This window comes from Delphinapterus leucas, chromosome 6, assembly GCF_059928025.1.
Source record: "Delphinapterus leucas isolate spDelLeu-1000000601 "Yukka" chromosome 6, BTC_Dleu_Yukka2, whole genome shotgun sequence".
NCBI lineage: Eukaryota > Metazoa > Chordata > Mammalia > Artiodactyla > Monodontidae > Delphinapterus > Delphinapterus leucas.
In genome coordinates this window covers 29,797,017-30,085,374 of record NC_143134.1, presented here as the reverse complement: position 1 = coordinate 30,085,374, position 288,358 = coordinate 29,797,017, and the positions used below count along the sequence as shown (strand labels likewise).

Below are 288,358 nucleotides of genomic sequence, written 5' to 3'. Positions count from 1 at the left end.
ACACAACAATCTGGATGAATTTCCAGATAATTATGCTAAGTGAAAAACCTGTCTCAAAAGGTTTCCATTTATATAACATTCTTGAAATGAAAAAAATTACAGAAATGGAGGTCAGATTAGCACTTGCCAGGAGATAAGGAGTGGTTGGGGTGAGGAAGTGGGTGTGGCTGTGAAAGGGCAACATGAGGGATCCTTGTGATGACAGCAATGCTCTGTATCAATGTCAGTATGGGTGGTAGTATTGCCCTACAGCTTTGCAGATGTGACCATGGAGGGAAAGTGGGTGAAGTGTACATGGCATTTCTCATTATTATTTCTTTACAATTGTATGTGAATCTACAATGATCATGAAACTAAAAGTTTAAACAGATATTTAAAACTTAAATTTAAAAACAAAAATACAAATTGATTTTTCTAAAAAATGTAAGGTATAGAAGAGTGTATTTAGCATGCAACATTTTCATTAATAAGAGAGAAAATAAGAATTTAGAAATATCAAAGCAGAAATAAATGAAATAGAGACTAAGAAAACAATAGAAAAGATCAATAAAACTGAAAGTTGATTCATTGAAAGATAAACGAAATTGATGAAACTGTAGCCAGACTCATCAAGGAAAAAAAGGAGAGGGACCAAATCAATAAAATTAGAAATGAGAAAGGAGAAGTTACAATTGGCACCATAGAAATACAAAGGACCATAAAAGACTACTGCAAGCAACTATACACCAATAAAATGGACAACCTAGAAGAAATGGACAAATTGTTAGAAAGGTACAACCGTCCAAGACTGAACCAGGGAGAAATAGAAAATATGAACAGACCAATTACAAGTACTGAAATTGAATCTGTGATTTGGAAACTCCCAAGAAACAAAAGTGCAGGACCAGATGGCTTCCCAGGTGAATTCTATCAAACATTTATAGACTAGTTAACATCTATCCTTCTGAAACTCTTCCAAAAAACTGCAGAGGGAGGAACACTCCCAAACTCATTCTATGAGGCCACCATCACCCTGATACCAAAGCAGGCAAAGATACTACAAAAAAAGAAAATGACAGACCAATATCACTGTGAATATAGATGCAAAAATCCTCAACAAAATAGTAGCAAACCAAATCCAACAACACATTAAAAGGATCATACACCATGATCAAGTGGGATTTATCCCAGGGATGCAAGGATTCTTCAATATATGCAAATCAATCAATGTGATACACCATATTAACAAATTGAAGAATAAAAACCATATGATCGTCTCAATAGATGCACAAAAAGCTACTGACATAATTCAACACACATTTATGATAAAACCTTTCCAGAAAGTGGGCATAGAGGGAACCAAGCTCAACATAATAAAGGCCATATATGACAACACCACAGCAAACATTAGTCTCAGTGGTGAAAAACTGAAAGCATTTCCTCTAAAATCAGGAACAAGACAAGGGTGCCCACTCTCGCCACTATTATTCAACATAGATTTTGAAGTCTTAGTCATAGCAATCAGAGTAGAAAAAGAAATAAAAGGAATACAAATTGGAAAAGAAGAAGTAAAACTGTCACTGTTTGCCTATGACATAATACTATACATAGAAAATCCTAAAGATGCCACCAGAAAACTATTAGAGCTAATCAATGAATCTAATTACACAATGAAATAAACACACAGAAATCTCTTGCATTCCTATACACTAACAACAAAAGATCAGAAAGAGAAATTAAGGAAACACTCCCATTTACCATTGCAACAAAAAGAATAAAATACCTAGGAAGAAATCTACCTAAGGAGGCAAAAGACCTGTATACAGAAGACTACAAGATACTGATGAAAGAAATCAAAGACAACACAAACAGATGGAGAGATATACCAAGTTCTTGGACTGGAAGAATCAATACTGTGAAAATGACTATACTACCCAAAGCAATCTACAGATTCAATGCAATCCTTATCAAATTACCAATGGCATTTTTCACAGAATCAGAACGAAAAAATTTTACAATTTGTATGGAAACACAAAAGACCTCAAACAGCAAAAGCAATCTTGAGAAACAAAATTAGAGATGGAGGAATTAGGCTCCCCAGCTTCAGACTATGCTACAAACTACAGTCATCAAGACAGTTATGGTACTGGCACAAAATCAGAAATATAGATCAATGGAAAAGGATAGAAAGCCCAGGGATAAACCCATGCACCTATGGTCACCTAATCTATGACAAAGAGGGTCAGAATATACAGTGGAGCAAAGACAGCCTCTTCAATAAGTGGTGCTGGGAAAACTGGACAGCAACACGTAAAGGAATGAAATTAGAATACTCCCTAACACCATACACAAAAATAAAATGGATTAAAGACGTAAATGTAAGACCAGACACTATAAAACTCTTAGAGGAAAACATAGGAAGAACACTCTTTGACGTAAATTGCAGCACGATCTTTTTTGACCCACCTCCTAGAGTAATGAGAATAAAAACAAAAATAAACAAATGGGACCTAATGAAACTTCAAAGCTTTTGCACAGCAAAGGAAACCATAAACAAGACAAAAAGACAGTCCTCAGAATGGGAGAAAATATTTGCAGACGAAGCAACAGACAAAGGATTAATCTCCAAAATACATAAACAGTTCATGCAACTTAATATATTAAAAAAAAAGAAAAAAACCAATCAAAAAATGGGTGGAAGACCTAAATAGACATTTCTCCAAAACAGACATACAGATGGCCAACAAACACATGGAAAAATGCTCAACATCACTAATTATTAGAGAAATGCAAAGCCAAACTACAGTGAGATATCACCTCACACTGGTCAGAATGGTCATCATCACAAAATTTACAAATAATAAATGCTGAAGAGGGTGTGGAGGAAAGAGAACCCTCTTGCACTATTGGTGGGAAGGTAAATTGGTACAGCCACTATGGAGAATAGTATGGAGGCTTAAAAAATTAAAAATAGAACTACCATGTAGCCCAGCAATCCTACTACTGGGCATATACCCAGAGAAAACCATAATTTAAAAAGACACGTGCACCCCACTGTTCATTGCAGTGCTATTTACAATAGCCAGAACATGGAAACAACCTAAATGTCCATCAACAGAGAAATGGATAAAGGAGATGTGGTACAGCCTTGGTAAATTTAAGAAAATTGAAATCATATCTAGTATCTTTTCTGACCACAATGCTATGAGACTAGATATCAATTACAGGAAAGAAATCTGTAAAAAATACAAAAAAACGGAGGCTAAACAATACACCACTTAATAACCAAGAGATCACTGAAGAAATCAAAGAGGAAATCAAAAAATGCCTAGAAACAAATGACAATGAAAACATGATGACCCAAAACCTATGGGATGCAGCAAAAGCAATTCTAAGAGGGAAGTTTATAGCAATACAATCATACCTTAAGAAACAAGAAACATCTCAAATAAATAACCTAACCTTACACCTAAAGCAATTAGAGAAAGAAGAACAAAAAAACCCCAAAGTTAGCAGAAGGAAAGAAATCATAAAGATCAGATCAGAAATAAATGAAAAAGATATGAAGGAAACGATAGCAAAGATCAATAAAACTAAAAGCTGGTTCTTTGAGAAGATAAACAAAATTGATAAACCATTAGCCAGACTCATGAAGAAAAAAAGGGAGAAGACTCAAATCAATAGAATTAGAAATGAAAAAAGAGAAGTAACAACTGACACTGCAGAAATACAAAGGATCATGAGAGATTACTACAAGCAACTCTATGCCAATAACATGGACAAACTGGAAGAAATGGACAAATTCTTAGACATGCACAACCTTCTGAGACTGAACCATGAAGAGATAGAACATATGAACAAACCAATCACAAGCACTGAAATTGAAACTGTGATTAAAAATCTTCCAACAAACAAAAGCCCAGGACCAGATGGCTTCACAGGCAAATTCTATCAAACATTTAGAGAAGAGCTAACACCCATCTTTCTCAAACTCTTCCAAAATATAGCAGAGGGAGGAACACTCCCAAATTCATTCAACGAGGCCACCACCACCCAGATACCAAAACCAAACAAAGATGTCACAAAGAAAGAAAACTACAGGCCAATATCACTGATGAACATAGATGCAAAAATCCTCAACAAAATACTAGCAAACAGAATCCAACAGCACATTAAAAGGATCATGCACCATGATCAAGTGGGGTTTATCCCAGGAATGCAAGGATTCTTGTGATACACCATATTAACCAATCAACCAATGTGATACACCATATTAACAAATTGAAGGAGAAAAACCATATGATCATCTCAATAGATGCAGAAAAATCTTTTGACAAAATTCAACACCCATTTATGAAAAAAACTCTCCAGAAAGTGGGCTACAGGGAAACTACCTCAACATAATAAAGGCCATATACAACAAACCCACAGCCAACATCATCCTCAATGGTGAAAAACTGAAACCATTTCCACTAAGATCAGGAATAAGACAAGGTTGCCCACTCTCACCATTATTATTCAACATAGTTTTGGAAGTCTTAGCCACAGCAATCGGAGAAGAAAAAGATATAAAACGAATCCAAATAGGAAAAGAAGAAATAAAGCTGTCACTGTTTGCAGATGACATGATACTATACATAGAGAATCCTAAAGATGCTACCAGAAAACTACTAGAGCCAATCAATGAATTTCGTAAAGTAGCAGGATACAAAAATTAATGCACAGAAATCTCTGGCATTCCTGTACACTAATGATGAAAAATCTGAAAGTGAAATTAAGAAAACACTCCCATTTACCACTGCAAGAAAAAAAAATAAAATATCTAGGAATAAACCTACCTAAGGAGACAAAAGACCTGTATGCAGAAAATTATAAGACACTGATGAAAGAAATTAAAGATGATACAAATAGATGGAGAGATATACCATGTTCTTGGATTGGAAGAATCAACATTGTGAAAATGACTCTACTACCCAAAGCAATCTACGGATTCAATGCAATCCCTATCAAGCTACCACTGGCGTTTTTCACAGAACTAGAACAAAAAATGTCACAATTTGTATGGAAACACAAAAGACCCTGAATAGCCAAAGCAATCTTGAGAACGAAAAACAGAGCTAGAGGAATCAGGCTCCCTGACTTCAGACTATACTACAAAGCTACAGTAATCAAGACAGTATGGTACTGGCACAAAAACAGAAATATAGATCAATGGAACAGAATAGAAAGCCCAGAGATAAACCCATGCACATATGGTCACCTTATCTTTGATAAAGGAGGCAAGAATATACAGTGGAGAAAAGACAGCCTCTTCAATAAGTGGTGCTGGGAAAACTGGACAGGTAGATGTAAAAGTATGAAATTAGAACACTCCCTAACGCCATACACAAAAATAAGCTCAAAATGGATTAAAGACCTAAATGTAAGGCCAGACACTATAATACTCTTAGAGGAAAACATAGGCAGAACACTCTATGACATAAATCACAGCAAGATCCTTTTTGACCTACCTCCTACAGAAATGGAAATAAAAACAAAAATAAACAAATGGGACCTAATGAAACTTCAAACCTTTTGCACAGCAAAGGAAACCATAAACAAGACCAAAAGACACCCCTCAGAATGGGAGAAAATATTTGCAAATGAAGCAACTGACAAAGGATTAATCTCCAAAATTTACAAGCAGCACTTGCAGCTCAATATCAAAAAAACAAACAACCCAATCCAAAGATGGACAGAAGACCTAAATAGACATTTCTCCAAAGAAGATACACAGATTGCCAACAAACACACGAAAGAATGCTCAACATCATTGATCTTCAGAGAAATGCAAATCAAAACTACAATGAGATATCATCTCACACCAGTCAGAATGGCCATCATCAAAAACTCTACAAACAATAAATGTTGGAGAGGGTGTGGAGAAAAGGGAACCCTCTTGCACTGTTGATGCGAATGTGAATTGATACAGCCACTATGGAGAACAGTATGGAGGTTCCTTAAAAAACTAAAAATAGGGCTTCCCTGGTGGTGCAGTGGTTGAGAGTTCGCCTGCCGATGCAGGGGACACAGGTTCGTGCCCTGGTCTGGGAAGATCCCACATGCCACAGAGCGGCTGGGCCCGTGAGCCATGGCCGCTGAGCCTGCGCATCCAGAGCATGTGCTCCGCAGCAGGAGAGGCCACAACAGTGAGAGGCCCGTGTACCGCAAAAAAAAAAAAACAAAAAAAAAACCTAAAAATAGAACTACCATACTACCCAGCAATCCCACTACTGGCCATATACCATGAGAAAACCATAATTCAAAAAGAGTCATGTAGCACAATTTTCATTGCAGCACTATTTACAATAGCCAGGACATGGAAGCAACCTAAGTGTCCATCAACAGATGAATGGATAAAGAAGATGTGGCACATATATACAATGGTATATTAATCAACCATGAAAAAAGAAACGAAACTGATTTATTTGTAGTGAGGTGGATGGACCTAGAATCTGTCATACAGAGTGAAGTAAGTCAGAAAGAGAAAAACAAATACTGTATGCTAACACATATATATGGAATCTAAGAAAAAAAAAAAAGGTCATGAAGAACCTAGGGGCAGGATGGGAATAAAGATGCAGACCTACTAGAGAATGGACTTGAGGACATGGGGAGGGGGAAGGGGAAGCTGGGACAAAGTGAGTGAGTGGCATGGACATATATACACAAATGTAAAACAGATAGCTAGTGGGAAGTAGCCGCATAGCACAGGGAGATCAGCTAGGTGCTCTGTGACCACCTAGAGGGGTGGGATAGGGAGGGTGGGAGGGAGGGAGACACAAGAGGGAAGAGATATGGGGATATATGTATATGTATAACTGATTCACTTTGTTATAAAGCAGAAACTAACACAACATTGTAAAGTAATTATACTCCAAAAAAGATGTAAAAATAAATAAATAAAATAAAGTATAATACTGAAATGTAGACGTATGTAGCCTTGGCATTAAAAGGTATGTGAAAATGAAAAAAAAGAAGATGTGGTACATATATACAATGGAATATTACTCAGCCATAACATGGAACGAAATTGTGCCATTTGAAGAGACGTGGATGGACCTAGAGACTGTCATACAGAGTGAATAAATCAGAAAGAGAAAAACAAATATCGTACATTAATGCATGTATGTGGCCTCTGAAAAAATTGCTATAGACGATCTTACTTACAAAGCAGAAATAGAGACACAGATGTAGAGAACAAACATATGAATACCAAGGGGGAAGGGGGAGGGTGGGATGAATTGGGAGATTGGGATTGACATATATACACTATTGATACTATGTATAAAATAGATAACTAATGAAAACCTACAGTGTAGCACAGGGAACTCTACTCAATGCTCTGTGGTGACCTAAATGGGAAGGAAATACAAAAAAGAGGGGATATATGTATACGTATAGGTGATTCACTTTGCTGTACAGTAGAAACTAACACAACATTGTAAAGCAACTACACTCCAATAAACATTAAAAAAAGGAAATAGGTATGTGATTACAAATCGTGAAAAGAGCTCTGAAGAACAGTGAAAGGGTGAGTGGTGGTCTGAGATAGCAGCACAGATGATGCTGAGCTTATTCAAGAGTGTCTGAAAGCCTTTCCAATGAAATGACTCTCAATCTGTGACCAGAGTCCAGGAGCACTGCTGGGGTGGCAGGAAGAAAGGCATTCTAGGCCATGGAAGAGGGCAGAAGTGTGAGATGCTCTACTGCAGGTGTCCCCAGCCCCCTGGGCACAGACCACTACCAGTGCTCGCCTGTTAGGAACAGGGCTGCTCAGCAGCAGGTAAGTGGTGGGAGAGCGAGCGAAGCTTCATCTGCTGCTCCCCGTTGCTCCCCATTGCTCACATTACCACCTGAACCATCCCCCACACAGTCTGTGGAAAAAATGTCTTCCATGAAACCGGTCTCTGGTGCCAAAAAGGTTGGGGATCGCTGCTCTACTAGACCCGAGAGACTGGGCTGTGAGCAAGAGCGAAATGTCAGGAGGCGAAGAGGCCAGGCGGGCAGGGACCGGCTCCAGGGAGACCTCGCAACCCATGGCACTGATTTTGGCCTTTATCCTAAGAGTCAGAAATTACTGGTGTTGGAAGCAGGGAACTCTCAGGTCTCCTTCTGAATATTGGAGCATCCCTTTGAATGCTGAGTAGAGAATGGATTGGAGGGGGCGCAGTGGAGAGCCAGCAGGTCCAGGTGAGGGGTCAGGAGACCATTTCAGTCTGTACTGTGGACTCAGAGCAGACATGCAGTTCAGGGCACAATGAGAGAGTGGGCAGATCATCTGTTTACCAAGAAGGATACAAGAAGAAGGTCTGACTGGGGAGAGAAGATCAGGGGTTGGGTTTGAGTTCTCCTGAGACCTCCAAGTGCAGGTGCCCAGGGGAGATGGGGACTCAGAAGAGACATCAGGCTGAAGTGAAGCGAAGGTGGTGTTTGGAGGATCCTGCAAAAAAGTTGTGTCTGCCCCAGATCTGTAACAGAGGGAGGGACCACTAAGCCTGCACCTGAGGTGAAGCGGCGGGATACGTATCCCTAGTAGAATGTGTGACCTTTCTTCTAGCTTTTCAACAGAGTGCAAATCAAATAATATTCCTACTGACCCCATGACAACATTTTTGGTCAGAGCTTTTCCCTCTCAGCCCAGACCAGCACAGTCCTGGATACTCAGTAACGACTCCCCACAAGCGATCAGTTTCCATTCTCCAAAACAAAACAGTGATTTGCAGCCCAGAACTTGCAGGAAGTCCTGGCAGTTGTGACAGATCCCTTCTAGAAATGTCCAGGGACAATTCCTGTGGGCGCCATCTGAACTGGACAACAAATAGCTTTATTGAAAGATTCCAAAGGACTCTTTTCTTAAACATTTATGATAGTAGAAATGAAATGGCCAACACTGACAGAGGTCCTGGCAAAAGACTCTCAGGAACTGAGTCTGCTAAGCGTTAGTCCCAGCTCTTTGGGCTTAACAGGGGCAGATGGCAGCAGTGATGAAATCAGGGCAGGAGCTTGGATGGTGGAAGTTTCCACCTAGGTACATGGCAGAGGGTACCCCACTTGATTTCGGTTTTTCACTTTCTTTTTCCCTGAAAGTTACACTTTTCTATACAAACACGTTCTTTTCCCCTTAATTCACTGGGTAGATTAACCCAGTCACAAAGTGTGATTTGCTGCCCTGGTCTCTCTGGTTCAGGACAGTGAAGTGTGAAGGTCAATGGGAAGTTCACCAAGAGAAGGTGGCAAGTCTTCCCCAAGGGGCTGAAGGTGGGATGCAAGTTAACCTGCATCCTCAGAGCAGCAACTGTCAGCACCCTCGCAGTGAGCACAGTTCCCAGCAGGGGTGAGAGCTGGTCCGGGGAGCAAAGCCACACTGGTGATTTGTTCTCTGCCTTAACTCCCACCACTATCTCTTAAAATATGTCCATTCCCCACTTCACACCCATTAGGATGTCTACTACCAAAAAAAAAAAAGAAAGAAAGAAAGAGAGAGAGAGATAAAGAAAAGAATTGTTGACAGGGATGTGGAGAAATTGGAAACCTCACCATTCACACATTGCTGGTGAAAATGTAAAATGGTACGGCTGCTTTGTAGATAAGTAGGGTGGTTCCTCAAAATATTAAACAGAAGTACTATACGTAATCCAGCAATTCCACCTCTGGGTATATACCCAAAAAAATTAAAGACAGGGATTTGAACTGATATTTGTACGCCTGTGTTCATAGCAGCATCATTCTCTATAGCCAAAGGATAGAAGTAATCATGTGTGCATTGATGGATAAATGGATAAACAAAATATGGTATATCTATAAAATGAAATATTATGCAGCCTTAAGAAGGCCAGAAATTCTGACACATACTACAATATGGTTGAAACTTGAGGATACTCTGGTAAGTGAAATAAACCACTCACAAAAAGGGCAAGTATTCTATGAAGTACTGAGAGTAGTCAGATTCCTCGAGACAGAAAGTAGAAGGCTGCCAGGGCCTGGGAGGAGGGGAATGAAGAGTTAGTGTTTAATGGGTTGGAGGTAAGTGTTGGGGTGATAAAAGCATTTTGGAAATGGGTGGTGGTGATCGGTACAGAACATTGGGAGTATACTTACTGCCACTTCACTGTACACTTAAAAATAGTTAAAATGACAAACTTTGTGCTAGGTATATTTTACCACAATAAAACGTTTTCTGAAAAAGTCCTCCCTTACCTTGTTGCTGGTAAACATGGTGGAAAATAAATTGCCTCAAGCACTTTCTTTGCTGCACATAGTGGTATTCAAGTGACTTTCGACTCCTATAAAATGTCTGTAGTAATGCAACCAGCTTCCAAATTCTCTTCAAAGGAAAAGAAATCCAGCCACTGATTAATCTAGTGAAAAATCCATCACTAACTGATTTGCAGGCTCTAGCCCAGCCCTTAGTTTCTAGATTGAGGTCTCAATATTCTGTATTCTGATGACAGCTCATAGAAGCTCCCACAAGCCATGGACATGGCACCCTGGGCCTCCAGTGTGCCCACCACTCATGGTCCTCTGCTCTGCTAAAGGGGTGCTGTGGTTAGTGCAGGGAACGAAAGAACCCACACCCAGGATCCCTAGATGTGGAAGGATTTGGATTTCATTGTATTTTCTGCACAGTGTATAAGCAATGTTATTATTTCAGAGAGTTATGTTGTTAGATGTTTTACTCATTACTGTCTTAATATAATGTATTCGTTCTAAGGTCCTGGGCCTAAGAAAACTCTGGATGTTCTTACATCAAAATAGATGAAAATTACAACTCGATAAACAATAATAGAGATTTATTAGGGCACCTAGTTCAGTGCCCACCCAGGTTAGCAGAGTGGAAAACCTGCCCCTGCCAACCTGAGCAGTTCCAACATTCAACCACCTCCCCAGGAGCAGGATCCTTGGAAAATCGCCTTCAGAAGTTAATATAACAGCCAGAATCAATTTTAAAATAGTGTTTCCATAGTGAGCACTTTAATTAATTTCTCCACGGAGTACCATCTTTCTTGAGGGAAGAACCTCTCTGTACGTCAAACAACCTGTATGGTTTGTGCTTTAGTTTTTCTTCTTAGCTGAAGCACTTCTCATGAATGCTTTGCATGTTAAATACCTGTCTCCTAAGTACTGTCCTGACCACAATCACTAAAATAAAACAACAACACATACACCTAAAAATAAAGACTTCAAGGAAGAGTGCAAAACCTTGATGATGAGTATCTCTCAGCAGGAGATTTCTGGAGAATCTTCCTATTTGTCTTTGTGCTTTCGTATAATTTCTACAAGTTTTACCAGGAACACATAGATGTTTTTCACCAGCATAAAAGGCTACTTTTTAAAATAAAAATCAGGTCCCCACTACAAAGAATCTTTAGAAGTAATTTATTAAATGACATTTTATTATTCTTTTAGTTCTGATTCAGAGAAGCACCTAATGTTTTCTAAATAGAAACAAAATCTCTCATAGCAGCCCTAAAATATCCCAAATGATCAGATATGCAGAAGGCTCAGTACTAGCTACGGTGCTGATACAATCCAACCCAAAAAAGTGGTAATTCACTATAAAGAACATTGAATAAAAGCACAAATGGCACATAGTCATTCAATTAATGCAAAATCCTATCAAATCCTTAATTCTATAAAGAATAGATTTCACGTACATCGTTTCTGCCTCTGACATATATAACCAGTCCCCTCCATGGGATGCTCATGTCTGGACAAACATCTAAATGCATATGACACTCTGTATCCCCCCAAACATATTTTTCTTAAATACAATATGATTTAGATTTAAAATAGTAAACATTTGTGCTAAACTCTTTGGAAGCAAGACTTGTCACAAACATGCTATGTAAAGGAAATTTTTTTGAAAAGTCATGGTGCACTCATTTCCTAAACACACTGAGACCTACTGTAATTATTTCAATAAGAAATTCCTGCAAACCGCTCCTGCTCTTGCTTGCTTCCTCTCAGTGAGTTACAATGTGTTTCCATGGTAATCCTGTTGCTAAGGGGGACCCGAGAGCATCAGCATGTTATCTGCACTTTGAGACGCTGTTAGCCTGAGCGGCCAGGCTGGCTGGAATATTGAGATTTAATTTAGAGCCATTTCCCTCCGTGTCTTCACAGTGAATTCAGCAGAAACTGTTAGAAGTCGTCCCCGTGGGAGGGAGAAGTATGGACGCTTCCTAGGATCACCTCTGAGCTTTTATGCCCTTTGGATTACATTAGCCTTGCTTTTCATCATCCTCCTATGACTTACACAGCTAGAATTCTAAGAAAAAACAATAATAGCAATTACCAACATTACTAAATGCCACATGAGACTGATTTTGTTGAATGTTTATAAATGGCAAAGATAAACTAAACGTCAGTAGTTGGAAATAAACATCATTTTGATTCAATAATCTGAAAGATTTTAAACATTAAATATTTAGAAAGCCCCAAATGAAGCAAATCAAAATATTTTTTGAAGTTTCCTTTTCAATGTCTCTGAAATCATATTCTGGCAAACAGATTGTAACATTTCATCAGAATCCTAATTGGAATCCAGAATCTTCCATCAGGCCAATTTATATTGAATGTTTTATTTCTTGGGGATAAGTTTTATTGTTGTAAGTTGTAATTCCTTAAAGTGGCCCAAGTTTCCTGATCCCATTTACTTGTGCTCCTGAGCTTTGCATGAAGGAGGACCTTTCTGATGGCACCAAAGTGGTTGCCCTTGGCCAAAACAAAGGCTGAGAACCTAATGCAGCTCCTGGCCTAGCCCAAACAGGGGAAATGGGGTGGGGGTTGGGAGCATCCTGGCTGCCTGGTCCTCACTACCCGGGAATATCCATATCAAATCCCAGCTTCTAAGATGAGTTCTGGGGGCCAGCATGGTGGGGAGCTTAGGAGGTTCTCCTGGGCTTACAGATAGCCATCTTCTCACTGTCCCCAAATGGTGGAGACAAGGGGAACAAGATCTGTGGTATCTCTTCTCATAAGGGCACTAATTCCACATAGGGGTCCCACCCTCATGACCTCATCTAAACCCATAATTATCTCCCAAAGTCCCCACCTCCAAACACCATCCCATTAAGGGGTAGGCCTTCAACATACGAATTTGAGGGACACAGACCTTCAGTCCAGAGCAGGATCCACACCTACACCCTTACTTGGTACGTAAGGAGGGTTTGGAAAAGAGGGGTAGCTTTGCCAGGGCATCTGCCCTCCGGGTGATCAACCATCCCAGTCTGCTCAGGACCTCCATTCCTCCTGGACACACCTTCGATTTTCATGCTTGTGAACACATGCCTGGTGGAGCTGACAACTGTGCCATCAGCTGAGCTCCCTTCCCAGCTTTGCTGTCACTTCAGTTCTTCTCAAGCCATCAAATCAGGATGCAGCATGGATTATACAAATGAGTGACGCTGGACTGCCCATGTGTTTCCCTTGTAATTCACTGGCCCTTTCACATGTGAAAGGAAAATGTTTTCAGGTTGTTACCCCCATTTCATAGTCCAAATGTGGAGCGCCTGGTGAGTGAGGCCAACATGTGAACTCAGGACCCTTTGACTCTAACTTATGCTTCAAGAGAGGTCCCTGACCCCAGTGGCCACCCTCTGGGTAACTACCTCAAAATAAAAACATCAGCTCTTGAAGGGCTGAAAGCTCTGGAGCGCTGACCCAGACTAGAGAGGGGTTATGATGCAAGATTCCATTTCCATCAATATGCAGAGAACATAAAGACAACGAACACTCACTGGGTGTTACCCAACTAGTCCACGTTCACACAATTCACTCATCCCTCCTTAGAGAGACAACCCAGGAGACCAACCTAAATCCAGAGACGACTTCATCAGGCGCTTTACAAAGCTGTGTGCATCACACACACACGCGCGCACACACACACACACACACACACACACCACAGACAACACACACACCACAGACAACACACACAGAGCACACCACACATACACACCCCATACATACCCTGAAATGGGATTTCTGGGGTTCCTGTCTCTGAATAGATACAGTCCTATTTGGGGAGAGGGTGGCATTGCAGGAGAAGAAAGTTTGCTCTAACACACCCCCAAGGATGATACAGATAGTCCACCTAGTCTCAGGTAGGCCTGACTCTAGGAAGAAGATTAGTGAGAAGATATAGCATCTCTTCCCAAATTTTGCTGTGAGATAAAGTCAGTATAGGTCTTCCTCAGACTCTCTCAATCTGGGTAAGGCAGAATAAAGCTGGCTACAAATACCCCTGCACTCCTTCCACAGAGGGGAGGGGTCCATCCTCTCCTCCCAACTCTGGGCTGGCTTTGACCCATCAAGAATGGTGAAAATGGCACCATGCCAGTTCTGTAGCTAGACTTGCAGCTTCTGCCTTGATCTCGTGGAGCCCTGAGTCACCATCTATTGGTCTGACCACCTGGAAGTCCCCATGTAGGGGCGCTCAAGCTAGCCATGTGGAAAGATTGCGTGGATAGAGAGAAAAAAGAGAGAGAGAGGCCCAGCCAAGCCCCAGCCAAGACCCAGCCATTTGAGCCCTCCCAACTGAGGCCCCAAACATGGTGGAACAGGGATGAAGCATCCCTTCTGTGCCCTGTCCAAATTCCTGACCCTCAGAATCAAGATAATAATAATAAAGAGTTGTTTTAAGCCACTAACTTTTATAGGGATATGTCATGCAGCAATGCAGAATCAGAACACTGCCTGATTGGCAGTAGCTGCTCAGGGCTCCACCCCAAGCCCCATCTCCATCAACATGCTCCCTTTGGGTGAGCCCATCCAGCTCCACTTCTTTAAATTCCATTCCTATACTGATGACCTTTCCCCTTAGGTCCAGATATACATTTCCATTTGCTCACTAAGTCACTTCCACTCACACATGCCATATGCATCTCACACTTAACAGGGCCAAAATTCAACTCTTGTGGGTTGAATTGTGGTCCCCCAAAAGATGTGTCCATGTCACATTCCTGGAACCTGAGAATGTGACCTTATTTGAAAAAAGAATCTTGGCAGATGTAATAAAGCTAAGGATCCTGAAGTGAGGAGATCATCCTGGATTATCCAGTGGGCTCTAAATCCAATGTCGAGTGTCTTTATAAGAGACACACAGACAGAAGAAGAGAAGCCCATGGGAAGAGAAAAGCTGAGACCAGAGTGATGTGTCCACAAATCAAGGAGTGTCAACAGCCTGCAGAGGCTGGAAGGGACAAAGAACAGGTCTCCCCGTAGAGCCTTCCAAGGGAACATGGCCCTGCTGAGAACTTGATTTCAGACTTCTGGTCTCCAGAATTATGACAGGATAAATTCTCATTGTTTTAAGCCACCCAGTTTGAGGTACTTTGTTATAGCACCCACAGAAAATAATACAATTAGCCTCTCTGGTTACCAAACACAAACATTAATTCTGGGTCATCTGAGCAGAGAAGAAATGGGTGGTACATGGGCTGTAGGACCAGGCTTGGCTGTGAACCCAAATATGCAAAGCAGAGCCAAGATCCTGCTCAGGAATAATGGTTTTAAGGTGCTGTCACCATTGGACACTCTGCTACACAAGGACATCTGGCCCAGGCCTCTGGACAGCTGTTTCTACAGCAGATCCCTGACTGTGCCCCATGTCACCCTGGTAGGATGCTACACCTGAATGTCCAGTCAGCAGCCAGAGTGTGCCTCCCTCTGTACCAAGATTCCCACAGAACAAGATGTCACCAATCACGGATGTTTACTACTCACTCCCAAATGGCATCCTCTCAGGCTTACCCACTCCATTCATCTCACTACCACACACCCATTAGCAAGCAGAAACCCTAGTGCATCCTTGCTTCCTGCCTTTCCCTCACCTTCCACGTCCAACCCAGCACAGGTCCTGATGGTCACACCTCCAAAACAGATATCTACATTCCTTTGTCTCCACTGCTCCTCTCTGCTTTCACTTCTATGCCTTCCAAAAATGGCAGCCACAATGAGTCTTTTGAAACTGCAAAGCAGATCATATTAAACATACCACTCACTCCACCTGAAAGGTCCTTGTTCTTGTCTTGGCTCCTATGCCTTCTACTTGTTGCCTCTACTGAAAATCCTTCCCTTTTTGCCTTCTGTAAAGCAGCCCCATCAGTTTCAACAATGGCCCCCAGTGTAAATTGCATGAGGAAAGGGCCCACAGTCTTGCCCACTGCTGGATCTGCAGCAGTTCAGCCAGTGCCTCCTTAAACACTGAATGAAGGAAGGAAGGGGTGTATGGATGGATGGGTGGGGGGGTGGATGGATGGGCAGGCTGTGCATAAATATTCATTTTTGTCAGTGATATGAATTTTTTTTCCTCTTTGTGGATGATTTAGAGGAAGTTGGAAGAGGTTTTGGGGTGGGGAGGGGTGGATGGCCCAGACAGCCTTTTAAACTGGAAACACCTGTGTGTGCCATCTGACGCCATTTTTGCACATGCATATGTGACTCACCCATGTGTCCCGTGAAACTTCACCTCCACAATGAGAGAATATGTTTTCTGTTATCACATGAACCTCAGACCTGGAGGTGTAGGCAGCCAGTTGGCTTAGTCTGGAGGCTTGATGCCTCCTATGGTGACACTTGAGGGAAGGCCTGCACGGGGTGGAGAGGGGGCTGGGAGGCACCAAGTGTACAGAAGGAAGAAAGCCATTTACCCTCTCTGGACCTGGAGTTCTTGTTTGTGAGATGAGAAACATGATTGTGACAGTGTATTCCAACTCTAAATTTATAAAGATATTAACTTGGTCATCAACAGATTTTATGCTTGTAGCCTGAGCACCCACAGTGGGAAAGCACTGTTGGAGTGAGCCTCCGGCTGTGCACTGTTAAATGAGGTCTACAACATGGAAACGTGTGCAAGCACAATGGTCGCTGCACAATCACCGCCAAGCCATCCAGTATGACTGGAGAAAGGGTCTCATGGGCTGAGCTATGTCCCCCAAAATTCATATGTTAGAGTCTTAACCTGAGTACCTCAGAATTTGATTATATTTGGAGGTAGGATTTTTACAGAGATTACTAAGGTCAAATGAGGCCATGAGGGTGGACTCTAATCCTATCTGAGTGGTGTCCTTATGAGAAGATATCATACAAAGATGTGCACCCAGAGGGAAGACCATGTGAGGACACGGGGAGAAAATAGCCATACACAAGCCAAGGAGAGAGTCCTCAGGAGAAACCCATCATGCCAACACCTTGATCTCAAGACTTCCAGCTTCCAGGACTATGAAAGAATAAATTTCTCATGTTTTAGGTCCCAGTGTATGTACTTTGTTATGGCAGCCTGAGCAGATTGACATTAATCTTAGTAACTATACCTTTCTCGATTCTTTGCAGAGCCATGCATTAAACCTGTAAAACCTTTTACAGTTCTTTCCAAATTCTAAAATGTGTTTCAAACTCCTTTGCCATAATAAATAAAAACTTTTAATTACAAAATGTAATTAAATGTTTTGTGATGAATGGTAAATTCAGTCATCATTAATTCTTCTGATGTGTATATCTTATGATATTGTAAATTATTTGAAGTATGAATACTGTCCAAGACACAATCTAGAATTTCCTTTTTCTTTAAACCATATACATGATCTTTACTTTGATGAAATGTCCTTTTTTTCTTCCTGAAATGAAGGTGAAGATGTGCCATTGGACTGACTTGCTTCCCAGTGTAAAATCACTGCCCCTTCAGTAAAATTAAGTTTTAACTTGCAGGACAGAGAAGTCCCCTCAGGAGACACTGTTTATCCCACTGTCACTGGAGTGGCATTTAAGCATCCAGTTACTTCAGATTCAGGAACAACCTTCACCCGCCTGCTGTGGGGTCGACGCCTTCAGAAGATTAACTCCTCAAGAGGACAGGGAGGGCTACTGCAACTTTTGATCATCACACTTTTTTTTGTCAAACATTGTCCTCTGTGGTGTTTCTGGGCTACTGAAGACCCTGAAAGTCAGCATAATTCTGGGCTCCTTATAGCTGCCAGAGATACCTCCATGCTTGGTATTAGAGAGCATCTGACTCCAGGGGAACATTATGGTAACAATCCAGTAAGGTTCTAGAGCAGACTCCCACACTGCCTTCCACATACCAAAAATCTCACTGAGGGGTGCATCTGGGGCTAAGAGAAAACCTACCAAAACCACAGCTTAAACTAATTAGGAGGGGTCATTTTTCTCCCTATACAAAAACAGTCCCAGGGCAAGTAGTACTGCATTATTTCAGCAGGTCAAAAAGCTAAGGACTCTGTATCATCTTGGCCTTTCCCTCAGGGTGAAAGATGGCTACTGTAGCTCCAGCTGTCACTTCCACATTCCATTCAGAAAGGAGAAGGAAGCAACAAGGAAGAAAGCAAAGCAAAACTTTCCCAGAAACTCACAGTGGGCATCCACTTATGTTTCTCTGGCCAGAACTGTGTTATGAACTGCCTCTGGCCACAAGGCAGACTGGACAATCCACCATGTTGGCTTCCTCCAGTGGAATCACAGTACTGGCAATGAAAAAGAGGGGAGAATAGATGGTAAATAGGTCATTCACACTGGCTGGCCCATGATAGTCATTTAAAAATAAAATCTCCTTAAGTAATATATGCTTATAGAGTAAAAACAGATTTCATAAGATCCACCAGTCTCAATATTTCATTGTCATATTTTTATCACAAAGACTTTCCACATGTGAACATATCATTTTGATAAAACTCACTGGAATCTGGGGGGAGATATGGCAGCTTAAACACATCCCTTCACTTTCATCCCCTCCCCAAATCCTGCTAAAACAATAGTGAATAGAGTTTTTGAAGACATTAACCCACAAGACAAAAGAGAATGGGAGAGGAGACAGTAAGAACTAAAACTGGAAAGTTGGCAAGCATCTGATTCTGCAGACCTGAAAGAACCAAATTCTGAGCTGGCTATGCAGATAGATGCTAAGCTGCAACCTGATTTTCACAGTGGAGCCCCTGAAAGACTCAGAAATCAGAGGCCCCAGTCCTCTAGAAGTGGCAGTACAGGTGGCCTTGGAGAAGAAGGTGGCTCAGAGGCCGGGACTGAGGTAGGGGCCAGCTATCCACTCCCACCCCCACTCCCACTCTCACCCCACCCCCACACTCACACCACCCTAGGGGAAGATGGAGGGTGATTTTCTGCAGAGGGCAACACTGAGGCTTCTGCTTAGGAACACCACACAGTCAAGTGCAGGAACATTCTAAGTGTGACAATGTGTTTATAATAATAAATATTTGTTTGGTCTTCATCCCGTTTCTTGCACAGATCTCCTAAAATCCCTGGAATTTCCCAAGTAATGAGAACATTAAAGGTGTCTTTTGTTACATTAGCAAGGTGACTTCTGGAAAGCCCCTAGGTCACCTTAAGGATGGGAACTGCTTGCCAGGGGAAGCAACTAAGTGATTAGAGCATTGGAGCATTCAGTCCCAACCCCCCACCTCCAGGGAGGAGAGAGGAGAGGAGCTGGGGGTTGAATCAATTGCCAATGACCAGGGATTTAATCAATCAAGCCTATGTAATGAAGCCTACATAAAAACCCAAAAGGTCAGGGTTCAGAGAGCTTCCAGGTTGGTGAACACATGGAGATTCCAAGAGAATGGCACACCTGTAGGAGGCATAGAAGCTCCTAACTTTTCCTCATACCTTGAAACATGCATCTCTTCCATCTGGCCATTCCCGTGTTATATCCTTTTATAATAAACCAGTAATAATCTAGTAAGTGTTAAAAAAAGAAAAGACAACCAGCCCCAAATGGAGTCACTTATGCTAAGCCCCAAGTCACCAAACCAAGACTTAGTTACATTTTCAGCTCTCTCAGAAATGGAATCAGGAATCAGTTAATCAGGAATTTCCTGATAAGCCCCAGTTTGATAATCTGTCTGATAGACCCCTGCCATCCCCGAAAGAAAGTAACCTTGCAATAACTAACTCACTTTTTTGCCTGGTATAACTTTCTTGTTCCCACTTTTGCCTATAAAAGTCTTTCCTTTTGTACAGCTCCTCAGAGCCCCTTTTGCTAAAATATGTTAAATTGTGAAACCAAGCAGTATCCTCCAGAGCCCTCCTGGGTAGAAGGAGGATACTCCAGGGCCCTCCTGGGTACAAAGGCCCTTCATGTCCCCTGTTTCTTGTTTGTAGAAAAAGGTTTTATTCCCTTAGGCTTTTCCTGAGTTCCAAAGAGCAGACTCAAGCAGTTACTAATTGAGGAAATGAGGGAATGCAGAAACAAAGGAAAAGCAGTCAAGTAAGGAAAGTAATAATAGCTTAAACAATAGTTCAGCAATAAAACAGAGTCCTAGTTCCTCCTCAAGGGCTATGCATAACAATCTGATGCATATCGTTGAGTTGTTCTGCAGACACAAAGACCCCCAACCCAGGTGGCAGATGGTGACTACATGCTGATCACAAGCACATAGACCCCAGACTGGTTAGAATCAGAAATGTGATGGTTAAGATTCTGAAAACATCACCCTGTTACCTCACTAAAAACCAATCAGAAGAAGGTCCACATATTGCAACCCTCACCCCAGATGTTGCTTTAAAACCTTCCCTGGAAAGCCATCATGGAGTTTGGGTCTTTTGAGCACAAGTTGCCCATTCTCCTTGCTTGGTGCTCTGCATATAAACACTGTACTTTCCTTCGTCACAATCCAGCTTCAGTAGATTAGCTTTGCTGTGAGGCAGATGAGTGGACCCAAGTTTAGTAACACCAGAGCCAGGAATTAGGCAACTAGAGACCATCTCTATAGCCCAAAGCCCACCAAATTATTCCAACTAGGCAATCCTAAACCCTTTACCCAGCTCTGCCTTGCCTTTTCACATAAACCCAATAAAGATTCTAGCCTAATGCTTTCCCCTTGCTCTTTCTGCCACATGACCAAGCTTGGTGTTTCCCCTGTGGCCCAGCATGGGGTGGCATGTCTCTCTCCTCTCAGGAAGTAACATATAAAAGTCTTCTTTCGGGGCTTCCCTGGTGGCGCAGTGGTTGAGGGTCCGCCTGCCGATGCAGGGGACGCGGGTTAGTGCCCCGGTCTGGGAAGACCCCACATGCCACGGAGCGGCTGGGCCCATGAGCCATGGCCGCTGAGCCTGCGCGTCCGGAGCCTGTGCTCTGCAATGGGAGAGGCCACAACAGTGAGAGGCCCACATACCACAGAAAAAAAAAAAAAAGACTTCTTTCAATGGTATTGGCCTCTCTGTGCTGCCAGTCAGTCACCTCTGTAAATTTAAATCCTGTGGGTACAAATGAAACAATTGTGAACAAAAGGAATATCCTACAAGGTGACAAAGGGGAAAAAGCAAGTTGAAGAAAGGATAAGGAGTTTGTAAAGGTAATGGAAAAATGCTTCCAAGATTCTGGGGAAACTATTTCCGAACCAGTGCTCTATGACCAGCATATAATAATGTGTGAGTGTAGAATTAAAATTTTTTCAGACATTTGAGTTCTCAAACATTTATCTCTCATGCATCCTTTCTTAGGAAGCTACTGGAACTGTGCTTCTCAAAATTTAGTGAGAGAATTCTAACTCAGTATGTATGAGGTATTGCCTGAGAGTCTGCATTTGTTGTAGCAAGTTCCCAGGTGATGTCAAAGCTATCAGTCCTCCAGGCTACACTAGAGTAGCAAGATGTTATAGGATGTGTCCCATCCAAGGAAGGGAATACTCAGACAGGAAGAAGACAAGACATAAGAAATGGGGGGTTCAATCAAGACGGAGGAGGGGGCTCCCCAGGATGGTGATGCATGGTGATACCAGGAGGACAGGAGAGGACAGGAGTGAGAGTAAATTGATAGACCTTCTAAGGCAGCTAAACACATTAACAGAGGTTACAACACGTGGTGGAAAGTTTGAGTTTGAGTTAGTGATAAGGGCACAGAAAAATTAAGCAAATGGGGAAAGAATCCAGGACAAATTTTAAAACTGTGCCAGAAAGAAAATGTATTCTTAGTATACCCTGTGGCTCAGTGGTAAAAGACATAGTTATAATAATAGAACACTAGGTAGTGATCTTTAAAAGTTATGAAATAATTATCCTGGGGAGATGGACATAGGAAATGGCGATGTGAGGGAGGGACAAGAGCTGAAGGCTCCCAGGACTGTGAAATGAGTGACAGAAGGGACCAAGGGGAACCACAGGTTTTCACAGAGAGCACTGTAGAAATGTTGGGCTGCACCCAGCAGGCCTACAAGGCCTGCACTTGCCCAGCTATAAGACCAAAGAAAGAGCCTGGAGTCAGAAATAGAGACATCAATGGTTTAATGAATGGGGGAGCTTACATGTCTGAAGCAAGGTCCTGGAGTGACACCCCACCATGTGTGGTGGACAGCAGGCAGAACATGGTGGTAGTCTTCACTCCCCAGGGGAAGGGGAGATTACCATTTATAGGGGAATTGACGTCAGGTGGGTTCATTAGTTACCAGGAAACCCAGTAGAGGGGCACACCTCTCACCACCCCTTTGAAAACAACAATCACTAGCTGGAGCCTGGGGCAAGTACGTAGGAAAGTCAGTCATACGTGTAAGATACAGGTGAAGCATGCACTGGTTGGGCAGGGGATGTACAGAGAGCCAGAGAACAGCCAGCTTGAGTAGACTGTCCATACAAGAACTGTTTGTTTCTTAGAGCTATGTGTATGCATACCTGATTATAATAAAACTAAATTTTAAAAAGTCAATGATGTAGATTTCAGCATAAACAAACCAGAACTTAAATAAGGGTGGACACCCCTGAAGTTTAGAGTATCTTTATAGAAAGGATTCCTAAGCAAAGAAGTATGGGCAATATTCCATTTATTAAACCAGTGGTGTGCTGGTAAATGTTTAACAACTGATTCTTGGGGTAAGGGTGAAGGGAGAGTCCTGAGTCCTACTATTTGCCATGTTCTATGTGTATACACTCAGTGTCACACCTTGGCCGATGTCAGGCTACCAAAGTGACATTGCTGAGTTGGGAAGATACGTGTACAATTGCTCCTGCCAGCCAATATGCGTGGCTCCAGGATAATCCACTTTGAGAGAATGAGTTCTTCCAAGAATTTTAGCATATAAATTGTTTATATTCAAATACATGCTACTAATTACTATGAAATAAAAATTCATATTTCATGGCAAGACCAGAACAATTTAAATATGAAAAAATTTTCTCTTCCCTCTACTGTGCATTGTGTATCAGCATCATGAATCAACCAAACCTCCCCTAACGGCAGAACCATGCTCAACCATGAAGAGCAACCTTAGCATCAACAAGACAACCCCTTAAAGATAACATTCTTTCCTGATCTTGTAAGGGGTCACCATGACCCACCACTTTGTACTTGCACGTCTGGATTATGTAAACTGTCAATAATAGGTTATTTAATGTACAGCCCTCTATCTCAAAAAATTTATATAACAATGCTTTGACTTCTAATGGCTGGAACAGTTATCAGCACTTTCTGAAGGGCTGTTCCCAGGTTATAATCCTCAATTTGGTTCAAATAAAATTTTCAATTTCTTTCTTAGATTGACTGATTTTTATTTTTATTGACATTACAAATGAGTTTCATCTATTTATTTAAACATTTTATTTGGAATTACGTGATCAGAAGTGAATTCAGCATATTCAATCTTTCATGTAAATACAAGTAAATTTCTTTTCAAATAGTACATCATTAAATTCTATCAGGACAAGTCTTCCCTCATGATTGGCTTTAAGCACTTTAACACAACAGGCTCCCTTATATCTCAGAGAACTGGTAGCATTGGAACGTCCCTAACATGACTTTCAGAGGGCTCATAAATCCTGTGATCTGGGATGCTCAGGAAAGAATGCGTCAGAGGTCCCATGTACAAAACACGGTAACAGCTAACACTTTCAGAATCCTCACCCTTGCCACCACAGCACTAAGTGTTAATGCATGTGTTCCCCACAACAACCCTGTGATGGAGGGACTGGGGCACAGAGAAGTGAAGAAAACTTTCCAAGTTTCCACAGTCAATAAGTGCAAGTAGGTTTTTGAGCATGCAAAGGAAAGCTTTGAACCACACTGACAGCAATGGTTCTCAAAGTGGGGTCCCCACCGGCAGCATCAGCATCATTGAGAACTTGTTAGAGAATCAAATTCTCAACCACATCCTGCTGAATCAGAAACTCTGGGGGGGTCCCAGCAATTTGTATTTTAACAAGTCCTCCAGGCGTCTCTGATGCTTGCTCAAGTTTAAGAATGACCGCTTACAGTCTAAGGCCTCTAATTATTGATAGAATATCATTCACATTATTTATCTCTTTGTTATCTCACACATCGTGAATAATTCCATGATCTCTATCTACCAAATCACTAATTCTTCCTTCAGTTATTCCCAATCAGTTACTATACTCATTCAGTGAGTACTTAATTTCAATAATTATATGTTTTTTTTCATTTCTGTAAGTTCTATTAGTTCTCTTTCATAATCATTTCATCATTCTTTATAGTTTCTTGTTTGTTATTCTATTTTCAAACTTCGTTTTACTTAATTCAAATGCGTTAATTGTAGTTACTCTATATCCTATGTCTAAAAATTCCAATATTTGAAGACTTTAGGAACCTATTTCTGTGGACTGTTATTGCTGTTAGTTCTCACTCAAGCTACCTTATTTCCTTCTGTAAGTAAACTGTAACTGTGAATGGCTCCCATTTTGCTAACCTCGTGTGAGAATGTTTGATATGTAAGATTATGTTTAGGTTACTGAAAGATGTGAGTGTATTCCCATGTATTCCCTGGGATCACAGTCAATTTGAAACCATGTGAAAAATAAATTCCAGGCATTTAGGGTCACTCCAAGTGTAACTTCAAGGTGAATGTCTATATGAACACTGGCTTATAGTTAAAATGCTCAGGGAGGTTTCTGCTCATCTAAGGGAATGCCAGCAATTATCTTTGTATTCTCCGTGTGGTAGGGAAGGCTTGTTTGTACTCCACTCCTGCACTGATGGAGTGGACTTTTGGGGTCCCAGCTCAAAGCAGGAGGTTCTCCTCTTAGAACTTACACCTGGTTCAGCAAATGCCCTCAAGATGGAAGCTGGTTTCAGTAACCAGCTTACCTGTTTAGAGTGTTGCCTTCATTCAGTTTTGTCCTTACTATTCCTTACTTTGTATATCAGTCAAAATCCTCCAGAGAAACAGAAACAAAATATATGCAATACACATATAGATATATAATATATCCAGGGAGAGAAAGAGGTTTTTTTACGAATTGGCTTATGCAGTTGTGGGGGCTGGTAAATCTGAAATCCATAGGGCAGGCCAGAAACACAGACAGGAGCTGACACTGCAGTCCTGAGGCAGAATTCTTCTGCAGGAAACCTTGAATTTTACTTTTAAGGCCCTCAACTGGTTGGATGAGGTCCATCCACATTATCAATGGTAATTTCCTTTACTTACAGTCAAACAACTGTAAATGTTAACCCTATCTACAGAATCCCTTCGCAGCAGCATCCAGCACCTTCACAGATAGTTGACAAAACATCTGTGCACCATAGCCTAGCCAAGTTGACATAAAATTAACCATCACACTTTGTTTCCAGATCATTGATAGATTTAAGAATTTTGTTGTTGTTGTTATTAATCATTACTTTCAGCTGTTTTTACTAAGAGAGTCAGGAAGAGTTCCTGGTCTACCATAGTGCCAGATATAGAAGTCCTTTTTATTCTTTATACCAAGAATTGGCAAACTATAGCTCTTAGGCCAAATCTGGATCACCATCTGCTTTTGTACACTCATAAGCTAAAAATGCTGTTGTTGTTTAATGAACTTTACTTTTTATGAACACTTTTTAATTTACAAAAAATAGCAACGGCAGTACTGAGTTTCCATGTAACCCACACCCACTTTCCTCTGTTATTAATGTCTCACATTAGCATGGTACTTGTGTCACAATTAATGAGCCTATACTGATATTTTATTATTAACTAAAACCCACACTTATTCAAGTTTCCTCAGTTTTTCCCTAATGTCCTTTTTCTGTTCCAGGATCCCATCCAAGCTACATTTAGTCATTTCTCCTTGGGCTCCTCTTGGCTGTAACAGGATGATTTTCATATTTTTAAATGGTTGGGGGGAAAAAATCAAAAGAAAAATACCATTTAATGACACATAAAAGTTAAATGAAATCCATATTTTATTGTCCATAAATAAAGTTTTATTGGAACACAGCCATGCCCATTTGTTGACATGCTATCTTCTGCTGCTTTCCCATGTCAGGGCAGAGTCAGTCTGTATGGCCCAAAAGGCCTAGAATATTTACTATCTGGCCCTTCAAAGAAAAAGTTTGCCAGCCTCTGCTGTATTCCAAGCAAATCCAGTAGACAGTTTGTATAGCACTAATGGGGAGATGTCTTCATGAAAACATATGAGGACAGTCAAAGAAAACGCTAGGCATTGACCATTCCCATATACTTTGTGACCAAAATGACCATCAACACAAGTGCTGTTGGTGAGCTCCTCCAGGTGGAAGGGTAGAGCTTCCAGAAGGCAGGGTTGAAGGGAGAAGTCTCCGGCATGGGCTGTTCCACATCTCTCTTATCAGGGTCATCAGTTGGAGGAAGTCACAGATGCCTCCCTTCCCCATCCATGCCTCCCTCCACAGTGTTCCAGTTACCACTCCACGGTGCTGACTCCTGCTTTCTTTGCCCTCTCTCCTCAAGAACCAAAACACAAGGGTAACGGAGTGAAAGGGGTGGTCAGTAGGAAAAGCTTATGAAGTAACAGCTCACACCACTGCACTGCAGTAGAATTCCATCTGAGGAAAGCCTCCTCTCTAAGATGTGGTAGCTGAACTTCCCAGAGGAGGATTTGGTACATTGGGAGTTCAAGAAGCCAGTTCCCATTTGTGGGGCTCCACTAAGCCCCTGTCTCAATAGCTCGGACTGCTATAACACAACACCACAGACGGGGTGCTTACACAACAGACACTTATTCCCCACACTTCTGGGGGCTGGAAGTCCTAGATCAGGGCACCAGCATAGTCAGTTCTGGTGAGAACTCTCTTCCTGGCTTGCAGACAGCCACTGTCTTACTGTGTCCTCACACAGCAGAGAGGAGAAAGAGAGGAAACTTTCTGGTCTCTTCTCATAAGGGCACTAATCCCTTCATGGGGGCCCTACGCTCATGACCTAATTTCCTCTCAAAGGCATTCTCCAAATACCATCACATGGGGGTTTAGGGCTTCAATATTTGAATTTGGGAGACATAATTCAGTCAATAGAACCCCCTACTTAGGCAGTGACCTTTTTGCAGCTGGCTAGTGATCAGAGATATCATGACCCCAGTTTAGCTAGCCAAACTGCTATTAAGGGTAGTATATAGCTTTCCAGATAGGTTTATTGTGTGTTTACTGTGCTAACTGAATCAGTTTAAGAGCAACCTAGCTGAGAAGCCCAGCACACTCTGGCACAATGGCTGTATTTTACACTAAAGGATTCATCAGGGATCACTCAGTTACAAGTGAGAAACCCAATTCAAATAAACTTTTTTTAAAAACGAGGAATGTGTTGGCTTGTATGACTGGGAAATCAAGCATGTCAGGTGTTTCTAGGATCAGACAAGTCTGGATCCAGGTGTTCAAATGATATCATCACTGTCTTCTCTCTCTTTCTCTCTCTCTCTGCCTGCCTTTCTTGGCCTTATTCACAGGCAGGGCCTCTCCTTGTGGAAGCAAGATGCTCCCCTCTTTTTCTCCTGACTCATGGGGTCCTTTCAGTCATCTCCCTCCAGAGAGAGTGAGGGGTTTTCCCAGCTAAATGCCCAGAGAAGATGATGATTAGTCTGGTATGAGTGATGGCCGGACCCCAAGCCAATGTGGCTTGGAAGGTGGGCACTCTAATTGCTCATGGTTGGGCCAGTGCCACACAAACTACATGGTTGAAGCAGGTTGATTATAGAATGGCAAAGAGGAATTTTCCCCTCAAAAAGTGACAGTGGGTGTTTCACTCTTCCAGCCCTCTCTAGGATAGTCTCCTTGGTGAGTAGAGCCCATTTTCTCACACTAACTGGGCATTCTTGGTAGGTTCCTGGGAACATACTGGAATAAGTTCATCATTGATTCATCATATTTTCAGCAGAAAAAATGGAATTTTTCTTCATTTACCAAAAAAAAGGCCACATAATGGGAGAATGAATAATGGGTTCATATACTCCATCCTTTATCCTATTTTTCTTAATAAATTTATTTGTTTATTAATTAATTTTGGCTGCATTCAGTCTTTGCTGCTGCCTGTGGGCTTTAGTTGCAGTGAGCGGAGGCTACTCTTCGTTGCAGTGCACAGGCTTCTTACTGCGGCGGCTTCTCTTGTGGTGGACCACGGGCTATAGGAGCGTGGGCTCCAGTAGTTGTGGCACACAGGCTTAGTTACTCCGTGGCATGTGGGATCTTCCCAGACCAGGGCTTGAACCCATGTCCCCTGAATTGGCAGGCAGATTCTTAACCACTGCTCCACTAGGGAAGTCCCTCCATTCTTTATCTTTGAAGACAAATCTTTCTAAAATGTATTAAAGAGTAAACTATCTTCTGTAACAGTAGAGAGAGCATACTTTAAACATTCTCTGATGTCACAGTCATTTATAATGCATATGCACACATTATTACTGTTTCTAATCCTCCCCTCACGGGTAGCCTTTACCTTACACCATTGGGGAGTCTGCCTCTAGCTGTCTTCCCCCTCTTTCTCACTTTTAACCCACCAGCCTGAGACTCCCTAAACCACCCAGCCTGCAATTCTCTGCCTGTTGAATCCATGTGCTCAAAGCATAAGACCAAAGGGCCTCCCTTACAGAACAGAACACAGAAGCACCAAGGGTTTAGGTGTGTTATTTCTTTCTTCCCTGGGTCACTACTGTCCAGAGGGCGGGCAGGTGCACAGGTCCAGAGGAATTCTTCTCCTGTTGCTGGCCAGCTGGGTGGTCATGTGCAGGTGAGCTTCCCTGACTGATTCTGTGTCGGTAAATGAGAAAGGCGGCCCCCACTGTGCCAGGTGGCTCAAGGGGACACGCACACAAAGTGTGGCCTGACTCCCCAGCCCTGCACCCCACCCTCTGCTTCTGTTGACACAGCATGAGACAAGCAAGGCAAGGTCGCTTCCCAAACCCCTAGTTGGTCTACACCAAGAACCCAACACCAGAGGAGAGGACAGGTGTGTGCCCCATAGGCCCCCAGCCTCCCTGTCCTGTCCCATCTCCCCAAGTCTTCCCGCATCATTGCCTTCGTGAAATGCTGCCTCCCAGCCCTTCTCTCAAGGGCTCAAAACTAGACACGGTCTTCTCTGTTACCATTTACTTCATCTGATTGGTTGCTTTTCAAATTCTAAGACCCTTAGCATGAAGGAGGGGTCTGTAGCCAGGGAAACATAGCAGATGCCTGCTCAGCTCAGCCCACCCCTGGCTCTGGCTCTCATCGCTCCCTTGGTCATGAAAATTGACCCTGAGTCCTCTTTGCTTGCATTTTCCTCTGCTTCTTTCCAAACCCTGCTGACCTGTAGGCCTTTTTCTAAATCTGCTGATAACCCTGACTGAGCTAATTTATGGAATATTTTTCCCTCTGTCAATCCAGTGAATCCCCTTTGAGGTATCTTGCCTGGCTGAACTGGCCCAGACCTTCTCCCAGGGTCTGAGTCCAATTAATCTAGTTCCCTGCCTTTTTAACAAATAAAAGTTACTGAAATCTGACATCTCTATACAAAGGCTGTTACTATGAAAGTCAAAAACTGCTAATAATAGAAAGAAACAGTTAAAAAATAAAACAGCTACAAGTGGGAAGCATGTGTCTATGCACTAGCTGCCTCTCTTTCTTGAAAGGAGAGAAAGGCTTTCTGCTATTTTTCATCGGTGTCAGAAAATAGGGGAGAACCAGCTTCCAGAGCCAGAGCCATGTGTCCCATCCAAAGGGACTTCCTAGGGGATCTGGGCATCACACCTAGCTGGCTCTCTGACTTACCTTGAGCCTAGCAGTCAGGTCTGGAGGCCATTCAGAGAAATCTATTTTTAAAAGTTGTTTTGCTTGGAAAAATTCGCACTCATTAAATGGAAAAACATGGGACCTATATTATTATTGTTATTTTATTTTATTTATTTATTTATTTATTTATTTGCAGTACGCGGGCCTCTCACTGTTGTGGCCTCTCCCATTGTGGAGCACAGGCTCCAGATGCGCAGGCTCAGCGGCCATGGCTCACGGGCCCAGCCGCTCCACAGCATGTGGGATCTTCCCGGACCGGGGCACGAACCCGTGTCCCCTGCATTGGCAGGCAGACTCTCAACCACTGCGCCACCAGGGAAGCCCGGACACATATTATTGAAATTAATAATCCAGATTTTTTAAATGGCAATTGCAGCCTTCTGGTTTTGGAACAAGGTGACAAAGGCTCACTTTTCCCTGTTCCTCCTCTCTAAATACAACTGAGAATTCTGGAAATAATTTAACAGTTAATGATAAAAGGACTCTGAAAGCTGGAATAAAGGAGGCCACTGACTATGGACTGCAGAACTTGAGGGATGACAACACAGGGGTTCCATGGGCTTCCTTTTTCTCCCCTACATATCTCAGACTGGAGCTTGAGAGCCTGTAAGTTGGACCAACAGTCATAGACCAAGACAAAACAAAGTCCACTCCCTCTGACCAAAGGGCCAGGAAAGGAGAAGCCCAACAGAGACCTAGTGCTGACCGCCATCAGGGAACCTTGTGGCATCTGCTGTCTGATCTATATGAGTGGCAGCCCGAAAGCCCCAGCAGGTGACCCAGACCCTGTTCCACAAGTAGGCACAGGCAGTTGGGCCATTCCAACTGCAGGGCCAGCAGCAGTGGGACCCGTAATCCCTTGGCCCTCCACCCAGTGGCACAAGGCAAACCAGGCCCAGCAGAGTCTGCCCCTGACCCCGGAAAGTGGCCTGGCTACACCAGGAGCCCATGGGAGAGCCTCTTTTCCCTGCAGGCAATGGCAGAGGCATATGTGAGTCCAACAGCACCGCGAGAATGAGGCAGACCAGAATAACATTGAAAGGGCCCTGAAAACGAAACTGGAAACTGTCATTGCAATTGCAGCCACAAAACTACGCAAGAACCTATTCCCTAAACCTAAACAGGGAAACTCCCTGCTAGAATAAAGTCTTAGAAAAGATGAAGACTCTCCTAACATAATACCAAAATGTTCTCGTACAATCGAAAATAATTCACCACACCAAGAGCCAGTATTTACAATTACAATTTATCTTGAAACAATTTTTTTAAATGGAAAATCTCAGCAAAGAAATAAAAATTATTCTAAAAAGAATCAAATGAAAAATATAATAACTGAAATTTTTAAAACTCACTGGGTAGACTCAGTAGTAGAGTGGAGATGATAGGATAGAATCAGCGAACATGAGGACAAATCAATAGATTTTACTCAAGATAATCAAGATATTTTATCTTGAACAAGATAAAATAGAAAAACATGAACAGAGCCTCTAGGATCTGTGGGGCAGCAACAAAAGATCTAGTATTCATATTATTAGAGTGTCAGAAGCAGAAGGAAGGGGTGTGAGACTGAGAAAGTAGTCAAAGAAATAATGGCTGACAATTTCTCAAATTTGGCAAGACATATATAGGTGTCCCCCACTTTTCAAAAGTTTGATTTATGCCACTTCACTTTTACGAAAGACCTCCATTGGTAGTTGTTTTTGCCTATGGAAAGAAATTCAAAGAAGATTTTTGCTTTCACCAAAAAAAGGCAAAAGGTGAAAATAGTGTTCAGCATTTGTTTTGCAGCAGCCATTACAGAGGCACCAAGGACCCCGAGCAGTGAGAATGGCTCCGCCAAGCTCCTTCCCTAGAAACTGCACTCAGCATCTCAGCATCATGCTGCCATAGCTTTGAACTGTGCTTTACCTCAGTTTATTATGTGCATCTGCTAGCAATATGCATCCTAAAGTAATTGCTTCCTCGCTTTACACCATTTTGTCTTACAAAAGGTTTCATAGGAGCACTCTGCTTTCGGACAGTGCGGAAAACCTGTGCCTACAAATTCAAGAAGCTGAGGAAAACTTACATTGGATAAATCCAAATAAATCCACACCAAAACTTCCTAATTACACTTCTAAAAACTAAGGACAAAGGAAAATTTCTTAAAAATAGCCAGAGAGAAACAACACATTCTCTACAGAGAAAGACCAATGTAAATGATGGCAGATTTCTCACATAAGACAATGGAGGCCAGAAGGAGGTGACATTTTCAAATTTTGAAAGAAAACTGTCTATTTTGAATCCACTATCTGGAAAAACTGTCTTCAGGAAGGAATGGAAAATAAAGACATTTCTCAGATTAAGGAAAAGAGATAGTTTGTTGTTAGCAGAGTAATCCTTTAAAAATAGGTGAAAGGGACTTTCCTGGTAGCCCAGTGGTTAAGACTCTGCACTCCCAGTGCAGGAGGGCTGGGTTCGATCCCTGGTCAGGGAGCTGGATCCCGCATGCCGCAACTAGGAACCCGCGTGCCACAACTAAAAGGATCCCGCATGCCGCAACTGAAGATCCTGCATACCGCAGTGGAGATCCCGCACCTGGCAATGAAGATACCATATGCGGCAACGAAGATCCCGTATGCGGCAACGAAGATCCCATGTGCTGCAACTAAGACCCAGTGGAGCCAAATAAATAAATAAATAAATATTAAAAAATAAAAAATGAAAATAGGTGAGAAAGCTCTCCAAACAGAAAACGGCAATAGAAGTAGGCTGAGACCTTCAGAAATTTAAAAAAAATAAGGCAACAAAACAGCTAAAAATGGAGGTATGTATAATATAATAGATCATCATTTGTCTCATGAGTTTCTGTAATTATATTTTGTGGCTGAAGCAAAACTTATAACACCATCTGATGTGGTGCTCAACGTATGCAGAGGAAATACTGAAGACAATTATACTTAGAATTTGGGGAGGGTAAGCAACGCTCGTCTGTGGCCCTGGTAGCAGCCCACCAACTTCAGCCATGGCTATAGACTCTCCATCCTTCAATTCTCATTTTGAACATTTCTGCTGCATCTCTTTAGGTGGGATGGGGACATAATGGAATAAGGAGTGAGAGGTAGGCGGCCAGCTGTGGACAAAGCTGTGGACAGGAGGCTGGCTCCTGCAGGAGGCTGTAGCTTGACATCCAAGGCAGAGGCTCGGGTCATTGCCAACACCTCCACTACCAAGAGGCAGGGCCAGGACCCTTCCAGGAGTGCTGCTGTGTTCTCTTCTCTATCCCAGAGTTCCCCTGCTCTCTCAAGCCTTGAGTCTGCCCATTTTCACGTTTTGCACCCTAGGTTGATTCCTCACTCCACGTGACTGTGATTAGGGAGAGAGACATTAGTACCAGGACCAGGGCCACTTGTAAAAAATAGCTCTCTGGCTGTCCAGGGCCCAAGGCCTGGCAAAGAGGGTACTGGCTGAATTTCAGTCCTCATTTCCTCTTCAGCCAGATGCCCCTGTGCAGTGAACAACCTACCCAATATCACATTGTGGCTCTGTCCTACAGAAGATCTAGGCTCCTGTGTACCTTGTCACTTTATGTCCAGAGAAATCTAAAGATTACATCCTGAGGTGAGGACAACTCTGTTACCTGCCTTCTTGCCTTTCTTTTCCAGAAGACAGCCTTTGCAGGGCCTGTGCATTCTACCTGCCAGCCATGTTCAATTCCTGTGCTTAGTGGCTCCTTTAAGCCCCTTCAGTTACTACATCAGTACTTGCTACTCTCTATGAAATTTCAAGGGAAAAAAAGTCCTTTGCCTGTGTGAGTCCCCAATATGGAATCTGTTTTCTCTTCATTGTTTCCAGACAAATATTGAATTCTTCGTTGTGCTCTGAAGATTGTTAAGCACTTGAAATGTGTTGGCTTACATCTATCGTATGAATATTCTCCTAAATTATTTTTTAATATTAGTCTTCCATATTGCTAAATGATACAGGGTACATATATCCCTGAATGAAATGTTACTAGAAGAAGGACAGAAAAGGCAAAGAGGAAGCTGGAGTCTCTGGAAACTTGTACACCAGATTCTTATATATCATCACTTTTGTGGTCTTATTTTCTTAGTCATTCTGATAATCTTTAAATTATTTCTCTTGACCTGCCTAACCTCTCACTGAAACATCCTCTTGGTGAGCAGGAACAAACGATTTGCTCATAGATAGGTTCTGCTCTTTGCAGATGACAGGACACCCGAGCCATAGGTTCCTGCAGGACCTGAAACACCACTACATTTTCATAATGTAGCATAATTTTTTAAAAGCACTGTAATTAAAATTGAAAGCAATCCCAGAAAGGCATGTGTTGGATTTCAAGAATTCTTACTTATTTCCTAATAATTTTTTTTAAATCTGTGTTCTGCCTCTGTTTTTAAGGATGCCCTGAGTAAGAAAGGTCTCTGCACATACAAGGGGGATTGCAAAGAAGCAGGACCATTTGAGGGAGACTAGACCAGGGTAGTATGAGAAAATTAGTTATAGTTTAACATTTTTTCCATATTATACTTAAAGACATTAAAAATGTTTTTATCCACATAGAAAATGATCTATTATCTTATTTAAAATGTTTCTGTGATATGAAGAATTTTTAAATCCTCTCACATTGTGAATAAGCAAAAAAAAAAAAAAGTTACAAAAATTAAGAGGAAAAAATGGAAATTCCCATTCAATAGAGACTGATGCTAAACATAGGTTAAGGGACTAGGCAAGAGAAGTCACATGGTTTTCAGATTCTACCTACACAGATTGAATTTTTTATGAATTATGTGAATTTACATTACTTAGTAGATCATTTATCTCCTTCCAAACCAAGAAACTAAATGAATTTAAAGGATTAAGATGAAAATGCTTTTCAAAATTACAAATAACTCAAAGAGTTATTTGCTGCAATATATTCTAACACTGTCACATTGCACATACTTTTTTTAAAAATTCACAAAACAACAATTTGTCTTATATGTTTAAACCGTTGTTGAGTATGGTTTCACTAACCTTCTCATTTGAAAAATAAAAATAAAAATCTGAGCCTGTAAAATAACTAAATTACCTGCAAGTAATTTAAACCGTTTTGTCCTGCTCTTAGCAGCATTATACCCCATGTAAATGTACGTTGATTTTAGTATACTAATTACATTTTGGAAGAAGGAAGGAATGGAAAAAAAAAGCCAGTTTCTCTGTTATGCTGTTTTTTCCAACGGTTGCTCATACACACCACCCCATGGCAGCCAATTAAGGCCATATTTCACAGGGGAGATTTGACTGCTTTTTATTTATTATTATTACTGCACCACTATATTCTTGAAATGTCGCTGCTCATGTCATTGTGCAAGGCAGGCTATGAAATGCTTCAACATTTACCGTTTCCAAGTTCACGTTAGTACAGGATTAAATCAATTTTAATTTCTCTGAAAGAGTCTCATTCTATTTTTAAACGAATTCGATTCAGCCTCCGGTCGTTGTCATTTTAATAGCGAAAGTGTGCCACTTGTACACACATCCGCCTCTCCAGGCGATCTTTGATTTGGGTTGTTATGGAAATGAAGCCGCCCCAGTCAGGTTTAACCTGCGGAGAGGTGAGGACTACTTGTCAAAAACTCCCCCGGGCAGATCCTGCGCCTGGGGGCGCGCAGAGGCTGGGCGCAAGTGGCTGCCAGCTCCAGCCGCGCCCAGGACGCGCTGGGAGGGCATGGGGACCGAGCGCCGAGCGCACCCGAGCCCAAAACTCCAGCGCTAGTTACAGAAGCCCTTGAAATACTAGAGAATACTGTTAACTGAAAGGCACAGACGACCAGTTTCATCGTTCCCACCCGGGAAAGTAATGTGATGGACTCAACATAGCAAGAACTGTGACACAGAGAAATCTGTCCTGTTATCTCGTTAGCGCATCTCCAAAGAGAGTAAGGTCATTTAGCAAGCCCCACTGGGGCTTCAAGGAGCCAAGCCAGGGACCTCAAGGTAGGACTCAAAATCTGCCTCTTTTTTTTTTTGGAAATATGGTAATTGTCACCAATATAGCCGCCTTTGCTGTCAGGTATTCTAGTTCTGGTGGCCTAATAGGTGGCCAGATTTGATTGTGTGAACTCCAGTCATCTCAGGGTGCTTTATTTTGTGTGATTTTGTTTTCTTTTTTTTTTTTTAATTGAAGTATATTTGCTGTACAATATTATATAAGTTACAGGCACACAATATAATGATTCACAAATTTTAAAGGTTATACTCCATTTATAGTTTTAAAAGTTATATCCATTTATAGTTATTATAAAATGTTGGCTATATTCCCTGCATTGTACAATATATCCTTGTATTTTATACCTAACAGTTTGTACCTCTTACTCCCCAATCCCTATCTTGCCCCTTCTCCCTTCCCTCTCCCCAATGGTAACCACTGATGTGTTCTCTATATCTGTGAGTCTGCTTCTTTTTTGTTATATTCACTAGATTGTTTTCTTTTTTACATTCCACATATAAGTGTTATGGTACAGTTTTGTCTTTCTCTGTCTGACTTATTTCACTCCAAGTCCATCCATGTTGCTGCAAATGGAAAAATTTCATTCTTTTTATGGCTGAGTAGTATTACAATGTATATATATATACACCACATCTTTATCCATTCATCTGTTGATGGACACTTTGGTTGCTTGTTTTTCTTTTTTTAAATACAAAAGAGTTGGAAAAATCCTGGGGTGCTGGCTGGGAATACACTTCTCCAGTTATAAATGGGCTTCTCAATGTTCCTGCCAGGAAAGATGGCACCATTTTCCACACTGGTTTTTCTACTTCATGCCTCTTGTTTTTAACAGCTCTAATATAGTTGGTTCATTCATTCAAATGTTGTGTTGCAGATACTACAAATCTAAAATAAAATAAAATAAAAATCCCCCAAAGGACTTCCCTGGCTGTCTAGTGGTTAAGACTCTGCGCTTCCACTGCAGAGGGCATGGGTTCGATCCCTGGTCGGAGAACTAAGGTCCCGCAGCGCGGCCACAGAAAAAAATAAAGTCCCCCAAATCTCAGTAGTTCCTTCATACCTAGAGACAGCACCTAGATGGAGAGGGCACTCTCACCTGGTAATGAGGAGTCTTCAGTAGAGAGTGAATGCCAGGTGGGAAGCTGCTCCTTCCAAGTTTGGGGGAATCTAGCTCATGTCTTTATCATCAAGCTTAGCTTCCTCCGGGCATATTGCCCACAAGGCAAGAGACTAAAAATGCAGATTCCTCCATTAGAGTTTTCTGTCCACGGAAACACGAGTTTCGCATGCTCATTTTTCAATGATATTATTTGAAACGTTCCAATGTTATTACAACAACCATAGGAACCCCTGGTACCATAAGTTCCATTAATTTTAAACACTCTGTTTTACTTGATATACAAACATTCAATGCTTGAGGAAATGCAATACATAGCAATACTGAATCACAAAATATAAGTGGGTAAATACTAAGAAAAATCATTTTTCCCTTTGGGATTTTGAATCCCAAGGGTGGGCAGTGGAGGTGACAGGGGAGAGGGACAAGCCAGTATGCAGCCTTGAGGGAAGGAAGAGGAGGGCGGCACTGACAACACCAACACCACTGTCTCCTGAATTTCTTTCTTGGATTTCTGGTCCCCAACATTGCCTGTATTGGCCTCATTCAACTTAATTCTCACAAGACAGAATTAGGCTTTCTCAGAAGGCATGTCTTAGAACGAGCAGGTGAGTTTGTCGAGTGCAGCTCTGAAAGCTTTGCTTACCAGCCTTGAATGCTGCTTCTTGCTCTGGGCCCTTGAAACCTCCTTGCCTACCTATATTAATGCCCCATGGCTTGAGCTTTGCCACTGAGGATCACCTGGACCCACTGTCTTGGGGTCAGAGTCCCTAGGGCAGATGCCATCTTCCCTGGAGCTCACCTCTCCCTGTGCCATTTCACCCTGTCCTCTCTCCTACTTCCTCAGAGGCCTCCTCAAGTTACCTGTCTATCCCTGAGGGACTCTTCCCCAGTTTCCCTCTAAGGACCCGTTGACAGTCCCCCACCCTCCTCCTCCTCAGAATGGGAAATGGCATCCAACTTCCCATCACTACAGATATGCACTATCACATGAAACTAAAAATACTCTGAATATAAACAGTACTCGTGGAGAATTGTCAAAGTGAAATTATTTCCAACCAGTCACTGCTGTGCATTACTTAGCCAGCCCTAGATAGGAAATGCCTTTCAATAGTCCTTTGTGTGTGGAATACCAAAGACCCTTTTAAAATGTAAGTTGTTCCTGTTTATAAAACACACCCAACAAGTACAACTGGTAGGATGTAACACAAATGCAATTTTATTTTGCTTTCCTGTTGTCTCTTCAAAAATGTGCTCGGGGGCTTCCCTGGTGGCATAGTGGTTGGGAGTCCGCCTGCTGATGCAGGGGACACGGGTTCGTGCCCCGGTCCGGGAAGATCCCACATGCTGCGGAGCGGCTGGGCCCGTGAGCCATGGCCGCTGAGCCTGCGCGTCCGGAGCCTGGGCTCCACAACGGGAGAGGCCACAACAGTGAGAGGCCCGCATACCGCAAAAAAAAAAAAAATGTGCTCAGTGGGGGATGTTTATCAACCTCGGCCCTTGCTCAGGTAGGTCCCAAATATGCCCAAGTTAAAAATTTTTTTTAAATCTTAGGTGATTTTAAGTGACCAACAGTCTCATTTGGTAGCTGAGTCACCTCTCCCCGCACTGGGCTCTGAGCTGGGCTGCGGGGAGAACCAGTTCTGCCTCCCCTTTCTTGCTCGTCCCCTCCCCCTACACTGATGAGCTTACCAGTGTCTGGTCCCTGGGCTCAGCAGGAGAAAGGAAATGGGGGCACAGAGTCCTTACCTGACTGAAACGATTACAGAATGCTTTGCCTTCTCTGGGATGGCCGCTGACAAATGCCAGCTCTTTTCTCTCATAAGCACTTTCACAGCAGAGAAGCAGTGCACACACATCCCCTTCCCTCCCCCCTCCCCCCCCCCAGGTCCCTTCTACTGCAACACCACCACTCCCACCCCACCCCCCAGGCATAGGCAATGCATCCCATTCCCCAGACTGCCATCCCTGCTCTGTCCCTGGCTTCTGATGGTCCACCCCTCCAGACTCACCTAGGGGAAGTCCCACTGACCTCCCAGTGGTCAAGTGCTCCTGACTCCCGAACTTGTTACCAACTAAATCAGGTCCCACTGCTCGCCCTTACAAAATCAATTACATACTCCTAAATGGTAGAGGAGAAAGGGGCCTTCAATCAGAATGCCAGCAATCTGAGGAGATGGTGAACTCAGCATCCCCCAAAAACCACCTCCAAAGATTCTGCTTGGCCTTAAGAGGTAATCTCAGTTAACCATTGGGATGTGTGCAGGCTTGTGTACAGGCTTGTCGATGCCTTGTGATCTTCCTCTAAGTGTTATCTTGTTCACACAGTTTAGTCACATAGTTTGTTCCCGAGATTACTGAAGGGGAAGCTAGGGAAGAGATCTGGTCATCGGTTAATTACTTACTCTTCATTTCTACTTCTTTGATCTATGGAAAGAACCGACAAGTCAGGCAAGGTATTGTGTGATTAAAAGATTTGAAAGGTGTGCTTGCGCTGGAGATGAGCAGAGCATTGGGGTGCCTGGGTTAAAAGTTAGTTGCAATATAGCTTTGCTAAAGTGACAGGAAAAGGGACTTCCTGCTGAGTGCAGTTTCCTGTAAAGAGCTGCTTACAAACTCTTGCTCATAGGAACCTAATTTATTCCCATGTACCCTTTAACTGGGGAAGTCTTTCCAGTTATTATTGCTATATAACAAAATACCCCAAAACTTAGTGGTATAAAACAACAACCATTTTGTTGTGATCATTTGATTTGGTCAGTTAGAAACAAACATCCCAATACAAAATGGGTAAAAGGTTAGAACAGATAATTTACCAATGAAAATATAAAAGTGGCATAGCAGCACATAATAAGATGTTCAACATTATTAATCACGAGGGAAATGCAAATTACAACGTCAATGAGATGTCAACACACACCTATTCAAATATCTAAAATTAAGAAGACTGACCATACCAAGTGCTGGTGAAAAGGTGGAGACACGGGAACTCTCACAGGCTGCTGCTGGTGGGATGTAAAATGGGACAGCCACTTCTGAAAACAGCTTGGCATTTGATTAAGTTCAACATGCAACTACCATGTGACCCAGCAACTTCTCCCCTAGATATTCACAGGAGAGAAATGAAAACTGATGCCACACAGGTTTGTACAGGAATGTTCCCAGTGGCCACACGTAGCACAACATCAGGTCGTGGTCAGGGAATATGGTGGTCCTGACGTTGATCTTTTGATGCTTGTCCTTCCCTGTGGCCCCACATGCTCTCAGTTTTCATAACTCTCCTACATAAGCTAAAAACGGTGCAATCGCAACAGAGTTTAGTATAGGAGTTGGTGAACTACAGCCTATAGTCCAAGTATAGTCACCTGCCTGTATCTTGTAAATAAAGGTCTATTGGAATACCATCCTGCCCCTAATTTAGGTACTGTCTATTTAGCACTATGACTGCAGAGTTAAGTAGTCGTGATACAGACTATATGGCCCTTGACCTCTGGTCAAGCAGAGAAGAGCTCGGGATCTGGTTCAGGTAAGCTCAGATTCAGCTGTGCCTCTTACTGGCTGAGTAATCCCGGGTCATTTACTCAGCTCCTCTCTGCGTCAGTTTCCTAAGTTAGCAGGAGTTAGTCATGTAAAGCACATAGAATGCTGCTGGGCTCATGGTAAGCACTTCACAAATGTTAGCAGTTATTATTATTTGTTTGGCACAGGGTCCTAAGAATGTGCTTTATTTTATTGCCAGCTTTTGATTTTGTTCTTCAAATATTTCATATCTTTACTAAATATTTGGCTGATTGATCTGTTCATTTCTGGAAGAGATGTGTTAAAATCTGCCACTATCCTTGTAGAATTTTGCTTTATAATATGTTGAAAAAGAGTTGTTAGGTATAAAAATTAATAAAGAGAAACCTCAATTACAGTAGAGTCAGGAGGCCAGAAGGGGGAGCTCTCACACCCCACAGGTTATAGCAGAGCCTGAGAGGCAGAAGAAAGACTTTCTCTTCTTACCTGGTAAGAGCTCAGCCAATGAGAAACTGTTAATTCAGCCAATGGAAAAGCAGTATACTCTCAATTCCTCCAATGGACTCTTGGTTTACTATGGCCCTCCCAACTTCCTTTCCCCCTCTTTCAAAGAGTCTTCTTGTTGCTTGAAGCCTTGCACATGGCTTGCCATGGTTGCAGACCCCAAATTGCAATTCTTTGCTGATACCAAATAAACTGATTTTTTGCTGGAGAAGCAACTGAGAGTCTATTGTTTCAGGTCAACATAGGTCTTGTGCTTTTAAAATTGTTATATCTTCCTGGTAATTATTCCTTTATCATCAATAATGACCCTTTTTAATCCTTAAATATTTTTTTCTTCAGAGTCTAATTTATCTTAAATTTATACTGCTATATCATCTTTCTTTTGGTTACTGTTTTTAAAAGTTATATATCACTGTCATCGTTCCTTGATTATGTCTTAGGTGTCTGTCTTATAAGTCATAGGACTCAATTGTTTTTTCTTATCCAAATGAATTTTTTTTCTTGTATTGGATATGTTTAATACATTTTCATTTATTGGATTATAGATATATTTGTTTATTTCTTTCATTTGATTTAGTTTTATGTTTACTTTCTATTAAGTTGATAATATTTTCTCCATATTCCTTTTCCTCTGCATTGCTGAAAAGAAAACCATACCCCCCAAATGGTGTCACTCATGCTAAAAGCCCATGATACCAAAACTAGATTTAATACCTGATCTAATTGCAGTTTCAACCTCTTCCAGAAATGTAATCTTAATCAACCAGTTTGGAATTTTCTGGTCAGCACCAATGAGGAAGTCTGTCAAGAAAATGTCCTGATATAAAAATAATCCTTTCTTTTATTTTGCTAATATCTCCCTTGCTCCACGCTTCTTCCTATAAAAACCTTCCTTTTTTTTTTTTTTTTTTTGCGATACGCGGGCCTCTCACTGTTGAGGCATCTTCCGTTGTGGAGCACAGGCTCTGGACGCGCAGGCTCAGCGGCCATGGCTCACGGGCCCAGCCGCTTCGCAGCATGTGGGATCTTCCCAGACTGGGGCACGAACCCGCGTCCCCTGCATCGGCAGGCAGACTCTCAACCACTGCGCCACCAGGGAAGCCCAAAAACTTTCCATTTTTTTACAACCCCTCCGAGCACCCTTCTAGTTGCTAGACGGGATGCTGCCTGCTTCATGAATTGCCTAATAAAGCCAATTAGATTTTCAAATTTACTCTGTTGAATTTTGTTTTTTAACAGTATTAATTTAAAGGTTATAGTCGTCTTTTGCTGAGACAGAGACAGAAAAGAGAGATTTTTAATAATAGGTAACCCAACATAAGGATTTTAAAAATTAATCATGAATTACATGTCCCATCCCGCAGCTTCCCTCCCCAGAGGCACCAACTCTTACCAGGTTTCTTCCAGGAACATTCTATGCTTCAGATACTGCATTGAATTCTACCCCATGTTAATTTTCAAGTCTACAATCTGTTTTTCTCCCCCTTATTATATTCCTCATTTTTCCTTAATCCTTCCATCCTTCCACCAACCTTAGCAGGAGGAGACAAGCAGAGAGAGACAAGAAGTGGAGAACAGAATTTGGAAGTCAGGGAAGAAGAAAAGAATTATCAAAGAAATTTAAACTCAGAAAGAAACTTTAAAAGAACTAGTCCAACCAGAGTTCCATATGTCTTTGATCTTTGTCCCCAGTTCCTGGCAGAGCTCTTAAAACCCTCACAATCTCTTGAGTAGTAAGAGTGTCCATTATTATTCATAAGGAGCCCCAATGAGTTTATTTTAATGAGGTGACTCAAGTTGGGGTCTCAGGATGGGGCTGATCACCAGAAAGACCAAACAGGAGATTAGAAGGTGAAGACTTTCCCAGACTTCCAGATATGGAGGGGAGCTAGAGATTTAGTTATAAAAACTCTTGAACAGTGAGATTCAGACCGCTTCCAGGTTGATGAACACATTGATGTGCTGGGAGGTGGCTTGTCCAGAGTGGGCATGGGAGCTTGCACCTCCCACCACTTACCTTATCCTATGCACCTCTTCCATGTGGCTGTTCTGAGTTGTCTCCTTTACAGCAAATCAGGGAATGTAAGTAAAGTAAGCATAAGGTCTGTGAGTCTTTCTAGTGAATTATCGAACCTAAGGAAGAGGACATGGGAACCTTCTATTTACAGCTGGTGGGTCAGAAACACAGGTGACAACCTAGGGTGAGAGTTGGTGTCAGAATGAACCAGAATGAATGAATTGTAGGACACCCACGTGGTGTCAGAATTGGAGAACTGATTGGTGTCAGGAAGCACCCCACGTCTGGTGTCAGAAAAAAGACATCACATTTCCAGAAGAGGAAAACAGGGATGACAGGCATGAGGGACACTGCATTGCTTCACCACACTCTGATTATACACGTGTGAGAATTAGAAAAAACAAAACAAAAAAAAAAACCTTCGAGAAGATTGAGCCAGTCCTGGATGAGAGGAGCAGAGATAGCTTTTGGGAAGAACCCAAAGTCCCCAGATGTGCTGATCAAACGCTGTCCCACTTCATCCCATACATCCTTCTGATCTCAGATGGAGGAAACAAGTCAATACGGTACACAAATCCCTGCATAGGAAAGACATCGGTGATGTGCAAGTGTCTCTTTTGTTTCTTGGTAAGAATTTTCATTCTGGGGACTTCCCTGGTGGTCCAGTGGATAAGACACTGTGCTCCCAATGCAGGGGGCCTGGGTTCGATCCCTGGTCAGGGAGCTAGATCCCACATGCATGCCACAACTAAGAAGTCCGCATGCTGCAACTAAAGATCCCACCTGCTGGAACTAATGCCAGGTGCAGCCATAAATAAATATTAAAAAAAACAAAAAGAATTTTCATTCTGAAGATCTTTTACTAGGATTTGAAAATCTGGTAAACCAAAATTTTGTTGACTTGATTATAAGAAGATTGCCAAGGAAATAGCCTTAAAGTATGCAATTTTATTTGCTAAATAGGGTAAACATTCCATATTTTAAAAAGTTTTAAAACATTATATTTTCCTTTGCCTAATAAATTTAAGTAACAAAATAGAGCATGCATGCATTCATAGACATATGCATATTTTTAAGCTACTCGAATGGCTAAACTTCTTACAACCAAAGAGACTATATTAGTCAGGAGTTCTTCTGTTGCAAGGGACTGAAACAGAATTCAAAACTATCTTAAAAAAGCAAAGAAGACCTAAATAAATGGAGGGCATGCCGTATTCATAGGCTAGAAGACTCAAAATGGTAAAGGTGTCAATTGTCCCTAAATCGATCTATAGATTTAATGCAATTCCATCCAAATCCCTGCACATTTATTTTTTTTTTGGTATACATAGCCATGCTTATTCTAAAACGTATATGGAAATGGAAAGGCCCTAGAATAACCAAAACAGTTCTGAAAAACAAGAATAAAGCTGCAGTCACAGAACTAGAACAAAAAATTTAGCAATTTGTATGGAAACACAAAAGACCCCGAATAGCCAAAGCAATCTTGAGAACGAAAAAAGGAGCTGGAGGAATCAGGCTCCCTGACTTCAGACTATACTACAAAGCTACAGTAATCAAGACAGTATGGTACTGGCACAAAAACAGAAAGATAGATCAATGGAACAGGATAGAAAGCCCAGAGATAAACCCACGCACATATGGACACCTTATCTTTGATAAAGGTGGCAGGAAAGTACAGTGGAGAAAGGACAGCCTCTTCAATAAATGGTGCTGGGAAAACTGGACAGGTACATGTAAAAGTATGAGATTAGATCACTCCCTAACACCATACACAAAAATAAGCTCAAAATGGATTAAAGACCTAAATGTAAGGCCAGAAACTATCAAACTCTTAGAGGAAAACATAGGCAGAACACTCTATGACATAAACCACAGCAGGATCCTTTCTGACCCACCTCCTAGAGTAATGGAAATAAAAACAAAAATAAACAAATGGGACCTAATGAAACTTCAAAGCTCTTGCACAGCAAAGGAAACCATAAACAAGACCAAAAGACAACCCTCAGAATGGGAGAAAATATTTGCAAATTAAGCAACTGACAAAGGATTAATCTCCAAAATTTACAAGCAGCTCATGCAGCTCAATAACAAAAAAAAAAACAACCCAATCCAAAAATGGGCAGAAGACCTAAATAGACATTTCTCCAAAGGAGATATACAGAATGCCAACAAACACATGAAAGAATGCTCAACATCATTAAACATTAGAGAAATGCAAATCAAAACTACAATGAGATATCATCTCACACCAGTCAGAATGGCCATCATCAAAAAAGCTAGAATAATAAATGCTGGAGAGGGTGTGGAGAAAAGGGAACACTCTTGCACTGCTGGTGGGAATGTGAATTGGTTCAGCCACTATGGAGAACAGTATGGAGGTTCCTTAAAAAACTACAAATAGAATTACCATATGACCCAGCAATCCCACTACTGGGCATATACCCTGAGAAAACCAAAATTCAAAAAGAGTCATGTACCAAAATGTTCATTGCAGCTCTATTTACAATAGCCTGGAGATGGAAACAACCTAAGTGCCCATCATTGGATGAATGGATAAAGAAGATGTGGCACATATATACAATAGAATATTACTCAGCCTTAAAAAGAAACGAAATTGAGCTATTTGTAATGAGATGGATAGACCTAGAGTCTGTCATACAGAGTGAAGCAAGTCAGAAAGAAAAAGACAAATACCGTATGCTAACACATATATATGGAATTTAAGAAAAAAAAATGTCATGAAGAACCTAGGGGTAAGACAGGAATAAAGACGCAGACCTACTGGAGAACGGACTTGAGGATGTGGGGAGGGGGAAGGGTGAGCTTTGACAGGGCGAGAGAGAGTCATGGACATATACACACTAACAAACGTAGTAAGGTAGATAGCTAGTGGGAAGCAGCCGCATGGCACAGGGATATTAGCTTGGTGCTTTGTGACAGCCTGGAGGGGTGGGATAGGGAGAGTGGGAGGGAGGGAGACGCAAGAGGGAAGACATATGGGAACATATGTATATGTATAACTGATTCACTTTGTTATAAAGCAGAAACTAACACACCATTGTAAAGCAATTATACCCCAATAAAGATGTTAAAAAAAAAAAAAAAGAATAAAGCTGCAGGACAATTCTTCCTAATTCTGATGGGCTGAGTTGTGTCCTCCAAAATTTATATGTTGAAGCCCTAACCCCCAGTACGTTAGAATGTGACTGTATTTGGAGACAGGGACTTTAAAGAGGTGATTAAGTTAAATGGGGTCAAATGGATCATGAACTTAGATGTAAAACATAAAAATATAAAACTTATAGGAAAAAATCTTTGGGATCTAGGACTAGGCAAAGAGTTCATAGACTTGACAACAAATGTGAAATTCACAAAAGGAAACATTGACAAATTGGACCTCATCTAAATTAAAATTTTTTGATCTGTTAAAGGCCCTTTAAAAGGATGAAAAAATGAGCTACAGATTAGGAGAAAATACTTGCAAACCACATGTCCGACCAAGGACTAGTATCTAGAATATATAACTCAACTCACAACTCAACAATTAAAAACATTTTCAATTAGAAAGTGGGCAAAAGGGGGGCTTCCCTGGTGGCACAGTTGTTAAGAACCTGCCTGCCAATGCAGGGGACACAGATTCGAGCCCTGGTCCGGGAAGATCCCACATGCCTGGGAGTAACTAAGCCCATGCGCCACATCTACTGAGCCTGTGCTCTAGAGCCCACAAGTCACAACTACTGAGCCCACGTGCCACAACTACTGAAGCCCGCGTGCCTAGAGCCCGTGATTCACAACAAGAGAAGCCACCACAGTGAGAAGCCCGCATACCACAAGGAAGAGTAGCCCCCTCTCACCACACCTAGAGAAAGCCCACGCGCAGCAACGAAGACCCAATGCAGCCAAAAATAAATTAATTAATTTAATTAATTAAAAAAAAAAGAGAGAGAGCGGGCAAAAGGGACTTCCCTGGTGGTCCAGTGGTTAAGAATCTGCCTTCCAATGCAGGATACAAAGGTTCGATCTCTGGGTGGGGAACTAAGATTCCACATGCCTTGGGGCAACTAGCCCTCTCACTGCAACTACTGAGGCCATGTGTTCTAGAGCCTGCGCACCACAACTAGAGAGAAGCCCGAGCACTGCAATGAAGAGCCTACGCACAACAACTAAGACCTGATGCTGCCAAGTAAATTAATTAATTAATTAATTTTAAAAAAAGAAAAAATGGGCAAAAGACATGAACAGATATTTCACAGAAGAGGACGCACAGATGGCAGATAAGGACATGAAAAGATGTTCAATTTTATTATTCAATAGGAAAATATAAATTAAAACCATAATGAGATATTGCTACACATTTATCAAAATAAAAATTAGTGACCACACTAAATGCTGGCAAAGATGCAGAGAAACTGAGTCACTCATACATTGCTGGTGAGAATATAAAATGGTACAGCCACACTGGTAAATGGTTGAGTAATTTCTTTAAAAATTAAGCATGCAATTACCATACGACCCATAATTTTGTACTCTTGGGCATTTATCTCAGATAAAGGAAAACTTGTGGTCACATCAAAACCTGCATACTAATATTTATAGCAGTGTCATTAGTAATAGCCAAAATTGGAAAGATCCTGGGTGTTCTTAAACTGTTGCGTGTGTGATTTACCATAGAATCTACTCAGTAACTTTTAAAAAATGAACTACTAATGCAAGCAACAACTTGGATGAATCTCTAGAGAATTGTGCTAAATGAAAAAGCCAGTCCTAAAAGGTTACATACCACATGATACCATTTACATAACATTCTTGAAATGGCAAACTTACAGAAGTGAAGGACAGATTAGCAGTTGCCACGCATTAAGGATGGAGAGGTGAGAGAGGCAGACAGGGGAGGCGTGTGACATGACAACACTAGGGATCCTTGTGGCGATGGAACTGGTTGGTACCTTTGTTACCAGGCAAGGGCTGGCTGCCTTACGCACATAGAAGACGATACTATGGCACCAGCTTTTGAGAAAAGAAAAAGCAAAGCCCTGTCTCTCCAAATAGCCATTTCACTTCCTAAAAAGAACCCAACTAGTAGAGCCCAGGCCTCAGGTTGCACCTGAGGTGGGAAAAATGGGGCATGTGATTGACACCCCCTGCCCAGTGTTACCTGGAATGAACTCAGTTCCATTTCCAGGAGGAAGGTCTGCAGGCATGTCCACCACAGTGAGAACACAAAATTCGTGACATCAAAATTGCACTTCAGGACTTCCCTGGTGGTGCAGTGGTTAAGAATCCGCCTGCCAATGCAGGGCACACGGGTTCGATCCCTGGTCCGGGAAGATCCCACATGCCGCAGAGCAACTAAGCCCGTGCACAACAACTACTGAGCCTGCGCTCTAGAGCCTGCGAGCTACAACTACTGAAGCCCGCACACCTAGAGCTCATGCTCCACAACAAGAGAAGCCACTGAAATGAGAAGCCCACACATCACAGCAAAGAATGCACTCTTGCCACAACTAGAGAAAGCCCACGTGCAGCAACGGAGACCCAACACAGCCAAAAATAAATAAATTTATTTTAAAAAAATTGTACTTCAATATGATTGTATCAAGAGACTTTTCCCAGAATAAATAAATCCTGGAGCATCTAGACACAAAAACGGGCAAAATTGTACAAATTTATAGAAACAATTCTCTGATGATAACTAAATCACTAGGTCTATGGAGTATTACAATTTATGTTGTAAAGAAAATGAGAACTTATAATCAGTGGAGATGAAGAAGGTGGCTTGGAATTAGGAACAAAGTTTTCTGTGCTTTAATGGCACATACTTCTGCTGTATTTGGCAGGAAGCTTTGTTCCTATTAAGATTCTTCTGTTTAGTTTTTCTAGAATTCCTCCTTGAAACAGTCTGCAGGGAGTGCTGGTCAAGGACACTGGGTATGCACATATGACACAGTATTAATCTACTTTGCAAGTATAACTGTAAGGTGCCTCTTTTGCTAAGACAGGACTCTGTTGAGCAGGCGTTTGCAGCGCTTGTGTGTGGGGTGTAGAGATAAAACAGAACCAGGGACAAGGGTGGTGGCCTCGGCTGACTCCAAGACAGTTAGAAGGAGCCCATGTGGCTCCTAACAGCTCTTCCCACCCCTTTGCGTCATGCCCTCCCCAGTCCAGAGTGTGGGTGTGAACAAGGTGAAGTGTGCATGTCCAGGAAGGTCAGAGCAAGCAGTTCAGGTCTGCTCTCTGGAACCGTGGGCCCCGGGGCAGGGCCTATGGCCCCTTTGCGTGATTCTCCTGCTGCACTTTCCTTGCTGTGTGGCAGCAGGCCTTGGCCCTCTGTGCCTCCCTCAGAACTCTGCCTACAGTCTAATACCCTGAATGTATACCAGCTCAAGTGTTTTCCTTGTCTCCAAGAGGCAACAGAGCCTGTAGGGTCAGGATTCAGGGCCCAGTTGCAGAAGACAGCTTCAGGAGAGCATTTTCCCAGGGGCAAAACATTACTTAAATTACCATTAGATACATAAACTGAAGTATCCACATGTAAAATGACGTTTTCTAGGATCTGCTTTAAAATACTCCAGTTTAAAAAAAAATACAAGGGAAATGTTAAAACAGTAGAATGTTAATATCTGTTGAAGCTAGCAATGGATACGTGGGGCTTACAATACTGTTGTCTCTACTTTTGTGTATTATTTGAAGTCCTCATAACACAACAGATTTTAAAAGTTGTTATCACCTTTGACCTCCTACACCTTTGACCCCTTTGGCAGGCTGAGCAGTCGTGCACAAGGCACTCTGGAGGACAGAGCAGGGCTCTCGGCCAGCAGGCACGAGTACGACATGGTGGTTACTAAATATAGGGTATAGTCAGGCCACTCAGGTTGACTCTTCTCTTGCTCTCTGTACATTCCCTGCCCAACAAGTGCCTGCTTCACCTACACCCTACTCACGACTGACCTTCCTGCCTACTTGCCCCAGGCTCCAGCTAGTGATTGCTCTTATCAAAGGGTGGTGAGGGGCATGCCCCTCTGCTGGTTTCCCTGGTAACTAATGAGCCCACCTGACATCAATTCCCCTATAACTGGTAATCTCCTCTTCCCCCGGGAGCGAAGACTGCCACCATGTTCTGCCCGCTGTCTACTGCACACGGTGGGGTGTCACTCCAGGAACTTGTTTCAGACATGTAAGCTCCCCCATCCTTTAAACCATTGATGTCTATGTTGCTGACTCAGGGTTCTTTCTTTGGTCTTGAAGCTGTGCAAGCACAGGTCTTGTAGGCCTGCAGGGTGCAGCCCAACACATGGGAACACTTCTGGACCACTCTCCAGAGCTCCGAGTTCCTTCCCTGTCACCTGAGTCACCCCCACCCTCCACAGAGACCCCATAATCCAGCCAATGGAGGAGGGGCTTGGAGGGGCTCCTCTCCGGCTGTCTGGCTTTTCTGATTGGTGCCATTGCCAAGCCAGTTGTTAACGTTTGCATGTTGTCCCTGAGGATGATTAACAAATTGGAGAAGGGAGGTGGGACCAGTGATAGATGATTGTTCCCTCCCTTCACTGGGTGACTTGAGTTTTCTATTGGATGAGGGGTTGTTGCACCAGCAAGAGTGAAAGTGGGAGCACCTCACAGGTGTGGTAAGGCTGGGTGGCTGAAGGGTGGGCGGTGAGACACTCAAAGCCAGCCTCCTTCCAGCAGGCTTTCCTGCACTGCAGTGACTGGAAAGCTAAGACTGCATTTCCCAGTCTCCCTTGCCGCCAGGACCCTGAGTTCAGCCAAGCAGATGGGAGAAGGGAGTGGTGAGAAGTAGCGCAGGGAAACACATCTCCTGAGACAGGTCTGGTGGAGGTTCTAGAATCACAGAGGATTGATTCTGGCATGGGAATCCCATTATAAAAGTCCTAAGCATCTTCTGGTTCCCCTTGGTTCCTTCAGGAATTTCTTTAAGCCAATAGATACTCTTTTTGCTTAAGAATGAATTTCTTTTTGCTTAAACCCACTTGAATGGATTCCGTGCCCACTTTGTATAATAGTTAATGCTAGAAGAGCCACAGTTTTCTTAAGAATTTAGGGAAGAGAGCACTGTACTCAAAGGATAATAGATAAAAAGCTAAACTAGAACGAAAGACCCCAGCCTGGGCTCCAGAAAGGGTGCCTCACTTTGCAGGGCCTGTGACCACCCCTGACCTGTGGCCCCCATCCTCCATCACTCTGGTTCTCACTTCTAGGACCCGAGCCTTAGCATCAGTCCACTGTCAGCTCCATTCCCGAGTCCCCTGCAGAACCTTCTCCTTTCTCCACAGCTATTGACTTGCCAGAGCCATCCTACGCCTTTTCATCCTGTCCTTCACCTTGGGAATGATGTTCATTTCCAGGGCTCGTCCTTTGTTGACCAGCACATCTATGACCCCGCCCTCAGTCAGTCCTGACCAACTCAGACCCCCTCATGTCCAGGTTCACCTCCCGGTCCCCTGTGTCCCCTCAGTCCTCATTCACTCTGTCACCTACGGGTATGGATCATGATTGAGTGTTGTTATATGAGGACCCAGCGTCAACCATCACTTTTTCTAAAAGGCCTTCTCTCATCAAGTCAATGTTGTCACTGCCGTGCCCCCATCACATTGGTCTGCAATGGCCTTGTCACATGCCTGTCCTCCCTGGCTGAGAGGAGGCACAGAGACCAGGGATCATTCCCGATGAGCCTGATGTTGTCAACAGATGCTTTTTAATGGAATTAAATTTACTCATTGTATTAGGGTTTCCCAAAGAAACAGAACAAGTTGAATGTGTGTGTATAAAGAGAGGTTTATTTTAAGCAAATGGCACGCATGATTGTGGGGGCTGGCAAGTCTGAAGTCCGCAGGGCGGGTTCCAAGGATGACAGAATAGCTGATGCTGATGTTGCAACCGGAGTCAGAATCCCCTCTTCCCCCTGGAGGTCAGTCTTTGCTCTTAAAGTCTTCAGCTGAGTGGAAGAGCCCCACCCACATTATATTAATATAAAGCAATCTGCTTTACACAAATCTACTGATTTAAATGCGAATCTCATCTACAAAATACCTTTACAGGGATGCGTGGACTGGGCACCATAGCCTAATAAAGGTGACACATAAAATTCACCACATTGATATACCTTTTGTCCAACACCTGGTAGTTGTTCCACTGTAACTGAGCAGGACACTATGGGGAGTTCCCAGGGCACACCTTTCCCCCCATCCTTTGCTTTAGCTCCTCTCTGAAGTTCCTAGATAACAGTATCTGAGGCACATTTCCAGATGTGAAAATCCCCCACCGAATGAAAGATGTTAACTACTTGATGACCATGAGCATGTAGCCCCCAGGCCTACTGGTGCCTAAGGTCTGATAATGTTAACGCCTGTTACCTCACCAACAGCCAATCAGAGAATTGTGCACGAGCTGATCACATACCCTGCCACCCCCTTCCCTCACCTGGCCTTTAAAACTGCTTTGCTGAAACCCGGGAGTTCACGGTTTTGGGGGGGCATGAGCCGCACATCTCCCTGCATGACCCTGCAGTAAACCTTCTCCGCTCCAAACTCTGACGTTTCCCACTGTGCTTCAGGCACACGAATTTGTGCTAAACAGTAAGTGAGGGAGGGAGGAAGGACGGAGGAGGAAGGAAGGAGGGAGGAAGGAAGAGGGAGGACGGGGGAGGCTTCGCTCTCCCATCCCCCCAGGTTAGGTGCGCGGGGCTTATGAGAAGACAACCAGGCACCTGGATTCACCTAAATCTGTGGTGTTAAACAAAATCCAATCCCGTAAATGGTAAAGCTCTAACTGGCTTTATTGAACAATTCATGAATCAGGCAGCAAAGGACTACAGAAAAGGAAAGGTTTTGAAAGGCATGACAAGGAAGTCATAAACAAAAAAGATGATTTCAGGCTTAGGTGACCTACCTATGAGGGACGGAAGGGGTCTATGTGGTAGATTACCTCATCTTCCTTTGGGGCATGGAGAGTGCCCATGTGACAGATTACCTCATTGGGGTTGACCAGAAAACTCCGTTCCTGAGAGAGGCTGTAAATGGCTGTTGGGTTAGGTATAAAGCCCCAGGTTTGGTGGCCTGGCTTAGCATAAGTGACTCCATTTGGGGCCTGTGATTTTCCTTTTAACAGTAGCTAGGTGAAATTTTCCAGAAACAGGGCATTTCCTTTTTCCAGCTTTAGTTTCTGAACTTCCCAGTGCTGAGTTGAATGGACAACTGACTGCCTCCTTCCTCTGGGATTAGCCTGGCCTCCTTGGGTTTCCTAGGAAAATCAGGAACATGCTAATAGACTGGACCTTATGAAAAGCAGCATGACTGCAAAGGAGTGCCTTCGTCAGCCCTGCAGTGCCCACCTTGAATTTCAAATTGCGGCCCACTTTTTTAAAGCAGTGTTTTCTCTCAGTCTGCATGTCTAAACTCTCCCAACCTAGAGCCTCTCTAACCACTTGCTGGCAGCTCTGAGGAAGGGCTGCGTTATCTCCAGAAGGCACCCGCACCCCAGTGTATCTCCCCAAATATTCACACATAGCATAATGTGTTATTTTAACATACTCCAAACACTCTCTCAGAATATAGTTTAAAACACATCGAATCACTTCCTTATGATGCAGTGATAAAAACTCGAAAAACAATTTAGTTGTGACAGATTCCATCAGGGAAAAAAAAATCTTGCTTTAGTTTTCGCTTTCTGTGACTAGTTACCTCTCTTTTAAATGTTGTTTCAAATCTTCCTCATTTGGAAACTACTTTACACCATTTATGCCATTTCATTACATTCCTTATTCTTCTCCTAGACTACACGGACTCTAAATTTGCTTCCTGTTTTCAGAAAAAAGAAGAAAGGTGTCTTCAAAACAATACAGTAATGTTCCTAATGAGAGTCTGAAGCCCATGGCACACTTCATCAGCAGAAACCATTTTTCCCAAGGACAGAAAATTTCGGAGGCAAGGAGAGGAGCTCCAGCTCCTGAATCCCGTCCCTGGAATACCCTGGGAGGGGCAGGCGTGGTGGGGCAGGGCTGCTGGGCTCTGAGGTAGGAGCTCCCTGTGGCTCCCAGGCCAAGTCCAAGTTCAGGGACCAGACTGGAGGTCAGGTCCAGCCTCTAAGATACACACATTAGCTCATACATGTGCTTTCCCGGAAATTCATTCATCCATACCAGGCAAATATCAAAGCGATAGCACATTCTCAGTGAGCTGAGACGGATGGTAGAACAAGTAGGACATGGTAGAAAAACACACTTGCTCACCGTGTACTTCTGAGAGGTTCACTCCTGACTTTAGGCATTTCTTTTCTTCACACTTGAACACACAGTCAAGTGGCTTAAGCCTCCAGTGAGTAACAAGTCCCACTTGCCCAGGACTGTCCCAGTTTTAAAACTGAAAGTCCTGTGTCCCTGTTATCCCCTCAGTCCCAGGTAACAGTTTGTCACTCTACTTGAGTGGGCATCTGACTGAACCCAGGTATGAGACCCTCAGAAGGCACACACCAGATTCATAGCAGGCAAAAACAATCAATGCTGTTAGAAGTTAGGAGAATGCAGACTGGAGGAAAGGGCTAACAACGGAAAAGGGACCGGGGGTCTCTGGGGGGGCTGGTCAAATTCTAGTTCTTTATCTGGTGCTGGTGGCCTGGAGGTTCAGTTTGCAAAGATGCTGTGAACTGCTCCATGTGACGTGTGTACTTCTTTGTATGGATAACACACTTCAATACAGAGAGAGTCAGAGAGAGGAGGTAGATTTGCAGCATCCCTCAGGATTTCCTACAAGGTTTTCATTAGATTCCACTCCTGAGACTGGAATGAACTAAATTTTGTTCCCTCACAATTCATATGTTGAAGCGTTAACTCCCAATGTCACTGTATTAGGAGATAAGGTTTTAAAGGAGGTGATTAGAGTTAAATGAGGTCATATGGTTGAGGCCCTAATCTGATAGGACTAGTGTACACCTTAGCAGAAGAGTAACAGACAACAGGGCTCTCTCTCTCCATGCTGTGCGGAAAAGCCATGTGAGGACACAGCAAGAAACAGCTGTCTCACCAACACCAACCCTGCCAGCACCTCGCTCTTGGACTTCAGCCTCCAAAACTGTGAGAAATAAATGTCTGTTGTCTAACCCACCGAGCCTGAGGTATTTTGTCTTGGCAGCCAAGCAGACTACGATGAAACCTATCTGAGTACACTATAAGAAGTCTCCCTCCCTCCCGGTCACCCCACTGAGGCCACTGTCACGGCCAGTACGCTGGGTATCCTTTTAGAGATATTCTGTGCAAGTACAGAGGGTGATATAATATACCTGCTGTTCTGTCCTGCCCACTGCAATTTTCACTTTCCTTGTTGAAATAGCTCCACATTAATAAGGAAAAGTCCTCCTTAGTCTTATTACAGACGGAGGATACCATTTAATGAATGTAGCATCATTTATTAAACCATTCCCCTATTAATGGACATTTTGGTTATTTCCAATATTCCCATTCCATGTTTCAATGGAGAACTTTTATTTATGTCATTTCACTTGTGCATGAGTATACCTGAGAAAGCTCTAGGAGTGGACTTAACTAGGCCTCTTGGTCAGATGTATTAGTAAGGTCAGTAGATGTTGCACAAGTGCCCTCCATAGACCTTGAACCCATGGCACTGGCAGTGCCCGTCTCATGTCCTCACCCCACAGTGTGTTGTCACACTTACTAATCTTGCCAATATGAGAGCTGAAAGTGATATCTGAAGATTATGAACACTCTCATTTTTTAGTTTTCTATTCATTTCAATAAAATAATGCCAAGCCCAATAGACTGGTCAAGGAATTACACAACTGAACACTCTCGCTGAGAGAGGATGGAAAGCAGCCGAGTGGCATCTTGGCTGGCAGGCAGAGGTCCCAAGCCATTGCGCAGAACCTTCATTTGTCAGCAGAATTTTGCATCTCAAAGGCCATTTAGGTGTCACAATATGAACTGTGCAAAAATCTGTGTCCTCAGAGGTGAGGCACGAGCAGCCGAGGTCCAGCTCTTGCTGAGGCAGCCCAGTTCTTCCTTATGCACTGACCAACACAGAGACCCTCTGCCTCTCTGCTCTGGTCCAACGTGACTTCATCTGGGGGAGACTGGGCCCCAAAGGATTTGCTAGGCCACAAATGCATGAATGATATATTGCATTTTTACTTTTGTTCCTTGTCACTTTTACAGCATCCCTTATCACATTTGTATTAATTCACTCATTTGATTATTACTTATGGAATATTGCACCCAGTGCAGACCAGTGAAGACCACTATAGATCAGTGGAGGTCAGTATAGACCAGGACAGACCAGTACAGACCACTGTAGACCAGTACAGACCAATATAGACCTATGCAGACCATAGAGAAAATGCAGACCAGTAGAGTCCAGTATGGACTAGTGCAGACCAGGACAGACCAGCATAGACCAGTGCAGACAAGGACAGGCTTCTGCAGCTGCTCGGGTGGCAGTGACTCTTCAAAGGCTACACAGACCAGAGCAGCCTGCTTGACCACGCAAGCTTGACAAGCACCCATTTTGTGCCAGGTATCAGGATACAGCAGGAAACACAACAAAAGGACAGCCCTGACCTCTTGGAGCTTACACTGCAGTGGAGGAGAGAGAAGGTAAACAAGATACTTAGGTAAGTCTAGTACACCAGGCAGTGATGGGTGCTGATGAGAAACATAAATCAAGGAGTGGAACCGGGATGTGCTGCAATGGGTAAGAGGTATGAGTTCAGGCTGGATGCCCAGGGGCTGAGCAAGGGGCATGGAGGGAGTCCTGCTCCGGAGAAGCCGAGGGAAATTGTGATAGAAGTCTAGGAGAAAAGCATAGGGCAGAGGGGATGGCAGATGCAAAGTCCCTGAGTGGAGCATTTTGCATGCTCAAGGAAGGGCTCAGAAACCGGATGCCTGGACAGAGGGAGGGGAGGGAGTGCAGTAAGACCTGAAGCAGAGGGTCAGCAGGGGACGGCCATGCAGGGCCTTGGAGGCCACAGGGAGCACTGGGTTCACTCTGAGAGAGATGAGAAGGTGTGCATTCAGAACAGACTTACATTTTTTACATCCTTTTATGATGGCGCTGGCTGCTGCATGGAGAACAGAGACAGGTACAGGTGCAGAGGGCAAATTAAACTGTGATGCAGCAGTCCAGGTGTGAGGGCACGGTGCCTCGGACCCGGCCAGGAACAGAGCACCAGGAGTAGTGGCATTCTGGGTGTATTTTGAAGGTAGAGCTGATGGGATTTGCTCACGGATCGGATGTGGGTTGTGGAAAAGGAGTCAAGGACAAGCTGAAGATTGTTGGCATGTGAACGGGAAGCATGCTGTTTCCATTTGTGACATGGGGAAGACTGTGGACAGAGCAGGCCTGGCAGGGAGGGGGGCATTGGTTTTAGACATGCTAAGTTCAAGATATTAGAAGTCCAAGGGCAATGTTAAGAAAGCTGTCAGATATAGGAATCTAGAGTTGAAGGAAAAAGTAAGGGCTAGACGTGTAAATTTGGGCATGGTCAGCATATCTGTGGTATTTAAAGCCATAAGATCATGGCTCGAGTGTGGATAGAAAAGAGAACACAATCTAAATCCTGAGTTTGGGGAGCACTCCAGCAGCTAGGGTTTGAGGAGAGGGGAAAGAATGGCCCAAGAAGAAGGAAAAGAGGGAGAGAGTAACCAACTTTGTCCAGTGGTCCCCAGTTAGATTGAAACAGAGAGTGGATGGTTGGATTTAGAAATGTTGGGCATTTGTTGGGACTTCCCTGGTGGTCCAGTGGTTAAGACTCTGTGCTTCCACTGCAGGGGGCGCCGGTTTGATCCCTGATCAGGGGACTAAGGTCTCACATGCCCCGCGGCGTGGCCCAAAAAAAAAAAAAAAAGAAGAGGTGTGGGCATTTCCTGGTGGCCTAAGTAAGAGCAGCTGTGGCAGATTGCACTGGACCCAGAAGAGAACAGGAGGACAGAACACAGAGATGACCCTTACAAGGGTATTTGTTGTAACCTTAGAGTATAAAGCTAAGAAGAGATAAGGGGTAAGGTATTAGCCAGAAAGGGAGGTTAAGTCAGGAAAGAGATTCAGTTTTAGGAGGTGGTAAGAGGTATCTCTGATTCTATGGTCTTGCTAGTCTTTTACTTTGGGATCCATTTTGAAGACAGTAATGATGATGGTTGATAGATAGATGAATTTATAGCCTAATTCTTTCAGTCATTCTATTGATTCAAAAATACCTGGTGCATATCTAATATGGGGCCAGCACCATGGTAACACCAGAAATCAAAGGAAAAGCAAAGGGGCCTGGTCTTCAGAGGCAGTGTTGGGGAACATCCTTCACTAGACTGGCAAATATGTTTCATTTCTAATATTACCACCGAGTTTAGTAAGAAACATCTGTGCTACCAAAATGGGATGGGGAGAGTATTTTTTAAGTTGCATTCAACAGTAATCTGCATTTCCAATGACTCCTCTCAATATTCATGTGTAGTAGAATTCTGGTATAAAATAAATATCATCATTATAAGAATATAGGTATACCTGGAGATATATAATAATTGGACACACAAAGTGTAACAACTTGGAACAGTTTAGGCCTGGTATGGCATAGTTAAGGCACACTTCTCCTCATCTAGCTCCAAATATGAAGGACAATGATGATTTTAGTAATCGATGCTGTTCCACATTTCTCAAACAAACATCTCACTGAGCACTCACTAAGTCCCTGGTCCTGTGCTAAGTACCAGGAATAGAATGATGGGGCAAAGAGTGACACAGCCCCTCCCTGAAAGCAAACTTAACAGTGGGACCATATCTCACCTGGAGGAACAGTGAGGGCTCCCTGAGGAAGTCATGTAGGAGGTGAAACCTGAAAGACATGACGGTTGGGAGGAGACTTCCCGGGAGAGGGAGAAGCATAGGCAAAGGCTCTGCAGCATGAGGGACCTGGAGCATAGGGAGAACAGAAAAAGGCCAGTGTGGCTGGAGAGCAGAGAGGAGGGGGAGAGTAGGGCCCACAGGTCCCAGAGGTCAGCAGAACAAGCCACACAAGGCCTTCTTGGACCCCAAACATAACTACATGAAAGACAAGCTCATTGCTTCTTATGGACTCTTCATGCCATGTTCCATGCCTCCATAGTGAGCAATGTGGGTACCACAAGAAGATGGGAGAACAGAATAGAGTGACAACCAGGTGTCTTTAGTGTCACCATTGACACTTAGGACTGCAATAGGAAATGTATTTATTTGTGAGAACTTGTCAAGTACACTAGCTGCTCCTTTGAAGTCTCAAACCTTTGAGACTCAACAAAGAACTTTGGAATAGTTAGAACTAGGCTCCTCAAGTGACAAACTCCAGATAGTTTTTGCTTACCTTAGTAGAAGTTGATTTTTCTTACACATAAATAAACCTAGCCCAGAAGCTTTAGCAGCACCCACATTCCAGAAAGCAAGGAGAAATGAATAAAGACGGCAAAAGATGCAAGTTGCTGGATCTTAAGGAAAGCTCCAAGAAGGTGAAATAGTTTTAACTGCATAGAGACACAGCCATGTGACCGCAAGTACCTGCAAGTGATGCTGGGAAATGTAGTCTTTACTCTGAGCAGCTAGGAGCCTGTCTAAACTTGTACTATCACCAGGAGAACAAATTGTGAGTAATAACAAACCCCTGACTTTATATCACACCTTGTAATTTCCCAGTGTTTCAAGTACCCTACAAAGATAACATAATTTAAATTCTGATGATTTAGATGATCTCAATTGATTCATTTCCAAAATGTTTCAATAGTTTATAATCCTCCACAGTGAAATCTAAATAAGTTCCTATATTTCATCTACCTCTAGCCAACATTCTCCAAGTTTAAAAATATTATTCATAAAATAAAGAATATTGTTAACTAAATGTTCATACTAAATTTTCTAATTTTCATGATATATATATATAAATTAAGAATGTTTAACACAATAATTAATACACCACCGTACTCTTGGCAGTAATTCATGATAATTCTAAATGGTAGGACTTTTTGAAATGTGTTTATTTTAGCCTTAATTCTGCTCTAAATTTCTACACCAGTAAGACACTTTCCTCTCAGTAGCTCCATCTGCTAATTGAAATTTTGTTTTAAGAAACCATGGTAACATGTGTTTTGCCATAACACAGAGTGGAGGAATTAATTTCAGGTTCTTTGCGCAAAATCAAGCCTTCTGTAAAACACAAAGGCAATCAAATTATTGGGAGAGATGTTTCTTAAGAACCCCATTCAGATAATTCATGATTGGTGGAGTACCACAGAAGAGTAGTAACAAGGTAGCCTACCCTTATAAAATGCATTTTTTTAACCTTGGGTAAAAGTGAGTTGAGTTAGTCATACTCTTTCATTTGTAAAATATAATTAGCATCAGTCTGTGCAAGAAGCTTCTCTTGTTTATTCTGCCCTCCCCTTCAGAACCTGGCACCTCCCATTTCCTACTTCCTCCTCACCACTGGCATCCACTTGAGGTGCTGTGTATTAGATTTCCATGAGCTTGTCTCTTGGTAGTGTTGTTTTGTGTGTGTGCACATTTTAGGTCACAGAAATGGTTCTGTGCTTTTGTAACTGAGCAGGACCCTATGGGGCCTTCCCAGAACAGCTCCCCAACCCATGTCCTCCGCCTGCCTCTTGTCTGTAGAAAAACATTAGCCTCCTAGGCCTTACCCGAGTTCCAAGGAGTAAATTTAATCAGAGAAGTGAGAAAATGAAGAAAGAAAGGAAAACAGTCAAACTAGACAAAATATTAGTAGTTTAGCCATTACACAAAGTCAAGGACCTTTAGTTCCTCCTCGAGGGCTGTAGGTAATATTCTGAGCCATGTGCTTTGAGCTGTTGTGCAGATACTGAAACCCCCACCGGGTGGAAGAAGTTAACTGTATGCTGCCCACAGGCACATACGTAGATAGATCACAGATCCGTTGGAACCAGAGACTGATGATATTGACTCCTGATTACCTCACCACCAACCAATCAGAAGAACGTCCACGAGCTGATCATGCACCTCACAACCCCCTTCCCTCACCCTGTCTTTAAACACCTTCCCCCAGGGACTTCCCTGGTGGTCTAGTGGGTAAGACACCGCCCTCCCAATACAGGGGGCCTGGATTTGATCCCTGGTTGGGGAACTAGATCCCGCACGCATGCCTCAACTAAAGATCCCGCATGTCGCAACGAAGATCCTGTGAATGCTTCTTAAGCACTAGCTGCTCCTTGGACTCTTTGCTTGGCACCCTGCAATAAATGCTGCACTTTCCTTCACCACAGCTGGTGTCAATAAATAGGCTTTACTGTACACAGGCAAAGAGACTCAAGTTTGGTTCGGTAACACTTTCTCCCGCTGGTTTTCCCCCTTCACCACCATGGTTTGTTAGTTCTAACCATGTATTTCTGAGCTTGCTCCCACCCCATTTTAATTATCCATCCTCCCCAAGATTAGCATGTTGGCTGCCCCAACTCCCTGCCACACCCCACCATCATGAGCACTGTGGTGTATGTTCCCTTGTCAGCCTGCAGGGGGATACCTGGCAACACACACCCTGGAGTGTGTCTCAGAGACAAAGCCAACTGCATCCTTCATTTCAATGGTATCTGTCAAGTCCCAGCAGGAAGCAGATGAAAAGTTATCCACTAGGCAATTGGAGGAGGGCTTGAACACAAGGGTTAGTGAGAGTACAGCCATGACCACCCCTGGGTCCTGTGGTTCCAGGGAAGGAGTCCTGTGGAGAGGGTCACCTTGACGAAGTGTGGCCACCAGCAGAGGGACTAAGGCAGCCTGGCCCTCCTCATCAGTCTCCCACCCCTCAGAGCCCTCCACTGGGAAACACACCAGAGGGCAGAGGGCAGGATTCCCTGATGCAACTGTCTTGTCCCCCCACACAGAGGATGGGGCCCCCATCAAAGAGCCAATGTTAGGTAGTGGCACAGCCATGTTCTAAACTATAGTAAATCTTATCATTACAAATTCAATTCACCAGAAAGTTCTACATGCACCCAATCAAGCGGGCTCCTGGGAGACCACTGACACCGAAAACAATTTTTCTAAGTTGTAGGGTTGCCATTTAACATTTATGGTTCTGTGGCCAATAGATACCACCCTGTCGATCTGATTCTGAAAAATCACTTGTAAATGATATAAAATGTCACTTGTCGTCTGGGTTTCATGGAGTACCTGCCATAAATCTGTTTCATGGTTTTGAAGCGGTTTTTTTGTTTTTGTGCGTGTGTTTAGTCTAAAAAAATATTAATACTGATGCTCTACTCCAGACCAGTGAAATCAGAATCTCTGGGCCTGAGGTCTGGCCTTGGGGTGTGTAAGTGTGCGTCGTGTACGTGAGCGTGTGCGTGTGTATGCACGTGTGCTTTCATTTTTAAATCTCAAAGGGAAAAACATGTAATTTCTGGAAGTGTTCAGTGGCACCAAATTGCCATCAGGGACCACGGAGAAGAATGAGGACACAGGAAGGGACACCGAGACGGCCATTGCACCTGGTGCTTACTACCTCACTCTTTCCGACCCTCCTCCTGCACCGAATCAGCCACAGATGAGAGAGCCGGCTGCTGAGTGAAGAGATGAGAGAGATATGGCCTGGCTACATGCGAACCTGTGGTCTGATGTCCCAGGCATTGCTCTGCTGGCAAGCTGTCTGTGTCCCCTGAAGAGAAGTTTCTGGGGCTCCGCCAGCAGGGAGTGAAGACGGTTTCAATTACAGTTCATCAGCGTGTCCAGTTAGGAAGTTAGCACAGGACCAGATCTCGATGTGGATCCTACCTCCAAGAGCACCGTCCACCCGTGGCGGTAACAGGCTGGATGCAGAACTGAAATTCATTACTTTAAACACAGTTTTAATGAGTTTTCTAAAGTGAGATTATTCACTTGATCTTTTTTGAACTCACTGCCTTCCAGCTAACTCAAATTGCTTCTGAAACAAATATCCTTTTAAATATCCTCAGTCAAGATTTATTCTCTACAAGCTGGGCTGGTCCGAGTTCACCAGAATAACTTAGATCAGCATGGTGTTTACAGTTCTCAGAGGGTTCTCCTGTGTGTTATTCTGAGCAGCTTGGAGAAGCGTTTGTAGAGTGTGTGACCTGGGCCAGGCACTGGCCAGACTCAAGCTTTTTTATTCTCTTAATGTCACTAGCCAATGTTATCATATTACAACTAAAGTAAGGGAGAAAAGCAAATTCAATGCTTTGGCCTGAGGTCCCATCTCCTGCCAGGGCAAGACTGGAGTCCAGAAGGTCCCAGGACAAAACATGCACTTCCCCACCCCCTGAAGATGTTGACGCCCTGATCCCCAGAGCCTGTGACTGCTATCTTACCCGGCTAGTGTGATTAAGGGCATGGACCTTGAGATGGGGAGGGTAGCCTGCCTTATTCAGGTGGGCTCAATCTAGCCCCATGAGCCCTTAAAAGAGGAGAACATCTCCAGTTGAGAGAGAGGGATGTGAGGACCTTGAGATGGGAAGAGTAGCCTTCCTTATTCAGGTGGGCTCAATCTAGCCCCATGAGTCCTTAAAAGAGGAGAACATCTCCAGTTGAGAGAGAGGGATTTGAGGATGGAAGGTGGCTGGGGAGATGTGACATGAGAAGGACCACCTTTGCTTTGCTGACTTTGAAGGTGGAGGAAGGAGGTCAGAGCCAAAGAAGGAGCTAGAAGCTGGAAGAGGTAAGGAAACGGATTCTCCCTGAGAGCTCCCAGGAAGGAAAGCAGCCCGGCCAACACCTGATTTTAGCCTGTGGGACCTGTGTCAGGAATTCTGGCCTGTGTGACAGTGAGATAGAGTTTGTGTTTGTTAAGCCACTAAGCTTGTGGCGACTTGTTATTGCGGCCACAGGAAACAAACACACTGCCCAGGGACCAGAATCTGCTACGGGGCTTTAACCATCTTAACCTCAGAAGCCAGTTGACCTTTATCATTGTTTTTTTTTTCCACCAACAGACACTAAAAAGAGTTCTCATCCTCTGAACCAAGTAATGGAGGAAAATGACTGAAAGCCTCTTGAGAGGCAGACGGAAGAATGTGGGCCCTCAAGTCCCGGATGATGACGAAATTCAACACACAGCAACCTAAATGATAACGGCCGAGGGTGGCAGTACTGAGTTGGCTCTAGCCTGGTATTGCCTCAGCACTTGCAATGATTTGACTCACAACAACCTTTCAGGGTGAGTATTGTTATCATTCCTCCATCATACAGATTTGGAAACTGAAGCTCAGAGGTGGTTAAGTAACTAGCTGAGGGTCACTTGGCCAAGCAGTGCTGGAGCAGAGACTGGGTACAGGGGTTCAAGCCTCTCCCCTGCTCTCCTGAGGGTGGGCAGAAGGTTCCAGTAGGTGGCCCTGAGAGCAGCCGTTGTGAATAAGCTGAGAGGTCAGGTGGCTACTGACCTCAGTGCCCAAGGCACTGTTTTGTTGTTGTTTTTGCAAACTCCTACACCTATATATGTGATAAGAGACTGAAGCAAAGACCCAGGAGAAACAGTATTAACTGGAGGGGAAAGTATACTGAATCAAGCCAGAGATTATACTAGATCAGTTCCAAAGAATCATGGGCGAGGGGATCAAACTAATATCCAACATGTAAAAGCTGACACTGGGGCACCAGCCAAGATACACACCAAGAACCTGGACTGACTTAGTCAAGAATGATGTCAACCAGAGCAGGAAGCTAAGATCAAAATAAGCCAGATTAGGCCTCAGAACGGGGAGGATGTGTTCATAAAAGCCAAGAGAATAGCTACTCTGAGACAATTGTATTGATTGTGTGGCCAGGGTTGGGGGAGCAGAATGACAGAAGAAGGATGGCCTGGAGTGGGGGGAATCAGGAAGAGAGAAAAACTGTTCTCCTGGAATATGGTATAAGGAAGCCCAAGTAGTAATGTGGAGGCCCATTTGGAGAGGAACCCAAACCCCAGACAAGCTCCAGCTGAGCTACCAGCCAACAGCCAAGCCCCCAGTGTCAACCAAGTGAGTGCCCCAACTGACATTGCCTAGAGCAGAGATGGCCAAGTCCTGCCCAATTCCTTATTTGGGAGCAATATAAATGATCAGTATTTTTAAAGAAAAAAATGTAACACCTCCCTGGAATTTTAGGAGATTGATTCTAATGTACATTTCACAGATGAGGAAACTAAGATTCAGAAAAGTTACTCACCTAAAGGTCACATATAGTGATATAACCAAAGTTCTCACCCAGGTCTTAATGCAAAGCCCTCATGCTGAATGTATGATTCTACACGATCTGACATGTACCCATCCCTCCGAAACACACTAGGCTCATAAGAGCACCACTTCTCCAGGGAGAGCAGTGTTCCCTGGCATTGCCTACTGAGCCATCCTGGAGATCCTTCAAGGGTGTCTCAGACATATGTGTGCATAGTGCATAGGGCAGACACAAGCGTCCCAAACACACCACCCACTTCCAAGTCTCCAGCCCTCTCTGTTCAAGGGATTCTCTCCAGCAGGAACTGTCTCCTGTTCCTCCTTGCCTTTCAGAGTCCCGCAAATTACCCAGAGTCCTACTGAAATGCTCTCATTTTTGTGACTTTTATCCAACCAAAATTAATTTCTCTCAAAATGAATGGTTCTGCAGTCCCCAATCATTTCACTTGTACTTTCATTAAAACTTAATTATATTCTGCCTGGTAAAAGTTGTCTTTCTCACTTAGAAATGGTGTTTATGTAACTTTTGATAATTAAAATATAATCTGGATTAATTTATCTGAAAAGTGCTCTTTTTAAAAGAAATTCAAAATTAGAATATGACAGTTTCCACTAAAGATTCTTGGCATACATATAAGTGGCATATTGTTAGGTATAGGTAGTTATTGACATGTTGCAGTGAGTATCTATGGGGTTGCCTTTCCAACCCCCACTCTTTAAAGCTACCCTTTCCTCCATTCCCATGATTATTAGAATGAAAATTCCCTGAGCACAGGGACATTGCTTTGTTCACTACTGTATCTCTGTGCCTAGAACACCTGGCTAGTGCTTCAGAAATATTTCTTGAACTAATGAAGCAGTGAGTCCCCAGTAGTCAAGTGACCTCAACCCTCTGGCTATTAGTCAATAAGTGGTCCATTCAGTTATCATTATTTGGAACTGGAATAAGAAAAAAATGGCAGTCTCTGATTGACTAGATCCATAATATGTACCCTCAGGAGCTGTGTTTTCTGTCATGTGGACCTAAGATGCAGAGGAAGCTTGTCTTCAAAGAAGACAAGAATCACAGGAAAAGACAGTCTTTTCAACAAAGGGTATTAGGAAAACTGCATATCCATATGCAAAAAAAAAAAGAAGTTGGACCTTTACTTTACCCCATATTAGGGAGGGGGAAATTTCCCCCTCTATCCTTCTTGAGTTCTTGTGATTTGCCACAGGACAGATTAACAGGAGGAAAAGAAACAAATTTTAACTCATGCACACAGAGGTTTTATAGGAACAGGACCTAATAAGCAGCCAAAGCAGGCAATTTTATACTTTTTAGACAAAGAAACAATAAATCTGTGAGGAATTAATGGAACAAAGAAACTTGGGCTTTGGGTGCTTAATTAGTGAAGAATCTAAACAGAGTTTGGGCTTGGGCTAGTAACTTAAAGAAAGAACAAAGTTTGTTTATACAGGCTTCTTGGCCCAAATTCCCTATCTCTGGTGATGGGGGTGTCCTTTTACCTTCAAGTGCAAGTATGCACCTTTCCCAGACAGAGAAGAGGGTCAAAGTGTTCCTCTTACATCAGCCATTTCTTGAGTAACTCTAACTCAAAATGATCAATATGACATTGAGACATATTTTGGGGTGGTCGGCCCTGAGCCCCAACATCCATATACAAAAATTAACTCAAAATGTATCAAACACTTAAATGTAAGTGTTAAAACTATAAAACTCTTAGAAGAAAACGTAGACTAAACCTTCGTGACATTGGTTTTGGCAGTGTTTTTTGTATATGACACCAAAAGCACAGACAACAAAAAGAAAAAACAGATAAACTGGACTTTATCAAAATTAAAAACTTTGTGCATCAACGTGCACAATAACAGAGTGAAAAGGCAGGGATGGAATGAGAGAAAATATTTGCAAATGATATATCTGATATGGGATTAATATCCAGAATATATAGAGAACTCCCACAACTCAACAACAATAAAAGCTAACAATTCAATTGAAAAATGGACAAAGGACTTGAATAGACATCTCCAAAGAAGATATACAATAAGCACGTGAAAAGATTCTCAATGTCAGTAATCATCAGGGGAATGCAAATCAAAATCACAGTGAGACACCATTTTACTCCCATTAGGATGGCCACTTGATAGACAGAAAATAAACGTGTTGGCAAGAATGTGGGAAAATTTAGAATTCTTGTGCATTGAGAGTGGGAATGTAGAATGATGTAGCTGCTGTGGAAAACAGTATGGTGATTCCTCATAAAATTAAATATAGAATTACCCTATGATCCAGAGATTCCACTTTTGGGTGTGTACCCAAAAGAATTGAAAGTGGAGACTCTGTACACCCATGTTCATTGCAACATTATTCACAATAGCCAAAAGGTGGAAATAACCCATGTGTTCATCAATGGAAGAACTGGATAAACAAAATATGGTATATCCACCCAATAGAATATTATTCAGCCTGGAAAAGTGAGAAAATTCTAATACATGCTACAACATGAATGAACCTTGAGGATATTATGCTAAGTGAAATAAGCCAATCACAGAAGGATAAATATTATATGATTCCACTTATGTAAGGTACTTAGAGCAGTCAAATTCATAGAGATTGAATACAGAATAGTGGTTACCAGGGGCTGGGGGAGAGGGAAATAGGGAACTTAATGCACATAGAGTTTTACTTTAGAATGGTGAAAAAGTTCTGAAGATGGATAGTGGTGGGGTTGCACAACAATACGCATGTACTTAGTGCCACAAAACGGTACAATTAAAATGGTTAAAATGGTAAATTTTATGGCATGTACATTTTGCCACAACAACAAAGAATCAGAGGAAACAACAAGACAAAATTCTGAAGCATTCAAGTCGTTGGTTCCAACAGCATCCTGACCCCTGGGTTGCATGAAACACCCATTTCTCTAGTTGGTTTGTGTTGCTTGCAACCAAAAGAATTTGGTTGTTACTTGTAATAAAGATACCTGCCCCCCACCCCACCCCAAGATCATAAGGATCTAGAGAATGTGATCCTATCTCATTATTGATATGAGATGGTTACTGATAAAAAATAAATAAACATATAGACAGACAGGAGAGAAGGGGTGTCATTCTTTTAAGTTGTCTGTGTTGGTCACCTTGGTCGGCCCCATTGCAGCTATAACAATGCTTTTGTGCATGGTGAGTTGGTTGAATCAAGGGTATGAAATAAGAGCTAATAAGTTCCCCAAATTAATCTAGGATAGAAAAAAAAAAAGCCGTCTCTGAAAACTAGTTACTGTAGTGTTGTAGTAACTGAGAAACTGAGCCAGGGAAAGCATATTAACACATCTGCAAGTTGGCACTACCTGGACCCTTCTCAGTAACCATGGTAACTACTGATATGTGGGTAAAAATAAAAAGGTATTAACTTTTAATGCCTATATAGCTAGTTCAATCAGTCTTTGCCTAAGTACCAGACATTTTTATAAAAAAAAGGACTGAATCATTGAATTTTAATGAAGATATTATGAATTACAACAAAAATTGGAAGCCAATGGATAATAAAAACTAATATGTTTTGGCCTTGAAGCTAAACAACAGTGTAGACCCTGAAGTTTACCAAGATAATTTTTAAGGAGCTGTCTCATATAGAGCATCACTGAGGATGAGGACACTATAAATGAACACAAATTAGAAGTTATACATTAAATTAAAGTTATGTTTCTTCCTTGAAATGGTTTAAGTCTAACTCATACTGGAGTCTGAAGCAATAAAAAAAGAAGAGACATTAAGAAAAAAAAAATAGAGCCTTACTGCCCAATACCTCAAAAAGCAACTGCGTCAAGATGCATCAGGAAACTCTGACTACCAATAATATTCTAGTTCCTCAGTTGAGCATTAGGAGTGTGAGTGTTGATTTTATCATTCTTCTTTTAATTTTACACATACAGTAAATATTGTCTTCTGCATCTAAGGTTTATTTCACAATGAAATTTTATATATGTAAAAAAAAGAATAGGTAGAGGAAAAAGCCCCCCTTTCAAAACATAAGGTCGCAGGCCAGCCTAGAGGAGAGAATAAAAGCTGCAGCTGAGAGAGAGAAAAAAAAATTCCCTGAGACCCTGTGATTCTCAGACTCACCAGGAGAGTCTGTTAAAACACTTGTTGATGGGCCCACCCCAGAGTTTTTGATCCAACAAGTCTGGGGTGAGCCTGAGAATCTGCATTTCTAACAGGTTCCCAGGTGCTGCTGCTGCTGCTCTGGGCCACACCCTGGGAACCTGTGCTTTGAACCATTCATTCTGAAGTCAGTCTGCCCCACCCTCTATTTGTTTGACTATTTTATTATGCTGGGTCACAATGTGAGGTCCCACCAAGGGCTGACTTCCACTTTCAAAAGAGGTATGGTATTTTGTGACACATGAAAATAACTTTTTCCTTTTGTTCCAGTATTCTTCCCTTCATTTTCATTTTTTTTTATTTTAAATTTCACATGCACCCAGTTTACAGAGTCAAAGTCATTGGAAAATCAAAGAATTAAAATATTTTCCTTTTCACCCAGCATACTGACGACATTATATTTATTTGGCAATGACAAATATATGTAATATATCAAAATTAAACAGACATTCCATTCTTAAATTTCTTCTCTGGCTTCAGCTACCTATTGAACCACCAACACCAAGTCTGGAATAAGCCTAATTGTTGCAGGAAGGGGTACGCATTTCAGGGCCCGAGAGTGGGCTCTTGTTTGACACTCAGAAATGAATTGTCCGAGGAGACACACGCGCTGACAAAGCAAGAGACTTTATTGGTAAGGGGCACCCAGGCAGAGAGCAGCAGGGTAAGGGAACCCAGGAGAACTGCTCTGCCTCGTGGCTCACATTCTTAAATTTTACAGTAATGGGGTTAGTTTCCAGGTTGTCCCTGGCCTCTCATTCTGACTCAGGGTCCTTCCTGGTGGTGTGGGCATCACTCAGCCAAGATGGATTCCAGTGATAAGGATTCTGGGAGGTTGGTAGAACATACGGACTGGCATCTCCTCTCTCCTTTTAACCTTTCCCGAATTCTTTCGATTTGTGTTATTAGCTCATTAGTGCCACATTCCTTACCAGGACCTCCTGTTGTAAGATAACTCATGCAAGTGGTTACTATCGGGCCTGGCCAGGTTGGGGGGGTTTTGGTCAGTGGTTCCCCTAACATAATTGTGACAAATTAAAACAGTGTTGTACTTCATTAGAGGTCCATATTAAGTGCTCATGATAGAGGTTTACAGTAGTGCTTACTCCTAGGAAGTGAAACAGGAGGGAAGGGTGCAGGGCACAGCCTTTGAAAGAATGACATAGCCCTTGAGGATAGACATAAACCGGTTAGAACCAACTAGGTCCAAGATGGCGGAAGATTCGACTTTCAGTAGACCTTGAGCCTCATTATACACTCATTGTAATACATCAGCATGCTAAATGACACACAAACAAGCACCATGATGCTTCTGAAGCCAACCATAAAAGGTCAAAAAGTGGGCAGTGGCCCAATCCCTGAAAATCTCCACCCCCTTCCCCCAAATAGTTGGAATAATCCCCCCACTCATTAGCCTATGAAATTACCTAGCACATAAAAACTAACCACATGGGACCTCCCTGGTTGTCCAACCGCTCAGACTCTGTGCTCCCAATGCAGGGGGCCTGGGTTTGACCCCTGGTCAGGGAACTAGATCCCACATGCATGCCACAACTAGGGGTTCTCATGCTACAACTAAAGATCCCGCATGCAGCAGTGAAGATCCCGTGTGCTGCAACTAAGACCCAATGCAGCCAAATAAATATATAAATATTAAAAAAAAAAACAAACTAACCACACAATATTTTGGGGCCTCTCGCCTTTTAAGATGGCCCATACTCTGTCTGTGGAGTGTGTTTCTCTCTAAATAAATCCACTTCTTACCTATCTTACCTATCACTTTGTCTCTCACTTTTGTCTCTCACTGACAAAAAGAACCTGAGTTCATTAAGTCCTGAGACCAGGTGTGTGATCTCAATTAAAAGACAGTGGGTTCTGGCTGGGTTTGAGTTCTAGCCTGTGGTTTCAAGTCCCAATCTGGGTTTGGCTTGGTTCGAGTCCCAGCTCATGGATTCACTTCCCATCTGAGTTGTGCGGTTTCAGCAGGACAAGTCTCATTTCTTAGAATGTATCTTTTTTTGGCTGTAACTTGAGGCTTGCGGGATCTTAGTTCCCTGACCAGAGGGATTGAACCCATGCAGTGAAAGCGTGGAGTCCTAACCACTGGACCGCCAGGGAATTCCCAGTAAGTTTTTTTTTTCTTTTTAATATTTATTTATTTATTTATTTAGGCTGCACCGGGTCTTAGTTGCGGCATGCAGGATTTCTGTTGCCACATGCGAGATCTTTAGTTGCCGCACGCAGAATCTTTAGCTGCAGTATGTGAACTCCTAATTGTGGTATTCATGTGGGATTTTGTTCCCTGCCCAGGGATTGAACCCTGGCCCCCTGCATTGGGAGCACAGAGTCTTAGCCACTGTACCACCAGGGAAGTCCCGCCTGGGGAAAGAAAGTAGGTATCTTTCCCCCCAGTAAGTATCTTTTAACACTGGGGTCAATAAAAGGTATTCTCTTGTTTTCTACCTTTCCTGCTGTCTGTCAGCTTTTTTTTTTTTCTTATTTTATTTGTTACTTTAAAAGTTACTAATGAGAAAAGCCCACATTTAAAGATAACGCTTTTCCAGCTACCCGGTCCTGAGACTGGCCAGTCTTCTCCCTGAGCCCCAGCCCGCTCCCTGCACCCTACAATCAGCCACGTGCTGCAACTGACCCGATGTTAGTTATTAGGAATCCTGTGAGCCTGTTGCTAAACAGTTGTAGCTTGAAATCTGGTACTGGGGGAGGATTTACACGGAGGAAATGGGGGCAAATGCTGCTAGAGCTTCCTCCACCCCCAGAGCCAGTTGTTAACAGTTACTTAGTGCACACTGCCTACAAACCTACAGCAAAAAACAGGAAGGAAGGGAGGGAGGGAGGGAGGGAGGGAGGAAGGAACACAGGGAGGGAGTGGGGAGAGAGAGAGAGAAGGAAGGAAGGGAAAAAGGAGAAAAGGAAGAAATGGGTATCTCTGAAGCCACTGCTTATAAACCTGAGGAGCAGCAAACCCTCTTGTGACTGTTCCCAGAATTGCAGAGGATGCAGGGAGAAGGCGACACAATCAAGATTTCATCCCAAACACATTTTATATAAGGCTTTAGAGGGAGAGTGTTGTTGGTTTAGTTCAATGTCACCTATCTCTGAGCAGACTTTCCTTAAACCACCTGAGGATGTCACTTAAATATCTTTCTCAAGAACTGGAATTACCTTCTTATGAAGAGTAGGCTTTTCTTTGTGTTAGTATAGAAGGCCTACAACATTTTTTTTTTAAGAACATAAATTTTCTGTGGGTTACTGTGGGCTTGTCCCAGCAAGGTGGTGCGCCCTGAAGTTGTCTGTGTCCTTAGCTGTCCGGAGAACCCATGTGAGGAAAACAAACAGACATATAAAACACAAACCTCACCAGGCCACCCAACAATGGTTTCCCACTGTATCTAAAATAAAGCCCAAACTCCTCGCCAAGCCCCATGGCCCTGGGTCAGGTACGTCCTGCTAGTTCTGGTGCTTGGCTCCCACCCTCCCTGCCCATCCCCTCCACCCTGCACTGTCCCCTACCCATTAAGCAGGTGTTTGCTCAAAGACCACTCTTCAGTGGGGTCTTTTCTGGGGACCTGTTCTAAATCAGTGCACACCCACCATCTGTCCATTGGTCACATCACCAGGTTGGTTTTCCTCCATCTGTCTCTACCTGGAATCACACTGATTGTTTCTGTGTTTAACTAACTGACCGCTCAGTAGAATGGAAGCTGGAAGCTCAGTGTGAATAACGCCTTTGTCTCACTCGCAGTGTTTCCCCCACGGCAGGCCTCTAGCATCGGGAAGGCAACAGATGTCCACAAAGGAATTGGGAGCCCAGCACCAACCCAGCCTCCCACCTGGGTGTAGGGTAACCAACTCTCCCAGTTTGCCTGGAGTTGTCCCTGTTTTAGCATTGAAAGTCCCCATCCTGGGCAACCCCTCAGCTCTGGTCACCCTCTAACTGGGTTATGTACTTATCTAGAATTACCTTCTGGAATGATTGTGAAAAGTAACTTAAATGACAGTAAAATATTTTAACATAAAAGCTTCCTCTGAAAACAGAATTAAACTTGCAGATTATCCTTTAATACTCTGTGAAAAGTTATTTGAATTAGCAGAATTAACCTATCTTAGTATATTCATTTGTATTTGCCTTAGTACTTAAAATATATATGCACCATATTGTTGAAAAGAAGGATCATATTGCATTTGTCAGGTAGTGTTTTTAATTTTAAATGTCACTGCAGAGATAATGTGTTACAAACACTGCATGCATGACTCATTGCTGGTAGGGCTTGAAACTTCCCACTCGAAGTTACTTAGATTCCTAAAATAAGTTTATTCCTGTGTTTCTTTTACATTATATCTTCCTGATTAAAAACTCAAAATATTGCGTTTTTCCCATTTAATTTTCGAAAAAAATATTCTTCAGCATTTCTACTTCTCCTTGAAATTGAAGGGAAAAGCACTGTCAGGAGAAGTAATCACACCAAGGACATTGACTAAGCTATCAAAGTTATCTAAGCTGGGAAGGGATTAGTTGGCTTTCTGTTTATGTTTATCAGAATGCCTCGCTGAAATCACCAAACTTTTCAAAAGGTAAATTTAAAATCTCTATTTAGTGAATTAAAAAGCAACCATGTCGGGCTTCCCTGGTGGCGCAGTGGTTGGGAGTCCGCCTGCCGATGCAGGGAACACGGGTTTGTGCCCCGGTCCGGGAGGATCCCACATGCCGCGGAGCGGCTGGGCCCGTGAGCCATGGCCACTAAGCCTTCGCGTCCAGAGCCTGTGCTCCACAACATGGCAGTGAGAGGCCCGCGTACTGCAAAAAAAAAGCAACCATGTGCAATCTGAGACCACTCAAAGTGTGCAGAAGAGCTGTGATCTCTATCATACGTGTGCTGAAAATGTATTAGAGGCCAGCAAAATATTTCTGACTGTTGTTTGTATCATCCAGTAGGCAAGGAGATGGCAGGCAAAGAGAGACACGAGGCCAAGGGCCACAGAGGACATCGGGTAGTGAAGTGGATAAACAACACCCTCCCTGCTCTTTCCAGTCCTCGCTCTCACCCTCATCAGGCTGTCCACCTGCCCTCTGAAATCATGAAGAGCCAGCAGGTTGGGAGAGGGCACAGAAGCAGCTTGTAAGCTTTTCCAGTCTACGTTGACTGTTGACCTTGCAGAAGGAACTGCCTCTCCCGTGTCCCTCCCGTACTGACTGTTGATCACATTCCAAGGCCAACAAGTGACTTGCTAGACAAAGTCTTGAGTACAAATCTATAAAGTCACTGCCTTAGTTCACACCCATGGCATTTCTTACAGTGTGATCCAGTGAACACCCACATCCCAAAATCACAAAAGAGCTTTTCAAGAATACGGGTTCCTGGGCTCTGCTGCATCAGAATCCCTGGGAGGGGCCCCAGGAACCTGCATTTGTAACACATCCTCCGATGGTTCTGGTGCACACTAGGGTTGAGTCTCGGTGACCCTTGATCTTCAGAGCATAACTTTCATAAACGCCTCCCCCAAAAGACATCTACCATCCCAGCCATGCCCATGGAGAGCTCCCTTCCCGACATCCTTCTCGATGGGAAATACCCATGGGTCCTGAGGATCTGAAATTAAGTGCACACAAAAGTGCCTCCCTGACTTGGTCTCCTGAAAAGAATAGCCTGTTTCCCAAGTCAACGTCACATATAAAATAGCACACGTTGGTCTTCTCTGCAGAACTTGGGCTTCACTTGGACTTGAAGAGGCCAACTTTACGTTTGCCTGTCCTTGAGCCCGTTTCTCCGGCAGATGGACAGCGAGCCACTTGGCAGGTGTGGCTATCCCTGTTTCTTGCACAAACCCTGGACCCACAAGCTAGACTCGAAGCTGCCTGTGACAGTGCTGTTCCCACACCCTTGCTGACATTCTTCAATTCGGCAGTATCCTGGTAGGTGTTTTCAGAAGTAAAGCTTCATTGGACACTCAGAAAAAGTAAATATTAAAGCATACCTGGGGACTTCCTTGGTGGTCCAGTGGTTAAGAATCCACCTTCAATGCAGGGGATGCAGGTTTGATCCCTGTTCAGGGAACTAAGATCCCACATGCCGCAGGCAACTAAGCCTGCGGACTCTGGAGCCCGCACACCACAACTAGAGAGCCTGTACGCCGCAACGAAGAGCCCACATTCCACAACTAAGACTCTCAGCCAAATAAATAAATAAAAATAAAGCATAACTAAGCTAGCAATAACTAATTTATTAAATGTAACTACAGCACAAAATAATGCCAGATGTGTTGGAATATTATCAATATATAGCAGTGCACTCTAAAACACAAAAAAAATGGATTTAGTTTAAGCATTGCCTAAGTGCAAATAAATTTTAAAATATATGTAATTTAAAATACTATATAATGATTACAAATAGGAATAAGGTTGTTGTCTTTATAAATAGTTCCTACTTTCTCTTTTTCCTGGTTACTAGAATCAAGTTTTGGACCAGCTCATTCTGGACTATCTCTAAATGCTACAGCTGCTACCAGAAAAGAACCAAGAACTGTAACTATAAAAAAATGAACAATGGGCTTCCCTGGTGGCGCAGTGGTTGAGAATCTGCCTGCCAATGCAGGGGACACGGGTTCGAGTCCTGGTCTGGGAAGATCCCACGTGCCGCGGAGCAGCTGGGCCCATGAACCACAACTACTGAGCATGCGCGTCTGGAGCCTGTGCTCCGCAACTAGAGGCTGTGATAGTGAGAGGCCTGCGCACCACGATGAAGAGTGGGCCCCGCTTGCCACAACTAGAGAAAGCCCTCGCACAGAAACGAAGACCCAACACAGCCATAAATAAATAAATAAATAAATAAAAAACAATGAACATTACCTGGGATCGAAGAAGGCCCTCGGCTGCTATCAAAGGCTGCCCACCTGCCTCCACGACTCTTGGACAATTGATTTTCCATTGATACCACCTGGGCAAAGGGCACACTGACTTCTTCAAGGTTCGCCCCAAGGAGACGGCTGTCCTCCCGACATGGCACCTCTCCCACCCAGCTACTCAGTACTAAACATCCAGGCACCAAACAGCTCCCTCCACTTCTAGAGCAGCCCTAGCAATTCTCCACCCTCCCAGAAGGTTCTAGTCTTGCAAATCCCAACTAAGCAGCATGCTGGTAGAAACTCAGAGGAAAAGTTCTGGACAGTGAAAATAAATAGCATGAAATCCTTGTACTTAACCTCATCAGAATCCTTCAAAACCTTCCACAGGGCACACTGACTATTCTCGCTTAGATTCATGTGGCCATTTCTGATCTCAAGTAGCATTAGAAGGAAAAGTATAGATGGCGATGGAGGTAAGTGTTTAAATAATAGATACATGAATTCACCAGTGATGAGGCAAAATAAAAACAGGAGATACTCAGTACCTACTACAAACCAGGCATTGTGTTGACCCTGGAGACGTAACTGAGCAGAATCCTATGAGGCCTTTCTAGAATAGACCCCCAGCCATGTCCTCTGCCTGCCTTTTGTAGAAAAACTTTAGCCAAGGAAAAATTTTAATCAGAGAAGTGAGAAAGTTCAGAAAGAAAGGAAAACAGTCAAGCAAGACAAAATAATAATACTTTAGCCATTAAACAAAGTCAAGGACTTTTAGTTCCTCCTCGAGGGCTGTAGGTAATATTCTGAGCCATGTGCTTTGAGCTGTTTTGCAGATACTGAAACCCCCACCAGGTGGGAGAAGTTAACTGTATGCTGCCCACAAGCATGTAGACCCCAGACCGCTTAGAACTAGAAGGTTGACGATGCTGACTCCCAATTGCCTCACCACCAACCAATCAGAAGAATGCCCACAAGCTGATCACTCCCTCCTCTTTGAACACTAAAAGACTCCTCACTACCCCTTCCAGGGCGGGGCATATAGTCTGGAGGGCATCAGCCCCCTCTGGCCCCCTTTTCCTGGCAAAGCTATTTCTTTCTTTAATACTTCACCCAAAACTCTGTCTCTGAGATTTAATCCAGCACCCGTGTACAGAGGCCGAATTTCGGAAACAGAGAGACGAAAATAAATAAGGCCCTGATCTTGCACTCATGTTATACACAGTCTGTGTGTTTAGACTAACACACAAATGATTAACTTTAATATAATGAAAACAAAGTAGCAATTACATTAGTACAGGTACCAAATTTGACCTAACTTCAGCATAAATGGCATTTGCTGGAACGGTGTTGGTGACTAAAATAATTATTGGTCAATCTAGACAATCAACCAAGAGAGACAGAAACCAAAGCAACCCCAAAGATCTCAGCAACAAGAATTCCTATACTGTCACCTAAGTTTGCTGCCATTCTAATTGCCTCTCATCTCAAGATTCACTTTCCTGAGAGAAAAGATGTTGTCATTCTAATATGCATTACCAACCCTTCTTGTGGTCAGGGGGACAAAGTCCCATAGATTGCAGACCAAGAATCACTTGGAGTGAGGACTGAAGTGGGAGATGCCTTGTCTTGCCAGCACACATATAGACACACCTTTCCATACAGATCTCTGCCTAACCAAGAGGCCTCTAACATTCTGCAAATACCACCAACACACTCACCTGCTCCCCAAATGGAACACAACCCTAAATGACATTTAGCAACTGCATCTGAGGTAGGAGAAAGATGGGCTCCTGGGCTGGACAGCTGGTGTTTGTCAAATGGAGTAGAACTGAAGCTTTGTTCTCACCCAGATACTCCAAGGACAAAGCAAGTGGCAGAAGCTGAGCTCTGCTGAAGTAAAGAGATAAGATGACCCGTTCCTGAGGCCAAGGAAAGCTTCCCTGTCTGCATATGCACAAGAAGGCTCCTTGGGGGTTAAAAAGGGAGGTGGCACCACCCCATAATAAGTGTGGACATGCACCCACAGGCCTCTTCAGTGGGATCCATCTTAGCAAAAATTTGTTCATGCATCTTGGGGAGGGTCCTAGGACCAGTGAAGTGTGAAGAAAGAAACAAGATAATTGGTGAAAGGTAACTGTCCTATACAAGGGATTTAAATCACCTCTTTACTAAGCTCTTCCTCATTAGAGAGGACGCCCACACCCTTTCTCTCCAGGTGTGTATTTCTTCCTTGCTTCTGTCGTAAGTAAACAAACTGCTTCTCTGTGTGCTCTCCCACATGTTATGCTGTGTCTCTAATAATAAACTTTGTACCTGTTTTTACAGTTTTTGCCTCCTTGAAACACTCTTGCTTTCAATGGGGGTAAGAGCCAAGGGAACTTTGCTTCTGACATCTAGCCTCTGGTGGTCTAGTGGCTAGGATTCCTGGTTTTCATCCTGGCTACCCAGGTTCAATTCTTGTTCAGGGAATTAAGATCTCGCTTCACGCCACCGCTCACTGCTGCCTTTCCGAGATCACATCCAGAGTAAGATATGGTACCCAGTTGGGGCTACACATTGGATTATCTTGCTGGCAAATTGGACACTTGATTATGGCCAAGTGAGTTGTATCAATAGAAGTTCATATTTTTGAGTCCAAGGGAGCAGAAGAATCTTTTAATAATTGTTCATCCAGACCCCCTAATTGTTAAGAATCTCTCCTATAGAAAGGGCCCTTTGGTTAGCATTCAAACTGAGCATTGTATTCTTAGGTTCTGGGCCTCTTCAAGCAGCAGTCTCAAGTCCCTGCCCCGAGTCCTGTTGCCTGCAGACCTCCAATTTCAGTCCTTCCAAGTACCTGACGGATGACAGGACCCATGTAAGGACTGAAAGAAGCATGACAGAGGGGTCCCACTCCCCACTTGCCTTCTCCCTTTGCCCGCTTTCTTTCTTTTTGACTACCTGCCTTCCTTGTGCCATGAACTTAGACTACCCAGTGGACCACAAGGCTAGCAAAAGCAGTAACTGGTAAATGGTTATCAGGATTGTACCAACAACTCCAAACAAAGGACATGAAAATAGGAAACCACCCCCCACCAAGTTTTGGTTAAAACAGAAAATGCTGCCTATGTTAAAACTGCAAGGATGTGTACTCAACTTTCTCCTGTCCTATAAAAATGCTGACCCTTCTCCAGTTGGGGGGCAGGGTGGTGCTCACTGTGTGCCCATCAGCTGAAGAAAGCCTTTAACCTCGTTTGGTCTCTTAACTCATTTTCCTTTTTACGAGGAATAGGTCCAGATCTGAAGCTCAGGCCATTTTGGTTTGCAGGCGAAGTGGACATTGAGGTGCTCTACTCAAACAACGCCTACTTGGAAGACATTTCTTCTGCTCTGTTGTCCATCAGAGCCACCTAAAAAGGACGCAGTGCCTCAAATATGTATTTCTCTTAAGTGCAGCCATATTCTTACACCAAACTCCTTTATTTTTTATTTGTAATTCTCAGTGAGTCAGTCACAGGGCCATATGCTTCATATGATGAAAGAGTGGAAACACAAGAACCCTAGGAGGGGAACAGTGCAATCCCATGTCTTCCAGAAGCTTCCTTGTGTTTTCACGTCTTGCCAGGCCCAATTCAGTACTGACCACCTTCCTGTGATGCTTCAGTGTTGTTGGAGGAGGTCATCAAGAGGACATGACCTCTAGTTGATGTGAGAGCAGGATCCTGGCAATCAGAGGTTCCTTACCCACTCCCCTGTCCTTGGAAGGTACACTCCCATTCCCACAGCTGGAGCTGTTTCAGAGACTTAGTCTTGAGAGAGCAATGTGTTGTTGAGACCATCTGGACTGAATATGTGACTGAACCCAGGTAAGGCCTCTCTATAAACTCTTCAGATTCTTGTGGGCAGGTGTGAAGGTCTACTGGTCTGCGGCCACCCAAGCCAGACTCCTATGTAAGGTCCCTTGATTATTACTGTCACCTACCAATCTGGAGTGTTCTGCCTCTTTCTTTGGTCTTTCCTTGCCCCCTGTGTAAGGGGGCCAGTTTGCAAACCAACAAATGTTCCTGGGTACAACTGCCTTATGGCCAGGTGAATCAGCTGGAGCCCAAGTCAGGATGGAAGCTTGGAGCCCTGGGGTCCATGATCATAGAGGAATTCTGTCCCCACAATAGGTCCATATCTGTATGTCTCTATTCTGACATTTTAAATTTCTTCCTATATATTTTATGCCAAGATTTCTGGCCCTGTAATGTTCCTTTGTTTGAGCCAGGATTTGGTCTAGGTTGTGTTAGCCAACCCAGGAAACTGTTGGAATTGTAACCAGCTGCAAGCCAGCACCTTGAATGCAGAACTTCTGATAAGGACATCCACAGAAGCGATGTCGTCCTATCCAAAATTAGGTTTTGCCCTTCTTAGCCTCCCACGCTCAGAAAATTTCTTTCCTCAAGTATAAATTAGTAAACTCCTGCAGTTCCTCCTCTTTCTTACTCTGGTTCAGTCACACACACCCCACCTACACACCATATACCACACCCAATCACACACACAACACAATGCACCCACACCCCAGGCAGGTTAAGTATGAATCCTGGGAAGCTTAGAGCAGGAAGATAATGTTTTTCTACAGGAGAGGCAGCTTTGTCGAGCTAGAGAAACATAGGGGAAGGGGATAATTAAGAGGACTTGGGCGCTGAGTCTTCCAACTTGCCCCGATGACACCAATACCAATTTGGGGAACCCATCCTTTCCAAATTAATGCTGTAATTTCAAGGAAGAAACCTGGTGAGATAGTGAATTCAACTGGCAATCTAGTTCAGGAACCTGTAAAATCCATCTCTGAGGTTTGGTTTTGCAGAGATCTTAAAGCCAAAGCTTCAGGGATGCTTTCAGGATGTCAAGGAAAGACCCTGAGATTTGTCTCCTGCCCCACAGGGGAACTGAGATTCATGGCATTCTTTTCTCATTTTAAATCAGCTCCTGAGTCCAAAACACTCGTGGAACCCTGTGATCTTGGCAGTTCCCTTCTCCTTTTATGGGGTCTCGAGCTCTGTCAGGAGACCTAGAGCCTCAGGGAGCCGCAGGCAATGGCTCAACAGGCCAGCTGTCCGCTGTGCACTGCCTGTCACAGAACAGGAGTCGGTGACACAGCCGTCCCTCAGGCAGCTAACACTTCCAACGTCCCACAGGCCTATAACCCACTTCTGCTGAAAGCCTTTTTTTTTTTTTTTTAAAGTCATTATGGTTGTTTGGAGGCTAAATCTATAAAAGTGAATTACCCCCAGGTCACTCACAGGATCAGAAAGCAGGAGAGGGGCAGCCTGGGGGCTTGGGGAAGGACACCCAGCCCACGACTTGGGGACAACTGCCACTGCATGACTTCCTTCAGCTGTGTTCAGTCCCTCTCAACATCCAGACTCCAGGAGAGATGACAGCTTGCTCATATGGGGCCACATGCTCTTCAGGCGGTTGAGGGTTAGGGTCCCATGTTCTATAGCGCAAATGAAAGATGTCTGTGACAGGGCTAGTGATAGAAAGTAGAAAGATCTATGGAAACAGAAAGGAGGGACTGCACTGATTTCACTTGGAGTAGAGGGAGAAATGGGAAGTTGCCAAACAGGAAGGAGATTCTGGACCAACATACCCCTCAAAAAACTAAAAAAAAATTAATAATCCTGGGGCCATGAGCAATAATCTAGTCGGCCCTGAGCTAGCTATCAGAACCAGTTATGGGGAAAATCACATTCCCCATATCAGTATGTCCCATGGATGGGTGTGGGCTGTAGACCCAAGCAGCATGGGGGACATGGATTTGACATTCACGGTCATTGATGCTCCTTTAACCTGGCCTGGGTCAGGCACTTCTGACAGCTCCCTTGGGCACTTGCTGGCAGGGTCAGAGCGCCAGTTGAAGGAAAGGGCATTGGGTGGGTGGGGTTCACTAAGGGTCCACAGAGGGGTCCTGAGACCATTCTGTCCTGTGGCCTCCTCATTTCTTTTTAGATTTAAAGTATTCTGAGGAAGCAGGGAGATTTTGTGAGCTCTACCTTCAAGTATAAAAACAGAGAGGTGGGACTTCCCTGACGTTTCAATGGTTAAGACTCCACGTTTCCAATGCAGGGGACATGGGTTCCATCCCTGGTCGGGGAACTAATATCCCACATGCTGAGCAGCCAACGAAAAAAAAAAAAAAAAACAGAAATGGAGAAGAAGTGCAGCAGAATTTTTCAGCTCCCATTGAGTACAGAATACAGGGCCTACAGACCCAGAACCTGTCTGGGGTCCACTAGCCAAGTGCTTCCATGTTAAATCTCCAAAATCTATGCTAGTTTTAGGAACTTCTAGGAACACATATAGTAACTGTTATTTTTTATAAAACCATGCTTAAATTTATAATTCATGCTGATTTTTAAAAATGTTTTACTTTGGAATAACTTCAAATTTACAGGAAAATTGCAAGAATAATACAAAACACTCCCATATAACCTTTACCCCCAAATCACATTTTTTTCAAAATTACCTCAATTCACAATTTTTCACATTCCATCACATTTGTTTTATCATTTTCTCTCTCTGTCTTTCTTTCTCCATACACTCACAGACACATTAAAGAATGTCCTCATTCTGAGGAAATTACTGTATTTGTGTGTATATATATAGTGTTTTATATATATAAAATATATATAGTATGTAAGATATGTAAATATATATAGTAAAACAGTACATGCCTTTTTTTTTGGCCGTACCTCACAGCATGAGGAACTTTCCTAACCAGGGATTGAGCCTGAGCCCCCTGCAGTCGAAGCACGGAGTCTTAACCACTGGACCACCAGGGAAGCCCTGTACATGTCTAATTTTGAACCATTTGAGAGTAGGTTGCAGACATGCTCCTTTATCCTTAATACTGAAGTATGTATTTCTTAAGAATGAGGACATTATTTACCTAACCACAGTATACATATCAAATTCAGAAAATTTAACTTCGACACTTTATATGACCTACCATCCTTTAAATGTCTCAAAAACGTCTTTTGTAGCCTTTTTTCTTTTTCCTGGTACAGGATCACATACTGCATTTAGTTGTCATATCCCTTTGGCTTCCTTTAATATGGAACTGTTCCTCAACCTTTGTCTTTCATATTAACAATTTTTAATACTGCTGTTCATTTATTTTAAAGACTACTCCACTTCCGTTTGATGTTTCCTCACTGGTAGATTTAGGTTGAGCATTTTTGGCTTAAGTGGTGGTGGTCCCACATCTGAAGGCATGTGATTTCCATCTGCTCTTATGGGTGATGTGCCTTTGATCACTTGGTTAAGGTGTCCGGTTTCTCCTCTTTGTAAGTAGGATTTTCCCCTTTGTAATTAGTAAGTAACTCCTGTGGAAAATTGTCACACATTTTACCAAACTATCAGAACAAGATAAAGAAAAACTTTCTGCATATGACTTGGCATACCAAAATGACTTCCTGGAATATTTAACAGATTCAGAAATGGGGACATCACTGCATCCAGGTCATGGATTCCCATAGGCAAAGCTCTACAGCTCTCTGCACTGCCCAGCACCTTGCAAAGCGCAGATAAATGAACAATTACCCCTGTCCTCCCCCTCCTCCTTTTAAAGGCCTTCACAGTACCATGACCGAGGTCTGTTGTTCATGGCCCCAGGATTATTAGTTCTTTTTGTATTTTCTGAGGGGAACGTTGGTCCAGAATATTCTTCCTGTTTGGCAAATCCCCACCCCTCCCTCTGGAAGCAGCAATCACTTTCTCCATGAAGTTTACCTGGGGCAGTTGTCCCTCCTCTCCAGGTGAAAATAATTTATTCCCTCCTCCTCCCCTCCTCCGAATCAAAACCGCTTCCAACTGTGCCATGTTTCAGCTGGGAACTAGTAGGAAAATCTATTTAACTGAGGTGACTCCTCAGTCCTCAAGTGTTTGCATTCTTCTAAAACTCTCTGATTGTTAGGACTTTATGTGAAATTTTTCTGTCTTGAGGGAAGATTTGCAGGAGGTAACACAGGATGCAGCTAGTGCCTGTGCACACAGTCTAGTAGTCTGCATGCAGCCGAGCTCCAGGAGGCTCTTCCCACAGAGACTGAAATGAGCAGGACCCTATGGGGCTCCCAGGCACGGAAGCCTGTTTCCCCATTTCTTATTTCTAGGGAATAGACTCCAACCTCCACTACCTTCCCTGAGTCCCAAAGGACAGATTAGAACAGTTGCTAATCAGGGAAGGGAGGGGATGCAGAGACAAGGGAGGAAACCACCTGAGACCAGATTAAAGGAGTGCAGGCTCTGCACACACCCTGATCCTTATCAGCAACGCTGCCTTTGAGCCATTGCTATAAAACTCCTCACTAATCTTCCCGGGTTGGGACATACAGTTTTTCAGGGCACAAGCCCGCTGTGTCCCCCTTTGCCTGGCAAAGCAATGCAGGTATTCTTTTTCACTTCACCCCAAACTCCATCTCTGAGATTTGATTCAGCACCAGTGCACAGAGGTTGAGTTTTCAGCATCAAGACCACGAGGTGAAGGGCATCCCAGAGCCGACCAGAGGGAGATATCCCCACATTCTAGTAGAGATTTTCAAACGTAAGAAGTGTACAGATCACTTTTGAAGGGAAGTAAATCTCTCCAATCAATCACCAGTGTAAACTTTATATCCATTATACTAGGGGAAAAAACCCACATATCTTTATTATAACGTTATATACCTAAATATACAAAAATAGAATACGGCTTATACCTTTTAAACAAAATATCAAAATGTCAAATACAAGCTAAACTTACTTCAGTTTAAATACAAATTAAATTGACTTTAATGTGATAGATGTTTTGCTGAAACCAATCATCACCGTCAACACACTATGATAGTCTTAAAGACGGGTTTTTTCTGAGGCCAGCATGACTTACCAATCCTATTGGGCTTTTTGATACTTCATATTGTGATATTGTGATTTATAAAAGCAATACTTATTTGGTCTTTGACCCTGTTTCTGGCACAGAGCTCCTAAAATGCTAGTAATTTACAAAGACCAGAGAGCAATAAAGGTGTCCTCCTATGTTAATGAGGTGACTTTCGGAATACACATAAGAATGGGGGCTGGGGCTTCCCTGGTGGCTCAGTGGTTGAGAGTCTGCCTGCCAATGCAGGGGACACGGGTTCGTGTCCCGGTCCGGGAAAATCCCACATGCCGCGGAGCGGCTGCGCCCTTAAGGCATGGCCATTGAGCCTGCGCGTCCGGAGCCTCCGGAGCCTGTGCTCCGCAACGGGAGAGGCCACAGCGGTGAGAGGCCCGCGTACCGCAAAAAATAAAAAAAAAAGAATGGGGGCTGGCTACCAGTGTAACCAAACACCGGCGTGTTGGAAATTTCAGTCCCACCTCCCGACCTCCGGGGAGGGGAGAGGGGCTGGAGGCTGAGTCAGTCACCAATGGCCAATGATTTAGTCAATCAGGCCTGTGTAACGAGGTCTCCATGAAAACCCAAAAAAGAAAAAAGACGGGGTTTGGAGAGCTTCTGGTTGGTGAACGTGTGGACACTTGGTGAGAGCTCAGGGAGGGCATGGAAGCTCTGTCCCCTTTCCCCATGCCTTGCCCTGTGCATCTCTTGCATCTGGATGCTCCTGAGTTGAATCCTTTTATAATTAACCAGTAATCTAGGAAGTAAGATGTTTCTCTGAGTTCTGTGAGCCACTCTAGCAAATTAATTAAACCTGAGGAGGGAGTTGTGGGAACCTCTGATCCATAGCTGGTTGGTCAGAAGTTCAGGTGACAATCTGGACTTGCAGTTGGCATCCTGAGTTGCAGGTGGTCATAGGAACCTCCAGTTTGTATTCGGTCGATCAGAAGCACAGGTAACAAAACTGGGCTTGAGACTGGTGTCTGAAGTTGTGTGTGTGGTGGGGCCGGGGGCAGTCTTGTACAACTGAGCCTTAACCTGTGGCTATCTCCAGGTAGTGTCAGCACTGAGATGAATTGCAGAATACCCAGCTGGTGTCAGAGAAATGCTTGGTGGTGTTGGTAAGGGGAGCCTCCCCCAGCTCCGCACGGGCCCCAACCATTTAGGAATTTGTGATCAGGAACAAAAGACAAATCCTTTATTACTTTATTCTAACAACTGCAAAAACTTTTCTATAGTGTACCTTTTGTTTTCCTTTGACATATTCTAACTCTGTTAGTTTCTCATTGGTCCACACAATTAAAGGAAGACTAACAGGAACAAAAAACATGCTTGGGCTCTGAAATTAAGAAGTCATATAGATGATGTAGAATTAATTTGTCCATGGACTTAAAACGCAAAGTTTAAACAGTCTGGCAGGGAACTTGAGGATCCTTCCCATCTGTGGAACCTAATTTGAGAAACGTTGCTCTTAAAAGCTGTTTTCTTTCACAGCTTATTCTCTTCATCCATTCACATCCTTTGGCAACCTTTAAAAGATCCCATAGTAATAAATGACAAAAATCTTAAGCAGAACCCAGTTTTTCACCTATGAAAAAGTGACAAAATATTTCAATAAGAATAGTAACAATATGATTAGGTAAATTCAGACTTTGCTTTTTTAGACAATAAATGTACGAAGTTACTTACTTTGCTTTATTTCCAATATATTTTAAATTGTCTTGAATTTATTCTACTCCTTCTTTCAACACTTTGTGAACAGTAATACATTTTCTTCTTGAATCCAGTGTTGCTTTTGAGATTGTTACTGTCTATTCTTGTTGCTTTGTAGGTGTGATTGGCAACTTCTCCCTGGAAGCTTTTAGAACTTTCCTTTCTCTTTGATGTTCTTAAATTGCACTATAATCTCTCGCTGGCACTCTATAAGCCCTTTCAATCTGAAGTCTTTTTTATCTTTCCTTAAAACTGGGAAATTCACAGCCATTATATTTGTATAGTATTTCCTCTCCTGTTTATTCTCTCTCTTGTATCAAATGGGACTCTTTTATCTAATGTTGTCACTTCTCCCTTTAGCCTCCAGGTCTTTTTACTTCATGTTTTCCATCTCTACCCCTAACTGATGGTTTCTGGGACTGTTACTCAGCCCTGTGTTCTAGCTCACTGATTGTTCTTCATTAGTATCCACAATACTTTCAGTTTACCTACTGAATATTTTATTTCAACTATTTAGTTTTCAATAATATTGCTATTTGACCTTTCCTTAAGACTGCAATTACTAATATCCTTTAATCTCTTATGATATTTATAACTTATAGTCATAATTCCAAAAAAATAATCAAATGTAAAAAAGAAAATCTTTTAAAGTATGTGGTGAACTACAATGTGTATTTATGATAAAAAATTAGCAAATTAGTAATGAAAAGAGTACACACAACCTCAAAATGACAGAGTAGCTAGAACTTCAACAAAACTGCAGTGAACATTATACTGGGCTGGTTATTACATCCCAAAGTCAGTTTGTCTATCAAGTTATCTTAATTTTTATAAGCTACTGCTACACTGTCTTAATTACTATAGGTTCTTAATAAATCACGATCTACTAGAATCCATTAAAGTGCCTTTGCTATTCTTGGCCCTTTTCTCATCCATATTATAGTCAAATAAGTCCTTTGAATGTGGTATTTTTATTGGAATTAGATTGACTTGACAATCAATTTGGAGATAATTTATATCTTGACCATATTGAGTCTTCCTAAGCATGAACATAGTATATTTGTCCATTTATTCAAGTCTTCATTTATGTCTCTCAAAATTTCATAATTTTGCATATCAGCACTTTGTATATCCTTTGTTAGGCTTATTCCTAGGTAGGTGAATTTGATGCTAATACTTTCTTTTTGAATAGGTTTTCTAGTTGTTTCTGCTATATAGGAATGCAACAGACTTTGGATATGAATCTTAGACATATAATTACATCAGTTGCAAATGATAGTTTTATTTCTCTTTCCAAATAATTTGCCTTAAACTTCTCTTAATTGTGACGGCTGACTTCGGTATTGTTCAATATAATTGGAGATAATAGAACATTTTAAAGAGAATGCTCCCAATGTTTCCTCATGAAAATTATATTGTTTTTTATAGATACCTTTACAAGGTTAACAAAGTTTCCTCCTACTCCTAATTACTAAGAGTGTTATCACTGGTGAGTGGTGGGTTTACAGTTTGTATTATAAAAGAGTGGTGAATGTTAGCAAATGTTTTCTTCTGCTTCCATTGAGAGGATTTTTTTCTCACTTCCACTGTTAATGTGGTGAATTACATTAACAGATTTTCTAATATTAAACTATCCTTGCATTTGAAGATAGTATATCACCCTTTTAAAAAATACAATTGGATTCAGTTGGCCAGCATTTTATTTAGGATTTTTACATGTATCTATTTGAGTGGAAGGTACAGGTACTTTCCTTTCTCATGTTGTTTTTTTGAATCAACATTATTCTTGCCTAATAGAATCAACTTCTGCTCTAGAAGAGTTTATAATTAAGAAATAAACTCTTGGTAAAACTTTTCTGTAAAGCCATTTGGGGCTAGAGCTTTATTTTTAATTGAAATATTCATATACCGTACATACGGCTCACCCTTACGTATACAGTTGTTTTTTCCTATTCACAAAGTTATGCTGCCACTACCAGAGTTGGACTTTTAATTACTGCTGTAAGTTAATTGATATAGGACTCTTCAGTCTTTCTCTGGCTTCTTGAGCCAGTAGAGGAAGACAAGCAAGGGGAAGCAGATGAAGGAAAGACGGAGAGACCAAATAGAAAACAACTAACAGAGACTAACGAGGAATCTAAGTGTAGTAATGACACGGCGCTAAGTATTTTTAAAATTTTTCCTGAGATTGTATACCGTGTACAGAGACATACACAGAAGTATTATCTCAGAGTGAAATAACATTATATTTGGGATCTCTTTAAAAATATTCTAGGAGGGCTTCCCTGGTGGCGCAGTGGTTGAGAGTCCGCCTGCCAATGCAGGGCACACGGGTTCGTGCCCCGGTCCGGGAAGATTCCACATGCCGCGGAGCGGCTGGGCCCGTGAGCCATGGCCGCTGAGCCTGCGCGTCCGGAGCCTGTGCTCCGCAACGGGAGACGCCACAGCAGCGAGAGGCCCGCGTACCTCAAAGGAAAAAAAAAAAATCTAGGAAAAAGGGGGAATAGGTAAAACAAGATGGGACAAACGTTAATGGCTGAAGCTGAGCAACTGGTACATGGAAGGTGATTATATTTCTATTCTACTTTTCTGTGTTTGAGATTTTCCACAATGGTCTCTGTAAAAATATACCTCTTAGTAAGCTTTCCTTTCCCAGGTTCCACCAAAAAGTTAGTGACTTCCTTACCCATCTCCCTTAACGGGCTATTCACATCTTTTCTTTTTTTGGCTGAGTCATGCCGGATCTTAGTTCCCTGATCAGGGATCAAACCCACGTCCACGGCAGTGAAAGTGCCCAGTTCTAACCACTGAACCGCCAGGGAATTCCCTACACGTACCTGTATTTTTGCTAAGAAGCCAAAGGACTTTTTTTTTTTTTTGCGGTAGACGGGCCTCTCACTGTTGTGGCCTCTCCCGTTGCGGAGCACAGGCTCCGGACGCGCAGGCTCAGCGGCCATGGCTCACGGGCCCAGCCGCTCCACGGCACGTGAGATCTTCCCGGACCGGGACACCCGTGTGCCCTGCGTCGGCAGGCGGACTCTCAACCACTGCGCCACCTGGGAAGCCCCCAAAGGAATTTTTGCTAACCACTTTTAATCCCATTGTCCTCTACTAAACATCATTATTTTAGTAATCTTTTTATTTTCCCATATACACGCACACACGCATATCTACAGAGTTGTCGGAGTGCGCAAATGGCATGGGAAGGCAGTTTTCACCTAACATAGGTCTCTGGGCCATGGCCCCACCGCCATCTACGCAGCACTCCGTGGCGAAGTTCCGGAACGTCCCACTTATCCTGGCGGCGCGCATCGCCGCGGTGAGACATCTGGACGTCTTCCTCATGTCTGGGCACAACTTCTGCTTCTCCCCGTCCTTACTCCCACAAACCGGCCTTGGGCGCCCGCGGTGATACTCCTCCCCTCACGCTTCCCACGCCTGGGTTTCCCACAGTCTAGGACCACGGGCTGGCTTTTCTCACCTCCCACTGACTTAAGACGCGGAGCCGGGTCTGCGGAGGGTGCGCCTGCGCACAGAGTGCCGTTCGTCGGGCAGCCCCCACCCCCCGCCTTCGCCAAACCCCGCGATACCTTACCCCTCCCGCAGGCTCGCTGCCCCAACGGCTCCGCGGACCTGGAACTTTCTAAACCCCTGCGCACGCGCTCTACGGCCCTTAACGTCCCGGCTCCGCCCTTCCCTGGCCGCTCCCCTTTTCGTCAGGGAGATCCCCGCCCTAACGCCACGCCAATCATCCACTTCTTTCCTAGGCCGACCTCGCAACAGGCCTTTGATTGGCTGATCTGGGTGCGAACGCAGCGGAGGGGCGGCGACGATAGGCTGGGAGCCGGTCCCGGCGTATCCGCAGAGTGCGTGTAAGGTGATTGGTCAACACCGTCGTCCAATCAGCGGCGGGCTGTCGGATTCAAACCGGACTCGTTTGGCTTACGGTCGGTTGGTCTCAGTCGAGTCGTTGCCTTCACTTGGCGAGGGCGTGTCGCTCGCCTGCGCCCGTTCTTCGCGCCTCGTCGCTCCAGTCCCTTGCTGCCCACCGCCCTCCCGCAGGATGGCCCATAAGCAGATCTACTACTCGGACAAGTACTTCGATGAGCACTACGAGTACCGGTGAGCGGACCGGACGGCCTAACTCAGCCGCGGCCCCGGCCGAGCCTGAGCTGGAACTCGGGCCGGGTACCAGGGGCCAGGACCGGGAATCGGGGTCGAAGCGCGTCGGGCTGAGGTTTGGGTCGGAGCTGGGGGCCGGGGGCCGGAGGTAGGGTCAGGGTCGAGCCCGAGGGCCTGCCGGGAGTCACGGTTGTGTCGGGGTCGGGCCGCCCGGGCGGGAGCTTGCGCTTCTCCTCGCCTGGCGGGCCAGCCCGGCTGGCTTCCGCCCTTTGTTCCTGTTTGTGAAGAGGACGAGGCTGGGGCGGGGATGGGGCCGCTTCTGGTGCAGAATTGCTACCTTAAGGGGAAGGGGCCGAGGGCCTGAGCGGACCCGGCGTAGCTAAAGTGCAACGCCGAGAGCCCGAATCGCAGCGGTTCCTAAGAACTTCGGCCTAGTTCGCATTTAGGCAAACGTCCCCCTCCCAGTCACAGCGGGCGAAGGGCTGTCGGAAGGGTAATTTTGCTCAGGTAACGTCGCCAGAGAAACACTTCTCTTTTTCTCTAATTTGAAGTTAATGGCCCTAAAAAGTAGCTTGTAGGGGAGTCCCCGTAAAATGAGCTTCCTTGGGATTCGAAATGTGTCTTGGGTATGGCGACTTCGGCAGAGGCTCGTGCGTGTTAATCCTCTTGGGTTATTATTAAAGGGGCTTCCTTTTGAGACAAAATTGAGAACTCGAATGGATTTGGGGCATTTTTTTCTGCTAGTATGTATCGGCAAAATTTTTGGCTTTGAGGGATTTCTGGTTTCTGCATCATTATGTGATGCACTAGAGCATAGTTGCTAAATTGTAAGATTAGCAAATTGGATTGTGTGAGGGAAGAAACACTTAACATTAGCTTTAATATATGCAGGAGACTTAGCTGGGGTGTGGCTTCAAAGACCAGCGCCACCCAGTTCTCCTGGGTGGTGACTAGGACGCTGCATTCTGGGAAACTACCAACTTGTAGGAGGGGCCAAATAGTGACCTTATTTTCTGCCTCCTATCCTTTTACGTCAGATTTTCAAGAATGCTATTTGAGTTAGAAAGGATATAACAGTGGGTGGCCTCTTTTTTCCCTCCCCTTAGTATCTTGTAATTCTTTCTTAGTATCTTGTAAATCTTTCTCTGGAGAAAAACGGAGGATTTCTCTGGGCAGCTTTGCAGGTTAGTAATACCTGAATTGTCCAGCAGGGGTTATCCAATAATGGACAGAATGTAAAACCACAATCTTTATAAAAATCTGGGAAAATATTAATTTTGAAACATGTCTGGCTCCGAGTAGTACTTTTCAGGACTTTTCCTGGCAGTAGTTCCATTTTCTAGTTTCAGTATACTAGCATAATCATTGATGAGCACGAAGTAAACTAGTCTATGCTATCAAGATTTTAGCCTAATAGACTAAGTGGTTTATGTGTAGTAATGAATAGAAGAAAATCCTGTCATATCTGAAATGATATATTCTAATCCAGTTTTAATCTAATTACTATCTAATCCAGTATTAATCTAATTAATATCTAATCCAATATTAATGAAACCTGGTCTTTCTTGACCAAGCCACTTGCCTTTATCAAACAGGACAGTAATGTCCAGAGAAGGGAAATTTAATTGTATCTTGCAGTGTTATCTTAGTAGCTCCTTTGTTGTTTGTACTGCTATGGCCTTTTTTTTTTTTTACCCCCTCTTCACCCTCCATGATAAGCCCTTGGTACTGAAATAAATGTTAGATTTTTGGAAACAGTTCTCCTTACATGTAGTTAGAAATACATAGAGGAGTTATATCCATGCAGAAAAAAATACAGGTAGACTTCCCATCTGAGTTTGAAGCTACTTACCCATTTTTCCCTCATAATCAAATCCCGATGAAGTTAGCCTGTCTCCATGGTTTATGGAGAAGGTAGGGTATATGACTTATATCTAGACATAAATTGGAACATTTTGTACGGCATACATGAGTACAAAGGCTAGTTTGCATTTTACATTTCTCTTGAGACTAATCAACAATTATGTAGAAGATAGAAATAAGGTAACAGGCTATTTGCCTTAAAAGTAGATGTTAAAGCAGTATTTCAAGAGTCAATGAGCTAGCTGGTAAGTATTGCTAAGAATCATCATGTAGTTCACTGGAATTGGTAAAATTTTTACCAACTGTGATAGTAAGCATAATTTGACTTGGTGGCCTTGTGGCCAGCAAGCAACATAACACAACAGTTCTAAGGCTTGATTTTGTTATGCAAATTATAGGAAATTGGTACGTAACCAACCACTCTCAGACTAGAACTTAAGTTGGTGACAGTTTAGTGCTTATTATGGGTTATGGGTTCAGTTTTCCTGTGACCTGACTGCTCCTTTCTTTCCCCAGCCAACAAATTCGCAGGCATATATCTAATACTGGTCAAAAAATTTGGTTGGTGGTAATGGATGACGGTATAAAACTACTGCTCCTGGAAGTGATTAAAAATGAGCCTGGGAATTTTGATTTTTATAAAGATCCTTTCAATTGTAATTAAATAAGAATTCGGTGGGGGTGCATATTTGTTTTCTAAGAATTTTTCAAATCTCCACTTGTACCTATTCTTGATGGTTTGACATTGAAGAATATTGCATGCCTTCTTTAAAAATTGATTAAAGTTTTGGATATAGGCCAGTAACTTATTGGAAAACTGAATGTGTTTTAGGTAGCAGGTACATGTATATGTGCATTTAGTGTTTTTTGCTTTTAATTTCGAACAAAGTATAAAGCAACTTTTGGAGTTATGTACAAGGACTTGTGTCTACTACAGATCTATAGAGTAATAGGAAACCCAAATTAACTGTAACAAGCTAGATTCCCCCAGCCCTGCTACCTGGGGCTAGTATGACACTTCTTAAAATCAGGGACCATTCTTAATTTATAATCACTTCTGTGTTCTTAGATGGTTTCTCTAGCTCCCTGATCATATCAATCTGCTTCATAACTAACAGGAAGGAGAAAAAAGAGAATTGGGCATGTTCTTTTCTTTCGAGGATACTTTCCATAAGTTGCATAATTTCTGCTTATATCCCGTTGGGCAGGATTTAGTCACATGTGACCAGAGGTAGCTGCAGGGGAGGCTGGGATGTCTTGGATAACCATGTGTCCCACTTAGTTTTTGAGGTTCTATTCCTGAAGAAGATTGAGACAATTAGCAAGCAGTCTCTATTAGGGAAAAAAGTTAATCATAAATAAAATGCCTTCTACTTTTGGACTGCATATTCTAATCTCTGATTTGAACACAGGCCATCAAGATCAGAATTAAAGGTAGTAGAGAGTAGTCTTTAAGATTGATGCTAATGGTAATGTAACAGGGTTGCTTTAAAGAACTTTAAGGGCAAAGAACTCAAATTTTAAGTATCCTAAAGATGCATGTGTAAAGTGACCATAATTGTAGGAAAGGCATATTCACTTAGAGCACTAATATTTCGCTGTATTTTTTAACAGGCATGTCATGTTACCCAGAGAACTTTCCAAACAAGTACCCAAAACCCATCTGATGTCTGAAGAGGAGTGGAGGAGACTTGGTGTCCAACAGAGTCTAGGCTGGGTTCATTACATGATTCATGAGCCAGGTAAGTTTTGCTATTAGGGAAGCACTAATTGAATTAAAACAGTAGAGGTTGTTAAAATTTTTTTAGTAATATTGACGTTTCAGTGGTATCCCATAGTAACTCTGATAAGCTTGACTATTTTTGAATGACTGATACCTCCCTAGAGAGGGTTCCAATTTTATAGTAAATAAAATACCATGAGTGAAAATAATGCATTCTTCTAAACTGCAAAAATAAACTATTTAGTTAAGAAAAAAGAAAAGGATATTCTGTTTTATTTTAAAATGCGTGTCATTGCTAGTAGTATCTTGAAGTATTTTGCCATAAATATATTTAGAATTCTGGTATATCTTTGAAAACTAAGAACTTAATGTAAGACAACTGAGTGTCCTGTGTATAGAAATTGATGCAATTTGAAGTGATTTGTTTTTTCCTTTAGACAATTAGTATCTACCACATTAAGATGAAATGAGATAGCATAGCTAGTGAACTCAAATGTGCTGCCTGTGTTATACTTGAGTGCTTATGCTATTACGTGGTATTTACCAGAGAGCTTTCCAGATTACTGTTAGTAACTATTAGTAAACCAGACTAAGAAACTTTGTGGTGTTAAACTGTGTTTTTGGGTTATCAGTAAATCTAACTAAAGGACTTAAACTGCTTTGAACAAAATTTTAAGTCTTAGAAGCTGAATTAGGTAAAACTAAAGCTATCTTGCTTTCTGCTTTTGTTAAAAGCAGCAGCAGCAGCAAAAACTCTAAGACTTGTAACTTTCTTGAGATTGGAGCATATAATTATATTAAAAAGGTGTTTCTCCAGATAATACAATGCAGCTGAGGATCTTACCTATAGGTTCATATTCAGTCCTCCACCTGCCGAAACAGAATCTACAGGGATGGGCCCCTAGGACCTGCATGTTTTGAATGAGGTGTTAAGTGTCTTTTCCAAAGAAGAGAAGACCTTTTTCTTTTCACTGGAATTGAGATTCTAAAGATAGAAACCATTCTCCTTCTCAAATTGCATCTTTACTTAACAGCCCTTTTCTCCAGGGTGTGTAAAAACTGGGGGAATATTGTTAGGTTGTTTTCTTCTGTTTACTGTTTACAGTGACATGGAGCAAAATTTATTTCAGATACCTCAATAAGTAACATTAATTGACCATAGATTTATTTTACTTTATTTTGGTTCAACTGAGAATTCTTTGAATTTATGTTGAATGAATGAAAATTAACCATATAATATTAAAATAATATAAAACATTTTCTTTCTACAGAACCACACATTCTTCTCTTTAGACGACCTCTACCAAAAGATCAACAAAAATGAAGTATATCTGGGGATCATCAATTAAATCTTTTTCAAATTTAATGTATATGTGTATATAAGGTAGTATTCAGTGAATACTTGAAAAATGTACAAAGTGTTCATCCATTCCTGTGCATGAGCTGTATTCTTCACAGCAACAAAGCTCAGTTAAGTGCAACTGCAAGTAGGTTACTGTAAGGTGTTTAAAATTTCTAGTCAGTTTTTCTTTTAATGTAAGTGCCTGTTTGACTTTACCTGTTACTTTTGTTAAATAAAGTTTGTATGTTGCATTTATCACTGTTTGAAGTTATTGAGGTTTGTTTTCTTAAGGTTAATTTGTGACTATTGAGGATGTTGGATGATTTCAGTTTTTTAATTTTAGTCCTGAGGAAATAAATTCACTTTATAGAAATAAAATGTTAGGTGGGTTTAAACCCATTAGCTTGGTGTGATTGAGGGTACCATTTTTTATTTAAAATTTTTGGCTGTGTTGGGTCTTTGTTACTGCGCATGGGCTTTCTCTAGTTGCGGCAGGTGGGGCTACTCTTCGTTGCATTATGCAGGCTTCTCATTGCAGTGGCTTCTTGTTGTGCAGCATGGACTCTAGGTGTGCAGGCTTCAGTAGTTGTAGCACATGGGCTCAGTAGTTGCGGCACATGGGCTCTAGAGCGCAGGCTCAGTAGTTGTGGCGCACGGGCTCAGCTGCTCCGTGGTATGTGGAATCTTCCCGGACTAGGTATGCGAACCCATGTCCCCTGCATTGTCAGGCAGATTCCCAACCACTGCGCCACCAGGGAAATCCTAAGGGGGTACCATTTAAATTCACTTATGAAGACACTAAGAACTAGGGATAAGTTTAATAGAGCCAAGGTAGATTTTATAGCTCTGTCATTAATTTAATTCCTAAAGAATTGTCTAGAATCTCCAACTGAACAAAAAGAAACCCAACTTAATACTCTGGGCTACCTCCACTTATGTAAATACTGCCACACCTAGTTACCTTGGGAGAAACCATTTAACCCCATTTCTCTTTTCCATGTGCCAAATGGGGATACAGTTTTCTATAAAATATCAGCATTTTAAAAACTTCGAAAGCACTGTAAAAAGCACCCTTCTTTCGGTGTGCATTTTGTGTCTGTTAAATTGCTTTTTTAGCTGCTAGGAAAATAGAGTGAATGCAAACAGAGGCTTTTTATCTTCATTGCTTTATGCTGGAGAAACCTTTTAGGTGAGCTGCCAGTAAGCATAAGACCCCAGACCCCAGTGTGGTGGTCCTCTATGCCCCTCTCTTTAGAAAAGGGTGGTGCCTTTACACAATGAGCAAAATAAATACTGAAGGTGGTGGTGGGCAGGAGCCTAGAACTTATTTCATCCCCAGGGATCCACCCATTGGCGAGAGGTCCCAGGTTAGGACAACAGAAGGATGCCAGAATCGTTAAAGTAAACTTGTATTTAGTACAGACCAGTATACTGCATAATGCTCAACCTGTCCCCACTCTGGAGGTTTGGGTGTGTCTAAGTATGTTTAATCGCCCTGTGGGATCTGCACAGAAGGACACCAGGAGATGAGCTGGAGCTGCCTGCATTTACTGCTTGAAATACCTGGTAGTCACTCAACAGAGGAAACCTACAATCAGCCTCCAGTTTGATTTTCAACCTAATTAACCGCTGTCAAACAGCTTGCACTCTTCACCAAGTAAGCAAGAGTTCTTGACTCTACACCGTCCCTCCCTCCCCACTTCCTCACTCCTTGTCTCCCACTTCCCATCCTACCTAAAGTCTCCTGCCCTGGAGACTGCTTACTTCCACCCTACTTTTCCATCTCTACCTTTCCCAGCACATTCCCTAGTGGTCAATAGCTGTCTGTTGAACTGAGCAGTTTTGAAATTCTTTTCCGCGGTTACTTCCAAACTGCTTTAGGTTCCTGGAAATTTAAGACGCCAAATCTTGTTGTCTTTTTCCCTTCGTAGGAGTACAGGGTATGCGGTTCCCTTAAGTCCCCAGCCTCCCCATAGACTCCTGCCCCGCTCCAGGTGCCCGCCACCCTGTGCACCGTCCCCTCGTCCAGGCCTGGCCGACCGGGTGTTGTCCGCTGTCTTTGCGGAGACAGTTTCCTGTTAACTCCACACTCCACACGCGCTGGGCTTTGGCGGCCCAGAGGGTCACCCCACTGGGCACCTCGCGCAGGCCCAAAACTGTCACCGCGCACACTTCCGGCCGGAAGCAGGGCGGGGCCGGGGCGCGTTTTTGTGACGCAGTTCCTGGAGTTCGCTCCAAAGGTGGAAAAGCGGGGAGGAGGAGCGTCGCGCTTCCGTTCCGCCTGCCGTCGGGCTACTGGCCTACCTGGCCAGGCCTCTTCCTAGCCACCCGCCATGGCGTCGGAGGGACCGCGGGAGCCCGCGGGAGAGGTGAGGATGGCGGCCCTGGGCGCCCCAAAATGATGGTCTTGCGCGGACGGGGTGGGAGCTGGATTATCGTGGCCCGGAGGCTTGTTGGGGACAGGGCCGGGGGCGTCGGGGTGGGCGGCCGCGGTCCCCAGACCCCGGGCGCGCCCACACGGCCCGCCGTTAAACGCGGTGAGAAAGGACGCTGTCGACGGGAAACCGCCTTACGTCCCGAGGCTGCGGAGGGGTTGCGCTACCGTGCCGGCTCACCGCACTGCTGATTGGGAGCCGAGTGTTTAAAGCAGCTTGTTAGTAACGTTTTCTGAAACGGAAGTCTGCTCGACGTGCTTAGAGTACCTCTAGAAGGAGCCCTGGCAATCGCATAAATCGGCTTTCACACAAATTAAAAACCATGATTATAAGTTGTTAGTGGAAGTAAAACTCCCAATACAGATGTAAAAACTGAAAGAATAAAAGTCCAACAAGTTTTTTTATATTCGTATTCCAAGGGCTCATGGCGATAGAAAGATTTTCTAGCAACGCTTACTTTTGCGTTTCAACAAAACAACTTTTAGTGCTTCGCTGAGTGAAAAGCAACAGTTTTAAGTTCTTTGGGAAATTTAATAGAAATAAACTTCCGCAGTGTGTTTTGAGCGCTACAGTTAAGTTTGACAGTCTCGATTGTCCCTAACTCAGCTGAGAGAGGTAAACTACCATATTCTACGTTAAAGCTAAGGAAACGTCACTTGTGGTTCTAACTATACAGTCTGGGTTGACTTTTACTCTCACTTTAATTGGTTGTCCTTATTCTTCATTTTAAATATTTTGTAGACTGTTTTTTCTAGTGAAAAAGTGTTTGCGGAGAAATTGTTAGCAAACAAATTCTTGTCCTTGCTAGGTAGAATTATTTGGACAACAACATTAGCATTTCTGGGGCTTCGAGAAGGGAGGGACTCTCCCTTTCTTTATTTTTTTTCCCCCACTTGGTTGATCTCAGAAGGTAGCCAAAACCCCCTTTTTTTCCTCAGGGCATCAAGTTGTCAGCAGATGTCAAACCATTTGTCCCTAAATTTGCTGGGCTCAGTGTGACATGGTCAGAGTCTTCAGAAGCACGCGTTTTTCCCAGCTGTGCAGCCACGACATACTATCCATGTGTCCAGGAACTAGCAGTGCCCGAGTATGTATCCTTCTGAATGTTTTGCCTTACCTGGGGACTTTTTTGCTTGACTTTAATGGTGATTAGACTTGAAATATGCAGCAGCTAACACATTAACGTTTTCAGAGCAACTGGAGAAGATGCTCCTCAGCCAAGAAGCGTCTGAGCCAGTAGCACAACTCAACTGTGTCCCACACCAAAAACTGAAGCTCCAGCTCTCCTTTTCTTTCTCCATATTCATTTGATTATTTTTGGCACAGAAAGTGGAGACTGCATTGCATTTATTAGTGGGAAATGCAGTTCATTTGTGCATACAGTTTATAAGTGTATCATGTATCTAATGGGAGACGAAATGGCAGGAATGAGTGGGCGAGAGGAAATTGGGCAAAGACACGCCCAAATAAATAAACATGAGGAATGAGTGGGTTTTGCTTTTATCTGTTTTGCTTTATACATGTCCTATGGAGATGGATTCTACAAATTTTGGTTATAAATTCTAGATTTGACTTGAAAGAAGGCTTATATTGTCCTTTAAATGTTCTTTTTCCTTTTCAGGATTTATTCTCTAGGTATTTACAAAATGGTTTCCATTTATTAGCTGAATTTAGAAAAATAAATGTTAAGCCTTGCACATAATTGTGTGGATTACTTGTAGGTTTATTTTTAAGGCATGGATCACCTTTATTCATGCCTTGTCTTTATGTTCCTTTGTTGGGTCAGACTTGTTTCCTTTTTTTCCCCATACCTACATGGTGTAATTGAAAATAGTTTATACTTCATACAAGTTCTAGAACTGTATTCACGAGAATGAAAGTTGGAATGAATAAGAAAATCATTGGGTTGTCTGGTGTATTTAGGAAATAAGGAAAGTTATATTTTTTGACAAAAGTTGAAGTCCTGCCTGAATGTGCTGAAGGTCTTTGGTAGGAATACCAAGTTTTCCATTGTAATTTCATCCTTTGTAAAAGGGAGGTTGGCATGGGTCTCTTTTGAGTCATTTCCTACCTTGAGTGGCTCACATAATAAAATACAAGATGTATCGCTCTCAGTGACAAGAACTCTTAAGTCATCTGCTGGGTGAAATTCTAGTGACCCAATATAAAGGTGGAAAATATTTGTATAGCTAAAGCAGCATTCTGGTAGTAACATGAATTGAGATTAATCAGAGGCTCAAGGATGCTAAATGCTGAATTTTAAAATTATGTTTCTTAACCCCTTATCCCTTTATAGCTTTGATTTTTTTTTTAATTGTTTATAACCACTGAAAAGGTTCACTGACAGTATTCCTGCCTGGCAAGAAAACAATTAAAGACAAAGGAGGCATGAAACAAAAGGGCAAGTTTAGAAAGAATGAGTGCCTTTAAAGTGGAGATGAAATGGTGAGACTTTACACAGTAGAGAAGTGATTATCTAGTCAGTTCTAATGTAAGTTAAGACTTGCATTGCTATAGTCAGATTTTGTTTAAATGGAGATCTCTTGCTGCCTTGAAAAAAGGAGTAGAATTTTCTGTAACAAACATATGTCCTCTTTCCTACTTATTCCAGTATAGCAACCTAATTCTGTATGTCCTTAAAGGAGTGACCTTTAACAGAATATCCATCTCTAGTACCTCTAGCAGTGCTTGCCAGGGGACTTCATTTATTCATTTGGAGTTCATTAGTGAAAGGCTATTACATGGAAAAGCACTAGTTCCTAAGCGGGGAAAGACTGTCTCATGAGCTATGCTCCTGCTTTTGTCTTATATATAGATTTGAACTGGTGGAGATGGAAGAACACGAACTACCAATCTCCTCCAGGTTTATGTTATAGACAAGACAAATATCAATAGAAGTATTCTGGTATATAGAATTGGCCATGTTTGGGAAGTAGTGAGTATTTACTGGTGTAATGAACAAATAGAGGTTATGCAAACAAAGTAAGTTCTCTGTTCCCAGTCATCATCCCTGGATGATGGCTTTGTTGATTGTCATAGTACCTGCTTTGTGACAAATCCTGTGTAACACATGCATGAGGACATGTGTGTTTTGTTTGGGAATTACTGAATATGTTCATTTCTTTCATGCTTGCCACAATCCATGAGGTTGGCAGGGAGGTGTGTTATTTTACACAGGAGAAACTGAGACTAGAAATGCTTGTCCAAAGTTCCTCAGAGACGTAGCACCAGGACCAGAATTAGCATTCAGTTCTTCTGACCTGAGTTCATTGTATTCCCCAAAGCTGCTATTGCTGTCGGTAAAGTTGAGCTTTTTCAGTATCTTGTAGTATACTGTAAAAATCACAGTGCCAATGGATGCTTTTAAGTTAAACCTCTCATCTATGAGAATTAGCAATTCTCCACAGAGTGTGGCTCACGTCAGGTGGGTGGGTGGAGGAGTGACTGGATTCCTGACAGGTTCTGGCCTGGTTAGAGGGGACCAGATGCAAGATATGTTTGGGAGACAGTAGAGGAGTACGGCCCCATTGTTAGGGGGAAGCCACTAGTCAATTGGCCTACATGGTACAGCTGAAAAGTTAGGTTTGTTGGGTAGGAAATAGAGAGCTCTTGGGGCTGTTTTGGTTGGGGTCATGATAATCACTCCTGGTTTCTGGCTCAACTTAAGGGAAAGGGGCTTGAAGGTTTTGATTGGGTTCTAGGCACTGGAAATAGAGAAGAAAATACCTGGAGACCTGCTGCAAGAGAAAAGGGTTCAGTGGTTGTCCATATGGGTTTTGGTGGAAAAGACGCTATAGCAGTTTCCAGTTGAATACATGGAACGATTTGGGATTATTCGTGAGAGCATAAGTTGGCAGTGGGGCTGGTTTGGGGACCAGTTGTTATGTTTTGGAGCTATATGTGCCAGATGGGGGAAAAGTGAACTATTAAGTGGAAATGACCTGTAAGTTGGAGATAGAGGCCTGGAGATGGTGAAAGTGTTGGAATTGAAGTATGTAAGTGAAGTCCTGAGCAGAACGAGGAGAAATTCTGACTCAGAGTGAGTCTGCCAGATGAGATAGGGAGAGTGTAGGGGACGCCACGCCATGGAGGAACCTTTGGAAAATGGGTGAGAGCAAGGAGAGGGCAGAGGCTGCCAAGTGCAGGCTAGTGGAGCTTTTCAAGTGATGTGATAGAAGTAGACACCATGCAATAGAGGCTACTGAGCTTGGCAGGAAGGAGGGTCCTGGGAGACTTGGTGGTCGTCGGTAGTGATGGGGTAAGGGGAAGTGGGGCTGAGAGATTAGCAGGGGAGGTTAGGGGCTGCTAATAGCAAAAGGAGGGGGGCAGATGAGACGGTGGGGCATAGAGGAAGTGTGTTACTATGGTTAAGGGCCGTCTGAGTGATTCGTGGCAACTGGAACTTTAGAGGCAAGCCATTTGAAGCTGCAACTGCAGATGCTGTGGGTTATCTCTTTGAAGTTTTGTGTTGTATGTTGCTCTCTGCATGTAACTATATTTACCTGGGATGGAAAGAAGAAATATCAGCTTTCCAGAGGAAGAAGGATCAGTGAGGGGATAGAAACCCAAGTGACTTGTCCAAAGGGGGAAACCAGATTGTGACCCAAACCGAGGTCTCCTGATTCACAGGAGAAAAATTTTCTGGGTGACAGCAGCCTTCAAAACCATTACTGGATCCTGCCTCCTCCCACCTCCCTTTCCTTCTTTACCTGAATTTCATTGGTTTGTTCATTTATCCATTTTTTGGACTTGGGCTAGTAATTTTAACTTTTTTTTTTTTTTTTTTGCTATCAGCCCATCTTCTTTGCCTATCTTCTTTTGTGGAGAACAGGTTCTTCACCTTCACCTGCCCTCCCTTAGATTTTCTGAGCATCAAACAAAATAAAACAGAGATTCACATCTAGGGTTAGCATCTGGGGAGCAGGATGAAGCTTTGAATCTTTCTCTTCTCAGCAAAGAGCAGTACTAGGCCAGGTGTTCTGTGGGGCAGAAAATGGTCAGTAAAAGGGTTCGTTGGGGTTTTAATCAGGAATATTTCATTACTAGAATCAATTGCTTACAAGAAAAAGATCTTATAAGATTTAAACTTGTTATAAAATGTCATGAATTAATAGACGGTGATTCCAGGCAGTTCAGTGCTGCATGGAAGCGAAAGCAGTGAACATTCTGATCAGTGTGTTAACAGGTCTAGCCTGTAGATAGTGACTCCTTTCCTTCCTCAGTGCAGACTCTTACTTGCAGCAGAGTAGAAACACGACTTCTAGTAAGTGGTGCCTACGCCCATATCTCCTGACAGTTGAACAGTTGGAAGATCATATGGGATGTCTCATCATTAGCTTTGGCTCTTCCTGCCTTTCAGTGGACCAGTACACTTTGGGATTTCATTGATTTGCTACAAGATAATTTGGAGCTCTGGAAAGTCACAGAAACATCTGCTGGTGCTTATTTGTAGGAATGAGAAGATAGTGATTTGTATTTAACTCAGCTGCTTAGCATTTTGTCATTGTATCAACTTTCATTGCAAAATGGTTGAAACCTCTGGCCGTATACCAAATTTGCTAAAAAAAAAAAAAATCAATGTTAAATTATATTTCAGTTTAGCCTAGCAGCTTGAGAAAGTTGAGGCAGTAGCAGTGTTCAGAGATGGTTCCATCTTGTTAGCAGCGTGTGTAGTTCCTGGACCACCTTGTGCGTAGTGTCCCCATTGCAACTCCAGCCCCAAGAGTCAGTAGAGCACAGGATGTGGCAGTGGGCTTGGAGCAGGGAAGGGACTGGGCAGGCTGTCTGCGGGCACCTGGGGCCTCAGGAGGCAGGCCCTGCAGGTTGTCGGGGTAGAGGTTGGATGGGCAGTAAAAAACTCCCTCTACTGAGACAATGGTCTGGATAGCTCTTTTGGCCAGGGTTGCTGAGAGAGGCTTTTCCAAATGTTTGACAGCATGAGAGTGGAAAGCTGCTGGAGCATCCTTGGGCTTTTCTAATGTTCCTTATAATTGGGTCCTTTCATGGAGGTTCCAGATAAGTAATGAAAAAAACAGAACTAGGTCAGCATCTTTCTTTGCAGGTTAAGAAAAAGTGCTCAGAGGTTTTATTTGGTTTTTAATTTGAGGTATTGCTAGAATAAATGACCTCAAAAATAGTAAAAAGTTTAAACTTGTTTATTACAAAATATTAAGCTCCTTGGTTTGTGGTATGAAATCTGCAACTAAAATTTACATGTTTTATTTAGACAGAAACTCTATGCCGAAGATATGGCTTTTGGAGCTTCAACTTTTCCACCTCAATATTTATCTCCTGAGATCCCTCTTCATCCATATGCCTATTCTCCTTACACCCTGGAGTCGTCACAAAATGTTTGCCCAGTGCCTGGCTCCCAGTATGATTACAACCAACCCGGTTGTTTCGGAGGTTTTCAAACCGTGAAGCCACGAAACGAGCACGTGTGCCCTCTCCCGCAAGACACAAAAGCTCTGTTTAAGGTCTGTAAATGTTTTGGTTTTGTTGATCACTTTAGCATTTAAAACATAAAGAACTGGTAAGTTCTTGCGTGTTATTTAAGGTATTTAAATTTTGAGATATTTAAAATTTGATATGGTCTAACCTTTCTAAAAAATGGTTGAGTTGTACTTATGAATTTGCAAATTTGAGCCTTTTTTATAGTGAATTTATGTTACTTTTTAATATGTTACTTTTCAATTATGTTTACTTTTTAATGTTTCCTGCAGAAGAAAACCTGTGATGAGCAGAAGTTTGACACTAAGAAGACTGATGGACCTATATCATCTGATTTAAAATCAGTTAAAAGTTCACCTCGTATGTCCATTCATGCTGAGAATAGTTTGAAATCAGGTAAAAATAACATGCTGTGTATGTTATGTCTTCCTACCTTGTCTACCCCCAGAAACGTCTCTGTTCTTTGAACTATTTTTGTGGGCTTACTCATCATGAAAAACTGAGGCCATCAGGTTTCCTGTGGGATCCTGGGGGCCTTTCCTCCCGGGGAGGGAACTTGTTTGTGTGGGCTCTATGACGTGTCCTTAACATGTTATTACCTTGTTTTGTGCAAGAACTTCTGTTAAGTCACATAGCAAGTAGGTGATAATCACCCGCCTCAAAACAGTTGTTAAATAAAAGTGAATTACAGTCACATCCCTTGTACTATATTTGATCATGTTCATCCCTGAAATAGCTTCTCTGGTATTCTGTTGGGACACTTTTTAATACGTGGGAGAGTTGACTGTGGTTTAAATCCCATCCTAAACAATACCAAACCTGGGGCAGGACAGTCATTCAGAGGACATGTCTGCTCTGGTCTTGAAAACTGCTGTTCCAGTCTCTGGCTGAAAGTTAGTGATTATACACGATGTCTTGTTTTTTTCGTGTAAATTACTTACTGTTGCACGTTGATCACAGCCATCATCTGTTTATATAATAACTTAAAACCTTTGTAATAGCGTACTTACTGGGAATGGTCATTTTATTTACATGTGTAATTTATTGTTACTTGATATGTAACTTTTTCTCTTGGTGTTGACTTCACTCATAAACCATCTGGTACATGGTAATGTGAAAGAAAATTTGAACAGTTAACTGTAATAACTCTAGCCTTACAATTAAATAATTTAAAAAATGCTGGGGCTTTATGGCATTGTAACCTGTAGCATCATTCATTTGCATTTGAAGGAGAAAGATGGGAAAGAGCTTATAAGTTTCATTTTACTTGTTTCTCTCCAGTTTCTTCCAGCAAACTAAAACATGGAAATTTTATTATTTAAAGAAAATTTGTAAGAGTCCCCTTAATCTCACAAATCTCTAAAGTGTGTATTAAGAATAATTGAAATGCCCAGCTGCACAGTCAGGTTAAGGTAGCCATTTCATCCACTTTAGAATTACTCCTAAAATTTGCAGTGTGTTTTCGTTTTTCTGCTTGGTGGCCCCCATGGTCATTTATGTTTTCCACTGTTACAGAGAAGGTTAACAACACTACAAAAAATTAGGCTGTTTGGACAATAACGTGTTGCATCAATAGCAATAGACTTTCTACTCTGCAATTTAAGTGTGAGTACAGGTCATTAGACAACATCTAAATTTTTACCCCTACTTTTAATTCTGTAAATACAGATGGTTATTATAAACGAACAGACAGGAAATCCAGAATCATTGAAAAAAGTGGATCTGCCTCCAAACCTGAGTTTGAATTTACCAGGTTGGATTTTCCTGAACTGCAGGGTCGAGAGAACAGTGAGATACCAGAGATACAAAAGCAGCTCAAGTGGGGGCCTTTACGCTCTGCCTCTACTGATGTTTCTCTTCTAAGAGAAGTGGGGAAACCTGCTGCAATGTTAGCAGAGGTGAGTGCAGCCTCCTGCTCTTTTTGTTCCCTTCTTTCTTCCTTTCTCCTCAGTGATGGGTAGTGATGCAAGGACATCACTTCAAATACTACACTTCACATCTTGGTGTGGGAGGGGCCTCTCAGTTCGCTTAGGTGACTTTCTCTGTTGTTTGAACTGTTTATAGTCAGCTGTAACACCTGGTGTGGCTATTCTTTCCAGAGAATCACTTAGCAAGTGTCTTCATATCTGGTGGCTAGAAAGCATTGCAGTGTCTCAGGAGGAGAAGATTGTAACACGGGTTCCTGCTTCCACAGCACATTGTGAAAATGTTGTTTCTACCATTGCATTCTGGTAGCACTTTTTCCAATACAGGGAAAGAGATTTTTTTTAATCAAATAGTAATGTTAAAACTGTGTAGTGTAACTTCTGATTTTTCCAGGCTTTTTATCTGCACCTCAGTCTTGTCAATGATATGGAAAATGTCATTGCAATAAGTGCACTCAGTGCCTAATAATTTTAAATTGCACTGTATTCACCATTTGATCTCAAAGTTTTACTCCATCAAATTGATGCATTTTTCCTCTCAAACAGATTGATTTTGAGACTTCCAGGAAAAAACCTTATTGGGTTAGTAGTCCCTAAAATGGCTTGTGACAAATTGGGGCCCATCCCAGTATGGAGGTAAGGAGAAAGAAGAAACAATGAAGAAAACAGAGCTCACCAGTTCATTTAGCTCTTGAATGGAGAAAGGATTTCCATTTCCTGTCCTAGCACTTCTCTTGGGTGCCTGGATTCTAAACCCTCTGAAGACTTGATGGTAGTGGCTTATAATGTGCAGAAAATAAATCATTCCCCACATGTTGACCTTAGACTATTATACCTTGGTGTTATAATGTGCAGAAAATAAATCATTCCCCACATGTTGGCCCTTAGACTATTATACCTTGGTGTTTTCCCTTTACACAATGGTGATAAGTAAGGCCGATTGACTGATATAGAAGAATCACAGTTTCATTAGGCAGCTTTGTGACTGCTTTCTGGGCCCTGGCTGGGTGTATGGAATAGCTGAGTAGTCGAGGGGCTCCATGCTTTCATCATGGGTGGTCAGTGGATAATTCCAAACCTGTGAGCACTGTACAAAAGTAGGACAGAGTACAGCGGGTCCAGGGTGAGTGGAAGCATGACTGACACTTTATGTCATGGTCACTTGTTACATATGAGTACTGCATATGTGGACAAGAAGTAAGGCATATCATGCTATGTGGGGAGATGTACATACTCATTGCTTTATATATTCACACTCTTGAATTATGTGTGGAGTATTTTTTTGTTTTTTTCCCATTTTCCCTCTAAAAGAAACCTTTTTTTCCTGATGGTATTAGTAACATCTTTCAACATGAGAAAAATATTCAGGAAAAAAAAATTGTCTGAAGCTGTACAACCAAGAGAAAACCATGTTTGACACTTACTCTTTTTTTAATGGTACATTGTGGGAATTGAGGGGCATTCCTTTCAATTTAGGATACACATGTATGATACAAGCTTGTGTTTGAATTTTTCAAAACTTGTGGTAGTTTTTCCATGTCATAAAATATTTTTTGAAAATATAACTGTTGCATTGAATCTTTGGTATTGATATGTATAATTTACTTAACCATTCTAGAATAGGTAAGCCATTTCTAGTGTTTCATTGGCTTTGGTGAGCATAAAAGTTACGTTTACTCAAAGAACAGGCTGTGTTTTAGTCATTTATGTTATTTTATTTTCTCCTTTGATGAATTTATTTTTTTTTAGTTAACATAATTGCCTTTACATACTGTGTCTATCTGGAGCCTCATAGAGAACACAGCAGCCTATAGGATGGGGCCGGAAGAGAATTTGTTTCTCAGTGTGCAGTCACTTCCACAGAGCCATGCTGATGCCACATCACCTCCTCCAGGACTAGCCCAGTGTTTTGGAAGCTGAGAAAGGTGCTAATAGAAGGGAGAATGGCATCTTTCTCTTTGCCAGACTCCCAACCTCCCCATGCCTTTGGAGTTTCCAGAAATGTTTCATTAAAAATAAAAATTCACTTCCCCAGTCACTCTTGTTTTGCATCCATTTGGTAGTAGCGAAATGAAATTATCGAGATTCTGTTCAGGGGTTGGGCCTCAGTCCTGCAGTGAATTGAAGCAGACAGCTCCGCACTCCTGGGATGGGGTGGGTGCTCTAGGCGGCACCTCCTGCAAGATTTGTATGTTGTGCGTCTGTCAGGCAGTAATTTGGAATTTGCAGGTTAGCAAGTGACACCTGCCTGCCCAGAGAGCCCTGCCTGATGTCTGTAGGGAAGTGGTGGGTCCTCTGGGGAGGCCCTGGGGCAGGAAGGCCCAGGGTGAAGTAGGTATTTCCAGGCCCTTAGTGAGCTCTACCACGGGGCCAGGAATCAGCGGATGCCACATGGAGGATTTTGCTTCATTTCTATTTGTAATGAAAATGGGGGCTTTCTGTCCTAGTTAAGGAACATGTTCTTTCCATTGTTCTGAAACAGCTCTTGGAGGTTAACAGGCTTCTACTATCCAGGCAGAGAAGTGGCACAAGGTATATTCAGCAATCAGCTATTTTGGCCACTGAACAATTCTTTTTTTTTTTTTTTTTTTTTAACTAGGCTTAGATGTAATGGAATGGTAAAATGGATAAGTTTATGAAACATATGAACTCCAGAATTTATTTTAAATCCATTCAGTGTGAATTTATCATTTTCCTTTCACCTTGGCTGCTGGTCATTTTGAGGTCTCTCTTAATGTACTCACTTGTCCCCAAGTGTCATTTGGTGCCTCTTGTTCCATGCATGTGGCAGCTTTCTGTCTGTGAAAGGGAGTACGTATTAGAAGGCCTGTATTTGTTTTTGTGGGTATGTTCAGGGATTTTTTGAGCCTTGGTGTGGGGGTGTGGTGAACGACAGCTTTTGCATTCACAGTGGGCACTTTGGCTCTAAGAATCGCGTAGGTACATCTGTGCTGATTTGGAAATTGTTGGTTTATGTTGTTTTTTTTTTCCTAAGTTACATGCTACTGCGTGTGGTGTGATCCCATTATGGAGATCCATTTAAAATGATATACAAATGTTTATGTCCTAAGCAAAGAAATAGAAGGATGCTAGCTAAGCTGTAGACGGTGGATGGTTTTTCCTCTAGGGAATGAGATTTGGCAGAAGAAAGTAATTTAATTTTTCACATTATGTACTTATGTGTTTGGAATTTTTAATTAGCGTATGTTTTGCAGGTTTTAAGAATGGCGAAGGAAACTATATATTTCAAAAATAATGGTTACTTTTATTTTGAAATAGTAAGAAAAGAACTGGTTTGTTTTTTAGGGTGGAATGGTGGTGAAGAATAATAATCGGACCGAATCTGTAACTGATAATGCTGCTACCAGTCCCTCTTCATGTACAAGAGGTAAGAGTGGGCTACCAAATATTATTTTAAAATATAAAAATTGTCTATTGTTGTCTGTTTTCTTAGTTCATTTTCAGTCTAGTGCAACTGAAATGTTTTTGTTTTAAAGCCTTCTTTAAGGCAGCTGATGGGTTGATAAACTGGCATCATTGTTAGAAGACTGAAGTAAGCAAACGAGATCCCACATCCATGCACAAGGAGTGTAAACTACATACAAGTAAAGCATTCTAAATGAAATGTTGTTCGGTTAAGTGAGACATTTTATGAACTCAGAAATGATTACTTTCTTAAGCATTACCTATATCAGTGGTTCTCATAGTTTTTGGTCTCAAGACCTCCTTAATACCCTTTAAAAGAACCCCAAAGAATTTCTGTTTATTTGGATAACTGTCAATATTTGTAATATCTGAAATTAAAACTGAGAAATACAAAATACTTATGAATTCACTTTAAAAGTAACAATAAACCCATTACAGGTTAACATAGCACATTTTAATTTGAAAAAATAACTATTTTCCAAAGTTAAAAAACTAGTCAGGAGAGGAGAGCAGCCTTTACGTTTTTGCAGCTCTTTAACGTCTGGCTCAGGAGATCTGCTTCGGTATTCACCTGTTTCACTGTTCTCTGTCGTACAGCCTCTGGAAAACCCCACTGTACTACGCTCATGGGAGAATGAGAGTGGGGAAGGCAGATGGCACATTCCTGTTACCAGGAAAACAATTTTGACTGTGGACCCCTGAAAGGGTCCTAGGAGTCTCAGAACTTTGAGAACTGCTGGTCTGTCCTGACCTGGCCCAGAAGTGAGATATTCAGAGAGAGTTCAGTAGATTCTGCTTTTGAAGTTTTTGTGAGTAGCTTGTCCTAACAGAAGCCCTTTTTACAAAATTATTCTAGATTTATTCACAGGTGTGTTTTCTGTTGCGTTAGCATGTTTGGTACGTACGTGGTTCAATAAAAGACCTTCACTTTAGCAACTGCTGTGAAGATGCATTGCTCTGTGGTGACAAGAACAGCCTGTCTCCCCACTGTGGGGTAGCCACAGGCTGCTGACATGACCTGCCCTTGTCCTGAAGGATGTCCTTTTGTTTTGTCTGTATATAGAGTTTCATGGGCACCTATGGAGTAGTGTTGCCATACTTATGCCTATGTTCTAGAAAGAAATAAATTACCAGTTATTGCGATAGCTGAAGTTTAGTGATCTTTGATTTCTGATGTTAAAGGTACACATCAAGGTTAGTAGGGCCACAGTTTGCTCTTTAGCTCATTATTTCTGTGTGTTTGCCACGTGGATGTATTTGTGGATTATTGTTTTTTAATGGAAACTTTTTTACCACCTGCACCTCTAAGTTAAAAGAACAGTTCCTAGGAAAGTCAGTTCCCCTTACAAGTTAATTCAGCATGCATGTTCCAAGAGGAAAAACAAATTTAGTGGATACTGTAGTTTCCAAGAGAATGTTCTTGACAACACCTTAATTTAACTATGCTCTTGAGTACTTCATGTAATGCATGCTTGGAATTTCTTTTTACTGTTGGGATTGTTCAACAATTTTGGTTATCTTTGAGCAGAATTATCTTGGACACCAATGGGTTATGTTGTTCGGCAGACATTATCTACAGAACTGTCACCAGCCCCTAAAAATGTTACTTCCATGATAAACCTAAAGATGGTTGCTTCATCAGCAGATCCTAGAAATGGTAGTATGTCATCTTCTGAAGTTTTATCTTCGGAGCCTTCGTACAAAGAGAAACATGTTGTCCATCCTACTAAAAAGGTACGTGTCACAGTTTGATTATGTTGCTCTTCTGTACCACTGGATTGTCTTTTTTTCTCAAATCCTAACTGAAATGTTTCATTCGGTACTGTAGGCACTAATCTGAGTTGGTTGTATTCACTACTTGAATTGAATACAGTCTAGGGACACAAGTGGTAGCTTTTATACACAAGTAAGGATGTGCATGTTAGACCTATGGTCTTAAAATATCTGTGGACCATTTTGAATTCTTTACAAGAGAGATGCTGGCAGTACCTTATGCTCTGGTATATAAAATACTGCAGTCTTTTGTCTGTTGATTTTACATTGCTTTTACCTACCAGGTACTGGTAGCAAGATAATTGTGTGCCACATTTTGCGATCATCATGTATGTTAATTGATTCTTGGTTAATTGCAGCTACTTACTATAAAATAGCATTTCAGAATCCATTTTTTCCTTTCAATTCAAATAATTTTAAGTTGTTATTTTTCAATCCCTAGATTTCTTTCTTGAAGAGCCTTTTTTACTGGGCTAGATTTTGGGTTTGATTTTCATTGTGTACTGATAACATTATTTTAAGTTGAAATATGGTCATATTTGTTTAGTGCTGGTTTCCTATCTTTTTGAGTGTTAGAATACTTTTTGATATCGAAAGTGTCTTAGACCATCCCACACAAACAGGAGCTGTGTGTTTATGCTTGGTTGATTGAGAAATCTCTGCTGGTAACAATTAATGGTGAAGTCAGACCTGTGTGCCTGTTCCCTACAGCTTTATGCACATACTTGTGAAACACAGGAGGCGGCTGTGAGGCCCCTCCAAGTACACATGGAGACTCGCCAGCTCCAAGGCCCCGCTGGTGTCGGGGCGCAGGCTGCACAGTAGGCCACCAAGTCACCATCTAAATGAGTTTTTAACACTCTTAAGAGTTAACAGATTTTATTTTATTTTCCCAGCATCTTTTTAAAAATTATTTTTTAATTAGAGGTGTAAGAAAAGTTTATTTTTGAGAAGTCCCAAAATAAAGATGAGAAAATGAGGATCTCCTGTAATCCTATGACCCAGATGGCTTTGCGTTGTGGTTATAATGTTTTTTTTTTTTTCCCCTCTAAAACTTTCTGTATTGTGAATTTTTATTACTGAAATAGCACCTGTAATATTACAAGGATCTAATTATGGAAAAGGTCCTTTTCCCATAGCCCTTTGGTCCCCACCCCTCTAGGAGCCTCCATTAACAACTTGCTGTCTGTTTTACCTCAGGGCTCCTGAAAACATAAATAAATAAGTATGTTTATTTTGTTTTAAGTTTTTTTTTTTTAAAACAGAAATGGGACTTCTCTGGAGGTCCAATGATTAAGACTTTGCCTTCCAGTGTAGGGGGTGCAGATTCGATCCCTGGTTGGGTAGTTAAGATTCCACATGTCTTGTGGCCAAAAAACCAAAAAAACCCATAAAACAGAAGCAATATTGTAACAAATTCAATAAAGACTTTAAAAATGGTCCTAAAACCCCATGATTTTTGCTTTTTTTGTTGTTGTTCTAGTCCAGAGCATCACAAGGTGACGATCCTGAGCAAAATGAAGCCTCAAGGAAGAATAAGAAAAAGAAAGAAAAGTCTAAATCAAAATATGAAGTCCTGACAGTTCAAGAGCCACCAAGGATTGAAGTATATTTACATTTATTACTCACCTTGTTTGATATAATAAATGGGTCTTCCTTAATAGAAATGGGTTCATACTGGTTGCTGAAGTAAAAATTCTCCAACATTTTCTTTAATAATTGTAGTGCTGGGCTTCCCTGGTGGTGCAGTGGTTGAGAGTCCGCCTGCCAATGCAGGGGACGCGGGTTCGTGCCCCGGTCCAGGAAGATCCCACGTGCCGCGGAGCGGCTGGGCCCGTGAGCCATGGCTGCTGAGCCTGTGCTCCGCAATGGGAGAGGCCACAGCGGTGAGAGGCCCGTGTACTGCAAAAAAAAAAAAAAAAAATTGTAGTGCTAAAGAAAATAGTTGTCACCCATTTTCTTCAGTTCTTCATTTTGGTGTCCCCAGTGCAGTGCCCATCTCATAGCAGGTTCTCAGTGAACGAATGAATGGCCTAGAGAAAAAACTACTTGTATTGAAATTTAATGGTGTGTATGCCCTACTACTAATATATACCCCTCAGTATCTTCTGGTCTGTTTTTTTCTTTGCTTTGGCATGCTGGCTTCTGCAGGGCCTCCTTTTCTATCTAGATGTTTTGGTATAATATGCTCCACTATTGAAAGAAACTTAGAATACTGTAGATCTGTCGTGGACCCTGGTCAAGAAGAGAATATCATGAACTTCCGAAAGTGCTCTTTAAATTGTTGTCCAGTGATACTCCAAGAATGTCTCTGTTCTCCAAGGAGCCATCCTGGATCCTGATTATGTTTTTCATGGGTCTGCAGTACCAGACTCAGCAGCCTGGCTCCTGGTGCTGGCAGAAGGGTCTCTCAGCAGTACTCCCAGGCAGCCAGCTTAGGGTCAAGCCCGAGGTGTTCCCACAAACTCGAGGGGCTCCCGGGGCTTTTTGAACATTCCCTTGAGAGTAATGGGGTTGCATGTTTGAAAACCTATGACTGCGGTAGAGCATTATTGTTTGGGCCAACAAATAACTCATTTTTTCTGCCGACATTTTTCACATAATTTCTCCAGGGTCCCTAAAATGTTGACAGAAGCACATAAGACATTTTAAAATGATTTAAACATTGTTTAGAGACCTGTTCCTTTGTTTCTTTTTTCTAGTCTAGGATCAGCACATGTGACAAGATGCTTACATCCCCTGAAGTCCAGATTGATGGTTTCCCTAAAGAAAAGCATAGTTGAAGGATGGGTGCTTGAACAGTCTTGTGCCAGGGTGCTTGGGGCAGTTCGTAGACTGCTTGGTGAACCCACATCCTTGAGGCCCCTGCTCCCTCTCTCTGGAGCAGGGAGATTCAAACTGCGGTCCTTAACTTTGTTCTAAGAGTGAAATAAAGCCGAAGCACTTACATTAGTTTTTTGTTTTTGTTTTGACTGTTTTATAACACCTTTGAGCACTTTTATAAGGATATTTTTATGGAAAGAAAATAAGAGCAAGGAAAAGGTTGTAGTTGGGCTTATTTGATAATTGTGATTTGCGAAGCGCTAAAGGGTGTGTGGTTTACTTAGGATGCCGAGGAGTTTCCCAATCTGGCAGTTGCATCTGAAAGAAGAGACAGAGTAGAGTCACCGAAATTTCAGTCTAAACAGCAGCCACAGGTAATTTTTAGATTGAAACCACAATTGCTTTTGGCTTAACTTTTCTTGCTAAACTAAACTGAGAAAAACTGCTTTCCAGGCTTCTTTGTGTATGGGGACAGGTGGTTTTGTTTTGATTCATTCCTTCATTGGGGGGGAACCACATCCAGTATGTTGAAACAAAGTTGCTCTTAAGCTAAAACTGCTTTATCACTTTTGAAATTAGGCTATTGGTGACTGCTATTGCTGTATCAGAAAGGAGGGGAACACAAACTGCCTAACTTGGATTTAAAGAAAAAACTTTGACTTAGTTTATTCAGGAAACAGAAGAATCTCTTTGTGAGGCAGTAATGTCTGACAGAAGGAAAAAAGAGAGCCACCAGCATTTCACTCAGGTAGTCAGGATCAGAGGAAGAAATGATTCTTCTCTTGCCTCAGCCCCACTGTGGATTCAGGAATGAACTTGTAGTTCATAATCTAGATGGAGAACTTGCATACTTTGGGCATGTTCATTGTCATTTTGCCTTTCAAAGTGGGGTGATTGTTTTCACATTTGTGAAAAGTAAAATTCTAAACCCATGTATCTTTGCATTCCTATGTTGTAATTTGCTGCAGAGGTCTCTGTGGCTGCCTGTGCTGTGCTTAGCACTCACCCATTGCCATGAGCCCTCACTCAGCGTGAATTTGGCATCAGGGAAGAGAACAGTGGCGTGGGGCAGGAGTGGAGGTGTTAAAGCACAAGAGACAACACGTCCGTACAGCCTTATACAGTCTCAAAACCCAAATCAGAATGATTTCAGAAATAACATTTGTTTAGAGTGTATCTGACTTTGCGCCTAAATATAATACTCACCTGCTGGGTGTGTTTTGGACTTGTATAAATTTTTGGTCATGCCTCCATGGTTTCATGGCACTTGGTTGGCTCACTTAGGCAATTGGAGAACGAATGGTGTTAATGAGGCAGTAGTACCAACCAGCTGGCCCCACACATAAACTTTCGTAGCCAAGGACTTTATACAAGTCTTGGTTCCTTATCTGTAGATGTATGCTGTTATTCACAATGGAGATGCAGACGTGTAAGTGGTTTAATTAAACCAGTGTTATGAAAGGAGGAGGAGGAAATAAACAACCTTGGTGGTAATATTGGCAGATAATTTGGAATTGACTGGGTTTTTAATTACTTTAATTTTTTTTAATTTTAAGATTTTTATAGTCCCTATATCTGTTTTATCTTATTAATTATATGATTTTTTTTATCATAAAATGAAAAGCACAATTTGTAAAATATAGTATTATAAATAAACTTCTGATTTTTGAACTTTTTAGAATAATTTTAAAAGTAGTGGAAAGAAGAGCCAAATTCCAGTACAGTTGGATTTGGGAGGAATGCTAACCGCATTGGAAAAGAAGCAGCACTCCCAGAATGCAAAGCAGTCCTCCAAACCAGTGGTGTTCTCAGGTAAAAGAGTCTTTTCATTTCAGACAAATGATTGAAGTCTTTTTCAGTAGACTATTTTGTGACTGTTTTTTCTTGTAATCAAAAGTTGTTTATATATGATCAAAATAATGTGGTGCTGGAATAAGGATAGTTATAGACCAGTAGAATAGAATTGAGAATCCAGAAATAAACACACATATCTATGGCCAGTGAATTTTTAACAGGGTTGTTGAGTTCATTAAAAGGACAAAGAACAATCATTTAAAAAATGGTCCTGGGGCAACTGGATTTCCACATGCTTAACAATGAAGTTGGACCCCCAACCTCACACCATATACAAAAATTAACTCAAAATGGATCAACAGCTTAAATATAAGAGCTAAAACTTGAAACTCTTAGAGAAGAAAACAGAGGTAAATCTTCATGACCTTGGATTAGGTGATGAATTTTTAGAAAGGACACCAAAAGCACAAGCAACAAAAGCAAAAATAGATAAATTGGATTTCATCAAAATTAAAAACTTTTGTGTACCAAATGACATTATCAAGAAAATGAGAAGACAACTTATAGAATGGGAGAAAATATTTGAAAATCATATAAGGATTTAATATCCAAATATATAAGAACTCTTACAATTCAGTAACACTCATATAAAAAATGGGCAGAGCTCTTGAAAAGACATTTCTCCATGAGAAGGTATATGTATGGTCAATAACATGTGAAAAGATGCTCAACATTGGTAGTCATTAGAGAAATGCAACTTAAAACCACACTGAGGCAGTTCTTGAAACCTACTATGATAGCTCTAATCAGAAACATGGAAAATAACAAGTGTTTGTGGGGATTTGGAGAAATTGGAACCGTTGCTGATGGAAATGTTAAATGGTGCACTTACTTTGGAAAACAGTCCCATGGTTCTTCAGAATGCCAAATAGAGAGTTGTCATGTGACTTGGCAATTCCACTCCTCTGAATGTATCCAAAAGAATTAAAAACAGAGACTCAGACACTTGTACACCAGTGTTCATAGCAGCATTATTCATAGTAGCCCAAAGATGGAAACACCCCAAATGTATATCAACAGATGAATGGGTAAACAAAAGGTGGTATATACATACAATGGAATATTCAGCCTTAAAAAGGAAGGAAATTCTGTCATAGAAAGTAGATTAGCGGTTACCAGGGGTTGAGGGGAGTGGGGAATGAGGAGTTGTTTAATGGGGATAAATTTTTATTTCGGGGCATGAAAAAGTTTTGGATATGGGTAGTGGTGATGTTTCCAACAACGTTGTGAACGTAATTGATGCCACTGAATTGTGAAGTGAAGAACGGTTAAAATAGTTTCTATGTTATATGTATTTTATCACAAAATTTTTAAAGTTATTTAAGTACGATGATTTTAAGAAATAGGTCTTATTAAAAGGTGGGTTTTGGGGACTTCTCTGGTGGTGCAGTGGTAAAGAATCCACCTTCCAATGCAGGGGATGCAGGTTCAATCCCTGGTCAGGGAACTAGGTTCCCACATGCCACAGGGCAGCTAAGCCCGTATGCCAAAACTCCTGAGCTCAAGCATCGCAGCTAGAGAGCCCATGTGTCACAAACTACAGAGCCCACGCACCCTGGAGCCTGCGCGCCACAACTAGAGAAGAGAAAACCCGCGCACCACAACTATAGAGAACCCTGCACACCGCAGCAAAAGATCCCACGTGCCGCAACTAAGACCCGATGCAGCAAAAAATAAATAGATAAACATTAAAAACAACAACAACATGGGTTTATGGGTCTTCCACTTGATGTGACGACTTGGTGTACCTAAAAGTCTTACGTAAGTGCCCTGTACAGGTTATAAAGCTTCACCAGATTGAAATGAATTACCTGCCTGTCCATGGGAATGCAGCGGGTGGCAGTGTTGGCTTGGTAGTGATGCAGTCATTCTCTCCTCTGAAACACCTCTTAGAGCCAAGATAGTTAAAATTGGCAATATGTTATACAGAGAAATAATGCACATTTGCCACCATAGTCTTTTAAATATGTTTCCCTCTGAGGCAGTTTATTTATTTTAAAAGTGAAAAATAGGTATCCAAGGAAATGGTAAAGAAGCTTACTTTTTTTGGTTTCTGAAGCATTTTAAAGCAATTTGTGGACATCATGTCATTTTACTTATAAATACCTCAATCTGCATCTCTAACTGATGGTGATTTTATTATGGCATTAATCCCAGAAAGGATAAACATGATTTGTCTCTTCAGTGGAGGGAGGTAGCATTTTTTTTCTTTTGAAAATTTTCAAACATCTGGAAAAGCGGAATAAAATCATGCAGTGACCACCTATGTACTCACCATCTAGATTCTAATTTTTTTCAATCTCGTAATTTTTCCAGAGGTCAGCAAACTATGACCTGCTGGCTGCTGGCTGTAAAGTTTTATTAGAACACAGCCAACACTTGTTCATTTAAGTATTATCTGTGGCTGTTTTTGAGTTATAATGGCAGTTGAGCATTGCAATATGCGTATGCTCATTAGCCTAAAATATTTGCTCTCTGGCCCTTTAAGGAAAAGTTTGCTGACCCCGATTTATCCATTCATCAATATGTTGTTTTTTATTTTTGCTGCATTTAAGGTAGGTTGCAGACACCACTGTATTTTACCCCCAAGTGTTACAGCATGCATATCATTTACTAGAGTTCAGTATTTATTTATGGCTCTTCTTTTCCTTTGGAGGTAAAATATGCATTTAGTGACATGCACAGATCTTAAGTGCACCATTTGAAGCCTTTTGGCAAATGTATAACTGTGTAACGTAGACTCGTGGCTATGTAAAACATCGTCAGCACCCTTGAAATTTTCCTCAGCCCCTTCCCATTCCAGTCATTCCCTGCTGCTACCCGCAGGCAACCATGGTTCTGATTTTTTTTCTGCCATAGACTAGTTTGTCCTTGTTCTAGAACTTCATGTAAGTGGAATCTTAGTATATGCTTCTTTGTGTACGGTTTCTTTCACTCGACACAATATTTTTGTGACTTACTTACACTGTAGATGTATGTCAGTAGTTCTTTTTGTTTTTTATGGAGATGAAATTCATGTAGCATAAAATTAACCATTTTACACTGTACAATTTAGTGGCGTTTAGTACATCCACAGTGTTGTGTAACCATCACCTCTGTCTAGTTCCTAATATTTTTATCACCCCAAAAGGAAACCCCTACCCATTAAGCTCCCCATTTTCCTCCTTTCCCCAGCCCCTGGCAACTACCTATAGATCTGCCTATTCTGACATTTTATATAAATGGAAACATATAGTTTGCGACCTTTTCTGTCAGTCTGCTTTCACTTAGCTTAATGTCTTTGATGTTCATCCATATTCGTGTATCTTATTTCACCAGTGTTTGTGATCGAATCATACTCTGTTGACCACAATTTCTTTATCTATTGATGGACATTTAGGCTCTTTCCACCTTTTGTCTGTTGTGGATAATACTGCTGTGACTATTCACGTACAAGTATTTGAGTGTCTGTTTTTAATTCTCTTGGGAGAGTGGAATTGCTGGGCCACGTGGTATTTAGTTTATAAATTGCCAGACTGTTTTCCAAACTGCCTGTGTACCATATTACACTCACCAATAATGTATGAATGTTCTCCTGGTTCCACATCCTCATCAACATTTGAGCCATTCTGATGGGGGTGGAGGTGGGATTATTTTGAAGCTGAAAATTCTGAACACTCTCTGGCAGATGATTTTATATGGGCTGCTGAATGATATAGTCAGCAGTTTCCTAAATAGCCTTCTCATGGCTACAGCAGAAGTAAGTTTTAGTGAGTTTCATAGTGACCTTTATTAAAAGCCCAGAGTACAAATTTAAAATGTCTGAATGCAGTTAATTTAGCCCATGTACAGTGTGGCTGAGGCACCAGTCGACAGTGTGTCCCTGAACCCAGTGTTTCTTTTTCACACAGTATCCCCAGGATTGCCAGCAATGGCACTGCCTGGGAGCGAGCTGAAAGTGCAGGTTCCAGGAACACCTCAGAAGTGGTACACTAGAACCACTTGGTATGGGAAGGGCAGTAGGTGTTTTTAACAAGCACACAGTGGGGTTTTTGGTTTTGTTTTGTCTTTGTTTTTCACTTTTTTGTGGTGGAAAATTTGAAACATAATCAAAAGTAGAGAGAATATGATGAATACTGCCACCATGTGCCCATTACCCAGCTCCATCAGTTAACAACATTTTGCCAGTCTTGTTGCATCTGGAACTCTACTTTTTTTTTCTGAAGTACTTGTAGACATCAGGTCATTTAACCTGTAAATACATCAGTATCTCTAATTGATGGTGATTTTATTTTTAATTGAACCGCTCTGCCATCCTCCCATCTAATAATATTGATGATTATTTCTTGCTAGCATCTTGTATCCAGTCTGTATTTAAATTTCTTTGTCTCAATGATTTTGGTAATTTTATTCATTTCAGGATCCACAGTTTTATACATCACATGTGTGAGTAATTCTTACATATATCAAAACTTGGGACCACTGCCTTCTTAGATATTCCTCAAAGTTGCTTTTCTCAGCTCATCTTCTGTTTGGTAAAGGCCTGCAGTGTTGGCCTTTCCAGAGAAATCTGCAAAGTGCTTGGCCAGCCGCTGATTCTGAAGAGTGTAGCTTCTTAGGGAGCCTGCAGGGAAGTGTGTAAACTACTGACTGAGCATTCTAGATCTCCAGTCAAAGGTAAAAGCAGGAAAAGTGAGGGAACTACCTCTGAGGCTATATGAGGTGGCTATTTTGCAACTAGGTTCAAGTTGGACCTTTTAGATGCAGTTGTGTATGAAGTACATAAACAGTTTTGCAAGGAGTGGGGGCCTTCAATCAGATGATATTTTTAAGTATTTGAGGTTGTCAGATTGTAAGGTTGGGATTTTGGTAGTATTGAAAGGACATTTTGGTCAGAGATCCCAGGAATACCCAAATACTGAAATGTCCATCACCTTCCTTTTTGACATCAGTAATGGAACCATTCTTTGCAGAAAAAGTAAAAATTAGGTAAGAGGAATTCAGGGTTCCTCTTTATTTTAGATGAGCCAGTACCAAGTACCCCTATGTGGGGCTTTCTTGCCAGAACACAACTTAAGTCAAAGGCCTTTGGAGGCTTATGTCTATCCTGGAGCCCAAGTCAGGCCTTCCCAACTGGCTGGTCAGATTAAAGAGGAGGTGAATGCTTTTACCAGCAGCATAGGGAAGAGTAGCCCTGGCCACCTAGCAGACAGTGTGTTTAAGATATGTTTCTTGTAGACAGCATATAGTCAGAGCTTTCTTTTTTATCCAGGCCAACAATCTCTGCCTGTTGAGTGGGGTGTTTTACTCATTCATGTTTAATGTAATTGTTACTTTGGTTGGATTTACTGCTGTTGCTATTTTTTTCTGATTCTTATTTATTCTTCTGTTCATCCTTAACTGCTTTATTTTATGTTAAACAAATATAGAGTACCATTTTGATTCCTTTGTTGATTTTTTCCTTTACTTTAAAAATACTATTTTCTTAAAAATAAAGTGGTTGCTTATAAATAAGTAAATTAAGCAATGAATTCTGTCATTGTTTATCTAGGAACATCTATATTTTACATTCATTTTTTGAAGGATAGTTTTGCCGGGTATAGAATTTTTGGTTGACTTTTTTTTCTCCCAATACTTTGAATGGCATTCCATTGCCCTCTTGCCTCCATTGTTGCCAGTGAGACGTCAGATATTACTTGTCTTGTTGTTCCACTTTCTGTGGTGAGTTGTTTTTCCCTTGCTACTTTCCATAGTTTTTCTTTGTTTCCACCTTCAACAGTTTGACTATGATATGTCTAGGTGGGAATCTCTATATTTATCCTACCTTTGGTTGGGTAATGTTTATCCTATTTTGGCTTTGTAGATTAAAGTTTTCATCAAATTTGGGAAATTTAGGGCCATTATTTCTTCAGAATATTTTTTGTCTTTTCTCTTTCCTCTCCTGGCACTCCCATTATATGTATAGTGGTATGTTTGTTGTTGCTCCACAGGTCTCTTGAGGCTGTCTTCATTTTTTCAATCTTTTAAAATCTTTAAAATTTTTCTTTAAATTGAATAGTTTCTATTGATTTATCTTCATGTTCACTGATTTTTCTACCATCTCAAATCTGCTACTGAGCCTTTTTCCTTTGTTATTTGTATTTAATGAAATCCTGTGTTTTCATCTATTCTCATAGTTGCCTTGAAGTCTTGGTCATCTGTGTCCCACAGCTGGGAGCACTCAAAGACAGTTTCTGTTAACTTCCTTTTTTCTTTAGTATGGGTCACACTTCCTTGTTTCTTTGGAAGTTTGAAAAATTTTTTGTTGAATACTGAATATTTCAGTTAATATATTGTAGCAACTCTGGATTTGATTTTTTCCTTCTGAGAGTAGTGATTGTGCTGGGGTTTTTTTGTTTTGTGTAAGGAACTGCCTTGGTCTGAATTTGGTGGCTGTCTTCCTCACAGTGTGTGGTTGTTGATGTCTCTGCTCAGTTATTTTTTTTTTTGTTTTTGGCTTGCCTTTCCAGGAGTCGCCCCTGTGTCTACACAGCACTTTTAAAACATATTCCAAAATTAAGGAGGGTGGGTAAAATATATTTGGAAAAATACTGATGGTTGTTGAAGCTGGACAGTGAGTACGTGAGTTTGTTGTTATACATTCTCTTTTTCTTTGGTATGTGTTTAGAAATTTTCCTAATTAAAAAGTAGGGGGAAAGTATGAACAAGTTAACTATTTCCTTGGGAACAGGAACAAGGTGGGAAGTAGAACAGAACCATAGTATGCAGTTGAAGTGTACTGAGTAGTGATTGTGGTCATGTATTTACACTGTGCAGGGAATTTAGGAAAGTATGTTTATGTCTAGAAAACTCAAGAGAATCAACTTGAAATATTACTAGGATCTTATAAGGTAGTGAGGTAGAAGGTATGCATAGGGAAGCCAGTGGCCAACTCCTGCAAAGGCAGTGTCAACTGAAAATGGTGGAGTAAAAGGCATCTTAAATCTTAAGTACAAGCTACCCGGAAAAATTCTTAATCAAAAAATGAGACCCACACATCATCAGATTTTACTGAGCAACATAGGAGATTTGATTACAACATAGGAGCAATATAGGAGATTTGATTACAGGGATAGGAAGCTGGTTCTCTAAGGGACAATTTGATGAGGATGAGGAAGGTTGTGGGGATGGGCGGGCAGCATAAGGAGCCCCTGAGACAGATCTGCAGCGAGCCTGCCCTCTGGAGCCAGGCAGGTGGCGGGCAGCAGCCTGAGCCATGTGTTCCTACTGTGTTGTAGTCGGGGCGGTGCCCGTCCTCTCCAAAGACTCCATGTCAGGGAAGAAGGGCCACCGCTTTGGCCAGGTGAAGACCCCGCACAACCCCTTAGACTCCAGCGCCCCCCTGATGAAGAAGGGGAAGCAGAGGGAGGTCCCCAAGGCCAAGAAGCCAACCTCGTTGAAGAAGGTGTGTGGTGTTTTGTTTGAAATTGGGCGCGAGAAAACCTACAGACTCTCCTGTATCTGTGTTACTCCTTTCGACTCTTACATTTTTAGATTTTAACCTTCACTCTCATTTGAAACTGCTTTTGTCAAGTTGGGTACATGATTCTCTGAAAGATGATCCCTTGCTCTTCCCACATGGTGTGCTAGAGCGAGTGAAGCAGGGTGCCTTAGCTGCTGGAGGGGGAGGCCTTATTTATTTATTTATTTTAATGCTTTGGAATGACATGGACAGAAAACCAGAAATGGGGGAGTATGTTCTCATTCACATTTTTTACCCTCATTCTACCCAAGGCAATCTGTCTAGTGCTCAGATTTGGTAAATATTGGACACTTCCTGGCACACGTTCTTTGATTTAATTTTCAAAGCAGCCTGTGGAGTGTGGTGGGTCTCAGATGGAGGAAGGCATGTCTTGCCTGGGGCCAGGTAACAGTTGAGCTGCACAGTTGCATCAGAGCCCAGTTCTCACATGCCCTGCTCTGTGCACCCAGGGGGAACATGCTGCTCCTGGGCTGTGGGTGAGAGGGCTGGGCCCACCCATGGGGGTGGGTGGGGAGTAAGGGCACAAACAGGCACAGTGCCAACCAGCTTACCTTGGGTGGCTTATTTTGCAGAAGAGCTTATTTTTAAGTACAAGTATTTAGGTGTTTTGATCGTTTATTTAATTTTAAAGATTATTTTGAAAGAGCGGCAGGAGAGAAAGGAACAGCGTCTCCAAGAAAATGCTGTGAGCCCAGCTTTTGCCAGTGACGATGTGCAAGATGGAGAGAGCGGTGGTGACGACCAGGCCCTCGGGCAGGCTGACCTCTCAGGTACCGAGTTCTGTTGGTTTGCTTCTTAAAGAATCCTTCAGCGGGGGCGGCCATATGCACAGCCAACTGTCTGGGCTTTGCCCAGCCCTTGTCCCTGTGTGGTTAAAGCACGTGGGCGTTGGGCCTCGGGAATGCAGAAGTTTTCAGTCTCCTAACTTGACAGTAAGAGGACGTCCCTATGGGCAGGTGGAGCTTCTGGTGCCTCTGCTTCTCAGGGGTGAGAGGGACAGAGGGGTGAGGCCCCTGAGTTCGATCTGTGTGACATTGGGTGGTCCTCGCAATTTGAAGTGCCATGAGAATTAACACCATTAACTGCAGAGCTGCTTGCCCACAAGTGTGTGAGACATGGTGTCATACAAAAAATGGGTTAAGTAAGCATTTTAGTGAATTATACATTCAGAACAGTACACAAATCAGAAGCATATAGCTTGAGGACTTTTTACCAAGTTCAGAAATGTATCAGCCCCACAGTCCCCATGATTCCCGCTCAAGGCCTCAGCCCTGTCTGCAGCCCTACCCGTGAGCTTTCAGGCTTTGTTCCAGTGGAATCTTGTAGTGTGTGCCCCTCTGGCCAGCAGTATATCTGTGGCCTGTAGAGGTAGTACCAGATTGTCATTGCTGCATAGCATCCAGGTGTACAAACGTGCCAGGTGGCATGTGAGTGTTGTGGGCGTTTCCACTTTGGGGCTATTAGAAGCAGAGGTGCTGTGGCAGCGTGGGATGTATATAGGGGACGTGAGCACCCCTCCTGCTGGCATTTCCCCGGGGTGGATCTTGGGGTTGGGTCCACTGCCACCCAGCCTAGAGGCTCCTGCCATACAGGCTGCCAGGGGTTTTACAAGCTACGCCTGTGGGTGGTGGAGAGGCCAGCCATGGGACATTGTCTTTCCTGGTGGGTGAACTCCTTCCTCTGGTGATGTTATTGCACTTGCACTTTGGAAGTGTCTAGAAGTAACAATTTGAGTGTTGTAAGCTGTTATTGAATCCTGTCTGATGGATTTAAACACACCTATTGTGGCTTTCCCAGTTTAGATGTTCAGCTTCTCTTTTAAGGGTTATTTGATAAAGGAATGGTTTCAAGCATTTGCAAAAAAATTGAGAACTAATAAACCTGCTTTTAAAACTTATTGATAAGAACTTCAGGTTAAATTTCAAAATTAAAAAATAAATTTGGCCACTGAAACCGCACATTTAAAAATGGTTAGGGAATTCCCTGGTGGTCCAGTGGTTATGACTCCATGCTCTCACTGCCAGGGGCTCAGGTTCCAATCCCTGGTTGGGGAACTAATATCCTTCATGCTGTGTGGTGTGGCCAAAAAAACCAAAAACAGTTAAAATGGTAAATTTTGTAAATATTTGCCGCAATAAAAATAAGAAATAACTAAATAAGGGGCGGGGAGGCACCACTAGGCAGTGCAGAGAGTCGCCCAGTTCTTCTGATTTCCCAAGCCATTCCCATCACTCCTCTGCCTGCTGTGACACTCAGTGGCCGTGTCTGGATGTGGTGGGTGTGTGCCGCCGAATCTGGCTGCTCTGGCGACACTGCCGCTGTTGAGCGTTCCCTGCCTCAGTCCCCGCAGTCTGTGTGTGGAGCCCTGGAGGGGCCATGCTGTGACTTCTTTCTCTAAAACTCCAGGGGGAACAGAAGAGTTGGTGTCCTGTGCTTCTGTGGCAGAGAGCAAGTCGGAAGACCAGCTGGGAGCTGAGCCCCAGAAGGAGGTGGAGGCCTGCCCCAAGATCCACAGCCGGCGGTTCAGGGAGTGAGTGAGCCTGGCAGCTGTGCCTGCAGTGGGGCCTGGGGCACTGTGCTCACTCTGACACTGGGCGTTGAGTTCTTCGCCCACTGGCTCGTCTGGGCCCCGGTGTTTGCATCCTCCCCGTGGAAGGTGGCTAGGACCTGGTTGTAACACATGCCAGGGCTACCTAATCTCCCGAGAGGTCCTAGTGCCGTGATGCCAGAGGTGCCCTTGAATCCAAGCTGTGGTTGGGGGAACGGGTAGTGAGGTGACAGCCCGTTGCATCTGGGTTCCCTCTCGTTGTGTAATTTCTGTATGTAATTTCTTAGGGCACTCCGCCTCCTTCCCTCCCACTTTTCTTCAGGATAGACTCTCCAAACATTTTTTTTCATGAGGAGAGGTGCCCGGGAGTGGCTGCCCTGGGGACATGGGGCCCAGAGGTCTTTTGTCCCTTGTAGTTAGGGCTGGAGAGGATGCCTCCATCCATACCTTTCATAAAATCCTGTCAGGAGTTCCACCTTTTTGACTAGTATTGCTCATCAAAGCGTGATTTCTTGAAAGTGGCATGCTGTCCCCCTCATCTGAGGTGTGCCAGGAGCAGTGCGCTGGAGTGTCGCAGCCAGTGGGAACGTGACCGTGTCTAATGTTTCTTTCAGCTACTGCAGCCAGATGCTCAGTAAAGAAGTTGACGCTTGTGTTACGGACCTGCTGAAAGAGCTGGTTCGTTTCCAAGATCGTATGTATCAGAAAGATCCAGTCAAGGCTAAGACCAAACGCCGACTTGTGTTGGGGCTGAGGGAAGTTCTCAAACATCTGAAGCTCAAAAAGTTGAAATGCGTCATCATCTCCCCCAACTGTGAGAAGATACAGTCGAAAGGTAAGGGCGCTGTGGCGTCCCTGGCGTGTGGCCCCCTGCAGTACACACCCTCTGGCTACCACACACCCGTCAGCAGCTAAGGGGCACCGAGGCCTCGGCACCTCAGTTTGTTTCATTTTCTCTTAATTGAGTAATTTGTTTCCAGAGTTTATGGGATCAGCCAGTGCATTCCTCTGTGAGGCAGGCTGTGGTCTTCACAGTGTGGCTCAGCTGGCCTGCGCAGGCCTCTTGTGGTTACTGGTCACTCACACCACAGAGGCTTTGTGCCTGGCAGCTAGGCGGTCCCTGCATTGGGCTTTTGTCCGTTTTAAATGTGCTTGCTCAGTCTGTGACTAACTCATCTGTCCACTGATTAAAGATGGGTTTGTTGGGCTTCCCTGGTGGCACAGTGGTTGAGAATCTGCCTGCCAGTGCAGGGGACACGGGTTCGAGCCCTGGTCTGGGGAGATCCCACATGCCACGGAGCAACTGGGCCCGTGAGCCACAACTACTGAGCCTGCGTGTCTGGAGCCTGTGCTCCGCAACAAGAGAGGCCACGACAGTGAGAGGCCTGCGCACCGCAATGAAGAGTGGCCCCTGCTCGCCGCAACTAGAGAAAGCTCTCGCACAGAAACGAAGACCCAACACAGCCAAAAATAAACAAATAAATAAATAAAAAGAACAACAACAAAAAAAGATGGGTTTGTCCAAGCACTTGGCCATCTTACTGATGCTGGAAGGTTGGTTCCGTTTTTCGTGATGTGATATGCTGGGCGAGGTGACCGACAGATGGACGTCTGTGACACCTCCCATTGGCCCTTGGGTGGTCCATTTTGTGTCCTCAGGCTGCGCAGTAGAGGGGTTGTCAGTTAAGAGCAGAATGCCGTCACTTAGACACTGGTCCTCCATCTTCGTGTAAGTGTTCGGAGTCCTTCTCTGGTCCTGTTCCTCTCTCCTTCAGTGTAAACTTCCACTCGGCTAGAACTGGACTTTGAGGGATCCAGTCCAGATCCTAGCCCTGAGCTTTTCTGGTTGCTGTTCCAGTCTGAAGACTTGAGGTTTCCTGACTTGCCTGCAGCACCCAGGGTCACTAGGGCAGCAGCTGGACCTGCTTACTGCCAGCCCAGTGGGCTTGTCCCCGTCCTAGTTCAGGGCAGGTCCAGTCCCAGCCATCAGAAAGGGGTCTCGGGACTTGCCTGTTCGGTTGTGTGCTGGCAGTGTCCCCACCACAGTCCCATGGCAGGCGCTGAACTTGAAATGAATCACTCCTCAAGCTCTCACCTGGCTGCCTGAACCTCTTAAGGCAATGGGTGCATCGGGCATTCTGCAGCTTCTCTCCTGCAATCGTTCCAGGCTCTGTGCTTCCTCTGCAGCTGTCGTCCTGGGGACAGCCTCCCCCATCTCCTGTTGGGGTGTGGTGTTTAGTGGCTCTCGTGCACTCCTTTGTCTCGGGGTGTGCACATCCCCCAGTGGCTTATGAGAGAAAGGGTACATGGCAGCACATTTAGAAGATGGTGCTTGAAATCCAGGCTTTCTGGTTTCTGACCTTTTCCCCTTTGTTCTCCCTTATCTCTGGAAGCTTGTGGGAAATTCCTTGTGCGCAGGGTTCCGGGAGGTGGGGCGGTTTGCAGGCAGTGCCCTCAGTTCTCGGACGTGCTGTTGGGTTTGTGCTCTGAATCTCCCTACAGTCGGTCCTCTCTAGGCTCTTCCTGGAACCATGTTGCTCAGATGCTGGGCCTCCTGCACTGCTGTCCTCCTGTGACTTTTCCTCTTCCTTTCACCTCTTTCGTTTGGTTCTGTTTTCCGTAAGGATTCTTCAACTATGTCTCAATCTTTCTGTAGAGGTTTTTATTTCTGCTATTATTTTTAATTTCTGGGAGCTATTTTTATTGTTTTCTGAAGTTTCTTTGTGTGTTGCAGCTGCCGTTCCTCTGTGGATATGTTTCCTCCCTGAGAATAATAGTGATGTGAGGTTTCCTTCTCCCTGCATAGCCTCCCTTCCCAGGTGGTTTGCTGTTTTGATCTCATGGTGGAGGTTTCTGCAGATACCGGTGTCTGCTGTTTGTCTTTTTTTTTTTAATTATTAAATTTTTTTGGCCACACCGTGCAGCATGTGGGATCTTAGTTCCCCAACCAGGAATCAAACCCGTGCCCCCTGCATTGGGAGCACGGAGTCTTAACCACTGGACCGCCAGGGAAGTCCTCTGTTTGTCCTTAACATCTGTTATAGCTGACTAGAAATCTGGGGGTGGGGCTGGCATTTAAAGGCTTTGAGCTGCATTTGAGGGCAGTGGTTCTCAAACTGTAGTGAGCATCAGAGTCACCCAGGAGGCTGGTGAAGACACAGATTCCAGAGTTTCTTCCTGAGCAGGTCCAGCAGGCCCCAAAATTTGCATTTCTAGTAAGTTCTTAGTTGCTGCTGTGGATGCCAAGCTAGAACCTCTGCTGTAGGATGACAGCTGGGCTGCTGCTCTGTCTCTCTGACTCCATATTCCCTGGGGAAGAACTCTCTTACCTCCTGCTGGGAGTCTGTGACCTTGTCCTTACGCCCACGGTTAGAAGTGTGGGTCCCAGTGTCCCACAGACCTGCCCATCTGCCTCACCAGAGGCCTGGCACTGGCATGTCGGCTGGGTGAAGTGGATCTGGACACCAACTTGCTGTCACCTCATCTGAACTTCACCCTGTCTCTGAAGTGCCCAGTGCTGCCTGTTAGCTGCCAAGCTCTGGGGATTGAATTCTAGGGTGTAAATGGCTGGGTCTAGGGGGTTTTCCCATTGTTGGCTTAGGTCAGCTGAGTCAACTGTTTGCGTTTCAGCTTCCAAAACTTTTTTGCTCTTATCTTGCATTCTCCTGTGATTTTCACCTTTAAAAGACAAACCAGGGACTTCCCTGGTGGCACAGTGGTTAAGAATCTGCCTGCCAATGCAGGGGACACGGGTTTGAGCCCTGGTCCAGGAAGATCCCACATGCCACAGAGCAACTAAGCCCATGTGCCACAACTACTGAGCCTGCGCTCTAGAGCCCGAGAGCCACAACTGCTGAGCCCGTGTGCCGCAGCTACTGAAGCCCACGTGCCTAGAGCCCGTGTTCCACAACAAGAGAAGCCATCCCAGTGAGAAGCCCGCGCACCTCAATGAAGAGCAACCCCCCGCTCGCCGCAACTAGAGAAATCCCACATGCAGCAACAAAGACCCAAAGCAGCCAAAATAAATTTTAAAATTATAATAATAAATTTAAAAAGACAAACCAAAAAATGGGAATGTGTGTATTCAGTTGGCAGTCCACCTTGCTCTTTCTTTAAGCCTCCACTCCTCTGAGTGTGGCAGAGAATGGAGCTAAGAATGTACTGATGGGCATCTCAAGGATTTGTTACGCATTTAAAATACGTTGTTTAATCATCCGTCCCTACATTGTTGTTTTTTTTTTTTTTTGCTTTGAAGCATAAAGAACTCGATTATGTGTTTTAGGAATGTTTATTCCTTGGAAAAGATAGCCAATAGATTGTCGTCATTTTACATGTAAAATTTAGTATTACAGCTTGGGATTATGTTAAAATACTGTATTTGCTCCGAGTGGCATTTTCTTGATAATTCTGAACTTAAACTTTAAATGGAAATCGTTTACCTGATTGAGCATTTGCTTGTTTTAAGTTGTCTTCCTGTGGAACTTTGAGAAGTCGGCACTTGGAGATGCTTTCAGCTCTCACTAGTAACGTCAGCTGGGAGCTGGGCTGAGCAAAACCATCTTGACTTGGCTGCTGTGTCGGGGAAAGCAGGGCATGCTTCCAGTGTCCTCTCCCAGGGGAGTCAGAGAGGATGCGCTGAATTCCCTCAAAATGAGATGTGACAACACGTGTGAAGTGTGATGTCATCTACCAGGGAGGCTCCTTGGGGCTGGTCACATGGGCACCCTCTGCCTGGCATGTCCCCACATTCCAGACTCACAGAAGGAAAGCTGGTGTTCAGTGTAATCCTCATATGCATTTTGGGTACAGTAGCCACTCTTCCTAGTTGGGGTGACAGGGGTCCTCCCAAAGCCCAAATTCAGGGACCGGAAGGGTCAGCCAAGTAAGTTGGCCTTTTTATGGATGGCAGCTGTTGGGCCGGTCGCTTTATAGCTCTTTTCTGCACACTGCTGTAACAGCCTTTGTGACCAGCTCCTGGGTTGGGGTGGACACAAGGCAGAGACAGACCCTTGAGTGAGAGGCCATGGGGCTGATGTTGAAGAGACTCCGTCAGCCTCCCATGGTAAGCTGAAAATATCTCACTGTAAGGAACACAGCCATCGCCTCACCTCTGGTCTTGTCTCCCCCTTTTCACCACCTGCCCAGAAATGTTTTTTCTTTAAAGTTTATATCCCCAGAGATTTCATCCTCATCATCTTTGATACTCTTCAGGTAGATCTGGGGCAGGGGGGTGGGCAGATTTCAGGGATATGGGGCTTAACCATTAATCCCCAGTCAAACCAGCCGCAGAATGAGTTCCCAGTTCCCTCAGAGCAGTAGGATGTGCATTTGAGAAGTTCCTCTTGAAAGAAGATTAGGTAATCATATGTAATTAGATACCAGGTGATAGGAGATCTTGGGAAATTTTTCCTTCCATGCAGACGTTGTGTGTTCGCTCAGGAATTGGTCAGTTTCCAGAGGAACCGGGGCAATGCCATGCTGTTAACCTCCTTTCAGATGCTAGGTTCAAACAGCTCACCATGCAAGAGGGCAGGATTCAGTGCTTGTTACTTTCCTTTGGGAGTAAGTCCCCCCAGATACTTCCCACCACCCAGAGGCAACCACCATTGCCATATTTTGATGTGTCCTTGTTAGTCCGTGTGTGTGTGTGTGTGTGTGTGTGTGTGTGAGTGAGTGTGAGATCTGGTGTCCTGGATCCCATTTGTGCCTTGCTCTTTTTAGTATCACAGTCTGGCTCGGGACACTCCCATTCTTCTGGCTGCACAGTCCCGGGCTGATGGTCACTTCAGTTGCATTCAGATTTCTGTAGCCGTAAACAAGGATGCACCTTTCACACTGTAGTTCTTTTCTTTTTTCTTTTTTTTTCTGGCCACGCTGTGCGGCAGGCAGGATCTTAGTTCCCCAACCAGTGATCGAGCCCACACCCCCTGCAGTGGAAGTGCAGTCTTAACCACTGAACCACCAGGGAAGTCCACACACTCGTTTCTTACTGAACATCTCCGTAGGTACATTCCTAGAGCGAAACGGCCTGTGCACTTACCAGGTTAACGCACATGCCACGCTGCCCCCCGGGGACACTGCAGCCCCTGAAGCCGGGCTGCTGCTTCCTCCTGGCCTCCCCACCCTCTTGGGAAGATTCTGTTAGCATTTTCTTGTGAAGGGAGTTTGAGCACCTTTCCACTTGTTTAAGGGCTTGGCATTTTCTGTAAATTGTTGATTCTTTACCCATTTGTCTTTTAGGATGTCAGTCTTTTTTATATTTATGTGTACCTTTTTTTAATAAGAGCCCCTTTGGGTAAGAGTTGTAAATATTTTTGTTTTGTCATGTGTCTGTTTTTCTTTAAACCTTTTTTGGCCATTCAGAGACTTCAGGTGTGTACATATTGGTATTTTTTATTCTTGTTTTTATTGCATCTAGGTTTTGTCATTCATCAACCTTCCTACTGCAGGATTATTAAAGATTTTTTTTCTTAATTCTGTTTTTTTCCTGGTTCTTCCATGTTTTCATTTTTGTTTAGGTTGAATGCATTTTAGTCTAAGATGGATCTTTGCAGAGGCTGACCTGCTCGCTGTCCCTTCTGCACCTTCTCCGGTGCTTCAGAGTGCTTTTGCAGACCTGCTCAAGTGCCACACATTTGGGTCGTTTCTGGACCTTCCATTCTGTCGCTCTTCATCCCCTCGTTTACGTTCTTGTAGTTTTATAGCAAGCTTTAATACCTGGTGATGCTAGCCTGACGTTTCCTTTTTCAAAAGGCTGTTCTCATGTATTGGGTTGGCCAAAAAGTTTCTTTGATTTTTAAGTAAAAATAAAAGACACATTTTTCATTTTCACCAAGAACTTTATTGAACAATGTATTCACCCTTTTGTTCCACTACCTTCTGCCATTTTTCAGGCAGCTTCATAATTCCATCTTCCCAAAACTTTTTGAGCAAAGAACTGTCCCGGGTGCCTTTTACAGTCTTCCAGGAAATGGAAATTTTTTCAGTCAAGAGATTTTTGTAAAGACTGAAATAAATGGAAATCTGAAGGTGCAATGTCTGGTGAATACGACGGATGAATCAGAACTTCCCAGCCCAGCCAAGCTGTAGCAGTTTTTGCCTGGTTATCAAAGAAACATGCAGTCTTGCGTCATCCTGATGGAAGATTATGCATTTTCTTTTGACTAATTCTGGATGTTTCTCAAGTGCTGCTTTCATTTCGTCTAACTGGGAGCAGTACTTGTTGGAATTAATCGTTTGGTTTTCCAGAAGGAGCTCATAATAGAGAACTCCCTTCCAATCCCACTGTATATACACCATCACCTTCTTTGGATGAAGACTAGCCTTTGGTGTGGTTGGTGGTGGTTCGTTTTCCTTGCCCCAGGATCTCTTCCATTTCACATTATTGTACAGTATCCACTTTTCATCACCCATCACAATTTGTTTTAAAAACGGAACATTTTCGTTACGTTTCAGTAGAGAATCGCATAACGAAATACAGTCAAGAAGGTTTTTTTGCTTATGTGGAACACAAACATCAAAGCGATTAACGTAACCAAGCTGGTGCAAATGATTTTCAGTGCTTGATTTGGATATTTTGAGTATGTTGGCTGTCTCCTGAGTGTGGTATAACATTGATTGTTCTCAATTAATGTCTTGATTTGGTCGCTATCAACTTCAACTGGTCTGCCCGACCGTGGAGCATCAGCCAGCGAGAAATCTCCAGCACGAAACTTTGCGAATCACTTTTGACACATTTGATCAGTCACAGCACCTTCTCTGTACACTGCACAAATCTTTCTTTTGCGTTTCCACCTTTCTTGAAATAATAAAGCATAATATGCCGAAAATGTTGCTTTTTTTCTTCCATCTTCAATATTAAAATGGCTACACAAAAATTCACCAATTTTGATGTTTTTTTAAATGCATGCTGATATGACAGCTGTCACAATACAATCTAACAAAATTGTTTCGAATGAAGTTAAAGACATCTAAGTGCTACTAGAGACATCTTACGGAAAAAAAGAATGAACCTTTTGGCCAACCCAATATTTTTTTATTTCTCAAAAAAATCCCACTTAGAGTAAGTTACAGTATAAAAAGTTTTACGTTAACATAAAATTGACATGTGATCATATTGGATCATTCCATCCAAGAGCATAGGTGCCTTTTGTTTAGATTTTCTATGGTGTTTCACTAACATGTTGAAGTTGCTCTATAAATCTCTCACGTTTCTTGCCACATTTATCCCTACCTGTTGTAGTGTTTGGTTGCTGTCATGTATAAAGTCATTTCTTCCGTTTTATGTTCTAGCTGGCTGATGCGTGTGTGCATACTGGTTTCTGCACTACTTGCGCACAGACGTCCAGATGTGATCCTCCTGTTGGTGGTAACTCGTCAGTGCTGCTGGGTTTCTGGCTTCACAGGCATGTCACCCGCATGCAGGGCTCCCTTCACCCTCTCTGCTCTCAGTGCCACCCCCGCCCCACTCCTGCCTGGCTGCTGCTTCACTGGGAGGCAGGGTTGGAGGTACTCAGTGACCTCTCTGGGCTCTGGATTTCCATCTCTTAAGTGGGGTGCAGCCTCCCCCTCAGGGTTTTGTGAGGATATAGGAGCCAGTCCACACGAGGCCGTTAGACCGAGAGTGGCACGCGGTATTCAGCAGATACTTAACCAAGCCTTCATTTTTCCATTACGCACAGCACCAGCACCAGATGTTGACTTGACGTGGACATGTTTTATCATGTTTTGTTGCTTTTAGAAGTGTCTCTCTTGGAGAGTTGATTTCTTCCATGTGGCCTAGAGTAATAGTGTACTTGCACCGCAGTGACTGGCTCTCTCCTGGTGAAACCTGGCCTGGTACACTGGCTTGAGTAAGGAAATAGCCAGGAGTGTCACTGTCGGGAAAAGCCCTTGGCGGCCAGTGTCACCAGCATGCTCGTGTGATGCACTTCCTTGTCATTTTCATTGTCCTTTGACCAGGTGGGCTGGACGACACCCTGCACACCATCATTGACTACGCCTGTGAGCAGAACATCCCCTTCGTGTTTGCTCTCAACCGCAAAGCTCTGGGGCGCAGTCTGAACAAGGCTGTTCCTGTCAGCGTGGTGGGGATCTTTAGCTACGACGGGGCCCAGGTGAGATGGCGAGGGGGCGCCGGCCTATCTTGCTTGTGGGAGGGAGTCGGGAGGGATGGTGGTTGTCTGCACGTCCACAGCACAGCAGCCCTGAGCCTCAGGGGCCCCAGTGTTGAAGGCAGCAGCGTTGGTGGCCTTCTTTCCTTAAAAGCATGGAAGTGTGATTCCGAATTTAGGTCCGGGCTCACTGCTGCCGCAGAGGAGCCTTAAGCAGGCCTGAGGTCAGCACCTGCTCTTCCCTTGGGCAGCACCGCAGGCGGGCATCACCCTGCTTCCCTGTGGAGGGCGCCATCCCCAGTTTGCAGGGGATGTCACCTGTGCTCTCGTTTCTGCCCAAGGACCAGTTCCACAAGATGGTCGAGCTGACTATGGCGGCCCGGCAGGCGTACAGGACCATGCTGGAGAATGCGCACTGGGAGCTGCCGGGAGAGCCTGGGCCCCTTGCACCCGCTAGCCCGCCCACGCAGGGCCCCAGCTGCTCTGCAGAGAACAGACCCCTGGCCCCTGCCGGAAAAGAGGAGCCACACTACAGTGAGTGCTGGGGGAATGGATTTGGGGTTGAGCCTCCTCTAAGTCTTCATCGACACTGATTAAAAAGGGTGCCCAGGAGAGCAGCATGGCCACTGTGGCAGGACCGGCTGCAAAAGGCCCCGTTAAGACCCGGCCCTTGTTTAAGAGGTGGTCTCAGACTTGGGAGGGCTGGTCAGTGGATGTCTCAGACAGACCTCGGGTCAGATGGCACCCAAACAGAGGGCATCCTTGAGGACAGCTGTATCCCTGGTGGGCAGTTGTCAAGGCCGGCGTGCGCCAAGGTGTTTGGTGCTGCTCACGAGGGGGTTGCAGTTGGGGACTTGGGCTTGAGTCCTTGCTGGGCCCCATCTAGGGAGCTGGTTCGCTGGGCAGGCCACATGCTGCTTGCTTTCCAAGAGACTTCCCTGACTGTCCCTGCCGTTCATCAGCTGTGCCCTTTCTTGTTTCCAGTTGAAATCTGGAGAAACCATCTGGAAGCATACACTCAACGTGCCCTGGAACTGGAGGAATCGCTGGAGGCTTCGACTTCTCAGATGATGAACTTGAATTTATAAAAGTTCTTTCCTGTGTGTTTGTGTATTTGGGGTAAGGGAGCGGGGGCTGAAAGACTTCGGGGTCTTTTTCTTCTTCTCAGTTCTTCGTTGACCTAGTGTGTGTTTTGTATGACTGTTTAATTGGGAAGTTAACCAGTGATGTTTGTAGGCATCCAAAAGCTGCGAGTCCCATGGACGGGCACTTGGTATGCTGGCGGAAACCTTTTCACAAAGCCTCGGGATGCAGCCTTGGCCCTCTGAGTGCAATATGAGTCTGGAAAATGCTGGAAAAGGTGGTACTTGGAGTACTCTACTGCTAAGGGAACGTCTCTCCATTGCAGAGTAGCTGAGCCAAGTTAGTTTGTGGAAAGCAGCGGGGGGCTGAGGTGATGTGGCTGGGAGGCAGCGGGGTGCCAGCCTGATGTTCCCGGTCCCGGTGACCCAGCACAGCCCTGCAGAAGCTGCTGGACGGGCGCTGTGGTAGCCAGTGTTAGTGCAGGAGCGGTGGGGTGGGGAGGGGTTCCTTTCTCAGGTTGTGGCTTTTTGGCCAGAAGATTTGGGGGTACTTGGAGGGTTTGCTAAAATGAGCCTCAGGAGGAAAATCGGTTCTCTAACCTGTGACCTTTTGACATGAATTATTCCTTTTATTCTTTATTTCGCAAAGAAACAAATGTATATTGAAGTTCCTAAATTTCAGTTTTCTGCAAATAATCTGCAAATATTTTCTTTCTTTTGTAAGTGAACATATTTTGAATGTGGTTTCTATCTTAGAGGCCAGAAGGATAGAAGTTTACTTTCATATTTTCCTGTAAGTAAGAGGGCTTATTTATTTTGAATAAAGAGTGATTATTTAATTTCACTGGAGACTCCAGTCATCTTGGTCTAATCAGTGGTCCTGCGTCCTGATACATGTCTTTTGGGCACTCTTCTTTGAACTGAAGGGGACTGAGCAGGGAGAGGTTTGCTGCGCTCAGGCCTCTTGGGTCTCGAAGTAGAGACTAACCCTTAGAGACTGTTGCTGGACCCGCCTCGGTCCAGCCTGCTGGCGTGCTGGTCACGGGAAATGGCAGAAACGAGTTTCACTGCTTTGCACTTGTCAAGCAAGCAAGGTATCGTGCGGGCTTGAAAATACTGTTAGTTGAATTCAGTCATGCCAAATGTACCTCTGAGAGTGAGTGGCCTGTGACAAGCAAATAAAAGTGGAATAAGGAGTCGGAAATGGCCCGCTGCGTGGCCAGGGCTGGCGGCAAGGTGGAGGTCGTCTGTGGGAAGCACCAGTCTATCTTCTCATCTGTTCTTCCCGGTGTGTGCCCTGCTTTTCCATACACTTTCTGAGCTGTTTAAATGAGGGACATGCAATCTGGTCCACCAAGCCCTCCATCCTGTCACAGGTTTTTCCCTCAGGGCCACCAGGAGGAATAGCAGGGAGGACCCCACCCCATGTCAACTGTAGTAGGTTTGAAAAGTAAAGGTTCCAAATGAACTTACAGGGAGAAAGTTAAATAGCTTGTCAGCTGCATTCAGCAGTCTAGAATTATAAAACTGACAAATGAAAAAATCATTAAGAAATCTCTGCTAGAGATGCACGTTGTTTGTCCGGAGCCCCCAAGGCCTCTGGGTCTGTAGTATTTGCTCAGATTAGCTGAACAAAGTATGTTGGGTTTTTAACATCACATTCATTCAGCCCCTGAGAGGGTTCACTTGTGTGACTTAATGCTGAGTTGCCCTGGTCATGGTGTCACTTTCCTGACAGAGGCCACTGCTGCAGGTGACACAGTGACCTACTCTGTACTGATGGTGCCACAGAAAGCAGGCAGGCTCCCCAAATACAAACACGCTTCACTGAGCAAATGTAGGAAGAACTCTTTATTTTCTTCCAACAGCAGAGAAAACTCATCCTCATAATCCCATTTCCCACCAGGACCCTGCGTGTTGATGTTGTGATAACTGCAAGTGTCTGTTTTGTTTTGTGGGGCATGAAAGTGCTCTGACTGTATCCAAACTTGAGGAAGAATCATAGCACCAAGGAAGGGGCCCCAGTCTTGGAGCTGTCCACTCCGCAGCTGTGGTGGCTGGAGCCTACCCGCACTAGAACCACAGCGAGGGCCGATGGGTGTTTCACCAAAAACCCTGTCACAGTGCGTGGCGGTCCGTGAGCCAGCTCGGCGTCTGCTGGCAAGGTGGGCCAGCAACTGGGTGGGCAAACGGGACAACTTTAACCCCAAAGCCAGCCGTCCTCAGAAGCCTTGTTTAGAACGGATCCTCTAGGTGACTGGCTGGAAATGTGTGCTGCTCTTGTACGAAGGTACCCAGCTTCAGGACAAGGGGGTCTGGAAACAGCTGTGGTCATGAGGCTGAGGAGACATCCATTTGCCAGGGTCACAGGAGAAGTATAACTTAACAGAGGTTTTGGTTTTATGATAGACTGGCATTCCATTAAAAAAAACATCATTCCACAAACAAAAAGTATCTGTAAGGTTACAGGCTGAGCAGCCTCGGCCTTCACATTTATACACACACACAGCAGAGTCTCCAGGTGCAGCGTGAACAACTAGGGACCCAGAAGCATGTGTACAGAGTAGCCTCATCAGACCCGCACCGCTGTGAGAAGAGTGACTGTGACCCGGGAGAGGCACACAGCTGACCTGCTGGCTTTTCCGCCTCATACAAGCTTGGTGCCCAGGCCGTGGCCGCCAGTGCACAGGTGCACACTGGGAACTTTAGAAAACAGGCTGAAGCTCTGATATTAGTGAGGAATAAGAGTCTCTTCAATCCATGTTTGTTAGCTCCTGAGTTGGGACCTCAGCACTCAAGGTTTAAGGCAAATTCTTGTCATTTGAAGCCTTGCCCTTCCCTGTCCTTTAGAGTCGAGTGGCTAAGTATGAAGGTGGTTCCATAGCAGTAAAACCAGCAGTTAAGAGGGGACTGAGCTAACACTGGGCTGTTTAGGGGGCAGGGGGCGGCCCCTTTGCATGACATGAAATCAGTCAGATGGTGAGGAGTGACCTGTGGAGCGTAACAACAGTGCTTCTGGGGGAGGAACCATCATGCACACTGCCGTCTTAACCAGGGTTTCTTTCTGTAGCCTGTTAACACCTTTTTGGTTTCCTGTTTCTGTCAGGCCATTCTGTCCCATCTAAGCACCTAATTAAAAGAGGTTTCGGCTACTGTCGCAGGTTCACTCAGGGCTCCGTGTTCTCAACTGAGCAGCCCTGATGGCCTCGTCCAGCAGCGGGGAGGCAGCTTACTGCCCTGGGGCATCCAGGGCTGCATGGCAGGTGACGGCAAGGTCGCTTGGGGTTGGAGTCAGCACTGCCTCCTGGTGGCTACGTGTCCTGGTTACAGCGTTCCTGAAAGAACAACGTGGACTTCGAGTTCCTGGCAGAACAGGAGGGCCTCGAGTCCCCTTCCCGTGTGCTCCCCGTGGGGTCTAGGGTCCCGCGGGAGGGAAGCCTGGTGTGCTAAGCTGTGTCCGGGGGTCGCGGTGGCCAAGGGGGCTTCTCGCCAGAACCAACTGGCCCTGCCTAATTTCGGTTTCCTGTAAGGGCCCCACCCTGCGCTGACTCCCTTCCGGGGATTGGCTCCAGGCTGGATGGCTGTGGTGGCAGGGGTGCAGGTTTCAGAAAGCAGAACTACTCAGTGGGCCAGCAGGAAGCACGTGGGGCCCACTGGCAGCACGGGCCCCCCAGACCCCTGCCCTCCCTCGGGCCCGGCCACATACCCACTCCTTCCTCCAGCTGTGCATCATGCGGTCGTGTTCCCCGACCACGGCCCTCCAGGTGGCGAGCTCTCTGGTCCACCTCTCCTGCTGGGTCGCCTCTGCAAGACAGAGGGGGGGCTCCAGGTCGCAGCTTGCTGGCCTTCACGGCCCCCCGGGGGCCCTCCACGCACCGAGGCTGTGCTGTGAGCTAGGTGATGCCCCTCTGTAGGGCCGAGCCAGGCCGAGGCAGCCAAGTGGGCAGGGGTGAGGCGTTTACCCCTCGGGCCTCGCCTTCCTGGCTGCAGGGGCTTCCATAGTCAGTGCCCCCTGCCTGCCCTTCCCCGGGCCACCAACTCCCACAGCAGCTGCTCCCCAAGGTCACAGTGGCCCCACCCGCACATCTCACTGGCCCTTTCTGTGTAGCCAGGAGAGGGGCTAACTCCCCACACCTCACGAGCAATGCAGATACTCTGGGGCTCAGGGGGTGGGGCAGGGGCTGCTGCTGCCTCCCTCGAGTGAGGCGGGAGCTGAGGTTCAGAAACCTGCTCGGTAATGAGGTCTGGCGTCCCCTTACGTCATGTGCTACTTGCCCCGCACTGCCCTCCTTTTGTGTTTGATCCTGAATTTTGAAAGTGAGTTACTTGTAGGGGTTGTCAGGGTGGCATGAGTCTGAGAGCCATAGCTTTTCTTTGTAAACATAAAAATGCACGCCGTCATTGCTTTCAACTATAGCTCACGTGACTAATTTCAGAAATGGGTTCCAGGGACTTCCCTGGTGGTCCAGTGAGAAGACTCCGGGCTCCCACTGCAGGGGGCCCGGGTTCGATCCCTAGTCGGGGAACTAGATCCTGCATGCATGCCGCAACTAAAGATGCTGCGTGCTACAACTAAGACCCGCCGCAGCCAAAATAAATTTTTTTTAAAAAGCAAGAAAGAAATGGGTTCCAACGACCTGAGTCCTTCAGACAGTAAGTCGAACTCATACCCTGAGCAGAGCTGAGCAGGCCCAGTGGTGACGGTACCCACACAACCAGCCCTCGGCTGGAGCTGCCCCATCCCAGGACGACAGTGGGAGGCACCCAGAGTTCTGGAGGAGGGCCCTTAGTGGCCCTTCACTACAGGGGCCCTGCAGGGGCTCCTGACTCAACACGTGTGAATCCAAATCCCAAAAGAAACATTTCATCTTCTAACACATCCTCACCCACCACCGCCCGTACCTTCAGTAAACATGGTGGGGTCTGTGGGGAGATAGAAAATACTGAGCTGTCTTAACTGTGCTCATGCCCTCTCCTGGATTTTGGGTTTACTGTCCACAGAGTGACCCAGGTATAAATTTTCTTGCCATCAGAGTCAAGCCCTGCTCCTTACTGGCTAGTGAGCTGTGTGACCTTGGATGAGTCACTTACTTCATCATCTGTGAGCTGCACCTTCCTTATAAGGCAGCTGAGTTAGATGAGGTCAAGCAGTAATGGCCCCAACTGCCTAGTTGCTCCTCTGGCTACTCCTACTTAGCTACTTGCTGATAGTACCATTCACTTGACTTCTGGATAAGAGGTCACAATTTGTAAGGCACACTTATGACGAGGTCATTCATTTTACCTTGACAGCAACAGGCAAGGGCATTCTACAGAAAGGACAGGAACGGAGGTTCTAGGTGGGAGCCAATATTTGTAACTTCCTTTTCTCTGTAACCCCCACTTAAAGGACAAAGGACCTTTTAAAATATGTACATTTACATATAAACTCTTGAAAAAGGACAAAGAATAGGAGAGGAAACAGTGAAAACCTGAAGTTGAGAAGCAGAGGGACCAGTGGAAACGGCCCCCGGCAGAATCAGCAGACCCAAGCACACAGGGTCCTAGGCCAGCAGCGGGGAGACGCTCAGGAGCTTGGGCAACAGGGAGTTGGCGCGCAGGCTGCTTCAAAGGCTGTGCAGAAGCAGAAGCACGTGGCCCCAAGGACCCTAGCCTCTCTGCACAGCCGGGGAGCTGCCCTGCCTCTGCTCCCCAAGAGACTGTGTTCTTGGAGAGCACAGGACGGGTGACCTGGGCAGCACCCGCACTGAAGGCAGACAGGATGGTGGGCTTTATGTACTGAATGATGAGGCCCCAGCCTCTTGCCAACCTAAGTCCTCACTGATGGCCCAACCTAAGCCCTGGATGGCCTGCTGCTCCAAGTGTGGGCTGTAGCCGGAGGCCCTCCGCACGACAGTGGACGGGTGCAGGGCAGACCAGCCTCCTCACTAGCGCACGTAGGAATCTCCTGGAGAAGTTAACACAAGGTGCTCCCGGGACTTCTGAGTCGCTGTGCATTTCTAACGAACTCCCAAGTAGTAGGAATGCTGCCTGTCCAAAGACTGCACCTTGGGGAGAAAGGGCCTCGTAGGAGGGATCTTTGTGCCCCTCTCAAATGTAACCAACAATCAAGGGTCCCAAGACTTCTGAGGGAAACAGACAAAACCACCAAAAAAGGGCAACTGGGAGGGAAAAGAAAACTGGAAAATCCTCTCAATAACCCTTAGAGAGGGGAGAAGACACTGCATCCACAAGACAAGAAGAGAATGCACTCATGACAGAACAAAATGAAAACCTCCGAGTAATAAAGTGTGAGAGTGGGATGAAAACTAACAGGTGTGCAAGATAAAGTTGAGAAAAGCTAACAGAAGCAGAGGTGACAGGAAAGAGAAGATGGATCACCCCAAGTAGCCCAACATCTTGGAAAATAGTTCCAGACAGAACAGGAAATGAAGTGGAGAAAAGTGAATAAGTGTTGAACGCTTCCGAGAGTTGAAGGCGGGGGCTTCCACATGTGACGGGGCCCAGCCAGGCACGCACTTGCACAGCGCTCAGAAAGACAGTGGTCACACAGGGTCAGTGGCAGGCTCTCAGGAGCCAGAAGACGGGGCCAGCCTCACACACTAGGGAATGATTTTCAGGCCAGAACTGTCTACCCTGCTGGACTCTCTAAGTGTGAAGATGGAGAAAAGACATAGGCTCTCAAAACACTGACTCCCCCCATACACCCTGGGTGTGCCAGAAGAGACACTTCACAGAAGAATGAAATCAAAGAAAGGAAGGCACGCCGGGAAACATATCACGAGATCCAACATCAGAAGAATGGAATCTCTAGCCTCAGCGGGAGAGCCAGTCCCAGGGAGGCACTTGGCTCCTGGTGCAGAGGTTCTGGGGATGCTGACAACAGGACACCAGTATGTCTGTACTGACTGGGGACTGAACTGCAGGGTCTGATGTGGAATTAATGACAAGTATGAACCAAGGAAGTAGGAATCGGCACAGTGGTTACCTACGTGGGAAACAAAAGTACAGGAGGGGAAATCATAATAGACTACGGGGTCGGCCAACCTAATAATGTTAACACAGGGAATTCCCTGGTGGTCCAGTGGTTAGGACTCTGCACTCTCACTGCCCAGGGCCTGGGTTCAATCCCTGGTCGGGGAACTAAGATTCCACAAGCCATGCAGCCAAAAAAAAAAAAAAAAAAAAAAGATTGAGTCTTCTATCGGGAGGACAGGGGATTGGCCAGCCAGCATGCATTCATGTGTGCACACGGGTACAGGTGTGTGCGTGTGCAGGTGTGTGTGCACACACGCATGCACCAATGAGGCAGACAGTGAAAAGCTAACTCATCCATGTTCGTGAAACCCTACAGGTAATCCCCAGACTGAAATGTTCCCATGCAAGTCTGCTGCTCGAGGGACAAGGGTAAATAGTGAAGAGTCGAGGCTAGGAGAGCGCACTTACCAAGTCTGGTCACGATGACCCGCACCTTGGAGGTCTTGTTCCCCGCCGTGGCGAGCGCGGAGCAGCGGTACTCGGCGCTTTCCCGGAGGGCATCTCGCAGCCAGCTGAGCACATGGGCCCTGCCATCAGGCAGCGCATGGGTTTGCGCAGGGACACACACCTCCAGCTCTCGCCCGTTCTTCTCCCAGAGAAAGTGAACGTCCGCAGGACCTGGGGGCACACAGACCATCTTCACCACCAGGACCCCCACTAGGGGTCATGGGAACCATGGGAACTATCCTGGCACGGGAGATGGGGGCTTCCCAGATTAGGGGCCTCGTCCCAGCTGGACTCAAAGTGACAGTGCAGTTTTCCCGTAAGTCCCTGTCCTTCCCCTGGAGGAGGCCTGGAGGTGGTTCCCCACTGTGGTCCCCAGTGACCCTTGGGAGCAAAGGGGTATACAGACCCCTTAGTGCCTTGTGCCCCGTGGCTCCCTGACCTTGCTCAGGTGCCTTTTTCAAAGCACACCTGCGTGGCCATGTCCCCATGACACACTCTAGGCCATTGGGGGGCACCCCCTTTCCCTTTCTCGCCGGGCTGTGCACCCCCGTTGGAGTGCCTGGTGGCCAAGCTCTGGGGCGGATGTCTGTTTGGCACAGAGGGTCTGGGCCTGGGAACTTCATCTGCCCACCTGGCCCCGCTGCCACCACCTTCGGCCTGAAGCTCTGCCTCTGCTGGGCCACTCCCTCTTACCCCAGTGGGGCCTGGCCAGGCGTGTCAGGGTGCTGAGAAGGGCTGAGGGCCTGTCTTACAAAATAAGGGATTGGAGGAGAGTGGACCGGAGCAGGGGAAGGGCCCAGGCAGAAGCCCCCTTCCCAAAGCATGGCAGGGTCCTGTACACAAGCCACCCGCAGATCCCGTACTCATTCCACAGTGGCTGGGGTGGTGGGCTGTGGAGACCACTCTGTGGAAAAGCTGGGGCAAGACTGGGCTCTGGTCCCAACACTGGAAACAGCCTCAGCAAATGACCTCCTTGATGGGGCCACCTTCCCCTCCCATAAAGTGCAGCTGGATGAGCCTGGGGCTTCAGGCTTCACCCTGGGCCCCAAGGGCTGTGCTGAGACGGGCCCGACTCCTGTCCCTGCTTCAGAACCAACAAGCCAGGCCGCCTTCACTGTGATCTGCTCACACGCTGGCTTCCACTCAAAAGTGGCTGAAGACAGGACAAGGTCAGATTAAAACACCCAACTGGCACAACTAGGATCCTTCCTGGCATATGTGCAGACCCCCAGCTGAGCTGAGCTGGGACAGAGCAAAGGCCAGGCCAGGCCCTAGACCGAAGCAGCCGCCGCCTGCCCTGAGCACCCAGGTGGCTCAGAGCCGGGCAGGAGTGGGGTGCAGGCCCTACTCCCTGTGGGCTCTGGGGGACGCACAGGCCCTCTGTTCCCGCTGTTCCCAGTAACGGGGCGGGGGGGGGGAGGTGGATGGTGCGGTGCTGGGCCAGGCCCTGCTGCTACCCTAACTGCCTCTGCCAGGCAGGCACCCCAACAATGTGGACGAGGGGGCCCTCTGGCCTCCTTGCCCAGGGACCCAGCTCCCTGACAAGTGCCTGCTGTTCCGCGTGGACAGCACCGCCCTGGACAGGCATGCCGTGAGGCTGACCCTGACCCAGACCTGATCACAATCCTGCCTGAGAATCAGCTTTTAAAAGCTAGATTCCATCTCAGATGCCCGCCAACCTGGGAAATCACATAAAACGTGATTTCATGCAGGATGGTCAGCAGTACAAGGAATACATCTGCCTGTGGCTGGAGTTCACTGAGCAGGAAAAACAAACGATAGAGCCAAAGGATTAAAAACCAGCACGAGAACAACTGGCATCGGGGTGTGCCTGCATGCGCCTGTGGGAACGGCCAGGTGGGAACGGTGGTGGGCAGACATTTCTGTCACGTGCTGGGCTTTTTAGAAGGGGGAGAGACTTCTAGTTTAGATATGATTACTTTTGATGGATTCGTCGCCAGTAAGGTCCCCGTGTGACCAACTTGGGACCTATTCACCTTTGTGCAGTCCCTGCATCAGTGACCCACCACGTTCAGGATCCTCAAAGAAACTTCCTCCCAAGGGAAGGTGAGACCCTTGAACCAGACAATCCTAGGAATGAATCCGAGACAATGATCAGAACCCACTGAAGCCGTTTCTATTGGAAATTAGGAAATGTCCCACAGGGGGGTCCCCTGAATGCTGTGGCAACCACCCGTGTTGTCACTGATCAGGAATCACGTTTAAGATTTAATAACATGAAAATGTAATAATAACATTATATTAAATCAAGACAATATGTAAGTACATTGTGTGTGTATGTACGTGTGTGTGGACACATGCGCGTGAGGAAAGGCCTAAAAGCGGCCACTGTGCCAGTGGGGCTGCAGCTGGTTACATTTGGGGGTGACTAGGTTTTTGCTCTTCATACTTTCCTGAAGTTCCAAATTCACCACAACAAACAAATACTGATTTTATGATAAAAATAAAATGCTATTTGGAAGAAAGACACGTTACACAGGCTCTGGAGGGAATCCTGAAAGCGTTTAGAAGCGTTTTACACAGCAGCCCCCAGCCTTCCTGGCCCAGTGGACGAGTCCTCAGGGGTCTGTTTAGTTGTTTTCTGGGCAGGATTTCTGGGATTTCTGGTGTTTTGTTCTATCACTATAATTTTGCATAATATAAACTTGTATAATGTACAAAACAAAGCGTTTTGTACTCTACCCATAGATAACTCTATACATACTCTCCGTATACATTCAGATGTACATACTTGTACATATACGCACACGCACACGTACACAGCCCCACGTCTGTGTGCATCTGCCTGGGTGCCTGTCAGTTGGGCAGAGGTACTTCCTCCCTTTAACTGAATGCACTTGGTGACACCATGTTCCATTTAGTCATTCCCTGGACAGCAGGCACCTTGGTGGAGTCTAACTTTAAAAGTTGATATGCCCGAGGCATTATTGATTAAGAATGCGAGACTTGTCTCTGAATTTCAGACACTGAAGTCGGTTCTCATCCCCTTGCCCGGCTCAGTGGTGCCATGCACCGAGCCCCCCAGGATGGGGGCCACGAACATGGGTCACAGGAGCCTCTGGAAGGTTCTCATGACTGACACTGGGACAAAGAACCCGGGTGGCCTGAGCTGGGGATGATTCATCACCCCAAACCACATGGGCCAGGACCTCTCAGGAGCCAAATTCTCCTTCCACCCACAGTGGCCAGGGCACAAACAAGGACAGAAACCACATGTACCTCCACGGTGAGGACAGCGTCAAGCACCGTTCAACGTTCTCTAAATGTGTATTTAACGGTAGTAAAACATTACATGTGTTAAAGTACTTACGTTCCATTTATTCTTTTTTAAAACTATCCAACTCATTCTGAATGCAGAGGAGATTAAAGAGAGAGGGAAAGCGACAGTTAAAACCGGTCAGCAGGACCACCACATGACATCAGTGGAGACCCGGGGCAGCAGGCCAAACCCACCTGTCCCACAGGGACCTGCTCCTCGGAAATTCGGGGCCACCAGGAGTCTTGGGTCCCAGCCCACCTCAGGATTGCGGGACTGTTGGCTCCATCCTGCCCGCACCTCGACCCACACCGTCTAAGGAAACCCACTGGTGTAGAGTTGACTCTACTGTGTGACAAAACTAGCATCCCTCCGAGAAATGGCCTCTCTCCAAGGGAAGACGGCCCATCCTAGAGGCGGAGGGCCTGAGAGTCCCCAGCTGGAGGGGGTTGTGATGGGATCCACCCTAAGTCCTCAGGCCACGTCCTGACAGCTGCCCCACTGCCTTCCGTGCAGCTCCAGGCAGCCAAGCCTTCCTCCAGGAATCCTCCGTGTGGTCAACTCTGACCCCCAGGCTCGTTGCCCTGGGGCCAACCCACCGCCCATACTCACGCCCTGGGTCCTTCCAGCTACTGGGCAGCCGGGTGCACCCCTGTGGGGGGCAGGGGGGCTCTTCTCTGAGCACCCAGAGGCTGCACACACCAAGGACACTCACTCCAGATTCCCCGGCGTGGCCCAGAGTTCACATCTGTACAGGAACCAAGAGAACCTGCCCGGGAGAGGAAAGGGGCTCTCCCAGGTCTCCACCACCCCAAGGTCATCAGCTTTCCTCCTCAAAGTGTCTCAAGCCCATCACACAGGTGCTGGGGCCCTGTGGTCAGCTGAAGAGTGACCCCCAAAATATCCAGATCCTAAACCCTGGGACCGCATGTGGCAAAAGGCGCTTTACAGACAATACTGTGGGCCATGTCGGAAGGAGAGGGAGATGGCTGCACGGCTGCCAACTTCACGGGTTCGCTGCAGGAGCTCCGAGGCCCAGGCCGCTTCTGCCCCTCTGACCCCAGTGGCTTAAAGGGCTCTGATTTCTAACATTGTAGTTAAAACATGAAAGGCCATCTGAAACCTGAATATGCAAATGTCACCCAAAGTAGAGAGGATCCATTCTTAGCTTTAAAAACAAAACAGGTCTAACTCTGACATAGAAAAATAGTTGTATCAGGAATGAGGGCAGGGCGGTTAGGGTAAAGAGAAGTCCTACGTTTGTTAAAAAATTATATAGATCTATTTCTGTCTGTATATATGCGCACGGTGCATGTGCAGACACATGCTTTGCACAGACGTGCATATGGACGCATTATCAATCGCTGGTACACGTACAGGCCTGCCTTGTTCTACTGTGCCTTGCTTTACTGCACTTTGCAGACACTATGTGTTTTACAAATTGAAGGTGTGTGGCAACCCTGCATCGGGCAAGTCTATCGGCACCATTTCTCCAACAGCATTTGCTCAGTGTCTCTGTGTCACATTTTGGTAATTCTCACAACATTTTAAACTTTTTCATTATTATAATAATTTTATGGTGACTGTGGTTGGTGAACTTTGATGTTACTATTTCAGCTTGCTGAAGGCTTGCTTGATGATTAGCATTTTTTAGCAATAAAGTCCTTCTAAATTAGGTTACATAATGTCATTGCATACTTAATAGACTACAGTATCGTGTAAACGTAACTTCTAGATGCATTGGGAAATCAAAAAAATTGTGCAACTCGCTTTATTGCAATAGTCACTTTATTGCGGGGTCTGAAACTGAACTCACAACATCTCTGAGATGTGCCTGTACGTTTTATCTGTATTTTCAGCCAAAATAAAGGTAAATGTGCTCATGTGCACGTAGTGGGAGATTTCTTTGCTTATCTGTACTATTCTAATTTTCCCACAAGGAGCATGGATTACTTCAGAAAAGTGAAACATGACTACATGCCTTCGTAATTTCTCCTCAGAACCCCTTTTCTGTATTTGTCAGTATTTTCCTAACTCCCCACCGTGCACATACATCGCTTTCAAACGGAAGACAGCCAGCAGTTAGGAGACCCGCCCCCAGAACCTGGAATTTGTCCTCCTTACACTCAAGACTCAGGGCCTGTGAATGGAAGCATGGCCACAAGGCACATCATGCAGGGTACTTTGGACCAAAAAGAAACACACACACACACACACACACACACACACACACACACACACGGATGTGTGCATACATGTCCACACAAGAACAGACATACATGCACACACGTGTGCACAGATATGTCAGCAAAGCACACACACATACCCATGTACACACACATACACATACACACATACACACATCAACATACAGACACACAGGTGCACACACACACTCCACCAGCATGATCTGGAGATGCAGAGAAGACGGTAAGCTGAGAAGCCCCTCCGAGTCACCCAGCCGCGAGGCCATGCCCACCGTGAGAAGCCGACCTGGCCTTAGCTGGACCAGAGCTTGAGCCACTGTGAGATGGTTCCCTAAGCCCAGCTCTGCAGTGACACTCAGCCCGAGGCCACGTGGGAGCAACCTGGACGGGGAGGTGCCTGCAGGCAGAGGCAGGAGCCAACATTTCTGCAGAGTCGCAGCCTGACAAGAAACTTGGTCTTTAGTTCTGGTGCCTTCTGGGACTCGGGGGAGGGGATGGCCAGAGACACTGCCTTTTTAAACTGTGCACTTGAACACCCACATTGCACAGGGAACCGGCTTTGGCTATTGGGCTAGGTATAGAGGAAGAGGGCAGCGCCTGCCTAGATCTGGACGTGTCATTGGGGATACCCAACCCAGTGACATGCGGCAGGATGAGCCTGGGGACAAGGCCTGCGTGGGGCCTCAGACAGAAGGGACATGCTCTCGTCCACTCTGCCCCTCAACAGCAGGCTGCCCTTGGGAAGAGTAGGTTCCCCGAGTGCAGACATGAAACTGCTCTGTTGAGGGGCGGGTCCCCGCAGGCCCAGCTATGGGGTCCCTGAGGGCCTGTGTCTGCCAGCAAGGGACCCTGGTGTCCCCAGCACTGAGCCTCTCCGCCTTCCCACCACCAAGGAGGTTCCCCAGTGTGACTGTGGAGGACCCTGCCACTGTGGGACAGGCCTGGGGGCCTGAAGCAGTTCCCGGGCCCCTGTCCCAAGGGAGTCAAGTGGCTGAGAGCAGCACCCAGGTGACCCGGGGCCACACGGACCCGCCCCTTGCAGGTCTGTCTGCAAAAGTCCCCTTCACTGGCAACTTCCCTGCCCACTGCCCGAGGCCCAGGCAGGAGTCACCAGTGGCCACACATGCGGGGTCACAAGTGGACAGAGCCACTCAAAGGCCTGTGAGCCAACTCCACAGGGGATCAGGTAGCAGCGTAACACCCAGCAGCTTCTCACAGCTTGCTTAAATTCTCAGAAAAAGGAAAACAATGAGATTTGCTTGTCCTCCTCACTAACTTCATTCCTCGCTCTGAGCAAACAGAACAAGCTGCCAGGCCCGGAACGTGCCACGTGCTTTCCCTCCACGGCTACTGATGAGTTAGAAGACGGCACCCTGGGGAGGCCGGGCCACCGGGCGCTGCCCAAAGCCCAGGACGCACTCGGAACGTGGGTTTGGCTGACGCCCTAACCCAATACCATCCAACACAGTGCCAACGCCTCCTACATCTGAGGGGGCATGCTAGACTCCCAATCTTTTCTGCGTTTAAACATCTTGAAGCAAGTTGTTAAAACAATTCCCATTCTGGAGGCTCTACGGTTAATGTTTTAAATCTCCAAACGCCACATACATCAAACCCAAATTGTTAGCTGACAAAGAAGTAACCCTATATACCAGCAATTGGCAAGCTGCCGTTTGTAAATGAACTTTGGTGCCCGCGCAGCGGCAGCTTTCAAGCTACAAGGCAACAGCTGAGTAGCTGCAACAGAAACCATGGCTGCAGAAGTCGAAGAGTTTGGCCCTTTGAGGAAAACACTGGTCGGGCCCTGCTGTCCACAGGAACAGCCTCGGGGTAACAGTTTAGCGTTGCTGGGGACCACTGGAGAGGTGCAGCCAGGAAGGCCGTGCTCGTGGAGGAGGCCCCCACTGCCCGCCCCCCACCTGGACAGGTGCCCCGCTCACCTGTGGCATGGCAGAAGAGGTGGAAGGTCCCCAGGGCATGCACGTGCTGGGCCTGGTCGCTGAGGAAGGGCGGCAGCAAGGTGACCTGCAGGCGGCTGTCAGGCCCCGGGCCCGAGGCCGGCCAGGGGCTTCGGGGAGAGGAAGATGAGTCAGGGACCAGACAGGACAGGGAAGAGGACCCCGGAGGAGGAAAGGGCAGAGGAGATGAGGCTGCGAGACAGAGGACAGAAAAGAGAGAGGGCTCTGAGGCAGAAGTCGTCAGGAACACACCGCATGCCAGAGAAGGGGAACAAAGTGCAAGAAAGACAGGAGCCCAGGCCGCGCGGGGAGGCGGCGGGAGAGCCACAGGGAACCACGCGCCCGCGTCAAGGATATAAGCTTCTGTTTATTCGGTTACTTTCCGAACGTATACAATTCAAAGTAGAAAAATAAAAACAAAGTAAATCTTATAAAACACAAATGTTTACACCAAAACGGTCGAATCCTATCATGCTGGAAGATGACACTGTCCACACAGGCCACACACACACTCAGAGTTTATTGCTCTTTGCCACGGAAAGAAAGGCTCCTCTATGTGGGTGTCTGGAAAGCAGGAAATGGAGCGTGACGTCGGTGATGGTTATTAGACTGTGCCGCCCACTTGCACCTTGAAAGAGGGCGCCAGGCCTGGCAGGTCCGTGGCGGCGGCATCTGTGGGAGGGGTGCTGTGCTCACCAGCCTGGCTGTCCCCGGCCGCCCTGCTCTCTTCCAGTTGTGGACAGCCCGGTTAGGCCAAGTGGAGAGTCTGAGCGGGCAGAGGGCATGAGATGGAAGCAAAAAGAAAAAGGAGATGTTCAGATGACCAAGACGTCCCGGTTGAACGTTCTGTCTGGGCAGGAGGTTTTGACTAGTGGCCGTGGGCACTGGATTGTAACTCACTCGTCCCCTCAACTCTGAGCCGGCCCGGCTCCAGCCAGAGCACGCTGGGGGCCACATCCCTCCCTCCAAACCCTGCCCGGTGTTGTGGGACAGTCCTCCACAGCCTTCTCCTCAAAAGAGTTAAAACAAGAGTTAAAAAAAAGGTACAGAAAAAAAGTCTCTCTGAAAACGATGCTTCCCTTAAGGAACAAAATTAAAAAAAAAAAAAAAAAAAGGACATGTGCTCAAGACATGGTTTTGTCTACATTTCTAAAAGCAGAAAAGAATGCATTTAGCAAAAGTAAGATTATCCCTGAGAATCTTAAGCAACATAAGCCACACCTTTACCCTAATATACAACAAAATTCAGAAGATGTACATCTTCCAAATATTAAAACATCTGCTTTAGTAATTTAAAACATGAACGACCCAACACACCAACATAATTAAAGCAAAACTCCTAAAAAGTAATTATGTGGAAGAAAAGGTTCGTGCCAACCTGGACAACAAGCGATAAGTTACCAATCTGATAAACTAAAACGTCATTTCCAATCTGGAATTAAATTCTCTTTCAGTGGCTGCTACAAGGAGGGGACGCTCACGGCCCAACTCTTCCCGGGCCAGTGGCGGCCCGGCCGTCTTCCCGCCGCAGAGTGGCCTCGGGCAAGCTTGCAGGCATGACTCCAAGGGCCCCACCGACCAGCAGGCCGGCCGCGATGCTCGCCGTTTTCCGAAAGGACAAAGAGAAACCAAGTCACAAGCGCGACCCAAGAGAAAAGACACAGAAGACTGAGGTTTGCTGACGACGGCTACCTACGCAGCACTGGACGGGGCACTGAACTGGCAACACAAAGACCTCCCGGGGAGCAGCGGGCGCCTCAGTCCCCGTCCGCGTCCGAGTCGGCGAACTTCAGCTCGCACTTGACGTCGAATGGCCGGTCCCTGACCGGGAGCTCGTCGATCTTCTGCGAGTCCTCCCGGTCAGTGGGCAGCCTGCTGGCCATGGTGTCCTGCTCTGTCTCATAGCCAGTGTCCAGGGCCGGCTTGGGTTGCCCCCCGTTCTGCTGGGAGAAGCTGCCCTGCTCCACCAGCGTCTCCTTCACACTCTGCTCGCAATCCGAGAAGTCCGACGTGGGCTGCTTCTTCCCGAGGAGCATGGCCGAGCGGAACTTTAAACACTGTCCGGGCAAGTAGCCCTTATAGCAGTTGTAGGTGAAGAGGCAGAGGAAGAGGACGAAGAAGAAGAGGAAGAGAAACATGAGGAGACGGTTGTCACTGGACTTGAGATACATTGTCTTCTCCGAGTGGACCTGGGGGACCGTGTTGATGACAATCTTTGGTTCACAGGACATGCTGGTGGGCCCCTCGGGGCTGGAGGGCAGGGCGATGGCACTGGGAGTGGTGACCTGCAAGGCTGGGGTCTGGGGAAAGGAGCCTTGGGTGGGCCCCGCTGACACTTTGGAGGTGATCCTACTACCTTCTGTCCGTGTGACCGGCGAGGTGGAGGCCACCGGAGTTCGAGGGACCACCTTGACCTCCAGAACGTGCTTGGCCACCACCTGCAGGACCGTCTTGTTCTTGACCCTCTCCTCAGACAGGCACTGGTACACCCCACTGTCTCCTTCTGACAGGTTGAAGATGAGCAAGTTCTTCCTGCCCACCAGGCTGTACTTGGGGCTTTCAGCCTTGAGCACGCCATTCTGGAACTTCCACACCACCCGGGCCAGGTTGGACTTTTGGGAGCATTTGAGTTCTGCTGTGCCACCATGCTTGAAAAAATGCTGCAGGTAACTTTCTTTAATTTTATCTGGAACATCAAAATAAACGTGCACAGCATCAACAACCCTGCTCGATACTTCTTTCAAAACTAGGTTAACACGCACAAGAGGACACAAGAGTTTCACCCTGTGGAGCAACATGGAATCTTCCAGAACAGCAAGGAGATAAAGACATGCGTGACGGAAAAGCAAAGATTAAGACCCCAATGGCAGCCCTTGGGGACAAAGAAATTGAAGCCAACTCTGAGCAGAAGAAATCCTGTTTCGCACCCTGATTTCCCAGGAGAAAACTCCCCAGGCCGGGGAGGCTGGGCAGCGGTCAGCTGTGCCTTCTGGTGGTGGTGCTGAATCAAACAACGGGCTTCTGCTAACGGCTGCCGGGTGTGCTAGCCGTTCGGTGGGCCTTGGCGCCCTCCTCCTAAACTTGTCTTAACTGATGACAGCTAGCGAGCGGGTTAGGGATGGGAGGGCAGGGGCCCAGGGCACGCCTGCCTTCAGCTGGGACATGCCTGACCTCCTGGCAGGGGTGGGATCCCCCAAGGGGAACAGGGACTAATCTCTCATGAGTTCCTCCCTCCTGTTCACAAGAGGTGTAGGTTTTGTTTAACGCGCCCCAAGCTAAGCAGAAGAGAGAGGATGCATCCCAAGAGCAGACGTCACAGTTTGGGATGGAGAGTGCCTTCCAGTAAACAAATACACTCTGCGTGGCTTCAACATCCTGTTCTGTGATAAAAGGGACAGAGAAACATCACGGGGTCTGCCACGAGATTACTTGACCTCTGTTCCGAGTAGAGAAAGAAAAACAAAATGTACGAAATGCCACACCAGCAAAGCATCATGAAATGGTTACGTGACCTGGCCGTCCCTGAAGAGAAGGCAGCGAGGACGAGCAACTTACCGGGGCAAGCGGACGCATCCCCACTCATTTCCTGAATCAAACCCCTGCAAGACAACCGGGCACAGGTTACACAGTGCATGCGCTTGACGCCATGGGGCTGGGCGGAGCGCCTGCATGTAGTGGGGCTGGTACCTGCTGGGGCCATCGGTCTGGTACAGGGCGATGCAGGCGGCCGCGGCCGGGCTCCAGGCGCAGTAGGGATCCCGGGCCAGCACGCAGTCCTCGCAGGTGCCATGTTTTCCGCAGAAGGCCACGGGGGCCTGCACCACGCCCGAGTTGGAACCGGCATAGACAAACCTTCTGCCCTGTGGGTGTAAAACAGATGAGAATGGTGGGCACTGGGTGGGGGCAGCCCTCAACGCGCCAGGTGCTTCTCTAGCTCATGGGGAGTGATGACAAAGCTTCGTCCCGAGCTTCTGGAGGAGGAAGCGGAACGAGGCCAGATTAGATCCAAGACAAATCTGCACTGCAGCGTCGTGACAGACGGGTGGATTTCGGACGGAATCCACGGGCTAACTCAGAGTGTGCTGGGCCTTGGTCCAAATCCCTCCCCTCCCCCGTCCGAGCACCCACCTTCATCCTACCCACCAGCAGTGCATCTCTGCACCTCCTCTGCCTCCTCTGTGTGCAAGAAGACCCACTAGCTTGACACTCCCGACTGCCCTCCCAGCCTCACTAGACCAGAGGCCAAAGGGCACAGCCTCCAAAGCCCATCTCGTGCAACACGTGAGCACCAGCACACAGACGGCCCGTGTCAGTGTGTGAATCCAGCGGGGCCGCAGTGAACACAGGTGGAGAGTGAACAGAGCTCTAGTAAACAAGTGAGGAGGCATTCATTTCTCACGCATCTACGTTTACGAGAAATGAACGCGGCTGGGGAAATGGACAGCCACGCTCAGAAGCAGAGAGCAAAGCAGGCTCCTCCGTGTTCTGGAATGCTGGGCCTGGGACGTCTCCACCCTCAGGCTGATGCCGCCGGCGCCCGCAGCACTGGTAGGGAGCCGGGCGCACAGGCAGTTGGGGCAGGCTGATTTTCTCACGGGACTCAGCTAGAACGAGGGCTCCCCCAAGGAGTCCACCTGAAGCCCAGCAGCAGACCCAGGGCTGGCAATTCACATACAGCATTTTCTCTCTCCTTTGCTGATAAGCCTCTGTCTCACCCTGATGCTCTAGAAAAACCGTTGGTTAATGTCAAAAGATTCCCAAGTTTCCACAGAGCTTAGTATTTAAAACACAGCCTCTATCCTCTGAGGACATGTTCTGAATTAATTTCAGAGTCTGGCTGGAGTGCAAAGGCCCTGGCATTACATCAGATCTCCTGGCCTGTGATGCCTTGAAGGCCCAGGGGTCACAGACCCACCGTGTGTGAGCACAGCCAAGAGAGGGCAGTGCCCTGTGCAAAAGAGTCAAACTGTGATGGCAGGTGGCAGAGAGAGTCAAGCCCAGTGCCGGCCTGTCCATGTCGGCAGAGACCCGGGCAGACAAGGCCAGGTGAGCCCATATTCGTAAGAAGGAATCAGGACGACACCCTGTATCACAGTTGGGATCACGTGGCTCAGAGGTGAGGAAAAATTTCCTGGGGAGACCGGCCAAGTGGGCAACTTCAGTGGGGTCCACAGAGGGGCCCTGGAGAGGGCTCAGACACTCATGCACCCTCCTCACACCACAGCCTGCTCAGCCTCCAGCCCTCGCTCCCCAACAGGGCAGGGCCTCCCCAATTCCAACGAATGTGGACGGGAAGGGAACAGAAAAGTGGCTTGAGATCCCACAGCAGCAAGCACTGCAGGCAAGGCCCATGGGTGGACATGCAAGTCAGTGGGCGAGAGGCAGCCGGGTGTCTGAGTAGCCTCAAGGTCACCCACAAGTAAGTGTCAGCCGCCGTGGGGGCTGAACACGGCCCCCAAACTCTTCAACTCCTCCTTCCAGGAGCTGGGGCTTAGCTCCCCGCCACCCGCCCCCCCCACCAGGTGGACTGGATCCACTGACCACAGGGTGTGGGGACAACGTGGAAGGAGAAACCAAGTAACTCTGAGAAGTCATTGAATCCATGTCCCCGAGACAGTGGTCATCTCCCCAAATGCTCAACCCCAATTTCAACGCGAGAAAACATCAGATATGCCCAAACCGAGGGGCGTTCCACAAAACGCTGATCAGTTCTCTCCAGATGTGTGAAGGTCACCAAGATGAGGGCAGACGGGAGCCGTCAAACAGACACCGAGGGAGGCCACGGGGGGCCCTGGAGTCAAAAAGCAGGTCGTGGGAACGCGGGGATTGGGCGTGTGGAGGTGAGTGCAGGCGCTGTGCCAGCGGGCCTCCTCGGTTAGGCAGGCGCGCTGGGGAAGGGTCACAGGACCCCTGTACTATTCACCCCAGCTCTTCCGTGAGAGAAAACAAGCCGGCCGGGTACCACCCAGCACCTGTGAGATCTGCTGAGCGCGCACGTGCCCAGGTGCCCTCCTGCTGACCCCTTGCGGGTCTCCACCCTCTGGGTGACTGTGCCCTCAGCTGCAGCACCAGGCTCTCTCAGTCACATCTTGGTCTCTGTGCACACAGGTGGGTGATTGTGGGTGGACATGGCCAGAGCTGGAGGAGCTCCCACCTTTGCTGTACAGGTGGCACCTGACCATCAAAGAGCGTCCCCGGGAAAACCACACTCAGCCTGCTCCATGGGCCCAGAGCATGCCTGCCATGTACGCACAAGAGACTGGAGAACACGGCTGTTCATGCAGCAGGGGGAGAGGCAACCCAAGTGTCCACCAGTGGGTGAATAAACCATACGCGGTGGATGCGTGGGATGGAATACTATTCAGCCCTGAAAAGGAAGGACGGACATGGATGAACCTTTAAGACATTATGCTGAGTGAAATAAGCTACTCACAAAAGGACAAATGTTGTAGGATTCCACTTATATCAACACGAGGTTCTTAGAGTAGTCAAACACACACAGACGGGAAGGGGAATGGTGGGTGCCAGGGGCTGGGGAATGGGAGGAAGCGGGGAGTCAGTGTTTAATGGGTTTGGGGTTTCAGTTTTGTAAGATGAAGTGCTGGAGATGGGTGAGGATGAGGGTTGCGCTATGTGAATGTACTTAATGGTGCTAAAGTGTACACTCAAAAATAATTAACGTGGTACAATCTATATGATGTACACTTACCACAATAAAAACAAAAAACAAATGCACTTGTCAGGGGAGAGCAGGTAGTGACCAGGGACCCCCCTCCCTGGTAGCACTTCCTGTGCTCCCCCAGCCCTGTGGCAGCTGCTCGTCACTTTTCTGCATTGAGAGCCAGGCATGATCGACCCAGAAGAGGCTGCTGGTGGGGAATGGGGAGGGGGGAGCAGGTGTTTTTTTACCCCGAACAGCCGCTTTCTGCTGCCACGGCAGCACGGACAGCATTCTGAAGCCACCCTGAGCCCACTAGCCCAGGAGAAGGTGTGGGACCCCATGGGCACCTGAACCACATCCCAGCACAGTGGAGGTTCCTGTGGGAACAGGCAACTCACTCCCTGCATGGCTAGCCCCCGGCCACATGACCAATCCTGATCTCAGGCAGGTGAGCACAGGACTCACCTGTCAGGCTTCCCACAGGTGGTGCTGCCCCCTCCCTCCCTTCTCCCTCCCCCATCCCTGCCATGGGATCAGCACCCACATGCCCTGGAAGACTTGGGTTCAGGATGGCAGGGCCAGCTGGGTCTGTGAATGATGTCGTGGAGCAGAGCCGAGCCCTGTCCGCACTGCGGGCCTGGCCTCGGTTCTGATGAGTACTAGACCATCTGGAGGCTTTGAGGGTGCTTGCCCCAGCCGGGCTGAAGCACCCGAGCAACATGGCAGCGGCCAGAAGGGCTCCTGGGTTTCCCTGTTTCAACAATGATGCAGGTGGGCCTGGGGGAAAGGGGGCCAAAAGCACCCACCCGACAGGTACAGATGTCTGGTAGCCTAACCCCATTAGGCTACTTCGTCTTCCTTCCCTTTTAGAACTGGAGCGAGAAAACACACACTGCGGTGGCCAAGAGGGGAAGTGACCCTGCTACAGGAGTCTGAAAACCAGATCCAACTCCTCAAGCTCATGATGCCGGGGAGAGGACGAAAGACCGTGTGTGGAGTTTGCAAATACGCATCTGACCAAGAGGTTGCCTTCTTTTCTTTCTCGCCTGGCTATCGGGACCCCCTTCCTACTGCCCACAGCCCAGGGAGGAGTGAGCCTGGGCCCCACGAGCCAGGCGGAGGCCCCTACCCGGAGCCAGGGCAGGGAGGATGCTCTGAGGGGCTGGAGGAACAACCTCTTTCCAACGTGAAGAGAGGATGGCCCAGGAGTGTCACGGGTCAAAAGGGAAAATCTCAGCAACAGGGCGACGCCATACGAAGCAAGGACAGTCTGGCTTGGTGCTCCCAAGCAAGGCTTTGCAAACAGGGTGCAGGTGGGAGAGGCCAAGCGATGGGTGGGCCTGCAGTGGAGGGGAATTCGATGTATGGCCAGGCTACCAATTTCTGATGCTGACCAGAGCCTGTCAGTCCAGGGGTCACAGCATAGGGAGTCACAGGGCAGTGCTGGGACAGTCCCAGGGTCTGCCATCCCTCACCGTACAGATGAGGAAACCGAGGCAGGACTGGTCCACCCAGGCTCACAGTCACGCACCTGGAGCCAGGACGTGGACGAGGTCACCCGGTGCCCGGCCTGAGCTCTGCTCTTCGCTCCCCACCCCGGCTGTAAACCGGGTGGCACACTTCCCAAAGGCCACTTTGGATGTACAGCAGGGGACAGCCTGTGGACCACAGGGCAAATCCAGCCTGCTGGCTGTTTCTATACAGCCCATCAACTAATAGCAGGTCTCACATTTTCAAACGGTTGAAGAAAAATCAAAATAATAATATTTTGTGACATATGAAAATTCCACGAACTGCAAAGCTCAGTGCCTGTAAATGAGGATTTGGTAGAACATAACAGGGCTCACTTGCTTCCGGACTGCCCACGGCTGCTCTCAAACTGCAACAGCACGGGCATCAGAGCCTACAACATTTACTCTTGGCCCTTTACGGACAAAGCAGGCCGGCCCTGGTGAAAGAGGCAGCGCCTCCTGAAACGGGGCTTTGCAGACACGGCGCGTCGTTACTCAGAGGACGTTTTTCTGTGCAGGTGAGGAAGGTGCACCGAGGGCACCCCCACCTACTGGGTCTTACCCTCACCAAGTTCCGGCACAAGAAGTGTTTTCACAGGCCAGTGAGCCCCCCGACGGCATCGTACATTGGTCCCAACAACTCAGTGAGGTTCTGCAACTTTTAGGACACAGTTTGCCTTCCCTCCACCCCATACCCCACAGCTCATGGAAGGACTTTCTATAAGAGCCTGAAGGCCGGCTCCTCTAGGCCAGATGGACGACGGGGCCTGCCTGGCGCAGCCCGGCCCAGCCTGTGGGCACCAAGACGTGGGGCCATCCAGCCGGCCACCCAGTCACTTTACCTTCTTGGAGGACAGCAGCAGGGTCTGGACAGGCTCGAAGTCCTGGAAGAGCTGTGTCTCCTCGATGATGTGGACGTTGTTCTCAAGGCTGATGGCTTTGTGCAGGGCACCCCGGTCTGCAAGGTCAAAGCTGCAGGTTACTCCCCGGAAGGAGAGGACGGTGCTGGCACTGTCAGCCACGCAGCCAATGGTCACCCTTCTGCCTCCCACTCCTTCCCCCAGTAGGAGGCTTAGAAACAGATGTTTTTGCATTAGACACGGAAAAGGAAAAGCCATCAGCAAAATAAACAACTGGACTGACATGGGTTATCCCATTTTTACCTGAAAAATAAACAGCCCTTTGTTGACTTCAATACCCCTCATCAGAGTAGTCGACACTGTGTCCTCCAAACAAACGTGACATGGTTCTTGGGCTGCACTGGCCTCTGAGGGTGCCATCCTTGTGCCAGGAGCCCCAGGCAGGGGAGGCTGGTGGCTGGGCAGCACCCAGAGCTGACCACAGAGCCCACCAGCTGCTGCTGTGCCTGGCTACCAAGACCATTCCAGAAGACTTGTGTCGGAGTCTACGGACCACCAGGAAAGGTGTGTCTCCCACGGCAGGTCAGGACAGGTGTCAGGCAGGGAGGCAGGACGTGCCCATGTGCCGGCTCTCAGCAGCCTCCCTTTGCACCGCCCAGACCTACCACACCTGAATTTCTAGATCTGGGCCAGGACTCGCATTTTTAACCAGCGCCCCACGTGTTCTGATGGTCACAGAGATCTGAAGCCATCCAGGTGTGGTGACTTCTCAGAAACGCTTCCACGCCCTAACAAACCACTCAGGCACCTGGGGGAGATGCTGGCTCCGGGCGGCAGAAATTAGCTGGACTCACCCACGTTCTTACCCAGGGCCCAGGACCCACCTGTGCTGACAAACATGACGTCATGGACCGTCCCATCCAGGGCCCGGGTCCTGTCCACCACGATCTGCGTGTAGTTCACGTCACTCTTGATCAGCCGGGGCCTGTTGTCTATCGGGGTCACGGAGTCGTCCATCAGAGGGTGGTCTTTGACAAACTGCAGAGTCTTGTCTGGTAGGTTGAGGGAGCTGGAGAAGTTGGCCGCACGCGCCTCCCGGTTGATGCACTGAAGGGAGCAGACCACCCGTTACTGCGGGGTGCACGGGCACATGGCGCGTGCTCCGCACAAGAGGGGAGGCTTCCCCGAGGTGACGAACTTAGGACTACACAGTGGATTTCTTGAAAAAATGGGAACACTGAGGTGATCTTTACCCAGGAATCTGAAGACACAGTTATAAAGCAGGGAGGAAATGCAACTGTCTTTTTGTCCACAAGACACAATTGTGTCTCATGATACATAGTCAATGAAGTAACTTTCATCCATTCATAAATGAAAAAAGCGTATCACACTTCTGAAATTGAAAAATACACACTTATCATTCCACATCTCTCCCAGAAGAGAAGCCTCGAAAAATGGCTAAAAATAGTCCAATTCTAAATATAAATAGCATAAAGGTCAAGAGCACAAAGGATTCTTTTTTCCGTCCTAGTTCTTGATGTGCGTAAACCAAAATTCACAACCACAGGTGAACACCTTTTGCTTAAAGATACGCATGAAAGGAACTGACCTGTGTTAGCAGAGACGTACCCCAGAGAGGGGGACCATCCTGGGGGAGTGAGCTCCAAGCACCAGGCCACCCTCCCAGGTCACAACCCCACCATGGGCCATGTACACGGCCCAGCTCACCAGTCACGTAATAAACGGATGCAGCCGCATCGGCCTAGACACCCACACTGTTTTCTACATAAAATTCACTACTTTTAGGAGAAAAAAAAAAATGTGACTCATATTAACAAATGGAGAATATCGCTTGTCCCTTTGCTAAGAAATCGTGTGTTTCTCTGCAAGAAACAGAAAATGAAAAAGCTCTAATTTTATTATGCAATGTTAATCCCACAGAACAGCTGGCGCCAGCCAGAAGAGCTTTCTTGTTCGGGCAGTTTGTAGCCACAGCTGTTACACAACACACCGATGAGAAGAAGCCAGGAAAAGGAGAGTGTGCCCACGGCCTTTCCCAGTCCCGGGTGGACGCCCATTCCCCGTGGAGAGAGCCCGGTCCACTTACCGCCCCGGGCCGCGGTGTGGGCACGGCCCCGTTGTAGCGCACCCACTTGGTGTGCGACTGCTCCACCGTGGCGCTCTGCATGTACTTCCCACGGGAGAAGACTGCCTCGGCTGTGGACAGGTTGTAGGCGCACACGGCTGAGAGCCCCACGTTGTTCCTGGGGAGGAGGGGGCGACGTGACTGCCCTGAATCGGGGAGCGCAGTGAAAACACCCCCAACCCACCCACCCGGGCACTCACAGCTGTGGGGTGAAGACCCCATAGAACATGGGCTCCTTCAGGCCGGGAGACCTGAGGACAAAGACGTCTCGCAGCACGTTGAAGACGAGGTTGCTGTCCGGCCGGGAGCAGATCAGCCTGGCCTTCAGGAAGGAGGTCCACTTCTTCTGTAAGGTCCTCAGGCCGCCCTGATCCCCCTGTAACCCCAAAGACACGCGTGGTAGGAGGAGGGCAGACTTCCCCCGTGAGCAGGTGATAAGTGATGTACTTGGGCCCAGAGCAGCTCTGCCTGAATGAAAGGAAGCCAAGGCTGAAAAGGAAAGCTGGCTGCAGACTACTAGTGATGCCAGCAACTCCCTTCATGCCAGCTCGGGTCATCGATTGAAGCACAAAACCAAACGAACAAAACCCTCTCGACGACCAGTCTCCCAACTGCAGCTAGAACAACTGTTCGACTCTGCCCACACTCTGTGTCATGCAGCAGACCCCCGCCGTCCTTGCACATGTTCACTGCTTTGGCCCTTTGGCTCATGTGCATCTCCAGACTCACGACCCGTCCATGAGTGACTGGCAGAGACAGGGGCTGGTGGATGCACAGGCTCCCCAATCTGTCTCAAGCCAATGTGTGTACGCGTGGTCTCCCCCAAAAGGCGCTCCTTGTGGGAGATCAAATCTTCACTTCCTTCCAGCCCCCAAGTTATCTGCTGAGGTGCTCTGGTCCTGCCAGGTCCTCCAAAACACTTTTCAGTGAACTGCCCACCAAGCAGTAATCGTGAAACACCCCTGACATGACTTGGTCTGGAGAGAAATACCAAAACTCTTACAATTGGATGCAGAATATGAAATCGACGTATCCTCACTTATTCTGGACACAGTGAAAATGCACCCCTCCTCATCTTTACGTTGGAATGGAAAAACCCCAATTCCAACAGAATTTGGTTAACACAGTATAGAAAAACTAACTTTTTTAAACTGGGGGAGGTTTGAGGGAGGTGTGTTAAGATCAGAGCCCTGAGGACAGTCATCGTCACACACGGGGCGGGCGCCCCTGTGGTCTCCAGGGAGGCCTGCAGGGAGGACAGAGGCCCGAGCCCTCAGCCCGTCCACACTGACATCTGTAGCGTGGAAGAATAAAGTGGTCGGGAAATGGACATCTCGGAGGAAGTGTGGAGCCTAGGCGACACGCTCTCACTAAGGGCTGGGACCAAAGAGAAGAGGGGGTGCTGGGCTCACCTTGCAGACCCTCGCTACCCGTGGGATCATCAGCTTGAAGACGAACTCGTACTCCACAGACACCTCCGTGAAGAAGAAGTAGACCTTGTCGTCCCCGCCGTCCCCGCCCTCCGGGCTCTCTCCTATCACGTCAGCAAACACGAAGCTGGGCTCTGCAGGGAACAGACGCTCTGGTTATGCCTGTGCGCACCGAGGGCCCGGGCACCCCCTATCGAGGATGTGGGAGGGTGTCCACACCACACCCCAAACAAATGCCAGGGCCCGGGAATGGTGACGGTGCCCATCTTGCCCTCCTTGGCCTAAGGAGATGCCCGAGATGGGGGTTCTGAAGCACAGCCTCCCGGTCCAGCCCAGCAACTGAGGGCTGGGCCTCCCAACTGGCAGGCAGCCTGGGGGCCCCAGGGAGCTTGATCCCACCATAGCCTGGAGACCCACTGGAAGATATGCATTTGCCAGTTTAAACAGCACGTGCCTAAAAGAGACAAACTGCTGACCACCAGATCCAGGTGCCCCAAGGCTCTGGCTGGCTGGCCGACGCCCACGAGAAAAGTCCCCTGTGAGCATCTCTGTGAGCCATCTGGACCGTGAATCCAACATGGACACATGATGTCCAGAGATAATGGTATAATATCACATGCTGATGTAACGAGCCTGAGCTCGCCATTCTGAGCCTCCCAGATCCGTTTTCCAGAAGGGGTAAAGGCAGGCTTGAAATAGCGCTCTCTTAGCAGAGAAGAAAGCAAAGAAGCCCGTGGATGCTGGCTGTGGAGCCCCCAGCAGTTCCAGAAGCGCCCCTACTGCACTGGGGCTGACGTGAGCCCCGGGACGGAGAAGGGTGAGCCGCAGATGCCCTCCTGTGAGGCTGGGAGCCGGCAAAAGGAGAACTGGAGTGAGGGCTCTGCCGGCGAGGAAGCCACCCCGAGCAGAAACACACCTTCCATGATGCCACCTGCTTCTTACCGTTAAGCCAAGGAATTGCATACTCTGTTCTCAGAGGACTGTGGGAAGAATTTCGGGAGATGATGGGTTCGCTTCCCAAAAAGTTATACGACGTCCCAGAATAAAGCTCTCCATCTTTGGGCGGAAAGAGGAAAAGGGAATCAACACTAGTGTTGGGGACAGACGCTCAGCACCACATTCTCCTCCCAAGCTAACACAAGTCCTCCCAGGAAGCAGAGAGACTATCGCCCTGCTTCTGGGCGCATGTTTCTGCTTCCTGAGTCTTCTGTTTTGTTTCTTTGACATGGGTAATTTTAGGCTCCATGTTAAACTGTTAGGGGGAATAAGTAACACAACGCAAGTAACTCCTGCATCCAGTAAAATAACAAACACAACAGTGGGTGCACATAAGGCTCCTGGCCTGCTTGCCTTGGGTGTACAAGGCTGTTCCAAGGCAGGTCATGGCTCAGTCGCAAACGTTCCTCGAACAGGAGCATTAACTCAGCGTGGCCGAGTAATCCAGATGATTTGCACAAATGACAGATATAAGATAATCTCTTCCTACAAATCTAACCTGAGGACTGTGGAGGTGGCTGGTTATCCTACTGAACAATGAATTCTAAAGCTTGTATCAGCGGGTCTGTGCAGAGGCTCCTGTACCTTCTGTGAGGATACTGAATATGGGAACGAAGCAGAGGGAGACCCCTGTGGAGGAGGAGGAACGGGACCTCCTGGGGGTCCAGCAGAGCTAAGCCAGGGACAGACCCTGAGAGCAGGACTCACCAACCATGACGGACGTGTAGCTTTGTGCTGGGTCAAAGGGACACCTTCCTTTGCCGTCTTCATTTTTGCCCAGAAATTTAAAGGATGTTAAGTTCTATAATTGAATGAAAAGAAAGAGTGCCATAAAATGTCTGAACTTCTGTAGTCATAATATGTCTTTGTGGGACCATTTAATTTACAGACTCACTCTTCTGGGGGGACAGAGGAGACAGCACATGCACGGTCTACCACCTGGTCCCAGGTCTGGACACTGGTGCCTTGGCACCCTATGACACCCTCGAGAGCGCCTCCAGATCTTGGAGCCTCAGTTGACTCTCCTATAGGACAGAGACGGCAATGCTGATGGCTCTAGGGTCGTAGAACAGCCAGGGAGAACCAAACACAGGATGTGCTCCGGAAGGGACTGGAAGGCCACGTGCAGAACTTTAATGTCAACAAAGACGCCTTCAAAGCAGCGGGGGACCAGGCTATCCAATAAACAGATAACAGGAAAAAAGGAGCAGAATCTCTACCTCATTCCACCCATCGAAACACACTCCAGGTGGATCGATGATTTAAATATTAAAAACGGAACCGTGCTGCACTAACAGAAAGTATGGGTGACAATTTCAGCCTTGGGATAATCTCTCTTCACCTGACAAGACAGCCCAAAGCCAAGTAAGGGAAAAAATGGACAGATCCAGTACACAAAGCACTGGGAAGCATCTGTCCACAGAAGAATGAGACAGAGATCGACAGTGACAAAGCCGGGGAAATGCCTGCAAAATGACAGATGAGGCATTTCCATCCCTGAATATACAAGAAGCTTGTACAAATGAGTAATAAAGCATTTCCAGGAGGAAAACAGTCAAAGCACAGCAAGTTAGAGAAGAAGAAACCTATCTGGCAGCACAGACAAGAAAGGATGCCTGAGCTGCCAGCAACCCAGGAAGCACAAGGCAATGAAAGTGCGGTACCATTTTCCACCTGAAAGCCCGGCGAAGCTTAAGAAGACGGACACCCAAACTGCGATGGGTGGGTGGGCAGCCCTGCTGTCTGTCAGAGCGAGGGAAACATGTCACAGACAGAGCAGAGAGGGCTCAGGGGCATGGGAAAGATGCAGTTACATTTCTAACAGGCTGGTGGAAACAATATACAGACTTTTCACCTCTTAGGTTAGGAGGTATGAACTGGGGTGACAGTGCACCCCACTTGATGTGATTCACTGACTGCATTTCAAGAAGATGTTTGGGGAAATCTGAACAGGGACTGGAGGTTAGATGACATTAGAGATATCATATCTCTAATGATATCTCTTTAGATATAATGACAAACCTGGCATTATTGTAGGAAAATGTCATTATTCTGAGGCATGTGACAGCATTTAGGGGTCATGGGTGTGCTCACACCTGTGCACACATACGGACGCTCCCAACCATGCAATCTGTGTAGTTAGAACACGTGTGTGTGATCAACTTTTCTGTCGGCTTGAAATTTTTTTTAAATATTGGGAAAAAATATAGGTCTAGATTTAAATGAAACACATGATTCCCTTACCTCAACAACTGACATGCCCATGGAATTTAAGTTTAAATTCCATACCTTAAGCTTCTAACTATAGAGTTTAGCCAGGAAATCCTTTCACGTGCAAAATGTTTCTAATATGACTAATGTGACCTAAGGAAAAAGAAACTAAGTCTGTCTATGAGGACTGAAGATCTCAACACCTAGATGCACCCCCTACCCCGATCCCAACCTCTGTCACCAGAGTCTGTGGACACAGACAGCCCGGCAGACCCACCCTATGTATGGACCCCACCCCAGGGGTCTGTGTGCGGATACAAGGTTTTCGAAGCAGGTCCTTACTTTGCCCATACTTTGTCCTATCATGTATCTCCGACTCAAGCTTGGAAAACATTTTTTTAATTCCAATGAATTTAGGGTTCTAGCAAACTAAGCTTTCCATTTTAGCATACTTCACACTTGACAGTTACTCACTAAATAGGGACAAACACTAGGAAATGTGCTTCATTATCGACCCTCAAGTGCATTTAAAACACTCCTCCCTCTTTGTGGTTGTTATAAATGGCTCATCAGATTATCTGAATAAAAAGAGTATCTCCCAGAGAGATGCTGCTGTCTAATCCGCTCTCTCCTTCCGGCTACCGTCAGCAAGGGAATCAGGAGTGGTGGGAGGGCGGTGTAAGAGTGGGGGGCCCTCTCCAAAGGACCCTACTGACGAGGCTCAAGGAGAGTCAAGGGCATGATGCAGGTGACGGAGAGATGGGTCCTGCTTCTATAACCGCTCAGCAAACTGGCACTGTGTTGTCACTCCTCAGAGGGAAGAATTCCAGAGCTATCAGTGGGCAACTTGTACCCCAACAGCCAACACTGAACGTGATGCCCCAAGACCGGAGCAGCAGACACCGTTGTAGTGAGCCCGGGCTGCCATGACGACCACAGACAGGGGTCGGGGGAGCTGCAACCACACATGTTCCTGCCTCATGGTTCTGGGGGCTGGAAGTCCGAGATCAGGGTGCCAGCATGGCTGGTTCCTGGTGAGAAACCTCTTCCTGGCTTGCGGACAGCCACCTTCTTGCTGTGACCTCACGTGACAGAGGGAGAGAGCTCGAGAGCTCTGGTGTCTCTTCCTCTTCTTATAAGGTCATCCTCCTATCAGGACCCCGGCTTCATGACCTCGTTTAACCTTAATTACCTCCTCATGGGCTGCATCTCCAAATACCATCACATTTGGAGAATTAGGGCTTCAACATATGGAATTTGGGGAGACACAAACACTTAGTCCGTAACATATATGAACCAAGAACAAGGGATCCAAGAGCAGAAGTCCTGAGTTTTCTACTTGACCAGGGCCCATGTCATAGCCAGGGCTCCCTCGCAAAATACAAAATGTGACAAGGAGAAATAGGCAAGATGCTGGATCAGGGCACATTGATGCTTCCTCTCTGTCAACACTGGCCTTCCCAGAAGGTCCCCCCACTGCCCGCTCTGCACTATGGGCCAGCGGTCCTGTAAGTCCTGCACCCAGTCATGCCCTCAATCATGGTGGTTTACAGACTGGAAGGCTTAAAGGAGGCCGGTGAGTGGGCAGAGGCCTTCTGCGGAGCCATGGGCCACCTCCATCCCCACACAGCTGGCAGGAGAAAATCCTCCCAGACTGCAGAGTGGAGACCACTTGCTGCTGCCTCGAGCCCCACACGCTGCTTTAACTACTGACCAGGGGATCTGCGCGGCCTTACCAGGTGGTCACATGCTGGCTGGAACGCGTTGGTCCCGCATACGTAAAGGGCACTGGCGCTGAGGGGCTGCAGCACTCGGATGTAGTTAAGGCATTCTGTCTACAAGGAAGAGAAACGCACGGGTCAGCCACCGTGCAGGCTCCACCGGACGCCCTCCATGATCCCAGCTGTCCACCCTGCTCGCTGCAGAGCACAAACCAGCCAAGTACACGCCCGACAGCAGCTCCTCACAGCTCACTGATGACCAACCCGACTGTGAATTCGCTGCCACCCTTCCACCTCGGGCCTCAGGTGCCATGCATCTGCACAGGCTAGCCCTGCCCTGCCTGGCACGGTGGGAGCAGGCTCCCGGAGACCTGGCTCCACCCCTGCACAAACCTAAGTCTGCAGCTGGCCAGACTGCTTCTGCCTCTGCAGGGTCCACAGGCCGCTGTCAAGTGCCAAACAGATTTCACCTCAGTCACTGATTCATACTCAGCAAAAGTGTATCAGCCAAAAAGCAATGAAAGCTGACCTCAAACCTTACTGGACGCCCGGCACAGGGAAACACGCATTCACTCTCACTGAACACACAGACCGTTCATTGTGTTGGCAGGCCCGAGGGGGTGTGTGCTGTGCAGAGTTCCCTCCACCTTCCCTTTCTCTGGGGGACCCCACCCTGGACGCCCCAATGTGCGCAACTGGAAGCAGTGCTTCTCAGGAGAGGGGTGTGTCCGGCCCGCCTAGCTCAGGGGAGAGGCAGGACTAATGAGGGGCTCCGAGCTCGGCTCCACATCAGAAAGGCCCCACAGGAAAACCAGATGCCACTGAAGAACCCACCCACTATTTTAGGCTGAAATGTACTTGGATTATATGTGCTAGCATCTGAAATTATCTCCACTCGGGAAAGGTTTTTTTTTTTTTTTGCCGCGATTGTTTTGAAACTGGTTGGAAGTAATTCATCGTCCCTGAAAGAACTGGGAGGGGCCCTTGTCCGCTGTATGGCCTCCACGTGGGGCTGGCCAAAGTGCCTGTTCTAATTTAGCTCTAAGACAACTCCCTGCGACACCTGTTATTACATCGCAATGCCTGCATTTTCCCTCATTTCGAATTTAGTGACTTTGGTGAAAGTGTTTAGTACTTTGCTAAAAAAGTTTAGCCAAAACATTTTTTCTGTTTTTTTTTTTATTTTAATTGCTTTGAAATTAGCCAACAACTACTGAAATTGACTATAACTCAGCTGTCTTAACCAACTACCAAGGAAGACGGGGCGCTTGTATTCCAAGACTCCGACATCGGCCCAGCACCAGTTAGGGGCAGGGTAGCCCAAGTGGGTGGTAGCCATAACCTAGAGCTCTGGAGGGAGATGGATGGACACTCAGCCCAGCGCTTCCCGGATGGCCACCACACTGAGATGCCCAGTATCTCCTAGCGAAGGAGCAGTATCTCAAGGCACAGATGCTGTCAACAATCCAGAAATCCTACAGCAACCCCTCCAGGCCACTGGGGCTCAGGGAAGGCATGAACCCTGCACTGTACACCTTTAGGCCAGCAGGCACCAGACATCGTTTTCTGTAGTCAAAGTTTCAGGCCATTTGAATAAATTCAATTCAGATAAACTTTAAAGTAATTTTCTAAAGCCTAGTATGTTTGGCACTTGCACTGAGAGCCCCAGGCTCGCCACTTGGGAACAGGGAGGTAACCTGCAGGATGAGTCGCGATGACGTGAGCAAGCCTGGCAGCATCCTGAGGGCGGGGCAACCTGCCTGGGCTGCACCACAGAAGTCGGGGCGTTTGGGAGAGTCAAACAAGTAAGACAGGCCTGGGTGGGCTCTGAAGCTTGCAAAAGAAATTACCTGTTTTGATTTCCCCTTTTCCGCGCATTTTGCTTTTTTATCTTCCGAGACCTTCCAATATGCCTGTGAGGAAAAATGAGAGTCCATTTCAGTGCATGTTCCCCCTGTAGAAGGAGATACTGGTATAAAAAACATACAGTTTACAAAGCACATGGTGGTGTTTAGAGCACAGGTATTTCCCAAGACATTAATATCTCAGATTGCAAAGTGAGGCTCAGAGAGCAGACGCTGGGACCCGTGAGCAACGGGGCTTCGTGAAAGTTCTGTGATCCTCATGCTGCAGCCAGGGGGCCTGGAAGGCGGCTCCCAGATGACTGCTATTCACTGAAAAAAGCTGCATAAATTAAATGACTGAAAGTGGGGAGGATTCAATTATTTATCAAAAAAATAAACTGCAGGCATTTTCTTTTCTTTTTTTTTTTTTTGGTCGCACTGCGTGGCATTTGGAACTTTAGTTCCCTGACTAGGGATTGAACCCGTGCCCCCTGCAGTGGAAGTGCAGAATCCTAACCACTGCACTGCCAGGGAATTCCCTAAACTGCAGGCATTTTCAAACATCAAGTGGGTTTTCTCATCCCTTCAAAACTGATTCATGAGTCTAGTAAAATGTCTTGACGTTTACTTTATCAGTGGAACAGCAGGGTTATGATGCTTTAAATTTTATGTGACGGTAGCAGGTGAAAGTGATGAAGCCACGGGGCTCCCTCAGGTCAGATGTCTTCCCGCTGAGATCTGTGCTCCTGCTTCTTCCACACCAGGTGGACGAGCCAGGCTGGCAGATGCCTCAGGCCCGCACCCTCCAGAGGACAGGGAGCAACAGCGCTGCATCACAGAAGGCTCCCACGCTCCTGCCTCACTGTCCCCAAGATGCCCCATCTGCCCGTGTGATATTCCAGGACTGATGCCAAAATATATTTCCTCCCAGAGAATCAAAGCTGGCCGTCGGGCACTCAGAGGTCAGGAAGTACGGTGCTTCGCCATGGCAGTGAAGTGAATCCCCTAGCAATGTGTTTTCAGAGAAATGGAAGTGCTAATCAGGACACGTGAAAGCAGAACAAAGTCCCATTTCCAATAGCAACTTCCTTTAGAAATTAAAATGTAGACAATTTCATCATTATCTACAGGCAGTGCATAAGGACACAGGAGCATGAACTCTGACAGGCCCTTGATCATGGCGTTTTCACTGAAGCTTGGCTGTAGTCCTTTCACTTTTTTTCCCTCTTTTACGTCTACAGAGCCTAAAGCCTCTCGGTTACCCACAGTGATGGCATTAACAGAGCAACGGGGGCTCTGACTGAGCACCTGCAGGTCGGCACAAGCACACGGTGGAACCACGATGCTCCAAGACGAGATTCTGCAAGGCAGTGTTAGCCTGAGTTGTTGGAAAGGAGAGTAAGGCTCAGAGGAAGGGGATTCAATGAACACAGGGACTAGGGGCTGAGCAGGGCAGGCCCTTGGCAACCCTCTGCTCTAAGTGCCTACTGTTCCAAACACTTTATTTTCACGGGGTAATAACCAGAATCTCGTTTACATGAAACAGAAATTAAGTACTATGCCTGACTCTGGAGACTAACACGAAATGAAACAAAAAAATAAGAGATCTGGGGCAGAAAAGGCACAAGGTGAGCATGGGCTGGCTTGATTCCAGAGAACCAGAAAATTACACCAACCACTTAGGGTGGTGTCTAAGGATTCAGGAGCAGAGGAGAGGCTGCCAGAGGCCAGGAGGGGACAGTCCGAGCATTGGCTACAATGGCTTGAGGCACTTCAAACACGTTTAAATCCACGAGTCATGGTCATACTAAAAAACCAAAAACAGTCCAAAAACCCACTGTCTTCCTTTGGGGAGAACTTACTCATTATTTGGAAAACTAGTAAATAAAGGCGAAGATTTCAAGCACTGATCCTGCCATGTCCAAAGGAACTGGCCTCGGGAGATGTGAATGGCTGGCAACGGGCATTTCCCCGTCACAGACAGTATTCCAGCTCACAGATGGAGAAGGAAAGGTAGAGGCGGGACGTCCCATTCTGCAACCCTTGACGTGCTCCAGACTGCGATGGTCAAGGGCCAGGAGGAGGACGCCCGCCTGGGTGGAGGGTCCGGCCTCTCACAGGAGCCAGACTGGGGCTGGGGGCCAGACAGGATCGTGAGTGGCTCTCCCAGCCAAGTAGACCCAGGGCGGCTCCTAGGAATGGAGACTCCACGACAGACACAGTGCCTGGCCACACAGACGGCCTGAGTTCAACCCGATCAAACTGAATAGTCAAACATCATTTATGAGAGAGTCCGTGAAATTTGAACACTATTTGATGAAATTAATTTGGGGGATGCAATAACGATAGTTTGGTTATTTTGAAAAAAGGAGTTCCTTCCTTTAGGAGATGATCAGGGAAACATGTGCAGATGAAGAACATGTGTTTGGGATTTGCAAAGCCTCCCAGAGGGAGCAGAGGAGGAAGACGTGGATGGGAGGATGGGGGTGAACCCCCGGCCTGCAGGAGCCTCGACGGGTACAGGGTTCATCATATCACTCCCTCTGCTCCCGTGTGTGCCTGAGATTTTCCGTAATAAAATGTTCAAAAATCCAAGATAAAAAGAGGGTGACCCCTGGGTGAACTGCCAGCCTGGGGAGGACGGAGGCTGCCAGGGGACACCCTGAGATGGGGCTTGGTAGACACAGGGCGGGAAAGAAGCTTCAGGATGACAGGGCCCTCAGCCCTGGTGGACAGGAAGGCTGCTCGCTAGACACACAGGACGTCCGTGGGGCTGGCCACTGGGGTAAGCAGGCTCCACAGCCAAGAGAGGGCCCGACATCCCAGGAGGAGGCCGGTGTGTGGATCTGAGGAGAAAACACTGGAAAGGGTGTGTGGCCCAGACAGCAGGGGAGTGAGGAGCCCACACCATACCTCATGTTGCTTCTTGGAGATATTGTGTGCGTTCAAGGCAAACACGGCTTCCCGGGCGCCCACGTACAAGGTGTCCTTGTCCTCACTCAGCAGCAAGGCCGAGTAGTTGAAGATGCCCGGCTCGTGAAACTGCACCAGCTGCACCTCTGGGGAGGGCGGGGTGGGGGGAGAACGTATTAGGTATTTCTGAGCTTGCACACACCCTGAGCATCTGGTCTCCTTTTAGTGCGTGGCTGTCTCACTAGGGCCATGCATGGGTCTGCTGCCACAGTGCACAGGCCCCAGCCGAGGCCAGAACTCAGGCACCTTTGGGTGGAGGCTGCCACCAAGTGTGAGGCCCCAGAGCCACTGTGCTCTACCAGTGCTGTGGCCTGACTTCCGTCCTGCTCTGCTCCCTCCAGCCCAGCTGAGTTCCAAACCCGGCAGCGTGGCCTCCTAGGAACATGACCTTCAGGCAGCGTGACCTCTTCGCAGTGTAACCTTGTGACCTCCAAGGAGACTGCAGGCCAGGCACCTTAAACTGCTGACCACTGTGGTTCCCTCTCCCTCCCATCAAACTCTTGTCTATGTGTATTTAATCATCCACAAGTGAGGTTTATAGAGAATATAACTATTTAGGATTTTCTTATTCAGAAAAAAATCATTTACCTCAAAGCCTTTAAAAAAATCTGTTTCAGTGATTACACCCCTTAACCCAAGCATTTTCCAAGGATATAACCACCACAAACTTAAACAGCAGAGAAACAAATGACTTCTTCACTTATTTGGTAATTGCATCAAAAGCTATTTGGGAATATGAGGAATTTAAGGATGAGCTATTTAGGAGAAATATAAATGTATTGACACTATTTCTTAAGGAGCCATTTCTTCTTTTTGACCATCCCAGAGTCAATTTTAAACTTGGCTTTCCATCTGTCACCAAGCTCTGATTTTATGGAAGGGTTAGGTGGTCACACTTCTGCTCTTCTAATTTCCCACTGTTGAAGAAAGATGCACACAGGATAGAGGCTCTCCCAGCACACACACTGCCTGGAATTCTGCACAAGACAGCTCCAGCCCTGCAAGCACACCTCGCTCAGGACCACTGAGCCTGAAAGACTGGAGCGGACGGTTCCTAAGACACAGCTCCCAAACGAGAAAATAAACAAAAGAGAAACTAATAAATAGCAAATGAAAACAACTGGCCTGAAGCTCAGCTACACATAATTAAATATCCTCAAAATATTGATACTACTTGGTGTGGTTTGTGCTCAGGCAGTGCACACCAAACGTCATCAGGCACAAGGAAGATAAACATCCTTCCAGGGCCCCCCGCCACCCCGCCCCGATTTAGAAGCCAAATCAGCAGGCCAAGAACAAGCCCTGCGAGTGTTTCCAGTTATCGGACCATCTCCCCAGAAGCGGCGGTGCAGGCCTTCTGCCCACACGCAAGTGCCAGGAGGCCAGATCCAGCAGAGCAAAGGGCACCTGTGCATCTCAACACGAGCAGGGAGCAGGGTGGCCATTCCCTTCAGATGCCACCAGCGCCTGACACGGTTCTGCCCTCACCTCTGTGCTCCCAGGTGATCCTAGGTATGGGTGCAAACGCCACCGCTGTCCCAAACACCACTGCGAGGGCGGTGAGCAGCCCCCCGACGGGGGCGCACATCCTCATCGGCTGGGGCCGCAGTGGGGACTTCAGCAGCAAATGCCCGCGGGCAGGCGAGCCCACAGTGGGTGTCAGGGCGGTCGCTGCTCAGAGCTGCAGGGCAGCCTGGAGCTGGTGGGTGGCGCAAGCCCTGAGGCCCCGCATTTCTCAGCACTCTGGGTGAGGTCGAGCTGCTCTCACCACTGCAAATGTCAAAGGCCACCTGGTTCTTAAACAGCGTGCTTCTCTACAGCCCTCTGAAGAAATCCTGGAAGAAAGTGAAAATGAAGGGTTACGAGTCAGGATGTGTCGTAATAACGCCTGCTTTCTGTTTGCTCGATATCCCCCCACGGCTCTGCTCTCACCACATCCCCAGCCACGGACTCTGTCTGCTGAGGAGAAGAGAGTGGTGGAGACATAGAGGGCTTCCTGTGGGGACAGCCCCACACAGACACCATATCCCAGAGTTACAGGAGCAGGGCTTCCTGGTCCTCAGGTGGGCCCGGAACGCAGGACAGACACAGGGACCCAGACCAGGGAGACAAATGCCTGCCTGGCTGCCCAGCTTCCTCCCTGTGCGGGCACTGTGTCCAGCTGGTAATGCGATGGGAAGGTAGGGAACGGAACCGGGGTTTCAGTTTCCCTCAGAGACTCTGGCTTCCCAATTCCTGTAATACTCATCGAGGACGACAGCCAGAACTAAAGACCGGAGAGCTGCACGGAGGCTGAAATGTGAGAGTACACACACAGACACACACACAGGCGTATGTGCAAGCACACACGTATGCACGCATACAGATATGCATGCCTACAGACGCGCATGCATACAGACACACACACATGCACGCACACATGTCCTGGTCGTGCAGGGGGAGCTGACCTCCTGCAGGGGACAGGGCCACCCCAATGGCCTCGATCCTCCAGCCTCACCGCAAAAGTCGGCATGTCATGGAAACTGGTCATGGCCTCTGATCTGTCACTGAGACGAAGCACCTCATGGAAAGAACAGGCCTGTGCTGAACAGAGAAACTGGGGCTGGGGGTCCTCAGATCTCCTGGCACCCACGCTCTGCCCCTGCCCCACGACTGCCTGGAGTCCCGGCCTCCCGCCTGCTCAGCCCCGTGCACCATCTGCAAGGGTCCCTGCGGGGAGCTGCAGGGCAGCCCTGCTCCCCATCAGTGAATTGGGGCGATTAGGGTTTGCCCCTGACCCAAGGCCCCACCAGGATCCCAGTGAGACTGTAAGATGGGCTTGTTCCCGCCTTCTCAGGGGGAGGTTAAAGCAAAACGTCGGCCTGAACAGAGGCAGAACGCTTGCCAACCACATCTGGGGAATACAATTAAGCTACAGCAGAACCACTGCACTTTGCAGATGTGCTGCCCTGCGGGGCCCACATGGAATCCAAAGGCATGCAACCTGCTCCTCAACTGAGTATCTGCTGCAAAATGGTGAAGCAGCTGCCTCCCCGACACCCCTCTCCCCACCCCCACAGGCCCTGGGAGTCAGCCATGCTCACGTCCTCCTCTGCCTTCCACTCCCACCAAGCCAACCCCCCTCCAGGTCTACCAGTCCTACTGACACCCCCGGGCCCTCCCTCTCTAGAACCTTCCCCTGCACCCACCACCACGTCAGCATCCTGACCACCATCCCTCAGGACGCCTGAGGGGCAGTCAGCTCCCTTAACTCCCTCTCCAGCCGTCCTCTCCCGGCTCCGTCTCCCTGGGGACCCCACAATTTGCCACAGGGCAGCACCTGTGCAGCCACCTGCCCTGCTGCCCTCTGACACATCAGTCCAAACCAAACCTCCCAAGAGGGTTTGGGGAGAAGGTCCAGCTTCCTGTTTACCTGGTTAAGTCACTGCCTCCAGGGAGCCCTCCCTGCTCCTTTCTATTCTGCCTGGGAAGTCACCTCTCACACCCTGGTGTCCTTCTCTGGCCCCCAAAGCCTAGCAGGGAGCACGGCTCACCCTCCACAGTGCTCTGGGGTCCTTTTATTTTATTTATTTTTTTATGTGTGTACGGGCCACATATTTTTTATGTGCGTACGGGCCACTACCACGCCCGCTCCCCTTCACAAAGGAAGGACTCATGGGGGACTTTCACGGTGAGCACTTGCCACTGCGGAGATGCTGGGCAAGGGCCAGACACCAGGGGCCAAGCCTCATCTGCCCGCCCACCTTCCCTGCTCAGGCACCCACTCTGCACCTCCTCCCCCCAGCCCGAAGGCTGCCTGGCGGGGCTCCCCATCCACCCAGGATCTGTTCTCCATCCCAACATGCCTATTGGCCCATGAAGTCAGGGAGCACATTGAGTCCATCTTTTCCTCCAGGGACTGGCCCATCCTGGGTGGAGACTGGCACCTCTTTTCGACAAAGGGCCGGATGGGCATTATTTTCAGCTTTTTGATTCCTAGAGCCTCTGTCCCAGCTACTCGAGCCCAGCATGGTAGCTCAAAAGCAACCACAGATGACGTGTGAATGGATGAGCATGGCCGTTTGCCAACATAACTATTTACAGGATGGGCACTGGGCTGCAGGCCAAGCCCTGTGCTGGGGGCCCAGGGGGACGGCCAGCCCAGACACCCAGTGGCAAAGGCACGATCCATGCTAAACGCAACACCGGATGCACCAGGAGGCCAAGGAGGCCGGGAGGGGAAGAAGAGAGAGAGCTGCCTCATGGGGTAGCCGTGAGTGCTCACCCTCTGCGGAGCCAGCTCTTAGAGGCACCCACCGTGTGGGTCACAGTCACCCTCAGCTGGGGCCCTGGTGGGGACTCTGCTCTCCTGCCCTTAGCAGGGAAGTGAGGTACAAGGTGGTTCCAGAAGCCCAGGCCAGGCGAGGTGTTCCCGATGTGACCCACTCAGCAAGCAACCCCGGAGTGTCCAGTGAACACTAAATACACCGCAGCAATCCTACACAGCCACAGGACGCCCAGGCCCTGGCGAGGGCTCTTTGCGTGGATGATGTTACTGGCTCGGGGTGCACCAGACACCCGCCTAGCTCGTTCCCGGGTCCATTTCTGCCACTACCAGTCTAATCGAAGCCGTGCCCACCCCACCCCACCCCACCCCCATCCTGACCTCTCCACAGCCTCCCACCCCTTTACCCTGCTTCCGTTCTTGCTGCCTGGGGTAGAGACTGCTGGCTTCCTGTCTCAGCATCCACATCCCTTCATTCTCACTAACATTATCTTGATTTTACCTAGGATGGCAGTGTGGCCAGCTAACCATGTCTCCCAGCTCCCCTGGCAGCAGTTCTGGCCAAAGAACTGTGGACAGGGCTTCCCTGGTGGCGCAGTGGTTGAGAGTCTGCCTGCCGATGCAGAGGACACGGGTTCGCGTCCTGGTCCGGGAAGATCCCACATGGCACGGAGCGGTTAGGCCCATGAGCCATGGCCGCTGAGCTTGCGCGTCCAGAGCCTGTGCTCCTCAACGGGAGAGGCCACAACAGTGAGAGGCCCATGTACGGCAAAAAAAAAAAAAAAAAAAAAAAGAACTGTGGACAGAAGTTATTAGGTAGAAATTCCAGGAAAGCTCTCTAAAGGAGGCTGACTCAGCTAGTGTTGGCATTTTTTTTTTTTTTTTTTTTTTTTTTTGGTCTTCAGCCTTTCCTCCTTTTGCTGCCTGGAACTCAAATTTGATGGCCGGAGCTCTGCCAGCCACCTTGTGAATATGAAGATAAGAGTCTCATTCTGAGAACAGCCAAGTGGAAATCCAGAAGAACTGGGGACCCTCACAACATACTGGAGACTTTACACCTGCTTTCTTCTGTCTAGACTTGATAATAAACTATTAATCTCTTTACATTACTGTTTTTTTCAGATCTTTGTTACCAGCAATCAGATACAATTCCAAACAGATACAACCTCCCAGTGACACATTTACCAAACAGCAGCAGCAGACAGAATAATGTTTTTAATGTAAATCAGAGCATATCATTTCCCTACGTGAAACATTTCTCACTCAGATTAAACCCAAGCACACAACCTTGGTTGACCTTCTATCCAGCCTCTCCTGTTTCATGTTCCCTCCACCTTTCTGTCCCAGCCATTTCTGGATGTGCGGAGCCTGGCCCATCTGCTAGGCTGTCTTCCCGCTGCTTGGCAAAGCAATTCAGAACGTTTCCAAATGTGTCTGTACCAGAGATCATGTGTGTAAATCCCACGGCACAGTCTCATTAATTTACCAGAGAAGACTTTCTCTCTGTATGATTGATCAGTGACTGGCAGTGCCTCCCCAAAGCTTCTCTGCTCCGAGCTCCCAAACAGGTAAGGTTTCTAGGAATGCTCCAAATCAGGGCAGGGAGAAGCTCAGTGGCTGCCGGGGTCAGAGCGGAGTGAGGGGTGAACAGGCAGAGCTCAGAGGATTTCTACCACTCTGGAGTGAGACGTTGATGTGGAGGAGGGGACAAGATATATGGAAACTCTATGTACTTTCTGCTCAATGTCACTATGACTCTAAAACTGCTCTCAAATAGAAAGTTTATTTAAAAAACCCCACCACACACCAGCACAGAGAGGTCTTTCCTGAGCACAAAAGGAGCATGTGTGAGGCCCTGTCCCAGTGTGCCCACAGCCTGGGGTGGCCTTCTGGCTGCGGGGCACAGATGTGAGGCCCACTGGGATGTTTCATTTCCCCTCAAACATCATCATGGAGCCCAGTCTCTGTTGGAGGGAAATGGTTTGCAAGGATCCAACGGCAAGAACAAATTCCTACTTGAGTCGCTGACAGAAGTCACTCCTCTGGGACATCCCATGACACGCACTGCAACCAGGCTTAGAACCCAGAGGTGGGAGATGGGAGAATCCCTCTTTGGAAACTGGTGCCCAGAACACAGAGATTTATCTCAACTCCCTCCTCATACCCAGTAAAATTCTGACATCCTAAAAGGACATAAACCCATACGGATAAAAATGGGGAGAGGGTGATAGCCCACGCGGACGTTAACAAACCTGGGAAACTAGAAAGAAAACAGGTGAGCAAAAGCAGTGGTGTACTGGCAAACCTTAACAACTGGCTCTCCAAGGGGGCAGGGTGCCCTGCTTTGTAGTGTATGCCGATCCCTGGGGTGCAAATGCTGCTTTCAAGCTTCCAGCATGATGCCACTGAACACAGAGACAGGACGAGATGCACGGTAGCACACCAGTGCACGGTAATTCCACCACACAGATACAACAGGCATGTGGCCTCAAGAGCAGGTAATAGTACAGGAAATAGTAAAATGCACGGGAAGCAGTGGGTTTTGAGTATGTTTACCTTCACTTGTATTTTTAATACAATTTATTTAAGTCCACATAATTTAGTGTTTGATAATGGCTGTGTTCAGTAGCACACCGCTGCTAGTAATTAATTGCCGTTGTGGACAAACAGAGCTGAAACTGGAGCCTGTGAGAGGAGAAGTCACAAGGAAACCTGAGAAAATGAAAGCGACCTTAGAAATTAAAATCTTGATTAAGGCAACAAAATGTTCAGCTGAAGGACTGGAAGATAAAATTGAGGAGGTTTCCTAATAGTTGAACAATGTGACAGAGAAAAACAAAGGGAGAGAAAAGAGAAGAAAGCTAGAAGATGGATTCAGGAGACCCATGTCTAACTGACAGGAGTTCCAGAAAAGAGTGAGCATACAAGAAGTTACCAGAGAAATAATAACAAGAAAATGTCCAAAATAAAAACCCCACAGGTTTATAGAATGGAAGAGCCCAGCAGTGCAGTGAATGAAGAAAGGCTGCAATAGAGCCCTGGGAGACAAAGGGGGAGATTCTGAAAGCTTCCAGAGAGAAAACGGGCTCCAGACAATGACCTCTCAAGAGCCACGCCAACAGCTAGGAGGCAGCACAATGCCTTTAAAGTCTCAAAGAAGGAGGACTGCTCATGCAGACTCTCAAATCAAACCCAATTATCAGTCACCTGAGTGTAGCACAGAAACATCTCCCAAGCATGAAAGTTCTTAGAACTTCTACCTCCCTTACATCCTTTCTCAGAAAGCTACTGAAGGACTCACGCCACCAAAACAAGGGAGCTGTTTCCCTGGTCTTCCTGAGAAGGAAGAAGAGCTGGGGGACAAGAGACAAGGTGTGCACCGTGGAGAAGGGGTGCAGGGGGCAGGAGACAGAGGCCGAGAGGGTGCAGGAAAGCTCGTGCAGAGTTACCGTGCGTTTGTGCGCTGAAATATAAGGGGAGCCTGAGGCTGAGTAACACATTCATAGATAGAAAATGAAGCACACACACTCAAAATGAAGCAGTTACTAACCCCAGAGAAAGCAAAAGTGAAACTTGAAAGGAAATGTGATCAAAGCATACTTATTATGGCCCAGCTTTGAGCAATACTGACATGGCACCAATAACAAAAACCGTGGAGCAACGTCACTGGGAGGGTGGGGGAACAGTGAGTGAAGGAGGACGTCAGAGAGCCCCCATCCTCACCTTCCATGGTAATACAGGATCTAAAATAGCAAATGCAGGAAATATCTGTACAAGCACTTTGAAGGAATATTACCCAAAATGGCTAAAACAGTCGCAGCTCACTGTCTCAGGGACAAAGCGACAAGACCGGAGCTCCTGTTTTCTCTCATAAGCTGTATAGTAATTATTTCAAGTTAAAATCATGCACATTAATCGCTCTGATAAAAGCTAATTAAATTTTTTTTAAAGAAATCAATGCTTTGATTCTTTGTAGCCTGGAAGACAGCAGTTCAGTGGGTGGAGAAGCAGGGGACACGGCCCCCTGCAGGCAGCCGTCCCAAGGACCAGGCAGAGCAAGATGTGCTTATGCAGCCACACTGGGGTTCATACATTTTTGCAGAAATAGGATTATTCACCAAGCGGCAGAAGTGCCCTGAGCAGCAGAACAGGAGTTAGTGTAAAATGAAGCTTCGACAGTGCCCGGCAACGGGACCTGGCCTCCCGTCCCTTCACTCGCCACAGATCACCCCCCAACCCCAGTCTCTGCATTGGCCAATCCCTCCTCCAGAACATTCTGAGACACCCCCCCCACCCCGCTTCCCCACCCAGGAGTTCCTGGTGGCTGGCTCCTTCCCACATGCACCCTGGCCCCAAGGCCACCTCCATCCTCCTCCTGCTTTATTTTCTTCATAGCAGGAGTAGGGACTTAATGCTCAACGATGTGGTCCCTTCTAGGGCCGGCAGAACCAGAGGAAATACAAACATCTCAGTTAGAAGACTAAGGCCAGAGCTGGAGAGAACCAAGGTGAGGCCCCAGTGGCAGAAAGTTTCGCACACATCATAGCCAGAATGAACAGAAATTTAGAACGGATTCACAGCTCCAGGACAGGCTGAGCTGCCTTAACAAATGGGCCCAGTGAGGCTTCCCTGGTGGCACAGTGGTTGAGAGTCCACCTGCCGATGCAGGGGACACGGGTTCGTGCCCTGGTCCGGGAAGATCCCACATGCCGTGGAGTGGCTAGGCCCGTGAGCCATGGCTGCTGAGCCTGCGCGTCCGGAGCCTGTGCTCCGCAACGGGAGAGGCCACAACAGTGAGAGGCCCACGTACCGAAAAAAAAAAAAAGATGGACAAACAAATGGGCCCAGTGAATTTCAGCGGAGGCGGGTGGAAGGGCCAGTCTCTCTCCTTCTAGGACCTGCAGGAATGACCACTGTGCACACGGGCTGCTCACACTGGTTTAGGTGAGAAGGGAAAACATTCTTCTTAATCGCCTTGAGCCTGTACCAACCCAGACACTGTCGTTAAGGAGCAGGGCGGGTGCTGAACTAGCCAGGGGGCCACTCACTCCCAGCCATTCACAGGCCCGCCCTGCCCACGGCGGCCTGAGGACGGGTACGAGTTCTTTCTGCAGAAGTTTCCCAGCATGGACTTCATCCAGCTCTCAACTGTCTTTACCTCATCAGCAGGCGCCAGACTCCCGATGGCCTCAATCAGACCCTGCGTCCCGTCCCCAGATGGTCTTTAAAAAAATCCACAAGAATAGCCAAAGGTCAGGAGGGTCCATGCCACACACAGTCGACTCCTCTCTGGGGAAGGGGTGTGAGGGATGCATGTTTTGCTTTATGACATTGGAAGGGTTTGATGTTTGTCCTTTTTCAATAAGCATGCATTGTTCCGTATAATTTAAAAGTGCTAAGCAAAGCACACAGCACACTCACACAGACACACAGCCACGGTGCACTCAACCGGGAACACTGGCTCGGCGATCGCTGTCACGTTAAGAATCGAAGCCTTAAATGTTCAAATGGAAACAACTGGACAAAGCGCCCACCCTCTGGCTTTCGTGGGCACTTCTGCTGGGAGTCAAGTGTCAGGAGTGTGCATTTGGCCTCCCCCATATGAAAGTGTCACAGTGAGACAGGAGCCCATTAGAAAGACAGGGTCATACAATGTCACACTCGTTACCTACACGTAATTGTGCTGGTTCAGGAGGAGTGCATGACCCCACTTTAAATGTCAGGAGAATGGAACCCAGAGGGGTCTCTGAACCCGGCACTCAGGGGCCTGTCAGTGCCTGTCATGCGGCAGCTTCCCACCCGAGCGACCCTGAATCAAGTCAGGGGGTTGGGGCAGAGAAAACAGGGTAAGGGCTATTTCATGAAACCGTACACACATCTGTGTACGTATGCTTGTGTGTGTACATACGTGTATTGTGTACCTGTGCACGTACACACATATATGTGTGCACCTTTAAGTGTATATCGGAGTATATGTGTGCACGTATGCATCTCTGCGTGACCTGTATATGCATGCATTCATGTATGTATGTGTACACGTGTCATTTGTATACATGTATCTATGTATATGCGTGTTCATCCATGCATGCACACACCTGTAGGTGTGTGCATGAGTAGGTGTGTGCATGTGCATCTGTGTCTGTTCATGTGTGTATGTGTGTGTACATGTGTGTATGTGCATGCCCATGCAGTGTGTGTGCTCTCTGTGGCAGCACAGAAATCCCGATCTAGCACTGCATTCCTAGATGTGACCGGTGACGAAAGGCTAGGGTCCTTTAAGGCAGGAACCATGGGCCGAGGGTACTGTCTGGGGTCTGTCACGCCTACCCACACCTTGGCTTCCCTTTCTGGGACCAGCTGTCTGTAGGGTCACAGAAGGGACACCACTCACTACCCCATGTAAGGCATCAATGCTGGCATCAACAACAGGATGCTAAACCAATGTTCAAAGTGTCTCCACTGGCATCCCCTGGAAACCCATGAAAGGGGAGCTCAGGTGACAGCTGTGGACAACTACTAGGGGAGCCTGTTGACGCTTCTTGTCTATGGGGTTTGCCCAGACAGGGCAGGTGAAGCCCCACTTACCCTCTAGGCCCTGTGGCCAGGACAGCGGAAGACACACAGCTAAATATACCTTCCCTTCCCAGCCAGGAGCAGAGAGCACAAGGGCCACCCTAAGACGATGCCCTGCCAGTGCTGGTGCCAGGCCCAGTGTCCCCATCCCCAGGCTGTCCCCCACCCTAGGCTCCCCTACCCTACCCCAGTCACCAGCCCTGCCCCCAGGCTGCACCCCACCCTCAGCTCCTCTCCCTACCCAATCCCCCAGCCCCAGCCCCAGGTTGTGCTCCCCCCCACTCCCCTCCCCACCCTCAGTGCTCTCCTCCCCCACCCCTGGCTGTGGTGCTGATGTCACCACCTTGCCAAATGGCCTTGCCCTCTCAGGAATCAGGAACAGGTTTCAGAAGCTCTCTGTGTCACACACACAACAAACAGTTTTTTGGTGGTGCTGGGTAAACTGGACAGCTACATGTAAGAGTATGAGATTAGATCACTCCCTAACACCATACACAAAAATAAGCTCAAAATGGATTAAAGAGCTAAATGTAAGGCCAGAAACTATCAAACTCTTAGAGGAAAACATAGGCAGGACACTCTATGACATAAATCACAGCAAGGTCCTTTCTGACCCACCTCCTAGAGAAATGGAAATAAAAACAAAAATAAACAAATGGGACCTAATGAAACTTAAAAGCTTTTGCGCAGCAAAGGAAACCATAAAGAAGACCAAAAGACAACCCTCAGAATGGGAGAAAATATTTGCAAATGAAGCAACTGACAAAGGATTAATCTCCAAAATTTATAAGCAGCTCATGCAGCTTAATAACAAAAAAACAAACAACCCAATCCAAAAATGGGCAGAAGACCTAAATAGACATTTCTCCAAAGAAGATATACAGACTGCCAACAAACACATGAAAGAATGCTCAACATCACTAATCATTAGAGAAATGCAAATCAAAACTACAATGAGATATCATCTCACACCAGTCAGAATGGCCATCATCAAAAAATCTAGAAACAACAAATGCTGGAGAGGGTGTGGAGAAAAGGGAACCCTCTTACACTGTTGGTGGGAATGTAAATTGATACAGCCACTGTGGAGAACAGTACGGAGGTTCCTTAAAAAACTACAAATAGAACTACCATACGACCCAGCAATCCCACTACTGGGCATATACCCTGAGAAAACCATAATTCAAAAAGAGTCACGTACCAAAATGTTCATTGCAGCTCTATTTACAATAGCCCGGACATGGAAGCAACCTAAGTGTCCATCATCGGATGAATGGATAAAGAAGATGTGGCACATATACACAATGGAATATTACTCAGCCATAAAAAGAAACGAAATTGAGCTATTTGTAATGAGGTGGATAGACCTAGAGTCTGTCATACAGAGTGAAGTAAGTCAGAAAGAGAGAGACAAATACCGTATGCTAACACATATATATGGAATTTAAGAAAAAAAAATGTCATGAAAAACCTAGGGGTGAAACAGGAATAAAGACACAGACTTACTAGAGAATGGACTTGAGGCTATGGGGAGGGGGAAGGGTAAACTGTGACAAAGCGAGAGAGAGGCATGGACATATATACACTACCAAACGTAAGGTAGATAGCTAGTGGGAAGCAGCCGCATAGCACAGGGAGATCAGCTCGGTGCTTTGTGACCGCCTGGAGGGGTGGGATAGGGAGGGTGGGAGGGAGCGAGACGCAAGCGGGAAGAGATATGGGAACATATGTATAATGTATAACTGATTCATTTTGTTGTGAAGCTGAAACTAACATACCATTGTAAAGCAATTATACTCCAATAAAGATGTTAAAATGAAAAAAAAAAACAGTTTTTTGTTTCAACTTCAGTTTCCCCAGGACTTAGAATGGATCCCAGGAGCCAGGCTCAGCCTTAGAGTTGAGTCCAGCTGGACGCTCCCTGCTGCCCCAATGGAAAAGCGTCCAGGACACCGGCTTTCCCCTCCAGCCGCCCCGCAGGGGCAAACAAGCTGGTCAGGATGTCCCGACACACCTTAACCCTCGTTCTCTCACCTAAACCCAGGCACGTGTGTGTCACAAATGTGCCGATGGAAGCCAGGAAGGAGAAAAAGGGCGGCAGGGTGACAGATGTACATACCAACCAATTAATCAGCAATCAATCAGCAGTGATGATGCTGAGAAGGGCATACGCAGGGCAGGTGCAGGGCAGCGGAGACCCTGAAGCACAAAGGCCAGAGGAGGGAAGGATCACACCACCTTGTGTGACATCATTCTACCCTTCACAGTCACACTGTCTCTTTGGAGGGCGTGTGGCACCCTCGCATAGCGTGTGCATGTGTCTCTGAGCCCGGACAACTTAGCACCAGGGAATACAAAATAACCTTCCTCCCTTGGCCTGATTCTTCCTGTCGGCCCACCCCCAGGGAGGAATATCTGTTGTCCAGGGGCTGCTGGCGTAGTAGGGAGCTCAGCTCCAGATGTGCCCCCAGGCTTGTTTCCCAAGGGCTGGAGGACACCGTGGGCACCAGGAGATATTTTAAATGTCACTAAAACTGGTGCTTCAATCCCCAGTTTGACCTGTACAGAGAGCAAACTTAGATAAATGATACTGTTGAAAAGTTCTGCCTTAACTGGAATTTATTTGCATTCTTTTTTTTTTTTTTTTTTTTTTTTTTGCGGTACGCGGGCCTCTCACTGCTGTGGCCTCTCCCGTTGTGGAGCACAGGCTCCAGACACACAGGCTCAGCGGCCATGGCTCACGGGCCCAGCCGCTCTGCGGCATGTGGGATCTTCCCAGACCGGGTCACGAATCCGTGTCCCCTGCATCGGCAGGCGGACTCTCAACCACTGTGCCACCAGCAAAGCCCTATTTGCATTCTTAATTTTCTCCTTACCTTATAAAACTCTCCTACCTTCCAAAGTAACTCCAAGGGTGCTTAATAAAGAAACAAAGTAATAAAGAAATGTAAATTAAAATAAAATACCTAATTATCCCCCACAAGACAGAGAAATTTAAGATTGCTGCTAGGGGTGCTGGTGAAGGGTTGGAGGATTTCTGAAGGCGATTCTGAATTTCCAAATGGCTCCTACTTCCTAGCTAGTCTTGGGCAGCTATCCTATGGACCAGTCCAGTGTGCAGAGCCATGTGGACGAGGACAGCCCACGAGGGCACCTGGAGGGATGTGCCTCCACCGGCGGGCCTAGTTAGCAGACATGTGCAGGACACTGAAGAAGCTAGGCAGGAACCACCAGGAAGCACACAGCTCCCTGACCACATGGAAGGGCAAGGGCAGAACATCAGGCCAAGATGACCCATGTGTGTCCAGGGAGGAGGTGCCAGTCCACATACACATATGCACACACACACACAGATGCACACATGGACACAGACACACATGGATACAGACACACATGGACACACACACAGAGACACACAGGTGCACATATAGACACACATGGACACAGACATACATCCAACTGTTAACAGTGATTATCTCTGGGGAGGGAGAACAGCCAGGGAACTCACTTTTTAATGTTTGTTTTTAAAACAGTGAATAATGTTTATAATGCTTTGTAAAAAATTAATACATTAAAAATGTATGTCTCCTCTACACTAGACTCAAGTCAGTGAACAAATATTACATCCAGCACATCAACCTGTGCACTGGTATGTAATGTTCCACAACCCAGCCCATTTCTTGGTGTCTATTCTTGCCATTTTATTTTTTTTGCCCTTTTGCACTTACATAGAAATGAGAAGGGGCTTCTTTTCCTGCATGCTTTTTATGACCACAAGGTAAAAGTAACAGAAGTCTATTCTTGCCATTTCTTTGCCCTTTTTGCATTTACATAAAAATGAGAAGTGGCTTCTTTTCCTGCATATACTTCATGCTTTTTATGACCGCAAGGTAAAAGTGAGAGTCCACCCTCTTAGACTTTTACATTGGAATTCTCTAACAACTCAATATAGTACTGAACAGAAGAAACCACCCTTGTTTTCAATTACCTTATGTCCAAAGATTCCAAAATATTTCTTTAAAATAAAGTGTTCAGCAAACAAAATCCAAAGACAAATGATCTAGGGGAAAAAAACTAGGAAAAAACACTTGTAACATAAATGCCAGGGACTGGAATTCCTAATACGTGCAGTGATCTAATAAACTACAGAAAGAAAAGACCTAATAAACTACAGAGCCCTGGCCAAACAGAGCAGGTAATTAAAAATGTTATGTATATAACCAGCCAATAAACACAGAAAGTGCTAAGTATCCCTAGAAGTGAAGCTGTGTTTATTAAAACCACCCCCCACCCCAAAACTGGCATAACAAGTCCTCGTGACTGCCACGCATGGCAGACACCAAAGACTACACTGGCAGCAGGTGTGTGGAGAAGCTAGCAGAAATGACAACCCCGCCAGCTAATCCACAATACATGAGTAGCATAAAAGGATGAAGGGGAGGTACGGGCTTACTTTTTGTTTTTACAAATTAAACTGGCATTTCTCTTTCCTCTAAAACTGGAGATACACGGTGGACCACGTATTAATTGACCAAAATTAAGATTAATCACAAAATGACTCAGCTTCAGGGCAGATGACGTGGACAGCCATCTTTTTACACCAAACATCACTGATGACCGCCCCCATCCCCAAAAGAGAAGGTGGAGCATTTCAGTGCCTAGAGCAGGGGCCTGCAGCCCAGAAAGGGGGCAGGGGGAGGAGCACGGGGCAGAAAGGCAGTGGGGGAAGAAAAACAAACAGGCAGTGCCCCTACTGCCCTGTAGGCTTCCCTCAAGCCAGCCCCAAGGGGCAGCAGCCAAGTCCAGATCTTTGCCCCTAAGACAGCACAGGGACCAAGGACCAACCTTCGGCTGGATCCCACTGAGGCTTCTACAAGGTGTCATCTTTGCTAATCTGCGAGATAGGCTGAGAGACAAAGGGATTTTACTTGTATCTTGTGCCTCTCGATACTTCCCAATTGTTTCTAGGAAGGAGTCTTCAGAAATCTTGGCTCTGAAAATAATGGGAAATGAGAATATTTAAACAGTTAAACTGTCCACGTAAACTCAGCATCACTTCTGGAAAGGCCCTGAGAACAAACTCCTGCCTTCACTTCTGGAGCCCCACAGCTGACTCTCTGACCCAGGATGGCTTGGCACTTGTTCACTTGTGCAAACAGGAGGAGGTAGGGAGTGTGCAACTGTTCACCCAGGAACAAAGGAAGTGAAACCTGTTGGTCACCCAGGTGCCGGAGCTGGTCCCCAACCGCTGACCACCACCACTTCCCTGCAGAACAAGCCATTCAAATACAAGCCAGAGTCACTGTCAGCTGTGAGTCCATCAATCAAAAAAGTATCATCTGGGCTTCCCTGGTGGCGCAGTGGTTGAGAGTCCGCCTGCCGATGCAGGGGACACGGGTTCGTGCCCGGTCCGGGAAGATCCCACATGCTGCGGAGCAGCTGGGCCCGTGAGTCACGGCCGCTGAGCCTGTGCGTCCGGAGCCTGTGCTCCGCAACGGGAGAGGCCCGCGTACCGCAAAAAAAAAAAAAAAAAAAAAGTATCATCTACTGGCTATTGACTTCAGATATGTATCCTTTAGAATTCATCTTCATTGAAATCCAAAGGCACCAGGCGATGAAGGAAAAAGAGATACAGATAACATATTCACGAGAAAATGATTTCCTAAAAATCCCATTTAATTCCCTTTTTCTTTGTTTTTGATTATTGTTTATAAGCCAAACAGAAGAATTTCCACAGTGGTATAGCAAGTTCCTATATTGTATTTGTTACCCCTTCCCAGTGCAGGATAGAGCCCTCAAAATAGGAATCCCCAAGTCCAGTAAGATCACAAACTATCAGACAAAGAGAATCAGAATTGCAAAATCAGAGGTCACAGTGCAGGATTAATGAAGGTTTAGAGGCTGGTTAAATGGACGCTGACGCCTCTACAACTGCAAATGATCCAACATATTTTTTAAACCTCAGAATAAAGCTCTAGCATTTTTTTGTGGTTGGAATTATTTTTTTCTTTTGCTTCAAGGGTTTATACAATTATTGCCATTTTTCTGAAGACAGCTGAGAAGTAGGAGATGCTCCTTGGAAACGCTGTTGATGCCCCATCTCTCCCCCACAGTGCCCCCACACCCCGGGGAGCGGGACCATCATGCCTGCAGCCCAGACACCAGTTTGTACCCCACTCTTACATGTCCACCCAAGCACACAGTTTCCAGGGCCACCCAGGGCCCCTCAGTGCCCAACAACTCAAGTCAGCAGATGAAACCTCAAAGTGACAGGCAGAAATGGTTAGGATTCACCCGGCCTCACTGTGATGTACTGCCTAAGACTGGGTCTGGGTCTTTCCCACAGAAGCGACTGCTTCTGATGGCCAATTTATAAGCAAAAATATCTTCAGATGAGCAAGCAGGTAAGTGTCCTAGAAAAAGTTATATCCACGCAAGACACAGAACCTATCTCTTCTGTTTAAATGCTCTTCTGGGCAAGCAGCTGACACAACCGATGGACAGGCAATGGGCAAACCCAATGAACTATGGCATTTACCCGTTCACACGGGGCTTTCCTAGCACATGGGCAGGCGGGGCCCAGCAGCCACTGGGGACTGCTGAGAACTCTTAAGGAAAAAAGAAAGTGAGTCACCCATAAATAAGAGGTTTAGATAAATAATGTGAATACTAAGAATTTTAACAACAAAAAACTTCTCTCTTCTAGAGATTCAATAAGTCTTTGTCACTTTAATAAATAAAAGCCCAGAGCTGCTTGTTCTGTGGTTGGACAAGGTGCGTATCATATTCACCCTAATTTCATGGTTTTGAGCAACAAGTGACAGCAGGCTAGGGTTCCTGTGTGTGTGTCTTCAGCACCTCACACAATGCACTTGGACACTGGTGTCCTCATTTTCTGCCTTCAAGCCAAGCCTCCGTATCTACCCTCCATCAAAGAGCTTCTAGCCCCCAGGTTCCTGAGAGAAAATACTCGCTTCTGGCTCAGTCAACCGAGAGGCCCTGAGGGCCCCCAGTTGTCTGCACCCTTTACCACAGCAAGTTTTCTCCTTTCCCAACATAAAAACCCACAGGCTATAATTAGTTATCACCATACTGAAGAATGCAAAAGACATGCTCTGTACCGCAACTACTAACCATATCATTCTGACTACGCATCTCCTCTGACTATGCAAACCTGCTTATAATGCACATAATGTACAGTCCATTTGCAAAAGAAAGGAATGGAATCAATCAGAAGAGAGATTTTCCTCTGGTACACACAGGAGAAACCTGGCCTTTACCTCCCACCACACCCCCAATCCTGCAGGAGAGCATGGGAGCCCCGAGGCCCATGCCCCGATGGCAGTGGTCTCATGACCATTTATGACAAAAGTGCAGAGCCCAGGTAAAGGGGGTCTTCATCTTGCAGGCACCTTGCCTACATTCTGCCAATGTGACCTCACCTTCCGAAGGCCCCTTGCCTCAGCAGTAACCCGGTGTTCTCTTTAGTGCGTGGAGAAGGCACAAGTGGGATGGGGCCAGGCATGGGACTCTGTTGGGTCAGAACGACCTGGGTTCCAGGCTTGGCTTCTCCATTTTCCAGCCGTGTGTCCTTGGGGAAGTTACTGGGCTTTTCTGTGCCTCTGACTCCTCATCTAGAAAGTGGGCATAATAATAGTACCTACCTCATTTGGTTGCTGTAAAGATCCATGAGTAACTTATGTGAAGAGCTTAAAACAGTGTCTGGCAGCTTCCCAGCACTGCATAACTATCAACTATGACTCTTCCTACCCGTGAAGCGGAGCCAGTTATACCTGACTTGTTAATTACCTACCTTGAGAGACATACATATCAGCGTTCGGCATGTGTAAGCACATGCCCCATTCCCCATGACCAAGGCTCTACCAGCCTCCTCCTCTCACGGGGAATTCAGAGCTCAGAGCCTGGGTCTGCCTGGGGTCACATCCACAATCTCCTGGGAGCAGGGTCCCTGCTTCTGCGGTCGTGGATGGAGAAGCGGCCTCGAGCCTCATCTGCTGAACTTCCTCACTTCAGCCCAGAAGCCCACACTGGAGGTGTCTGGGCAGTGTGAAATGGGGAGATTCAATCAGCACTCCACCCACATGCCCTGTCTGGGGTGGGTTTGCACATTAGTGCAAGACACCATTTCCCACCTCTGAGAACGGCAGCAACGAGACAGGCTGGCTAAAATGTACAGTGATTAGGGGCCAGGGGCAGCATTCACATGCACTGGGGCAACTTCTCTGGGGGCTACTGGGTGACACCTGCCAAGATGCCATGTCCAGACCCTCTGACCCAGCAGTTCTCCATCAGGAATTCAGCTGGACACACCCCCATGTGTACAAGATGCCCAAGTACAGTATGAGGCTGCTGATAGGAAAACTCTGGAAACACCTAGAAGTCCATCAGTTCATGTGCATGTGGGCACATATATGTGTGTGTGTTTGTGTGTATACACACATGTATATACACTGCATATGTGTAAGCTGATTTGTGTATGAGCTGTGGCACATCTATAGGATGGAATACTACACAGCTGTTAAAAAAAATAAAGTGGTCACTGAGATGAAAGCATGTCCAAGATACTTAGTTCAGTAAAAATTAAGGTTCCCCACTGTTATAATATGTTCTCAATTGTGTAGACACAGGGTATGTAACCATTTGTACGTGCACATAATTTACTCAAAACTATTTGATTAGATCAGCACTTAATCAAGGATCTGCTGGCAGTGAGCGACTAGACAGTGGCTTTGGTCTGGAGTAGGGGTGTATTTCATTTTTTACTATGTGTATTCTTTAGTACTATTTGAATTCTTATCTTAAGCATGCAGTTTCCTAATTAAAATACTTTAAATCTGATATTAAAAGTAAAATATATTAAATGTAAAAAACTTAGAAAATAAAAGGTCAGAGAAGAAAACATTTCTGGCAATTTCAAAAGACAGGTTACTATAACTATTAAAACATGATTCCCTTTTTGAAATTTACTAAACGCATTTCATCAAAATGGAAGTTTTCAAGAACAGCAAACAGACTTTACATCATTTCCAGCAGTTCCGACGTTTTATTGGACCTATTTATCCTAAGAAAACTCAGACACAGAGGAAAGCATTTTGGTGCAGGTGAGTGCCGCAGACCCCGAAGTGGGAGAGGCAGGCTCACAGCCATGCAGCAAGAGGAACAGAGACCTGGAACTCAAGAAAGAAGAAAGCACCTGCAGCCTGTGGGCTGCTGAGTCAGGGAGCGGGGAGAGGAAGTGAGGGACCCAGCGTGAACTGTGCCCCATGAGTCTCTGCATTTGGCCCCATCCCACATGATCCAGGGTTCCCCAGCACCAACTTGTGACTATGCAATGTTGTATAGCTAAATATGATAATGTTGCACGTTCAGATCGTTGTCAATTTCCTACTTAAAATTCATTTTTAAAGACTGATTTTAACAACCAGCAAAACTTGAGCTAGTAACCCCTTTCTAGAACGCAGAGCCTATTTGCCGAGGTTGGGTGGCACAGAGAAGACACCGTGAAAGGGTCATCATAAGGCTCCCCGCTTACATAGGTGGGGGCCAGGACACACTTACTTCAATCATGCTCATGGGTTTGCTTCCTTCTGCTGGGAAATATTGCACATAACTTCCGTAAAATATTGATTTGACTCACTTCTCAGTTTTCTATGAGTTGAGGTATTTTGAAAAGGCATATTTTCTATGATATTACACAGTCAACATCTAAAACATTTTTTATATTTCTTTCAAGCAATTTAGGTGCCTTAATTCAGTCCATGTTTATTCTCCCCTAATGGGGAAGACAGCAAAGTGTGGTGGCCAGAGTGCGTGGCCAGAGCATGGACTCTGAGGCCAGTCTCCCCAGGATCAGGTCTGGCGCTGCCACTTTTCAGCTGTATGACCTACAACAGGTCACTACCCACTCTCCCCAAGCTGCTCCCCCAGCCCCTCCACCTCCTCCCCAGCTACTCCCCCAGCCCCTCCACCTCCTCCCCAGCTACTCCCCCAGCCCCTCCACCTCCTCCCCAGCTACTCCCCCAGCCCCTCCACCTCCTCCCCAGCTACTCCCCCAGCCCCTCCACCTCCTCCCCAGCTACTCCCCCAGCCCCTCCACCTCCTCCCCAGCTACTCCCCCAGCCCCTCCACCTCCTCCCCAGCTATTCCCCCAGCCCCTCCACCTCCTCCCCAGCTACTCCCCCAGCCCCTCCACCTCCTCCCCAGCTACTCCCTCAGCCCCTCCACCTCCTCCCCCGCTAATCCCTCAGCCCCTCCACCTCCTCCCCAGCTACTCCCCCAGCCCCTCCACCTCCTCCCCAGCTACTCCCCCAGCCCCTCCACCTCCTCCCCAGCTACTCCCCCAGCCCCTCCACCTCCTCCCCAGCTACTCCCCCAGCCCCTCCACCTCCTCCCCAGCTACTCCCTCAGCCCCTCCACCTCCTCAGCTACTCTCTGTGGAGGAAGCGGCATGAATGAGGAGTCGTAAAGCACATATACATACTACAGGAGTGCACACTGAATCAATGTTAACACAACACCACAAGTGACACTGCGCTGTTGTGATACAGTGGGGACACTCCCCAGTGCTGGGGAAGGTCCACCAGACCTCAGAGCCACACTCAGCCACATCGTAGCAGAAACAAGTGTTGGGGAGAAGCAGGTGTTTTCAAGCCAACACCAATCCCCGTGGTAGCTCTAACTGCGATTTTGCCTAGATTTAAAGCTTTTTTTCTAAAACGCACGGCCACGACGTCAGCTTTTACTACCATCCCTGCTCCATGAACCTGAAAACGTCTAAACTCTGGGTCCATCTGACTCCAAACTCAATCAAGCCCTTTCTTTGAGAGCCTGACTGGGCTGCCCCAGAGCGACCTCTGCCCTCTCTTCCCAAACTGTGTGTCGGCACCACCCCCGGACTCCCCCTCAGGCCGCACCCCCTTCCACCCCTGCTGTCCACCCTCCTGCAGGGCTTTGAGAGCACACGGTCCAGACTCACCTACAGACGTCCTGGTTGGAGCCCCCTGTGCACCCGGAGTCCGTGTGATTTCAGGGGCTGAGAACCAGCAGAAGCGCCACTGCACTGCCTGCCTTTCCCTGGGTGACCCTGCCTTCCTGCTCCACACACCCTAGCTGTGCCCTGCTGGGTACATCTCCATCATACCCACCTCCCGAAATCCTGGCTGTCACTACAGCTTGGCTCACGGGCCAGGGCAGCCTGAAAACTGCCCTCAGAATGGATGCCTGGACTTGACCGAGCTTTGCTTACTGGGTCCTGTGAAAAGTTATAAGCGAGAAGAATAATGAACATCCCACCAGAAGGTAAAGGTGAGAAAGTGACTGTTCACAAGAACAAAGCAGGCACTCCTGCCGGACTCCAACAGCATCACTCATGACGGAGGTTTCTACCACGCTTTGCTGTACTCACCCCTTGCACTCTGAGTGACCCAGGGCACGTACAGTATCATGAGACAGGAGGTCACTCACGTCCCTCGTGTGCAACTCTCTGGGGTGTGCACATGCCTGACCATAAACACTGGACACCTGAAGGAGCCCTCGGTGTGGGCCAAGAGACTTGGCACCGATAACGGGGCAGCAGCCGTGCGGACCCCTGCTGCCTCTGGGAGCGGCAGTAACTTCCACTCCCCAGCAACCTCCGGATCCTTCAGAGCCCTGAGGAGGTGGGTTTCACGTGCTGCTGATGCAGAGAAAGAGACTCAGAAAATGCAACAACTGGCCTGGAGCCAAGATCAGAGCTGGGACTCCCTCCCTCCAGGGTCTCGCATTACCCGGAGGCCTTGTCAGCACCTGACAGCTCAGGACAGCCCATCACACTGGGGGTGGGGCGGGCACGTCACAGTGAGCAGGACAGAAACCACTCTCTGGGGAAGCCTCGTGTCTCCAGTTTGAGCAGGTGCTCCTTCTGCCCTGGGGCCGGCAGCTCCCACCCCTCCTTCTCCAGGAACTCAGGGGAAAGATGAGGGGCGTCCCTGCTACATGGCTGGCACTTCAGAAACAGTGGTTTCTTCTCTTCACCATTTGGTGAAGACGTCACAGAATCTGCCCAGAAAGAACCATCTGGAATCTGGAGCTGGCAGAGGACTGCACTCAGGGCTGCCTGGGGCAGTATCCTGCACCCCCAGGTGCTCACGGCCCCCTCCGAGTGTCCTCCGGTAAGCACGTGTGATTGCACCAGGGGAGCAGACTCCTCTTGCCCTGCACAGGGCCCCCAGACCCAGCCCGGCTGCAGAAGGACAAGAAGGTCTCTCCTCTCGGCCAAGGCGGGAAGGACAGGCCTGGGAGCCTCACCAAGCCCAGACCCAAGCGGGGATTTCTTTTTTAAGTCCAAACCACAAAATGCCACTCTCTTTGCCTTCGTATCTAGTGATTCCTTAAAAATACACAGCAGAAGTACAAAGTCAGGCCAGCTCAACCACAGGCCATCATCCAGCTCGAGTCGGCAAAGGCCGGAGGCAACACGAGGCCCTCTTCTTTCAATCCTGCCTCCCTCCCCGGATGTGGCCTTCCCTCCCAGCTTGGCAAAACCCATTAGGGAATCCACACGCTCCGGCAAAAGTGCCGTGAAGGTCCAGGTCGCCTCACCCTGGCAGGACACAAAGGAACAGCCATGTCCCATCATCTCGGGCCCAATTTCTCCTCAGTATTGATTTTAGACTTCCAACTGTTCTCTACTGTGCACATACCACTCGCACAAACCTTTGAGTCTGACTCGCCAGCTTCCACATCCCTTCAAGGGGACTTCAGGAACGCCAACTCAGCCCTGGACTCGGCTGAGCACCTTGCAGCAAAGCCTGTTACTTTGAGACTCTGCTGCCTCTGTACCGTGGTCAAACCACACCAGCCCCCACCTAGTCAACGGTGGACCAAGGGGCCTCTGTCTGTCTGACCCCAAGGTGCTGTGGAAGCCGCCAGGAAGGTCAGAAGGGCACACAGTCCAGAGAGACGGCCATATTGGAAAAATCAAATGCCTGTATCCCTCCAGATGGCAGGAAGGTGCCTGCGAGTCACCTCTGCTAGAATTCCCAGTGTGAAGCGAAGCCCAAGTCACAGTGAGGCATCTGAAGTAACCACACACACCCCACAGTCCGGGAATTCAATCTGAAGTCGCCACACACGGAAGAGACCACCCACGTTTCACAAGCCACTGCTGGCCGGACCCGGGTCCTATTAACCTGCAACCTGCCCGGAGCCCAGCCTAATGGCCCCAGGGCCCGCAAAGGCCCTGTCCTTTCAGCAGATGGAATTCCACAGCAGACAGGGCATTCCCTTTCTGAGCCCTGTGTCACTTTCCAGATGATTCAGAACGTGTGAGACTCGGAAAAGTGGCAGCTGGAGCATCACCATCACACTGTCATCTTCCAGGTGGAAAACTCCAGCTGAGGGGTTAACCAGCCTCGCCCTGTCTCCTGCCGCGCCCGGGAGGCACCTCTGCTCTGGGACCACTGCTAGGGAGGGGGTTAGGAATGAAGCAGGAACAGAGGCAGAGAGAGGGGTCTCTAGCCAGGAGGTCTATCCTCCCCATCCATGGGAACCAAAATTAACTGAAAAATCTACATGACATTCTGAACATTCTTAAACCACATACACGAGGCCACCAGCTCCACTCCCCAACTAGGGTCGTGCCAACCTGTCCCTGTGGAGGATGGTATCTCGGCCCAGAATGACTGGGCCCAGAATGACTGGGCACAGGGGCAAGGCACCTTCCTCAGCATCGGCCGCAGTTACACCAGGTGCCCGGCCAGGGAAAGGCCTCTGAGCGCTGCACACATTCGCCACCTGGCGCATGCTGGGCACCCTCGTCCAGCAACAAAGGACACGGGGATGGGATGTAGGGATGGAATACAGGGGACCCCAAATGTGGTTCTAGAACAGCGCCAACCGGAGGAAAGGACTTGGTTTTCTAACATCTTAGGACCCTTTTTGGTAAGATGCACATGGTTTTAAAGGCTGAGTAAATGTGAATAATTGTGCTGCACTAATCTCTTTTCTGACCATCAGACTTACTCAGCTGATAGAAAATAGGGGTGTGTGCACACATCAAACATCCCTGTTCTGTTGAGGATGCCAAAGCTTGGAGGCCTCGCTTCCTGCTGAGCTGGACCTGGAGCACGGCCATCTGGCTGGGCCATCTGCCCCAGAAACAACCACTCCTCCTTGGGCGCCCCCTGCTAAGACCAACCCGAGGCCTGGGCGAGGTGCCGGGCCTCCTCGTGAGCATGTAGTCCCACGAGAGACACAGGGTCAGGCTTTCCTCATCCAGTGGGTCCCTGATGACCGCCGCGTCCAAGGAGGTCCACCTGACTCCTGCTATCCTCATGTCATGGGACATGGAGCAGGAAATCATAGGGGGCAAATGTCCACCTGTGGAGGGTCTGGCAGGTGGGTCCGTTGGGTCCCTCGGGGTGGGCTGCTGCCCCCTGGGGTGGGAGTGTGCGCCTGGTGGGCTGGCCTCAGACAAAAGTGGCTTGGTCCCCGGTCCTGGGAATAGGTGCTTCCCTTGTCTGCAAAGCTGGCTGTGGGCCAGGCCTCACCCAGGCACTTCTGCTTTCCCTGTGACCACAGAGAAGGACGTGGTCTAGACAGATCCTCCTGGGCAGTGTGGGCACCACTTCCCATGAAGGTACTTCCTTATGCTCCCAGCGGTCACGGATTCAGGACACTGCCACCCCCACTGCCACAGCTTCCCTCTGGGCTCTACACTCGGTGCCACCAGTCAGGTCCCTGCTGGGGACATCTGAGTCACTGCATGTTGGACACAGCAAGGGACTCAGGCAGGCCTGTGAGCACCTGCTGAGGGCCAAGTCCAGGCACAGATATGGGGGCCGGGAATACCTGCAGCCGCCCAGGTGGGCGCTGGGCAGCAGGGCAGACGGTGGGAATCCTGGGCCAGACTCCAGGCACGCCTCTCAAAGCTGCACACATGTCAACCCGGTAAATCCTCAGAGCCCCGGAGGACTTGGCCCTTCATTTCAGACAGGAGGAAACTGAGACACAGACAGCTCTCAGCCCTGCCCGGCCCTCCACCTCTACCAGGACGGCGCTCTCCCCTGCACTGGGACCCTGACAGCACTCACACCAGCCCTTCCTCTAGATGTGGGGTGATGGGCGCCCCCAGGGAGGAAGTGCTCCCAGAAGAGCAGAAAATGAGCTCCAACCCTGGGCTGGCTGTGGGGATACCAGGAAAAGCAGAATTCTCGTCCTGATCTTTGACCTTGTCAGCGGCCAATGGGGCTTCCCTCAGGGCTGGCTTGGCCCGGCCCTGCCTACTTTCCATCAGCCCCCTGGCGTCCTTCTCAGCCTCTGGGTGCCTCACAGCCCCCCAGAGCCCTGGGTCTGGAAATTGATAAGGAGGGGCAGGGAGGGGCCCCTGGGTAGAAGTCATTCATCTCAGGCCCAGGAAGCAGCGCAAGCCAGGGCACCGACAGCCAAGGTGGCCCCAGCTCCTTCCGCAGCAATGGTCACCAGGCACCTGACCACCTGACGCAGGTCTGGAGGCAGCTCCCCCTACCCACCAGGGGCCCCGCAGCCAGCAGCCACACCATCTCCCCCTGGTTACCTCTAGTCTTAGCGTCACTCGTCACCTGTGAGAAGCCAAGCAGATGCAAGGGGTAGCGATGACTTCCCCATTATCACTGCCACAGCCTTCCCAGGGCGGGCCCAGGAAGGGAGTGAGTCAGGCCACCTATGACCGCAGGAATACACTGCCGTCTCACAGGGATTCTTCCTTCCAGCAGTGGGGTGAAGCGTCTGAAACCCACCGTCTCACCCCAGGCCTGCTCCCCACGTCACCTCTCCACTCCTCAGGGCTGGAAAGCAGAAATTTCCCCACTCCCACGTCGGAGACCCTGACCTAGGTGGATCACATCACGTTAGTAAACACATCTGCCTAACTGGGCTTATTTAAATGCAGTTTCTCATCAAAATCTCAACTTGTTCCAAGTTAGGAGCCCAGCGGACACTTTGTAAAGGACGGTTCTGGCCAAGGACGGCGGCTGCATCTCAATCTCCAGGCCATCCACATGTCCCCACCTCCAGGAGATGCCTTTCCCCAGGGCAGTCCGGGAAGCACGCCCTTTCCAAAAAAATGCACTTTGCTAACTAGGTCAGGCAGGAGTGCACACTACCCATCGTTTCTTGCTAGTTTAAAAAAAAGCGTAAGAGTGAAATGAAATAATTCATACAAACTGCAGCCTGCACAGTGAATGAAGAGGGACTACTTTCGTGCTCAGAAGAATGTGGTTTCTGTTCAATGTCAAGCTGTTTCAGACGGGACATTCTGCTAGACGGGACAAACTCAACTGACAATACAACCTCATTAAAAATTCTATAACTACAACCAAAGGGGAGAGGGAGATGGGAGGAATTGGGAAACGGGGATTGACATGTATACACTATTCATAGTATGTATAAAATAGATAACTAATGGGAACCTACTGTATAGCACAGGGAACTCTACTCAGTGCTCTGTGGTGACCTGAATGGGAAGGAAATCCAGAAAAGAGAGGATATATGTATACATATAGGTGATTCAATTTGCTGTACGGTAGAAACTAACAACATTGTAAAACAGCTATACTCCAATAAAAATTAATTTAAAAATAAACAAATAAATAAGAACTATGTTAACAACAACAACAACAAAAAAACAACTCCATAACTACAACACTTTGGAAAAGACATTTCCGAAGTTGCTGCTTCACCCTGACCTGTGGTCAGAGGGGGGCACCCAGTGGGTGGCTCTGCAGGAGGCTGCCCAGGACAGGCTTCAGGCTTGGGATGGCAACCACACCCAAAGCATCCACGGGTGACAGAAGTTTCTAGAAATATTTCAGCCACAGGGAGGGGATTACTCAGAGGCGAGGACATACATAACAAGGCTCTCCAAACTTGCAGACCAGAAACTTGAAGCTTCTGCTCCAGCTTGCCCAGCCCATCCCTGGCGCCCCGGCCCCCTACCTTGCGAGGTCCCTGGGGCATCTCTCTGCTCTCTCCAAAAACCAGGAGAGCCGCGCTGGGTAAGCCCCCTCCCTCCCTCCTGCTCATGCACGGAACCCACCGTCAGTGGATTACAAGCCCCTCAGTCTTCAGTGTGAAACAACTTACTGCCTTCCTGGAGGTGCCTGCTGCCAGGCTGCCAAGCCTCCCCCAACACCCCGACCCTGGCAGGAGCTGGCACCTGGCCAGCAGCACAGCCCGTGGACCACGTCTTTCCAGGCCAAGGGGACCTGCAACAGTTATTGCTCACTGGTGAGGGCGGAGCTGGGCCTGGCTTTCTGGAGGAGTCTAACAAGCTCTGCCACGCTTCTTTCCTCGGACTCAGCAATCCTACAAGTTCAAAAGGATGCCAGCCCAGGAATCTTTACCTCCATGTCACTTTAACGAAAATAAAAATTTATAATCTAAATGTACACTCATCAGGAACTGGCTAAATAAATAATAATATTATAGCACGCTCTGCCATCAAGTTAATGCTTGCTGACAAACACGGATGAACACAATACATTATTAAATGCAAAGAGGAGACGATAAAACAGCACTTAAATGTAAGCTTATTCATGTAAAAAAATAGCCAGGAAAGCTCACGCCCAGAAGGGTGTGGGCATCACTGTTCCAAGCGCTCACTGGAGCTCAGTCCCTGATCCCAACAGGGCAGCATTACCTGCCTTTGCAGGGGAGCTCTCTGGGGCCAAGTGCACCTGATCTTGGAGCCCAGGGCACCAGGCAAGCAGGTCATGATCGCCTGTCCGAGGCGGAGAGGGGGCAGGTGCGGGAGGTGCTCAGTTCTGGGCAGGGGGCTTCTGGGGCATCTTTAAATATTTTCTTTAGACTTTTCTGTATCTTCTCATTTTTTTACATTAGGAAATGCATTTTTCAGTACTTTTCTTACAAAACAATCATGTCATTTCCAAACAACAGCAGTTTCTCCAGATTCTTTCAGTCTTGTTGCCCCTAGGCCACCCTACAGCGAAGGGGAAGGTGGCCCCGAGTCCCCCCAAGAGTGCAGTCCTGCCATCCTCACAGCCGCATTCGAGTACTTCCAGTCCTCAGCCAGACCAGAATCTGCACTTTCAAATCCCCAGCACGACTCTAGTTACCTGTGTCTCCATGTCCCAGTCACACCACATTCCCCTCTGCATCTGTGCTGCCCTGCCCCATCAAGTCTGACCCGTCCATTTACCCAACAAGAGAGACGTAAATTAGTCCGGGTGCTGGGCCCAGCTGCCTGGGTTTGAGCTCTGGGTCCCCTTACCAGCTGTGTGACACAGGCCAGCTATTTAACCCCTCAGCCCCTCGGATTCTGAGCTGTAAGACAGAGCTGGCCTCAAAAAGTACGTGGGTTATTATGACACCACTTGGCACGATAGATGGTAACCACTAATGTCACAGATGATATTAAAATCTACCACGGAATGGCCTGGGCCGTTTGCTAAGCCTTTAACAAGATCATCACACTGTAGCTGCCGAATCCTGCTAAGGGCAGCAGCCATAAAAAAACAATTCTGCCGGGACTTCCCTGGTTGCACAGTGGATAAGACTCCACCTGCTAATGCAGGGGACACGGGTTTGATCCCTGATCCAGGAAGATCCCACATGCCTCGGGGCAACTAAGCCTGTACGCCACAACTACTGAAGCCCGTGCGCCTAGAGCCCGTGCTCCGCAACAAGAGAAGCCACTGCAATGATAAGCCCTCGGACTGCAACAAAGAGTAGTAGCCCCCGCTCGTCGCAACTGGAGAAAGCCCGCACGCAGCAACGCAGACCCAACGCAGCCAAAAATAAATAAATATTAATTAAAAAAACAAAACAAAACACACACACCAACTCTGCCAAGTTTCACGTTTTGCTCTTTCGACAACAACTTTTCCCCAAAGAAACTGATCAGAGAGGGAAGGAGCTTTGTCCTTGGCGTCTGAGGAAATCCACCTCTTCTGCACACCTCCAAGCAGCACTGATCTCAGCCTGTGACTCCCATGTCCTGTCCTAAAAGATGTCACCCTGCAGGGTGGCACCTGCTTACCAGAGGACATCTTGGGACAGGTGTTGCTGACGAGAACAGCTGCCTCATGCAGTGACCTAACATTCATACTCCACAGCAGAAAGAGTAAGAAGACCCGTGGAAGGGAGGAGGGCACTTGGGCAACCTGTGAAAGCCAAGGCCAGGAGAGGCATCCCCTGGCCTTGCCGGCGCACCAGAGTGAGGCTCACACGGGGACAGCGGGAGCAGTGCCCACAGCTCCAGGCGCCTCAGACACCTGCACTGGCTCTCATGGTTTGTTGGGAAAGAGACTTTGCCTCGGTAGGGTCTGGGAAAAGTTTCTGATACAGTCTTTACCTGAAAGGGGATGATATCAACAGTACCTCTGGCGGAAAGTGTAACCATTTCCAAAAGCTTGTTCCTGCATTAAACCCACCTCCCCCCCACACACAGCCGAGAGCACAGCCAAATCCCACCCCAGAGAGGGCACTCCCACCAAAACCCAAGTTCACAGAGTCCAGGGGTACGGCATCCTGCACACCCAACCCAGCAAGAGCTGGTAGGGTAGGGAGGGGGTGCTGGCGTAATACTCAGACCTTCTAACTTTCAGGAAATTATACAGAACAAGCCAAAAACAGCCATAAAGGAAATGAATCCACTGGCCTGGCTGGCACAAAGCTAATCGAGAGCCACACAGATGCTTCTCGAAACCAGCAGCCCTATTGAGGGGCTAAGACACTAAATCCCACAGAAACATATAAGCCGGAAAAGATGCGTCCCAGGTCCCAAGCCACAGCAGAAGAAGGGGCTTGAATCTAAAGTCCAACTGGGGTAGTTTGTTGAATTAAAAGGTCGCATAGGGCTTCCCTGGTGGCGCAGTGGTTGAGAGTCCGCCTGCCGATGCAGGGGACATGGGTTCGTACCCCGGTCTGGGAAGATCCCACATGCCGCGGAGCAGCTGGGCCCGTGAGCCACAGCCGCTGAGCCTGCGTGTCTGGAGCCTGTGCTCTGCAACGGGAGAGGTCACAACAGTGAGAGGTCCACGTACCGCAAAAAAAAAAAAAAGGTCACATAAGCTAAACTGTGTCACTGGAGAGGACACAAAGAAGGTCTGTGAGAGGGCATAATCCAACCAGAGGCAGGGCCGGGGGCACCAAGGCAGCCAGAGCCAGGCTGCTGGGCCCTGCACCTTAAACCAGCAGCAGCCCGGACAGCACCGAGGAGGGGGTTGGCTGCGGGGCCCTGCTCACTTCTCCGGCTGGGCACCTGGGAAGGCACTCCTCCTGCCCTGTTCACACTGTCCTCTGTCCTCTCCATACTGCATGCCTGGGGCCCATGGCTGCTCGCCTGGCCCTGAACGCATGAGTGCCTCATGTACAGTGCACGCTCGGTCAGGTCCCTGGGCAGGAAGAGACGCTGGACCAGGGATGACTGATCCTGCCCCCGAGCAGGGGGCTCCTTCTCAGTGCAGCTGAGGTCAGGGCAGAGCGCCAGCACACTTCCTGCTCCCACCGTCCAAGTCCCCCAAGACACACCACCTCCTCCTTCCCTCCTGTTGTTAAATCCTACTGCCCCTTTGCAAGCCAGCAGGACTTCCAGCTGCTTCTGAGCTGCTCTAAACCCCTGCAGCACCTGCAGTCTAGAAGGGGATGCAAAGCTCCATGCCAGGCCAGCAGTAGCAGCAGCGGAGTCCACGGGCACATTCACGGCTCCCCAACAGCATTCCAAGTTTGCACAAGCTATGTCTGCTTAAGCCCTCTAGGTACTTCTTACCTAAAGTTTGAATACCACTGGTCTACATGACACAATTTCACACTAGATTTTACATTTTCTTTGCTGGTCAGTAATGGTTTCATTTATCTTGTCTCCATAAGTGATTGTGAAGCTCCTCTTAGCACAAAACCACATCTTAACGGACCTACGTTGGTTTCCTATGGCTGCTGTAAAATAATACCACAAACTTGGTGACTTAAAACAGCATAAATTTATTATCCCAACTGTTCTGGAGGTCAGAAGTCTGACATGGGGCTCACTGGGCTAGAATTCAAGAGCTGGCTGCATTCCTTCTGGAGGTTCTGTGAAGAATTGTTACCTTGCCTTTTACAGCTTCCAAAGGCCTCCTGCATTCCTTGGCTGGTGGCCCATTCCTCTACCTTAAAGCTAGTGAAGAGCACAGGCCAAAGAGCCCGCTTGAGCATAAGGATTATTTTGAGCTGAAGGCAACTGAGAACAGCAGATACAAGAAAAGCTCCCTGCCCTCCCCCATTTGCCTAAAAGCAGGACATAAATTCTCTCCGTAAAAGTGTACCGGAGATGACACTGAGATGAGTCTGCATAATTAACCTTACTAAACATCCTTTATCTACCATATGCTTCCTAGTCACCTTCCCACAATTTACTATCCCTAGGGACCCAACCCCACTTTCCTTCGTCTTGTCACTTCAAAATTTATTGCCCTTTGTTAAAGTAATATATAAGACCCAAGTTTAATTGCTTCTTTGGGTTTTTACTTCTTTTGTGTGAAGTCCCTGTGCATATAACAATATTAAATTTTGTATGCCTTTCGCCCCTTTAATCTGCTGTCAGTTTAATTCACAGGCCCCAATCACCAAACCTAAGAGCAGAGGAAAAGTTCTTCCTCCCCTATGCCAGCAGCACAGCATCTTCTCTCTTCTCTGCCCTTCTGACTCTCTTATTACGATCCTGTGATTACATTGAGGGCCTACCCAGATAAACCAGGATAATCTCCCTATCTCCAGATCCTTAACTTAAATCACATCTGCAAAGTCCCTTTACCGTGTAAGGCAACACAGTCACTCCAGGGACTAGAATGTGGACGTGTTTAGGGACCTGCAGACCCCCTAGCAGAGCCCTACTGCCATTCAGTAATGTGGCCCTACAAGAGCACAACTCCTAATTTTTCTCCTAGAAAAAAATAAGGTTTTTAGGTGGTCTCCCAATTTCTTGATACTGAAAAGTAATTAAGATTTACTTTTTTAATACTGGGAAGTCCAAACAAGACCCATCTGCCTTTGAGGGCTGAGTTAGCCAGCTGGCCTGAGAGCTAAGAGTCCACGTAGGTGCCCTGTTGGATGGGGGCCGCTGAGAGGGGAGAATGCCACTCCTGCACACCCTCCATGAGGTCAGACAGCGTTGGAGATGCCAACACAGAAATCCAGGCTAGGAAAAGTCAGGATGAGGGCAATCGTAAAGTAGCATGTATTTTAAGAATGCTGGTTGAATAAAAATGCAAATGATTGTTAATAGGAACTAGAAAATAAGAAGGAAACCACACATTCCAAGGTAATCTTGACTTGATGAGTCATTCAGATGCAAATTTTATCCCAATTTTGGAAGGATTACAAACACCCCCATTCACAGCCCTATTCCTATGTTAATTCTAATCTCAGAACTCTCCCTCCACAGTTCCCAGCCTGGGCACTTTCCCGCCACTGTCTCTTTTTATGAGGCCCTTAAGCACAGGCAGCTTTTTCAAGCTGGCACGGCGGAATTTCTGGTGTGTCTCTGGCCACCCCACCCCGTTCTGGACCCCCAGGGACAGAGCCCTCCCCAGTTCTCGGACTTTCACACACTTGAGTCCGACTGGACTCAAGGCCCGTGGCCTTCATCGGCTTCTTACCAAGCACATATGAAAGGGAGAAACCAAGAGACCTAAGCAATCCAAACAATAAAGGGAGGTGACAAACGACTCCCTGCCCCATATCCACATCTGCTGTGACACATCCACAGGGACCTGAATCAGCTGCCCAGGTAAAGGACCCAGGAGCCTCTCCTGGCCAGCAGAGCACCTGCCCTGCATCACAGCCTCAGCCCTGGACGCCTGCTGACCTACTGCATGGACAGATGGACTTCTCACAGACAAACTCCTCCAGTCCTCTAGAAGAGTGACTGGTCATTCAGGCCCTGGTCACTCGGGTGGGGGGACAGAAGGACACCTGCCTGCTTACTCAGCCCGCTCCCATTCAACTGAGCCGTGAGAAGTGGGAAAACAAAACCCCATCGGCACGAATAGTAAGAAGATGCTGGGATGCACTAAGTACTCAGCCTTACTGTACACATCTCCTCGTCAATGAAATGGGGATGACTGGAACTCATCCCAATTATTGAGAGGATTAAACAAGGTGCCACACGTCAGGCACTCAGAACTAAAAAACCAAACTCTGATTTTTATACATTCTTCTACCCGGTAGTTTATAGATCCTTCTGGATTCTTCTAGTAGGAAATAACAAATCATACCATCTGGAAAAACGAAAGGAAGAAAAGAAAATGCTGAGCCTCTTGGCAGCAAACCCTAAAGAGCCAAGCCCCTGCTGCCAGGCCCGGCGGCCTCCCCTCTCCTGGGGCCACACTTGCTGCTGGCTCCCTGACCCCACCCTGGCCACGGGCAGGATGGCGCTCAGGATGCGGTCTGGCCCGGCCGCCCCACCCTCACGGGGAGCTCTGCTGCCCAGGGCGTCTGTCCTGACACCTGGGTCTCCAGGGTGCAGCCCGGGTGGGGCCACAGGGATGGCCCACGGGCAGCTGGGCCCACTGGGGCCACGACAAGGCGCCGTTCAGCAGCGGGACAAGGCCCCGCAGTGAGCCTCCCTCGGGCCATGGAACACGCTTGCCCCATTCTTGTCCCTTTCAATGGCCGGCTGTGCTCCATCGATGTGGGCCCAATTGTTCTCCTGTGTGGGCTCATTCAGGGGGGTGGGCAGGGCCAGCCCAGGCCGAGGGAGGAGGAGGCAGGAGCTCCTGTCCCCAAGAAGAAAGGCCCTTAGAGCCCTGCAGGGAGGGGGGAGGGGTCCTGCCGAGGGCGCGCCCCTCGGTGCCCAGGGATCACACAGGCCTGGCCACGCAGTCACCGAGGGCCTCTGGGCTCCGGGGCAAGAATGGGAAGCTGCCCTTCTTCCTGGCTCCCCTGCAGGGCCCCGGGCAAGCCCCTCAGCCCCTCCAAGAGTCAGTGTCCAGCCTTGAAAACAGGGAGAGTCGTGGCATCTGGTCATGTGGTGGCTGCAAGGTGGCAACGAGGGTGAATGGGGACGTGGTGTGTGCAGAGCACCTCTGCACCGCTGGCCAAAAACCAACGCAGGAAAAAGTGCTGGTAAAGGAGCGCCTCTTCTGTCTCCTGACCACTGCCCATCGGCACATCTCCCATGAGCGGGCCTGGGACCGCCACACTGTCTGTGGGGTTGGCTGGGCGGGGGCACACGAGCACCAGTGTGGCACTGGCCGTCCCCCGCGGGGGCTGGAAGGGGGCACAGCGTGGGGATGGTGGTGCCCACACATGGTCGTGAACAAACACGAGGAGATGGGCAGACACCGCAGGCTCAGCCTCCCAGACACGGCTTCCAACCGGCACCCAGCACCACACCAACCTCCCCTTCCCCAAAATGCAGCACCTGCACCTCTGCTGCTGCCATGAGCAACTCTGGGCTCCATGAGGGGAGGACACAGGCCTGGGACACAGCGGTATCTGGTGACAGCAGGCGCCAACCCACACGTGCTGCCTGCCACAGGCACAGACTCTGGTGTCTACCTCTGGTTATGCGGCCACCAGGACAGAGGACTGGCTGACAAGTCCTGGGCTGAAGGAAGCTGGGTCGTGATATGGGCAGACACAGATGACTGCCACGCACACTGGGTGTCTGAGCCTCAGTCATAAGCTGGATTGGGGCTGGCCGCACCCATCTGACGGACGGAGCTACACTGTATGAGAGGTCCACGCCCTGCCCCGGCAGGACAGTAACTTGCTCTGTCCCAGACCTCAACTCTAAAATCCCTTAAACACAGCAACCAGGTCCATCCCACCTGCTGAAACAAACAGCGCCCAGGCAGCTACCAGCACGATGGCCTCTGCCCTTTCTAACTGGACGGTTCCTAATGAGCCACAGAGGCAGTGGGAGGGGTCAGTGTCTGCGCTAGGTGCAGTAAGACTGTGACAAGGGGCGGTGATGCAGACTCTGCAGGGAGCAGCCCCACCTGACCCAGGCACCTGTCCCGTGACCTCTCACACCTTCCTCTCCCTCAGAGCCTTTGGTGACAATGCCCTGAGCTGCAGGCTTGGAGACAAGATGCAGGAGAAGCAGGAGGGCCACAGCTGGGGTGGGCTCTGGGAACGCCACGCCCTGGGATGGCTTGGGGTCGACTTCCAGAGCCTCCCAGGGCCTTGTGATGGTTCCCATCAAAAGTCCAAGAAGACATGCTCCGTGACTTGGTCGATGGAGCCAGGTGACTGTGACCCTCAGCTAGTGACAGAGCTGGGCTCATGAAATTCGGGAAAATATTAATCTATCCCATCATGAGTTAAAAGCTGCTCCAGTCAAACCAGCATTATGAAAACGCTTTATTTTGTTCATGAGAAACACGAACGTTTCTGGCTTTAAAGATATTTTGAGGCAATGGACTGAAATATTCTTTATACTCATTGACTAGAATTATAAATAACTTATGTATTGTAGTCTGCAACATGCTTTACAATTTTAGAATATTTTCATAGACTTGTAATATATGAGCTATCTGTTTTAAAAAACAGAGTTTCTTTGAATCCTTTACGGTCTGCTTGCTGCGAGTCAAAACCACTCTGGTCTGTAAATTGCCTACGAAGATGATTAGCTCTGAAGGCAATTTTCTTAAAGTAGCAGTAACATTAAAAGAAACACTTGGGGGCTTCCCTGGTGGCGCAGTGGTTAAGAATCTGCCTGCCAATGCAGGAGACACGGGTTCGATCCCTGGTCCGGGAAGATCGCACATGCCACAGAGCAACTAAGCCGGAGCGCCACAACTACTGAGCCTGCGCTCTACAGCCCATGAGCCACAACTACTGAGCCCATGCACTGCAACTACTGAAGTCCGCGTGTCCTATAGACTGCGCTCGGTAACAAGAGAAGCCACCGCAATGAGAAGGCTGCGCACCACAACGAAGAGTAGCCCCTGCTCCCTGCAACTAGAGAAAGCCCGCATGCAGCAACGAAGACCCAACGCAGCCAAAAAAAATTAATTAATTAATTTTAAAAAATTAAAAAAAATAAAATCTGTGTCTTAAAAAAAAGGAAACACTTGCAGAAACACTTTTCTTCTGTGATTAAAGAGTTCACAAAAAAATTAAGGTACCAAACAAGAGGCTAAGGGTTTCAAACAGCAGCCTTTGCCTTCCGCAAATAACGAGATGCAAAATTTAATTCCGCTTCCACTGAAAAGGTGCTCCTCTGATCAGCACTAGCTCAGCAGACCAATCTCAAGATCTCTGCAGCCCACCACAGACCTCAGTCCCCAGAGTGTATCAATGTGTCGATTCAATTTATGGTAAACAGCTAGAGAAGTGTCTATTTTTATAAACCTATTTACAGGTACTTGCACCTTTACAAAAAGTTAGCAAAGAACCAAATGCACAAACTTAGGTCAAATGAAAACCAGCTGACCCATGTTCAAGCTCACCACATCTTAGCATCAATTTTAAGCATGAATACAACCTTATTTGGCTCAAGAATGCTCTGTATAATAATTCTGCAGTCAGTGCATGGCCTTGGTCACAGCTGCCAAGAGCCAGCTAGGGTAAGCAAAAGCGCCAGGGACAAACCAGCCTGCCTTCAGTCTCACCAAGAACAGTCCAGACAGACAATGGAGGCCCAGTGGTCATCACGTGCCCTCTGACCTGATCCTCCCTGTGTGGGTCACCCAGGACATGGAGCTTCTCTCCTATAGCCCCTCACCTGTACACACCCTACACACTGCTGTTCCCAGCCACGCTGACCCCTTTGGCCCTGTCCTCTGCTCGGGCACCTTCCACATATCAGCCACTCAGGGCATCCTCCACACCCTTCAAACGTGGCCCAATACCCTCTGGGTAGCATGTCCCTGATTTTCCAGAAAAAAAGGAGGCCACGATGGACAGACCATCATGGGGGCTCTCAGGGGGTCTGCCTGGTGGACATGCCATCTTGGGTACTCTCAGGAGGGTCTGTTCAATGGACAGGCCACCCTGGGGACTTTCGGGGGTATGAGTGGTGGATGAGCCATCATCCAGTTGGGGGAAACATGCGTTTCCAGGCAGACAACCCAAAGGTGCTGAGGCGAGAGCCCAGCATATCAGGGCCAAAGCCAGAAGAGAGATGTGGCCAGAATGCTGATACTGTAAGGGTGACCCTGGGCTCTGGCCTGGGGCCAGGCTGTGTCAGGATGCCCCCACCACAAGAAGGGGGCAAAGGGAGCCCAGAGGCAGGAAGAGTGAGAGGGCACAAATCACCTCCCGCCCAGAACTAGGGCTTCCTTCTCAGGGCTGTAGGGTCCCAAACGCCTGGCCCCCTCAGCCCACGTGCCATCAAGGCTGCTTCCTGCGGGCATAACTCCTGGGTCGCTCTCACCATTTCCACCTCCACACCAGACCAGTGCTTTCTGTTTCCAGCTTTCCTACCTGGACCTGCACTAAAATCCCATTGAACTGTGGCCTCTGATCAGCCACGCAGCAACAGGCTCCACCGCTGGGACAAAGGGCTGGGGGCTGGCAGTAGGGTGACCTCCTCACGCAGGGGGCTATCACCCAGCAGGGCAGGGAGGAGGCAGACGTGGGGGACCGACAGCGCCTCCCACGCACGGCACACGCCCCACAGCTGGGTTTAAACGTCTCTCCTCCCCACTGGACACGCAGCTCGATGTGCACATGCCCGAATCGTGCAGGTACGGACTCGCTGACTGTCACAGGCAAGGCTGGCGAGCTCGCATGTTACTAATGCCCCCTCCCCGGCCAGGCCACCGGGAGTGCGTCACACGTCCTTCCCACCCCTGCCGGCCACAGCCTCTGGGCCCCAACTAGGTTTACTTCCCCTGTGCGGCCTGGGTCATGGTCAGTGCCACAGCAGTGGGAGGGGCTGTGTGGGACAGAGGCCAAGGAGCTGCCCGGCACCCAGCCACAGCCCCACAGGCGCAGAAGGAGTGGCTGCATGTTCTCAAGCTCCCCAGTGTCTATTAAATATAAAAAGCTCTGCAAGGAGCACTGAACTTCTTACTTGGTCACAGCAGCACAGGAGGAATTATAAGGAAGCCAAGTGCCTGCAGAATCTCAGGAGCGGGGGGCTTGCAGCAAGGAGAGGCAAGTGTCAGCGCGAGCTGAAACATCAGAAGAAACTACCTGGCCAGGGCCACCTCCTCTGCTGGCTGGAAGTACGGAGTCCAAGGTGAAATTTGGAAAGAGAGATGAGTTTCACTTCTGCAGGCACCCGACAGCTGGCAAAGAATCAGCACCACACACCCTCCCCACCTCGAGCTCTTGTGTCAAAACCCACTCGTGGGGGGGTAGAGCCATGCAGGCCTGGAGGGGTCAGCACTAGACACTGCCCGGCATGGCCGGGGTCCTTGGCCCGCCCTCCTCACCCCTTCCCAGTAAGGAAGCAGACAGACCACCAGGCACAGACCCTGGATCAGCCCTGGGACCTGGTTCAAGTGCACCAGGCAAACACCCACCCCTCGGTGTGCCAGGACTGTCTGCAAACCCTGTCACAAGCGGCCAAGCCCGAGTCTAGAGGACCCGAGTCACCCAGGAGGAGCACGCCTAACAGCGGGCAGACACCACCCCTGCAGCAGCGCCAACTGCCCCCCACCCTCCTCCTTCCTTCCCACGGGGCCTGCCCTCCACCCACAGGAAGGCACCTGGTTCACCTTCCACTGACTGCACAGCAGGTGTGCACAGTCCAGTTGTTCCTGCAGAGCCTCCAGCCACCCAGGTGTCTGGGGGACAAATGAGCCCGCCTGCACAGTGTATCCTGCACCCTACCCACCCGTGGCTGCCACCCGAGAAGCAGGCTGGGCCACCAGCAGCTGCCAAAGGAGGACCTACGCAAGGCAGAATGACAGGACAGCCCTAGGCCTGCAGCACCTACACCCTCCCCCCGCCCCACCCCACCCCCTCTTCTGCTGAGCCCAGCTTCCTTCTGTGAGTTTGTTGTCATCCTGTGTGGGGTGAGGTGTATGCAGCTCAAGGCACACCTCCACCTGCAGTGTGGGCGGGGCTAGGGCCACAAGAGGGTCAGCACAGGCCCTGACCACACCAGGCTCCCAGTGTAGGTGCAGCCAGGCCAGCTTGGGCAGCACAGTGGGAGCTTGGGCACAGAGGGTGTTTGGGGGACACAGAGGACATGTGGGGAAACAGAGCACTGCTGCTCAGAGGGCCCGAGTCAGTGCTCAGGTGTGAGCTCCTAAGGGCAGCCGTCAGACACAGGGTACCTGGGAACAGCCGCATTCACACACGCCAACGGCACATGCACCCCACCACGTACACACACGCCCCACCAAGTGCAGAGTACTAGCACCCACACCCAGAGAAAAGCCACACCATGGCAAGTCTCCGACACAATGGTGGAGCCAGTGCAATGTATTATCTTTTCACTCCCCCCATGATAAACTTGTTCTCTGTTTAGTGCCTTTTCCCTTGGACACTACTATTTCACTTGTTTAATGATCTTTAAAAATTCTGCACGTGCAGTGGGGTAATTTTATGCAATGCGATGGTCGTTGTGTCCCTTTCCACCTGGCCCTCCCTCCAACCTCCACCATACCTTTGTGCCCACTGCCCCTGGCAGCACAGCCACCATGTGTCCACCCAAATCTTCCTCTGCCCAGGAGCCATGAGACACATGTAAATGTGGACACGCAGTCATGAGTGCATATATAAGAACAGTCCTGTAACATCTCATTGTGAACACAGAGCTCAGCAAGGGGGTAGGGTTCCTTCATCTGCTATCGAAACACACTGTACATACAGCCGCTACCAATGTAAAGTTGGAAAATGGAAGACAAACAGGCCAGTGGTATGGAATGGAGAATCCCTGAAGGTAACCAGTTTACATGAGACCATACTATACCACAGAGCTGAAGTTCAGTTCATTGATCAAAGGATGGATTACTGAATAATTAGTGCTGGTACACTGGAAGGAAATAAAACCAGACTCCCCTCCCTCAAGCATCTTACTCCATATTACGCAAAAGCATTTTAGACACACTCAAGAGCAGAATCTGTACACAAAACAATAAAACACCTGCCAGGAAATCAAGAGACAGCCTGTGGAATCTTCCTAACAAACATGGGTACCTAGAAGTCATAAGAGGAAAGAAAGACATATTCGACAATAAAATGATTTCATCTTGATGGCAAATGACACGTTAATAAAAGTAATTAGCAAACAACAGAACTGGGAATAAATGTTTTCAAGGCAGAAAATCAACAACATTTGTATCAAATAAACAGCCCCTACAAATGGATAAGGGAGGGGAAAACACCCTGAGAGAAACACGGGCAAAGAACACAAACAGGCATTTCACAGACGGAGGGATCTTTTGAGCAAAGACCCTAAACTCACCAGATTCAAAGAGACATATGTCAAGGAACAAAGCTGCAGCTCTGCCCCTCTCAGACTGACAAAGTCGAAAAGACTGCTCATGTCCACCGCTGAGAGAGCATGCAGGATCAGGGCACACGCTCATCCATGCAGGAAAGAGACGGGCTGCTAGATCTTTTTGAAAAGTTATCTGGCATGATCTATGAAACAAAGAGACACACACCCTGCCCCAGCAGTGCCACTCCCTGAAATCCATGCCTGAATAACAGCCCCATGCGTGTGGCTGGGGTATTTACGGTAGCACTGTTTACACTGGCTGTGTTCTTTTCCTGTGGCAGCTCTAACAAATGACCATAAACCGGGTGGCTTAGAACAACAGAAATCTATTCTCTCACAGTTTTGGAGGCCAGAAGTCTGCAATCAGTTTCACTGGGCTGAAATCATGGTGTCAGCAGGGCCGCGCTCCCTCTGGAGACTCTGAGGGAGAATCCTTCCTTGCCTCGCCCAGCTTTTGGTGGCTTGTGGCATTCCTTCGTTTGTGGCCACTGTATTCGTCAGAGTCCCCAGAGAAACAGAATCAATAGGATGTGTATATAGAGAGAAAGAGATTTATTATAATGAATCTGATCACATGACCATGGAGGCTGGAGAGCCCTGAGATCTACAGTCAGCAAGCTGGACCCAGGAGAGCCGAGGGGACAAGTTCCATTTCTGGTTCATATCTGAAGACAGGATAAGACCAATGTCCTAGCTCAAAGAGAGCCTGGCAGAGAGAGGGAATTCTCTCTTACTCCGCCTTTCTCCTCTATTCAGGCCCTCAACTGATTGGATGAGGCCCTCCCACATGGGGGAGGAAAATCTGCTTTAGTCTGTCTACAGATCCAAGTGCTAATCCCACCCAGACACGCCCAGGATCAGGTTTGACTACTATCTGGGCACCCATGGCACAGTCAAGCTGACACACAGAATCAGCCATCACACCCACATCACTCTGACTCTCTGCTTCCATCTTCTCATCACCTTCCCCCCGTCTTTCACATCTCCCCTGCCTCCCTCTCATAAGGACACGTGTGATGGCATTTAGGGCCCATCAGATAAGCCAGGATCACCTCCTCATGCAAGATTCTTAACTGAATCACATCTGCCAAGATCCCATCACTAGAAAAGGTAACATGCAGAAGTTCCAGGGATTAGAATCTGACTTCTTTGGGGGCCATTCTTCATCCTACTACAGAGAACCAAAAAAAGCCATCTTGGAGCCTGAGTGAGTGGCTCCAAGTGGGGCCTGGTCCAAGATCATAATGAACACTGACCAGTCGGTAATTAACCCACCGCCCCCACCCTCAAAGATGGCCAAGAAGACAAAGACACACGATCTTGTCTCCATAATGAACACAGCTGGGCCTCTCTCAGGTTCTAGTGAGGACACTTTTGCTGCCCATGGCATTTTCCTGCAAAACTGAGTGCCCCCTTTGACTCAAAGGCATGGGCCATCCAAGACCCTGGAGAGCCATGTCTTTCCAACGAGGCAACCATGTCTTTCCAACAAGGCAATGAAGGCATGAAGAGTATCCGTACAGGGCTTACATAGAAGGATGGAGGCACCCCCTTTCCAAACCCACCTTCTGCTCCCCAAACCAAGCTGGGCAGAGTCCTCAAAGCCAGCCATGCCAGGGATGGGGGAGGGGCTCTGCCTCACCCACATTCCTGCTGCTCTCTCCCCGCCTCCAGACAGTTTAAGGCTCCACCACTCACACCCTCTTCCTTCCCGTACAGCCACCTATCTAAGTCTCCCATCAAGGGCTATCTCACCCCAGGGGCCCATCCTCGTGTCCCCCACAGGCCAGTCTCACTGATGGACGCATACTTGAGGGACATCTCCAGGCAAGGCTGCCTGCTCTCTGGGAGAACTTGCTGCTGAGCTCCAGCTGGGAACTACCCCTCGGGGCCACTCCTTGGACATCTCCCCAACTCCAGGCGTAGGCTCCTAGGGCCTCCTCCCCTCCAAACTTCACGTGTCCCCAAGCCACACTCCCCGTCTCCCAAGGTTGGGATGCCTCCTAGACAGCCCGGGTGGAGCTGGCCTGTAAGTGGACCCTCCATCCTTCCAGTTGCTCAGCCAAAACCTCGGTGCATCCTCGGCCCCCACCCCATCCCCGATCCAACCTGGCAGCAAGTCCTCTCAGCTCCACCTCCAAATAAATGCCCAATCGGGCCATCCTCCCACCCCTACTGCTATACTCTGGCCCAAGCCACCACGTCTCTCCCTGGATTACCTCACAGCCTCCTAACAGGGTGCCCTGTTCTACCTTCCAGGGTCCATTCTTCCTAGAGGCCTGTGGTCCTGTCCAAACCCTTGGCTCCCAGGGCTCCCATCTCAGCATCCCTGAGCACAGATAAACTCACCATCTACCTACCTCTTCTCCTTTCACCTGTCCCTCCTGCACACTCCTGCCTCAGGACCTTTGCAGCTGCTGTCCCCTTTGCTTGGAACACTCCTCCCCAAACCCAGGCCCAGCTCCTGTCTTTTCTCAACAAACTGCCCCTTCTCCGCTTGACTTCTCTTCTTTGCACCCACCACCATCTCACCCCTCCCATATCTGACTTACTGATCCCCTTTGTGGCCCGTCCTCCCCAACACGAGAAAGCTCTCTCCACTGTGGAAAGCCCGGTGCCTAGAGCATGTGGGGCACAGCTCAGGAGTTCAGCATGCTGTTCGAGTGATGGGCCCCAGAGGGACCTGTCCCTCCCCGGCTATCAGGGAGAGCTGGGGCTCCACACCCTGGGCTAGCCATGCTCTCCCGCCATGGGAGCGGGGCCGCCCTAGGGGCCACAGCTTGCCCGCACTCCAAGTGTGCACGAACACCACAGGGCAGGGCAGATGTGGAACCCGGAAGCCTGTGCATGCCATGAAAACGTGTCGGATGCACCAGAAAGGAGTTTACTGAAAGGCTGTTTCACTGGCTTCACCCATGCACATGACAGCATCACCACATGCTCACTCTTTTCAGAGAAAAACAGGCTTTTGTGGGATATAAATAGCCCAGCCAGATGTGGGAAGGCCTATGGGTCTCTCCCAGGACTCAGGCCACGTGCCCTGCAGCTACTCAAACAGCAGCCCACATTCACCAGCTTGTCAGCGGGGCTTCCAGGGGCGGAAGAGGGTTAAACGGTGGTCCCTCCTCCCACCAGATCAGTGGCAGGAGTTCATCAAAGCCATCGCTGACACACAGGCTTGGCACGCCAACCAGCACGCACAGGCCACAGCTGTAAGTGGAAGATCAGGCCAGATGCACTGCACGTTTCTTCATCCATGGAAATCAGGGAGACAAAAGCCCAGACAACGGGGAGCCCGGAAAACAGGGAGTCCGGATAAAGCGCAGCCTGAATGACAGGGAGCTGGGATAGCCTTTCAGGGGAGCAGCGTGCTCACCAAAGCCAAGTGCTCGGTTCCCCATGCAAGAGAAACACCATCTGAGCACAGAACCCATTTCTTGGATGAGGCCCAGCAGGCTATGTGTAATTGTCTGCAGAAATGCAAAAACAATAGCACTTAGAGCTGGTTTCAAGGTATTCTCAAAGCCTGATGTACCTACCTGTTCCTAATCTGTGCCTCCCAGCCTATGGGCTGGGCCTTGACAGAAGAGGGAACTCAAACACGGAGGGTATCAGAAAACAGCTGAGATCTGTGCCCCCCACAGAAACACCAGGCGGGCCACACACGTGACCACGTGCATGATTTCAGGTGTGCCTACAAGTCACATTGAGAGTAAAAACAAATAGGTGAAGTTAGTTTTAATAATATATTTTATTTGGCCCAATACACATCGAAAGCCCAATCGCTTCAACACATAATTAATAGGGTCGTGGACAGGATATCCTACTGTTGCTTCTGAGTCTAGGTCTCCACAGCCACAGCGCTGCTCGGCTCTGACGGGCCACACCGGGGTGTGGAGAAGTGGAGCGCTTCTCACACCGTGTGGTGTCGGCCACAGCACTGGACAGCATGGGCCCAGGTGTGGCTGGAGGTGTGGAAGCTTCCAGTCACTATGAATGGACCCAACAAGATCAGAGTTGGGGACAGCTATGGAGGGAGGTCCTAGATGCAGCCCTCTGTCCACCCTGGTCCTGGTTCCTTGGAGCCCCGTCCTTAGCAGGATGGACAGAGCACCAGCACCCACGGGTGCTTTCTCACTAGACACTGACCAGGGCAGCCCCTGAGCTGGGCGGTGCTCAAGTCCTCCATCCTGTTATGGCAGCTTTTGAACACACCGCATTATACATACATGCCTTCTTGTCAGTGACCTGTTGCTCCTGTAATATAATTGTTCCGTACGCCTTGAGAGGACACATTTGGGCTAATACCATGCACAGATCAGCGTTAGGATAAAGTTCCTTGTATATAATTTTTACATTAAAGAGTCATGAACTTTCAGCTCCTCAGGCCACTCACCATTAGTTAGAGTAGCACCCACAGGACCCTGGATGCCCTCGAGGGGTGGTCCTGGGAGCTTGTCCAGGTGACAGCCTCACAGGGCTGCAGCCAGAGGACCAGAGAGACCCTCCCTGGCCTTCTGACACAGGCAGAAGTAATTAACTCCCATTTCAGAGTCACTTAATTACATCTACAGTCGTCCTGCTCTCAGCTCTGCAAGACGCTAAATGCCATTTGCTAAAAATAAAGCACACCTCCGATGGGCAGGTGCTCTATCTCATGCCCATGGAGCCCCCTGCCTCTGGGGGCCACCCTGGTACCCAGGCAGCAGGCACAGCGCACTCTTGGTAAGAATAAAACTGTGGGATTAATGACCAGGCAGCACCAAAACAAAAACACTCAGAGTAATTCACTACCTGCACTCAAGTTCTCACCATAAGCAGGACCACCAGGCTTTAAGAGTTTGAGTCAAAAGGGAAAAAGTGACAGATGAGACATAAAACTGTACCCCGCAGACATCCACAGGAACCCTATCCTGGGAGGCCGCAGAGCCCCTCACGGACCCTCCTGTTCCATGCTTCGGGGAAGCCCACAGGCAGGTGACATCCCCAAGGTAGGCGCCCCAGCACCGCCAACAGACCCACGCCTTGAAGCCAGGCCTCCAAGACCACCTGGTCCCCGTTCTCATGGGAAGACACACAATCCCAGAGGTCAGCTCCTCCCAGAGGCTGACCTTGGATCACCGCACATCCCCAGGACTCTTGTCACAGAGACAGACGGGCCTGCAGCAGCAACACAAGGACATACCTGCTCCACCCTCACACAGAGAACCCACCCGCACGACGTTTCCGTATGAACCCCTTCAAAGTGGCAAAGTTGATCCTGGAAATGAGTTGTTTTCTTCACTTCAACACAAGTTCTAGAGTATTTTTTAATCTTCCTAAGCTTTTCCTTTTCAGTTATCTTTTGTAAGCCGTCTATTTACAACGTGACAGGTAAAGCCAAGGGGAGATTCCTAACATGGGGGTGGGGCAGTTCCCAGGGCCGGGGAATCAGGGCAGGGCGAGGAGCCTGGGCAGCAAACACCGAACCCTCCCTCCAAGAACAATTCCATCAGCAGGACGGGCATCTGAAGAGGACGTGGTACTTAAATGTCTTGTGTACACACTGAAAATAAAAGTCACTCCTGGCTCCCTCTAATGCAAGCACGTCTGGAAGACTTTTAACCCAGGTCTCTCTCCGGGACACGCACAGATGTCTGCGGGTCTGAAGTGGCCGTGGCCCCGCTAGCTCGGGGTGTGACTGACGTGACTGGCACCTGACATTTCCACCACCCTCCTCCACTGCCATGTCCAGAGCTGCCAGCATGGGTCCTGCTCACTTTGTTAGCTCTTCTGGAAGCTGATTCTTAGGCTGCTGGCTCCCAGCCCAAACAAACAGAATCGCTCCCTCAGAAGCTCTCTTCTCTCCTGGCTTAATCAGAGCAAGTAAATGCAACGAAACGAAAGCTCAAGAAATGCCCAAGGCGGACCCTGAGCTGAAAACGGCCCTCCAGGGCCACAGCGGGGGCCAAAGCTTCAAATCCAGTTTAGATCTGACTGCCAGGGTATGAGACTGGAGGTCCCAGGTTGCCAACGCCCCCACAGGGGAGGAGCAGCATCAAAGGCAGCGATGGATGGAGAGTGAAGAGGCTCGGAGCTAGCGTTCATGCCAGCGCTGGGCGGCAACCCCATTCTGCAGCCCCGGCCCTTCCCCTCCTGCCCAGAGAAGCTGGCGCTGACCACAGACACCCCACTCCTGGACCTGCTCCCACAGCATGGCCTCGAGCAGCCCTTCTCCTGCCCTGGCCTCTGCAGCCGCAGCTCCCAGACAGACTGTGAACCTTCCAGCAGAACTGCCTGAGCTTTCTGACACCAGCTTTCCTCCTCTGCCTCTCCAGTCCCCAGCTGGTGCCAGGAGCGTAACAAACAGATGAAGCTGCTCACTGATGGAGGAACACCTACGGCAAGACCTGCTCAGGAGCCGCCTCTAAAAAGAACTGCACTCTGCAGGCGGATTTCATCCCCTACCTGAAGATTGGTGTCATCAAACATTTTAGCAACAGGGATGCGGCTTCCTACTACCGTCTGGGATGGCAGAGTCTGAGACAGAGTGAGAAAAGGGGACACGTGAGCAGGGCAAACCGTGAGCTAGAACCCCTTACCCCCTATCCTACACGCAGACTAAATGCCCCAGCCATGCAACAGGCCCCCGGGACTCAGTCATGGGGTGCAGTTCCCCTGGCCAGGAGAGACCAGATGCAGCATCTGCATGAACTGGGAGCAAAGAGCATCATTTGCACCCTGATTCCGTTCATGCCACTCCCCTCGGCCCAGTGAACACTGAGCATGAGCTCCGGGAGGTGCAGGAGTGAGGGCGGGTCAGGCCTCGCTAGCAATGGTGTGAGTGACAACAAAGCTCCCAAACTGGCCCCTAATTCACAATCACGTGGTAAGAAACTGCTGGTGCTCAAGCTTAGTATTTCAACAATGTTTAAGTTTTAAAGTGAATTATGAACGTAAAAACCAAAATCAGAAAAAGAGAAAAGGGGGGGAGGAAGAGGGGGAGAGTCAAAGCAAGAAAAAAGAAAGGAAGAAACCAAAAATGTCGTGGAATCTGTGAGAGTTTTTAATAACCCTGTAATCAGGGCGGGCCTACTAAACGTCCCCCAATCAGAGCCTAGGAGGAGCACGATGCTGAGGAAGCCCTTTGCCGGGGCTCCTTCCTTCCACAGGGCTCCTGGCCTCCCTCAGGAGGCACCCCAACCCCCTGACCATGCCCCACCGAGCAGCTCAAGGGCACAACATTGTAGATGGCCAGCACCCCCTCGCACGGCCCTCTGTCCCCAGAGCCACTCCTGCATGCGGCAGGTCCTTCCCATCCATCACAGCCCAGCTCACATGTGCCTCCCCTGGAAGCAGGTCCCCATGGGAAAGGCCTGGGCGGGGCAGGGTGGCCCCACTGAGGTTTCAGCGCCCAGGCGGCTGAAGCACGCAGTCCAGGCAGCCGCCTGTCCGCCGCCATGACAGACCCACTCCCTGCAGAGCTCAGCCTGACAGTCTTGATTGCACCTGGCCCTGCGATCGGCAGGTAGACCGCGCCATCCCTCTGTGATCCAGGAAGGGCTCACTGCGCATGACTCAGATAAGACGGGGGGCCCCATTCACCTAGGGCAAGGTGAGACACGGGCCCCCGAATTCCACTCTGTGCCTTGGCTGAACAGCTCATCCCTACAGATAAATCGGAACAAAACACTTGTTACCCGACTCTGGTTCAGCTTCTCTCCTTCCCCCAGGCCTCTCTCGACCCACCGTGAGGCTGAGCACTCGGATGGCGCCCCTGAGAACAGGCTGGCCTTGGAGGACACATCTCCCAATCTATCACCCCATCACTCTTCATCCCCACACCCGGGTCCTTATAGCCTTGTCTACACCTCCCTACCAAGGAAAAACCCAGTTTGCCGAACGCTGACATCTCTCCACTGCAACAGCTGCCTCCCTGGTTCCCCCATAATAATCCTTCCTAATAAAGCCTCTTATTACTACGTCTGGCTTTGTTTTCCATGTGACAACTGATTACAAATTACTTGAAGCCCAAAACACATGGGTCTGATGGACAGGTGAGACCTCTGACTTCCACCTTCCTGAAGACTCATAGGGTTCCATAACGTCCCACCAGTTCAGGGTCACGGTACAAACAGGGACTGGTTCAGGAGTCAACTCAGGGGCGTGTCTGAGACCTCAAGTCACAGCTGCTCCTGGGGGCTGGCAGGCCAGAGAAACAGGGGGAAGCAACATCAAAGGAAAATCACACCACTCACGCACACCCAGTGTCCCACTCGCTGTGGAAAACTCAGCCTTTCCTTGGAAACATCAAACACAGCACACGGGACCTTTTGCTTAAGCTGACACCCCTCCAGGAGGTGGGCAGGGCTCCATGGGGCCATCCAAAGCATGACACACAGTGTATCCAGGACCCCTGCTCTCCAGGCCCCTGCAGGGAGAGAAGTTCCCGGCGGGAATACTCCCACCACCAACAAATGCTTGCCCTCATGCTCTGGGCGGGGGGCGGTCACTGCTGAACTGGTCACTGCTCTCCTGAACACAAAAGATTCTCTTCTAAACATGCTGCAACTAAATGTGTGAAATGAAATGTTCATCTCACTGGTAATCAGAATAATACAAATTAACACAAGATGCCATTCTCCCCTTACAGAATTAACAAAGAAAAATTGATAAGGCTCAATGGTGGTGAGGAGGTATGAGTCCCTCCCCAACGTCAACAGGAAGCCTCTTCAAGAAGCAACATCCGGAACCTTAGAAAAGTCAATGCTAGCTACGGGTAATGATAAGAAACAGGGACAGATACTCACACACAAAAGTTCTCACCCAGGAGCCTCTCGATAGCAAAAAACTGAAAACATCCCCAAAGAGAGGATTAAATAAATGAGAGTATATACAGGACCAGACTGGCACCAGAGTGTGCGTACGTGTCTTTCTGGACACATGACCTTAAGCAGATCGCTGCGATTTTGAGTCAAACCTCCTCAGCCAACCAAGGAGGTAATGGTGACACCCACCGCCCTACCTGAGGTGTGTTGACACATGAGGAAAACCATCAAAATAAACCTCTAGAAATTGCATCCACCTGAGTTTTTCTCCTACACTGGAGAATGGCATAAGGATAGAAAACCCCAGTGTACAAACCCTGGAGAAAGTCCTGGGACCAACACGTGTCTTTAGTAACAAATGAATTAACGGATCAGGTTTAACAGAAGGGTTGGATGGGTTTTAGCAAGCCGCTTTTCCTAGCAGCTAATTAAACTCGGTTTGGGTTAGGAAGGGAAACCCTCGGGCTCTACTAAGACCCAAACTGCAGAGCGAGGTGCTGAAATCACACACGCATACGCCACCCTGGCTGCGACATTCTCTGCGTAGCCAAAGGGAAATGCTTAGAAATCGCTCCGCACCACTGTGCTGTAAATACTTGAAACTTGATTTCTTATGAATACAGATGTTGGGACATTTCACTAACTTCTCTCCAAAACTTTGGTATGGTGCCACAACTCCTCACAGAAATGAAGGTCGTTAGCCATGTGTTATTTACGGAAAACCCGCAAAGCTGGTTTCAGGAGAGAAGTGGGGACTCCGAGGGAAGGGGACCCAAGCTCTCCCCTCATGACAACACTGATGTGAGCGACAACAAGCAGCCGTCGGCTAGGATGTGGAGACGCTAACAAATGCCTATCACTTAAAGCAAAAACAAGCCAAGGACACCTTGAACTGAAAGCTGTCCTTGGTCGTTTACAAAAGCACCAACAGCCCTCCTGAGGTGAAAATCTTGAGCTCACACCAGCCATCTTCTGTCCAACAATCCAGTCCCTTCTGCAGACAGGGGTTTGTCTCTGTTCAACAGGACTATTCTGGGGGTTCCCACAATCAAGGCTTGACCTTTCTCTTTCTGCTCAAGGTCACAACCACCTGCTTATTGCGGTTGGTTTTGGACAGCAGGGAAAGGTCCTTCCCCACATGGCCAAGGGACTGGGAAAAGCCAGGGTCACTGAGGGCCGAGTTCAAACCTGAGGTCGCACCAGAGTGAGGGCCCCACGAGGAAGACTGACTGAGACTCGGGCCAGTTAGGGGGTTCAACCTTCACACATGGAGGTTGTGCTTTAGGTCTGCTGGGAACATGGGGTGCCAGGGAGTCCTCAGCCCCTGAGGGACAGGCTGGGCCAACTCGTGGCCATTACCACGGGGCCCAGAGAGCTCAGGGGGTGAGGGTCCTGCTCTCTGCTCAGCTGATAACGACACCTAGCACGCAAGCCCACTGGCTCCGACTGCATGGGATTTCTGTTCTTGGCACTATGCCCTCTCCACAACTGTAAACATCTGGATTGCTCAACGCAGCACTGGACTTGTGATAATTAATCAATACATGCTGACTGACCTGGCAGGGCACAGAGCGCCAGCCCAGGAAGATGACTTCTTTTCAAAATATCACCCAAGAGCCCCAGACAAGACCAGGAAAGTCCACACGTGAAGTGCTCACCTACCCTCCATGACAAGATTCTCATTCTAAAAAAAAAAAATCCCCAGCCCACCGCATGCCACGGAGGTAGTACAGGAGGCGCTGGAGGACTGAAAACCAGCACCACCCAGTGAGAAGGGCTGGCAGCTCAGCCAAGGGTGGGATGGTTGTTAAAAGGTCATTTTAAAAAATGACCACATTTGGGCTTCCCTGGTGGCGCAGTGTTTGAGAGTCCACCTGTTGATGCAGGGGACACGGGTTCGTGCCCCGGTCCGGGAAGATCCCACATGCCACGGTGTGGCTGGGCCCGTGAGCCATGGCCGCTGAGCCTGCGCGTCCGGAGCCTGTGCTCCGCAACGGGAGAGGCCACAACAGTGAGAGGCCCGCGTACCACACACACACACACACAAAAAAAGACCACATGTTAAATATGTTATTTAACTCATTATTCATGAGGAACCAATGAGACATTACAGTGCCTTCAAAGAAGGCACAAGATTATATGGAGGCCGAGGGAGGAGGAAAGGGGGTGACTGCTTAGTGGTACGCAGCAGTGAAGTACCACTTTCATCACGCAGGGGGTGATGAAAAGGTCTTAGAGCTAGATACAGGCGGTGGTTACACACACTGTGAATGTCCTAAATGCCACTGAGCTGTTCACTGTAACGTGGTTAATTTTATGTTATGTGCACTTCAGCTCAATTAAAATACATATATATATATATATATATATATATATATATATAAAATAAAGAAGTATAGAAATGAACTTCCAACAGGCACAAAACTGGATTTTTCCGTGGGAGGAAGTCAACTGCCCTGACACTGGACAGAATTCATTTGCCTGTCTACAGGCGAGGACTGTCTGCATTACGTACCACGTACAGAGCTGTACCAAGCCAGACAAACCCCACAGGCTCCAATGTTCCATGCAAAGGATGCTCATTCCAAAGTCCATGGTGGACAGAAGGGAGGGAGAACTGTGAGGTTTGGGAGGGAAGGGGGCTCAGGACCCGGCAATGGTACACAGTGAGGTGAAAGGGGAAGTGGTACCAAGAAGGACTCCTGCATTTCTAGAGGGGAGTGGGGGATGAGGAGAGCTGGGGAGCTGGGAGCAGGGAGGAGGTTTGCCCCGACAGCATAAGGCACGCAGGTCCTGGAGCATCACTGTCCAGTGAGAGGCCCAGCAGTGTCCCAGCAGCCCCTCCCAGGCTGTGGGACATTCCCAGCAAGGAACTGCAGCCAGCTGGGGCATGTGCCAATGGAGATGACACATAAATTGCTGAATGATATGAATGAAAGATCCCCCCTTACTCAAATAAAAAAACATGCTGATCACTTAGGTCTGTGCTCACACAGCCTTGAAAATAAGGAACAGGGACGCCAATTCACTTTCAGAAATGCCTTTTCTTTCTGCCAAACTAGAATTCTTTCCAGGGCTCCTCGAACACCTCTAAGAATCCCTAACATCAGAGAGAGGGGGGCACCTGGGGCCTTCTCTTTCTTTGAAAAGAATCACTGCTCTAGGAAGCCACACACGTTTACCCCAGGTCTGCCCACCCCCCAGACCCCTTCCAGCCTGCACACACCTGCTCAGACACGCTGATACCAAGCAGACCATTCCTTGGAGGTCAGAGGAGAGACCGTTCTTGGGGCACACGCTTCCTTGAGAGGCCGCCCAGGGAGTTAGTTAGGTTCCTTCTGTATAGAACACATGCCATGTCATGTCGAGAGGGCGTGTGCTTCCGTCTGCACAAGGCCACGCTTGAGAAACATCCGTCTCAAGGTCTAAGTTGGTCACATGCATGCATGAGCTCCTCGGTGACAGGCAAACTGTGCTCTTTGCACTGTAATTTGTGCGCACTGATCAACACCCTCATATCCAGTCCCTGGACAGCACATGGCAACGTCTGCAGTCCCGATGGTCGGTGTTTTCAGGTGTGTTCTCATGTGACACCAAAGGACGTAACTGCCGTTCACATGACGATGACACATGAACACGACGTCCGTTACTGGAACCTTCTGCAAGGATGCTGCTCCACTTCCACTGCCCTCTCCTTACTATGTAACTATGAGGTTCTAAGCCACAAGCTCCAGAAGACATGGACCAAAGAGGGTTTTGTTACTCTTTTACAAGCAATCAGAACAGAAACTAAAATGTCACCAAACTCCTGGAAAGAAACAGAATGATTAATCTGCAGAGCTAATTGTACAGGTAAGAATTAACAGGGGCTCCCCATCTCAGCTGTCAAAGCTGAACACTCTCCGTGAAAAGGAGTGGGCATTCCTTCCCCACCATGCCTCCACCTGTGCCCCGGCACCGGCCTCCCTCCTGGCGGCCACGTACGGACAAGGACACAGGACACAGGGAACGGGTGGAAGAGCGTGCCTCCACGTACTTTCATGCCCTCGCAGCCTAGCTGCCCATCTTCTGAGACCTCAGAACTAGATGGTCTTGGGATCTCACGTGGGACGCCCCCCAAGGCACCACGCCAGCATGTGGTGCCCACAATTTAGCCCCAAAGGAGACTAGGGCTGCAGGGGCTAAAAGGATTTACACCCAAACTCTATCGGAGGAGGGGCTGATTTTAATTCCCCTCCTTTCTGTACATCCTACAGTACATGTGCTACTTTTGTAGTAAGGGGGAAAATTACACCTAGAAGAATTACAATTCTTGAAAGGCTCCCCACCCCACTTTTGGAAACAGCCCTCCAAAGACCTAAGCTGTCCAGGTGGCTAGTATTCAAGCCACAGCCCCTCACCTGGAACTTCCTGACCAGCCTGCAGCAGGCAAGCAGCAGAAGGACAGACTGAGTTGCCACAGGACTGTGATACAGTGACTAAAGCAGGGCGGTCACTGTGCCAGGCCTGGTCCTCCAAATGACTTGCAATCATTTAGGAAACTCTGTGTCCCTAACCTCGCCAGGGCCTGCACAGGTTTCCAAACCCTTCTGCTTTTGCAAAAACCTATTTTCTTTCTATTGCTCATAAATGCCTCTCTTATTCTAAAGCCCAGTGTGACACAGTTTTTTTTTTTTTAATTAAATGAAGCAAAATTAATCTTGCTTGACAAATTACTAAACAACTATGACCCTTTCTCTCTCACTTAGGAAGATGTCACAATATCAGGATCAGAAATTGTTACGGTCTGAATGTTTACATTTCCCCCCACCCCAAATTCACATGTTAAATCCTACCCCCACCCCCGGCATGATGGTATTAGGAGGGGGGCCTCTGGGAGGTGAGTAGGACATGAAAGTGGAGCCCTCATGAATGGGATTCGTGTCCTTATAAGAGAGACCCCAGCATGCTCCCTCGCCCATTTTACCTTGGGACGACACAGTGAGAAGTCCAAGACCTGAACCCAGGCCCTACCCGACCGACCACATCAGCACCCTGATCTCAAATGTCTAGCCTCCAGAGCTGTGAGAAATAAACGTCAGTTGCTTATAAGCCACCCAGTCTGTGGTATTTTGTAACAGCAGCCCAAACCCCACAGCTTTCCTCATTCTAAAAATGTTTACTTTAGGATTCCTGATGAAGGAAGACAAAGTATCATACAGAAGGACATGCTATCAACTATCTTCCATCCCCGCCAAATAAACGACCACTACTAAACAATCTCCACTTAAACCTCTAACTAAAACATACCACTACACTGGCTTTAATTTACCAGGGTTTTAAAAGCAACCCAGGGGCTTCCCTGGTGGCACAGTGGTTAAGAATCTGCCTGCCAATGCAAGGGACATGGGTTCGAACCCTGGTCCAGGAAGATCCCACATGCCACAGAGCAACTAAGCCCGTGCGCCACAGCTACCAAGCCTGTGCTCTAGAGCCTGCGAGCCACAACTACTGAGCTTGCGCGCCTAGAGCCCATGAACCGCAACAAGTGAAGCCACCGCAACGAAGACCCAACGCAGCCAAAAAAAAAAAAAAAACACGAACCCAGTTTGTGGCCTTGATTAGAAATACATAAATTAGTCAATACTACACACACACCACTTGGAACAATCCCCTTAAACACCATGAACAAAGGGGGAATCTCTTCCACCCTTTAGTGAGATTCCACACACCCCCACCCCCCTCCCCCACTGTGTGAAATTGCTCCCTGGCAGCAAACTGATGCTTCTGGAAACACAAGAAGACATGACATGCAGGTCACTGGGGTGCCATGTATTAACTTTCCACCACTGGGCAACAAATGCTGCCCAAAAGCCTTAAACTTCCTCCGAACACACCTCATTTGCTACTCCCTAAAGATACCATGGAAACCCAGGGAATCCAGCCTAGGGAGACGGGGCAATGTCTTCAGCTAGGATGCTGAACCCATTGCCAACAAAGGCTACATTTCAGACACTAGGTCTAATACATTCCCAAATCCCAATACCAGGAGAGAGAGGTGTGATCGCTGCAGACCTCACAGACAGTAATGGATAATAAGGGAATACCACGAACAACTCTGCAAGTAAAGTCAACAACTCAAAGGGAATAATCCAATCTCTCAACCACCACAAATTACCACAATGCATCATGATGAAATAGGTAACCTGAACAATACTTAAGAAATAGAATTCATACTTTAAAACTCTTCTGAGAAAGACACCTCCAGACCCAGGTGGTTTTACCAGCAAATTCTGCCAAACATTTAAGAAAGAACATCAATTCTACATTAGCTACTCCAGAACACAGAAGAAAAAACATTTCCCAACTTAAATGAGGCCAGCATTACCCTGATAACAAAACCAGACAAAAACACACATGAAAATTGCAAACCAACATGAACACAGATGCAAAAATCCTCAAAAATTATTAGCAAATTTAATCCAGCTACATATATATATATACATATATATATATGTGTGTATATATATATATATATATATATATATATATATATATATATATAAATGGTACACCACAACCAAATGGAGTTTATCCCAGAATGCAAGCCTGGTTCAGTATATAAAATCGATCAATGTAATCTACCATATTAACAGTCTACAGAAGAAAAAACACACAAGCATATGAATTTATGTAGAAAAAGTATCTGAAAAAAATCAGCATCCAATCATGATAATTCTCAGCAAACTAGAAATAGAAGGGAACCTCGACAGGCTACTAACAGACATCTGTGAAGAAACCTATAGCTAACATGATACGCAGTGATGGAAGACTGAATGCTTTCCCCTAAGACCAGGGACAAGGCAGGTGGCCCCTCTCACTGCCTCTATTCAACAGTGCACTGGAGACCTGGCTAGTGAATGAGGCGAGAAAAAGATATAAAAGGCATACAGATTAGCAAGGAAGAAATAAAACGGCCTTTTCACAGACAGCATGATTGCCTCTGCAGAAAATTCCAAAGACTCTACAACAACAGCAAAAAAGCTCTCAGGACTAACAAGTGAGGTGAGCAAAATCACAGGATACGAGATCAGTAACAGAAAATGAATCAGCTTTCCACGTACTCCCTATGAATGACGGTAAACTGGTAAGTTGAACTTCATCACAATTAAAACGTTTTGTTCTGTGAAAGATTTTGTTACAAGAATTAAAAGACAAGTTACGGGGCTTCCCTGGTGGCGCAGTGGTTGAGAGTCCGCCTGCCGATGCAGGAGACACGGGTTCGTGCCCTGGTCCGGGAAGATCCCACATGCCACGGAGCGGCTGGGCCCATGAGCCATGGCTGCTGAGGCTGTGCGTCCGGAGCCTGTGCTCCGCAACGGGAGAGGCCACAACAGTGAGAAGCCCGCGTACCACAAAAAAAAAAAAAAATAAGACAAGTTACAGACTGGAAGAAAATATTTGAAAACCCCGAACCTGACAAAGAACTTGTGTTCAGAAGATAGGAAAAATTCCCAAAACTCAACAGGAAGAAAAACCCAACCCAATAAAATAAGAGACACTTCACCAGGGAGGATATAGAGATGGCAAATAAGCACGTGAGAAAATGTTTAATGCCATTAGTCACTAGGAAATGCAAAGTAAAACCACAAGGAGACACAGTGTATGCAAATTAGAATGACTAAAAAAATGGTGGTGCAGCCACTGTGGAAAACAGTATGGAAATTTCTCAAAAAACTAAAAAACAGAACTACCATATGACCTGGCAATTCCGCTCCTGGGTATATATCTGAAAAAAACTAAAATTGCTAAGTTGAAAAGATACATGCACCCCAATATTCATAGCAGCATTATTTACAACAGCCAAGCTATGGAAGCAACCTAAGTGTCCACCAACAGATGAACGGATAAAGAAGATGTGGTATAAATATATATATATATACACACACACTCAAACACACACAACAGAATACTACTCAGTCATAAAAAGAATGAAATTTTGCCATTTGCAGCAACATAAATAGACTTGGAAGGCATTATGCTAAGTGAAATAAGTCAGAGAAAAACAGATATTGTGTGATATCACTTACACGTAGAATCTAAAAATACAACAAACTAGTGACTATAACAAAAAAGAAACAGACTCACAGATATAGAGAACAAATTAGTGGTCACCCGTGGGGAAAGGGTTGGGGGGAGGGGCAATACAGACAAAGGGGATTAAGAGGTACAAACTATCAAGTATAAAATAAGCTACAAGGATATATTGTACAGCACAGGGAATATAGCCAATATTTTATAAGAACTATAAATGGAGTATAACCTTTAAAAATTGTCAATCTCTATACTGTACACCTGTAACTTATATAATATTGTACATCAACTATACTTCAATTAAAAAAAACCTACTAACAAAACCAAGTATGGGTGAGAATGTGGAGCAACTAAAATTCTTACAGGTTGTTGGTGAGAATGTAAAACAGGACAGACACTCCATAAAATATTTTGGTAGTTTTTATAAAGTTAAACACACACTTACCCTATGGCCCAGAAATCCCACTCCTGGGTATTTATCCTAAGTAAATGAAACCATACACTCACAGAAAAGCCCTCACATGAATGTTTATGGCAGCTCTATTCAAGCGTACAATGGACTACTACTCAGTGACAAGAAAAAAATCAACTGTCGATCACACAACAACTTGAATGAGCCTCAAAGGTATTATGCTTAGGAAGGAAGCCAACCTCAAAAGGCTACCTACTCTATGGCTCCATTTATAGGAAGTTCACGAACAGGTAAACCAGAGGGACAGTCTAGGTCAGTAGTTCTATGTGGTCAGGGGTGATGGGAGGGTGTGAATATAAAGGATAATACAGGCATACCTCATTTTACCGGTACTGCCCTTGGCAGATACTGTGTTTTCTACAAATTGAAGGTTTGTGGCAACCCTGCATTGACCCAAGTATACTGGCACCATTTTTCCAACAGCACTTGCTCACTTTGTGTCTCTATGTTACATTTTGGTAATTCTCACAATATTTTAAACTTTTCCATTATTATTATATTTGTTACGGTGATCTATGATCAGTGATCTCTGATGTTACTACTACAACTCACTGAAGGTTCAGATGATGGTTAGCATTTTTTAGCAATAAAGTATTTTTTTTGCCTTTAAAATTTTTTTTAATTTAATTTTTATTTTATATTGGAGTATAGTTGATTAACAATGTTGTGTTAGTTTCAGGTGTACAGCAAAGTGATTCAGTTCTACATATATATGTATCTATTCTTTTCCAAATTCTTTTCCCATTTAGGTTATTACAGAATATTGAGCAGAGTTCCCTGTGCTATACAGTAGGTCCTTGTTGGTTATCTATTTTAAATATAGCAGTGTGTACATGTCAATCCCAAATTCCCAATCAATTCCTTTTCCTCACCCTTCCCCCCAGTAACCATAAGTTCGTTCTCGAAGTCAATAAGTCTGTTTCTGTTTTGTAAATAAGTTCATTTGTTAGACAGAAGACCTAAATAGACATTTCTCCAAAGAAGGCATACAGATGGCCAAGAGACACATGAAAAGATGCTCAACATCACTAATTATTAGAGAAATGCAAATCAAAACTACAATGAGGTATCACCTCACACCCATCAGAATGGCCATCATCAAAAAATCTACAAACAATAAATGCTGGAAAGGGTGTGGAAGAAAGGGAACCCTCCTACACTGTTGGTGGGAATGTAAATTGGTACAGCCACTATCGAGAACCATATTGAGGTTCCTTAAGAAACTAAAAATAGAGCTACGGTATGATCCAGCAATCCCACTCCTGGGCGTATATCCAGAGGAAAACATGGTTTGAAAGGATATATGCACCCCAATGTTCATTGCAGTGCTGTTTACAACAGCCAAGACATGGAAGCAACTTAAATGTCCATCGACAGATGAATGGATAAAGAAGATGTGGTACATATATACAATGGAATATTACTCAGTCATTAAAAAGATTGAAATAATGACATTTGCAGCAACGTGGATGGACCTGGATATTATCATACTAAGTGAAGTAAGTCAGACAGAGAAAGACAAATATCATATGATATGGCTTATATGCAGAATCTAAAAAGATGATACAAATAAAGTATTTTTAAATTAAGGTACATATACATTGGTTTTTTTTTAGACATAATGAGATTGTACACTTAATAGACTACAGTATAGTGTAAACATAACTTTATGTACCTGGAAAGCAAAAATTTCATGTGACTTGTTCTACTGGAATATACGTTTTATTGCAGTGATCTGGAACGGAACTTGCAATATCTCCGAGGTCTGCCTGTAGAGGGGAGAATTTGGGGGGATGGAACTATTCTGAATCCTGATCGTGGAAGTGGTTACATAAATATACATGTATTAAAACTCACAGAACTGTACACCAAAATAATCACTTTTACTATAAAATAATTTTAAATATGAAGGAAAAAAGAGTAAAAGGACTACATTAATTTGATTCAAATGTTTTTTAAAACACTTCACTTTTAGCCAGACACAAAAGGACAATACTCCATAATTCTATTTGTCTGAGGTCCCTAGAGTAGCAAAATTCATAGCGACAGAAAGTAGAATGGTGGGTACCAGGAGCTGGGGGAGGGGCACTAGGGAGTTGGCGTTTAGTGAATTTGTGCAGCGTTTCCATTTGGGAAGATGAAAAAGTTCTGAAGTGGATGGTGGTGATGGCTGCACAACAGCGTGGCTGTACTTAATGCCACTGAACTGCACACTTAAGAGTGGTTAAAATGGTAAATTCTATTTTAAAACAACTTTATCAGAAAAGTAGATTTACAAAAGTGTACTTGTATGAAAACAAAACAATAAAAGGGAGTTCTAAAAGCAGGAAGTTAAAGCTTTAACTGCGGATCACTCTCTGCAGACTTGTGCTGCTTGGTTTGGAGTGCGGCTTCCAGACTTTGCCTGCATGAACCGTGCACGCAGGCTCCATTACACGTGGGACAGGGTCTGTTCATACTGTGATCACAAACCAGACAGAGACCCTGAGTCAACTTGTCCAATCCTTTGGACTTTCAAAGAATCATGCTTTTGCTTCCCACGAGAGGCAACCAAAAAGTCGGTAAAATACATCAATCGTCTGAAGAAGCATTTTGCACTTTTAGCCATACCTGAGCTGACCAGAACCTTAAACAGACCTGCATGTAGACAAAGGGCAATGGAGACTCTGGCCCAATCAGTCAGTGACAAGTTTGGACCCTGTTCCTCATCTCCTCCTTGAGATCACGAAGGGAAGAGGGCAGAGAAAGAAGGGGGGTTACACCCCCATGGCAGTATTTCTGGGTCCCGGAAGCTGCACTGTGCGACCCATGCTCCTGATTCAGAAAAGTTCTAGCCACTTTGCAGCTTCTGGGCAGGGTCCTCCCACCACTCCCACTGGCTGCCAACAGACTGAACCCCAATGATGTCCAAATGCAAACTGCAGCTTCTAGATACCTGGCATCAGTAAACACCAAAAACAAACACAACCTGACTCATTCGCCCAGCTCACAAGCTTGCATCACAAGCTTCTGAATGGTAATTAACCCTCGTTTAAACTCCATGTTGGTGGTTGAGTCAAGAAATCATTGGCATTTTGATCCAGATAAGAACATCACAAAGATTATGCTAGACAAACAAAATAAAAACCTATCTGAGTGTTTCCAAGTTTTTAGTTTCTAGCAATATTCCTTTGTGTACACAGATGAGAGAGCCAAGTCAATAATCTCTGTAAACTGTTTAAATTAGCTTCTCTTTCCTTCTCTGTGGTTAGGCCTCTAACCGTTAATCTTCCCTGCAGAACACAAGCTTCAGCAGACATGGACCATTTTTGAAAAACTACATACACTTCGTCATCTATTTCCAGTTTGATTCCCAGAACATCCTGACTGAGGACAGGGCTGAAAAATGAAAAACGATCAAGCCGCTGGTTTCCCAAGCCCCTACCAGCAGACCTATGTCCCTCAAAGAAGAGAAAAAAGGCAGAAAGAATGTTTGTTCACTGACACATCCCTTCTGGCTAACCTTTCCACAGGGTGTCAAGACCAGAGAACTGGTCTCAGGTCTGTCACTGGGGAGCCCCCAGACGCCCCACCGGGCCACCCTAAGAAGTTCCAGAAGGTGCTTCTGAGAGGAACAGCTGGTGCTTTAGGACCTGGGGGCAGGGGGAGGCAGAGCTGCCACACTGCTCTGGCACTCACCGCTGTCACCAGGCGTCTCCAGTACCAGCTCTCCGGCATCCCAACTGGCATCCCAGCTGGCCTCCCGGGTTGGGAGAGGGTCAGGCTTGGGCACCACAGAGGCCCGACAGCCCCTGAGCACCAGGAGAGCTGCATGCTCAGGCATGCCCCTGGCTGCCAAGGTGGGCCGCACTTTTCTAACAAATAGCGAGACAAGGGGCTTCGCAGGAAGCTTCAGAGGCCTGGGGGCAGCTGTGCCCGCACTGTGCCCCACACACCCAGAGGCAAGGAGAGGTTGCGGGTCCCCGGGAACCTAGTGACGTCCCTCTCTGAGCCTCAGCCAGCTCAGAGGTGTGTGAGAAGCCACCAGACACACCGAGTGCCAGGGCCAGAACTGACGTTCCCTCCTGCCGCCCAACCCTGGGTCACAGCCCTGGCACCCATGCCCCTCGGGCTCCGGCCTGCCACCCTAAGCCCTTCCACCTCTGGGACCAGCCCACTCTCCCATCCATGCATTCATTCATTCATTCATTAGCCTCAAACAGCGCACCCGATTGAAAAGAATGAGAAAAGCCACCTTCCTTCGTCAATTTGGGGAACCCTGCAGAGCTCCTGTTGCTCTGTCTCCCTTCCCTTATCCACCAAGCAGGTCATTTCCAAGACTACAGAAACTGGAGGACCAGGCCAAGCCTGCCTGGAGACACCACACTGCTTTTCTTCTGTTTCACTGTGATTATTTATCGTCCAATTAACAGCACAGCCAAGAGCTTCCCTGGTGGCGCAGTGGTTGGGAGTCCGCCTGCTGATGCAGGGGACGCAGGTTCGTGGCCCAGTCCGGGAGGATCCCACATGCCACGGAGTGGCTGGGCCCGTGAGCCATGGCCGCTGAGCCTGCGCGTCCGGAGCCTGTGCTCCGCAACGGGAGAGGCCACAACAGTGAGAGGCCTGTGTATCACAAAAAAAAAAACAAAAAAACAGCACAGCCAAGAGGCCTGATAAGAACATGCCAGGCGGACAGGTCAACTTCAGCGGCATGGAGGACAGGAAAGGACAGCCAGACCATGACCCGAACAAGGGTTTCTGCTGGAAAAAGAAAATACCAGGATGCGGAGCACCAAGCCTTTCAGCTAATAAACACTTCCACCGTGTCCATGTCAGGAAATGAAGCATTTTATAGAAAGAGGATGACAAGTATCCTCCCCAGAGGCACCTAGGGAGTCACTCAGGCCTAAACATGGGGCCAGAGGTGACGGAATGAAGGAGCAGTCCCAATGAGGCCCCAAGGCAGCAAGTATGGGGCTCAGCCTACACCAGGCCAGAGCTGTGCTCCCAGCACCATCAGAATGCAAGAAACATTACCTTCCTCCACATTGGCACTGGGCCCCATGGCCCCTGGGGACAAGCCATAAGCCCCTGTCTGCTCAGGGAGCAGGCCACCCCTTGTCCTTGTACACCCTAAACAACCTCATGTACCTAATCTATAACCCACCATGGGGTTCAGGCACTTGGGGGTGTTGATCAGGATGGTTAATTTTACATGTCAACCTGGCTGGGCCACGATGCCCAGATACTTGGCCAAATTATTCCAGAGGCTTCTGTGAAGGTATTTTTTGAATGGCATCACCATTTAAATTGGTAGACTTCTGAGTAAAGCAGACTACCCTCCATAATCTGGGTGGGCCTCATCCAATCTGTTGAAGGTCTTAGTAGAAAAACCACTGATCTTCCACCAAGAAAGAGGGATTCTGCCTCCAGGCAGCCTGAGTCTCCAGCCTTCCCTGCAGGTTTCAGACTTGCCAGCCTCCCCAGTCACAAAAGCCAAGTCCTTAGAATAAACCTCTCTCTTTATGTACACACACACACACACACACACACACACACACACACACACACCACTAGTTCTGTTTCTCTGGAGAACCTTGACTGATACAATCAGGGCCACAGCTTCCGAGATGCCACCCAGCCTGGGCCACCCCCGCTCTGGATCAGAACATTACCGTGGAGAGAAATCCTCTATGAGCACACAGCACCCTATGAAGGGTTCAGTGAAAAGCCATGTGTGCGAACAGGACACACTGCCCAACATCTATCTGGGGCACATAACTGCCTCCCAGGAAAACATGCTGCATTACTTATGACATTTTGATGAATTTTCACTTGTGCATTGTCATTCTAAACAAGCAAGAAGTGTGGAGGGGGTGTGGGGAGGTGAGTTTTATCATCTGGCTAAAAATACAATCAAAATGATATATATAAAACTAGTTCTATAAGCCTCCTAGTGAGCAGACACTCCTAAATCCATGAAAACCTTTTGGAATGCAATCCTCCAGTTCTGCTGTGCACTCTTTTTCAGGAATACATGCACACACACAGGCACACATGCACACGAACACACACACAGCCAATTCCAAATATCAGCAATTTCTTTTTTGGGCCCCACCATGCATGGGGGCCATTGCATGTCCTGCAGGCAGGTGGCCAGGCTGGCATAGCCAAAGCAGACCCATGCCTGTCCCAGAGCAATGGACATGAAAGGCTCAGACCCCTCAGGTCACTCCCATCCCCCAGACGAACCACAGAAGCAGGTGATGGTCCCACGGGTCTCCAATCAAAGTTCATTTGTATCTGTTAAAAAGCTTATGGATGAAATGCTTGTAAATAGGCTTTTCTTTTCCAGAATACTCTAAAATGAAAGAAATTCCCCAAGTTAATAAAATCAGTGAAAGAGCAACAGCTCAATTTCTATTAAAGTGAATAATAAAGTGGATAAAGACCAAGGTCAGGTGCTTCAAGGAGAAAATGCAAACAACTAATAAACCACAAACAAGCAATGGGGTCAGAGACCCATGACCTTCCCTTCTCCTGATCACATTGGTGAGGACTAAACACACCGGTAATGCTCCGGGGCGGGGAGGTGAGGGGGAAGAGAGACTCTTGTGAGCTTCGGGGGCACAGTGCTGTCCTGGCAGACAGCCCAGCCACTCCGGTCAAAATTAAAAATGCATACACCCTTTGACTCAAATATTTCCATTCTAAGACTCCTATTCAAATACTCACTGGAGTACACCAAGAAAAATTGTCATGGATGTGGCCGACTAGAGAGACACCCAAATTTCCACCATGGGGTAAGGGACACAGGGTACACTGTCCTCAGAGACGCGTGCACAGCTTCATGATGCAATGCAGAGCACGTCCGTCAATGCCACAGTACTGAGTGAAAAAAGTGAGTTGCAAAACCCTCTAAGATGTGACCACATCTTTGGGAAACCACCATCTATATGCGTGTGCACATGTGTGCACACACATATGTGTGTATGTAAATGGCACAGAGAAGACCTCAGAAATGCAGCTGGCAGTGGCATATACCCTGGGCACGAGGAGGTCGCTTTTACTCTTTGCTTTCTTTCTTCATTTTCAAAACAATAAGAACGCCATTAAAATAAAGGAAAAGTTAGTCAGCATATCTGACTTCCTGTTCACACTAAAGATTCAACGGGTATTTTTGTAGAAAAGCTACTTAAAAGAAAAGGTTCCAGCAGCAGAGATAAAAACCCACATAAAAAGATAGAAGGCCCTTTCCTGTTTCCCCTCTGAGTCAATGCAAAATTATTTAACAAAGCAGCAAGTTTCCACCACACTCTCATTTCTATAACTTCCCACGAATGCAGAAAGCAGCCGCAGTTTCCATTTTCCTGCTGATAAGCCTCGCTGAACTATATCCTGGAGAAGGTGAATGCCTGCCAGCCCCAGTCCACACCCCCTCCCTCTGCACCCAGCCACCAGGCCAGTCCCTACACCACCAGGGCCACCCGCCTCCTTCCAGCCCCACTCAGTACTTCTCTTGCCTTCTCATGTGCTCCAGTAGCTTGCAAAGAACGTTGACTCAGAGCCTGTGAATGTGACATTACTTGGAAAAATATTTGCAGACGTATCAATAATTCAGATCATGGAGTTAAGACGAGATCATCCTGGGTCACCTAGGTGGGCCCTAAATCCACTGACAAAGGTCCTTATAAGAGATACATGGACGAGAGACACAAGGACGAAGGCCACGTGAAGATGGAGACAGATTTTGGAGTGATGTGGCCACAAGGCAAGGGACACGTGGAGCCAAGAGAAGCTGGAAGAGGCAGGAAGCGTCCTATCCTAGAGCTTTCAGAAGGAGCACAGCCCTGCCAACACCTTGATTTTGGACTCCTGGCCACCAGGACTAGGAGAAGATAAATTCCTATTGTCTAAGCCACCCATTTTGTGAAGCTTTCTTATGGTGACCCTAGGAAACATGCATACACACCGTGATTCTATGAAGTGTAAGCATGTTTTCCTTCACAGTCAGTTTATGGAAAAGGCAGAAGGCCTCCTTGCTACAAAGACAATGAAAAACCGCAGGATGAAATTCAAGTAATTACCATTACTGTACCCGTTATGGTTCCGACCCAGCACCTGTGTCCCGGGCTAACCCCACCCGACCCGCAGGCCCTGCCCGCTTCCTGGGGAGCCACCACTCTGTTCCAGCCACCACTGCAGCGTAACAAACCACCCTGGACTCGGTGGCCCAAGACACTTCCCCACGCTCAACGGTTCTGTGAGCCGGGAGTCCCAACGGGCCCCAGCAGGGACTCTTGTCTGTGCTCCAACGTCTGAGGCCCCGGCTGGAGTCCTGATGGCCAAGGGCTGTGATCACGTGACGGCCGATCCCCTCACACATCAGGGTCCTAGCGATGAGGGTGCAGAGACCAGGACTGCCCACTGCAGTCCCAGTGCTACGTGGCCTTTGGGGGTTGGGCTCCCTCACAGCATGGCAGCCGCAGGGCCATCAGATCCTTACTTGGCATCTCAGGGCTCCAAGATCCAAGCAGTCAAGAGGCCACCCACAGGGAAGACAGACACAGCAACTCAGCGACAGCAATGCTAACAGATTTACAGCCATGTACTTTATTTAAACTGCCACAGCTTTTCTCCCTACTCAGCTTCGGCTGCTTCCTGCTGTTCTTGAGTTCCGACTCAGCATTCCCGACCTTAGAGACCTCAAGCCCAACCTTGGTGGTCAACACCCACCCGCAAGCTTCCCTCCCTGGTGGCACACATCCCCCGTCAGCGTGCCTGTGTGCTGTCATCCGGCTGGAGGCACCACATCGTATGTGCTCTCCCTCCACATCCCCCTCCCCTCCTGCAAACACAGCGCCTGGGACACGCAGAGCACGTCACCTACTCACCGAAGGCATGAACAGCAGCACAGCAGAGTGAGAGGGCACAATGCAGTGAGACAGAACTGTGGAACAGAGAAGGACCACCGTGTTACAATGACCAGGGAGGTTTCCACCCAGCCTTGCTGGGGAAAGGCAGAGGGTGGCAAGAAGAGACCCCAAGGGGCCAGATGGCAGCGGGGGCATCCTGAACGGAGAATAAAGGGACAAGAATGTTCACAAGCTACATTCATAATGGCCCAAGCCAGAAACCAAGCCAACAGCATCGCAGGCACGTGAACTGTGGTGCACAGCCCCCATGGAATGGTGGACGGTGGGGAAGAAGAAAGAACCCTGGGTGTGCAGCAGGGCCCGAGGCCGGCCACACACAGGAGCTGAGGGACATCCATGGGTGTGCTCCAGAACCCAGTGTATGCAAAACCAAACCCAGCCAGAATGCACCTCTGCTGCAATCAGTGGGGACAGTACCCTCGGGGAGGAGTGTCGCAAGGGCCCAAGGGCTGCGGGGCTGCTGGTGCTCTGGGCACCACACAGCTGGGCTCCATCTGTGAGCAAAGCAAGGTCATGTGTGCATCACTGTGAAGTCTGCAGACATCTCACTGAAGAAGGAAGAAGGAAAATGGGAAGATGAAAACAGAAGCAGGGGCAGGCCAGACGGTTCTGCTGCTGCTTCTGTTTTGTTGGTGACCTTCCCTTGCATTTTAAGGTGGGAAAGGAAGAGAGGCCACACCGAGCTGGGCAAGGGAACCCACTGCCAAGCAGCCAGTGATGGGCGGCCACGAAAAGAGGGCAGCCAGAAGGCAGGTGGCCTTTCCCAGGCGGGACCTGACCCCGACAAGCTCACCCTGACCCTGGAATTCAGAGGGTGAGTGCCACTGTCGATCAGCTGCTGCTGTTCGGGCTGCTCTCCTGGAGAGAGGGTGCCCCAGGACAGGAGGGCCGGCCCAGAGCCACACAGGGGTCACTCTGCTGGGCAGAAGACAACTGTGACACCACAGCCTTAGGAGCACATTTCTTTCCGACAGACCCATCCTCCTTCAGCTCTCAACAGACAGGCATTGCACAAAGTGCAAAGAGAAGCACAGGCCAGGCTGGTACAAGCACCCTGCTGGCTCTGGTTGCTCCGGGAAGTGCCCAGCCATTCTCAGCCGGTGCAGCTAACAGCTGCTGCCAAGCTCATGAAAATCACCCTGGTGGCAGAAGCCACGCCACTGCTCCCCAAGCCCCCAGCCAGCGGTCTGCAGAGTCTGACACCTGATGTGGTTAACAAAAGGGGCTGTGTTTGGACAAAGTGTTTTCCTGTCTTTAGCGACTGCAACAGAAATGCTAGTCAAGGCCTGAAAATAGTCCTGATATAAAACATCTCAGCAGAAGTCTGGGCCTTGGGAGAGGGCTGGTGTGCACACATGCTGCTTCCTCTCCCAGGGAGAGGGGAAAGCGAGTGCGTCCTGGGTCTTGCTTGTTTTTGAAGCGGACGTCTGTCCCTTCTGCTCACTGTAAGTGGTACCTTCTTCCCCGGACAGAAAGTCCATGCCCACCGGTTCAGGAGGCTTCAGAGCCATCAGTACAGACCAGAGAGGACCTGCATCTCCAGACCCTAAGCACTGAGCATCTATTTTAAAAACTGTGTTCCCACCCCCTCCCCAGTTTGCCAGGGAAAACCAAGCCCTGCTCCCTTGGTGGTCTTGTCCATCAAGTGGGAAGGGACATAAACATAACGGAGGCCGCCCTGCTTCCAGGGAGGCCCAAGGGATCTCACATTTGAAACCCAAGCCACTCCGTCAGGCTTCAAAGACCCCGCCAAGGATCCACTTCTGTGGATCAGGAGCTCTGCTCTGACCCAGTTTCCTGGCACCCGTGTGTGGCCCTACGGCAGCTGTTGCAGAGGCGGGGGCACCTCCTCTAATCCAGGCTCCAACCTGCACTCAGCCCCAGACTCCCAGAAACCAAGGATGAGGGCACCCCAGCCACTGGTTGATGTGGGAAATAAAATAATATGTAGCCTGCACATTTGGCTTAATGCCAAAATTTTTAAATGTCCATGCAGCCACACGTAGGGCCAGATGACAAAATGGGGTTTCATATTTTTCCATGTGGGGGTGAAAACAGTTTTCAATACAATGCAACTAAACAAAATATCAGAGAGCATTGTATGTGGTCAGGGGTGAGTGCCATGCTGAGGAAAACTTTGGTTTTAGCGGGGCATGCGTGTGTGTGCACGCACGCCTGTATGCACGTGTGCACACACACGTATGCAGGTATGCTGCCTCACAGTACAAATACATGTCTTACCGTGAGCCGCCCTCAGGGTCTGAAAGCAACCAGGCTCCCTGATTGCCATGAGGTTTTAATATTCTAATAAAATGTTTTCAGCAACATTAGACAAGCACCGAAACCTCTCTGAAGCTTGGTTTTAAATATGACACTGAATTCCATGTGCATCCCGGTGCAAAGTCTGCCAAGAAGGGATGTTTCACTTGTCACCTCATTTTGTAATCCCACAGCCCCCAGGAACCGGTGCTGCCGACCCCACTCACGAACGGATCAGGCCTTGCTGAGGCCACACACACCACACACAGGGCCTAGGCAGGACCTCGCGGCCAACCCCATGCCGACCTGACGTCAGAATGGGCTCTCGCTGGAGCCGGGCATGGAGGAGAGTGGCGGGCCCACCCCTTGTGCGTGGTTCAGGGCAGCTACGCACTCCCACCCAAGCAGCTACTCTCTCCCTGTCTGGAGAGGCCGGCGTGGCTGGTCTGTTTCCCACAGTATGTTTTTCATTTAAAAGTACAACAAACAGAACTCCCACCTGCTTTTTAAACAAGGCAGGTATAACAAGTCTAAGAAAAGCGTGTCAGACTCACAAGGCATATGATGTGTGTGTACCCACACATGTGATATGAAGTTGTGTTTTTCCATTTTTCTTTGTATTTTTCCTTTATTGCTGCAGAAAACTGGAGACATGCAGACAAGCACCAAGGAGGAAACAAAAGCCACATCATCAACTAACCATGTGACTCCTGTTCTGGACACAGTCTATCCAGTGCTTTCTAGGCAAATTATAGGTCCTCGCTGTACGTACTGCTTTAGGAATGGTTCTCAGCACCTGATGTGATATGTTGATCCCCCATCAAATTAGTCATATATTTTGCACTACTATTTTTAGAGATGGGCTAGCCTAACTGTATCTCCTCATCCCTGACCATCTGTCAGGGGCTTTCAGCTGGTATCTGGGTTTTCTGTTTATCAACACCCGGCACCCTTTCTAATAAATGATTCTTTACATCCATGATTCCTTAGGATAAACTTCTAGACACTGAACCGCCATGGCCGAGGGTACACACATCTTTAAAATTTTTCAAACACCTCGACCAATGGCCACCCCTCGGTGAGTGCATTAGGAGCTGTGTATGCAGAGTGCACCTCCCTGAAGGCTTCAGGCCCCCGCCCCCTTGCTCACATCTTGGTCCCATCACCTCTTGGCTGAGTGACCCCATGCATAAATTTCTTATTCTCTCCATTCTCAACGTCCTCACCTGTAAAAGAGGGAAGAACTGTCCTGACAGGGCTGATAGGGCTGTGGTCAGGATTCCATGAGACAGGTATAGAAGGCATTTGGCAGGTCATTTACCATAAATATCACTAGGTCACCCTTTCCCATAACAGCCTCCCTGTCTCCAAACTCGCCTTTCCAACTCATAAGCCAGAGGTGCCAGAGTCACCTCTAACCAGGGATCTGATCGCATTAGTTACTGCTCAAACCCTTGGACAATTAGGCAGAGTGAAAGAAGCTGGACTCAAAGGCTGCTCACTGTATGACTCCACTTATACAACATTCTGGAAGAGTCTATAAAGACGGAAAACAGATCTGTGAATGCTGGGGCGGGGAGGTGGGGGAAGGACCTGACTCCAGAGAGACACAAGGAAATCTGTGGAATTATGGAAGTTTTCCATATTTCCATTTGGTGGTCGTTACATGACTATGTTTTGAAACTCATAGAACAGGACGTTAAAATGGGTGAACTTTCCTGATCACAAATTATACCTCAGGAGATCTCACTTAAAAACAAACAACAACCCTGCAGAGAAGGAAGTCTAAGCCGTGTGGTCTGGTGTTCCAGGCCTTGTCTCCTGGCCAGCTGCTTTCCTTCCCATTTCTCGCTTACTCCAAGATCTGGCACATACAGAATGCCCTCTGCACCTGCAGGCCCAACCGGGGTCCACACCAAACCTAAAGCCCCGGCCAAGGCTGCTGGCCTGCTGTTCTCCAAACAAACCCTGTGTTCAGACTCCAGGACCCAAATCCTCCTCTGCTCTCTCAGATCCTCCTTCTCCTGCTTCTGGGAGGCCTGCCTGGACTACTGGTAAGTAAAGATTAATACCTCCTTCCTCTGCGTCAAAGGTTCTCAATTCTGGCTGCACAAGAATTACCTGAGCAGTTGTCAAAACCATGGATCCATGCCCTCCCTCCCACCCCAAAAGATTCTGATGTAACTGGGCAGGTGTGGGGACAGACACTGGGGTTTTGTTTCGCTCTGTTTTTTTTTTTTCTTAAAGAATCCCAGGCTCAGAAATGAAAGAGGGAACATCATGCAAATCCAGAGACGTTAAAAGGATAATAAAGGAATATTATAAACAATTTTATGCCAACAACTTTGACAACTTAGGAGAAATGAGCAGATTCCTTGAAACACACAAATCACCAGGACTGACTCAAAAAGAAATAGAGGGACTTCCCTGGGGGCACAGTGGTTAAGAATCCACCTGTCGATGCAGGAGACACGGATTCGAGCCCTGGTCCGGGAATATCCCACATGCTGTGGAGCAACTAAGCCTGTGCACCACAACTACTGAGCCCACATGCCACAACTACTGAAGCTCCTAGAGCCCGTGCTCCACAACAAGAGAAGCCACCGCAATGAGAAGACCGCGCGCTGCAACGGAGAGTAGCCCCCACTCGCCTGCAGCAATGAAGACCCAACACAGCCAAAAATAAATAAATAAATTTATAAAAAAGAAGAATTAGAAAGTCTTAATAGCCCTATATCAATAAACTAAATTCATAATTAAAAACCCTCCCCATAAAGAAAATCCAGGATAGCTTCACTAATAAATTCTATCAAATATTTAAGGAAGAAACAATGCCAATCCTACACAAACTCTTTTTTTAAAATAAATTTATTTATTTAATTTATTTATTATTTTTGGCCGCATTGGGTCTTCACTGCTGCGCACGGGCTTTCTCTAGTTGCGGCAAGAAGGGGCTACTCTTCATTGCGGTGCACAGGCTTCTCATTGCAGTGGCTTCTCCTGTGGCGGAGCATGGGCTCTAGGCGCGTGGGCTTCAGTAGTTGTGGCACACGGGCTTCAGTAGTTGTGGTTCGCGAGCTGTAGAGCGCAGGCTCAGTAGCTGTGGCGCATGGGCTTAGCTGCTCCGTGGCGTGTGGGATCTTCCCGGACCAGGGCTCGAACCCGTGTCCCCTGCATTGACAGGCGGATTCTTAACCACTGCACCACCAGGAAAGCCCACAAACTCTTAAAATAATAATAAATGAAGAGGGAACACTTCCCAAATCATTGTGTGGGGCCAACATTACCCTGATACAGAAACCAGACAGAGGTATTACAGGAAAAGAATACAATATCCCTCATGAATATAGTTATAAGTAAACCTTAACAGAATTGTAGCAAATTGAATACAGCAATACATAAAAAGGATTATACATCATGACCAAGTGGGGTTTGTGCCAGGAGTGCAAGGTTGTTTAACATTCAAAAATTAACTCATGTAATTCAGCATATTTAATAAGAAAAAAAAGAGGAAAAACCATATGATTATCTGAACAGATACAGAAAAAAAGCATATAACAAAATTCAACATCCACTCCTGATAAAAACTCCATGCAAACTAGAAAACTTCCTTAACCTCAAAACAAAAAGGCATTGGACTTCCCTGGTGGCGCAGTGGTTAAGAATCCACCTGCCAATGCAGGGGACACAGGCTTGAGCCCTGGTCCAGAAAGATCCCACACGCCACAGAGCAACTAAGCCCATGTGCCACAAATACTGAGCCCGCCTGCCACAACTACTGAAGCCCGTGCACCTAGAGCCCGTGCTCCACAACAAGAGAAGCCACCGCAATGAGAAAACCACACACCACAACGAAGAATAGCCCCCGCTGGCCGCAACTAGAGAAAGCCCGCATGCAGTAATGAAGACCCAACACAGCCAAAAATAAATAAATAAATAAAAAGAAAAGGCATCTATATAAAATCTTCACCTAACATCATATTTAATGAAAAGACAAGTTCTTTCTTCCTAAGATTGGGAACAGGTAAGAATGCCCACTGTCACCACTTCTGTTAAACATCCTAGACAATGGAATAAAAGAAAAAGAAATAAAAAGCATTTTAACTGGAAAGACAGAAGTAAAATGGTCCCTATTTGTAACTGTCATTATCTTTGTGCAAAAATCTTGAAGGACTACAGAAAAGCTACTCAAACAAATAAGTAAATTTAGAAAGGTGATAGAATAAACAATATAAAAATCCATTGTATTTCTTTATAGTATAATAAACAATTAGAAAATAAAAAATGTTTAAATCCACTTATAACATTCAAACCCATAAAATACTTATGAATAAATTTGATTAAATATGTATAAGACCCACAGTGACTACTACAAATCACTGCTGAGAAAAATGAAGAAAGGCAAACACAGACGGAAAGGTAGTCCATGATCGCTGACTGAGGCTCAATATTGTTAAAATTTCTACATTACCCAAGTTGATCTAAGGAGTTAATACAACCCCGGTCAAAATCGAAGCAGGCTTTTTCGTAGAAGGACTGGTAAGCTGATTTTAAATTTATATGGAAATGCAAAGGCTAGACAACACAATTTTGAAAAGGAAGTACAATTGGAAGTCTCACTATCTGACTTCAGGAATTACTATACAGCAAGTCATGAATACAGAGTGGTTCTAGGGTCAATGGTGAATAAGCCAAAACAGACCAGAATTGAGCCTGAAACAAAGTCACACAGATTCTCAATTACTTTTCAAACATGATGCCAATAATTCTGTGGAGAAAGGACAGTTTCTTTAACAAATGGCACTGGAACAACTGGCTATCCACACTCAAAACAATAAACCTCTATTCTTAGCTCTTTCCAGTTAACAGGTAACTCAATATAGATAACAGATCTAAACATAAAGGCTAAAACCATAATGTTTTCAGAAGAAAACACAGGAGAAAATCTTTATGACTATGGGTGAGGCAAAGTTTCTTATATAGGACACAAAAAGCCTAAACTACTAAAAATAATTGATATAACTGGACTTAAAACTAAAAATGTATGCCCTTTGAGAGATACCATTTTTTAATATTTATTTATTTATTTAATTTTTGGCTGCGTCGGGTCTTAGTTGCAATGTGCAGGATCTTTCGTTGCAGCATGCGGGCCTCTCTCTAGTGGTGGTGCGGGCTCCAGAGTGTGTGGGCTCTGTAGCTGTGGCACGCGGGCTTAGCTGCCCCACAGCATGTGGGATCTTACCTCCCTGACCAGGGATAGAACCTGTGTCCCCTGCACTGGAAGGCGGATTCTTAACCACTGGACCACCAGGGAAGTCCCGAGGAGATATCATTAATAAAGTAAAAAGGTAAGCCACAGACTGAGAGAAAGTATTTGCAATACAAATATCTAACAAAGAACTTGAATCCAGAATATGTAAAGAACTCTTAGAACTCAAATATATGAAGACAAATAACCCAATTTAAAAGCCAGCAGATTTGGGGCTTCCCTGGTGGCACAGTGGCTGAGAATCTGCCTGCCAATGCAGGGGACGCGGGTTTGAGCTCTGGTCTGGGAAGATCCCACATGCCGCGGAGCAACTGGGCCGGTGAGCCACAGCTGCTGAGCCTGCACGTCTGGAGCTTGTGCTCCACAACAAGAGAGGCCGCGATAGTAAGAGGCCCACACACCACGATGAAGAGTGGCCCCCGCTTGCCACAACTAGAGAAAGCCCTCGCACAGAAACGAAGACCCAACACAGCCATAAATTAATTAATTAATTAATTAAAAAAAAAAAAACAGCCCCTGTTTCTACATCATAGCCCGCCAGGCCTTTCAACTAAGAGTCTGGTAGGTAGTTAGTTAATCTGGTAAGTTAGTTAGTTTCAACTAAGAGTCAGGGTAAGTCCTGAGCATCTCTTTAGAAAAAAAAAAAAAGTCAGCAGATTTGAACAAAACCGTAAAATAATAAATACAAATAGCTACTAAATACAGGAAAAGATACTCAACTAGAATGTCCATGATCCAGCACAACAACTCCCACTAGAATAGCTAAAATTAAAAAGACTGACAACAGCGAGTGTTGGCAAGGATGTGAAATAACTGTGCTCGCACATTAGCAGTAGGGATGTAAAATGATACAGCCAATTTGGAAAACGGTTTGCCAGTTTCTTATGAAGTTAAAGATACACTTACCACACAACCCCACAATTCTACTGTTAAGTAGTTACTCAAGAGAAATGAAAACACCTGTCTGCACCCAGATGTGCATACGAATGAATATAGCATTTTTTATTTTATTTATTTATTTTTTTTTGCGGTATGCGGGCCTCTCACTGCTGTGGCCTCTCCCGTTGCGGAGCACAGGCTCCGGAAGCGCAGGCTCAGCGGCCATGGCTCACGGGCCCAGCCGCTCCGCGGCATGTGGGATCTTCCCGGACCGAGGCACAAACCCGCGTCCCCTGCATCGGCAGGCGGACTCCCAACCACTGCGCCACCAGGGAAGCCCTATATCTTTTTTATAGTGGTAAAATACACATAACATAAAATTTACTACTTTAACCATTTTAAAGGGTATGCAACCATCACCACTATCTAGTTCCAGAACATTTTCATCAGCTCCAAAGGAAAGCCCGTACATATAAAGCAGTCGCTCCCATTCTCCCCTGCCCCAAGCCCTGGCAACCACTAATCTGCTTTCTGACTCTGTAGATTTGCCTATTCTGGGTATTTTGTATAAATGGAATCATGCAACATGTGCACTTTTATGTCTGACTATTTTTACTTAGCATAATGTTTTCAAGGGTCATCCATGTTGCAGCACGTGTCAGTACTTCATTCCTTTTCCAGCTAAGTAATATTCCATTGTCTGGAGGGACCACATTTATTTTTTCATTCATCCACTAATAGGCATTTGGGTTGGTTCCCAAATTGTGAACAGTGCTGCTATGAACAGTGGTAAACAAGTTTTTGTTTGAATATCTATTTTCAATTCTTTTGGGTATTTACCCAGGAGTAGAATTGCTGGGTCATATGACAGTTCTATATTTAACTTTTGGAGGAATCTCTGTTTTCTAAAGTTGCTCTACCATTTTACATTCTCAAAGCAATGTATGAAATTTATAATTTCTCCATACGCTCACCAACACTTATTATTTCCCTTTTTTTTGATAAAAACCATTCTGGTGAGACGGAAGTGGTATCTCACTGAGGTTTGGATTTGCACTTCCCTAGTGACTAATGACGCTGAGCATCTTTTCATGTGCTTATTTGTCATTTGTCTACCTTCTTTGGAGATATAATACATTCGCTCATGTTTCAACTGGTTGTTTTTCCTTTTGTGTTGAGTTGTAGCTCACAGCACTTTTATTCACAACAACCTCGAACAGGAAGCAATCCAAACATCCACCAACAGGTGAATTAACTAATAAACCATGGTACACCCACGTGTACCAAATTTCACAAACATGCCAAGGGAAAGAAGCTAGACACAGAGTCTACAATACATGCTTCCATTTTGAAACTCTTAAAGAAACAAATCTCATAATAGTCTAATTTCGGCAGATCAGTGACTGCTTGGGTGGAGGGCTGATTGCAAAGAGGCAACAGGAAATTTGGGGAGGGCTCACAAGCTAAACAATCTCTGTTGCAACTGCTCAACTCCGGCTGACAGTGGCCAGGGATGGTGTGGGTGCATGAATGTGTGAGGTGCACTTGACCTGCAGGCCAGAGTTCACCCACTCCTGGCGGTTGCATAACTGTGTACCTTTGTCAAAACTCACTGAACAGGGTACTTAAAACAGTACGTTTTACTGTTTTACTGTACGTAAATTATGCCTCAATAATACTGGTTAACGAAACATTGTTTCTACAGGCAAACACCCCAAGTCTAATGGACATCCAGAGTGAGGCCCACAGCCCTGCCTCTGTCCTCCTGTCTGCCCTCCAGAGTGCAGCCCACAAGGGCAGGCTGTGCTTAGCCCAGCCTTGGGTGGCCTATTAAAACCAGAGCTTCTGATTCAGGGGGTCTGGGGTAGAGGTGAAAACCTGCACTTGTGGCAAGTTCGGGGGATGTGATGCCGCTGGCATAGGAACCACTCCTGCAGATGGGTTCTCTCTCTCATTCACGTAGCGTTCAGTGGATATGGAATTAAGGCAGTGTTGCAGATAACACGCAGGTCCTCGCTAGTGGATGGGGCCTATATATAGGAAATGCCAGGCTAACATCAGGAGGGAAATGCTCACATTCTGGCTGTGAGGGCACAGCCCCACTTTCAGCCTCTGTTTCTGGCCAGGCCCATCAGGCCAGTGGACCTGGCCCCCCTTCGCCCTTCTCCTGCCCCGCACAGGTGTCCTCTCAGCCAGGAGGGCATCCACCCCTTGCCCAGGAGCCTAGCAAACTCAGCTTTCCAGACCTTCTGTGCTCACCACCCCAGAGCGCTCCATCGCCCCTGGGCACCCACTGCGGTACTCAGAGACTCTGCTGTCACAAGCTTCCATAACCATTCTCTGAGGCCCTGGCTCCTCTCCCCTGTCTGCATACCTCAGGGCCAAGCAGAGGGGCAGTGCACACTAGAGCCAATGAAAGTTTGCTTGTGGTGGAACAGCTGGCCTCCCATCTGTCCCTATCAGACGACTTGGGCAAGGGCCCCACCCCACTTTCTTCATCACTCTTCCCCTCTACTCCGTCCTTCCCTTCAGGACAGAAACCTGAAACATAAGCCTCCTCTCAAATCCTTATGCCCATCAGCTCCTCCCCATTTGTCAGCGCCCCCTTCACAGCAAAATTCTCGAATAAGTTACTGACTCCTGCTGTCCTGAGCTCTCCTTCTCCCCCTTTCCTGGCCCACCGCTCCCCTATACCTCTCATCAGGACACTGATGACCTCCATGTTGCTAAGGTCAATTCTCCAAGGATAATTCTCAGTCCTCGCCTAACTGGACTCCTTGGCCAGGCAGCCACTCCTCCCCATGAATGATCTGCCCATGGCCCTGGATGCCCCTGACACCTCTGGCTTTCTCCTGCCCTGATGGCACTCCTTCTTGGTCCCTTGACTTTGGACCTCTCCTCTCCTCCATCCATCCAACTCTCTTGCCATCTTGTGCTGGCTTCGCTTTAAAAATCACACCTGTGTGCCGGCAGTAGCCAGGTTGATTGCCGGGCCCAGGCCACTCCCCCAAACTCCAGCCTCACTTGCCTGAAAAGCCCCTCACCACCAGCACATGGACAGCAACGGAGCTCACAGGTACTATCTGGAGAGCCAGCAACCCTCCCGAATTCCCCACAACTGCTCTGCCCACAGAGAGTCCATCTCAGGATGATGCTCACTCCATCCTTCAGGTTGCCTGAGCCAAGAATCTCGAGGTCACCTTGGACTCCTCTATTGCTCCAATCATCCTGTTGGCTCCATCTTCACAACATACCAGAATCTAGCCAAACCCACCACCTGTATGGGGCTGCTCCTGCGCTCCAGCCTCACCTGCCCCCTGGTCTTGCTACAGTGTGCTGGGATGTCCCCCTGGGTCACTCCTCACCTCCTCCATCAGCCCACCAAGCCACCTAATTTCAAATCTCAAACTCCCCCAAACTGCTGTCTCCCTTGAGCACCTGGACCCCACAATAGCACTATGGCCCCAATGCATGACATTCTGACTTATTTCTTCTCCTTAGCCTTCCATCACCCGCTACTTGACCATAAGTGCCAAGTTGGCAGAGTCTTCTGTCTCTTGGTTTCTTGCTGCAATTGGAGCTCAATAAACATTTGCTGGGGGAAATGGTGAGACTCCATGAAGTGGACAAATCTGCGAGTTGAAAGGGGGCTTAAAGGTATCTAATTCCTTCACCTCAAGAAAGATGAATGATGGGACCTCACCTACAAAGGACACAGACCTCCTGTGTGCCCTGAATGCCCAGACAGCACAGCTCTACTTGGGCAGGATCCCTAAGGCCTCTGGGAAGCACTAAGATGCAAGGAACACATCTGATCTCAATGGGAAAATGGGCTGTGTATTTACAGCCCGTTCTAATGGCAGGCGGCTCACGGCCACACAGACAAGACCCCAGGCTCAGAGCAGAGCCACCCTGCTGCAGGCCTGGCTGTGCCCTCCCACAGCCACGGAAAATACTAGTAAACAACAACAACAAACAAAACTCCCAAACACACGGTGAGAACAAAGTGGGGTCCAGCTGAGGCCCTTATTCAGGGCAGGCCCCCGGGAACGTAGTGTCCTTGCAAACAAAATCAAAACACGCATCAGAGCCAAACAACACCCAAATGCTAGATCAAAGCAGATTATGTTCTGGTGCTTAAGCAACTCAAATTTCTTGCAATAGGACAGGAAAATAGAAAAAAAAAAACTTAGGATCCCAGAAAACCTGTACTTTTTTACTTTGTGGATATACGATTTTTATGCTTTTTTGTTGGTATAAGATTAAAGTGACTTAACATACCCTCTACTAAAAGAAAAAACAGCAACTGCTAAAAATGTGTGGGACAGCCCCACAGTGGCAGGTCATCCAACTAGCAGTGGAAATCCACCCACGAAGGCCCTGGACCATCTTTGCTTTTGTTTCTGGGCCAAGTCCCATGGAAGGGAAGGTGGTTCTCCATTTAAAACAGGACTATGGTGGGTCTGAGCTGAGGGCTTTCCCCATCCCACGGCCCAGGACCAGGATGGTCCCTCAGCTTACTGCCCCCATTGAGAGATGAAGTTGCTGTTTAATTTTCAGGGTTTGGGTCTTGTCTCCGCTATTGCCGAGGTCAGGGTATCAATGTCTCTTTTTCATGGCCCACAGATCACATATTCAGAGCATCAGTGACTATCGATTCATTGAATGCCTCATTTAAGCCACATCATCCGTTATTAAGCTGTGTAGGAACATGAATTCCTACAAGTCAAATCCATTTAGAATTTAGATTTAGAAATTTAGTATTTAAAACAGGCTATTCTATTCCTTAATGGAGACCCCTTCTTAAAAATACATTTTATCATTACAAAAATAATCTCACTGTAAAAGAAACAAACCACACAGAAGTACATGGGGTGGAAAGGACAGGTTCCCCTTGCTCCTCCCACCCTCCCCGTTCTCAACCCTCCCTCAACACACAAGCACACACACTCACATGCACACACACATCCTTCCCTCCCACCCCTGTTGCTAGCTGGACAGTCACTCTTGCTTGGAGCTATGTCCTTAGAGCCTGGAGCAGTGCCTGTCCCGCTCATCCACAGTGGCACTCCGTCCTCATCTGTTCAATACACAGCGTCTGTCCTTCCAGATGCTTCTACACCTTATTAGCTACACATGCATAAAAGGAGTCATTCCATACAGTCTACACTAAGGAGCAGTGTTTTCACTTAATACACAGGCACTTCTTTTAAAGTAACCCTCAACTATTTCATGAAGTGAAGGATCCTATGGCATTCTGTGGGGGGGGGGGGAAATGGGATTCTTAGATTATTAACTTTTTTATGGTAAAGAATTTCAAAAATACACAGAAGTGGCCTGAACAGAATAACGAACTCTCAGGTATGGTCATCCAGAGCCAACAACCATCCAACCATGGACAATCCTGCCCCTCCACCACCCAACCCCACCCCCACCTGTGCTGAGATCTGAAACAGATCTCAAATGCTGTATCATTTCCTCTGAAAATAACTCCAGTATCTATCACTAAAGGCTAAAGATTGCTTCAACGTAACCTCAATGCTGTTTCTAAGGAATATAATTATCCTTTAAAATCATCATTCACTCAACAAATGTCCAACTGTCTCATAAATACCATAATTTTTGAAAGGAGTGATTCTTGGGTCAAGAATCACTTTCACGCAGTCTCTACTTTCATAGACAGCATCTTGAGACTATCACAGCAAATAAGGGACCCTGTCCCACTGGAGGATCACAGGGCACGCTGGAAGGCAGTTATGGGGGAACGACACCTGGGCTGCTGTGATGCCTGGCCCAGGTACTACTACCCTGCCAGGTAAACGTTCATGCACTCGGGAAGGGTCAGGCAGCTGGAAAGTGAGCCACTCCAAGGAATTGGGATGAGCCAATTTCCCTATCCCAAAGGTCACCTTAGTTGACATACCAAAAAACACCATCCCAGCTCCAGGCGAGGCCCACTTACACACTGTCTCCACTTGACTGAATCAAGTTATTTCCTCTTAATAAATCTCCACTTCCCCACATCACCTCTTGACAGCAGGCAGACTGAAATGGCCATGAGTTGTGCTGAGTGAGTCTCCAGTGCAGAGGAGCCTGCCCAACCAGCCTGCTCTCAGGTGACGCCCCGACACATCCTCAAGTGGCCACGGGCCCTAGTGGCATGGGTGGAGCTGGGGAGGCTGCACCTGCCAAGCCCCAGGAAGGACGGTAGTCTTTCTTCCAGCAACCACCCTCAACAGTCAACTGATGGCAAGTTCATTTGTATATTTTTACATGGCCAGCTTCACCCCACAGCACCCTGCAGGCCTGGACAGTTAACTGGCCACTGCTATCATTCTCAGAAGAGCCTGGGGATGGGGGACTGGCGGCACTGGGAAGCACTACCTGCCACATCACCTTCCTAGGAGTTCTTTTGATCAAACAAATTCTTAGCATGAGGGGAAGGTTGCTGTTAATTATGGAACAATCAGAAAGCCAATTCATTTACACAGCAGCAGGGGCCTAACCCAGGGACACTGGGGACTCCTGCTGGTGGAGAGGGAACATGGGTCCAAACTGCCAACCCAAGAGCTCTGGCCCCAGGCTCATCAGACAGAACAAGGGGTTAGGAAGAGGCTCCTGGCCACCATCCCGGCCGAACCCCCCCTCCCCCCACCAGAAATGGAACCCAGAGGGAGGGGAGGGAAGCCTGGGCCTGTCCATGCTCAGTGTGGGAGAGGCAGGCTCCCTCTAGAAGCACAGAGGACCAGCAAGAAAACCATTGATCTCTGCAACACATTATTGATTTTGCTATGTGCTGGCACCAGTGGATGGTCCTCCCCCCTCACGCAGAGCCAGCCATTAGTGTGCACTCCCAAGCACTGGCCTAGACATCCCTGCCTGGTGTGGGGTAGGCACTTGAGATGAAACCCGCCTTGGCTGACCCACAGGGAAGAGACCACGAGTGAATCATTAAGGAGTCATTAAGGTCATCTCCCTGCCCCCAGACCCACTGGACAGCTGTGTGGTGTGGCCTTGCCCTCTACTCCTGAGCCGGGGTGGATGCACCATCTGCCGGGACCCTGAGCAAGCCTGCCAGAGCACCCCGGTGACCAGTGGAGGGTCTCTGAAAGGTTGCATTTTCCAACAATCAAAGGGAGCCAGTTCCCATGTCAGCTCGGGGTCCTGTAACACGGTGAAAGAGTGGAACTGGGCAGGGCTGCCTCTCAGTGCCAGCAATTAGTTTTTATTTCTTTATTTGGTTTACCTGCTGGTTGTATTACAAACACTTATTTGTTCAATCTGAAGGTCCAGCCTCTTGGGGGGGACAGTCCTTGTCCACAGAAATACCCCAGCGTGTCCCTCACCATCCCCTCATTCTTGTAGGTTTTATCCCTGGTGCCTGGAGTACTCAGAGCAGGCCTGCTTTATTCTTCTTTATTCTTGCAGACGTTATGCACAGACACCAACGGTTCAAGTGACAATCGGGGCATTATCTCTACCAGAATCCTGGCCTCAGCACTGGCCGAGGCAGTCTGTTTCTGGGACACAGTAAACATTCCCAAATAACGGCCCCCAGGCAGCCAGAAGGCAGGCCGCAGGCCTGGGGCAGATATGAGGTGACAGGTCACCGATGTCACTTTACCCCTTGGAAAGGAAACTTCCGCTCAGTGGCGCCTAGTGGATTTGAATAGACTCAGAACAGGGGAGCCAGGCACTTGGCCACAGTCACCAAGTCCTAGATGTGCTTAACATAAAGGGAGGTTTTCAAATCAAAAGCAGAACAACTTCGCATGGCAAACGCTCCAGAAAGCAGGTCCCTGCCCTTGACAATGAGGCCTAGGCCTCATTTTCGGTGAACTGCTCACCTCCAGACTCCCATGCACCCCACCTCCAATACTAAATCAAATAAACGAAGAGGATCACCACGACCCAACTCTCCTTTCCATGTTTGTATTGGCAAAACCCCAGTGGATTCAGCCTCCTGCAGCTCACCAAGCGGCTGCAACAGGTGCAGCCCTGAGCTAAGGCTGCTGATTCTCCTTGGCTGTTCTAGAATCACGCAGCCAAAACCCTAAAGGAAGCCGAGGCCTGCAGCATTCATCACCAGGGCCCCGACCTGCCCCACCTGTCTGAGTGCGCGGCTCCGGGTCCAGCGCCCGGGATCCGCGGCCTCGGAGACAGAAATAGAAGCCGCGGGGCCTGGCCAGGCCCGAATGGCCAGAGTGGGGCGGGGGCCGGGTGGACAGGATCGGCGGGCCTGGCCGAACGCACCGCCCCCGCCCCTGGGCAGGGTTGGCCACGCGCCCCGAGCCCCCAGCGCCGCCCCAAAGCCGCCGAGCCACCTGCGCGCCGGGGCAGGGAGGGAGCCGAGCAGGGGAGGGGTCCTGGGGGTCCAGGGTGGAGACTCAGGGAAGGGTCCGGGGAGGAGTCAGGGAGCTCCGGGAACGGGACTCCGTGAGGGTCCGGGGGTCCGGGGAGGAGTCACGGGGCTTCGGGTCGGGGGCTCCGGGAAGGCTCTGGGGACCGGCCCGGGGAGGGTCTCGCCGCCCCCACGCACCTGCCCGGCCCGCGCCCTCCCTCTGCCCGCCGGCCCTTACCTGGCGCGGTGCGTCCTGGCCGCGCGGACCAGAGGTGCCCGGCCCAGAGAGCGCGGGCGTAGGAATGGCGGCGGCGGCGGCGGCGGCGGAGGCGGCGGCGGAGGCGGCCGGCTCTCAGGCCCGGCGCGGAGGGGCGGCGCGGCCAGGCTGCGCGGGGATGCTGCGGCGCGCGAGGGCGCGGAGGCCGGCGCGGGAGGGAGGGCATGGGGTGGTGCGCAGGCCCCTCCTCTGCTCCCCTCCTCCCCTTCCCGCCTCCTCTCTCGTCCCTCCCCCTCTCCCCTGCCTCCTCCTACTCCCCGCCCGGCTCTCCTCCCTCTTCCTCTCTACCCTAGCCTCTCCGTCCCTCCCCTTTTCCCTCCCCTTTCTTCACCTTCCTCTACTCCTCCCCGCCCCCCTCCCCCGCTGGCCCGTACCACCTCCCACCTCCACACTTTCCCTCTGTCCTCTTCCCTCCCCATCTCCCACCTTCGTCTCCTATCCCCCAGGCTCCCAGAGGCTAACCCCTGCCCTGGCCAGCTCTCTGCTGGGTCCAACACAGGTTATGGTGAAGTGCCCAGTTACCCCCTCCTCACCACCTGCTAATGGAGCAGCTTGCCCCATCTGGGAGCCTGACCTGACCCCACCCTTTCCAGGCCCCGCCAAATCTCCAAGGTTTCTCCCGCAGGGCCTGGTGCAGCTGTGTTGGGGACCTGCACACTGTGTGGACAAAGCATGTGGGCTCCCAGGACACTTGCTCCTTTGCTTCCAAGCAAATCTGATTTGTATAAGAATACTCCAAACCAAACCTCCTGCTATTTTTCCAGGGTGAAGCAGGCTGGTACCAATCTAGGATTTGCTGCAGCCCTTCTGTTTGCCCCCATGCCAACTGTTTGTTTTGTGTTCAACATTTGCTATACCCCTGGTGACACACATTTATACTAACCCACAGGTCTGAGGACCTAGGTACCCTCCTAAGACTGCTCCAAACCTTTCTGCCCTGGAGAAAGAAGTGACAGGCCTGGAAGGTGGCTGGCCTGGCCAGGAGGCCTGCTGAGGGATGCTGTCCAGAGAAGGGGGTACAGTCCCCAATGAACGGGCCAGGATTTCCCCATGAGTAGGAGTCAGGGAGCTCTGTCGCGAGGCCTGGCCATAGATCTCCAGGCTGCAGGCACACTCCCAGGGCACCTGAGGCCGCTTTCCTGATACCTACAAGCCACTGAGAGCCAGGGTGGGAGTTTTAAAATGAAGCCATTCCTAAATGATCAGTAGTAGGCCCGAGAGCCTCACTCCCTTCAGGGGCCAGTTGCCTTTCCATGCTGACAGTCCAAGAGGCAGGCCTTAGGGCCAGCACACTGATGCAGGGCCAGCAAAACTAAGATGGTGAAGCTAGTGCCAAGGGTGCAGGTAGGGGTTGCCAGGAGCTCACCCCCTTACCCTCTGTAGGTAGAGATCATGAACTGGAATCTGGAATCTGATAGACTCCGGTTTGAGTCCTGGCTCTGATGCTTCCAGGGTGACCCTGTGAGCCCTGTCCCGCCCTTCCCAAGGTGAGGATTTCTCCAAGGGTTGCTGAGCATGGAGGAGAGAATCTTGGGTAAAGCCCCCAGGAGCATGTGGCCCACATTCATCGTTGGCTACTCTTATGAGAAAGACATGGGGGAGATGTCCCTTCCAAGCTGTCTTCCAGTGGGAGAAGTCTGTGAATCTGTGTTCACCATCTAATTTGGAGTAAAACTTGATGGGAAGAGATTAGGGCAGGGCTGTTTTAACAGCATCCTAGGCCCCAAGAAGGGACCCGTTCTTTGGATCGGTAAAAGCCAGTATTGCAGAGCTGGGGCGGGGTGGGGGTACTCTCCTGTGCTCTTCACTAGTGTGACTCATCCAGAACACGGTGCCCTTGCTTGGGGTCTAAGGACGGCCACCAGCAGGCTGTAGGAGTTGTTGGTAATACGGATGGAATTAGTTGACACATGGGGAGCCTTCAGTCTGGAAGATCCATGTGTGGAGCACAAGATGGTAGAATCCAAATATTTGCAAAGCTGTCCGGGAAGAAGGATTACCCTGCAGGGTTATGAAGGGCAGAACGAGGACAGATGGGTGGAAATTAGATTAGAGAGTCCATTTCCTCCCACTTGTGAGTGCTTCCTGGCAGATCTGCCTGCCAGAGGAGCATGTCCTGCAGGGCCAGCGTCTAGACAGGTTCTGGGACCACCACGGTAAACTGCTGGAGGGGACCTGCAGAAGGGCTGACCCCTGGAACCTCTCCCAGCTGTTAGACCATGCCACGCTGTCTTTAATAAGCAACTGCACCCCTGCCTGCTCCCTCTGCAGACAAAGCAAAGGTTGGCCAGGCAAAGAAGAGACTGAGCACGCCTGACACGGAGCCCATGCTTCCGGCTTCAGCACCTTCGACAATCAAAATAAACCTCTCTCGGCCTGTTTCCTCATTTGGATAAAGGAGATAGGGGTGGATTCAATGAGATGACAGCACTTTCCCACCACCCAGCACCTGGGAGGGACTCATCCAGATCACACAAACTGACCCAGTTTGTCTTTTCGTTCTTGTTGATGTTTTACATTCTATTATGGGACATTTTAAACTCCTTCAGAAGAATAACCAAAGGAACCCTGTGGACAGGGATGGTAATCTTGTGTCACTTTTGACCCACTCCCTGCCCCCCTCCAATACTAAACTGAAACACATCAAAGACATCCTCTCCACCAATTTGTCTTCCAGCTTCCCCAGAAATGCCAAATGTTTGGATACTTAGGTCATGTTCTGTGAAGTCTCTCTACATATCCTGTCAGAACCTTGATGCATCTTTGTGTGGATGAGCACAGTGACTGCCTAGATGATATTTAAATCCCGCATGAAAAGAAACTCTGTCAGTTTACAGGGCACCACTACACTGGGCTTCCACCATGGCCCAAGGGACATGAGGAGAAACACCCATTTCTCCACCTCTGCTCCTCCGTGGGCAGTGGAACTTGTGTGTGGTTGGTTGGGAGCAGTTTTAAAGACCGCCAACACGGTGAGTATTTGAGCAAAGGAGGAAATGTTTTCTAGAAGAGCTGGCCCTATGCATTTCACCTGCAGCTAAGGGTACAGCCCCAGAGCCCAGGCCTGTGAACAAGGGCTTAGCACGTGGGCTGCCAAAGCAAAGGGCTGTGGCCCCGGGAGAAACGGGCCCTGGGAGCTGAGGTGATGTCAGGGGAACCTCTGCCCACTTGCTTCCAGGTCCAGGGAAATGTCTTTTGTTTTGTTTTTTTTAACACCAAAAGTTATTTACTTATTTACTTTTTCAGTTTTACCACCAAGGAGTAATCTCTCTTAAGCATTTATGTCCTTTTATCCCCTCACATATCTGAACTATTTTTTTTTATTGAGGTGTAGTTGATTTACAATGTAGGGTTAATTTCTGCTGTACAGCAAAGTGATTCAGTTATACATACATATATATATATATATATATATATATATATATATATACATACATACCTTTTTATATTCTTTTCCATTATGGTTTATCACAGGATATTGAATATATTTCCCTGTGCTGTACAGTAGGACCCTGTTGCTTATCCATCCTATATATAAGAGCTTACATCTGCTAATCCCAACCTCCCACTCCATCCCCCCCAACCTCCTCCCCCTTGGCAACCATAGGTCTGTTCTCTATGTGCATGAGTGTGTTTCTGTTTCAGAGATAGGTTCATTTGTGCCATATTTTAGATTCTGCATATAAGTGATATCATACAGTATTTGTCTTTCTCTTTCTGACTTACTTCACTTAGTATGATAACCTCTAGTTGCATCCATGATGCTGCAAATGGCATTATTTCATTCTTTTTTATGGCTGAGTAGTGTCCCATTGTATATATGTACCACATCGTCTTTATCCGTTCATCTGTCGATGGACATTTAGGTTGTTTCCATGTCCTGGCTATTGTGAATAGTGCTGCTATGAACATAGGGGTATGCGTATCTTTTTGAATTAGAGTTTCGTCTGGATAAATGCCCAGGAGTGGGGTTGCTGGATCATACGGTAACTCTATTTTTAGTCCTCTGAGGACCCTCCATACTGTTTTCCATAATGGCTGCACCAACTTACATTCCCACCTTCTGAATGTGACCGAAAAGTGCTCCTGGGATGCATGGGACCAGGCCTCCGCTGTTAGCGTGTGTGGCAGCTGATGGCATGGCTGTCACCCCGCCCCTCACTGTTCCTTCCCCCACTCCAGAGAAGGCCCATTTCCTGGCAGCCTCTGTAAGATGAGGGGTCCTCACGGGTCTCCACTGGGCGCCTCATTATCAGAGCACCTTCTTCAGCTGGAGAGGAAATGGTCAGGGCCCCCAGTGCTCTCCGGTGCCATTGCTGTCCTGGGACCCCCACGGAACATGGAGCATTCGTCTCTTGAAAGCTGCATTCCAGCAGCAGCATATAAATGAAGGCTTGGAGCTGTCCTCATTGTTCTGTGTGCCTCGAGCAGTATTTTAGCTGTCAGATCACTAAGTACTAACTCGGTCTGGTTAAGGGGTGTAATCTAGGCCTCATGCACACTCTTCCCCAGCACTTTCCCTGTTGCTAAATGGACAGCATGGTTTATCAAGGCTTCCTTTGCCTTATTCATGGAGTGTAAATATTCCTGAGAGCAGGGCTGGTGAAAGCCGCTGAGTGCTACCCCAGTTGGAACAAGGGAGAGTGGAAATCGGGGACGCAGAACAGGATGCTGGCCTGCTGCCCTGGCTGACCATTAACTTTAACCAGAGCTGGTGTCCTCAGTTGACCTGCAACAGCAACGCCTTCCCGACCCCCAAAGGCCACCTACGCCACCAGCTGCCCGAGCCACAGCACTTCCCTGTGACATCCGTTCTCTGGCAGAGGCTCATCAGGCACTACAGCTGGAACATCATTTCTCCAGCCCCACCCTCCCAACCCACACCCTGGGCAGAGCAGAGCCTCCCCTCCTGCTGTGATGTCACCTTGCATGGCTCTCAATCACCACCTGCACCAGGCTTCGCTACAATTGTTTCTTGCTGTGTTTCTCTTTTAGTCTGGTCTTCATTTTGAGCTCCTAGAGCTTAGTGAACTCTTGACCTCTTTTCAGAATATGCTTTGAAATGCATAAAGTAAAATACAGGATTAGAAGGGAAACCTATTATACTGAAATCCGGTTATCAAAATATCTCAAAATGTGATCCATTTGCTTCATTAGTTACCCACTGAGTAGCACACTCTAGCAGCAAGCCTGAAGTCGTGACAAAGCTGCCCAGTATTTTGAGATGTGACGTGAAAATATCTGTGATTTCTGCTGGGCGCAGGTTGCACATTTAGCTAACATGGCTGCATTCTGTTGCCTGCATTGATATTTGAATACAATTGGTTAATGTCAGTTAGAGATTAGTGGGGTGGGGAGGCAATGTAGTTCTTTTTTTCCCGTGGATTCCAGCCGTATGGACCCTCCAAAGTCTATCCAGATTAAGAATTACCATTTTAAAGGGAAGGGATTTTGGATCCCCTGCATCTAGCACAATGCTTGTATAAAATTGCCCTCAAACATGTTTATTGCATTAATGAAGGAGACAGGACTCTTGGTTGCAAGTGACACAAGTTCAGCTCAAACTCTAGGCTCACTTACATTTAAAGATACTGCAGGTACAGCTAGATCCAGGGGCTGAAATACCATTGGTGGCCTTCGTCCTTTCACTGACTCCTTTCCTTCTTCTCTCTGATTGACTCTGGTTCTGCTTGGGTATTGGTTTCACTCTCCTGCCACAAGGCCACTGGCAGCCTCAGTTCAAAATGATGACAAAGATTCTTTCTCACCAGACTACACGTCCCATGGAAGGACTTTGGTTGGCTTTGTTGGGTCTCCTGCCCATCCCTATTCACTATCTGGACCTGGGTGGTGGTCAGCCGAGTATATACATATGCCAAAATTCATTGAGTTCTGCCCTGAGGACTTCTGTACTTTTATGTTCATAAGTTATACTTCAATCAAAAATACAAAATACGAAAAAGGAAGGGAAGTGTTATGTAGTTAAAAATGGTTGTGCACTCAGCTCTTGCTAGAGGGTTGGGCGAGCGTCCCACCCCCACTGGAGCATTCCTGATGGGCAGAGGCACCGGCAGGTGGAGTTGTGTTCCTGACACCCCAGGGCTCGGGCTTCCCAATACAAACATGCAGGCAGGGTATGCTGGCCTCATTTGTCAGACAGGAAACCGGGTCAGGTCAGTTTTGTTCGTTCTTCACTGGTTATGTCCTTCTAAGGCAGGATTTGGACCCTGGTGTTGAGACTTCCTGATGGTGCCTGTCTACACACAGATGTGTCAGAAGGTTTTGTGTGAAACCAGGCACTGATCAGACCACGTGATGGGTAAGCTGCCTGCCCCGAGAACTGCAGGCAGCCCCTCAATCTCATGCCCACCTTGACTACCCTGGGGACAGGGAACTCTGTGATCCAGACTACCCTCTGATTAATCAGGGATTTAGAAGGTACAAAGAATTAGTCTACGAAGAGAAAAGTCGAGGACTTCATTGCCATTGTTCTCTCCCCGTGGTTTCTCTGTCTACGACTGTTTACTTAGTCCTTCTGGAGATTGACAGCATTCCTATCACAGCATCTCCAAGCTTCACTTTCATCGTATCTGTTGGAGGCACTCACTGAATGCTGAGCATACTGTGTTGTTTATTTCCCCAGCAGGTTAGAGGAAATAGTCCACTCTGAATGAAAATACCACATGCCCACAAATGACAATAACCTACCTGTTATGATCCAGTTTTGAAAGATTATATGAAGAAGGTGAACTGAAAGATCCTTCTCTAAGAACTCTGGAATTGCTAGCAGAAATCAAAAGAATTTTCATTTTTATTACAGACATAAAAACTGTTTTCAAATCAGGCCGTTTTCTAAGCATTATGAGAGCATCAAACCCTCCACCGTCCTGGCCCCCGCCATCCGGCTGTCCACATGCTCCCCTCCAGAGACAGGACAGCCCTCCCCAATGCCAGCATTTCATGCCTGCTTGCAAAGTGCTCAGTGGTGTTTTATTTGACAGAAACAAAATCATCTTGAAAGAGAGTATGTTTGCAAAGATTTGAGTTTTAACCAAAATCAAGGCGAAATTCTCTATTGTTGAGGCAAACTGCAAGAGTAAATGAGACATTTAGAAGGAGATGCTAGTGAAACCTAGTTTCAACAGAAAGCCCTCTACAGTGTAGAACTGCATCATTTATGCTTTAAAGTTATTATGCAAACATCTCAAAAGGAGTCAAATTAAATAGAAGTAAACAAAATAAGAGATGACAACCCTCCTTTTCCCCCATTTTGTAGCACGATCATTTTAGCATTTTGGTGCTTTTTCTTTCAGGCCTTGTTCCCCCTCAAACAAACATGTAAATATGCACATATTCTTTTAAAAGTTCTGGTATGAATTTATCTCTCTTGCTTTCTGTTATTTATTTGTAAATGGGACTGTACAATTAAATTTCATTCTGCAATTCACTCATGGACACCCTTCAATGTGCACACATACAGCCCTACTTCATCCTTTTAAAACTCATTGTAAACCGCTATCAAAGTAACACATGGACAGGGTAAAAACAGTTTAATCCAACCACATAGAAGTACATTTTAAAGAAAATTCTCACCCTGCCTCCTATTTCAAGCCCCAGAGAAACCATTTTTGGATTCTCTTAATTACCTCTGTAAACTCTAACGGAAGGTGCTACGTTTCTGTTTCCTGATTTATCAGTGTTAGACGGTAGCTAATGGCTTCTTGGGATGAGAGATGACTTTGCACCCACTTACCCCCATGTCTCTTCTTGCCCCCTAAATTTAAAAAATATGTGTGCTATTTAAGGTCTTCTATCAGTTTTCTGTTTATTGTCAAATGCTGGGCTTGAGTGTTTATTTTTCTCACTCATTTTAAGCTGTTTCATTTGATTGAAATAAGAAATAAATGCCCATCCCACTCCTCCCACTATTCCACCTTCTCTTTTCCCCATCCACTTGTCATGGGGTTATTTTTTACATTTTGAATTTTCTGTATTGGGATCTATATAGGTTGATTGAAAAAACAGAATAACCAGAAGAAACATGTATCACAAGTCTGTAGCTGTTATTCCCCGAAGAATGAGTGACGGACAGAACCATTCCGGGGAGGGAAATGTCCTGGGCCACTGGCTTGACCTCGAAGGGACATGTCCCCGAGGCCAGGAGGCGCAGACCCTGTCCTTGCCCTTTACTTGTTCCTCCAATTCATGCCACTGTTCAGCTTGCTGTTTTCTCAGAATTTCTGATGCTTTTTCCTTCTGAGCACATGCCTCCAGCATAACAGAGATTTTCTGTTCCAGTAGATGCTGCTCATTTCTTGTGACCCCGTTTCTTCCCGGAGATGTGCTTCTCAGAGCCGGCTGCCGTCTGTCCCAATCTTGGCATGAAGCAGGCCCGGGTCCTCCTGTCGCTGGTCCAGACTGCCTCTCCCCCAGATTGGCTCCCCTATTCAGTTGGCCCACATCTTGCTTTCTTAGCTGGCTCCTTCCTTTTGCTGGAGCATCCCCCTACCCACCAGTGGCCTTAGTGAGATGCGTGGTCAGAGCAGAATTCTAGGTTGGACATTTGAAAGGCCTTGCTTTCTTCTATGGCAGCTCCTGGTACCATGGATGATGGCCATCCTGATTCTCAGAACTCTGTCGTGGCCTTTTTCTCTCTGGAACTGGATGCAATCTGCTCTCTGTCCCTGGTTCTCTGAAATTTCATGACATGCCTAGATGTGGGTGTTTTTCATGTTTTGTCACTCTGGAAAAACTCTATGAATTAATTCTTAACTAATTTCCTTTCCTCTGATTTTCCTCTTTCTATAACTCCCATTATTCAGATATTAATCTTCATGAGTTGATTCTCTAATTTTCTTAACTTCTTCCTTCTACTTTCCATCCTTCTGCTTTTTGTTTTACTTTTAGATTCCCTCCACTTTTTCTTCAAACCCTTCTGTTACCTTTTTCATTTTGGCTATGTGAATTTTAATTTCCAAGAAGTCATTCTTACTGTTGAAGTTTCCTTTTTTTTATAGTATCTTGTTTTTATTTCATGGATACACTATCATCTTTTCTCTGAAAGTCTTAATTTTAGTTTTGGGGGGGGGAACTTTTGAATGCTACGTGATTGTCTCTATTTCCTCCAAGTTCCTTTTCCTACATGTGTTGGTTTGTTTCTTTCTTTCAGCCCAGGGATTCCTGACTGCCCTTTGAGAACTTCACTGCAGAGTACTTGGGCAGGCACCACTCACTTCTCTGGGACCCTGGCTTTCTGTGCCAAGAAATCGTTTCTCTCTGGCTGTTCATTTCCTTGGGAAAGAACCCTCTGATCTCCTGCCTGGACAGGGTGGGGATAAGCCCGCTCCCCGTCCTCAGGCTGGGGCAGAGAAGGGCCGGAGGGTTTTCTTGTCCCCCACAGTAGATTTCTACTTCTGTGACCCTGCCTTCCCCTGTCCCTGGCATCGCAGAGGACAGAAGGTAACAGAATGGGGAGTGGATGTGGGAGTCTCACTGCTTCTTAGATTTTCACCCGATTCTCCAGTTATTGGTCACCTCCACGTTCAGAGGTCTCTGATTCCCGAGACTTTCCTGGGTTCTATGCCAAAACTGTCTTGACCTACTCTCTCTGTTAAGTTGGTACCACTACTCATCCATCCATTTTCAAGGTTCCAAAATTACTGACACCTTTCAACTATTATTACCTCTTCTCCCAGGCTCCTGGTTGCTCATTTCTTCCCGGACACTTTCATATGAAAACTACCAAACAGACAGAGAAGTTTCAAGAACTGGATGGTGAACACATGAATACCTACCACAAATTCCACCACTGACATGTGACCACTCTGTGTCCACACATCCATTCATCTGGGTATCCAGCCATTAATCCGTCTCATTTTGAAACATGCATTTCTAATTGCAGACACCACTACACTTCTCCTAAATATCTAATTATTTCAATAGCAGTTTGTTCCTTTTTATGATTTCAGTAGATTCTCCAACGTCTGAGGAATCTACTTAGAATTTCTGTGACATTCTCTTCCGTTCTTGAGTTATCAGGGTTTCTCCACAGTCAGTAGTTCCTGTCTCTCATTACTGTGGGTTTTCCCAGGTGCCCAGTAATTCTTGGTTGTCTGTTCATCTGTAAGAATGAGGACTGGACTGACTGATTTAGGCGGCTGGCTTGGCCTTTCTCTGCCTTTGAAGGTGCAGGTCTGTTTTACCCACAGAAAGATTCCTGGAGCTAATTGTGTGTGGGAGCATCGTGTGGGTCAAGAGCTGTGGGTGTGGCATGAGTCTGGGACATGGCTCTTAGGCTGGGCTCCACCAGGCTGTGGGATAGGGTGAATTGATGGACAGCTATGGAGTCCCCTTAGCTAAGCTTCCCTACATTGGGCAGGGTTAGCGTGGGCCACACTGTTTGGAAGCAGAAAGTAAATCATGGAGACATCGTATGCTTGAAGGGGAGTGGGGCAGGGCCAACCAGATGCTGGTGTGGCTGCCAGGATGGGGTGGGGGTGGGGAGTGGTCAGGCCTGCAGCTGCTCCAGCATCAGCCAGATCCTCCCTCAGCTTCTCCATCCCCTGGGCTGGGTGCATGATTTGCTCTGAGATGACCCACATTGCTGAGTGTGGCATCTTGGAGACAGAAAGGGCAGCATGTGGATCAATACTGGGATCTGGGTTCCAGCTTGTCTGCACTCTTCCCCTTCACATCCATCTGTCCTTCCCAGGGCCTGCCCCTCCCTGGGCTTCTGAGACAGTGGCCTTCCTCAGACTCTCAGCTTGCACAGCGAAAGGTGAAATCGTGGCACATGTCACCCCCGTGGTTCTGTGTTCCTGACAGAATCCCTACACCTGCCCCCATGTGCATCCCCCCAGCAATTTGATCACCTAGAAAATTTAAACTCATGTTTACAAGGATACTTGTATTTATGTTTTTGGTTTCCATGTGCTCTTTAGGTATAATATGGATGGTCTCATGCCGCATGTGTTTGTAATTAAATAAATTAAATGTACCTAATACTACTTAATGACTCAAGGCATTTGCCTGCCAGGTGAAACTGGGGCTTTGTTTATTTAGCTGCAACCCTCCATCATACTTTCAGAAATCTCAGGCTCCGAGCTCCTACAAGTCCAGAGAAGCATCACCTCCCGTTGCGCCTCACTCATGTGCTTCCACGCTGCACTGGGTGCATCTTTGCTCCTTTCCTCCTCCTCTGGGCTCCGTACAGATTCTGGAGCCACAAACACCCAAACAAAGGATTTTCCTGAGAGTCTGCAAGAGTTCAGTTATGTTACCAGGACAATCACCTAAATGTACAAACCTAGGGAATTCCCTGGCAGTCCAGTGATTAGGTCTATGCGGTCTCACTGCCGAGGGCCCTGGATCAATCCCTGGTCGGGGAACTAAGATCTCACAAGCTGCATGGCCAAAACAAATGTACAAACCTAATAATGACTAATGGCATTGTTTCAACTGAGCACATGTGTGGGCCATGCACTGGGATGAACTCCATATTCGAATATATAAATTTTACCATGACATATTTCAAGCATACAGAAAGCACTGAAAAAGAACACAGAAAATACCCACCTGAAGGACAAAAAGGCTACCAATATGGAGACGCCCCCTTCTGTACCCCCTTCAGCTATGTACCCGGAGGCACACTGTGCATCCTTTGGTGACTTTTAAACTTTAGAGAAACAGTTAATGTGTTGAGCTCAGGGATTCTTTGAGAACCTTAGAAGATACCAGGTGTGAAATGTTGCACGTTAGCACACAGTCTTCTAGAAAGACAGTGAGCCTTTGCAATAGTTCTTTTCTATTTCAGAATTCATTTCCCTGCCCTCTCAGAGGTTTCTCCCCCGTTCCATGCTTAAGCCTTTTCTGACTTACAGTGAACTCATTGTTTAAACCTAGTCTTCTCTGGCTGTATGTGGCTTCTCTAATTATTGTTCATCAAATTCTATTTCCCCGCATCATGTCAAAATCAGATGGTGATTTCTTCCATCTGTTACCACAATCTGTTCAAACTGTCACATTCCAAGAGTTTTCTGAAATGAATTTGCTACCGCCAGACATTATGGACTGGGTTTCGGTATACAACACTGTATTGGGGTTCTTGGTATATAATGTCGAGTTCAGAAAAATTGCTATTTCCTCCAATGCCTGTAGTGAGTAACATGAAAGTGGTGAGTGAGACTCAAGCAGGATTAAATTCCAGGATCCTCAAAATATTCTTCCCCTCTAATACAATAATATTTAATAAAGAACCTTCCCATCTGTAGCCTTTTCCTCTTCAACCACAAATATTCTTAGTTCAGACAGAACACTGAAGTACTTATATTACCTTTCACAGGCTATAAATGCCACACACCTGGATTTGAAGGAAGAATCCCTGTTCTTGGATGTATTTCATGAGAAATGGGCAGTGAGTGGGCTCATTCCAGTGTGGAGCTACTCCTATGAGGCAGAAAACTGTTTTCCTTTCTCATTAAGTAAAGTGGTTTGCAAAGCCGCCCTGTGGATGTGTTAATGGACTTAGGGCTGAGAGGGCCAGAGTCACAACGATTTTTAGTACGGATGCGGAAAGCAGCATCTCTGTTCATTGTACAGATTAGGAGCGAAGCAAAAGTTTGCTCTGGAACAAATCCAGTGCAGAGAGGAGGAAGCAATCAGTCTAAATGTATTTTCCAGGAGAGATGTAGGGCTCAGGTACCTGCCCCACCCCTAGGATGCCCATTCTGCTTTAGAGAGCAGTCCCTGTTTGTCCCCACCCCCAAATAGTCCTGGAAGCCAAGAGGATCCCCACGATGGGACCACATGCAGTGTTGTTCCCCTTTATAAATGTCAACTTGTAGTGATGTATTCTTCGTTCAGAGCAGAAAATATTCATCCTGTGGTCTGTGAAAAGCACACTTTTGGGGCATAGATGTTTTACATGTTTATATTCATTGCACAATTACCAACTCTTGCTTTCATTTAATTGTGTGAAACTGCAGCTAGCCCGAGTTGGAATCAGGTTCCCTCTTTTCTTCCTGCCCTGCCCCATTTTTATATCCAAGGGAACGTCCTGTTTGTGAAATGAGGGAATGAATGGCAATCCCACCAGGTGCTGCCTTTCAGAGGGTTTGCTGCTCCTGCTACGTGTGACTTGCTTCTTCTCGCTCCTGAAGCAAGATTCCCTTCACTGGAACATTCTTCCTTGTCCTCCTTTCATCAGTGCTGAGAAAGACTGGGCCTGCTGGGGGCCATTCTGCCCAGATAGCCTGAGCCCAGGGGCCCAGGGAATGACCCTCCGTCTCACTGAGGACTCCAGCTTCTCAGGAGTGAGCTTTAGGGAGGCAAGAAGGCCTCCTCCCTGGGATGGTGCCAGCACCCACCATGAGGAGCTCATGTCCTCAGGGCTAAGAGCCTGTGTGCTGGAATCTTACCACCTCTCTCTGACAGCAGGTTTCATCCAGGTCTGAGAAGGCTCTGGGATGATGGGCATCCTAGGAGCACCAGGAGAAGGGAGAGTGCTGGCCAGAGATGCGGGGAACCATCTCTTTACAACCTTTTTGCATTTTTGGCATCTTTCCTCTCACTTGTGGAACGAGAGGAAGAAAGTGGGCTCTGCAGGGGATTTCATCTTCAATGTGAATTCATCCCATGCTACCTGTATTTTCATTTATCCTGGTTGAATTCCTTGGGGGTGGGGGGTGGGGCGGGGGGGGGTTGTTGTTCACAGGTGAAGTGAGTGCTTCCTTTCTTAAGAATCTGCCAGATGCTTTCCAGGGCGGCCAGACCACTTTCACATCAATACACGGTTTCCGTTGCCCCCCCCTGGCCAGTGCTCATGCTGTCAGCTGCTCCAGTTTCAACCATTCTGGGGGGTGAAGCCTAATGGGATACTCCCAGCATTTCCCAAACACATTTGGCTACAGGAGATCTCATAATTCCAGCGGAGGAACCATGCCAGCCTGGGAAACCCTGCTGAAGGGTGGAGCTGAATCTGAGATGCTCTGGTACAGGGTTCTGATCAAGACTTGCCAGAAGTCTTGTGTGCAGGCTGCTGCCCCTGTTTGAGGGAAGTCCCAGAGAGGCTGATCCTTCCCATGGGCAGGAGTGTCTGCATACAGGGACTGCCACCATGAGGGTTGTTCTCTGCCGGCCTCGGGGCATGGGCTGCAGGCAGGTCGCTGTAGTCACAGCCCATCCTCCCCTTGTTGGGGGATTGCCCCCAAGGAAAGGGCTTGGCTGCATAGCAAATCACCTAAGCTTCCCCACCTGGCCTGGACCCAAGGCATATCCGACCCAGAGAGAATCTCCCCCATCCTCACCCATGTCCGCCCATGACTTGGCCATCAAACGCTTCTCCAGTAGCGTCTCCAGCAGATCTTCCCAAAGTTGAGAATCATCTCAGATGGAAGAATAACTTGTTGTAAAGCCCTGTCTAGCCCGTTGGAGAGACAGACACTTCCCCTCACACCCTCCCCTGGGCCTTAGCTGTGTCACTGGAAGGCCGAAGCATCTTTAGGAAGAAAACTAAGGGCTGGCTGGCTGCTGAGAACCTACCTCCCAGGCCCTCAGAGGGAGCCGTCACTCCAAGCCCATGACCCCCAGGCTCCCATGCAGCTCAGCCCCACCCCCAAGAACCTGATCTCTGCACCATCATCGGTGGCTTTTGGATGTCACTGTGCATGACTGTGCAAACCGGGGCTTCTCTTTGTCAGCTTGCTCACAGGTTTAGCCTCAAAGACACCATCCATCATGGGCAATTTTGAAACTCTGGAGATTAGAAGGATGGATGCACTTTCTCTGTGGAGATGCCAGCCCTCGGGAGTTGGCATTGATGACTGTCTAATTGTGGACACGTCTTCCTTCCCTTGACAGCACTAAAATGCTGCCTGTTCCTGACCAGATGGTGATGGATCTTTGATCTCTGTGGTGACAAAATGTTGGCCTCTTGAAAGAGACTGTGAGTCTCAGATGGAGGATACCACAAAGGAAAACAGTGACCACATGGAAAAAGACTCTGGCACATCTGTCCCCAGGGGGAGGTGTGGCTGTACCTCAAACTGGCCGTACACAACGTTAGGCTTGGATGGCATGACCTGGGCATGGAGTGAACCCTTTCGTGGAGAAATCACCTCCTTTTTGTGCTTTGTTGAGTCTCAGTGAAGCTTAACCCAAGTTCCATCTGGGTGGGGGGGAGGGGAGGGGTCCCCAAGATCATCAGATGTTCAGAAATAATTGAATCCACTTGGGGGTGAAAACTGGTCTTGGGCTCCGTTTCGGAAGCAATTGGTCTTCTCGGAAACATTGAACTCAGGGGAGCAGGGAAGCAGGGAAGCGTGGTGCTGAACAGGAAATTGGAAAGGGATGGATTTTATCCCCTTTGCCAGAACTAGGTCATCTTGGCTCTGTGGCCTGCGCTGGCCTGGAAGAAAATTATTTTCTATGTCCTGCCTCTAGAAGATCCCTGTCTTCTGGGTGTGAATCTCATTTCTTCACCAGCGGATGGTCACAGCTCCAGTCCTCATGCACCCATATGCTTCCGAGGAGAGCTCCCTGGACTGTGTGAGAAGGGGGAGGAAGTTTTCAGACCAACTGGGAGGGACTCTTGCCCTGGAAGCAGGGGATGTGATGGAACAGATGGCCCTAGACCTGGGGAAATACCTTTCCCAAAGCAGGGACGTCATATATGAGGTCTAAAATGGGACAGAGAGGATGGGATTGGCAGGAGGGTAAAAACAGAATACTAGGTTATTTTCTGTGTAAAATATAAGACAAATCCTGCTATTCAAGCCTGCACTGAGTGAAGAGCCTGCATAATAAGGGGTGAGGCATATCTGGCCTGCCTCAATCCCTGTGCTGGGATTTGCACAATTACCTTTAGTGATTCCACATATGGACAGGGAAATCCTCAGGGGGGGCTACAAGTGGGCCAGACTTGAGTTCAAAAGTGTCCTCAATGGATTATCATACCACACCACAACACGTGGGGACATAGGCCTCCGTGCCTTCTGCGTATTTTAACTGAGCACCGACCGTGCTCCTGGCTGGGAGGACAAGGCTGAACAAGCAGACAAGATCCCTGTCCTACCTCTTCCTCCCCACGAAAAAATGATAGGGGAGAAAACTAGAAGTGAACAGATGCAAGCAAGAGAATGTAGTGATGCCATGCTTCAGTATGGAAATAAACCAGGAAGGAGACAGAGAATAATAGACTGGGATCTATCCAGGGATGGCCTTTCTGGGCAGGTAACACTAACACAGAAACTCGAGGATGGGAGGTGTCTGCCATGCAGGGCAGTTTGAAGACATAGCACCAAGTTGTTGGCAGGCCTCCCGTCATGGAGGGTGGGTGTCTCTGTCCCCTCCCCTTGGATCCGGGCAGGTTCCTGCCTGCTTTAATGGATAGAGATTGGCTGTAGTGGTGCTCTGTGACTTCCCAGGCTAGTCATAAAAAGCCAAGCGTTCATTCCACTTTTGTGGAAGCCCTCATTCTTGGGCTCCGAGCTCCCAAATAAGAAGTCAGGGCCCTCTGAGGTGTCCATGCTCTGGAGACCCAAGCCACAGGGAGAGGCCACATGGAGGAGCTTGGCTCAGCAGCCCTGCTGAGTGCCCAGCTGGCAGCCAGCATCAACAGCCAGCCAGGTGGATGAGTCATGGGGACATCTGGCCCAGTCGAACCTGCAGATGACTCCAGCCCCAGCTGACATCTTCCTATAACCTCAGGAAACACCCCATCTGATACTTAACAGCTGAGTCCTCCCAAATTCCTGACCCAGGAAATTGTGAAATACAGTAGACAAACTGGTATTGTTTTAAACTAGATTGGGTAGTTTGTTATGCATACGCAAGGTTGTTGCACATGCCTGGGGCTGCGTGCATGCTCAGAAATGACCTGAGAGGCCCTCAGCTCTCACCTATGGCTGACTCTGAGGCCCTGTGCCAGCAGGACGTGAAGGCTAAGGCAAAGTTGTAAGTTGCCCAGCTGAGTGTTGAAGGCTGGCCCTCAAGTGTGTAGCCCCTTGGCAAAGACTGGGGGGCTTATTGATTCTCGGTGTTTAAAGAAATCTCTGTCCCGTCATCAGCTGACTAAGAGAAACTAATGGAACAGAGGCTTTGTGGCCACATATGACAAAGAATACAGTTTTTACAGAAAATTCAGAAAAGTCACCAAACAAATGGCAACATGAACCCTAGGGAGGGGAGGAGAATCAGAGTTCCAGAGTTGCCACGTTAGATTATTTAAAATGCATTTTCAACAGCAACAACTACAACAACAACAAAACAGGAAGCATGCAAAGAAACAAGAAAAGAAGGCTCATACACAAGGCCAACAAAAGAAATTATTCATTAGGAAGCCCAGACATTGAATTTATTAGACAGATATTTTAAGCTGGCTATTCAAAATATGCTTAAGGAACTAAAGGAAGCTATGTCTAAAGACGAAAAGGGGAGTATGAGAAGGATGTCTCACCAAATAAAGAATATCAATAAAGAGAGAGAAATTATAAAAAAGAAAAGTAGAGATTCTGGATATGCTGCTAAAATGTCCAATATTCTAGCTGAAAGACGTACCATGATTGTGACTACTGGGAATGAACAGATCAAAGCATGATCTGGGGGAAAAAAACCCCACATTTTCAGAGAACAGGTGGCTGAGGACTATCCCCGGGTGATACCTCCATCCTCAGTAAGATGAGCTGGGAGAAGAAGCCGGTGTCTCTAACCTGCGTTTGTGTCCTGCATTGTGCTGAGTTGGTGCCTGCACACATGAGGCGCTCAGTGTTGTCTGTGTTGGCTGACCACTCCCCAAGGGTGGAGGGTCAGAGAGCAGAGGAGCAGGAATGGTGGGGAATTAACAGGACGGGAGCAGGAGGGCTTTTGGACTTGGCAAGTTTGTGGGTGACTTGGCACCCCATTTGTGGCTGCACCATGGAGGATGAGAATCTGCCTGCAGGAGGTGGTTTGGCTTTGCCTTGCGTAGATGCTTTCTCCTGGCAGAAGAGCAGGTGCTGTGAGAACGTCTGCCCTGTCCAGATACCTTGAACTGGGGTAAACCCAGGGGCTCCAGGGCAAGGCCTGGACACTTTGGGCCAGTGCGCTGTGAATCTTTAGAGAGGCGACCACATTCCCAAGTGCCTGGTGGGTGATCTTGCTGATGAGATGGAGGCCCTTTCTCAGGGGCTCAGTACCAGAAGGGAGGTACCAACAACAGGCTATGGGGCCCCAGGGGAGACCAGCCAGGCTTTGCCGGGCAGTCGAGTGAGACTGGGTTCTGAAGAAGGAGGAGAGATCCTGGAGGCACTTATGACCTCCATGTGATGTGAAACTCTCCTCAAGGTCAAACGGAATCCAATGCTATGAAACTCATGGACTCAGTGAGTGACAGCTTTGACCAGCTTCAGGGACCAGTAATTCCACACGCTCTCAACTGTTGCATACCTTCTTGCAGCTGGTCGATCCCCCGGGCTATTTCTCCTCCTTCTCCTCCTGCTGTGGCTCTGTCTCCATTCACCTGGCACTCATCTTACCTGCTGGAGAGGGGCTGGGAAGATAGCAATGCATCAGCACGGTTCTGTGGTGTGGTGACTGGGTAGGAACTCATTGCATCATCTTTCTTCATGTTGTTAGATCTCAAAAAGAATATGTTCGTTGAGGGATTCAAATGTTGGGCTACTCTTACCTACTCGTGTTCTTCCTTCTCTAATTCCAAAGACAATCGAGATTTGACCTTATTTGAGAACTCCAAACATACACCCTGCCTGAAATAGGAAGCATTGAAATATCAGGGAACCCCCATAGAAGACACTTTTCCTTCTCAGTGTCTCTTCCTCATTTCCTTTCCCACCAGAAGAACCCAAACTTTTATCTATGTAGCAGACAGAGAGACCTTGATCTCAGAGAAGCTAGGTTTCCCACGCCCCTTTGGTCTAAACTAGTCACAGCAATACCTGTTTCCTTTGCCACTGATTGTTCTAAGGGGTGCACGGGAACATGTTCTGCATGATGAGAGGTAAACAGAAATCAGTTGGAGTCTCATTAGGGTTTTTCTCCTGTCCCTTCCTTCCAGTTTGGGATGCTGGTGCAATGCCTGGAGCTCTGAGAGCTACTTTGTAACTAGGTGACCAGCATGAGGATTAAAAGCCATTGTGCTGGGAATGAAATGGAAGGACAGGACGTGTCTGGCTCGGATGGCGTCATTGAGCTAGGGCACCAGCTCTGGCTTTTTCTTCTGTGACACCACTAAATGCCACTATTGTTTCAGCCTCTCTGAGATGGACCTTTCTCATATTTGTAGCAAAAAACACTTTTTGGGAAATATTTTTACAAAATTTCAGCCTGAGTAGGTGTTACTTTACACAGACATGTTTGTTCCTTTTCAACTAACTTAAACTGAGGTGGCTTTCACTTCTCTCTCTGCAAATCTTGTTTGTCAGCAGAGCGGGGTAGGGAGGGGAGCTGGAGGATGTCACCTCCCAACAGAAGAGGAGGTTGGAAGCTGCCCCGCAGATCATGGAGGCCGTGTGCAGGCAGGAGAGGATCTGTTGAAACTTGTTTTGCCCTCTCAGGTCCGGCTCCGTCCTGGGGTGAGGATCCTGCTGCACTGGCCAAGGGTGGGAGATGTGTGGGGCTTTTGGACCATCAGCATCTTGGGTCTCATGGAGATTCCTCTTCCTGGGGGCCACTACGACTCCCTGGGGCATCTGGAAGGGTGGCAGCCTGGTGGTTTTAAAACATGCCTGCAAATTCTTTGACAATCCTCCAGCCAAGAAGTGGGGTCTATGCCCCTTCCCCTTGATGCTGCCTGAGCATCTGTGGCCTCAGGTGACTTCTGAGGCTCTGATGGAAGAGGTCAGGCAGCTGTGCCTGCTTCTCTCGGAACCCTCGCTCTGGGAGCCTCCAAGTCAGAAGTATGGGTTTTGAGGGCGCCAAGCCGAGAAACCACACGGAGAGATAGACAGAGAGAAACAGAGAGAGAGAAAGAGATTGACAAAGACAGAGACACCTAGAGAGAGGAAAAAGAGAGACAGGCAGAGAGACAGAGAGAGATAGACAAAGACAGGGAGTCAGAGAGACACAGAGAAACAGAAATAGAGAGAGAGGATGTCCACACGCCCAGCCAGGGCCCAGTGTGTAAGTGAGAGGCACCGCTCCAGTCGTGGTGTTGGCTGCCCCACAGGAGAGGCCCTGGGCTGGGACACCAGCTGAGTAACAGGGACGACCCTGCTGACCTAGGCAACTGGGAGGTTTGCTGTGTGCACCAGACAACAGGAAGGGACGAGAGCTGGCCCCAGCCAGCGTTCTCAGGCCATCTCACAGGGACAGGACGTAGCGGGGGTGAAGCAGGGGGCTCACTGGGGCTGCTGCGGGGCAGAGAAGATACCTCGGGCTGTCAAGGGTAGGGGGTGGGGTAACCCTGAGCCTCACCGAGCTGGGCAAACAGAACCATCTCCAGATGCCAGAGCACCCGGCCCCTCCTCCCACAGCCCACCCTTCCAGCATCTAGAAGCCACTTTGGAGAGGGCAGGGCTGGCAGAGAAACTCTTGGAAGGATCTGTACATTCAAGCCAGGCAAACTTAAGTCGCTGGACTGGACTTTGTGTCATTCATTGCTGTGTCACAAACAAACCTAAATACCTGGATGAACACAGCAGTCATTTCTTATTTTTCATGATTCTGTGTGTGGCTGGGTGGGTACCCTCCTGATATTCCCCTGGGCTCAGGCAGGCACTGCGTGGGTGTCCCAGGGGCTCCCCCATGAGTCAGGAAGTCCCCTAGGCCCTCTCTCCTTGGGGTCCGTTCCCAACCTTCCCAACGCAGTGGTGGTCCCGGGAAGCAGGCTGCTCACGGAGCGTCACCCTGGCCGCCTCATACGAGTGGAGATGAGTGGTGAGAGCAGCACGCGTCAGGATGGGGGCGTGGCCGCACTTGATCCACTGCAGGACGGGTCTCCGGGACAGATGGACTTGAGCCATCCTGCCACTTCCTTATGCCCTGCCCCCAGCCCAGCGGGGCAGAGGCTCGGGCACCGTGGGATTCATCCTGGGAGGTGAAGAGCCTACCTCTTCTGCTTACCGACACCTTCCTGGTTACCTGGAGCCCCTGGAGGGCAGGCAGGAACACTGTTCTGTACGAGATTTAATCTCTAGGCTGTCTTATGTATAGAAGTGTATGTTAGTGACACGATTCTCACATACCTTACATTTGGGCTTTGCATTATGCCCCTGAAATCTCCACATGAACTAAAGACATTTTATTTTACTTTTAAAATTAAAGAAAAGGGCTTCCCTGGTGGTGCAGTGGCTGAGAGTCTGCCTGCTGATGCAGGGGACATGGGTTCATGCCCCGGTCTGGGAAGAGCCCACATGCCACGGAGCGGCTGGGCCGTGAGCCATGGCCGCTGAGCCTGTGCGTCCGGAGCCTGTGCTCCGCAACGGGAGAGGCCACAACAGTGAGAGGCCCATGTACAACAACAACAACAACAACAAATTAAACAAAAGCTGTAATAAAAGTGTATATATTTAAGGTGTATACCAACAAAAATTGTATATATTTAAGATGATTCGATGCACACATACACTGCGGAATGAGTAGCACAGTCAAGCTAATTAACACATCTCACACAGTTACTGTTTCGGGTGCAAAACCCACTCTCGTAGCAAAGTTCCAGTGTTCAAATGCTATTATTAACTGTGGTCATCATGTTGCACATTAGATCTCCAGACTTATCCTATATAACTGCAGCTTCATACCCTTTGACCACATCGCCCCCCCCGCCTCCCCCGCCTCCAGCCCCTGGTAACCCCCATTCTACTCTTTGCTGCTGTTTACTTAACTTTTTTAGATTCTGCATATGAGTTCCTGCAGTTTTTTTTGTTTTGTTTTGTTTTTTCCCCTGTGTCTGGCTTATTTTACTTAGCATAAAGTCCTCCAGGTCCATCCATGTGGTTGCAAATGGCAGGATCTCCTTCTTTATTATGGCTGAGTAACATTCCATTGTGTATATGTTTACATCACATATTTGATGGAGACTTAGGTTGTTTCCATGTCTAGGTCATTATGAATAATGGGAAATGAACATGGGGGTGCCGATATCTCTTCTAGGTAGTGATTTCACTTCCTTTGGATAAATACTCAGAGGTGGAATTGCGGGATCATATGGTACTCTATTTTTTAGTTTTTTAAAAAACATTCATGCTATTTTCCACAGTGTCTGCACCAGTTTACATTCTCATCAACAGTGAACGAGGGTTCCCTTTTCTACATATCCTCTCCAACACTTGTCATTTTAAAATAATAAAGATTTAAACAGTCCACTTAATGTCAGCAAAAAGTCAGGATGAATCCAGGGAGCTAGATAATCATTTTGCATCGAGGAGAAAAAGCCCGAATCTCCTGAAATTCAGTGAGCATGCTGTATCCCATCCACTTTATCTCAGCCTCAACTGCTGGCTCAAGTTTTACTGCTGTAGGAATACTCAAAAGAAGGTTAAGGACAGAGAGAAAGAAAGACAGAGAGAGAGGAGTTGAGAGACAGTGAGAAATAAAAAAGACGGCGGGATAGTGGGTGTCATTCCATGAGAGTAGAAACGCTGCCGGAGCACATGTTGGACCCCCTGTGGTTTTGGAACCTGTCTCTCCTCAGCTGATTCTCTTTGCAGCCTGGTCTCCTCTGCAGGCTGCACATGGGATGGGAGAGGGGTTCTCACCATCTGTCCTGATGGAGTGGTGCCTTCTAAGCTTGGGAGTGAACATTTATGGAGAGTGGGGCCATTAAACACTTTGGTTTCAGAGGACCCAGCTCCAGGCCCTGAAACTCCAGACACTGTGATTATTATTGATGATTCATACCAACAGCCTGTGTAGTCTTTTATTGGGTGTTTCCTTTGGCCCACACATTATCATTAATGATTTATTATTTGTAATTTCCAATGAAGCTGAAGATGTAAGTGGAAGCGATTGGTTCCAAAGGTTTAACCATTTCTTCCATTTCTCCGCTTTCACGACTAATAGGAGGAGGGAGGGGAGGTGGAGGAAGAGAAGGGATAACGGTTTAGAGCCTGTCGGGGGGCAGCATGTGGAACAGTAATAGGGAGACATCCCACCAGCACAGGCCTGCAAACCTCCAGCAGCTCACCTGCCAGGGACAGGGGCAAACCTGAGTTGACTAGTCTGTCTTGGGTTTCGAAATCCTTGACTCAGGACGGGCTGACTTCACTCAGGTAACATCTGAAAGATTTAACCAAGAGAAGACTGGAATTTTGCTGTTCCAAAAGGCTTCCATGAAATTCCCGTATGCATCTGTATGTCCTACTTAAATCTTTTGTGAATTTTCACCCAATAATTTTCTTTTCATCCATCCAGATTATCCCTCCAAAGAGAACATGAAGGTAAATCAAGTCAAAAGTTCTGTTCATTGGCTTTTCCCCTGAGGAGGAAAAAATACTCCAGGAATGTGGATCTGAACGCAGGATGATACAGAGGGAAAACCGTCAACTTTTAATTTTCCAACTTTGATGAAATCTTCCATGAATTCCTCACAGCCTCCAGTCTTATTTTCCAATTTCTCAGTCTGTGCTCAAGAGCTGTGGAATCAAACTTGGCTGCACCTGCAGTTTTGGGCCCCTCTCCTTCATTCTCTCAGAGGTAGTGTTATTTCTCTAGAGGTATGCTGGCTCTCCCCATGTGCCCCCTGGCCTCGCCAAGTCCCTCCAACTGAAACGTTCTCCTTGTCATCTTCATTTTTGAAACTCTCTCCATCACCATAATGCCCCTTTGTGGAGGCAATTTGGCCATTTATGAACCAAAATTGTCCAAGAAGACCCATTATTGAAGCTTTCTAAGAGTCATTCACACACACATACACAGACACACACACAAACACACACACACAGGGCTGCAAGGATCCACAGGAGAATATTCCCTGCATGTTGTGTGCAAGGGCAGAAAATAATGGAGCTCATCTCTCTGTGCAGGGACAAGTTAAATGCAGTATAGCACCACTGCCCTGGGTTACACACAACTTTAAAAGGGTGTAAATATGCCCAGACACAAGAAGATGCCTACATTAGCAATCTATTGCTACATAGCAATATACTGCAAACTTAGTAGCTTGAAACAAGACACACTTATTATTTCACAGCTTCTATGGGTCAGGAGTCTGGGCACAGTTTAGCTGGTGCTCTGAAATCAAGGTGTCAGCTGGGGCTGCCGTCTCATCTGAGGCTCCATTGAGGAAGGACCTCCCTCCTCACTCACATGGTTGTTGGCAACATTCAGTTCCTTCTGTACTGTCAGACTGAGGGGCTCCCATTCTCCATCTTCCCCACATGGCCACTTGCTTCCTTGAAGCCAGCTAGGGAGTGTTTCCTGGTAAAACTGATGTTATAACCTAATGTGACATAATCATGTACATTTCATCACTTTTGCCATATTTTGTTGGTTAGAAGCAAGTCAGAGATCCTCCCCACATTCCAGAGAAAGGGATTGCATGTGAATATTAGGAGGTGGGCAGGGATCACTGGAGGTCATCTCAAAGTCTGTCTGCCACAAACAAGAGAAAAGGAACACAGCAGAGATAGATAGCTGACCACAAAGATTCTATGGAATCGAGCTATTGCTGGGAAGGGGCTTCCAGCCAAGGCATCATTCCTCAGCACCCAATTCTATCTAGCCAAGTGGCTAGTTCTCACCAATGGAACGTGAGTGGATGCAACACGTATCACTTCTGGTCCACAGGGTTAAGAAATGGATGTGACCTCCCCTGTTTTCTCTCTCCTCATCTGCCCATTGAGTTGGAGTTGTGTTGAAGACATGGAGTCACCAAGGGCGAGGACTTGAGTCCATGAACCTGTGTTCGGAGGAGAATCCCCAAACAATAGCACCCATATGGATGGTGATGTGCCCATGAAATACATTTTTATCTTGTTTAGCTGTGCAGATTTCAAGACTTATTTAAGACCTTAAGTAATACATATGGTGAAATATGATCCCATTAAAAAAACCTCTATATGCATGTATGTAGATATGTATGTATGTAACAATATGTAATTTTCCTTCTCTTAATCAGGTAGGTAGAATCCCCCAGCTGGTCTATTGCTGTAAAACAAACTACTCCAAGATATTGAATCATAAAACAATAAACATTTTTAATCTCTTCTGGTTTCTGTGGGTCAGGAACTTGGGAGTAGTTAGCTGGGTGGTTCAGGCTGTGGTCTCATCTGAAGGTATGACTGTGGCTGGAGGACCCACTTCCAAAGTGGATCCCTACATGGCTGGGCTGTGGGTGCTGGCTGCTTTCTGGAGGCATCCGTTTCTCTCTGCATGGGCCTCTCCATAGGGCTGTTTGAACATTTTCATGGTTTGTGCCTGGCTTCCCCTAGAGCAAGGGATCCCAAAGGCAACCAGGCAGAGACAATGTCTTTCATGACCTAGCTTTGGAGGTCACACACAGTCACATCTGCAGTGTCTTACTGGTGACACAGGTCAGTGCTGCACAGAGCATGAGGACCAGGAGATGAGAACCAGTAGGACTATCCTGGGGAACAGCTAACCACGGGAGGAACCAAAAGAGAATCCCTTGATGAGATCCTTGGGGCAGGGCATGGAAGCCTGAGGAGTTTAAACAAAATGCACAAACCAATACAATAAATGGAAAGGCTAAGCTGTTCCTGATGAGAGCAGGGGCACAGGGAGAAGAGCATGAATGGGGGGCGGGTGCAAGCAGAGGGCAGCACCATGCGGGGTGGGTAGGGGGACACACCATGTGGTGAGCTCTGAGGGCTCATTGAAGACAGAAGTGGCTTTGCAGAAGCAGAAGCCTGGGCACAGACGACCATGCAGACATCAGCCATGAGCCCGCTGAGTGATTTGGGAACTGATGCTCTCTTCATCTCATGGGAGCTGGAGCTGAAATCAGGGCATGTCTGCAGTGGGAGTCCTTGGGGGCTCACTGTCCAGCATTCCCATGAAGTGATAAGGAGGCTGCAAGCAATTTGTACTCCACATCTGCTGCCTCCACCTCCCAGGCCAAGGAGATGCAGGGGTGGCTACTTTCTGCTGTGTCCAGGTTCTCCAAAGTGGGAGGTTCACATGGAAAACTTTCTGCTTCCATTTCCATTTTTTATCTACAGAATAAAAATCTTGCCTGGTGCAGACGCTGGGAGTGTGTGCCCACCCTGGCGCTGGTGCCCAGTTAAGTGGGATCCAGGACTTCATCATCTCATCCAACTGCACCCACCCCTACTAAGGGACAGATGGCTCCAAACTGCAGAGTGAAGATTATACTAAGGATTTTTCAGGGTAAGAGAAGGCAGCTGACAGCGTGAAAACATCCATGTTATATCTCACAGGACGCCTCTCCCAAAATTACAGTAGCAAGAATTATGTAAAAGAGGGATTTACACCTGGAGTCACTACTGCAAACACTACCCTACAGGTGTATTGTCAACTGAGTACTAACCAGTGTGGTTAAGACCAACATTTTTAGCAGAACATTCAAAAATATTTTTTCAGCTTTGTTTCATCCATTAAAGGGCTTTGTGTGTGTTGTAATGTATGTAAAACACAAATACAGCAGTTACATGTAATAATATACACACATATCTATGCTCTCATCTTTTCACTGACAGTGCTGCATGATCAGAAAATGTGGGTACCATTCTTCCTGTCTCCCCCCACCTCTACCCTCCACCCCCAGCAGGCAGGGCCAGCCTTCCACCCTAGGGTGTCCCACTCGGCCACCACCCTTGGCAGACAGGGAACCCACTCTGTCTTGGGCTGATTCTCTGGTCGTCCCCTCCCCATGCAAGTCCTGCTTCTGAGGTTGGGCAATTGTAGGGCTCTGACCCGGTCAGCAGCGTGAGGAGGCCAGGCTCAGGCCCAGGTTGGGAGACGAGGAGGGAAGAAGCCCTCGTCTGGGTCTGGCCCACGGCTGCACCACGTTGAAGAGCATCACTGCCTGCACAGCTCTGTGAGCCCCAGGCAGCACCCCTGCTTGCTGTTAATGCCACCCTGTCTGTGGGACTTGCTCTGCTCCTGGGGCACCCCCATCAACCTCAGGCTCACCCCTGGTGTCCTCTGCACCCCATCACCATCTGCGAGGACCATTCTTTCCCCTGTATCCCATCTTGTTCTAAGTTGGTCAAATCATTTGGTGGATCTCCAGGAACGCATCCAAACGGCAGACACTGAGGCCCAACACCTCTAGCTAGCCCCTCATCCCTGTGACACTGTCCTGACTTCCTCCAGCCTGGCAGGATGGGGCTCAGGGTGAAAGTTGCAGCAGGGGTTCTGTTGGCCTTCAGGGTGGCTGGTGGCCTGAGGTCAGCTGACACTAGCCCTCCAGCCCACCCTATCACCAGTCCTTCTCACCCCCACCTGGGGCAGGCAGAACTGTTTGGAGCCTTGTATGATGACTTGCCAGGCATTTCAGTGTCAGATTCTGAGGATGGGCAGAAAATGTCCAGTGTCCCCACATGAGCTCCAGTCCCAGCTTCTGTCCATTGTTACTATAAATAGGGAGCTCTCTTACACTTCCCTGCACCCCAAATCCAAAGCAGCACCCTGTCTGTGGTCTGCAGGTCCTCACTGGAGATGCTCTATCAGGGTGAATATTCTGTCTCCAAGTGTTAGGTTGGATGACTAGTCAGATCACTGTCCTGTTTCTCCCCAGCCCTCAAGGCAGCTACCCTTCATCACCTCCAGAACATATGTAGAGGGTCGTCAGGCTCCCAGGGGGCTAAAGCTCAGCCAGTGAGGCCACTTTCCGACACTGGGACCTGCAAGCCAGGTCCCGGCTCTTTTCTGCACTGAATAGGTTGCCCGTGGAGCATCTGACTTTAATCTGCTCATCTCTGGTTGCAGCGTCTCTGTGGGAATGGGGTGACCAGGGGTCATCCTAGACTGGGTTCGCTGACAATGAGGAACTTTCTCTTGCTAGGAATGGAACTGTCAGGAATTCATGCACAGGAAAGCTACTCCTGGAGCCTCTGGCCTCTCTGCAAGTTCCTGGACAGGAGCTATCCTTGCCCCATGCGTCCTGGCTTCTATGGTCAGGGTTAGAAAGGTAAGAATGGATGCACGCAAAGCCAGGCGTTCAGTCCAGCTCGTCTTTGGGGGCTGTGCTTCCAGCCGAATGAGGCAGGCCTAGGTGCCTGATGTGCCTGGACCATCTCTAGTCAGAGGAATCATTTTCTAATTAGCTCTGGGGATAGCACCCTCCCCTCTGTCAGGAGTCAGCCTGCTTCACTCCCGGATCTGGGATGCTCGTAGCCATTGTGCACAGAGACGCCAGTATCTGGTGGCCGTTCTCTGGCTGGCTCACGGCCTCTGCCTGGAGCTTTGACCTGTCCTCCATGGGGGTGCAGACAGCCTGAGGTGCCGGCACACACAGCTCGACTGAGAGCTGTCTGACCTCCCTGAGATTCAGTTTTGTAGTCTGTAAAATGCAAATGACAACACCTCCCCTCTGAGGTGTGTGAGAGCCTTCTAGCTGAGTGCCGGGCTATCTGGGGCAGTAACCCATCTCAGTGGTCAGGGAGAAGAAGTGAGATGGTGCTGGACGGCTTGCATTAATACTGGTAACAAAGGTGGCCATTTACAATCAGAATTCCTGACCGGGATCTTCTGTGCAGCACACAACAGGCCCCCTCTTAGCTGGGTATGTTCCCTTTATCAGTGCCACCATTGGCCACCTGATGTGAAAGGGCCTGAGAGTGTCAGTCAGAAGTTACCACATCAGAGCTGCTCCATCACCTCGGTGGCCCCCTTCCTCAGTGCACTGCACGAGGGTGGAGGTGGGTCCCCTTTATGTCGGCCCCAAGAGGCTCCATGCCCAGCAGTCCTGGATGGTGACACTGACGTCTACTGAAGTTGGCCCCAGTCAGGCACTTTCCTTGCTCAAGATGTAAGTGACACTGTCTCATCTTCATTACCGGGGGTCCGGCCAGGCCAGGGAACTCACCCATGGCTCCACAGCCTGCCGGTGGCATCCCAAGCCCTGCAAACCCTGGCTGGCCTAGGTAGCCTGAGGCACCTCTGCTGCTTGGGAGATTGAGTGTTCATATAGGGAGATACCTCAAGGCTGCTCCCAGGGCTCTCCTGTTGCCATAGTGACAGAAAAAATAGTGGCAATACCTCAGATGGTTGACAAGACGTGGCATCTGGTGCTGTCATGGATACAACATGCTCAAGACTGGGTTCTAATGTGGTGAGTGTCTATAATTTCGTACCTGGAAGGGTGGGGGGTGGAAAGGATTCCATGGCCCAGGTGACAGCTCCACCTCTGCAATTGCATGTTGATGTTATTATGGCACAGAACAGGTCATCCATGAACAGAAGCTATTGTTTTAATGAAAAATCCACACAGCTGTCAATGGATAGGAAATTGAGAAATAGACTTAGGCAGAGCGAGGACTTTGAAATGATTCAATCCAGGGATTCTTAACAGCAGTCTCCAGCTCACTTGCACTTTATACCTTGGGAGATAATGATAAGAAATGCTTTCTACCAGTTAACTGGGCCTCCTTTTTCCTTATTTTTGGTGACTTTGCTATATTGGTTTTCATTTTTAGCTCTGTTCTTTAACGGTTTCTAGAACCCAATCTCCTCTTTTTCTTGCCTTATTCTCATTTGGGGACGTTTGATGATTAATAAAATAATGTTTAAT

The 288,358-nt window shown here is 47.1% G+C and overlaps 4 protein-coding genes and 1 long non-coding RNA gene across 28 annotated transcripts; 2 read left to right on the top strand and 3 right to left on the bottom strand.

Moving 5' to 3' along the window:
- Positions 1-86,400: 86,400 nt before the first annotated feature.
- LOC111167655 (uncharacterized) lies at positions 86,401-90,751 on the bottom strand. 2 transcript variants are annotated; one of them, XR_016393509.1, is made up of 3 exons: positions 90,533-90,751; positions 89,775-89,993; positions 86,401-86,812 (listed from the first exon to the last, which is right to left on the bottom strand). It is a non-coding gene; the product is annotated as an uncharacterized LOC111167655 (long non-coding RNA). The 2 variants fall into 2 exon arrangements; XR_002642875.2 differs by having other exon boundaries at positions 89,775-90,751.
- Positions 90,752-90,897: 146 nt separating this feature from the next.
- On the top strand, positions 90,898-96,242 carry CKS2 (CDC28 protein kinase regulatory subunit 2). Its single transcript, XM_022560703.2, has 3 exons — positions 90,898-91,059; positions 94,537-94,664; positions 95,917-96,242. The coding sequence occupies exons 1-3, from the start codon at positions 91,001-91,003 to the stop codon at positions 95,967-95,969; spliced, it is 240 nt and encodes a 79-aa protein (XP_022416411.1). The 5' UTR covers positions 90,898-91,000; the 3' UTR covers positions 95,970-96,242.
- Positions 96,243-98,230: 1,988 nt separating this feature from the next.
- Positions 98,231-137,761, top strand: SECISBP2 (SECIS binding protein 2). 10 transcript variants are annotated; one of them, XM_022560670.3, is made up of 17 exons: positions 98,231-98,356; positions 99,361-99,509; positions 104,649-104,898; positions 105,145-105,268; positions 106,541-106,770; positions 110,104-110,185; positions 111,869-111,957; positions 113,480-113,602; positions 115,104-115,193; positions 116,499-116,631; positions 123,930-124,096; positions 124,806-124,944; positions 126,581-126,704; positions 127,337-127,557; positions 135,684-135,838; positions 136,177-136,369; positions 136,820-137,761. In XM_022560670.3, the coding sequence occupies exons 1-17, from the start codon at positions 98,321-98,323 to the stop codon at positions 136,921-136,923; spliced, it is 2,409 nt and encodes an 802-aa protein (XP_022416378.1). In that variant the 5' UTR covers positions 98,231-98,320; the 3' UTR covers positions 136,924-137,761. The 10 variants fall into 10 exon arrangements, with proteins under 10 accessions (XP_022416378.1, XP_022416377.1, XP_022416375.1 ...); XM_022560669.3 differs by having other exon boundaries at positions 111,866-111,957; XM_022560667.3 differs by having other exon boundaries at positions 111,752-111,957.
- Positions 119,620-151,879, bottom strand: LOC149748883 (uncharacterized). Of its 2 annotated transcripts, XM_089912926.1 has the most exons (5): positions 151,827-151,879; positions 147,734-147,770; positions 144,364-144,573; positions 140,624-140,721; positions 119,620-140,252 (listed from the first exon to the last, which is right to left on the bottom strand). In XM_089912926.1, the coding sequence occupies exons 2-5, from the start codon at positions 147,738-147,740 to the stop codon at positions 140,229-140,231; spliced, it is 339 nt and encodes a 112-aa protein (XP_089769052.1). In that variant the 5' UTR covers positions 147,741-147,770; positions 151,827-151,879; the 3' UTR covers positions 119,620-140,228. The 2 variants fall into 2 exon arrangements, with proteins under 2 accessions (XP_089769052.1, XP_089769051.1); XM_089912925.1 differs by lacking the exon at positions 151,827-151,879 and having other exon boundaries at positions 144,364-149,776.
- Positions 149,871-258,882, bottom strand: SEMA4D (semaphorin 4D). Of its 13 annotated transcripts, none has more exons than XM_089912915.1 (16): positions 258,673-258,882; positions 221,867-221,938; positions 175,686-176,032; positions 174,138-174,283; positions 171,231-171,293; positions 169,396-169,494; positions 166,157-166,250; positions 165,395-165,508; positions 164,435-164,586; positions 163,223-163,398; positions 162,984-163,140; positions 161,761-161,983; positions 160,859-160,974; positions 155,532-155,704; positions 155,400-155,443; positions 152,192-154,530 (listed from the first exon to the last, which is right to left on the bottom strand). In XM_089912915.1, the coding sequence occupies exons 3-16, from the start codon at positions 175,789-175,791 to the stop codon at positions 153,602-153,604; spliced, it is 2,592 nt and encodes an 863-aa protein (XP_089769041.1). In that variant the 5' UTR covers positions 175,792-176,032; positions 221,867-221,938; positions 258,673-258,882; the 3' UTR covers positions 152,192-153,601. The 13 variants fall into 13 exon arrangements, with proteins under 13 accessions (XP_089769048.1, XP_089769041.1, XP_089769038.1 ...); XM_089912912.1 differs by lacking the exon at positions 221,867-221,938 and adding an exon at positions 189,880-190,027; XM_089912919.1 differs by lacking the exon at positions 258,673-258,882 and adding an exon at positions 227,453-228,034.
- Positions 258,883-288,358: the final 29,476 nt, after the last annotated feature.

Excerpts from the sequence above, each read along its gene's own strand:
- LOC149748883 (XM_089912925.1), bottom strand. The coding sequence starts at position 144,592 with ATGGTCTGTGTGCCCCCAGGTCCTGCGGACGTTCACTTTCTCTGGGAG. Across the intron at positions 140,722-144,363 it reads GGTCATCGTGACCAGACTTG|AGGCGACCCAGCAGGAGAGG; the intron begins GTAAGTGCGCTC and ends TCTGTCTTGCAG. Across the intron at positions 140,253-140,623 it reads ACAGCTGGAGGAAGGAGTGG|GAACGCTGTAACCAGGACAC; the intron begins GTATGTGGCCGG and ends TTGTTCTTTCAG.
- CKS2 (XM_022560703.2), top strand. The coding sequence starts at position 91,001 with ATGGCCCATAAGCAGATCTACTACTCGGACAAGTACTTCGATGAGCAC. Across the intron at positions 91,060-94,536 it reads GATGAGCACTACGAGTACCG|GCATGTCATGTTACCCAGAG; the intron begins GTGAGCGGACCG and ends ATTTTTTAACAG. Across the intron at positions 94,665-95,916 it reads TTACATGATTCATGAGCCAG|AACCACACATTCTTCTCTTT; the intron begins GTAAGTTTTGCT and ends TTCTTTCTACAG.
- SECISBP2 (XM_022560667.3), top strand. The coding sequence starts at position 98,321 with ATGGCGTCGGAGGGACCGCGGGAGCCCGCGGGAGAG. Across the intron at positions 106,771-110,103 it reads CTGCTGCAATGTTAGCAGAG|GGTGGAATGGTGGTGAAGAA; the intron begins GTGAGTGCAGCC and ends TTTGTTTTTTAG. Across the intron at positions 126,705-127,336 it reads CACAGCCGGCGGTTCAGGGA|CTACTGCAGCCAGATGCTCA; the intron begins GTGAGTGAGCCT and ends TGTTTCTTTCAG.
- SEMA4D (XM_089912915.1), bottom strand. The coding sequence starts at position 175,791 with ATGAGGATGTGCGCCCCCGTCGGGGGGCTGCTCACCGCCCTCGCAGTG. Across the intron at positions 160,975-161,760 it reads CGTCATGTTTGTCAGCACAG|ACCGGGGTGCCCTGCACAAA; the intron begins GTGGGTCCTGGG and ends TTGACCTTGCAG. Across the intron at positions 155,444-155,531 it reads CAGACCGATGGCCCCAGCAG|GGGTTTGATTCAGGAAATGA; the intron begins GTACCAGCCCCA and ends GTTGTCTTGCAG.